A 288358-nucleotide genomic window follows, 5' to 3' on the forward strand; every position below is an offset into this window, starting at 1 on the left:
CCACTATTCTGTCCCACATTTGCCTTCTCTGACTCATGTTTGCACCGGGGTGCCTCATAACTGTGGTTCAGCCCTTACTATTTTATCCACCATAATTGCTAGTTAATTTTCGGAAAATCTAGGGGCTTTTCTCCTTGGCATTTTAAGAAATAAAAGAAATATTAAGTTAGAGTAAAGAAAACGAAGCTGATCCTGCTGCTGGTGTGAGTGAAGAAAAAGTAAAGGGTAGTGGGGTTAGAACCTTCCATTTTATATTGTTGTTGATTTATGTAAGGTGATGATATTAAGCTAGCTTGTGTTAATGGACAGCTTGTGGAGAAGTGTGGCTCACTGGTTAGAGCGGCAGACCCTGATGCAGAGGTCTGGCCCGGGACCAGGTTTCAATTCCTGCCTCGGCGGGTCTTGGGCTCAATTTCCTCGGACCTGATAATTCTCGCCTCGATGCCTATTATAATCACGGGTCTCACTCTGCAACTCTGGGCAATAGCTTGCTTAATCTCCACAACGGCCTCAACAGCGCTGGGATGCCTGGCTTCACCTTTGGGGTGCCCAGGAGTGGACATTTCACAGGGAAAAGCCAGGATGGGTTCCACAGCGGTATGCGTTACAGCGCCAGGACACCCATGGGTATTAGTGCGCTTTACAAGTACAAATTACATTACATTTACATTACATAGGCAACAAGCATTTTGATGCACGAATCAGCCACTTTAACCCATGGATCTTCCATTTTGACAGACATGTACACAGAACATACATTCATCTGACCTTGATATACTACTTCTTGCTGGTCCATGTGTCCCACTGTGACAGTGTACAACTCTAAATATGGCAGATGGATATCCGCTAGTTCAACGTCGACAGAATGGTGACCAACAAGGGAATAATCTCAGCTGACAAAGACAGCTCCGGCATGACGGTATACCCTCAGTCTGGCAGACAGATTAATTACTCCATGACAGAGGAATGGTGGCCCTTGCTCCAAACTCCAGTGTTTATTTTGAGCCGGTGGTTTTCGGTGCTTGGCACTAGCACTTAGTTGTCAACACCGGCACTTAAGACAGTTTGCCACATGATGGCGCTGTGTGTCTAATTTAGAGATGAGTACAACAAATGTTGTTTATTTATTCAATGTACATTAGAAAGGACAACTACCTGCTGCCTTGTCCATTCTTATAGCTTTTGGGGGCCTGGAATAGTCTGAATTGCCACACTTGTAGGAGTATGATGATTAGTAATTGTATTGGTACTGTCACTGGCAGTGCTGGCGGGGGCAATAGGTGGTGCAAGCAGTAGCGGCCTCCTATCTTTTTTACAAACTAAGCACAGCTGAACTCTAAATCAGTACCAGTGTCTTTATCAAAACAGTTTAGTGGTGGCAGCACATGAAGTATCACATAAACAGATTTGCATTGAAAACATTTGAATGCCAGCAGTAATTAGTACAGTGCTTCATGTCTGCCAAAGATTGCACCATACATACCAACATTTGGGAACAGTTAAGAAAGAAATGAATTAAACAAAATAGGCGGGATTTTATTTCCTTGTTAACACACCTTTTAGTGTGTTCCAAAATCAAGATAATAGTTGGCAGGGCCAGCTTGTTCATGGAAGATTGGAGGTGATCCCCCACTGTTGTGGTGGGAGGTGAGAAAGGGCCGGGGTTTCTCAGTCCATATAAACGGTGTTTTATTTTAGGGGGTGGTTGCAGGCGGTGCCACCGGCACTCATTGTGAAGACCTGCACTTATTTTCCCTCAACAGATTGATTCAGAACAAGAGAAAGAAAAACACTAAAGGCGGAAAGAAGGATGAAGATAATGAGAGGAAAATTGTGACAAAGGGAGAAAGCAGGAACCTGTAGTTGTGAGATAAAGGCGCAGGGAGTGTCTGGTGGTGGATTAAAGAGTCATGAAGTGGAATCAAGACTATGCAGGATTTTTATTTGGCACCTTTTATTTTGGTGAATTTTGGTAGTGCAAACTCGATCCGAAAGTATCAGAATGCTTTAGATGAGCACCAATTAGGTTACAGACAGACACATTAGTTTTGTTAGACATTGGGAGATTAAGTGATTTGCCCAGAATCACAGGATGTTGAGCGTCCCTGCCGAGACTCAAACCTGGTTCCCCCACTTCGAGGTCGACCGCTCTAGCCATTAGGCCACATCCTCTTTCTATGGTTCCAGAAGCAGTCTTCTGAGCAAAACAATTGGCCCTGGCACTTACTCGTTCACAAATTAAGCACTGCATTCAAGTTATTACACAGTGATACCTGGTACAGTTTGGGGGCAGGAAACAGAAAGTGTAACTCAAAGGTACAATGCACAGCTGCATTCACCTTGCCTCCTGGTACATGTTGTTGTGATGTTATCGGCCCAACGGTTTCTTTCCCTTTACAAAATGCAAGCAACTTCCGCTTTATGGTTTATGAAAAAAAAAAAAGCGTACCCACAAAGCACGAAGTAAAATCTGGAACTGGCAATGCAAGAGGCACGAAAGAAAAAAGAAAGGGTTTTGATGAGTATCCCATGTTTCGTGTGTGTTATGTTCAGAGCCGGGCGCTTTATTTTGTGTGAGGCTTTCGTCTTGTCCTCTTGCCGCTAGGATTTATAGTGAGTGTAACTCCTTTAGGCCTTTTAGGTAACAATCTTGTGAAAACACTGAATTCCGCAGAGCAGGATTACCTGCCTTAGTGGTAATCGTTTGCACCAATGTGCTATTTAGCACCTTGAAACATATTGTTAGCATGTTATTGTTGCTCCTTGTGTTTTTTGCAGCCAGCGGCTGAACAGGTTTACATCAAATCAGAACAATCATTGGCATAGCCATAGGTCTCGCCTTTGGGACCTTATAAGTGTTTAGCCATGCAGTAGATTATGCTGGGTGCTGTGCCACCAGTGATTGCAGGGGACAGGGCACACACCAGCATTGAGCAGGGTGCACAAAACAGGGAGCAGGACACATAAAACAGGGAGCAGGGCACACAAAACAGGGAGTGGTGCACACACCAGCAGGGAGCGAGCACACACCAGCAGGGAGCGAGCACACACCAGCATGTAGGAGGGTGCACAAAGCAGGGAGCAGGGCACACAAAACAGGGAGTGGTGCACACACTAGCAGGGAGCAGAGCACACGCCAACATGGAGCAGGGTGCACAAAACAGGGAGCACGGCACACAAAACAGGGAGTGGTGCACACACCAGCAGGGAGCGGGGCACACACCAGCAGGGAGCGAGCACACACCAGCATGTAGGAGGGTGCACAAAGCAGGGAGCAGGGCACACAGAACAGGGAGTGGTGCACACACTAGCAGGGAGCAGAGCACACGCCAACATGGAGCAGGGTGCACAAAACAGGGAGCACGGCACACAAAACAGGGAGTGGTGCACACACCAGCAGGGAGCGGGGCACACACCAGCAGGGAGCAAGCACACACCAGCATGTAGGAGGGTGCACAAAGCAGGGAGCAGGGCACACAGAACAGGGAGTGGTGCACACACTAGCAGGGAGCAGAGCACACGCCAACATGGAGCAGGGTGCACAAAGGAGGGAGCAGGGTACAAAAAACAGGGAGCGGGGAATACACCAGCAGGAAGCAGAGCACCCGCCAGCAGGGAGCAGGGAATACAACGCAGGGCAAACGAAACAGGAAGCAGGGCACCCACCAGCATGGCACACAAGGCAGGGAGCGAGGCTCACAATAGCAGGGTGCAGAAAACACAAAGCAGAAAGTAGAGCACCCAAAGCAGGGAACAGGGCACACCAGGCAGGGAGCAGGGCACATGTCAGCGGGGAGAAGTACAGGGCGGCAGGGAGAAATGCACACACCAGCAGAGAGCAGGGCACACAACAGCAGTGTAAATAAACAAAAAGAATCCACCAGTGGGTAAAAGTGTTCCCTACAGTGGTGGGGAGCACGTAGTGTTTTTAAAATACCCCTCACACACCAAAAGGACCCTTGGTGTCATGCCTCATCATTGGGGTCTTCGCACCCCTCTACGGGATGCAGCGTGCTGCTACCAACGACTACGTGGGAGCACTTATTTCAATAACTATGTGTGGTGCGTGTGAGGGTTGTTGTGTAAATGTGAGTGAGTGGTGTTTTTTTTTAAGTTAGTGATAATTAAAAAGTACCTGGCTCGAGGGGTAAACTCAAAGAAAAATGTTAATGCGCCCCCGGGCTGATACTGTTAAAAGGGTGAGTTTAGAGGTGTTTATGTAATGCAATGTACATCACCTCACGTGTGCGTCAACATGTTTCGGAGTGGAACTCCTTCTTCAGGACGGGGTGCACAAATCCCCACCTTACTCACGCTTCTCTATTCAAAATCCGTAATATTTTACAGAAAAGTGAAATTTAATGCAGGCTAATATGTACCTACAGCAAAAGTATCGGAAGTTTCTGCGACTAGCAAAACTTGTTTCCTCAATCTTGTGAACCTCATGAGCCTCCTAGCGTTGGGGACTCTCGTGCCAATCTGCTACGATTCCTAGGAGAGGGTTTCCCCTTCTTGCCCCATACGCGGCTCCGCTGTGAATGCATTGCTGTAGGTACATATTAGCCTGCATTAAATTTCACTTTTCGATAAAATATTACACTGCGATCTGTTGTTTTTGCACCATTGCTAGGCAATACTTGTGAAAACATATATATATATATGTGTATATATATATATATATTCCCAAGAAAGTCTGCCACAAAAGAAGACTTGAGGCGGCACTCGAGGTTCGTTCAATCCTTTATTTTCAATTTTCAACCATGGGCATTGACGCGTTTCGGGGGTTTACTTTCCTTTATCAAAATGCCCCCCTGGTTGGTAGGTCGCCACTGTTGCAAACAATCCCGTTTTAAAAGAGAGTGTATCCTTCCCACTGCCTGAAGTAGTGTGGGCTGCCTCAAAAACACGGTCTGGAGTCGCCTCTGTTCTCACAAGTGAACCACATTTCCCAGCATGCAGCGTCCTTCTCATGCTGGCGGTGACCCCATCCATCGGTGCATTTTGTCAGGTAAGTGACCAATAGGCTGTGTAGCTAGGCAGGGATTGTAGCAATTGTTCTGGGCATTTTCAAAGTCAATCACGGTCCTCTCCCCCTGCCATGCACTTCCATCCGTCGTGGGGCAGAGAACACCGTTAAAGTAAAGGTGTGGTCCCATTAAAGTATGGACTGCGCATCCGCAGCTGCATCCAGTTCAGATTTCGTGCGGGGCAGTCAGAGGGTCTTCCATGTAGCGACCCCCTTAACACTTGCGGGGGGTGCCAGCCCAGCGCGCAGCCACACTGAGGATCGCGTAGCTGGACACGCCATAAGTTCCCAAGAAAGTCTGCCACAAAAGAAGACTTGAGGCGGCACTCGAGGTTCGTTCAATCCTTTATTTTCAATTTTCAACCATGGGCATTGACGCGTTTCGGGGGTTTACTTTCCTTTATCAAAATGCCCCCCTGGTTGGTAGGTCGCCACTGTTGCAAACAATCCCGTTTTAAAAGAGAGTGTATCCTTCCCACTGCCTGAAGTAGTGTGGGCTGCCTCAAAAACACGGTCTGGAGTCGCCTCTGTTCTCACAAGTGAACCACATTTCCCAGCATGCAGCGTCCTTCTCATGCTGGCGGTGACCCCATCCATCGGTGCATTTTGTCAGGTAAGTGACCGATAGGCTGTGTAGCTAGGCAGGGATTGTAGCAATTGTTCTAGGCATTTTCAAAGTCAATCACGGTCCTCTCCCCCTGCCATGCACTTCCATCCGTCGTGGGGCAGAGAACACCGTTAAAGTAAAGGTGTGGTCCCATTAAAGTATGGACTGCGCATCCGCAGCTGCATCCAGTTCAGATTTCGTGCGGGGCAGTCAGAGGGTCTTCCATGTAGCGACCCCCTTAACACTTGCGGGGGGTGCCAGCCCAGCGCGCAGCCACACTGAGGATCGCGTAGCTGGACACGCCATAAGTTCCCAAGAAAGTCTGCCACAAAAGAAGACTTGAGGCGGCACTCGAGGTTCGTTCAATCCTTTATTTTCAATTTTCAACCATGGGCATTGACGCGTTTCGGGGGTTTACTTTCCTTTATCAAAATGCCCCCCTGGTTGGTAGGTCGTCACTGTTGCAAACAATCCCGTTTTAAAAGAGAGTGTATCCTTCCCACTGCCTGAAGTAGTGTGGGCTGCCTCAAAAACACGGTCTGGAGTCGCCTCTGTTCTCACAAGTGAACCACATTTCCCAGCATGCAGCGTCCTTCTCATGCTGGCGGTGACCCCATCCATCGGTGCATTTTGTCAGGTAAGTGACCGATAGGCTGTGTAGCTAGGCAGGGATTGTAGCAATTGTTCTGGGCATTTTCAAAGTCAATCACGGTCCTCTCCCCCTGCCATGCACTTCCATCCGTCGTGGGGCAGAGAACACCGTTAAAGTAAAGGTGTGGTCCCATTAAAGTATGGACTGCGCATCCGCAGCTGCATCCAGTTCAGATTTCGTGCGGGGCAGTCAGAGGGTCTTCCATGTAGCGACCCCCTTAACACTTGCGGGGGGTGCCAGCCCAGCGCGCAGCCACACTGAGGATCGCGTAGCGGGACACGCCATAAGTTCCCAAGAAAGTCTGCCACAAAAGAAGACTTGAGGCGGCACTCGAGGTTCGTTCAATCCTTTATTTTCAATTTTCAACCATGGGCATTGACGCGTTTCGGGGGTTTACTTTCCTTTATCAAAATGCCCCCCTGGTTGGTAGGTCGCCACTGTTGCAAACAATCCCGTTTTAAAAGAGAGTGTATCCTTCCCACTGCCTGAAGTAGTGTGGGCTGCCTCAAAAACACGGTCTGGAGTCGCCTCTGTTCTCACAAGTGAACCACATTTCCCAGCATGCAGCGTCCTTCTCATGCTGGCGGTGACCCCATCCATCGGTGCATTTTGTCAGGTAAGTGACCGATAGGCTGTGTAGCTAGGCAGGGATTGTAGCAATTGTTCTGGGCATTTTCAAAGTCAATCACGGTCCTCTCCCCCTGCCATGCACTTCCATCCGTCGTGGGGCAGAGAACACCGTTAAAGTAAAGGTGTGGTCCCATTAAAGTATGGACTGCGCATCCGCAGCTGCATCCAGTTCAGATTTCGTGCGGGGCAGTCAGAGGGTCTTCCATGTAGCGACCCCCTTAACACTTGCGGGGGGTGCCAGCCCAGCGCGCAGCCACACTGAGGATCGCGTAGCTGGACACGCCATAAGTTCCCAAGAAAGTCTGCCACAAAAGAAGACTTGAGGCGGCACTCGAGGTTCGTTCAATCCTTTATTTTCAATTTTCAACCATGGGCATTGACGCGTTTCGGGGGTTTACTTTCCTTTATCAAAATGCCCCCCTGGTTGGTAGGTCGCCACTGTTGCAAACAATCCCGTTTTAAAAGAGAGTGTATCCTTCCCACTGCCTGAAGTAGTGTGGGCTGCCTCAAAAACACGGTCTGGAGTCGCCTCTGTTCTCACAAGTGAACCACATTTCCCAGCATGCAGCGTCCTTCTCATGCTGGCGGTGACCCCATCCATCGGTGCATTTTGTCAGGTAAGTGACCGATAGGCTGTGTAGCTAGGCAGGGATTGTAGCAATTGTTCTGGGCATTTTCAAAGTCAATCACGGTCCTCTCCCCCTGCCATGCACTTCCATCCGTCGTGGGGCAGAGAACACCGTTAAAGTAAAGGTGTGGTCCCATTAAAGTATGGACTGCGCATCCGCAGCTGCATCCAGTTCAGATTTCGTGCGGGGCAGTCAGAGGGTCTTCCATGTAGCGACCCCCTTAACACTTGCGGGGGGTGCCAGCCCAGCGCGCAGCCACACTGAGGATCGCGTAGCTGGACACGCCATAAGTTCCCAAGAAAGTCTGCCACAAAAGAAGACTTGAGGCGGCACTCGAGGTTCGTTCAATCCTTTATTTTCAATTTTCAACCATGGGCATTGACGCGTTTCGGGGGTTTACTTTCCTTTATCAAAATGCCCCCCTGGTTGGTAGGTCGCCACTGTTGCAAACAATCCCGTTTTAAAAGAGAGTGTATCCTTCCCACTGCCTGAAGTAGTGTGGGCTGCCTCAAAAACACGGTCTGGAGTCGCCTCTGTTCTCACAAGTGAACCACATTTCCCAGCATGCAGCGTCCTTCTCATGCTGGCGGTGACCCCATCCATCGGTGCATTTTGTCAGGTAAGTGACCGATAGGCTGTGTAGCTAGGCAGGGATTGTAGCAATTGTTCTGGGCATTTTCAAAGTCAATCACGGTCCTGTCCCCCTGCCATGCACTTCCATCCGTCGTGGGGCAGAGAACACCGTTAAAGTAAAGGTGTGGTCCCATTAAAGTATGGACTGCGCATCCGCAGCTGCATCCAGTTCAGATTTTGTGCGGGGCAGTCAGAGGGTCTTCCATGTAGCGACCCCCTTAACACTTGCGGGGGGTGCCTATAGGTATACCTATATATATACATATATATTTATTTATATGAACATAAATGTGGAATTAATAATATTAACTATACTTTCCTATATGAACTTACTGCTGCAATATTTTTGTCTTCCATATTTTGACCATAATATTAAGGTATAACAATATTTCCTACTTCATAGTCATCAGGCTACAACTGGTATCAACTGCTTTCACCTGCTGTTATAATTAACCAATAGATCTGAGCCAGCTGGATTCGATAGAAACATTGGTAACTGGCCAACTGGTGTTTGCACTACTGGAAAATAAGTAAAAAAAGATTATGGGCCGTAGTGATAAAGTAATTTTGGGAGTAGGTAAAGAGTATGTAAAAGAGTACTCTGATAGTACTACTTCCTGTAATCATGAATCCTTTTGTGGATTCATGCCAGTGTAATTGTAATTGCATTTATATAGCGCTTACTACTCCTGACGTGGTGTCGAAGCGCTTTTCGGCAAGTAGCAGCTATTCCGGAGCCCAAAAAGGATTAGTGTTGAATTTGTATAGGGAAATATGAAATTAATTTGAGCATTGGACATGTGAGTCTGTTATCTGAGTTGAAAAGGATTGTGGAGGGATAGAAGAGGGAGGGGGTTTGCATTTGTATAGCGCTTGGTACCCCTGATGAGGCATCAACAGCGCTTTTAAAGGACTAAGAACTTCAAAGCGGACTTCAAATCTCTTTTATTCCAAAGCCATTTTCAGATCTAATTCCCTCCTTCTCAGACCCTGCCAGGAAGTTCTTTAGTCATTGTAAATTTGTTACGTATGTTTATATTTGTGCTTATACATCCTGTGCTTGTTGTGTTTGAAATTGTGTTCCTTTTGCCTGCGTTGTTTTGATTCTATGGCCTGCTATTATTCGCCAGGAAGTTCTTTAGTCATTGTAAAGTTTGTCATATTTATTCTAACTTTTGCTTATACAGTCTGTTCTTGCTATTTTTAGGTCTCGCCTGTCGATGCGCATGCGCATCGAGCAAGGCGAGAGTATTGCGAGTTATCCACTCTTTATCCACACTGCAAGGAATCGTGGCGATTCCTTGCAGTGCCCGTGACTTTTAAGGTCAATGCGCATGCGCATTAAGCTTATGCGCATGCGCATTGACCTTAAAAGTCACGGGCGCGTGCATGTCCGTCTTTGTTTACCCGCTCCGCCCCCTCCCGCCGTGTCGCCTTGCCTACTCTCTTCCACAGCCTCCCCCAGCTCCGCCCCCTCACTACTTGATTGCACGGCCGCTAGGCCGTGCCTCCCCTACTCTCCTCCCCCCTCCTCCCCTGCCTGCCTGCCGCTAGCTGAGTCCTAGCGTTGGCTGAACATCCCGTGATTTTGGACAAATCCCTTAATCTTGCTGTGACCTTGTTTCTACTTTCAGCGCGGAGGCTTATTTCTAAACATGTTCACACTCTCGACGTCTGAAACGGGTGAAACAGGACTATGAGATTGCAAGATTTCTGCGAAAATTGGTAGTCTTAAAGAGCTCTGCCGCCCACTTTAAAACACATTCAAGACCTCACTAAGTGAGAGGAGACCCCACTGTTCCTCTACCACGAGGCATCAGACCTTTAAGACCTCAGCGTTCTTTCTGTTCGAGTGAACGCAGACCCTGTACAATACCACTCGTACGAGTCACAACCCAGCCTACTATAATCGCGCATCTTTGTGTGACACGTTCCGTGAATTCCATTCCCCGAATCTGTTGCGAAATACTACAGCCCACACTTTACCCGTGTTGTGACTGACTAGTTTTAATTTATTGCGGTGCCCATTTCATTTACACTATTTTTGTTCTGAAGTGTCTGCCATTTATTGCAGTATTGTACCTCTACCTGCACTTTGTACGCTTCTGAAACCTGCACACATATCACTTTTCCTCCTATAATGTACCGATTGCTACTTCATGTATTTTTGCTGCTCACCATTGTCACTATTCATTCACGCAACTCAACGTTGCCTTCCTTCACCTATAATTTTCTCCTCACGCATCCTTAATGCTCCCATCGAGACGCGCCCCGCCAACCCACTGCAAAGTCCGCGCTACCAAAACCAACAAACAAACTATCACCCCCGCATCGCTCTCCGTACTCTGGCCTCAGCAACCCCCTTCTCCACCCCCACCAGTCCCCTCGGCTAACTTGGTAGAGATGCGGCCCCGCCCGGGCTCCCCCCTCCCAGGACTTCCTCCTCGCATCCCTGCCCCCTCGCGCTGCTTCAACCCCTCCCCTGGCCACGGCACTTTATTAGGGGCCTAACCCGACCATTTGACTGTCATTGTAAGTCTCTTGCTGGAGCTACAGTCCCAACAAAAAATAAGCCTTTCGGCAGTCCGATGTCCCAGCTGCGTCTAGCTTGCTTTCTGTGACCAGACACACGTTTTTTGGCTTTTATTGAGTTATCCCCTCTGCTCTTGAACATTGTAAATCGCACCCTCTCTTCTATGGGTGCTAAGTGCTATATCCTGTATTTTTCTTCTTCATATATGACTTTGTTTCTATCACTGTGCTGCTCTCTGCAAATTTATAAAGCGCTCTGATACCCGTCAAGTTTGCGCTATAAAAAACGATCAAATAAATAAATACTTGCATGAAGTCCGTGTTTTAAATCTAGCGACTGAGATGTATTTTCTATTTTGTTTAGTTCATTTCGTGACAAAAACGTTACGAGTCATTGCCTGTGCGACTTCTTTTAATCTTGCAGAAGCAAGGCTGCACCACGCCACATCTTGTTCCTCTTTTACCCACTCTGACACTGTCCCGGGACCGTCAAAACCAGTTTGCCCAGTTTGGAAAGCTTCACTTCAGTGCTTCTCTCCTCTACCTGCATATCAACACGGTGGTGTGAGGGGGTGTGGTGTCGGGAGAGGTAGGCTGGGGGGAGGAGAGGTGTGTTTGTGACAACTCCCAGGGCTGTGCACAAACGCCTTTCATTTGCTCGGTTACCAACAATCTCATAGCCAGCTACTTAAGTGTCCAGGGAAGGCAACACGCAGGGCCGAAAGCTGCCGTTATTATCCGTAACGACCTCAGAGGGGACCTCTCAACATTACTCACAGAAAACAACTCAGAAGGTGGAGTCATTATACTAAAAGGAAACCGCACAGGCTTTCTGTATACTGTGACTGTGGGAGAATTAGTTAATGTTCCTGCGTTTGAGTTAGAGCTTTTAGATTTGTTTATGGCTTTTTTTCTTTGTAATTCTTTAGCATTGCCTACAGGAAACAAAAATGCTAAAGATTTAAAAAAAAAACCCATAAACAATTCTAAAAGCACTAACTCTAATGCTGCGAGACCTATTGCATTTCCAATGCTTGTTATTTGTTCCATTCCTGTAACAGTTCTCTCAAGTAACGTAACTGATTCTATTGTACAGTGCTCTGACACCTTCGGGTAAAGTCCGAGCTTTATAAAAATGCATTAAATAAATAAATAAATGCTGCTCATTTCCTGTTTGTTTGGTACTGCATGGTTGCCTGGCAGTGCAGCTCACCAGGGTGTGCCTGTCTGCCTCTGATGTTCCAGTGGCATCCTTTTCTCACCTCTCTCTGCTCAAGGCACCCACCCCACATGTGGCTTCTGAAGACACACCTGCATCCGGCTGGCCCCGGGCGCCCCACGACCTTGTTTTTAACTCTTTATAAAGCGCCTTGAGTTCGTGGCGCTCGCCATGAATTCCTTAAATAAGAGAAGAGGCAGGGGCGGGGGAGGGCGCGAGATATAGCGGAAGAGCACACCCTGCGCCCCATGTTTGGGCCGCGCCGCTGCCGCTACCCTCTTGCGCACCGTCTCTCTCTCTGCCGGGATCCCTGCGAGGTCTCTGGAGAGCAGGGTATCTGTTTAGATTCGAGCTCTAAATTTAGCCCTGATTGCCTGTTGTCCCCTCCCTCCACATCCTCCTGCTGTTGTGCTGCTTGTTCGGTCACTCCCTGGCCTCTGTTGTTGCTCTCAGCTGGGGCTGGACTGTCCCACTGCGGCCTCTTGTGCGAGGGGACTGTGGGTGGGGGGTCAAGGAGGGGTGCAAGGACTGCTCTGGATCCTGGGCGACGACCCTCACCTGCTGCCAAGATGGAGGTAAAGTGCATTTTCCTCTTAAAAATGTGTACTTTTTATTTAGTGCATTTCTATGATGTCGGCCCTTAACTTTAAGCATGCGTGCTGGTGTCACAGAGCAGATCTGCAATACTTGTGTTTCTTTCGTCGACACAAACTCGTTGTCTTTGAGAAAAGTTTGCATCTCAAACTTACTCAAGTTATCGACATCCGACGGATGAAAGGCTGAGCGAGCACTACTGAGATTTACACAGAACCTGAGCTAATTGCAAGTTACTTTTGAGTGAGGAAAGCGTCTATAGTGCCTACCACAAACGGGCTTTACTCTATGCGCTGAAGTGCATTAGCGGACGCTTAGAAGGATGTGTGTGGGCTGGTGCGGGTAGTGTGGCCACATGGCCCCATCGCCCCACTTTTCATCTCCTGGGCTTTGCTTTTACATGTCAGTGTTATCAGGGGTGCTGGTCCCGTTAAAATGAACCAAGATTACAACTCCCAGGATGCACTAGTAAAAGTAAAGGCCACGAATGGGAAAGTGATCGTCTGGTGACATGGAGCTATCTTGGGTGTGAGGGCAAGGGTGGCACCTTACTGGTCACGGAAATAGACCTCACCGTGGCTGCAGGAGTTCAGATGGTTTCTAAGCGCTACTGGTTTCGACATCGGGGGCTTGGGTGGCAGTTGTGTTTATGTAGCATGGGCAATGAAGCGCTTTGCTCAGGGTAGAGGGTACTCGAGGCTCATTTACAAGAGCTCAAGGGTGATTACAGTAGTGCTGTAACAGAGAAATGCGAACATTTCACAGCAGAGCAGCGACCAAGGGGTGGGAGATGAAGGGGTCTCTTGATTTCTCTTCTGAATGTCATGTTAAAGGGATAATATGTTTGGGCACAGAAACAAATACGGTGATGACAGTGACGCGATTAAATAATTTTTGACGCCCACAAGTAAACATCCAAACTTCTGGTGCAACTTTTCAAGGAGTGTTCAGTGGGCGGAGTGCCTGCTGCGGAGATTGGTGTGTATGTAAAGGGACTGAGGTCTGAACTTCATAAGGCCTACTCAGCCTTTCATCTTTCTACGGTTGATGAAGTGTGCACTACCGAGCTGTATAATGACAGCAGGTAATATGTAACCTTCAATCAACAATCCGTGTGACGTCAATCGTCCCGAGCCTTGCAAATGGCCAGATTTGCACACAGAGTGTAATAGCTGCATGGAGCACACTTGCAAACTTGTGATTGTGAGGGTTTGGGGAACAGAAGCACAGGACCATAGCGTGATGTGCCCAGGATCACATGATGCGGTCAAGGGGGAAGCAGAAGTCCTCCTTGTGTAACATTTGGTCTCCAAAGGGGGCAGTGGCAGTGACCACAACTCACGCGACTCAACGTCCAGTTTCTCCCTCATTGCTTATCTTCAAATAATCTTTGGAAAGTTATATACTCTTTAAAAAAACAAAAAAAACAAAAAAAATCTCGTGGTTTTGCAAAGGTGTGTGGATGTCACGGAAAATCAATTTTTTTTCAATATCCTCCGAAGATTGCTTTGTAGCCAGGAATTGCTTTGTAGCCTGTAAAGCTGCCACCTTGCAACACGTCAGCCCACTACTGTTTTAGATTATGTTAAGATTTCAGTTTTTCCTAGTTTTCGTTGCAGGGTGTTCATGCCTGTTGTCACTCACTGAGTGTTTGCATGCTGCTTCACCGAATTTTTAATTAAGAAAAAACAGTTTGAAAAACAAACATCAATATCCTATTAGGGTCAGAGGTCAAGCAATGTCACTTCCCGTCATATCATCAGTGCAGGTGGCATGTGTTATTTTTACACCACTCCGTGCATGATTTGGTCGGTTGAACCCACTGTCAACAAGTAGTGAATATAACAAACACGACAGCCCTGCCCGGTCACACAATGCCTCCTGTGCCAAGCCTTACCGGCGACCTTCATACCGAGCGCGGGCTAATGCTAGCTTCAGCCGGGGACGTATTCGTGGAGCTGGGAGTCGGGACCCTTCGGTGGTGTGTTTCAGGGTCCTTTTCAGGCGGTAGGGGGGGCCCTGCCTGAATCAATCCGGGGGTTTACATCCTCCCCAAGGCATGGGAGGCGCAGCACGCGGCTGCAGCTGAACAGGGACGCTGGGCCCTTCCCAGCAGGCAGAGGGTTCATTTAACACACAGGGGCAGATTTACAATAAGTGGCGCATCCCTGCATATCAGCAGCAGGGATGCGCCAGTTATGTGCACCGCAGCTCCACCACCCTGGATGCGCCGCATTTACAATGCGGCGCACCATGGGGAAAAAAACGGCACAGATGTGTGACGCATCTGTGACGTAAAAGCGGCACATTGCTGAAGTTGCGGCTCAACTGCGACTCAGCTCCAGCAATGCTCTGGGGGGCCCAGTCTTTCAATGCTGCATCAATCCTTACGCCTGCTTCAAGCAGGCGCAGGGTTGTGACGCAGCATGGGCTGAAAAGTGACTGAGTGAAATCTTGTAGATTTTTCCTGCGCCGGAATGCCCCCCCTGTCCCCCCTGCGATAAATGCGTCCTTCTGGCACAGGGCTTTACAACGTAACGCATCTGAGAGATGCGTCACGTTGTAAATACCCCGCACCATGGCGCATCTTTTGTGCCGCCACTGCGTCACAAAAGTGACGCAACAGCGGCGTAAAAGAGGTGCAGGGGGATTGTAAATCTGCCCCACAGTGCCCAGGGATGGCACCGCTTCCGGAATACCCAGGGCTCTAGGCGGGCTGGGCACAGACCTGGCTGTAACTAAAAGCGGGTATCGACACTGCGCCCTAGCAGGTCCTATATTCGTGTCCTTAACTTTAATGGCAAAAACACTGATCTGTTTCTGAACAATTAATTTAAAAAAAACTTTAAGGTAACCTATGTCCGCGATTTAGTTCCTGTTTATATTTCACGTTTTGCTTAATTTCTCATTCCCTAGAGTTTTAGCTACTTCCGGGCTGTTCCGTTTCTGTATGTTATTTCGTGCAGTATATTACTCTTGTATAGCACATACTTTCAACTGAGTCCTCTCCGGCCACGACTGAGAGCTCGGAGCTGAGGCTGAAGGCGGAGCGAGTTTCTCACAGTGCCTGTCAGTGAGTCAGAAAGGTGTTCAGAATGCATGCTCATCCAGTTCTTGGCCTCCCTGCTGAGCGCTCAGAGCAGTGGTCAGGTATCTCAGTTGCAATTGTGATTCTGTGCAAATGTGTATGAAGGAGGTACAACGTCTCAAAATATTAACAAGCGAAAATGAAAGGAAGTGAGTGAGTGAGTACCTTGTGTGTGTGTTGTTGGGTGGTGAAGTGAAGGAGTTACAAGGAAGTTTCCACAGGAGGGATGGGTGAGAGCGTGCTGAAAAGGGGAGAGAAGAGGTGTAAGATATGCAGGTGTCCGATACCCTGAAGACCACTACCCCTCCAACAGGTCCCGTATTGTTTACATTCACAGTCTCACAATGTCAGGACTGAAACAGTTTCAATATCAATTATTTACAACACAATTACTGTGTTACACATTTATCTTAAAGAGCTAACAACTACTAACAAAGCCAATAGTCCTGGCTGGTTTAGGCGCATGGCAGATGTTGTTGGAGCTGGCCCTTGCTGTAGAGCGCCATAGGCGGAAAGCCGGAAACAAAGTGGCGTCTTCGCTGCTGAATGTGAATTATTATTATTATAATTATTTATGCGTTTTTATATAGTGCAGACTTTACCCGAAGGTGTCAGAGCGCTTCACAATAGGAACAGAATTGATACATGAGAACATTACAAGTAAACAAATTACAAAAGCAAAAGTTACATTACATGAGGCAAAAGTGACAATCGTGAGCCAACAAAATGCAAGAGGTAGCAAACGGTGCATTACAGGAGGAAAAAGTGACATGTGTGCAGGTTACAAAAGCGTACAAAGTAAACATAGAGGTATAATACTGCAATAAATAGAGGACACTCAAACACAAGAACAAACGTTATGTAGGCAATGGTGGCACTTGTGCAAGTATCGAAAGCAAACAAAATGTTAGAGGTAGCAAACAGTGTGATACAAGAGAAAAGTGACGTGTGCATGTTACAAAAGAGTACCAAACACAGGTAGAAGGATAATACTGCAATAAATGGCAGACTCTCAAACCACAAGAACACACTGGGAAGGCACTTCCATAGTCATGGAAAGAAGAATTTTCTATAATGGAAGGTCTTCCTTCAGGTAATAGAGAGGGCGTGAATTAAGTTTGGAAGTGTCTTTGAAGGAGGAGAACTTTGAGGTCAGTTTTGAAGGCCTGGGAGGAGGTGGTTGCCCGGAGCTGAGGCTGAAGTGAGTTCCAGATTCTCACAGGCACGTTTTGTGTTCACAAGTCAGTCACTGGGTGATTACATCGAAGCAGTATCTGGCCTCTGAACACGTACATCTCGGCACCGCCCCCAACTCTCTGGATTTACTCCAGTCTAGCTCCATCACGCTGGGGTGCAAGTTGTTGGTGGGGCTGATGGGTTATTAGTGCATGGCAGCAGGGGGTAAGGGGGAGATGGGAGGGGAAGGAAGGGGGCTATTGGGGTGTCAGAAACGGCACCTGAGGTAAATTAAAAGAACCTGTAAAATCAGTTTATTTTGAATAATTGTAGTCATATGCGAGGGATGCTGCTTTTGGGTTGTATGATGGAACCACGCATGCATTTATCATGCATGGTTTTACAAGGTGGTCTAAACAACGAATGCATCCTTACCACGCCTTCCATTACCTTGCAAGTCGTTACAATGACTTGTCTTAGGGAGGCGCTGCACTTTTGAATAGTATGATTAAGTATTCCAACTCCAGTCTGCGCAACAGTAGGGAAAGAGTTAGACCTAAAATCCAACACCAGTCCAACAACTGGTGCTTCCTGCCACGTGGTAAAGGCTGTTTCCCCGGCAGTTGGCATGACCTTAATGCAGACAGCTTCCTGCGCCCCCAGCTTGCCCATGCCAAAAGCTGGCTGTGTTATATATCTGGATGCAATGACAGAAATATCACAGAGGAACCAAAATAACTGTTTGGTAGCACACTATGGTAATCACATACATTTAGTTTATATGCCACGCCCATAATTGCAGAGGCCACGCCCCTTTTAGAGATTTCCCACCCCACACTTTTTGCATCCCACATGCATGCCCATGAATGCCAGCGCCATTCACTAGCAGTGGCATCGCTTGGTCCTCACCTACTCCAAGAAGGCCGTGTACCCACACACTACAGCAGCCCCACCGCCTCGCCCGACAGATCCCTTCTCCCATGCCCCATCTCCCCAATCTGTGGCCAGTCTGGCTAATGATCAGGCTTTAGACACTTTCCAATGTTCACAGACCACAGAAGCGTTCGGTCTCTTTTGATTGGGTACATGTTGTCTATAAAGAATGCACTTCTTATCAGGAGCTAACAAAATATTTCTCTGTGGCAACAACCTATGATCACGCCTAAAGGTACATTTCGTGCCTGATGGAAACATTTGCACAACAGGCAAATAGAACACATTGTGTCACAGACGAAGCTGTAATCGCACACAAAGGGAAACATTCTGGTTTCAAATATAGTGGCAAGAATGCCCCTCGCATCTCTTGTGACAGAAAATAAATATATGTGATACAAAAAAGGCTGAGCTGTTCCTGAGAGCAAAAAGGAATGTACTAGTTGTGCCGGTATGTGAGGATGTTGTAGAATCTCAATGGGAACTACAGTTGGGCATCCATAGTGTTGGATGTAATGCCCTCACACACCCTTGCGGGTGTCACGCTTCATCATCTGGGCTTGCTCCTCGTTGGGCCGGCGGTGCAATACCCAACGGGCGACACCTAAAAGAGGGGCACTTTGGCGGAGATCTTTTATCCAACTGCCGTATGATGAAGTGGGGGTGTGGGGCCAGAATAACATGGATAAGGATAACATTACACGGCGCTATGATGGCAGAATATTTTAAGGCTAAGATCGCCCCCAATGGACTCATTGTAAAAAACTTCCCTAGAATTTTTTGGGAAGATGGTCAGTTTAAAATTTAATGGTCATTAATATCCTGGAAGTGCACACACGATCTTCTCATCTTGATTGTGAACACAGCTAAAAGGTTAGCTGACGAACGACTGGTACGCATCCAAGCGGCAGAGAGTGCACTGAAAAGCTCGGTCCCTAATCCTGGTTTTAAAAATAAGCTAGCCGATCTGAGCAAGGAGTTAGCTGAACATAAGGATTATTTTATGAAACAAAAAATAACCAAGTTGCAGAAGGATATCCAACGTTTCTCGAAGGAGAAGGTATATCCTTACCTTAAATCAGATTATGTCCCACCAGGTACGGGCTATCTCTCAGACTCTAGCACTACTTCCTCAAGAAGAGGCTCCAACAGTGACAGCAATTCGAGTGGAGATGATTGGCAGCCTAACCAGAACAGAGGGAGAAGAGCAAAAAGGCGTGGACAATACAATTTTCCACTAGCTCCCACCAAGGGACCGCCTTTTTGGCAGTACCCTCCTTCCCCACAACCAATGCCACAATTTGGCCCCCAATACCCACCGCAGTTTGTCCCACAAGGTAACAACCAGCCTTTTTTAGACAGAGGTTGGGGCAGAGGGCACGGACGAAAAAGAGGCTACGGGCCAGACAAGAGAGTGCAATGGGAGGACCCTCCAGCACAAGGGATGGACACCAGGAGCAAAACAAGCAGGAAGTAAGTTTGGTAGTTAATCTGTCCACACGTCAACTTACAACTGAGGAGGAAAGGAGATTATAATTTCTTGAATCACTAAATGAAAGGAGAACCACACAAGGTATATATAAAATATATGTATTTATTTCTAAACACTTACTACTAACCCCTTTATGAGATTAGAGTCCAAGATACACAAAAACACAGTTCTAAAACGACAGTAAATAGCACAGTATACAATGGGCCCCAGGGGCGGACCAAACTATTGATTAAGAAAGTGTTATAAGAACCACAACTTGACTAGACACAAGGCCTAGAGCCTGTAGAATCGCCGGGACCCCAAGGAACTACCCAAAGTAGTGACACAGGGGACCCACGGGGGACGTGTGCAGTGTGAGAACACAGCCGCAAGCTCCGTTAGCTTCTATGGGGAAAGTCGCGGTTGGAATTTTAAAGTTAAAGGACACTTAGGAGAGGACTTTGAGCAAACCCCTTTAGACTTAGGGGGTTCTAGGGCCAACACCCACGGGAGCACTGTAGTACTTGAGTTACCTCACCCAGAGAAGCCGGGTGCATAGGTATCAAATGGTGTCCGGAATCGTCGTTGATTTCAATGGTGATCTGCTGCAAAGTGCTGCTGCCGTGGAGAAGGAAAGTGTCCAGTGTGATCCAAGCCTGGATCGAAGATGTGTAGAACCTGAAAGCAGAGGGGACAGAGTCTGGGTCACTTGCCAGTGACCAGGGGTATGATAGATGAATGTCCACCGATGTTGGGTGTTTCAGGGATGAAGAGGTGAAGCTTGACTCTGCAGCCACGAGGACCAGCAGGTGTCGACGATAACCAGGAGCTGGATCTGTACTGTCCCATAAAGGATGTTGAGTGCTGTGGCATTGGTGCTCGGATTGAACAAAACAAGCCTTGGCAACAGCAAGCCACGCAGGATGAGAAAAGATACTTCGGTGCGAACCAGCAAGGTCCGGAGGACTCCCCAAGTGGTGGAGAGTCGGGGCACATCTGGAGCAACCAGAAAAGATACTTCGGTGCGAACCAGCAAGGTCCGGAGGACTCCCCAAGTGGTGGAGAGTCGGGGCACATCTGGAGCAACCAGGTACGCTCAATCATAGTTAAAGTTGCTTTCACGGGGACCCACCAGTCGACGGACTAGAGATCGCGAAAGGGCCTTGAGAGAAAACGCAAAGAGCCAGCTCACGGAACACTCGTGGAGTGTAGGCTGGCAAACTTCAGTGTAAATGCTGCTGAGGGTCTGGGCTACAAGTAACCCAAAGCTCAGCTTCAGAGGTCACCTCAGAGCTGATGCTTCTGCAAATGGTCGTGGTGTCCAGGGGTTTGGTTGCACAGTCTTCCACGAGGGATACGGGCTCCCGAATTGTTGAGTGCACAGATGAACCTCAGAAACCACGGAAACCCACCTCCTGTGTTGCAAAATTCTTCGGAGTCCGGCGGGGGCTTCAGAGATGCAAACCGGTCAGATGCGTCTTAGGTGCCTGCCTTGCAGAGGAGTAATTCCTTTACTCCAAGGGAGATTCTTCTGTCATCTAGCACATTGTAGATCATCGAAGTTCCAGGATTCTGTATCAGAGTTTCATCCAGGTAAATCGAAAATCCTGTAGCCAGGGGTTCCTATCTTATACCCAAAGAAGGGGTGGCACAAACTCTAGAGACCCACCTATGGGAGGGCCAGGAAAGAAGGGTGTCTACACCCATTTCCTTTGTCCAGTTTTGCGCCAGAGCTGGTAGCCCCTGCAACTGGTTTCAACTGGGCTATGCACAGGGACACCAAATGTGCCCCCAGTGCAGACTTCAAAGCACTCTAAGAGTGCACCCACCCAGCCCCAATACACTAAAGCCTGTCTGGGAGGTAGTTACACCTCCCTGTGACAGGAAACATATAGTCCAGGCCTCCCCTGCCAGAGTTTCATCCAGCAGCAGGAGGCCAGACTCGTGTCTGTGACTGGGAGCATCCATTTTGTGATGCCAGGGCCTTGTTAGCTGGTACCGGGTATACCGGTCCTGTCATGTCTCTCCCTCTAGAAGGGTGGAATCATACCCCCACACCAGTAACTGGTGTGGGAGTATGATTCCGAAGTGTTTGACACCAAACATGACATGTTTCCATGCAGCCATCCCAAAGTTAGCATTTACCGCGAGGTTATAATGCACTTAAGAGTATAAGGTTTGGCTGCATCACAAACAACCCTGGAATCAAGGTTCTGAAAGCTGCAGAAGAGCTCTTCTCATACATATGCACACCCTCTCACATGAAACCCAGCACCCCGCCTTCAGGATTGTTAAGGCCTGCCATAGGGGTGACTGAAAGGTTTACTTGTGCCGTGATATAGGGAGATATAGTGAACCTATATCTCAGTAAAGGGTGCATGCACCACCTTACCCAGGCTGCAGACCTGTGGTGTCATTTTGGAAGGCTTCCCAGGGGTGGCTTTATGCATGCTTCAGCCCCTGGTAGGCTTCTGGGGTACCTATGCCCTGGGTATATAGTATACCATATACTAGGGACTTATATGGGTATCCCAGAATCCAATCTGGAGTGTACCTAAACTACTGGGAATTAATTTAGAGAGGAAGCAGCTAGGCTGGGGTCTTGGTTAGCAGGGCCCCAACCAGACTAAAGGCGAACATTAGTGAAACATCAGCAAAAAGGGGGGGGAACTATAAGAAGTAGATCCTACTCTCCTACATAGTACAGGTACCATTTCCATATCAGTAATTCACCTACAACCAAACATGTAAAGTGCAATATCCAGTCCAGTGGCCTTAATTGCCACAAGCATGTACAGTGCCATTATCATACCAGTAATTTACAGAGCGCCTAACTTGCCCAGTGCCACCACCATTCCAGTATTTCTAATTGCCTCTATCATGTACCGTACAAGTGCCATACCAGTAATTCACATACCAGCACCTCTCCAGTACCCACAATAACCCTAACATGTTCCTACGCCGTACCAGCAATTCGAGAAGCCCCAACATGTAAAGCACTATCGTCCCCATGGCAGTAATCTTCATATCTACCAGTATGTAATGTATCATTGCCATTCTAGTATTTCACAACGGTGTCTGACCCCAACACGGACTGCCACTTACATTGTCATTGTGTCTGCTCCAGAGAAGGATTACCACGTACACGGCAAGAATCAATACTTACAAATAAACATGTAAAGCTTCACAACTATTCCAGGAATTCACATTGTCCCCAGCATGTAAAGCACTATTGCCACCATGGCAGTAATCTTCATATGTACCAGTATGTAATGTACCATTGTCATTGTGTCAGCCCTGAAGAAGGATTACCACTTACACGGCAAGAATCAATACTTACAAATAAACATGTAAAGCTTCACAACTATTCCATGAATTCACATTTGCCCCAGCTTGTAAAGAACCTTCATTATGCCAGTAATTATCAGTTGGCCCTTTGTTTAAAGTGCTGTCACCATACAGGTAGTTTACATTGGCACAAGCATGTAAAGAAGTGCCATTATGTGGCAGCAACAGTCAGTTACCACAAGCATGGAGTACCATCGCAACAGCAGTAATCAGAAATTTTTCCCAGCAATGTCGTCATCAATTAATTAATCCACAACTGCCAATTACTTGTCTCTTTCTCCTCCACTCACTTTAAGCTTATCACCTGCCACCCTGCACTGCTGTCACACAAGACCAGCCATGGCACGCTGCAGCTTTTGAGAGATATGCCTGGAAGTTTGATTTGCGCATGCATACACGTGCACAAACCTGACAGAGAAATGCAAGCCAATGAAATGGAAAAGCCAATAGGGTGGAGTCTTGCACTTGAACACTGGCCAAGGAATGCAAAAGTGGCGCTGCTATAGCGCAAAACAAAAATTCTTTTTTTATTTATTTATATGCTTGTATAGCGCTAGACTTGACTCCCGAAGGAGTATCTCTGCGCTTGGTTCAACCATAAGACTGAATGGACAGTGCTCTCAGGATCCAACAAAGAGGGAGACGCTATATTTAAAACGGAAAGGTCTTCAACAATTTTCTGAAGGCTAGATGATTAGTGCATAACCTAAGAGTAGCAGGCAGTCTGTTCCAGAGACTGGGGCCCAGAAACGAAAGAGCTCTTCCGCTCAGTCTCGCACTACTAATAGACGGAATCTGTAGAAGATGTTGGTTGCTGGAGCGGAGGGTACGTACAGGATTGTAAGGGACAAACTTCTCAGCCAGGTACAAAGGGCCTGAGCCATAAATACTCTTATGGATAATGCAACAAGTTTTGAATGTAACCCGTTGTCGGATTGGTAGCCAATGAAGCTTTACCAAAAGAGGACGGGAGGGGGTTCTGGGCGGAGCATTGAGAACTCGCCTTGTAGCGGTGTTCTGAGACACCTGGAGCCTACTTAGCAAGTTGTCGTTTGCTGATATTAGTAGCCCATTACAGTAATCCAGGCGGCTAAGCACTAAAGCATGGACAAGGGTCTTTCTGGAAGCGTCTGGCAGTAAAGGAAACTCACGTCTAAGGAGTCTAATAACATGAAGGCAGGGCCCAGTTATTTGGTTGACATGCTCCTTTAAAGACAGGCCTTGGTCAAAACGAACACCCAGGTTCTTTATTGTCTGCTTAGGACTGGGGACGGGGCCCAGATCTAATGGCCACCAGTCCAGCGACCACAGTATTGGAGCCTCCCCAAACAGCATTACCTCGGTTTTCCCTACATTACATTGCAGGAAATTCGAGGCCATCCATCGAGACACAGCCCTCATACCTTCAGAAAAGGAATGCTTGACTGCAGCAGTCAGGGTCTGAAAAGGAAAGAGCAGCTGAGTGTCGTCAGCGTACGACACAGGAATAAATCCAAACGATCTCATAAGATCAGCCAGGGGGGCCACATACACATTACAAAGTGTAGGACTCAAACAAGAGCCCTGTGGCACCACCTTGGTGAGCTCCACAGGTGCCGAGCGAAAAGAACCCAAACTGACACTCTGCGAGCGGCCCGATAGAAAACTCTTCAGCCAGGACAGAGCCAAACCCCTAACCCCAACCTCCTGCAGGCGACTGAGCAAGATTTCATGCGATATCGTGTTGAAGGCTGCGGACAGGTCCAATAGCACCAAAATCACAGAGCTCCCCTTATCCTGTGACATTCTGATGGTATCAGTCACAGAGAGGAGCGCCGATTCCGTGCTATAATTGGGCCTGAATCCGGACCGGGATTGATCTAAACCTCCAGTCAGCTCGATGAAATTCGACAGATGGGTGTTGATATGCTTTTCTGTAATCTTGCTCAGGTATGGGAGAAGAGATACGGGCGGAGGTTGGATAAATCCGTCCAGGGAAGAGCAGAATTCTTACGGATGGGATTTACAAGAGCTTTCTTCCATTCCTGTGGTACCTGACCCTCAGCAAGAGAGAGATTCACCAAAGTCTGAATCATAGGACAAAGAGAGTTGCCCAAGGAAGAAACAGTTCTGGCAGGGATAATATCTAAAGGGGACCCTTTCTTAATTTGACCAATTAGTGTCTCAATATTGCTCTGACTGCTGGGAAGGCAGTGAGCGTGACGGTATCAATGGTCTGGGAGTGATAAAGGGGTGTGGGGGGGCAATCCCTAAGGTTTGTAGACTTGGTGATTTTATCATATATCAACTCTATTTAATTTCTAAAAAAGAGGGAGATATCATCACATAGTGATTGTGAGGATACGTCAAGACTTTCGCAAGCCATAGGTTTAGTAAAGGCATGTAAAATCCGATATAGTACCTTGGAGGAATTGCCAGCCTCCGCTAATTGCGAGGCAATGTGTTTTTTTCGGGCCAGTCTAATGTTTTTGTGATATATAGATAAGGCAGTATAATAACTCTTTTTATCTTCCTCAGAATGCGTTTTCCTCCAGGCTTTTTCTAACTTTCTACAAGCCTGTTTATCTGACCGTAATTGATCAGTATACCACGCCTCCTGACAAGATGAAGGATGCTGTTTACATAATTTCATGGGGGCCAAAGAGTCAACCGCAGTTGAAATGGCAGAGTTGAACTTAGATAAGGCCGATTCAATGTTGTCAGAGGCTGTAATAAGGGGCTCAACTAATGCCTTCTGAAAATCATCTAATATCACTTTATGCCATTGTCTACGCCAAAAAGAAGGAGGGGGGGCGTTTGCTAGGTTTATCCAAACCGAATAGGGAAAATTCAATTACAAAATGGTCTGACCAGTTCACCTGAATGGAAGGTCGGCATGCGATCTTAGAGGAGTTGGAAAAGATCATATCCAATGTGTGACCTGCTAAGTGAGTAGGGCCTTTGTTGTGTTGTGTGAGTCCTAATAGAGATAGGTCCGCCAAAAAAGATAAGGTCTCGGGGTTTTTGGGGAGATCCCCATGTACATTAAAGTCTCCTAGAAGTAAAAAATCATTTCCAACTTTAAAATACGGGGCCAATACTTCAACTAGGGAGAGTGTGAAGTTGGCACTCGGCCCTGGAGGACGATAGACCAATGCCCCCTTCCAGTGGGCTTTAGACGGAGTATTGATCATAAAGATCATAATTTCCATCGAGGGGTTACTCCTTTGTTCCAGTATAGAGACATTGATCCCCTCCTTATGAATGATGGCAATGCCACCACCCGTTTTGACAGGTCGATCCAGCCTTATCATTTTATATCCTGCAGGGATGCCCAGGGTAATAGCAGGGACCGTATGGGGTTTCAGCCAAGTCTCGGTCAAAAAGCATAACTCAGGCTGTGAGGTGGAAATAAGATCCCAAATTTCAGTATGATGTTTCGGTAGGGAGCGGGCGTTGCATAATAGGCTCTTCCAACCAGTCAGCAAATGTGATTCCCCCCTATAGCACCCAACCGAAGTAAATAGATGGAAAGCCTGGAACCGGCAGTATATGCACGAAATGGGACCCTCCAGACATGGCCAAGAGTCTCGGGCGCAGCCTTGTAAGGGGGCTGACTGAAGGTTCAATAATTCCTGGGCTGAATAGCTGATGCGACTTACTACAGCAGGATCTACACTGACCTGGACGGAGTCCATGGCCCCATCCAGTCGCGGACGGGTGCAGACGGGCTACTCTTTGGCTACTCTTTGGCGCGTCTTCGGCGCTTCCCTGCGTGCGAACGCTGCGCGCTCGAAGTCAGACGAAGGCTAAATAGCCCTGGAGTTCCTACGACTAGAGCTCTAACAGCTCCAGTGGTAGGGCGGAAGTGCCTGGCTCTCCCTGACCCGCCCTCCGCGCAACGGTACTGGCTACCGTATCGGACCGGGGCGGGCAGGAGTGATGACTGAGCCCAGGCTTCCTGTAGTAATCCTGTGAGTGCCAAGCCCCCCTTATGATTCCCCAAAATGGCACAGATAGCGTTTTTGATAAAAATGCATTCAGAGTTGCAGTCAGAACACAATTACAAATTTAAAATGCACGTTTTAAAAATCAGCGTTAGCATGAGGAGCACTGAATTCTACCTGTGGCAAACAAAGCGGCTCGGGAAAGACACTGCCACCGTCTTCCCTACCATACAATTTATGGATACATTTAAGAATTAAATGTGTGATGAACTTTTCAAACATAAAAGATAGTCCCTCGTACATTCTTAGGAGAAGCGGAAGCATACGACCAAACAGCCAATAGAAAGAAGGTAGATTAAAATACTCCTGTCAGCTGATCTAAGATTTGATGGACTGTCTCAAGTCGGTAAGTGAAGGCCCCTGAACCAAAGAAGCCAATAACTGCAGGCGGCTAAACCCGAGCCTCTCAGAGTAAACGTTGATTACACTATGTTCACCATGAATGGTCCATGTCCCATCACAGGTCAGACCGAAGACTTGGGCAGGAAAACTAGTTTGGAAAAGCCTTGGCCCATTCTTTTTTTTTTTTTTTTTTTTTTAGATTGTGTTGTTGCAGTTGCATTCTAGATTCTTCTCTGCGCTATCTGCTACTCCTCACCACCAGTCTGAGGTTTGGCCACGTCCACCCCCCAAAAACAACAAATATCGAAGATGTATAAAACCTGAAAGCAGAGGGGACAGAGTCTGGGTCACTTGCCAGTGACCAGGGACATGCTAGACGAATGTCCACAGATTTTGGGTGTTTCGGGGATGAAGAGGTGAAGCTTGACTCTGCAGCCACGAGGACCAGCAGGTTTCGACGATGACCAGGAGCTGGATCTGAGCTGTCCCATAAAGGATGTTGAGTGCTGTGGCATTGGTGCTCGGATTGAACAAAACAAGCCTTTGCAACAGCAACCCACGCAGGATGAGAAAAGATACTTCGGAGCTAACCAGCAAGGTCCGGAGGACTCCCCAAGTGGTGGAGAGTCGGGGCACATCTTGAGCAACCAGGTAAGCTCAATCAGAGTTAAAGTTGCTTTCACGGGGACCCACCAGTTGACGGACTAGAGATCGCGAAGGGGCCTCTCAGAGTAAAAGTTGATTACAATATGTTCACCATGAATGGTCCATGTCCCATCACAGGTCAGACCTAAGACTTGGGCAGGAAAACTAGTTTGGAAAAGCCTTGGCCCATTCTTTAAATTTATTTTTTAGATTGTAGTGTTGCAGTTGCATTCAGACCCTTCTCTGCGCTATCTGCTACTCCTCACCACCAGTCTGAGGTTTGGCCACGCCCACCCCCCAAAAACAACAAATAAGGATTGTTTTTTACCCTTGATAAAGTGCAGACGAGCTGAATAGCTGCTCGGTGCTGAAGACGCAACAAGGGTGACCTGACCTGGATGAAAAGATGAAGGAAGCAACATGGATGAATGAAGGGGGTGGACGGGAGATGCAAAGAGCATTGAGCCCCCCGTTATGCCATTTTCTAGCTCTTTTTATTCTCCCTCTTTCGCACAACTACCTCTCACGAGTAAACTGTCAACTGGATCTGACCACAGTGAGAAAATCTGGCATAGAGAACAAGACCTCCACCAGGGCTTAATTTGAGCCAGTGGTTTCCGGTGCTCATCACCAGCACTTTATCACCAACACCAGCGCTTTTCATGAGCACCAGATAAGGACACATTAAATTACAGGGAGATTGCGTGATTTGCCCAGGATCACAGGATGTTGAGCCGACGCCGAGACTCAAACCTCGTTCGCCAGCTCCGAAGTCGGCAGCTCTGGCCATTACGCCCCATCCTCTTCCCCCTTTCATGGTTAGCAGTTGGTTCTGTTTTAGGCAGCGCTAACAGGAGAAATGGGCTGGTGCAAGCTGCCTCCTGACGAGAGCCCCCGCACTTATTTTTTTTACAAATTAACCACAGACCTCCACGCTACGCCATCTATTTGTCTAAGCCGCAGAGGGCCTTTCTGAAGGTATCAAGGACTGGAGGACAGCGATGGGTGGCTCTAGAGGTGAAGCTCTTGGAACATGACACACATAAAACCAAACAGCCATACGGTGACTGTTTTCCAAGTAGTCAAGCAGTCAGATGTTGTGGCAGAGGTGCAGACTGTGACAGAGATGCAGATGTGCGATATTAGCCTGGTACTGTGTGTCAATCATAAGACCTGGAGGTTGATCCAGACACCAACAAAGTTCCATTGCAGGATGAGCAGTGGCAGGGTGTCTTTTGTTAGCCTTTTGTAAGAACAGTTGAGCAAATCCTCTACTGCAATGAATTTAGAGACAGCATAAAGGTCTCCAGCGTTAGAGTCGAGGCATAGATGCTTTGATTCCAGGAATGGCTTTGAGAAGTGAAACTTCCTGGCTCAGCAGAGCATAAGCATTCTTGCTTAATGTGTGAGATAAACCAAACTGCCGGACACTCCAAAAATAGAAATAAGCATGGAGGGTAGAGAGGAAGGTGGGTGAATGTCAAATCATGTTTGCTGGCTGTTCCTCCTTTTGCCTTCATGCTAGCAGGGCTGTGCTTAAGTTGTAAAAGAACAAACTTTGGCAATGCAAAAAGGGGTAGCTTATAAATGAGCGTGCCTGTGCCATTGATGGGATTAGTCACTCATTAAGTCATCACTCATTGTTTGGGCTCATGCATACCATTCATCCATCCACTGACTCATTCCTTTATTCATTCTCTGACACAGCCACAGTAAGACACAAACAAACTCAACATATGCAAGATAGATTAAAAGAATACAAGAAGAAAAAAGAAAACATGCCGCCATCTAAACATGGAGGGCCTCTGCTTGCAACAACGGAACAAAACATATCAGCAGGTGTCTGCCTTGCAAAGGTATTTACATAGTCTTTTGTTCTTTTAAATTTCCAGCATGGTCGCCACATTTAGGATCAACGTGTTGCCCATCTTGGAATAGTAAAACAGGGATACACTCTGTTAACAACAACATTCCATATTGACACTCCTTAGCACATATATCGCTAATAAAACAACAATCGGGAGGTCGTCCCGCGACTTTCTCAACGAGATAGCCTTGAGAAAGTCGCGGGACGACCTCCCGATTGCGACGAAACACGTGTTGGCTGTAGAGATATTATCTGGGAAGAATTGTACATAATAAAGTGACCAACAAGGAAGAAGGAAGACTAATTTATTTGCACAGAACTTACATTTGAACTTGTGGAAACACGTCATATACCTATGTTGTTTTATTAGCGATACGTGTGCTAAGGAGTGTTGGTTGTTCTGTAAGGCTTTTGCCTATCTTGAGGAGTAGTGTGGTTCTCCTCACCTTATAGCACCGTACAATATTGGGTTCTTATAAATAACTTGTGTGATAATTCCATGTGGCGCTATTGACCTAAATCAAATACCACTATCTTGCTTTATCGAACATTCCATATTGGTCTCCTGGTTTAGAGGAAGTGGCCACATGGGATATGAAATGAGCTACAATTGACCCATTAGCACTGCCTGGAGAGTTGTAGTATTCTCTTAAGGAACATTAATTTAAGAAGAGGAGAAGCAAAGATATTAAAGGGGAATTGAAAGGAGAACATTGAAAATGAATGGACGGCCATCCAGCCCTAACATTGAAGCACGCTTCTTTTCGGGTGGATGTACAGGTGACCAGAAGATTACCATCATTCACAAGGCAAGAAGGCCACTGACTAATGTGGACTGAACCATTAACCCAGATTGTACCTGTCACCCATGGAAGCAGAGTGTGAATGACACACAGACAGGCCAATGGCAGAAAAGAGCTGACCCAAAGGCCCTTTATCATAGCATTTCATAATAAACAGATCAGGCCTTTAGCCATGGTCATTGGCTTGTCACCATATAACCAATTCAGTCCTGCTTTGCCACAAGCAAAACATTGCAATACAAGCATGCTGTTTAGTGGAAGCTCACAAATTCATCGCAGTCAAATCCTGTACTTCAGGGTAGAGCCTATGCCCGTCTCTCAGTAGGACTCTGAAAGCATTTTTTGTTGATCACATAAGCTCAGGCAACATTTGCACTGTAAAGCCAGACCTAAAAATTCATGTAGATTAATGTAGTCATGGGCATCCGAAACATACAAATTCATTGAAGTCTAAAATTGATGATGGAAAGGGAAGGTAATCTTTGCTGCCAGAGAAACAATAAACACCATCAATTATCTGGTTAGCTAAGACACTGAGCATTAGAGTATGATGTGTGTACCCCTGCAAGTTCAATCTCATGCAGCCGTACTGCTGCGGGCAGCTGGATAAATAAACAAAATGATAGCTGCTTGGAGGGGAAGCACTTTTTTCTGTGGAAGCACACAATGTCTATCCAATCAAAACATGTACCCCTGGCTACCAACATGCGGGTGGGGCCAAGGCCCCTCTCTGTAGTACTCCTGAAAGCTCCTTTTAGGTTGATAACATTATGTCTGGCGACAGCTGCACCGTCAAGCCGGACCTAAAAATAGGGACACAAAGTTTTTCTCAAATGCCAAGACTTTCAAGGCTTGATTCCATCTCATGCCTCTTTCTTCCACCGCTGTCTCTTTAGTTCACTCGTGGCTGCTTGCAGGCTCTGTGCATGCCTGCGTTCTCCCTTTCTCACTGTTTTCCTATCCTACTCTTCCTCATGCTTTCTCCCTATTCTGCTTCTCATCTCTTGCTCTCGTTCAAAGTCTGATGTGAAAAATAAGTCACAGTGCCCAATAAATGAGCCTCAGTACCCACCACCTGCACAAATGTTTTTTATTTTATTTTAGAGTTTTATATAGCGCAAACTAGACCCGTAGATATCAGGTATCAGAGCGCTTTACATGAGCACCAATTTTGTGACAGATGGACACATTCATTTTTGTTAGGCACAGGGATATTAACCCGTTTACCGCGGCGGACATTCCACCGCAGTGCGGGCGTTCCATACAGGGGGCGGGGCTGCATCGGCTGTTGGTCATGCGCAGCGTTGGCCAACTCAAGCACGCAACGGGTTAAGTGATTTGCCCAGAATCGCAGGATTTTGAGCGTCGTTGCCGATACTCAAACACCGTTCCCCAGCTTCGAAGTCGACCGCTTTAGCCGTAAGGCTACATCCTCTTACATACAAATGGAACAATGAACCAAGGTAAGTAGGAGCAGTTCCAGTGGTACACACTACAAAACCAGGGTTCACAGCTACTACCTCTTATTGCTACCCCTGGCGCCTCTTTATCCCTACAAAAACTAACCCCCCCCACCATCTGTCCTTGATGTGTCTCCCCCATGTGTGTTTTCAATAGCTTGTTTTATCTTCCTTAAGGGAGACCTCCAGCGAGGAGTGGCTGATAAGGAAATTATTATTTAACTTGTTTTTTAAATTGGACCTTTACTTTAACAATATTATGCTAAACTAACAAACCTGACAACACAGCTTTAAATGTTAGTAGAGAACAGATCCAAGGACTTACAGGTTCAGTTTCTCAAACGTTGAATTGCCAAACTCTGCATTCTAAAAAGTTACAGTGGGAACTTTCTTTTTTAATTAATTAATTGAATCGGTCTTAAGAAAAGCCCTATCTAATGGAAAACAATATGATAAAATAGGTATGTGTTTCCTTATGTTGTTGGCATGTGTATAGGGCACAGCCTGGCATTAGTACGACCATCATGGACTCGCAAATTACGAGACAGTTTAACACCATGAACTGCTGTTTTTATAAAACATAGCTGAATAATGTTTTTTGTTGATTTAAACTTTATTTCCTTTTCCCTTGCCTTGCTCACTGCCACAAATGCTAACGAGCATTTGCAATGCAATTGGTCTCGCCTTTGGGTTCTTATATATATTTAGCCATGCAGCACATTAGCCTGGGAGCTGAAACATCTACTGTTCTTTAACATGGGGGGAAAGTAAGCACCAAAATGCATGACACGCCAGGTATGGGAACACATGGAGAGAAATATTGCCTATCAGCATGAAATGGTATAGTTCAAAGCTCTGTTTTAATATAAAATCAGGGCATTCGGTGGTCACATCACTGAAAATACAAGATTTGAAAACAATATTATTGTCTATGGGTGCACGTGGAAGACAATTTCTATGGACTGGAATCTAGAAAATGCTAAAGTCATTCTGGTATTTTACTGACCTCTGCTGGTCGTTTTCTATCAAGAAAGTTAAATAGGGGCAGGTGAACAGAAAAAAGTCCCTAAGCGGAAGCAGACAAGTCCTAGGGCTGATCTCCAGAGCCCATAAAGTACAAACACATATAAATATATACTAAAGTATATACATAGGTCTCGAATGCTCGACCTAAAAGCAGAAAGGATTTCCTCTCTTCCCTTAAATTTCCTGCCTCATGTCGTTATTTTAAAGGGGCAGTTCCTAATTCTAGACAAAACTTCTAAAACTTTTCATGAAGTTGTTGAGCATGGTTCATTTGAGTTCATTATTTGAAATGTTTCTCAATGTTTCATTATTTAAAAGGCTTTCAAAATAGGCCTTGACACCTGGCAAAAAAACTGGGAAATAACAGAGACCTAACCGAGTTCCTCAGCCCATTCCCACTGTCTAATATGTAGGTATGTATGTTTATTGTATTTCCATAGTGCAAACTTAGCCCAAATTCACTGGCACTCTGAACAGTCAAAGAACAAGCTTAAAGCCTATGAGTAATAGGAGAGGCAGCAGGGTTGTGGGTGTTAATGCATTGTGATGCTGTGTTCTTTAAAGAGGTCAGTCATCAACTCTTTCCTAAATCGGAGCAACTTTGGGGCAGTCCTGATGCAGGGGTGGCTCCTCCACTAGGGCGGAGGAGCGTCACCCCACTGCTCTCTCGCAGTGCGAGAAAGCCAAAACATAAAATGGTAATAACTTGTACTTATAACCATTTTATGTTTGCTTTGCATTGCGGGTGGGCGGGGCTGCTCTGCTCTTTGAGCAGGGCAGGGGAGGAGTGGTTTGGCCACTCCTGAGTGCACAAAAATGCCACCCCATTATTCCCTGACTGGGCGCCATCCCGACCAATCTCAAAGCTGCTTGCTGTGTTGTGATTGGCTTAGGGGAGCGAACCTGGCTGCCTGCTTCCTGTTGGAGGCAGGGGAGCAGAAGCTGTGAAGACGTGGGACCCGGCGGAAAGGTTGGTTCCCCTGCGTAATCCTCCCCGCACGCCCCCCCCGCAAGTCACCCCCCCCACCCTTGCCCCCTACTGGGTGCTACTGTCCTGATGTTTAGGGGGATATTCTTCCTGATCATGGGTGCATAGATGGGAACGTTTTTCTTCTACAATGCTAGATATATGCCCATTCTATCCATCAAGCAGAACTCTAACTCTTGTTTTCAGAGCTATCATGGGGTTGTCTTTCTTTTTTCTCCAGTGCTGTGAAGTGGCACTGCTGACCTGCAGCACTTAAAAACAATTAAAACTCCAAAATAAATACATTAAATAGGACTTTAAGAGCTGGGATGATGACTGCAGAACTTTGCATGAGAGCTCGCTGTGAGTAGACTTAGGGCCTCATTTATAGGGATTTGACGCAGAGCAGTACAGCAAGTCCCCTTGCTGTGCTGCTGGACCTCAAAGTGAAAGAGCAGGAATGCCCCGTATTTATCTAATACAGTGCATTCCTGCCTTGGCACCAATGCAGGCGCTCTTGCACCATGGTGCCAGGGTACCTGTGTTGTCGTCAGGATTGTTTTTGTGCAGGAAGGGGCCCTTTCTGCACAAAAACAATCCTGGGAGGCTTTTTCCTCTTACTATATGTGTTGCAAAATGCAGTGTACATGGAAAGAGGAGAAAAGGAGAAATAAAGCCATTTCTCCTCTTTGCGCCTCCCCTGTGGTGGCCTAAGGTTTGGGCACATCGCCAGGTTTACATGGTTTTGTGAATCTGGGGAAGCATTAAAACACATGGGTGTTGCAATGCCCACAGAACGCCTCCTTAACACAGTAAGGCAACGCAGCCATTTGCGCTGCCTTGCCATACTCCATATCTATCAGGCCATTCAAAGCCACGTAAAGTGGATTTGCGTGACCCCATGAATATGATTTTGTGATTTGCACTGCAGGAGCGTCACAATTATTTATTTATTTATTTTTAACATTTGTATAGCGCGGCTGTCACCTTGCAGGTATCCTGGCGCTGGAGACTACTCCTAAATGCGGGTACTGAGATTGATTGGCAGGTAGATAGGGTTAGGGAAACAGCCAGGTTTTGAGGCGTTTTCGGAAGGGAAGTAGTTGAGGCGTTTGGCGGATGTCAAGGGGCAGATTGTTCCACAGTTTTGCAGCTGAAGGATCTCCCCCCAGTCCTGACCTTGTTGAATCTAGGTACTGTGACAAGGCAGGCGTGGGCAGAGCGGAGCGATCTGGTGGGGGTGTACCAGGAGAACATGGCTTGCAAAGGTCTGGGTCCAATTCCGTGCAAAGCCTTAAAGACGAGGCACAGGGCTTTGAAGGCCACTCGTTGTTTGAGAGGGAGCCAGTGCAGCTCGGCCAAGGCCGCTGTGGCAGAGGACCTCCTGGACCAGCCCAGAGCTAGCTTGGCGGCAGCCGACTGAACTCTTTGGAGTCGATCCAGCAGTACGACTGGGGACTCAAGTAATAGTGCGTTACAGTAGTCCAGGCGACTAAGAATGGTACACCGGACTATTAATGCTCGAGCTTGTGCGGGGAGGAGTGGCATGATCTTGCGCAAAGAGCGCAGTAGGGCTGAGCAGATCCCCACTGTTTTTGCAACCTGGGATTCCATACTCAGCTTATTATTCATCGTGACACCCAAGTTGCGAACCGTGGTGACTGGCTGTGGTTTTTCTAGTGCTTCCGGGGGCCAGAATTCGATAGGGAATGGGCGTGGGATTCGGCTTCCAGTGCAAAACAAAACCTCAGTTTTGGAGGAATTGAATTGCAAGGAGTTATTATGCAGCCAGCCAGCCGTCTCTCTTAGGCAGTCGTGAAATGATGTTAGAGAGATGGATTCATCTCCCTCCCAGGAGAGAATGAACTGGGTGTCGTCCGCATAGTTGATGGCTTTTACCCTATGGGACTTTATTAACGCGATCAGGGGCTTAAGGTACACGTTAAAAAGAATGGGGCTGATAGCCGACCCCTGGGGCACCCCGTGGGGCACTGAGGAAGAGGCGGATTGGAAAGGGGGAGGGACACAGCCTGCTTCCTGTCCCGTAGATATGAGTGGAACCATAGCAGAGCCGTACCATCCACTCCAGCCGCCCCGAGTCTCTTCAGCAGAATCCCATGGTTAACCGTGTCGAATGCGGCAGACAGGTCCAGCAAGATCAAGGCTACTGCCTGGCCCCTGTCTGCACGCATACGAAGATCTTCCATGGCTGTCAGGACAGCTGTTTCGGTGCCATGTGCTGGACGGAAACCGAATTGGACATCGTCCAGGATGTGATTCTGCTCCAGGTGTTGAGAGAGGCAGGAACTCACCCAACGTTCGGTAATCTTTGCCGGGAACGGCAAGAGGGAAATAGGCCAATAGTTCGACATGCACTCAGGGTTTAAGGAGGTTTTTTTTAGCAGCGGGGTGACAAGAGCATGTTTCCAAGGAGTTGGAACAAATCCGCAACCCAAAGATTGGTTGCAAATCCTGCGCAGGGTGCCGAAGAGTTCTGTTCCAAAACTTTTCCAGATTTTTGGAGGCAGAGGGTCGAGAGGGGAGCCCGAAGTGATCCCAAGCGCCAATCTGTCAAAGTCGGTTTCTGAAATGGGGGGAAATTCCCGCAACCTTTCTATGGGGGGGTGTCCGGTGTGAATCTGGTCAGGGACGGTGATGCCGGTCCCGGGGCCAGCATGGTTGGAACTGTCCAGTGGTAGGGACGTGTTCAGGTTGTGGATGATGGTCTCAATTTTATTTTTAAAAAATAATGCGAGATTGTCACAGAGTGCTTGTGTGGGTGGGGTAGTATTTTTGGCACTGTCAGGTTGGGTAAGATTATTGAGAATCTGAAAGATACTCTTCGAGCCGTTGGTAGCGCAATCGTCGCGCCCGCTGCGCTCGTCCGCTGCGCTTCCGGCAGAGACTCATATTATATAGTGGAGCTCTGTGCGTAGGAGGGGGGGCGTGGCCAGCCGTGGTGGGCGTGTCTGACGGCTCCCTCGAGCAAAGGAATGGCGGCAAGACGAGAGACCAGGGCGAAGCAGCAAGCACTCTGCTGCTCAACCTAGTGCAGGTAATGCCAGGCGAAATAGTGCAAGAGTCTTTAAAAACACAGAAAATACAATGTTTAAAAAGTGATTAGCGTTTCTAAAATATCAGCTCCCGGCTTTCCGCCTCAGGAGTGTCTCAGGGTGTAAATGCAGCGCTAGCAGTCAGCGCGCCTTTATTTGTACCTGGGAGGGGGGGCGTGGCCAGCCGCGGTGGGCGTGTCTGACGGCTCCCTCGAGCAAAGGAATGGCGGCAAGACGAGAGACCAGGGCGAAGCAGCACGCACTCTGCTGCTCAACCTAGTGCAGGTAATGCCAGGCGAAATAGTGCAAGAGTCTTTAAAAACACAGAAAATACAATGTTTAAAAAGTGATTAGCGTTTCTAAAATATCAGCTCCCGGCTTTCCGCCTCAGGAGTGTCTCAGGGTGTAAATGCAGCGCTAGCAGTCAGCGCGCCTTTATTTGTACCTGGGAGGGGGGCGTGGCCAGCCGCGGTGGGCGTGTCTGACGGCTCCCTCGAGCAAAGGAATGGCGGCAAGACGAGAGACCAGGGCGAAGCAGCACGCACTCTGCTGCTCAACCTAGTGCAGGTAATGCCAGGCGAACTAGTGCAAGAGTCTTTAAAAACACAGAAAATACAATGTTTAAAAAGTGATTAGCGTTTCTAAAATATCAGCTCCCGGCTTTCCGCCTCAGGAGTTTCTCAGGGTGTAAATGCAGCGCTAGCAGTCAGCGCGCCTTTATTTGTACCTGGGAGGGGGGGCGTGGCCAGCCGCGGTGGGCGTGTCTGACGGCTCCCTCGAGCAAAGGAATGGCGGCAAGACGAGAGACCAGGGCGAAGCAGCAAGCACTCTGCTGCTCAACCTAGTGCAGGTAATGCCAGGCGAAATAGTGCAAGAGTCTTTAAAAACACAGAAAATACAATGTTTAAAAAGTGATTAGCGTTTCTAAAATATCAGCTCCCGGCTTTCCGCCTCAGGAGTGTCTCAGGGTGTAAATGCAGCGCTAGCAGTCAGCGCGCCTTTATTTGTACCTGGAAGGGGGGCGTGGCCAGCCGCGGTGGGCGTGTCTGACGGCTCCCTCGAGCAAAGGAATGGCGGCAAGACGAGAGACCAGGGCGAAGCAGCACGCACTCTGCTGCTCAACCTAGTGCAGGTAATGCCAGGCGAAATAGTGCAAGAGTCTTTAAAAACACAGAAAATACAATGTTTAAAAAGTGATGCTACGGTGGTGCAAGGGACTCCTAAATATGCCACTTGCTGTATAATGTTTCTTGCGCTAGCACAGTGGTGAACTTGTTCACATGCAACTAATCTGCTGGGGAATCTTACATCGCCCCACCTGGGTTTTGCATAAGTTGATTTGAGTACATTTAACTGTAGAAGTCTGGTGAGAGATGTGAGTAGTTCATTCTCACTAGAAACAAACGTATGAAGTAAATAATTCAGTTTCATTCAAGTTCAAAAACATAAATGACACTTTCTATATTGCATACATATTTTAATTTAATAATAGGTCGTATTGAGAGTAGAACAAGTGGCTAGTTCTTGAAGCACTGACAACACACTGCTATCCGTGAGCTCTTTCGTGTATATTTTATATTCGGGGTACAGTTGATAAACATGGGGTAGTCTCTATAGGTTCTATTCAGTTCTTGGTAGCAGGCCCTTCAACCGATTAAGCTATCTAACTGGCTTCTATTTAAAAAAAAAAAAAAGTAGTTAAAGCGCTGGCTAGACCCAAAGGTATCAGAGCATTTTACATGATTTGAGAATAAGCTTACAAGAAGTGTGTGACGAAACTCAACTGAGAATAACAAACAGTCCTATAGAAAGAAATAGGGCAATAGAGCAGTAAAGTAGACCACAATAAGGATACAATGATGTAGAACAAATAAGCAATTGGGTAATGGGGAAGTGGACGGCTTGGAGTCTGTATAGTCGATTAGTCAGGGGACCATCCCAACTGAAATTGTCAAAGAGGGCTGCGAGTTTGGGAGAAGTAAATCATCTTATGTTCTTGTTGAAGTAGTTGTGAGTAGTAGAGATTGTAGGTCCTATTTGAAGCAAGAACAGGTGTTGAGGTGTAAGTTCTTAGGGAGTGAGTTCCAAATCTTGGGGCCATTACTGGCGAAGGAGCGTGTAGAAAAGTCAGCCCATATCGCACCCGATGCCCAGGCTGCTGGTGCAGGGCGACTCTTCGTTTCCATCTTGAATAATTACCAAACAAAGAGACGGGCACTGGAAGCAGGAAAACAAGAACAGAGTTTATTACTCATGAGGAGAACATGTCATTTCGGACACTCGCATAGTGTCTTCGGGAGGTGCTCTAACAAGTTTCTCTGAGGCTTCGTCTTTTATACACAGGTTTATGACACACACACATCCTTCATCACAATCAAGACATTGTAAAGTACGAAGATATTCCAACACGTGGCTACAGTAGGGGCCCTTATCCTCCATACAATAGGAGGGGGCTGTCATGCAGCTGAGTGTGCTGTTGATTCCGTTGGAATGTGTGCTCCTGATCGAATCTCAGGGGGTGGGGTGGTCATGATCAATAGTGGCTCCTTTCAAGAGAGGCGAGTGCATACAGTAGTGGGCAATGAACTGTATCCTCAGGCTAAGGGATGACCAGTGGTCCATGCAGACAATTAGGTTCAGAGGAAGAGGTCATCAAAGGAGGGGTATTCATGGAGGGACAGGAGGGGTTTGGTCAGGCGCGGGGTGCGATTTCTCAGAGACAGAGTCATGCGGGAGGGGAGGGCTCATGACTTGTGCATGTGAGAGCGGGGGCAGTCAGGGTGCATGGGGGAAGCTTGCAGGGTCAGGGAAGGGGCGCTGGTGATCGATCGCAAACTGGGAGACCATGATACCTAAAATGGCTGTCGTGTACGTGTGTGCATGGGTCTATGCTAGCGGGATAACACAGTCAGTGTTTTAGCGATATCCGTTCTGCTTACAACAAGGGGTACAGTGAACACAAATGAACGCCGCTTATGTGTATATACAATGCCAATTTCAACAAGCGTGCCTGACATGATTTGTTTTTCAATTTGGGAGGTATGAGAAAAAGAGTTAGAGCTTCTCAGAGCCTGGCATTTTCCTGCTTGCGATACTTTAGTTTCTAGATATTTGGGGGGTTTTGTATGTAGGGCTTTGTGGGTGATACATGCTGTCTTGTAGATGCATCTTCCTTCAATAGGACGCCAAGTGAGGCTTTTGAGGGCTGGTGAGATGTGGTCAAACCATGTGATTCCAGTGACGAGCCTGGCAGCCGCATTGAAAATCGTTCTTTGGGGTGCAAGGTGGCTTTTGGGGGTTCCTGGCAGGACGGCATTGCTGTAGTCAAGTTTCATGAGGACTAGGGATTGTACTACCATCTTAAGATCGTCAGGGGGATTAAATGGTTTGATTTTCTTGAGATGTTTTAGTGTGTAGAATGCTCCTTTGGCTGTATTTTTAGTGTCTTCTTTCACTGACAAGTTTATCTTGTGTGATACCCAAGGATTTAGCGCAGTTGGACAGTGTGGTAGGGCAGTTTAGGGTGTCCAAATGTTCGAGCCATTCTTGGATGGGTAGGAGTTTGTTATTTGTAGAAGAAGTTCAGTATTGTTGGGGTTCAGCTTAAAGTGGTTGATGATTAGCCAAGGTAGTATCTTAGTTAGTGTGGCATTAAGATGTCGGATGTCGCTGGGTGATTTTATTCTGTAGTAGAGTGTCGTTGGCATAATGGTGATACTTGATACCAGCTGGTTTCAGGATACTTGTGAGGAGTTCCATGAAATGGTTGAATAGGGCTGGCGAGAGGATGGAGCCTTGGGGTACTCCTTGTGGTACTGGTGCGGGCTTGAAGACAGAGTTGTTTATTTTTATTTGTTGGAAGCGATATAACAGTAGTGAAATTTCGATAAAGTGGCCTTACCTCAGGGAGAGGCGTGAGCAGTGGCCAAAGTGGCTGAATCCGGAGTGCGGTGCTCACAGTTCAATCGCCGGTGCCGGCGACAGCTCAGCATCATGTGACTCTTGGCAATAGCTCACTTAATCTCCCCAATGCCCCCCTAGTGCTTGGATACCCCTATGGGTGATAAATTGGTGCTTTACAAATGTGGAATTATCATCACCTATCACACATCGTTACTTTACTAAAACACCAAGGGATTCCTCCACTGCGCATTCAGAACTGTCCATACTGACCTCTGTACGAGGCATGTGGGCCTGTTGGCGGGCCCTAGCTGAGGGGACGCCTCTGGGTGCAGGGAGCTGTGTGCGTCACTGGGCGCGCATGCGCATATACCATACTCCTTTTCCCCTTCATGTTTGCGCCTCTGAAGTCTCCTCTGACTTGGTGAGCACTGAAGAAGAAGCTGCAGTAACTATGGGCCAGATGTAGGTAGGCAAATACCGGTCGGTAACAGCCGATTTCGGCCGTTACCGACCGGTATTTGGAGTTTGAGATGTAGGGGACTTAAAAATTACCGATTCTGTAAATCTACCGATTCAAGGCCCATAGGAATCAATGGCAATTACCGAATCGGTAAATACCGATTTGGTAATTACCGAATCTTAACGATTTTACCTACATAGCATTTACCGATTTGTAAATACCGAATCGGTAAAATTAGGTATTTACGAATCGGTAAATGCCATTTACCTACATCTAGCCCTATGTCTTTAAAACAGTGATACACAAAGTACGGCCCAGGAGCCGCATGCGGCCCTCCTGACCTTTACATGCGGTCCCCTGGTGAACAGTAGCACTGGGCTGCCGTTTACTCTACTCAGAACTAACGAATAAAAATAAAATATACAGCAAACACTTATTTAAAGGTTAATTGCAGTTAGGGAAAAGAAGTAACTAGGCCCTTAGCGTTAGAAACACCTTAATTTGTAAAGACACCCACTAGATATACATGCTTTGCTTACCCAACACCCACTTTACACCCCCCGCTGCCATCCGTGCGGCCCTCGGTCACACCATAGACCACATTTTACGGGAAAATATTTGTGAGTACCAATGCTTTAAAATAACTCCCAACATGGAGTGTTTACAAGTGGTTGCGTCACAAGAAAACTAATATTAGTATTAATAAGAAAAGTGAGTGAGCAAATGGGGCTGAAAATTTAGTTAAACATATGAGTTAGCGGCCGTTAACCATTTTTTGAAATTTAAGTTTTATAGGTGGGTATAACTTCGAGCATCAGTGCTGGTAAAGGGCAGGGCTGGGGTGAAGTGGAAGAGATGTGACTATCAACAGGACCAGGAAAGGAAACAAAAGGAGAGGCTGGCACTGGGGGAAGAAGTGGGCCCCACAAAACTGAACCAAAAGCATAATCTTGTCATAACATGTATATTTGTAAAGCGCACCTTGGTGCTGACTAACAGATGTTTATTGTTACCCAGGTAAATGGTACTCATTTTATCGACCTCAAATGGATGAATGGCTGAGTGGACCCACTAGGATTTGAACGGATGGATGAAAGGCTGAGTGGAGCTGCCGGACTTTGAACCTGTGACCATGAGGTCAAACACAGGCCCCTGCAGTCGGTGCATTCGTCCACTGAGCCACCAGACCCAGCAAGTTCTGTAATGATGATGGTGGCGGTATGGGTGTTAAAATGCGTGCACCACGGGCAGTGAGTGCTCTCGCCACAGCCTCTCTGCATCATTGTGGCCCTGCATTCACTGGTATAGCCCTAGCCCATTGGGCGAGCTGGAACGGGTGCCTTTGGAATGCCACTGGCATCCGAGCAATGCTTGGTAGCAATTAGGCCGGCCTGGCAGCTGTGGAATGCCCAGCATTGAGCTGGAAGCTTAAGCACGCAGGAATGTTGGACCAGTTAAGCACCCGTAGAAATGATTGGAATAACCCAACTCCTATCAAGGAGTGGCGGAAGGAAGCTGGTTCCCTGACTAGCGGTCTCTCTCGTTTGGCACGGGGGTGGAGGGGGCTGTGCAGTATTAAAGAATGCGGTGAATCTAAAAGAAATGACGCGTCGGCGGACATGTTGGAGAAGACGGGTGGCCTCTGCCGCTTCAGAGACGAGGACCCTGTAAATTAGAAATAAGGAGAGCATGAACTTCTAGGGGATGACATGTTATTTGATTATTGTGTTGATAGCTAATTACTTCTAATTTCAGAGGTGAAGAAAGACTGAATGACTGACCCTTTAGCACTCAAATGATGCGTGCCTCACCTGGGACAAGACATCTCGGCGTGGCTCCACAGAGTGATAAAGAGCCCAGGGCTGGCCTTTAGCATGGCGGGCTGGGCCCTGGCCCAGGGCGCCACCGTTCTGAGGGGTGCACGGAGCTGTGTGCATTAAGGGAATGCCAACAGCAGTACCCATGTCTTGCTCCAGCCTTGCACATGTCCCTGTGTTTTCATGTGTCTGATTTGCCAGTAAGGTGTTTCAATCCTTCATTATCACACCATAGGCAATTTTGTTAACACCCCATTCCCCCCTTCCTTGCCCTCCCTTCACCCCTGCTGACACACACCAACCAAACCACCATCAGGTGAGGCAGCTAAGCTATCGTGATTTAGGTGAGCTGGGGGGGGGCGTCTGTAGACATTTCTGTTCAGGGGCAGTCACTGCTTAGCCAGGGACTGACCAGTGACCTTAACAGTGGCCCCATGCTGCCTCATTTCGGGGCATATTATCAAGGACGGCGTTAAAATTATCGGTGGTTTAGTGGCAGAAATCTGCTGCAAAAGCGGCGATAATGGGCTTGATAATATGCCCTTGAGAATTCCAATAGAATCCCAGGTTTTCTGCCACTAAACCCGCGATAATTTTTAACTCGATAATATGCCCCTTGATTCGCTAGCATCAGCAAGGGCGCTAAATTTTCCCCCACATAGGGCGCTATCTTAACAAATGCCGACTCGGATCGAGCCATACGGGTTATAGGTGACCACAGACCTCGTACCCCATCCATATGCAGGAATTAGGTGGTTGTCTACGGTGCTAAGATGTCAGCCCCCAAATTAAAGGGAAAAAATAAATTATTGAAAAATAAAATGAAAAATTGGGGCTTCATTCATTACTGACAGCTAGCAGCACTATCTGTATGTGCTTTTGGGTTCAGGATGAAGCGAAGCTTGAGACCTTGTATCTTGGATAGATTATTCACCCTTCAACCCAGCTCCTGATCCCAGCTGGGATGCATCATTTTGTTTGTCTGATATTGTGAGTCGCAGTAAACTGGGGGCTTTTAGTAGACGAAGTTCCTGAATACTGACCTGGATGATGCACAAAAGCGAATCTACAGCTCTTAGGCAGCAAAACTAAACTAATGGGCATATTTATGAACCCCTTGCACCGCCGGAGTGCACTTTTTGTGATGCTCGACCGGCACATATCACAAAATCATATCTATGAGGCCACATAAAGCCACCCTGCGGGGCTTTAAATGGCCTGATAGATATGGAGTAAGGCAAGGCAGCACAAATCAATGTGGTGCTTTACTGTGCGTTAAGGAGGCGTTTCATGGGTGCTGCAGTGGGTGCTCCCACGCAACACTTTTGGATTTTGATGCTTCCCCATATTTACAAGACCATTTTTAGTTGCCTTGCTCTGCGCTCAGGAGTTTGACTTGCTGTGCTGCCCTACACCAATCCCCATTGTCCTACATTTGTGGTCAAGTGTCTGAGGCCTGCAAATTTATGGCACTGAAATATATAGTAATTTGCAGGATAGACAGCTGTTTAAACAAGTGGTGAATCGTAAAGTAGATTGCAAATCAATCAATCAATCAGAAAATTTGTATAGGGCGCTACTCACCCGCTAGGGTCTCAAGGCGCTGGGGGTGGCGGGTGCTGCTACTGCTCGAAGAGCCAGGTCTTGAGGTGCCTCCTGAAGCTGAGGTGGTCCTGGGTCAGTCGTAGGTGGGTGGGGAGGGAGTTCCAGGTCTTTGCTGCCAGGTAGGAGAAGGGTCGTCCTCCGGCGGTGGCTTTGCGGATCCGTGGGATGGAGGCGAGGGCCAGGTTGGCTGAGCGGAGATGGCGAGCGGGTGTGTGGAGTGTGAGTCGGCTGTTGAGGTATTCCGGGCCCGAGTTGTGGAGTGCTTTGTGTGTGTGGGTGAGTAGTCTGAACGTGATCCTTTTGCTGACGGGGAGCCAGTGGAGGTCAATCGGCTTACAAATCAGCAATGTTTCACTCCTCTGCACCAAACACCGCAAATTGCGTATCAACAGTTGCAATGAAGCAAACTGTGAGGACGTCGCCACATGAAAACTACAATGAACAAAATGCATGGTGATGGGCATGTGTAACTTCGAAAAATACACTTGAACTATACCAGATAATCCGTGAAATATATACGTATTGGCCTTATAATGCACTGGGAGACTGGGAAGAGGGATACTGCTGTTAAGCCATAGTACGTATGTGAATGGCACATGTGGTAGTTTGCTGGAATGGGGCCACCATAACAGACTATCCTCTGCTTCATTGTTCTGTTGCACCGTGTGGGTATGTGCACCACATTTTCTACTTTGGACATTGTTGGACAATGGGTTTTCTTTGCTGTTTTGGTTTGTACTCTGTTATTGTGGGCAGTGTTGGTGCGTGCACTTCTTTTCCCCTCTTCGACACTGTTGGTCTGGGTCTGCTCTTAGACTGTGCTGGTTTGGGTCTGCTCTTTCAGATGGCATTTATTTGTGGTCTGCTCTTAGACTGGGTTGGTCTGGGGCTGCTCCTTTAGACTGTGTTGGTTTTGGTCTGTTCCTTCAGACGGTGTTGATTTGGGTCTGCGCCTTCAGACTGTGTTAGTTTGGGTTTGAGTCTGTGCCTTCAGACTGTCTTGGTTTGGGTTTGGGTCTGCGCCTTTGGACTGTGTTGGTTTGGGTTTGGGTCTGCGCCTTCAGACAGTGTTGGTTTGAGTATGCACCTTCAGACGGTGTTGGTTTGGGTTTGGGTCTGTTCCTTCAGACAGTGTTGGTTTGGGTCTACTCTTTCAGACTGTGTTGGTTTGTGTCTGCTCCTTCAGACGGGGTTGGTTTGGGTCTACTCTTTCAGACAGTGTTGGTTTGGGGTCTGCGCCTTCAGATGGTGTTGGTTTGGGTCTGCTCCTATAGACTGTGTTAGTTTGGGTCTGCTCCTATAGGCTGTGTTGGTTTGGGTCTGCTCCTTCTGACTGTGCTGGTTTGGGGCTGCTCCTTCATACTGTATTAGTTTGCGTCTGCTCCTTCAGATGGTGTTGGTTAAGGATCTGCTCCTTCAGATGGTGTTGATTTTGGTCCTTCAGACGGTGTTGGTTTGGGTCTGCTATTAGACCATGTTGGTTTCAGTCTACTCCATCAGATGGTGTTGGTTTGGGTCTGATCCTTCGGTTTTTGTTGGTTTGGGTCTGCTCCTTCAGACGGGGTTGGTATTGGTCTGCTCCTTTAGACGGGATTGGTTTGGGTCTGCTATTAGACCTTGTTGGTTTGGATCTACTCCATCAGATGGTGTTGGTTTGGGTCTGTTCCTCCACACTGTGTTGGTTTGGATCTGCTCCCTCAGATGGTGTTGCTCTGGGGCTGCTCCTTAAGATGGTGTTGGTTTGGGTCTGCTCCTTCAGACTATGTTGGTTTGGGTCTGCTATTAGACCTTGTTGATTTCATTCTACTCCATCAGATGGTGTTCGTTTGGGTCTGATCCTTCGATTTTTGTTGATTTGGGTCTGCTCCTTCAGACAGTGTTGGTTTGGGTCTGATCCTTCAGACGGGGTTGGTTTGGGTCTGCTCCTTTAGACTGTGTTGGTTTGGGTCTGCTCCTTTAGACTGTGTTGGTTTGAGTCTGCTCCTTCAGACGGTGTTGGTTTGGGTCTACTCTAAGACTTTGTTGGTTTTGGTCTGTTCTTTTGAAACATCTTGTTATATGCTTTGCATTTGCACTCTTAGTGTTTTCGGTTGGCGTTCCTCCCTATTGAACAATGATATTCTGTGTTTTGCCCTCTTGAAGGATGCTCTGTTTTTTTAGCAGTATAAACAAGTGTTCTCCACTTTCAGACAGTGTTACTGTGTGCGCTTCTCTCTTGTGGTATTATATGCTATGGTCTGAATGTTCAGGGTCGGACTAGCCAACAGGCAGCCTGGACTGGCCAACAGGGCCATCAGGCTGTGCCAGATGGGCTGGTCTGACACGTCAGTTTGTAGACTGGTTTTCTGTCTGTTTGTGGGCATCCTTATGGTCTGCTGGGCAGGTTTTTACTGTTGATTTCCCCGATATTAAAATAAACACTTCGTGCAGCAAGCTCAAATTCATACAGTCTTCCATACCTTGCAAAACACTTGCGTATTCACAATTGCAAAACTGCCCCAATTTGCAAACAGAGGTCACTTTTTTAACTATCTAATTCTCTATGGAGGCACACTCTCGTCCTTGGGCCTGTTTTCAGCCCCAATCTGACCCTGTGAAATTGCATGTGTGCAGTGCTGCTGGAACATAACTTAGGGGCATTTCTTTCTTAGCATTAGTACGTACTCTGCCCTTTTGAACATCATTAGTACGTGCTCTGCACTCTGGAACAACATTAGTAGCTTCTCTGCCCTCTTGTGAACCATTTGTATGTTCTCTGCCCTCTTAGTATGTACTCTGCTCTCTTGGAGTGCATTAGTATGGACTCTGCCCTTTGGAACAGCATTAGTATGTGCTCTTGCCACTTGAACAACAGTAGAATGTGTTTCTACCCTCTTGTGAACCATTAGAATGGGCTCTGTCCTCTGGAACAGCACTAGTATAGACTCTGCCCTCTTGTTTTTTTGCAGAGTTTTATATAGCGCGAACTTGACCCAAATCGGGTATCAGAGCGCTTTACATAGCACCAGTTACGTTACATGAGGACACGCATTCATTTTTGTTAGGGACGGGGAGATTAAGTGATTTGCCCAGAATCACAGGATGTTTAGCGACATTACCGGGACTCGAACCCAGTTCCCCAGGTCCGAGTTTGAGCGCCCTAGCCGTTAGGCCAACTCCTCTCCCCTTGTGAACCATAGGTATGGGCTCTGCCCTTTTAGTAAGTACTCTGCCCTCTTGGAGTGCATTAGTATGGGTTCTGCCCTCTGGAACAGCAGTAGTATGTACTCTGCCCTCTTGTGAATCATAGGTATGGGCTTTGCCCTTTGGAACACCATCAGGGCCTAATTATGACTACGTAGGTCCGATGGACTGGAGTTACCATGGTGGCGGTGCGGTCACCGGCCGTCCGACCGCCCTATTACAATTTGGGTGGCCGGACTGCCACGGGACTGCTACAACCAGAAGGGATCCGAGATCCCTGGCGGTGTTGCAGCGGTCTTCAGACCGCAATATACTTAGGCATTTCCGCTGCGGCCCCGCCAAGCATATTACGAGGTCCCTCTGGTGAGCCCGCCATGAAAACTGTGGCAGAGAGGAAACCAAGGGAGCCCTACTGGGTCCCCTGTTGCCGCAAGGCCATGGTGTGCATGCAAAGAGGCACCTGCTGACCCGCTGTGTGCATGGACCCAGGTTCCTGCACGGCATGGACTGCAGAGTCCAAGCCATGCAGTACCTGCCTTTGGCGCTTCCATTGTGCCTCCTTTTTTCTAAGGCCCCGCTGTGGGACTGCCAAAGAAACACCCTCCAGACACAAGAGAACTTGTAATCTGGTGGGCAGTGCTCCCGCGGCTTTGGTGGTGTGGGAGCAGGGCGCGGCGTGGCAGCAGGAGTGGAATTAGATATGAGTGGATATTTGTCTTCTAACGTCCTAGAGAGAATGGGCTCCACCAAGGGTGTGTGGAAGCAACCAGTCTTTTTTGCTCTATACCTTGTGGACCTTCCTGTAGCCTTACAGAATACTCAGTCCTCCAATCGGAGGTCCGTATGGGCCATGTTTGTTGTATGCCAATGGCTTTGTCCTACTGGGTATGGCTCAAGTAGGGCTCCAAAGGAAATTGACAGAATGTAGTATTTATTTAGAAAGTTTATTTATAAAGTTTTATATAGCGCAAACTTGATCCCGAAGGATATCAGAGCGCTTTACAGTTTGAGGGAGAGGAGGGAAAAAGATCACAACAAGACTAAAATGGGGAATCTAATAGGCATACGGCCAGATTCATGAAACGAAAGTCGGCTCGCAAAGGGCCAGATTCAAATAAGGAAGCTGTAGGACTCGCAAAAAAACTGAGATTTGTACATGAATCCCATTTTGCGAGTCTGTAATAGCGATTCCTTAATAATCGCTATTACAGACTCGCAAAAGGGGACTTTGATGAATCTAGGGGATAGGATCATATAGTGCAAACATAACAGATCCTATATAATTCAGGGGTAACGTAGGGTAGGCTAGTCAATGATAGAAAATGACATCATGGGAGTGATGATACATAATGATGTAAGGGGGGCAAATACAATAGTAACAAACAGAATTATTAACCAATGCTGTGGTATTTCCAGAGCGATTAGGGCTTACAGTCGTCCATCGTGTTGAGGTAAGAACTTAATCATGAGGAATCTTTTTGCTTCCAATTTGAAAGCAACCTTGGAAGTGATTCTACGAATTTCCGGTGGGAGAGAGTTCCACAATTTTGGTGCAGCGCCAGAGAAGGCTCGTTGGCATGTTCTCTTTTTGCGGAAGATCTGAAATACTGTAAGGTCAATCATCCAGTAATTGATATGGAACACAAATCCTGGTGCTTGGGACAGGGGGGGAAGTAAGCCTTTATACATGGTCAACTGGCATGTAAGTAGTTGGGGGAAGTTTCTTTGTACAAATACCTCAGCAGTAAACTAAGATGGAAATTGCACCTAGACACTTTAAGTGCATTCGGAGGGTTAATGAAATTTGAAAGGGGCTTTGATGGCCCTTCGTTAAAACCGTTAACAGCTTTTAATGCAATGGTCCCCCTCAAGCGCTATATGGCCAGAACTACTGTGCCTTGGGGCTAAAGTCGATAGGGACAAGTCGGAAGAGAGCTACGTCTTGGGCCACCAAACTGTGCAATTCTGCAAGAAATAAGGATGGAAGCGAACTTGAAATCGTGGAATTGCATCACAAAGACACTCCCTATTCGAGTTTGGCATAGGCATTTAAATGCCCCAACCTTAAATGTTGCTTGTTATTGTGTCACTGAAATAATTGTTTGTGAACTGAGTGAAAAGTTACTAAGGGAACGCCTAGGACAGATCACAAGTTATCTTAAATTGGACACTACACAGGGCTCCCTAGGTATGTTTACAATATGTAGGTTCTAGTCTTCGTCTTCGCTCTTTACCAAGCTCCTCAGCAGCTAACAGGAGAGTCATGAGGGGCTAAGAGTGGTATAAGATACCACCAAAGGTCAAAGGGTTCATGGTGTTACTTCCCCTACCCTTGGCTCTTTGGTGAATCCATGTAATCACCCTAATGACCCTGACACCCTAAATGAGGCGCAAGATTGTTTATGGAGGAGTCCTGAAGAAGTAACCCAGAGTAGCATAGGCACAGCATAGACACCTGCAGCGGTGAGACAACACGTTAGCTGTGGTTATTGCAGAGATTTTACACCTTCCTATGCCTCCTAGACTTATTGCACTTGGCTGGTCAGCTGCTGCCTTGTGCCCTACCTGTGCCACCCACGTGCACCATGCTCTGTGCTCTGTGCATGGTGCCTGTACCCTGAAATGAATTTTAAAAAACATATAAGTGGGAGGAGGGAGCACATCCTTACTCCTAAAGGCATGATGGGTGGTGCTCAAAAGGACCCCCCTTGATTGGCTGGCTACAGTATTAACAACATGTGGCCGCCATTTCAGGACTTTGGGATATGGTCCACCCTTTTGAAATGTATTTTAGTGAAAGGCTGTTTTTTAATGGTCACAAAAGAAGCACATATAAAGGATGATAACAGATTTTATTCACAATATCAATCATTTGCTGGTGGTACCACAATCATTTTATGAATTATGTGTATTCTAAGGAGACTTTACTCTGTGTAAAATGCTGATTCTCTTATGGAATGCAACATCTTTTGAGATGTGACCAGTGATGTCATCAGTGATGTCATTTAACATGTCACTCGTGACGTGAGGTTCTAAGCAGTGCAAGGTGGGAACGCACTGTATAGTTACCTCACTGAAATATACCTGGCGAATATCAGTAGTATTTTGGGAGTTTATAACCTTTAGTTTTCAATTAATTTCAACACTTCATTATAACGTTACTTCAACCTTTGTATTTTTATATATATTAAGTGAAAAAACAGACATTTTGTTTTTTATGTTTTCTTGTTATTTGTATTTGAGTGAAATAGACCTCAAACACCCCTTAATTTGTATACAGGATTTAGTTTTTAGTTTTTATTCAGCCGTGTTTTGTTTCATATGGGCATTTCTCTTATATCTCTTTCTGTCTTTCATGTGCTCTCTTTTTCTTTCTCTCTCATATATGTATGTATGCATTTATACAAATTCCTAATTATATGCATTTTACCTATTTATCCTTAAATGTTCATTTAAAATTCCAAAATATTCATATGTTTTAAGTTGGTTAAAAAACATTGTCAAGTGAAAGTTAATAAATGTTACTTTTTGAAAATGTATTGCAAAATTACACAAATACATATCTTTAAGCTGAATGTAGTTTTTTAGGTCGAGCGACCTATCTCAATGCGCATGCGTATTGAGCGGGAGCGAGATATAAAGGGGCTTAAACAGAGGTTTAACTAGCTGGCGATTTGGTGCTGTGCCCGTGCGCTTTTAGGTCAATGCGCAAGCGCATTGACCTAAAATGCGCGTGCACAGCATCAAATCGTCAGCCATCTGTTGCCCAGCTTGGTGCCGCTCCACCCCCTGCGGCATCAAAGGCTTTCACGGCCGGCCGGCCGTGCTTTCAGTTTGCCACTCCACCCCCTGCGGCATCAAAGGCTTTCACGGCCGGCCTCCTTCCTTCGTGCCCAGCCCCCCTCCCAGCGCTGCCTTGTTACACTTGACTTTTATTTGCCTGACTGTCTTTGGTAATTGCCATTTTAAGTAATCTCCTCTCCTAACTCTGCAGCCGCTTTTACATTTGACCTTTAATTTGCCTGACTTGGCTTGTACTTGCTGTTTAAAGTAACCTATGCTTGGTGAATACATTCAAATGCGATACGTTTGAGGAGCCTTGCATCTTACAAATTGTTGCAGTGATGCAGGAGACATGAGCGCATGCTATCACATCAAATAAACATGAACACCAACCGCCTTTTTCTCAGCTCAGCCATCAGACTTCTTCACGGACCTAACGGCAATCACGTCATGTCACGTAACGTTGTTCAGAAACGTAACGTTACGTAAGCGCCATTTTGAATCCTTTGCGCATTATTTATCATTTTTTTAGCATTCAATACTCTCAAGACTTTGCTTGTGATCTACGGAAGAAAAAGAGAAAAGAAACAAGTAACTGGATTATTCTATACTTAACTGCCATTATGTGGTCATGTATGTTATTGCAAGCTCGGTCATTTGTGATATTCATTGCTGTAATATACATTCTAGGTTGAATGTTGTTACGTGCTTTATTCCCCACAGATTTCTTATTTGAAAATAGGGACAAGCACAACAGTTAGGAGAAAGGACTTTATATGTTCATTTATTTCAAGAAAGGTTGATTGTTTTAGAGACAACTAAACAAACTTATTTACTCTCATAAAACAATTGCTCTGTCAACACTCACTTAAAAAACAAGCATTGGCATAGCCCTCGCCTTTGGGACCTTATAAGTGTGTAGTTATCCAGTACATTATCCTTGGTGCAACAACATCAAGTGTTGCATGGCTAAACACTAATAATGTCCCAAAGGCGAGACCTATTGGCTATGCCAATGCTTGTTGTGCAATGGAATGCAATGATTATTTTGATCTAAGATGTTATAGTAAAAGTTGTGTTTGAAATGTATTTTTGTATATGGTGTTTTGGAAAATAGTGCTAACACATGCTCCCACACTGAAAATCTGAAACAGATATGGCCTTCCAGGGCCTGAGTGTACACCATCAGTCTACAGTAGCCATTACTCCCAGGGTGTAATTTGCTTTTAAATAGGTTGTAGGTTTAAATGGTTGTTGTGTTGAAGTGTATTCACAAAATGTCTACATCCTTCTAAGAGCATCTTCTGGGCACGACTACTTCAGGCAATGATTACCCAACTGGCTTCTCTCACTGACAAATTAAATTGCAAAGTAAAATCTTCTGTTTTGGAACAGAGCCAGATATCCTTAGTGTGTGATAAAGTCACAGTGAGGACGTGAAATACCATAACTGGTGCTGAGTGGTAACGTTTGGTAAGATGGATATGGTTTGGGTTGGTTTGGGAACACTCTAAGTGAGTCTGTAGAGAAAAATGAGGATTTATTCACATAGTTTGGAAAAATGTTACACTTTATAACACTGACAATAAACTATATATTATTCTCTTTTTTTAAAAAATATTTTTATTTGGGCCCCCCCCCCTCTTTTTGTTATAAAGGGCACAAATATTCATTCAAAGATGAAATGCAAGAGTATGGCAAAGCATACAATACATAAACTTAAAATATACAAATGAAATAAACAATGCAAGGAGAAGCAACACAAGAATAATAAGATAAATTAAATCCTAAACACATTAATTTCAATACATCCTACCCCCGGTCTCTCTCCATCCATCTTTGTATAGGTTCCCATATCTCCTTTCCTAATTTCTTGCCTTTTCTACCCCTCCTTGCATATATTGCTTTCTCAAGATTGTAAGCAGCTAATAATTTAGTTAGCCATTGGTGCAATGTGGGTGGTAGACGATCCAGCCAACCCGTGGCAATGCACAGCCTTAGAACAGCCATAGCAACAAAGATAAAGTATCCATGTTGGGTCTGGCTAGCATTATCATCTATTCCAAGGAGTACCACTGCTGACGTTAGGGTAATCTCTATCCTTAATGACCTCTTAAGAAAAACTTCAATTTCGTCCCGGGTAGTTTTTAAGTGGGTGCAGGTAGCAAACATATGGACTAGGTCCGCCTCGGAACTATCACACCTTGGGCACGTGATACCGGCCACCCCTCCCCACTGTGCTATCCTGGAGGGCGTATGATACAGAAATTACAATGTCTTATAATGTTGTGCCTGAAGTGGTGCTGAACACAGAAGTTTCTGTCCTAATTCCAATGACGTACAGAAAAGTTCCTTCTCTGAGCCCAACTTCTGCACCCATTTACCCTCATACTTTTCCAGATCATCTGCTTGGTGCTCTATTAATTCAGAGTAAAATCTTTAAATTGTACAGTCTGTACCATCCTGTATAATATCCCAAATAGTATAAGGAACATCAAGTTATTCACAAATTCATGATGGGTGCAGGATGATACTACTCTTATTGTTGCATTTTATTTACAGTAAGTTGCCTCATATAAAGAGCACTACGTGTATCTAACATCATGAGAAAATCAGCACTTCTGTCTTGTGTTGGAATATAATTTCAGGAAAACGTTATTAAGATATGAGGGAACGTTCTATTTAAAGAGGCGTATAATAAATCCTTGTATATGTATGTGTATCATATCAAAATACACCAAAATGCCTGAACCGTGCCTGCAGGGACCATCCCTGTAGGGAACATGGAGGGAAAATAAGCACCAAACTGCGTGACAAGCCAGTTATGGGAACTCAGAGAGAAATATTGCCTTTCAGCAGGAAATGGTTTAGCCCAAAACTCTGTTTTTAATATAAAATCCGGGCCTTCGGTGGTCATATCACTGAAAATACAAGATTTGAAAATAATATTATTGTCTACCGGTGTTCGTGTAAGACAATTTCTATGGACTTGAATCTAGAGAATGCTAAAGTGATTCTGGTAATTTACCGACCTTTGCTGGTCGATTTCTATCAAAGAAAGTTAAATGGAGGCAGTTGCCACAAAAATAAAAAATAAAAAGTCCCTGAGCAGTAAGCAATTCTGGTATTTTAATGACCTCTACTGGTCGTTTTTATCAAGACAGTTAAATATAGGCAGTTGAACAAGCAGAAAGCAATTCTGGTATTTTACTGACCTCTACTGGTCATTTTCTATCAAGGCAGTTGAATAGGATAAAAAAAGTCCCTAAGCGGAAGAAGACAAGCCCTAGGGCTGATCTCCAGAGCCACCAAAGTGCATACACATATAAGTATATACTAACGTATATACAAGAGATCTCGAATGCTGAACCTAAAAAATCACAGACCCACCATTGGTTCTAAAAACCCATTAGCTGAAGATATCTTTTAAAGGCGCGATTAACAAACTCCTCCTTGTTAGGGTGTAGAAACCTTATCCCGCGGCTGAGCCAAATTCAATAATCCCTTGACTCTGTTAACGCGCGAGACAAATCGCCTTCGATAATGGATTAAATGAAATCCCACCATGTGAACCGTACAGGGCCATATTTCTAAATAAGTGTTAAGCTAACCCAGCTACTAACGAAAGAGCTCAAATAATATCCCTGATATAATATTACATTGAGAGCCTAATCCATTTCTAGTGTATGGCAGCACATTAGAAATATAACAATATGGGCTAAATTTAGAAAACTTTTGCACTTATAAATTGAGTTTGTGCTTTGAATTCACAAATTCCTAATCAAAGAATGAGGATTTGCTGAGATTTCCAACCACAATTTTCACTTCCTACCCAGAAACACGAGGCCTCATTTTTTTGCTGTTGCAAGTGTACTGTTCGGGCGGCGTATTCCCATGGAAGGGGGTGTCCAAAGAGAAGGATGTGTACCCCAAAAATGTTGGAACAGTGTGTATGTTCACAAACATTTCCAGTGTCTTTTCCACTCCATTTGTCAAGATACCTTTTCCCAACTTAATAGGGCTGTAGTAAGTGTGACCAGGAGCTGCAGGGACGCTCTCCTAACATCTCCAGTTTTTTCTGGGGTCACACAGGTGGGCTGTCCACCAGCAGACGGTCTTTCCACATCTTCCTTTGCAGACCAGACCTCTGGTTGTCCAGGTGATTATTCCCCATCGCATAGACTTTTGTTCGCTATTCTTGGGCTGGTCACATGGTTTGTGACAGCATCTACTACGGTTTGAGAATGCTGCCTCTAGATTGGCTCTCCAGCAACCTCCTCTCTTCCGCTTCCTTGGCCTTCAACACAGCCCATTTGCTACCGGTGGCTAAAATACGCAGTTGTGAGGTCATGCTTTTTATAAATTTGGTTCCTAATACCTGCAACATAAGTTGATCACTACCAGCCTTCGTGTGAGCTTAGAGATAGGACTTCTCATTTCTTTGTTGACCCTCGTCTAAGCGCGCTTGAGTTGGTGGTCGCACTTTCTCTGTAATAGCAGCACAGTCGTGGAATTTACTGTCTCGCCGTTTGCACGCTGTTAGCCAGCTAGTCCCTTTTGGGAAGGCTCTCAAGATATCACTAATTTCCCAGAAGGACAACAGTTACCCAGGTGTGAAGCGTATCTTATACCAACCAACTTATCTTGCGTCAGGTCTATATAAACCAGTTTACGTGATTACCAGGATGCAACAGTGTGCTTTCCAAGTTCATATTGCATTGCATTACAGGAGTAAGTCTTGGGGAGCAAGAGTAAGCTTGGAAGTCTACAAATCATAAGAAAGGTATCCAACCATAGGTGCTGTGGGTAGGAAAGGGCATGGAAAGCACCCTATTTGGAGAGGAAGGGATTTGTTAACATGGAAAAATGTTTTCTATGTAGAGAAAAAAGAGGACGACAAGTAACTGTGCAATTGCGCGTTCAGCTAAAACCTACGACTGCAGACTGTCTAATCTGTGGACAGTTCATTGTTGTAAGGCTGGCTCTGACTTGTAAGAAAAGCACGTCAAAAGTCGTATATGAGTGGCACTTCAAGAGAGTCCCCAGGCTTATGCCTTTTGAATTGTATACCTCCTCACCCCTCCCCCCAAAAAAATTTGTAAAACTACTCAAAACATATGCCTCTTTTAGTGTGGATTTAGTCCATCTTTTGGAGAATTTGAAGTATGTTCAGGTTTCCAAACCAGGTAACCTTGGTTTTAATCTTGACTTCTCCACTTGAGTACATTGTGTGATTCTGTGCATACTGCTTGATCTCTGTTATGTTATATTTGACATATCTGCCCCAAACCCGAATGCCCGGTGGGGACTCGGCAGTCCTCTGTGCACTGTAATTGAATGAATCCAAGCATGCATGTTTCTAATGGAGGAAGCCGTAGAGTTACAGAGTGCTAAGGTATAATAAGTCTTAGTTCAGCTTCATTCGCTCTGTGGCTGTGAGCTTTGTGAAACATCACTTTTGATTCTGTTATGCAATATTTGCATCAAAGGCCCCCCCTAGAAGAGGCACCTGCCGCCGCTTGAACATCCCTTTTCGAGGCCTCTTTCAGAGGATGTGGCATGGGTGGAAACCGAGTTTCAAGCCAAAAAATAGAAACGAGCTCGGCCTCCGTTCCATCTCTCCCACAATGACTTGGTGCTGCCGAGCCTTGTTTTTGATGACTTCACTTCCGGGCCCTCGGAGCAGATGTTTCCTGTCTGCGAGCGGAAGTGGCAGCTAGAGCCTGGCTTCCCGTTCTACCGTCTCACTTCATTCACGTTAGTGTGGGGTACTCTGATCTCAAAACTGTTTCATATATTTTAGATGAAAAACTGCACAAAAACAATCAATTTGCGGCCTCAAACTCTTATTGCGGTCTGCTCCTTTCTCCTGCAACTTAACTTTGGACTGGCCTTACTTTTAACTTCCTACTGCTTTTTGATTGTTTTTTAAAGTTCTGCCCTTTCCTGTTTTCATTCTCTTTTCATTGGGACTGTATTTGTTTGACCACACAGGAAAAACCGCCTCCTGAGATAGCTTGTGAAAACAGAGACTGAAAAAAACATATTTTGCAAAAAAAAACTCCAAAAAGTAGATGATCAAAATCTCAACTTTACCTAAATATCTCCTTATATCAAAATTGCAACCTACACCTGTTACCACTAACAAGTACTTGCCCATAAATATTCTCAGCCTGTAGTTAGATTGTTTCACAGGATTTAGGAATCTGATACAGGACTTAATTTTAGTGAAAATATTTTTATGTGAAGTCCAGGTGTTGTCAGCCTATAATTTGGAGCTTTTGGGGGCTCTTTTGATTTTAGCAGGCACCTACTTTGCTGTCCTGATGGATGTTTAGAGCTTTCTGCCTTCACAGTAGCCGCTGCCAAGGCGGCTCGTCCGAAAGCACTGAAAGTTTGAAAGGGGCCGCCATGTTTAATTTTGACTTGTGAGTTGTCTCCCTGTGTGTGCGGGTTATTTTTTTTTAAATTTCTGTTCGAGACCACTAGACTTTTCTAAGGTACATACACTGATGGTCCAATGTCTGTCAGACCCTTAGTATAAGATTTCCACCAGCAGAGCCAGTGGGGGCTCCACTGGTGATAAAATTAGTGTGTTCGATCCTAAATGACTGGTTACTACTCCACCTTTGTGGCAGAATATCCTGTCTGCTGAACTTTAACTATCTCACTATGTTTTTGCAAAGAAGCTTTTGTTAACTCTGTGTTGACATGGATCTGGCTTCTGATTGGACACCTCCTAATAGTAGTATTTTAGTATAGATTTGGAATCTCTCTTATTTGATGCCAAAATCCTGACCGACAACTAAGCTTGTCAGTGATACCGATTCAAGTAATACTTATTGAAAAACCATTGTTCTACCCCTATAGTTTGTCAGAGGGGGTAATCATCACCGAAATCCTTGCTGACAAAGGTAATATGTGAGATTTGATTTAGCAAAATGTGTGCAGCGCAGTAACAATCCACCATTAAAGGCCAATTGGCTTTGAGATGTCCATTTCATAATAAATAAACCAGACCTACTGCCTTTCTCCTACTGTTGCAATTTTATTTTAAACTATTTTTAACTATTGGTCTATGCTTTTGACATTTTTTTATGTATTACCATATTCCTACTCTAAAAATTGTCTCATAATACAGTGTTAAATGATTATTGGGTCGAAAGGAGGCAGAAAAAACAACACAACTGCCCGCCGAACTGTGTTTGGTTCACCGGACTAGCATAAACGTGTGGCCCTGACCATGAGACCACTGCAGCTTGCATCACCCATCGCCCCTGTCATTGCAGCCAAAACTCCTAACCATCTCTCTCGCCTGCAAGTGCGACAGTTCAGATTATTCCAGGTCCTCAAAGCTAAAGGAATGGCTGGGGAGGCAGGTATTAGTAATTTGTAATGTATTTATAAACAACCATTGTTTACTTATCTCAAAATTAGATAAGAAGCGCCACCATGTGGCAGACTGTCTTAAGCGTGGTGTTGAGAATTAAGTGCCAGTGCCAAGCACCGGAAACCAATTAAGTCACAGTGCTGAGCACTGGAAACCACCTGCTCAAATTAAGCCCTGGTATAGGTACTGGGAGACGACTCAGGTAGATCCACAGCAGTGTATCGGAAACACTGAATTACCAACATGCGGCACCACAACGTCCGGCAAAGGGTTGGGAGGACCAACCCGAACAGGCATTCAAGTCCGATCACATGATCCGGTGATGAGAAGACCTCTGTCTGAGTTTGATTTTCACCTGGGATCAGCAGCGCTTCAGGCATGGGCGAAGCACACGTGGGTCCCTTGCTCACTGGATTCAAGCTACCTTTCTGATGAGGGGCGTTACCCCGAAACCTGTCCCAGGTTGCTTTTTCTGGTTCAGTGAAGACCTGACTTGGCAGTTCGGGCTGGACTGTTCCCATGAGGCACAGGGTCAAGACAGACTTGCATATAGCTGTGTTCGAACTGGGGTGACAAAGTGAGCTAAAGAACAATGATTGATTCAACCCAGATCTGTGACTAGGGGTGAGTGTCTGAAAAGTTTCAGCACTCCGTCCATCATCTCCTTGTGTTTGCTTAGGTCTTTAGATTCTAGCAGAACTCCATAAGTGAGGAGGAGACTGATATGTTGAAGGAGGTTGTTCCATGCCTTGGGTGCGATGTAGGAGAATGAGCAACCTCCAGTTTTGCTTTTGCAGGTGTTGAGTGTGTGTACAAGTGAGAGTGAAGCAGAGCACAGGTGTCTGTTGGGTTAGTGAGGGTATGCGTTTGTTCAGGTTTTCTGGTCCTGTGTTGTGTAGGGTTCTTTGTGTGCGTAAGAAGTTTGACATGGCTGCCCTTGTGAATGAGAAGCCAATAAAGTTCCAAAGGTGCGGTGTGGGAGGTTGAGTATGAGTCTTGCAGCTCCATTCTTGATGATCTGGAGTCTGTGTAGGGGTTGTTTGCAGATTACAGTGTAAAGAGTGTTGCCATGGTACAGCCTGCTAGTGATGACTGCTTGTGTGACTATCCATCTTGTGTTCTGAGGCAACCATTTGAAGATCTTTCGCAGCATGCATAGGATATGGAAGCCAGAGGTGCACACTGCGTTGACTTGAGCCGTCATGTTGAGTTTGCCATCTAGAGATGATCCCTAGATTTCTTGTGTGGTCTGTGGGTGACGGTCCTTGCTCTTATGGCCACGAGGTGGAACCCCATGGTGAGGTCTTGTTGCCAAAACTAGTACTTCCGTCTTGTCGGAGTTGAGCTTCCTGCAGTTGGTTTGCATCCAGTCTTCTACCATGGTCATGCAGTTTGTGAAGCTGGTTCTGATGGTGTTTTTCTTGTCCGTCAGGGAGAGGATGAGTTGGATGTCATCAACATAGGAGATTACAGTGATGTCTTGTGATCAGATGATGTTGGCGAGGGGCATCATGTATACATTGAAAAGGGTGGGGCTGATGGACGATCTTTGTGAGACACCGTATATCAGTTTCTTGGTCTCTGATGTGGAGGGTGGCAGCCTGACCCTTCGGGTTCTGCCCGTGAGGAAGGAACTGATCCATGTGAGAGCGGATCCTTGTATGTCAATCTCATGAAGTCTTCACCCCTCATCAGCCAGGATAGCTTGATTCCAGTGGCACAGTGAGCCCAGGACCCGCAGGTTCTGCATTCTGTCCATCAATTGTTCTTTTTGCGTTCATTTCCATGCAGCAGGCACAGTTACAAACTACTGCATGGGTGCAGGGCAGAGCTTCATATAGCTCCTTCTTGCATGAGAACAACCTCCGAAGCTTGAGGCGTGTTGCATAGAAGAGCGTCACGCATGTCTGGTCCATCTGAAACAAGATCACATGCATTAGGGATGTGGTAAAGGCGGTTGGTAGCGATGCCTCATTTCACAATGAGAAAAAACTAAAACATGTTAGAAAATTAATTAAAAGTGAAACACTGAAAGAGGTTGTTTGAGAAGTGTCCAGTCCTTTAGTAATAGCAATCCTGAATTAAGTCAAGTGTGAACAATCACGTTCACAATTGGTTTCCACTAGTGTTAAGTTGGCGGCTTCTAAAGAGCTGAGGGCTTTAAGGACCCTGATCAGTCTGAGCGCACCCGACAAACGCTTGTGTGTGTTTTTAAAAAAAAAAACTTCACTACTAAAACATCCACATCCATGAACTGCTTTAAATGTAGGCATATAGTGGCCAGGTGTATGTCAGTCTGATTTTTTTTTCTTCATTTGTGTGATGTGTGTGTAATAAAAAAATGTAAAAACAAAACTCCACCAACGTGCCAAGGCTAGACCTATTGGTTTTGCCAATGGTAGTTAAAAGTGGTCTGTGTGTCTCAGTACTGAGATTCTAGCACACACTGGCATAAATGTCGGCTGCCCAAAATATAGTGTCATAAATATAATTTTCAAAAATATGTACGCATTGGAATATTTAATAGAAAATCTTCACCTCATAGAACAATATTTGTTAAAACAAAACTTAGGCCACAATATTTTTGCCAAAGGATATTTGGACAAGAATTTTCGAACACACAACCCCCAGGCTCCCCTTTGAGATCAACATTTTTTATTTTTTTTTAAGACGTTTATTATTGTTCAAAAAGTGCAGTACATATAGCAGAGCCTACAACCCTGCGGGCCGGCTGCAAAAAGTCTGTGCAGTGTTGAGGCAGATGGTTTCAGGGGAAGGTATTATGCATATTTCTGGTCATTATCTGGCATATGGGTCACGCGAAAATTATACATAACATGTGCTTTTAGCACTCGGCCATCACTGTAAATGACGTCTCATTTTACATTTTATTTATAATTTAACCAGTAACTTTTCAACAAGAAACAGGACCGTTCACAACGGCACGTCCCAGTGTGCCTACGGTGTCAGTGCAACTCCATGCACCTACGGTGCGTGTGGCATTAATGTCTCTCCAACTTGTTTATGCATGTGCTAGGAGCGCATCGGTGAAGTGAGAGAGCTGTGGCTGTCCTAGGTGGCTGGTGGTATAGCGGGTGGTGAACAGGGTCGATAAGCGGTAGCGTTCCACCAACTGTCCGCTCGTTGCACGACATGTGTGGCAAACATATGTGCCGCCTCTATGACATGTTCGGTGGGTGCCACCCGCTCCCGTGTTCTCTGCCTAGTGTTCAGCCAGGGGTGTCTGTCTGTCGCTGTGTGATAGTGGGTATACCCGCAGCTGGGAAGAACAGGAATGCGTAGCCTTCAATATGGGAATGTGCAGAGGGAGTCAGAAGTGGGGGGGGGGGGGAAGTGTACTCGTGCGGGCTGTGTCAAGGCTGTGGTGTTGAGAGCAGCGTTCGGGCCATTACGTGGTGGAGAGCCCTCATTAGCGTGGCTGACTGTGTTCGTGGCTTACATGCCGGGGGGTCGGTGGCACCCTCGGGGAGGTGGGGGGTGAGCGCGGTGTGCAGCCCTGTCTAAGATGTTGTCGCTCGTGGGGGGCCTGCCCGTCTCGGCTGTCGCTGCGCGATTCCCCTGGCCATGCCCTCTGCCTGCAGGGACCCCAGGATTTCATCCCAGATGTGTGCAATCGGGAACTGTCTCAGACCCGCTATCTCCTCCCCGCGCAGTGCCGTGCCCTCTGCTTCGGCCCAGTTAACGAAGGATGTGTACCAGTGTGCGGGAGCTGGCGGTTCTCTACTTTTCCAGTGCCTGGTGAGGAGGCGCTTGGCCGTGATAAGGCCTAGGTCCCAGAACCGGGCTTGTGGTTTGTTTTGTTTAGTCCTCTTATACAGCCCAAGAACGCATGCCTCCCACGTGTTGGGTAGTCCCGGGCCTGTGCTGTGTACCAGGAGTGATGTCACCTCCCCCCAGTGGACAGAGTCGGGCAGCCCCAAAGCATATGCAGGATGTCAGCATCTAGCAGATCGCATCTGGGACATGCTGCAGTGGTAATTGCGAAGTATTTATTGATTCTGTCTGGCGATAGATATGCCTGGTGTAATATGTACAGCTGAATGGTGCGGAAGCGGGAGTTACGCGGGACGTTCACAGGGCTGGCCAAGATCAGTTTCCATTCTTTATCCGTCCAGTCTCTCCCTCGGTGGATTGCCCACTTGTCCCTAATCGGCTGTGTGGGCCTCTGGGTGTGTATGAGGAGCGCCTGTGCCAACCAGTGCGTGATATGTGAGCCTCTGCCCACGACGTACAGGTATTGGATCAAGTGGTGGAGCGGTGGCTCCTCCTGGATATCTCCCCAAGATACCATATATGTCCTCACCACTGACGCGTGTAGTAAGAATTGTCCTGCCGGCAGGCCTGTGCCCTCCGATAGTTCCGCAAATGGGAGCAAGGTCCCGTCCGCGTATAGGTCGCCCATCGTCTCCACCCCGGCAGCAATCCAGGGTTCCATGCTGCGGGACGATACCATCCCATTCCTCCGGGGGGGGTACCCAACAGGGGAAGGGCGGGAGCGTACGGTCTGACATTCTTTGTCAGCTTCAAGCAGCGGAGGAAACATTTGCGGGCTACGGCCATGTGCAGGGGCAGAGGGCGAGGTCCCTTGGTCAGTGGATGAAACAGCGCGCACACCTGTGGGTACGTCCATTGGTAGTCCGCGTTGGCAGTGTCGTCTAGGTGTGAGTCGCTGAGCCAGTACGTAACCCATTGCAGCTGTGCTGCCAGGTAGTACAGCTCCATATTGGGGACCGCCATCCCTCCCTCCGCCGTCGGGGAATACAATTTCGCCAGGGCCACTCGTGGGCGCCCCTTGTTCCAGATTAAGCCGCGGAGCATCGACTCTAGGTCGCGGAAGATCCTCGTGGGGACGTACATCGGGATATTTGCAAAGTGGTAGAGTAGCCTCGGTAGCGCAATCATCTTAGACAGAGCGATCCGGCTGGGCACATTCAAGGGCAGCGTCTTCCAGAAGTTCATCTGGGCCCTCAGTGAGGACACGGCGCGCCCCAGGTTGCCCTCTAGTATATCCTGCGGGTCTCTGTAAATGTGCAGCCCGAGGTACTTGAACGTGGTTGGGTACCAGGTAAGTCGGGCGCCACCGAGATGCACCTCGCATTCCTCCAGGTCTGGGCTGAAGGCGTATACACCGGATTTGGTCCAGTTGACCCTGAGGCCCGATACCTCCTCAAAGGTCCGGAATATGTCCGATAGTATCGCAGGCACCGCGGTGAGGTCTCTCACATAGAGTAACAGGTCGTCTGCATAGAGCGAGACCGTGTGCACCCCGTCTGCTAGCGGGATCCCCCATTCCCCTCCTTTGTCCCGTAATAGGGCTGCCAGGGGTTCGATGGCCAGGGAGAAGAGAAGGGGCGACAGGGGGCAGCCTTGTCTAGTGCCCCTGCGTACCCGCACCGCCTCTGACAGCAACCTGCCCGTCCGCACGCGGACGCTAGGTCTCTGGTAAAGCAGCCCGACCATATCCATGAAGGCATCTCCCACGGCGAGTTTTTCCAACACCGCTCCCAGGTACGGCCATTCCACGGAGTCGAAGGCCTTCTCCAGGTCCAAGACGAGGCATCCCGACCTCGGCCAGTGTGTTGTGGCCGCCTCCTGGACTCTGAAGAGGCGACGCAGGTTACGGGAAGTGCTCCTAGCCGGCATGAACCCGTTCTGGTCTGCGTGTACCAGGGTCGGGACCTCCAGGGTCAGGCGGCGGGCCAGCAGGGAGGTGAATATTTTGTAATCTGTGTTTAACATGGCTAAAGGCCTGTATGATCCCATATACGTGCCATCCCTGCCTGGCTTCAGCAGCGAAACCAGGTTCGCCTCGTTTAGTGAATTTGGGAGCGCCGAGTCCTCGATCGCATGTGTATATAGCTTGAGCATCTCCGGGATCAATACGTCCGAGCAAGCCTTGAAGAACTCAGCAGGCAGGCCATCTGGGCCCGGGGACTTGCCGTTGGACAATGCGAAGATGGCTTCTCGCATTTCCTCTTGGGTGAATGGTCCCCCAAGATCCTCCTGTTGCGCGTTCGTCAGGGAGGGCAGTTGGACATCTGCAAGGAAATCCGCGACGGTGACTGCGGAAACCCTCATCTGTGACCGGTATAGGGCCTGATAGTGTCCCACAAACGCCTGGTGTATCTTGCTCTGTGTGTACACTATCTCCCCTCCAGTTGTTCTAATAGCGGACACCGGCTCCGTGCGGGATTCCTGTTTGACCAGCCACGCCAGCAGTCTCCCTGGCTTGTCGCCGTGTTGGTGCACCCGCGCAGAGTGGGCCGCAAAATTAATGTGCCTCAGCCTTTCTAGTAGTGTCGTATGTTCCTCGCGGGCCTCCCGTAGCCTGTCGTCCGTGCCGGCCACTGCTTCTCGCTCCCAGCGGAGCAAGTCCGCCTCCACCCTGCTCAGATCTGCCTCTAATTCCTTCCGTATGCCCCCTTGTATGCCCAGGCAGTGACCTCGCATCACCACTTTGAAGGCGTCCCATTCCACACTTGGAGAGGACGCCGTGCCTGAGTTGTCGGTGAAGTACTGTGCCACTCGGGCCTGCAGGGCGTCTCTGAAGGGGGCGTCCAGTAGCAGAGCGGGCTGTAACCGCCACGTGGGTATGGGCGGGTGTGGGCGTTCCCAAGCTATCGCCAACGTGTGCGGGTTATGGTCTGAGTGTGTCCGGCCGAGATATTGTGTCTCAGTGATGTGTGGGAGCGTTTCCGTTGTCACCATGAATCTGTCCAGGCGGACGTGTAGCGCGTGTGCCCCCGAGTAATATGAATATACCCTGGTGTCTGGGTGGCGTGCGCGCCACGCATCTCTGAGGTCCCACTGCATTGCCCACCCTGTGAATGCCCTCGCAGCCCCCAATGATGTGGCATCTGGCCTGGGCGGGGTCGAGCGGTCCAATACAGGGTCTAGCACTGTGTTGTAGTCACCTCCCAGTATCCAGGGGACTCCGTGCCAAGGCGCCAATTTCTCCGAGAGGTGTGTTAGGAAGCTTCCCTGGTCTGTGTTTGGAGAGTACACGGACGCCAGGACCACCGGCTGCCCGTCCAACCGACCCCTCACCAGCACATATCTCCCCCCCAGGTCTGTTGTCACTTCAGTCATTGTGAAAGGGGTGCCTGGCCTAACCCATAGTAGTGTCCCACGTGCAAACGAGGAATATTCTGTGGCGTACAATTGACCCCTCCACCTGCGCCGTAGTGTAACCACCTCCGCCCCACATAGGTGTGTCTCTTGCAAGAGTGCGATCTGTACCTGCTGCCGTTTCAAGTAGGAATATATTTGGTATCTGCGCGCGGGTGTGTGCATGCCCCTGACATTCCAAGTGCATATTTTAATCGAAGTCATGTTGGTGGTGCGTACCCCTCCCCCTTTTTCGCACTGACAGCAGCTCCGCTAGGGGCTCTCCCATCGTCAATCTCAACATGCCCATCTCCACCCCCCATAGTACACTTCGCATTGTCCTGGTAGGCATTGGGTAGGGGAAAAACATTAGATAACAATAACCAACTGTGGGTGAGACCCACCAAAATACCAAAGGGGCAGTGGCGAAACGGGCCACCGTCCATAATCTCAAGTGAGAGGGACAACAGTTCCAGTCTAAGGGGCAGTGCGCATAAGCATCCCCTTTGAGATCAACATGTTCAATATTTTTGTTTCTCCTCTGGGCTCTTTGATCCAATATTTTTGTTTTTCTCTTTTTCTGTTATGTTGAAGACACCCAGCTTCTGGTTCGGTTACACTGAGACTTACCTACCACCCAACCATTTTTTTGTTCAAATCTGTTTTATTGACTTTTATACAACAGAATGCAAGAAAAACAATTGCTTGTGACAACTTTCCATCCAGTTGAGGCATCTGTATCAATACATGCATGTGTATTACATATCATCATATCATAACCTCATATGTTGTCTTCAGATGACATGTCCAGCAAGTCCTGCCAACCTACCACCCACCCATGATTCCAGCGGTGGCTTTCGGGCACAGCTAAACTGGCGATCTTTAACTCCCTCAAGCTCAACCGTGGTACGACCAAAGTTCTTCTGGACAGCTCCACCTGGTCTGATTCTTGGTGGGGTACCACCATGGGGTCACCACTGGTCCCATCTGCTGCCAAACGTCACCTCAGCATCATGTTTGTCTCTGCCTTATCTCACTTCATCTAGTTCTACCCAACAACCGCAAAGAAGTTCCAACTCCATCAAAGCTACTAGAAGTTGGAACTCCAGGCAGCTGTATCTTCCCGTCTGGGTTACTGTGGGGTTGCCTCCAGCTGGTAAGTGGGGACGGGAGGGGTTCGAGCCCATAACCCCCCAAAGGAATAGAAGTTGTCTTGCCCTGCCCCCACCCAAGGCAGCAGATCCTCCTGTTGAATTTAAGGGCCTTTGATGCTGCCTTGGAGGGCCATTGCCCTTCCTTTGAGGGGTCCACACCTTGGCCTCCACACAATGCTCTCCAGCATATATTGTGAGGTAGCTGTCACACTTTACAAGTCTGTAGTAATTTATTCATTCATTCATTCAAAGGCTAAGTCTGTATAGGATTCACACGTTTGATGTGCAGCGTAATCATTCATCTGTGCAGCCGGCGCTCAAGCCACGGAGCAGCAGCACAGGGAATCAGTGAACAGTACTGGCTGCTACTTAACGATGGAGGGTGGGTCGGGGGAGTACTGGGGGAGGGAATTGAAAGAAAAAACACTTACCTGTGTGCTGCTGCATTTCGGTCCCCTTCGCCCGCTTCCAGGACTCAGGAACAGGAAGCACCCAGGCTTCCAGACTCCCTATCCAATCACGATGCTGCTGATAACAGCGTTATGATTGGTCTGAGCCCTGTGGTTCGGCTCTCAGCCAGGGTCCAGACTCCCCTAGCCAATCACGATGCTGCTGATAGCAGCGTTATGATTGGTCTGAGCGCTGTGGTTCGGCTCTCAGCCAGGGTACAGACTCCCCTAGCCAATCACTATGCTGCTGATAGCAGTGTTATGATTGGTCTGAGCGCTGTGGTTCAGCTCTCAGATAGGGTCCAGACTCCCCTAGCCAATCACTATGCTGCTGATAGCAGTGTTATGATTGGTCTGAGCGCTGTGGTTCAGCTCTCAGATAGGGTCCAGACTCCCCTAGCCAATCACTATGCTGCTGATAGCAGTGTTATGATCGGTCTGAGCGCTGTGGTTCGGCTCTCAGACAGGGATTGGGAGCATGAGCATGTTCTCCACACAGGCTGTAATGCAGCCTGGGTGGAGAACATGCAAAGTGCGCATGACTGTTTGGCCGGCCCGAGACCGCTGGCCAAACATTTGTGCGCACTTAGGAGAGCACCACAACTCCTCCCTCTGTTCCTCTGACACAGGCCAGCTCCGCCCCTAACCAGCTGGACAAAGACGGAAAAATAACATGATAATAACAATGCATTATTATCGTTTTCTTTTTTCCTTTTTCACCTGCTCACAGAGCAGTGGGGCGACGCTCCTTCGCCTTGGTGGAGGAGCCGTCCCTCAGGTCTGTGGTCCAGGCTCTCGCTCATTGAGTTATTTTATTGGGGGTGGAATCTGCCCTGCAAGTTGCACACACACAAAGCTCTGCAGCAGGCGCTCCACCCACAGAGCTATCTTACCAGGAGTGGTCTGTGCTCAGTATACTTTACACAGGGCTCGTGACCTTTCACCTTCAGATCTGCAGCAGGCGCTCAACCCATGTATCTGTCTTGGGTGCAATAAATCACTGCGAACTAGTTGGAGAACTAACCCCCTCCCCCTCCCTGGCCTGCTTTCCCCATCCCTTCATCCTCTTAGCCCCCTGTGGAGTAAGGCAAAGCATGGCAGGGTGCAGTGAGGAATTAGCGCGCGGCATGATGGGAAAGTGAGCCCATGCCAAGCGCCACGTGACGGATCAGCTGCTGGGCACGCGGTGCTGGTACCACCAGGGAAGGTGGTTATTAATATGCGTGCGAGGGCATTTTCTTCTGCCACAACGACCCCTGCGCCGGAGTGTGAGGTGGCCGGGTGTCCACTGTCCAGTGGTAGGCCCAGCGCCTGCTGCCCTGTGGTAGCGCCGCCACCTGCCCTCCCCGGGACCTGCTATCCTACTGTCTCCCGGTATCACCGGGCGGCTCCCAGCTGACCTCGTCTGCCCGGCTGCTTCTCTCTAATCTGCCCTGGAAGGTCAGCTGTCCCCCCCAGCCCCTCCGGACGGACCCAGGCGTCAACACCACTTAAACCTGTGAGTGCGACCTGCTTAAAGGGGTGAGGATAGGGCATGCTTTCTCTTTTTAACACAAGCCGTATCTATGCACTTACATTTTTGCAGATTAGGGAAATGGGACAAGGGATATGTCCAGGATCACACACTGTGCTAAAGCTGGGATTAAAACCCAGCTCGCCTGGATACACAGTAGATAGTTTAGCTACTAGAGGACAGAAAGCAGTGTTTATACACTGCCTATGCCATGGGATGTCAGCTTCTAAGCGCTGTAAGTAAAATAGGCTCTAGTTTTAATGCTGTCAGTGAGGATGAAAGGCTGAGTGGAACTACTCTAATTTGGGGATCGCAGTAGACTGCAGACAGGGCTCGACCGCAGGCAGTTAACCCACTGAGCTGCTTTACTACTTCTGCATGGCAGACACAGAAACGTGCAGTGGGAGAGAGAGATACTGGTGAACAGATTTATTCCAGAACTTGTTCTTTTCCTAAAATCACAGTGGGAAATTCTTCTTTTTCCCACCCTTAATCTTAATTTAAAAGACATTTTATGGAAAACAGCGCCTTGAAGAGTAATGAAATGGTTAATGATAACAAATCAGGGTAGATGGTTCACTGATAGTTTCCTGTAGATTTGGATTGGGTTGAACAAACCTTGACTGCTCCCAAGCCTTGTGAGGGTTTGTTACAATCCTGATACAATGAAGATGGGCCCTTGTAGGCTATATAGATGTAGGGTTATTAGCTTAGTTGTAGGTTACAGATAAAGCCCCACCAGGAGATGCCTCCTGCTGGTCTGCCCAGTACACATGCTGAGGGGCCTGGGGCCCCTGCGGGGCTGCCGGGCATTAGAGGTGGGTGGGATGTTTTGTATCTGAGGGTCTCCGCCATAGAAGACGTATAAGGCCCTTTCTGACGATTTGGCATAGTGAAAATCAACATTTTCATGGCCTCTGGGCGCTGTTGGGTGTCTCGGCAGGCAGGCAGGCTGGGGACTGTTAGCTGCAGTGAGAGGGCAGGGTTTCTGGCTTGTCCGGGGGTTGGGCCCCCTCAGTAATGCATTTATTTGGTATTTAATGCGGTGAGTTGCTGCGTTGGGTTTAACCTTCCTGAGCAGATGCCGGAAATCCATTCAACGATGGAGCCTTGTTAGATATTAGATGAACGTTGGAGTTGTATTCCTTCCAAGTGGTGGCTAGCAAGATCTGTTTTTGTAGATTTCACTCAATGGTTCTCAATAGTGCATCCGACACATGTTTCGCTCTAGCCGTGAAGGCTAATTGTGGATTTTCCCAATAGTGGCCGCTTTGTAGATGGGGCTATGTCCATCACTACATCTGTGATCCTGCATGGTGCACACCAGGTGCTGCCTGATACAGACTTGGGGTTAGTTAGCATAACTAAGCCACATTGGGTTAGTTAGCATAACTAAGCCACATCAACAAGAGTGCTTATCACACTGCAGAAAAGGGCATGTTTTTGTTTTCCACGAGCTGCACACACGTTCATGTGTTTTATTTGTTTTCATAAAATGATTGAAATTCAGCTGCAAGCCATGGTGTCTGTCTTTGTGTGCAAATGTAACTTATCTCGACTTCCGCTGGTTGTAATGGGCTTGTGTTGCAACACTGCAAGGCTAGGAGCTAAACCTCTGAAGTCATCAATGTGCAGAAGCAGATTTTTGTTGTCTTTTTGCAACAACAAAACATTGGATTTCTTCTGTGCAACAAATAATGTACTTGGTTCCCAATGAAAATAATGTGCAAGTATGTGCTATTGTGAATTTAATGATGTCATTGGTGAGGGGCAAGTAACACTTCAGTGCCATCTCTCTTATGTAAAATCATGCTAAGAATTTGTGTGTTTTCTTTGTGCAGAACATTTTGAAAAACTTCTTTTTGGACAAAGAGCCAGACTTTCTGATAATTTGTTTTTAGACTGCAGCTTTTTTGCTTCTTGTTTGGAGAGGGCTAGATGTTTGTGGTCCTTTCTGTATTTAGGCCTATTTACTATTCATTTTTACTATTTACCATTGTTAATTTAATTGATTGCCCTAAGTGCTGGGGCTATCTAATTCCTTAAAGGCACATTGCACTAGTGTAGTTCTGTGATTGTGGGTTTATGCTAATTCCCTCGATTAATTACCGGTTGCTTTCTCTAATGATACAATATTTTGAATAAATCAACAAATATTGAGAGCTGGAAAAGCCTTGTTGTGCAGGCTTACTTAAGGGTGTCAAGTGAGCGTTAAAGTTCAGGATTTCCTTTTCCTGCCCACTGACCCTCCATAGTTAAGTAACAGTGGAGCATCGACAGTGACCGGGCAGTTTTTCAACCACAACCCACAGACCTCAGAAGGCCTGCTCCAGACTGTCCACTGCTCCTGTTTGTTTTTGCTTCCTGGCAAGAGCCCTGGGATTCGCCCTGGGCTCCCACCCCAGGCCGAGGCCTTCTTAGCATTATAGGCCCCAGGGCAGAGCAGTGCACTGGTCCCTGCCTACACAACCACTCACAGGGAAAAAATGCTAAACTGAAAATTTGTGTTAAATTCTGGTCTGCATGGACCCCTGTGCTCGTGGGGCCCACGGGCAACTGCCCAGCTTGCCCATGCATGAAGCCGGCACTGGCCCAGGCCACTCTGTTCAAGCGCGTAGTGCCAGTTTTGAGTGAGTGTTCGCCTCTGCATCTCTTGCACAGGATCAACCAGTTGCTCTCTGACAAACATCAGGATATTGGTCCAGGCTCTGGTGCTGTCCAAAGGTGACAGAAATGTCACTGTTCATCTCCAGTGAATTGATTATTGATTTTTATTATTCAAAACGAGCAAATGAAAACCAGCCAACACGTGTTTCGTCGCCAATGGGAGTGATCCTGTGACTTCCTCAGGGCTGTAGGTAACAATGTGAGTCTTGGTGCAAACGCTCTGCCAGTGATAATTCCAACCCGGCTGGTGAGTCGTCTTTCACAAACAATTAAGTGAGATCAAGAATCAATTCACTAGAGATGAACATTGACATTTCTGTCAGAATCCCTTTTGTCATTGACTGGTACCTTGTTTGAACACAAGTTCACGTGTGCGCAGGGCTTGTTTCTATATTACATTGTGTAGGGTCCTTCCCTAAACACCTTAGAGGTTTTAGGAAATATCCACTTATCTGGTAGCATCGTACATTAACCACAGTTGCAACAATGATAAGTAGACGTTTACATAGCAGAGCGCTTATTTTTCCAGAGTCACTAAAAATTCTTCAGACATAGTAAACCTTTTGCTCTGGCTATGTGACCCACTTGACTACACTGATCTTTGAAATTGTTCACTGTCCCTCTTACAACCTCCTTATCCACATTGCTGCGGCGGCTATTCCGCCGCAGCGCTAAGGGGGCGGGGCGGCCGCGCGGGCGGGCGCATGCTGGTGACGGAACCGCTCCGTCACCAGCCGCGGTTGGGCTGTGCTCATGACGGAGTGGTTCCGTCATGGCCCCGCCTGCTCAATGGAACGCCCAGCGCAGGCGCGGAATCCGCGCCGCGCAGGCGCGGCGAGCGGGCCATGACAGAACCGCTCCGTCATCAGCACAGCGCCACCGCAGCTGATGACGGAGCGGTTCCGTCATCAGCATCGAAAGAGTTAATCTTCTTCTTTATGACAGTGACCCATTCTTTACAATCCAAGCTTCACTTGTTGTCCTTCTTGAATTCCTTCACACACATCATGTTTCCAATCAATGTGTCCAACTAGAACCTCACTAAGTGGAGGGTGACCTTTAAAACATATTTCCTGTGCTACGCCTCAATATTACACATGAGAAGAAACTAGTCGTCTATGCGCTTGCCATATAACCCGCCAAGATTTGAAGGTGCCTGCTAGTTTCCTTAGTGCCAAAATGAGCTCCTGTATAGGTTAACCCTCTCTTTCTGTTCTTCCTAAAATGGTAATATTGATAATAATTTTTCCTAGGCAACAGTGTACCTGTCTATATTCATGCTTTTATGAATTGTTTCAAGAATTATATGGTGGTTGTATGAAGTTGTAATTTTCTCACTGCCTTTTTAATTGTGTTCTCTTTTTTATGTACAATATTTTAATTAAAAAAATATATAATTTTTTTAATTGTATTGTTTGTCAGTATATTGAGGCTTCTGTTGATCAACTTTCATGTTTAACCTGATTCTAGACAGGTACACTGTTGCCTAGGAAAAATTAGTATCAATATTGCCCTGTCCTAGGAACTCTATCCAGACTCAGGGGGTCCCTCTTACTATATTGAATTTACCCACTTCCTAAAATGGTACCCTTCCAAGATTGTACTAATCTTGGGTAGATAATAAGCATCTATTCTCTTTATGCATATTTCATACATGTTCAAACCTCGAGCCCCTTCCCCATCTAGCTAAGGGAGATGCTCTAGTACTTCCTGGCCCTCTGCACCGAAATTTAGATCACATATAACTGCATAATTTCGGAACATCTTTTCCCATTTTCCTCAAAATAATGGTGGTTCTGTGGCCTCAAAAGGAAACCAGCATTGGCATAGCCAATAGGTCTCGCCTTTGGGACCTCAAGTGTTTATAAACAAATAAATACTTAGTGCCCCAAACTAGAAAAAAGGAAAGGAAAGGAACGAGGTGTATGGAGATGGGAGAGAGTCAGTCAGGGAACAAGGTGTTCCCTTGTTGGAACTAGGGGACCTCACACACCCAGACGGGAGCCTAGGTGTCATGCTTCATCATTGGTCTCCTGCTCCTCGTCAGACTGGCGCTGCAATGTCTGACGGGCGCCGTAGGCGCTCTTTGTTGGATATCTTCTGTTCCAGCCAATTTTTGCGTGCGTGTGAGGGGTCTGGTGTAAGTGTAGTCGTGAGTGAGAAGGTGAGGTTAAAAAGAGGTGAGTCAGTCCACAATAAACTTTATTTGGGGTGGCTGACTCCCTAGTTTAAAAGGGTGGGAGGGGAGAAAGGGACTGTATAAGCTACAGTGAACTTGCTCAACCCTCTAAGAAGGTCGACATGTTTCATGCCTATGTGGCAATTCTTCAGGACCTCAAGTGTTGGGTACTACACAGTGAAAAGAAATAATGAAAATTAATAAAGATTCTAAATACAACCTCATTGGGTCAATCAGGGAGCAAGCCAGCAGGTCTTGCTCTGGAGGGGAACCTAGAAGAGACAAGTGGAAGGGTTGTAATCTAAGAGAGTAGTATATATTGCCCTTCAATAACTAGGTTCCAAACAGATACTCCATACACCATCTAGCATCGGTTTACAGTGTGGCACATCAATCACACAAAAATGGGCACATCGGTTAATGGTGAGACCACTCAAGAGTTATTCAGGAAGTGTGACTGCAGGGTAACACTGCGAAGACAATGCATTCAATCTAAAGTAAGAATTAACGGCTAAACGGAAAGCTAAAAAGAAGGCTAAAATTGTACAACATCACATATATATTGATGACTAGATAGGTGCTTACCCTAGGAACAACCCTAAAGGGCCCCGCAGTCTGTTCCCGTGGGGCAGTTCAAGTGGTGAAATACATGTAAGAGGGAAACACATACAGGCACCCCACCGGGTTTGTTCATAACAAGAATGGTAGCAAGCAAAGGTCAAGATGGTATAGGGACCCCCTGACCAAAACGAGGACGGAGAAATGCGGATGGACCTTAAGTGTTTAGCCAGAGCTATTGGCTCTGGCAATGTTTTTAAGCTATGTTACCCAAGCGGACAGATATGCCTATGTAGAAAAGAAAGTGTTTGATGTACCCAACAATTTGAAATCTTGTTAGTGTGCATTAAAACGGTACACAGACGCTAATGCGCATGTTGGAAGTGCGTGTGCATGAAGCAGTGAGATAGTGAAGCTTGCAAACTTTAATCTATTTTTTAAATTCATTTTGGGATTTTAATTGTTTTGCATTTCGACTTTATTACTGTTAGTACGGAATAAATAATTCTCACATTCCCTCAAAGTAAAGTCTCACTGCTTTGTGCCAAGGTACCAGAGAGTTGAGCACAAATTTATTTAGTGACTTTTGTGGTGCAGCCTGACAAGGATAGCGATTCTTTTTTCAAGTGGATTCTCACCCCCTCAACTAATACTCCCAATTTCTTAAATTACCCCACTCTAAAGGAGGGTAGTTTTGTTAGTGTTGTGTGTCCTTTTACTATGTGTATCCCAGTCTCTATCTATTGTTGCCTTAAAGTCACCACCAATTACTGTGAAGCCCTGAGGTACATCTGCAACACATCTACTCAATTCTCCCAGGCATTCGCTGGTAGCGGGCAGGGGGATGTATATACTCATTGGGGTCCAGGGTTGTCCTCCCACCTCACCGAAGACTGCCATATGTTCCCGGTGCACCTGCTTTGTTCTTAGACACTATGGGGGTCATTAGGATGGCGGATTTCCCGCATACTCTGGGCCGGCGGAAGCCACCGCCGGCCCGGAGTATGCGGGAAATCCGCCGAGGAGGCCTGAAAGACCCACCGCCAAATCAGGATGGCTGGTGGGTCTCCCAATCCGTCCGCCGCTTTTCCGCCGCGGTCGGAAGGCGACCACGGCGGAAAAGCAATAACATGGCTGGCGGTGTCTATCAGACACCGCCAGCCATATTAGGATGCAGGGTGAGTCATGCTTTTCCGCGGCGGCTTTTCCGCCGTGGAAAAGCATACGGACAGTCACTTTGGGGGCCCGTTGCGGGCCCCCTGGGTGAAGGTTGCGTGGGGGGTGCACATGGGGGGTACCTATGGTACCCCCCTGCCCTTGCGTGCATGAAGCGGCAGGCACCGCGCGGTGCCTGCCGCTTTGTGCATGCAAATGCACACCTTTCGTTTTTTGCATTGCGGCGGATGTTGCTTTAAACAGCATCCACCGCAATGTAAAACATACAGGATGTGACCGCCAGGGTGGCGGTCACATCCTAATTGCTATGGAGGGACCGCCGCTGCCCATGCGGACGGTCCCTCCAACTCAGGGGTGGCGGACGGACGCAAGTCCGTCCGCCATCCTAATCGGCCCCTATATGTGAAGGATTTATGGAGGAGTACGGGCACTCCTCTGGATTCAAGTGTGAATCCTTCATTAAAACATTTTGAGCAGCCAATCTACCTTAGAATGAACAATTATCACCAATCAAAAGTATCTCCTGCAGCATTAGTACCTTTGGTTGGTGCCTCCTGGCATACTGCATTTAATCTTGTCATTTTGGCTATTGGTATTGTTGTTCAGGCCTTTGACATTCCAAGGCACGGTAAGTATCGCTGTCCCCATGCCCAACGCTAATGCCATTCGACTTTGTCCCTGGCTATGAGTGTATACTGTGTTCTCTGACCAACCTTTCAGCATCTAATATTAATCTGACATTGTCTCCCGAACACCCCCACTCTTCACTCCTAATTTTCACCACTCTTTTTCCTAGGCACTAGACCAAATCGCTCCCCCGAGACTGAATCCTGCCTCCCCTAGCAGAATAAATGCACCTTGGTTTTCTGCTGGCCTAAAATTGGCTAAATCCAAGTGCAAAAGATTGGAAAGGCGCTGGCAAGGGATTAAAGCTCCCACAGATAAAGAAGAATTTAAACTGCTGGTGAAGAAATATCATAATGCTATCAAAAAAAGGCCCGTAAAAACTTCATTATAAATAAAATCGATCAAACATGCAATTCTACAAAAATTCTCTTTAGAACTCTTAATGCGTTTATTAAACCTAGTGCCTAGATGGGTGTGATCCCGGCTTAACAAGAGCTATGCAACTCATTAGCTAAATTCTTTGAAGAAAAGATCAATATTATCTAATGTTAATTTTCCTCCAACGGAGATTAAACCTGATAGTCTTCCTGATTTTAATTTCCCTTCTTCTAAGGCCACTTTTCATCTGGATAGTTTTGTCCCTTGTACTTTGGAGCAAATCGAGAGGCAGTTAGAGACTTCGGAATCAGGATCACCATTGTTCACCTCCGCCAAGGTCATGGCAAGTTTCTCCAAATTGTGCATTACATCATGGCTCTTTTTAATCTCTCCTTGGACTCAGCCTCAGTTCCTAGTATTTGGAAAACTGCACTATCCTCCCCCATCCTGAAAAAGCCAATATCTGGCCCCAATATTCCTTCTAATTTTTTGACTCATCTCGCTGCTTCCTCTCCTCAGCAAATTTCTGTAGAGTATTATAAATAAGCAACTTTCTGAATTCCTCGAAGAGCACAGGCTCCTCGATCCATCACAGTCAGGTTTTAGAAGCAGCTATAGCACAGAGACGGCATGACTCTGTCACTGACACTATTAGATCCTCCTTGGATCTGGGGACCCCAATGATGTTGGTGCTCCTGGATTCAACTGTGGCCTTTGATACGGTTTCTCATGAGATTCCAATTCACAGACTGCCTGATATTGGGGTCTATGGGAAACATCCTTTACAACGGAACCGTTACAACACGGTACTGTTACAACGCAGGATTTACAACAAAAGTCGTTACAACGACTTTCGCTGGAGGGCGCTCTAGGATAGGGGATAGTTTAATTTACTATCCAACACCTTCCCTACTATCCACGGGGACTTGAGTTGGAATAGTAAATGAAACTATTCACTATCCAGCACCCCCCAATGCAAGTCGTTGTAACGACTTGCGTTGTTAAACCTGCGTTGTAAAGGTACGCGTTGTAACGGTAAGCGTTGTACCATCATACATCCGGGGTCTATGGCAAAGCTCTTAAATGGGTTGCAGACTTTTTGATAAACCACTCTCAAACCATTTCCTCAAACCAACGCCATTTAAATCACGCACCCTACCAGTCAGGAAAGGAGTACCGTAGGGGTCTCCACTAAGTCCCACATTGTTTAATGTCTATTTTGCCCCTTAGGCACAAATTGTCAAGGCATGTGATTTCGAGATAACCAGCTGTGTGTCATCAGCCTAAGATGTTATCTCCTTTGGCCCTGATGTGGAAGGGTTGAAATTCCACATCTGTGATTGCATGAGAAGGATTACTTCCTGAATGTCTACAATTGAACGGAGAGAAGAACGAAATACTCGTATTCGGGAAAGCTCAACATCTATGGGAGTCGGACTGGTGTCCATCCAGATTAGGACCTTTCCTGTCCCTAAAACAAGTAGTCAAAAACCTTGACATAAAGCTTGACACTTCTTTGTTCATGAAAGGACATGTTACGACCCTTTGCAGAATCTGTTATGCCACTATGAGACTATTGAAGAAAGCATTTCTATGGCTTCCTACTACCTCCAGGAAAACCCTAGTTCAAGCCTTAATTACAAGTCGCCTTGATTATGGAAATGCTTTACTTGCCGGTGAAAATGTGAGTTTACTATCTAAATTGCAGGTGGTGCAGAACACTGCTGCCAGACTGGTGTGAAATCTTCCACCTGGTTTTCCCTCTGCCCCAATACTTCACTCCCTACACTGGCTGTCTTTAAGGAAAAGACTTGTAAAATGTGCTGTCTTACTCATAAAACCCTGATTTGTAAGGCTCCAACCTACTTACAAAACAGTATCAGTTATTATCATCCAACAAGCTGACTGAGATCCACAGATAAGGCCCTTCTCCAAATTCCACCTATTCATACCTTCAAATTTGGAGGCAGGTCCTTTTCCTACTTGGCCGCATTCTATTGGAATAAACTTCCCTTAACAATCCGCTTATGCAAAGAGCTGGATACGTTTAAAAAAAAATCCTAAAAACCTGGCTGTTTTAGTCAGTTTTTCACCAGTTCTAGATGAGAAGCTGGCTTGGTATATGGTACACACTTATGTCAGTGGGCACCCTGCACCAATTCAGACAACCCTTATGGGGATTTTAGTGGTCTTAGACAACCTTACAAAGCTCTCTAAGTGATGGCTGTGGAGAGCCGCCTTCAGGCTTAGTCCAGAAGGAGTGTAAAGCAGCTTGTTTTACCAGAACATAATCTTATAGGTATAGATTAAGTGAAAAAGAACCACACAGTGCAGTTATAAACATATGTACTTATTATAATACCCTAACACATACAAATATCTCCTACCCGGAGATATACACCATGCACATAATACTTTGCAGAGAAAACAAGTAAGTAGCACGAAATACACAGTGGTCACCAGGGGAGACCATACCATATACTAAATAGTGGTATGCAAACCACGACTCAAGTCAAGACTATACCCAGAAGTTGTAGAAGTGCTGGGGACCCAAGGAACCGCCCGAGGTAAGTAACCAGGAACCCCACGGAGGCCGTGTGCACTGTGGAAACACGACTGCATGCTCAATTCAAGTCAAGTTGCAATTTTAAAGAAGGACCCTTTCCAGTGGACTCTGAAGAAACCCCGTGGAAGACAGAAGGTTAGACAGCCACCCCACTTGTCGATACCCTAGGAACCAGTATACCTACAACAGGGAAGCCGGGTGCATAGGTGTGAAGTGGCGTTGGAAACTGCTGTCAAAACCAAAGGAGGACTTCAGGAAGATGCTGCTGCTGGAGAAGTTGAAAGTGTCCAGTGGAGCCCAAAGGTGAATTGAGGAGAAGTACCTGCAAGCAGAGGGGACAGAGTCTATGCCATTCAGGAGTGACCAGGAGGCACGGAGGCCGAATGCCAACGGAAGTCGGGTATTGCCGGAGAGCTGACGGTGACAGAGCTGTGTGGATCAGGCGATGCTGTGGAAGACCAGGAGCCATTCATGAGCTATTACACTTCGGATGTCGAGAGTTGAGGGGTTGGTGTCCGCTGGGAGCACCAACAAGCCTTGGCAAACGCAACCAATGTGGAATGCAAAAAATGTGCAGTGTCGGGACCAGCAAGGTCGAAGTGACTCCATAGAAGCAGGGGAGTCAGAGCAGACCCCGAGAAATCAGAGGAGCCCACTGAAATCAAGGAAGACCCTCAAGAGGACCCACAGGCCGGAAACACTGGAGTTGCAAGAGGACCTCGAGTAGCTCATCAGAGATGCAGGCCCACGGTGCAAGTGATGCGGTGAGGACAAAGATCTTGTTCACAGGAGATGCTTGAGGTTGGGGCTGCTTGGAGCCCAAATATCTTGGAGGAAAGAAGCCAAAAAGCCTTTGCAATGGCAAGTCAATACAGTGCACAGGGGTTTGGTTCCTGTGGCTGCGACGAGGTATACTGGCCTCCAACTTGGTGAGAGGACAGGGTAGGCCTCGAGGGATGTGAACAACCACCATCTGTGTTGCTGAGCCTTTCGGAGTCCATGGGAGCCCAGGTTCAGCAGAACGGTCAGCTTCATTGACCTGCCTGCAGATGCAGGGAAGTGACTCCTTCACTTCAAGGGAGATTCCTTCAGGTGCCTTGGAGGTCCACAGGCCTTGGAAGGTTCCTGTATGGAACAGTGTCAAATATGTTGCTGCAGACGAGCAGGACGCGGAGACCAGGAGCAGCAGAAATCTTCCCAGTTGCAGTCTCGGAGACCAGGGCAAGGTCCAGTGAAGTCCAGAGTGCCCCGATGGTCAAAGATGAAGTGATGGCTTGAAATGAATCTTGCCCCATGGCGAATCTAGGGACCCACCCATAGGTAAGGCCTTAAGGGCCCTAAGGAAAGGGTTGGGATGATTCAGAGCTCCCTCCCAGGGGAGGGGTTGGACAGTAGGGAGGATACTCCCATGTCCTTTGTCATGTTTCACGCCAAAGCGGGAGCTAATGGCTCTCTGAGCTGGTTTGAACTGGACTATGCAAGGAGGGCACCAAATGTGCCCCTCAAACAGACTGAGTGGCGCTGGCTAGCGCTCCCACCCTGCCCCAATACACTAAACCCTGTCTGGGAGGTGGTCAGACCTCCCTGTGACAAGGTACCTATTTTCACAAGTCCTATGCTCGAGCCTGGCTTAACAGCAGGAGGACAGAATCATGTCTCTGGTCGGCAGCAGCTATGTTGTGCTGTCTGGGTCTAGAAGACTAGTACCGGGAGCACTGAGGGCCTCCCGGAGGAGCTTTACAGTGAATTTCATGTTTGATAGCAAACATGACCTGGTTCGTTACAGCCAGTTTGGAGTTAGCCATCGCATAATGACGCATGGCCACTCTATATATCGTAATGGCTGATGCACTTACAAATCGGGAGAATGGGCTCCAAAGGTTGTAGAGGTGTCCCATTCATGGAGGAGCACCCTCACACTTAGAACCATGCACCGTGCCTTAAGGATTGAAAGGCCTGCTTTAGGGGTGACTTATAGGTTTTAAGTGCAGTGACCTCAGATATAGGGAAACCTATATCTATCGTAAGTGGTGCTAGCACCAGCGTGTACAGGCTGCATTGGCAGGCCTGTAGTCACAGTTTGAGTGGTCACCCATGGGTGGCAAACTACATGCTTTGGCCCATGGGGGACCCCTGGTGTACCTATGCCCTGGGTACCTCAGTACCATATACTAGGGACTGATAATGGTACACCAGGAGCCAACCTGGGGTGTACCTAGGTATCCACCATAATCAATTTAGGGGAGAACGCACAGCGACTGGGGACCTGATTAGCAGGATCCCCATCACACTAGTCAGAAACAGCATAACACCAGCAAAAAGTGGGGGTAACCATAATAGCAGATCCTACTTTCCTACACTATACTTCAGCAGAAGTACCGAAATATTCCTTTGGGGATGATTCATTTGCACTATACTAAGAGAGCTTAACATAACACAACCCATCATAACTATCGATCACCCTTCTCTTTCAACTTTCTGCTTGCAAACTGTTTAGGTGGGGTGGTGAACTAAGGAATGGGGCTTTAGTTATTCCCTCCCTCCCATTCTTGGTCATTATCATGCAAGTCTTTCTGAACTATGCTTGATATTTAAAGATCATTGTAGAGAGGTTATGGCAGGTTTATGTGCAGTCATATTTACCCCATCATCTTGCATCCACCAATCATCCCATAGACAAAACATACCCGAAGCACCTGCACCACATCACCTGAAATTCTCACATGTTTATTGCACTCATTGAAAGTAATAGTTGTTGCACATTGTCAATATGCCAACCCTTCAATTTCAGTGAATTTGTTGCCTCTGTAAATGTCTAGCTGGGAATCTTCTGTGATTCTCATGTTTGGGACATCATCTCTTTCTGTGGATCCCTTTCCTGCCATTCCCTCTTCTTCTGGTTCTTGTATTGTATACTGTATTCCTGGTTGGTTTGGCACATCATAAAGCATTGCAATCCCCTTTAGGCCATGTCATGTTTTTTCTATGTAGACTTGACAGATCTTGGAGGCGGCGTTTTACAGTTTGTCCTTCATTTGTTTGTGGTATATTCATGTTATGTTTATAGTGTTCCCCTTTACCTGGTTCCTAGCTGCTCAGCCAGTGTGTGTCCTGTGTGGAATGCTTGGGTGCCTGGTATGTGTAAGACAATTGGAAGATGGGCTGAGCAGCAAGCAGGCTGCTCCTGTTGGGGCTGTTACTATGGATGTTATGAACTTAATAAATATCCTGAAGACATCTCTCGTCTATGTCTGCTGTTACACCTCTACACATGGAACCAGCTTATTACATTGATGTTGGTGGGGTCAATGCCTCCTTTACTCCACCCAATTCAATGCTTCTTCTGGGTTTTCAAAAAAGAATGATGTCCTTTTTAGGAGATCTTTAGTTTGGCCAGAAGAGGGGTCTGTAGTCTGACACAAAGTGTTTGCTGTACGTGAAATGTTTTAGATTGTTGCTGTGATTGTTTAGTGTAATCAGGAAGCAACATTATCTTCTGTGAGTCATGTTTAAGATCATCCTGGAGATGGGCTATGTGAACAGTGATGTTGTGCATAGTTCAGCAATTTAGAGATTGTTGATCTGGGCGGTCCACCGGGGGTGGGTTGCATGTTGAAGCTCTCTGTGCATGCAAAGCCAGTAGATAGCTCTTCTTTGAGCACCCATCATTCCAACCCGGATCTGAAGAAAAGTTCTGGTTTATAGCCTTCTGTGCTTTCAGGCATTCCCACCAACCTAAAGTTATTCCATCTTGTGTGCCCCTCTGTGTCCGCCACACTTCCGTGATTCATTTAGTGTCTGTCACTCGATGCCTTACTTTGATGTGCAAATGTAGCATTGTCCCATCTGCCTCAGTTATCCTTCTTCATTTGAAGTAACTCTCGTGATCACTCCCAGTAGGTCCTGCCACAACAGCTCACTACCAAGGCTTTTGTAGATGCTTGGATGGCTTGTACAATGGGGCCCATGGTCATTCCCGTGTCCCCTGGACCCTGTATTGGCGCTGTGCCAGAAAGCTTGAGAGGGGTGTTGTGGATTCTGGTTTGGCTTCATGTATTTATCAATCTTGACCTGTTGCTGGCGTAAGTTTGTAGTTTTCTCTTTCCCCATACTGCACCATGGGGTCGTGGTGCCCTAGTTCCTGTCTGTGTTAGTGGTGCCTTAGATTTTCATGCTGTAATTGACTGCACTTTACATGCTCTATAGTGGGTAATTATTTGTCCTGGAGGAAGGGGATAAGAAACCTGCGACTCTCCATGCCCCTCGATCTTCAGTTGCAGCCTCCAATTTTATTAAACGCTTTTCTGTGCTGTCTTCAGGGTTCCTATACAACGTTGTTGTTTGTTTTGATGTGTTCCCTTTCTCTTCCCTGCCTCTTCACTGCCTTTTGGGCCAGTAGGGTTACCCTCCTCCCTACAGTCTGGGTGAGTCCTTTCCCTGGAGTCCCAGAGTGTCCATCTCCCGCCAATCGAACAGTTCGCTTTTCTGACACCAGCCGCGGCTGGAGAGACTCGTGGGTGGGGGGACATGGAGGTTTTGCGCAGGCTCGCGGGGGTGTTGTTTAACTTTTCAAAAAATTAAAGCTTACCTTACTTGGTCCTGCGCCGCCTCAGCTGCTGGCCGGGTCCCTCATTTTCCTGCTGCTCTCCTGCTGAACAGGAAGCAGCCAGAGGCAGCATCCCTCCCCTCCCCTAAGCCAATCACAACACTGCAATGGCAGTGTTGTGATTGGTGCGGACGGCACCCAGCTGGGCGCCTATGGGGAGGTCATTTTCTTAACCTTCATAGAGAAAATTCAGAGTGCACATGACTAGTTTGGTCAGCCCCAGCCGACCAAACAGTCAGGGCCCACACCATTGGGCATGTCACTCCTCCCCGACCCACCCACCCACCCCCTCGCCACCAACCAGGCATTCCCTATTTAAAATACCATTTTATGTTTCTGCTTCTTGCGCTGGGAGAAAGCAGTGGGGCGACGCGCCTCTGCCCTAATGGAGGAGCCGCCCCTGCTGCACACCACTATCCCTCCTCTGCCTCAAAGTGGTTTCATTTCCGCTCCCCCCCCCCCGGGCTGTGGTACCTGGCAGTCGTCTTCTGCACCTGTACAGCTGCCCGCGGTACCAAATTGTGCCACATCACCTGCTGGTCCACTCCCTCATCGTCTTCACTCTCACATCCAGGGGTACCCTCATAGGCCGGCCAGTCCTCTCGCCTCCTCATCTATCTGCTGACTGGTTATCTTATGAAGACATGGATCATGGGTGTCCAGCGTTGATGTTTGCACCTTATTCCTTTCTGGGGAGTTCTTGGGCCTCCGCGCTGCTCTCCGCGGGTCTGTGGTCGGCTTGTTCCTCGGTTGCCAGGGCAGGCACATGGGCTGTTGTGGCCAAAGGTTGTTTCTACTGTCTTCCTTTGCAGTTCTCTGTTTTTGGATGTTGGTTTTACTTTCTACTTTGTGTGAGATATAATCAGTCGGATCAGGATTGGAGCTCACTCTGAAGGGTTTTCAGAAGTGTGCGTGTGTAACTGGGGGCCAGCTGGTAAGCCTAAACCAGCATCAGCCTGTGTACATTCCTAGATGTCTCACACCATGTAATTAACTGTGTCCCAGCCCTGCCAGCCTTTCAGTAGAACTAGTCCAGCCTGCAGTGTAAGAGGTAATGCTTTTTGTCCCAATTCACTAGCATTAGCAGGCCAATATGCCTCTATAACTGACGCCTCTACAACTGACTCCTCCCCAGCCTACCTGCCTTGCAGGAAATGAGATTCATGACAGCCCAGTCCGTGTCAGATAACAGCGCAAGTCTCCCAGCAGCTGTAGCAGATAAAAGGAAAATGTAGACAGATGTTCACGTTCCCCGCTGTGCTAATCTTGCATTTACACAGCTCGTTCCAGGGGGAGGCGGTGTGATGGGCACCAGAGAGCAGGCTGACAGCCTGTTCCCAGTATCCCTTGGCAAGGAGCCCACCTCACCCTCTTTAAAAGCTGTTGTATAATCAGTAATCAGACGGGAAACCACCACATAAACGTACTGTCCAGATCCATGCCACAAAGCGCCTAGAGCCCCCAGCGGAAGCAAGTATTGCTCAGGCGGAAAGGGGAGTCGCGCGGAAGCACAGTTTATTAGAGGCAGTGGAGGAAAGCAGGGGTTGTAGTTATTCTGCCATCCAATGGTGGTGTGGGGTAAGTGTACTCAGTATCATCAAGGGGATCACCAGCCGGTGGATTCAATAAAGGATTCGTAACTGTATCCATCTCAATGGCAATGTCATGCCTGGCGTGGCCTGGCGTGGCGTTACCTGCTCGTTTTACCATACTCACCTGGGCCCATAAACTTACCCACTTTGAACAGGTAACTCTTGCTAATCAGTTAATTTTATAAACCTTTTGGACCTATACCATTGACTTACCAGTCCTTGTCACTGGTACCTAGAGTCGTAAGGATTCAAGGGAGTTAGCATAATAGGTAGAAAATAGACATTTGCATTCATAAAATAACCACAGACCCAAGAAGGATTCAAATACTTTATCTATGTAAATTCTTAAATGTCAGAGTCCATATAACAGAGATTAAAGCCTTTTCAATAAGGAAGATAATGATCATAGTAAAAATATGTAGAGGTTTTATGAGACTGTCTTCAAACATTGAAATGTAGGTAGGATAGAAAAAGGAAACAGTATGATGATATACCCACACAAATTTATATTTACCTAGAATGGTGTGCAGACCAACCCTGGCCACAGGCTGGGATAAAAGACAGGACTCCCGATAGTTCAGGTGTCAGCAAGATTGAACTGGTTCAGAACAGGACAGGTGAAGACCAAATCTGGACAGATGCAGGTCAGGACTGGTACCCTCAGCTAAAGTGCATCGCCAGCGTCACACCCCTCTCTGTGGCTAACCGTCGAACCCCGATTGGGTTATCGAGTCTTCTCCCTCAGAACCCCGATTGGGTTATCGATTCTTCTGCAGAGTGCTCCGCCAGCACTTCTGCTCTCGATTCTTCTGACAGAGTGCTCCGCCAGCACCTCTGCTCTCGATCGCCTTTTGAGTGCGTTGGGTCAGTGACAGGTCAGCTATTCGGATAAGTCGGACAATCTAACTTGCTAAGCCTACCTTAGTTATAACATTTTCCAGGGCAATGTACAACCCCCAATGTTGCAAATGTGTATATCCCCAATTTTGATTGGTCAAAAGACGAGGAGAGGTCATCACACCATACCAGTATGAGGTCACTTCAATCAAATATTTAAATCAACGTTCCCTCCAATAATTTTATTACCCATGCACTTTTATTCCACCCAACAATGAAGGTTCCAATAGTAAACACAATGTTATAACATTTCAACAAATTGACATCCTCTTGGAAGTTCAGGAGGTCGGGTTCCCATGAGCATCGCAGACAAGACTGTCACTGGCACAGGTTCAATGCCATGGCTTGTGGACTATCTGGATTTTGGTTGATGCGCAGTCTTGGGATCCAAGATGAAGCAACATTGTACTTGATTGGTCCAAACACGAGCTAGTAGCAAAGTCAAAGAAGAACAGTTTTAGAACAAAGAATAAATTAATGCACTGTATACCACTTATTTCTACTCTATTCCCATTACTTTATTTTACCCACAGCATTAATAATTAGGCAGAACGAACAATGTTTAGTTAGAGCAGCAGCACAAGCATTAGCATGTGAAACATAGAGCAGCCATCTTTAATACTAGTGCGCAGAAGCAAAGATTTCCCACCAAAGCAGAGAAGACGTCATGTCACGTGAGTGTGGCAGACACATGCGCAGTGAATTTCCCGCGTTGTGGCGGCCATTTTAATTCATTCGAGTTACTGTTAGTAAAAGCACATAGTCCAGCTTCCCCAGCTTACTAAATATGTTGTGTGGTGCAATTATTAATAAGACGAAACATGTTGATTAATACATTACTTGTTATTTAGAGAGGTTTGAGTCCAAGCAAGTCTCTTTACGTGCGAAACCTTGCTCCATCAGGCAGTGGGGGAAAGCAGGGGTTGCAGTTATTCTGCCATCCAATGGTGGTGTTCGGACCTTCAGTCTAGGCCCTACCCATCTCTAGCTACTTATCCTCAATTTTGGGAGGAATATCTCTTGGGGGCGTGGATGGGGGGGGGAGGTTGTTGGAAGGTAGACAGTATCCAGCGGCTGAGAAAAAGTGCTCTTTGTCCAATTCAGTCACTGCTTTTCATTCGAAACATTTCTCTACGCCTCTAGTCATAGCTCCTTTATAGTTTTTCTGAATTCGGAGCACTATAGCTTATAAGGATGGCACCAGGACAACTTACAATGATGTATTTTAGTGAAAAATTGTAAGTAGGCTGAATAGTAGGATCCTGGCGCTGTATGTGTGCTTGTCCTCAGTAAAGTGCGTGTTTATTTATTTCGGTACTTCATAAAGCGCCATCTTACATGGCGTTCTCCACTAACTTTAAAGCACTGCAAAGCACTTCTGCACCTCGTCAGGGGCAGTAAGCGCTATACAAATGCCAATACAGTATTACAAGTGCAGTATGCAAAGTGAGTAATTATATGAGCATGAAGTGCCCCTTTGTAGTTAGCTGATGGCAGAAAAGGCCTGTGGAAGGTGAGAAAAGTATTTTTATTTTCTGCATAGATAATATAGCACCGAGTGTATCATTTTTGTTGGCAGTGGGCTACTGCCCCTGTCCTGAGTGTAGCAGGTAAAGGGGTGATGGCAGCACCCCGAGTTTTTAGAAGAGGTCATTGGTGTGACCAGACCTTTTAAATTGAGTGACTGAGGGAGTAGGGAGTGTGGTATACTGGTCGACTTGTGTGAAACCTCGCCCCTATATCTCTGCCCCGCCCCTTGTGCTAGCATCCTGTTGTGATGGAGACACCTGGGCCATACTGGAAGGTGAAAAAACCTTTACCGAAGGATGCCAGGTACCGCGTGACCCTCCCTTCGCCAGCCACGGAGTAACTGATGAAGCTCGAATCCATACATTGCAAAGATTCCAGCAGGACTCTTGTGGTAAACATTCTATCAGTTAAAGCAGAGCTTTCCAAACTGTGTGTCCCGACACAGTGCTGTGTCGCCTGGGAATTGTGGGTGTGTCGTGGGCACTTAGCACATAACTGCTGCTAATTTAGAGGCATTCTTTGAAAGAGTGTCTCGGAGTCAGCCACAGCAGCGCGGACTCCGAGACACTCTGCTCTATGGGGGTCGGGCGATTCACACCAAAGCCCCATTAACAAGTAATAACAAGCATTTACAATGCAATAGGTCTCGCAGCATTAAAATTTGAGTTACTGGCATTGTAAATGACAATGCTTTGCATTAAATTAATTTTTTTAATTTGCAATTGGTATGTTTAGAGATAATTGGGGGGTGGGGCCACTGTTCAACAGCTGACTAGCAAAGAAATAAAGGTTTTTACAATGGCCAAGGGACAAAAACAACAATGTGGAAAAGGTTCATTTTCGTTTACTTAATGCAATTTTATATAGCGCGGACTTTGCTAGAAGGCGTCAGAGCGCTTGGCATGGGAACCTGTTGCAAAACATAAGGATTTAGGATTGCACGCATTACGTAAAGATACAAACAGAATTACAAATTGTGTAAGAGGTGTTGGGGAGCTCTGGGCTCCTTCTTTGGCATTTCCCGTTCATTTTCGTTACTTAATGCAATTTTATATAGCGCGAACTTTACCCGAAGGAGTCAGAGCGCTTTACTTAAGAGACTGTGGCAAAGATAGGGACTTAGGATTGCATGCGTTGCATAGACATACAGGCAGAATTAAAGGTTGCAAGTGTGCGAGTTGTAAAGTCACGCGGGGGGTGGGGAGACTCGCTCACAGAATGAGTCATTGCCCTTTATATGTCTATGGCGGGCCGGAAGATTCTGTGTGAATGGTTGGCTCGGGGTTTTAAAGCGGGCTTTACATGTATTTACACAATATATTGTGTTTAGATCAATACCCGAAAGTGCCCAGTGCACTCGCATCCCTAAAGGGGCCGGATGGTGCATTTGGTTCGGTTTATTTTATTTTATTTAATGCATTTTTATAAAGCGCGCACTTTACTCAAAGGTGTCGGAGCGCTGTACAATAGAACCCGTTACGTTACATGAGAGAACTGTTGCAGGAAATAGAACAAACAAAAATAGCATGAACAGACTGTATAAGGAAAAGTAAGAATAAATATGACAAATTACAATGACTAAATAAATAAATAAACAAATTGTACCAGCCTCCTTCGGCGTGGTTCCACGGCTCGTGTGGTAACATCATGGTGGGGCCGCCTCCCTTGACCACGCCCCCTCCCGTGCTCCATGCTGGGGGCCAGTAGAGCGAATGTAAACCATGGCCGAAAAAATGGCGGCCGCGGCCAGGAACATGAGTGCGTCCTCTGGGTTGCAAGCGTCGGCGGGTCAGGCTCCGCGAATGTGAGTGGTGCCGAGCCTGGAGGTCATGCTGGCCTCCGGGATCCTGGCGGTGGTGGCAGAGAGCCGCCCAGAGCTGACTGGAGGGGCAAGCAGGAGGCAGATTCCAGCCCGTGCTCCCGCAAGCCGGACGTGGAGCTCGACACCGAGGACTGTGCCGGGTCCGGCTCTCACAGGAACGTAAGAAGCGAGCGGCGCAAGCGAGTCTGCTGTGGCTGGGGGAGCGTGTGGTTAGGGGGTGCGGACAGTGTGAGGCGCTACAGTAATGTCAGTGAGCGGCCCTAGTGTGGCATCGGACAGTGTGAGCTGCTCATGGAGGCTCGCATAGACTGGGAAGAGGGGTCACATTGTGGGGTACTGATTCGTGGTTGAAGAGCGATGGGTGCTGGAGGGGAGAGCAGACAGTGGGGACTACTTCGGGGTAACGGACTGTAATCAGTGCGCGCGTGTGTATGTGTGTGCGGCCGTGTGTGTATGTGTGTGGCGGCGGGGGTGTGTTGTGATGGGGCGCTTTATGGGAGAATTCCCGCGCGCGCTAACGGCACACACTTGATGCGTGTGTGCTTCACAGGAGACAGCGCCTGGCCGCAGCGCTCGTTCTCGTGCGCGTGTCACTTTCAAATCGCCTCCAAGGCGATGCGCGCGGCCAGGACTGTCTCCTGGGAAGCACACATGCCGACAAAAGGGGCTCGGCGGAGACGCGCTTCGCGCGGCTAGCCGAGACCTAAAAAGAGTGGAAGGGGGGCTGGCATGTATGTGGGCGAGCAGGATACCAGGCAGAGAGCAGTGCTGAGAGCTGCAGACACCCGCTATCAGGCAGACAGAATTGCTTTTATGTCCCTGTGACTTTACTGTGGCCTGTGAGGATTGCCCTTAATCACACTCAGTTTAAAACGCAGGGTTTGGGGGGGCCTCCGTTATGGCCATTGCCCCTTCAAACATATGTTATTTAAATAGATTTAATGGAAACCAATTTGTCAATGTGTTGTGGTCACTGCAAACTGGTGCCAAGCTGTGAGACAAGTCGCACTTTCTACAATCCTGCTTGTTAGTAATATAAACACTAACATAACACTGTGCTGGTGTAAGGTGGAGGTGACGAGAAAGTGTAGTCCAAAATCAAATAAAGTGAAGGTAAGTGCTGAGGGAGAGATGGGTGGTTGGGTTGTAAAAGAAAGTTTCCCCATTCATGTTATTGCAGCACAGCCAAGGAGTGCTGGCAATTTCTCACTAAAGGTATGTCAGCGCTGCTTTCACAAACCAAAACTATCTCATTAACACATAGGATTTTGCTGAGAAGAGAAGAAACTGTCCCTCTGAAGGTGCAGCAGCACTGCTATGCAGTGCAGGTAATGCCCCCTTAAATGCAGAGCAGGCCCGATAATCAATTAGCAATATTGTATAAAGTAAACTACATCAGCCCTGCTAAGAAGTGCAACAGGAGCTCCATTCAACCCTCTTGTTCGAATGAAAACTAATCTGTCCGTTTAGTAGGAAGACAGTGTTATGTCCCTGCACAGAGGGAGACAGATGGAGGGAGACAGAGAAGAGGGAGACAGACAAGAGGGAGAGAGAGGGAGGGAGACAGAGAGAGGGAGACAGACAGAGGGAGTGAGACAGGGAGACAGAGGGAGGGAGAGAGATATTTATTTATTTATTTATTTATGCGACTTTTAAAGCGCGCAACTACCCGTGGGTGTCTCGGCGCTAAATAGAGATAGAGAGAGGGAGCGAGACAGCGAGAGAGGGAGGGAGACAGAGAGAAGGAGGGAGACAGAGACAGACAGAGACAGGGACAGACAGAGACAAATAGAGGCAGAGACAGGGACAGACAGATAGAGGCAGAGACAGACAGTGACAGAGGCGGAGACAGAGGGAGGGAGACAGAGACAGACAGACAGACAGAGGCAGGGACAGACAGAGGCAGATACTGAGAAGAACAGAGAGGCAGAGAGGGAGACGGAGAGGGAGACAGAGGGAGACCAAGGGAGGGAGACAGAGGGAGGGAGGCAAAGGGAGACAGTCAGGGGAGACAGAGGGAAGAAGAGGGAGACCGACAGAGGTAGGGAGACCGATGGAGACAGAGAGAGAGGGAGACAGAGAGAGGGAGACAGAGAGAGGGAGACAGAGAGAGGGAGACAGAGGTAGACAGACAGACAGAGGGAGACAGACAGAGGGAGACAGACAGAGGGAGAGAGACGGAGGGAGAGAGAGGGAGGGAGACAGACAGAGTAAGTGAGAACCCCCCGTCCCCGAACTCCCCCTAGGTGGTTCGGGCTCACTTCGCTACACTCGCTTGCTACACTGCCTTACTGTGTCCCAAAATGATGCATCTCCAAAAAGTGTGTCCCCAACATGAAAAGTTTGGAAAGCTGTGAGTTAAAGGCAAACAATAATGCAAGAGTGCACATTACTACACATCCCATGTGTCTGTCTAGTCCATGCACATCTGTAGCGCATGTAACATGTGTGGTCATGAACAGTATGCGAGAGCCTGAGTAGTGGCGGCCAGTAGACTCCATTTTGGGTACCCCTGTCCTTGCACAGCACACGGTGAAGTATGCAGCATGTGCTCCTGGACAGTGACAGTGTACCGCATGCCTTCCTGTAGCTGGAGGGAGGTGACCAAGACACTGCAGGGAGGAGGATGGAAGCAGGGCTACCTTTAGAAGCTTCAGTGGCGTCTTTTGTGTGGAAAGAGTTGCTGATTAGTCGTCCTGAGCACCGCCATTTGGTGGATGGGGGCTGCTGACAGCGAGGTGCTGACACATTTGTGCCTCTGTTGTGGGTTATTCAGGTACCAGTGCTACCTGGTAGAAGTATCCTCTAGGGTCGGATAGGCATATCAGGGTATGGCTGATGGGTTGCTCCAATAGGTCAGTATGTTGGATGTTTGTGGGCCTGTCATATGGGCCTGTTTTATGGACTGCTGGGCCTGTTTTTACTGCTGTTCCTGATAGTAAGACCCAAATTGCTTGCAGCATGCTCAAGTCCATGCAGTCTTCCATGCCTCGCAGAATGCCTATACTATGTGTCTTTATAAGTTAACCCCTTCGCTGAGCTGAATGTTCCGCGCTGGTGCGGAATGTTCTATTGCGCGGGTGGGGCCGCGACGTTCAACGGACGTGCGCAGCACTACCGTGGTAGTGTGCGTGACGTCTGCTGAACGTGGCCAGCACTCAAGGGGTTAAAAACTACCCCAATTTGAAAACCTGGGCCACATTTTAGCTATATAAGTCAATTATGAGGGGCACTTTTATTTTGGTACCCAGGCCTGTTTTCTGTCCCATTCTGACACAGTATCACTCTACACAAGGGCTGTGTCTGGAGAGCAACCTGAAGAGGACACTTGAAAGAAGATGCACCCCAAACTGGTTCTGCAGTTCTGAATAGTACACCCACAACCCTGACTAGAAGTTGTGTATAAAAGTGGGACAGAAACCACCTCACTCTTATGTTCCAAGCCCTTTATGATCAGGTATCCTCAAAATACTCTAAGGACTTTTGTGCAGCCGGGGCTGGTATCTGCCTGACTGTCTCCAAGAGGCGAGGGGACATCATCTGAGGTCTACACTTTCTGCTGGAGGAGCTGTGGGTCACCCTTGAAGCACTATGAAGCCAGACAGTCTGGGGCCGATTCACAGAACTAAATTAAGACAAAATCCTAAACTTACTACTTTTGGTATTCACAGAAGTTAGGATTTTGTCTTAAGATAAACTTAAGACAGACTTAAGACAGACTTAAGACAAAATCCTAACTTAAGTCTGTCTTAAGTTTGTCTTAAGACAAACTTAAGACAAAATTCTAACTTCTGTGAATACCAAAAGTAATAAGTTTAGGATTTTGTCTTAAGTTAGTCCTGTGAATCACGCCCTGTGTGAGCAAAGAAAGGAATCTGACTTGCCCTGCAGGAAGATAGACTTAAAAGAAAGCGAGGCGCAGTGTGCCCCTTGTGGCTGTGGGACATCCAGAGAGAGCTGCCTGCACAGAAGTGAGCTGGCTAGGAAGTGTGTGTCTAGTGGCACGTGGGTCTCTCATCCTGGCTCCTAGCGAAAACCACAACTGATGCGGTCATCATAAGCCAGGTGGGGCAGCAAGTGCATGATCATTGTATGCCCAGTCTGGTTGCAACTGCACAATCATTGTAGGACCAGATAGGGACTACAACTGCTCTGATCATCCGAGAATGTGTTATGGCTGCAAGTGTGCAATTGTCATCAGCCCAGTAGGGGCTGCAACTGTTGTGATGGTAGTAGGCCTGGATGTGGGCTGCAACTGCCATTATTCCCCAAGCCTTGGCCTGAGATTCACCTACCTTTTTATCCATTCAGGACTGCAACTGATGTGACCATTGTTGGCTCAACCACTAGGACATCCATTTGGTGGATGTAATTCCAGCTAAAATGGTGTCTGATTGGCAGCCCAATTCGGAAGGGCCAGTTGGAAGCCATTTTCGTTCAGCTGTCTTTCATGCAAAAAGTCCATCAATAACCAGCTGACCATACAATGAACTCTGTGAATATCATCATGTCCTTGATGTTCTGGGAAAAAAAACACCTTATGCATCATAGACATTCCAAATGTGCCTTCTGAAACTGGACTTCACTTTAGGGGTCAATTTCAGGTATCCTCATTTGTGGCTAATGTTTTGTCGGCACCAACATTATTTCCCTCATACTATACCCACCTCTAGATCTGGTCACCCCGCTGTCGCTGCTACACCCATAGCTTGTCAGCAGGGCTCCAAAACAAAGTTAAGCTCTAAGTATTTTTGGGTGCAGAATTTATTCCAGCTTGTCAGCTGGGATCTGATCCAGACAGTTTAGTTTTAGCAAAATGCCAGAACAATATGTCCTGTTTCCTTGATTTATAATTATAATAATATCTGATAATTATATTCAGTATTTGTAAAGCGCAAACATATCACCCCTCAAGGGTTTCATTGCGCTCTGGGCCCTCTGAGAGATTAAGTTAGCTATTTCGCAGAGTCACATGATGATCTGAGCGGCTACAGGCGATCGAACCATGAGCCTCGTGCCCCAGTGTCAGCCACTCTGGCTGCTGAGCCACACCTCTCCCAACGTATTGTTGCGAACTCCAGGGGTGTAGTAGTTGGTGAGATTTGGGGGGTGCTAAAAGTAAGTAAACGTCCCTCAAGATTAATTCTTAGAATTGTATCTCTACAGGGGCAGATGACTGTTAGATCATGTATTGGTATTATAGTAATTCAGACATTTTGTGTGCAAACAGATGAAATCAATCAGGGGTCACAACAACAAATGATCATAAAACATCCAACCACCCACCTACGGAACAATCACAGTCCAAACAAAACGGACAAGGAGGGGACAAGGCTCAACAAAAAAAGTTAAGAAACAGGAAGAATTAGTGATGAACATTTCAGATTACCCACTAAACCAGACTGAATTAAGGGTTTTAAACAAAGGCATGTCCTTTGGTTGAATGAACCTGTATAACAATTTTTTTCAAACATTTGATATTATGTATCACTGTGGCATATAGAGCACCCCGTGGGGGCTTGTGAATATTGCGTCGCTTTCAAACAGTATCTGTTTGTGTTATTTGATGTGTACATTATACGCCATACGTATAGAATTAGTCTATTTGGTTATACACAACATAATCCCTACTTAAAAAGTGAATTATGATCACCTTTACAATTAGACTTCTATACAGCGATATCTTTTCTTAACATACCTCTATAAGCTTAAAAAGTCGAATGTGGATAACAACTTCTCTATATAAGATTTAGAATGGCAATTCTTTTATCATTGAATTGTTTGTTTTTCATCCAAAGATTGATGACCTATAGGTAGGAGAAATAGTACATACATTTATCAATCTTTCATATTTCTCCAAGGTTTTCCTGAATATGGATATACATATCTTAAAACCTACCCTATAATGAGGGAATATTAAAATCGGACGTCCGTCTATGGGTGCCACCGAAATGTTTGGAAGTGTATATATGCCACTAGAGGTAAATGAAATGCATTGTGAAATCACTTCAACAACATAATTGAGGTCAAATGATAAGAACAGCGCTCCATGTCGACTTGCCTTAAGATTAAAACTGAAACAGACCAAAATAATTTTTGGATCTGCCGGCACTTCGCTGGAAATGGCGACTGGCCTCGTTCTCTTCCATTCACTTTTTCATTTCAATTCTGAAAGAGATTCGAATTTAGACATTTCTATCAGTTGTACAATGGCATATGTATTTGCCATATTAACAAATATGTTTCTTGTAGTAATATTGACACCTGTTATATTTGACTCTCGACTTAATTGATTTATAAACGGAAAAAACGCATTTTTCAAGTAACGATCCAGGTTGTGGTCAGATGCGTTAAGCCTGGGATTTAGAATGTGGATGTGCATTACCAAAGAATTTTTAATCAAAAAACCCTTAGTAAAACAAACTAACCCTCTGGGATTATCGCTATAAGCTTTATATATCAATGTGAAGAGGCCAAATAGTAACAGAATTAGCGCCATGCACAAAATGTGCTGTGCGCTCGGTACCGAGGGTTGCAAAGCATTTCCTACACCATCAAAGATTATCTTATTGCTAAATTAGAGACAGCCCGTTATTTCTTTAACGCTTACCTTCAACATTTAGGACGGCCTCCCTGCACCCACGCGGCTCTCTGTATTCTCCGGAAATAAATCCTCCTTGGTGTTTGAGGCATTTATACCGTATTGAGTCGGGTTAAAGGTCCCTGAGAATCACGTGACTCACCCTTTAAGTTGTTATTACTTATAACCAACCCCGTGAATTAAACGTTCATCTACACACGAAAGTTCGAAACCTGAAGAAGGTAGGGTCCAACACCGGTGGTCTAAATTTCAGATTACTGGTGGAATTGACTTTGTTAAGTTTGTTTCAAGAGTTTTCTATAAGAGTTTTTCCCAGTCTTCACGGCTATTAAGTCCGCTTTTTACAGTGTCGAACAGACTCATAAAGAACTGTTCACGTTTTTTTCTCTTTGTTTGTTAGTGACCTCCACGGAAGCTTGTAGTTATAATCTCAATGCCACACCATTTAAGGTCATCTAGAGTATGTTTCTCTTTCGACCAATGTTCCACTAAAGGTGCGTTTTTCCTATTGGTTCTGATGGAGGATTTGTGCTCAAGAATCCTGGTCTTAATTTCCCTTGAGGTCTCTCCTATATATGCAAAATCACAAGGGCATTTGATTAAGTATATTAGGTTGCTTGAATGACAAATCATAAACTTACATATCTTGTGATTATTGCCATTAATCCTGATGTTTGGGCCTTTCATTATATGTGGACAGATGCTGCATCCTTGACAAGGAAAAGTTCTAGTGGGTAAACTGGCATTTGGCAAGACCGCTTGTGAATTGCTGTTTTTGTCTCTATAGGTGTGGACCAAATAATTCCTAATGGTCTTATTTCTTCTAAAAGACAACATTGGTCTCAGAAGCATTTCTTTGTTTTTGTTTGTAATAAGATGCCAGTTTCTGTTTATAATATTTTTAACTTGATTACTAACATTTGAGAAGTTAGTGACAAAAATAAGGGGTCTTTTTTCTTCTCCTATAGTCTTCTTTTTGTCTTCAAAAAATGTATGCCTATTAAAATATTTGGCCCTTTTAAAAGCATGTCTAATTAACTTTTTAGGGTAGCCTCTGTCTATAAATTTACGGGTGAGGACTACAGCATGTTTCTCAAAGTCTTTATTGCTGGTACATTTGCGTTTAAGCCGTAAAAATTGGCCAAACGGGATATTATCTCTTTCACTGGCCGGGTGGTTGCTCTTGTAATGGAGCATAGTATTCCTATCTGTACTCTTTGTATATAGTTCAACATTTAAAATACCGTTAACATTTTTTCTTTGAATATCTAAAAATTCACATTTATTTTTGCTGATATTGGAGGTAAACTTCAGATTGTCGTCACCTAGGTTTAGCCATTCTATAAAATCTTTTAAAAGGTCATCAGTGCCGGTCCAAATAAAAAACACATCATCGATATAACGTGACCAAACAGAAATATTTTTTAAAAAAGGTGCCATATCATTGAAAATGTGCTTATCTTCAAAATTTGCCACATATAGGCAAGCCAAGCTGGGCGCACAGGTGGCCCCCATGCTGGTCCCCTTGACCTGCCTATAATACTCTTTTTCAAAAAGAAAAATATTATTTTTCAAAATGATACTGACACATTCAACTATAAAATTTGCATGTGCCGTAAGGTCTTCTTCTCCTGAGATCCATAAGTTTTTTATCATGCTGATTGTGTTTTCTTGGGGGATGTTTGTATATAAGGCCTCGATATCCAAAGTCACAAGACTCTGGACATCGGGGTCAAACCTGGCATTCTCAATCTTTTTAATCATTGCTGTCGTATCTTTAATATATGCCTGTTGTTGCGTGACATATGGTTGCAGGAAGACATCTACATATTGGCTTAGTGGCTCTGTTAGGCAGTTGATACTCGACACAATAGGCCTCATTGGTGGATCACTAGTGCTTTTATGGACTTTTGGGAGTCCATAAAGTCCTGGAATGACTGGTTGTTCATTGAGTAAGAAAGTATACTCTTCCATACAGATGATTTCATCATCTTTTGCAAAAGTAAGTGTTGTCCTAATTTTGTCCTTCAAAGCTATCCATTCTGATCTACTTGATTTACAATAGTGCAGTTCATTATCAAGCATTGTTTGAATTCTTTTATTTTAATCCATAGTGGACATCAGCACGATGCTGCCCCCTTTATCTGCCGGTTTGACAGTCAGGGTGGCATCTTGTTCAAGTTTTTTCAAAGCTTGATGTTCTTCTTTATTCAAATTATATTGAGTCCATGATTTTTTCTTTAGTAAGTTATCAATACTTTTACTTACGCTTCTTTTGAAGGCCTCAGTATCTTTATTAACTTGGGATATTAACGGTGTCCAATTCGATTTTGGCTTCAGTCCTGATTTGTTGTTTCTAATCAATTTTTCTTTATCTTCAAAGAACGCATTAAGTCTAATTTTTCTATAGAAATTTTGTAAGTCTCTCTCGATACTATATTTATTAATGGGCTCCACTATTGCATATCCTAATCCCTTTTCCAATATTGATGTTTCAGCTCCAGAGAGTTCTTTTTGTCTAAGATTAATAATAGGTGCTTTCTTTGCTAATCCCATTTCTTCTGGCTTCTGGTATAGGGACGTTGTTGGAATTGGTTCTGTGTATGAAAGTTTCCCCTGCCTCTCCCTCTTCCCCTGTGGGGACCAAAGTTATTTGGTCATTGATCTAAAAAAGGCAGTGGTTCCCTATTTGCACTGGTGCCAGTTTCTCTTTCTGAATTTTTTTCGTTTCATGAGGGGACTCATTATCGGTGTCTGAACTAGTATATGAAGTATCGAAAAATCTTACCTTTTTCTTGGTAAAATTTCTCGATTGATTCAACCATGGTTTTTTGTATGTATAGCATAAACAAAAGGAATCCTACCATGGGAGAAGTGCTGCCCATAAAGGTTATGGGAGCACTCAGTGTTTGATAAAATACCCCTCACACACCAAAAGGCCCCTTGGTGTCATGCTTCATCATCGGGGTCTTCGCACCCCTCTAACGGGATGCGGCGTGCTGCGACCTACGACTACGCGGGAGCACTGGTAGATGACTATGTGTGGTGTGTGTGGTGCACGTGATAAGGATAATAATGTGAGTGGTGGTAGGTAGTGAAGAGTTCAAAAGTACCTGGCTCGTAGGTGAACATTTTTTTATTCAAGGCCTCGGGCTGGCACTATTAAAAGAAGTGAAGTGCGAGGTAAAGTCTGTTGTGATAATGAACAGTACCTCATGTGTGCGTCGACATGTTTCGGAGCTTACGCTCCTTCTTCAGGACGGGAGCACAACTTCCCCACCTTACTCACGTATTACTAGTTTGTAACTCAAAAATACTGGTTAAATAACAAAAAGTGACAAATTATTTTAAGTGAAAAAAAGGCTACAATGTGCCTACAGCGTTTTGTTTGGCTCAGGATACATGCAGTTGCATGACCTGAAAAAAGAAAACAAAAGGATGGTCACCCAGGGTATGGGTAGTTCTACAGGTGCAGTCACCTGGAACAAACCATTTGGTACAGTTGCCCTGTAAAGGAAAAGGACTCACAAGACATACAACACAGAGAACACACAAGATTGTTTAAATAAAAATACCAAGGAAATGTGGGTCATACTTAATAGATTTAAGTTGCTTGCTTCATGAGCTCATAGAAGCGTCTGGGAGTTGATTGATATTTTGTGCAATCTGAGTGGAAAGATAAAAGTAACAAACACGAGTCTTAGTGATCAGTTCTTACTCACTTGGTTAGGTGGAGAAAATTCTGATTACCCTCTCATATACTCACAAACTGGGGACGACTTATCCACCTTTTTACCCCACACGCTGCTCCGCTCGTATGATTGTGTGAGCCTGCTGTGGGAGGTATTTATACCAGGATATCTTAATTGGTTAGGCCGGTATTCATTGGGCGGATTCGGTGTAGTGCCCAAATATGGGCTATCCGCTAGTCTAATTACCAGGAGATCCTGATTTGTTAGACCGTTATTCAATGGGCTGATTCGGTGTAATGCCTAAATATGGGCAATCCGCTCGCCTAATTACCGGTAGAGGACTAATCACGAGTCCTTAAGTTGATCGCTTATTTAGAGAGAGAGAGGAGAGGCGAGCCCTACCTTCGCCTGCGCTGCCGCCAAGCATCACTGTCTCGCGCATGCGCTGTGACCCCGTAGAGTTCGCGCATGCGCGTTAAAGAGACGCTACCACACCGCGCATGCGCGGTTGGATTGCTAGCTCCCTCGATTGCAGAGGGGAGTTTTACTAGGTAAAACTAGGCTGACAGGCGCTGTGGGCCTCATTCGCCGGGTTCTTTAATCTCCAGTGGGAGTGGGGCTATATAAAAGAGGGGCTATGTTAAAAAGGGGCAAAATAGAGGCAGAAATGTCCTTTGAAAAGTTGGAAAATGGGCTATTGTTCATGACATTTACAGTTTATTAATTTAGGCATATATTCATGAATTGGACAGTTGTGACCAAGGGACGTCATCATTTAGTCCGTGAATATGTGTGCCCAGACGGAACACCCATCTTTGTTCTTTTTGAAAGAGGCCTTTTTCAGATGGCAATGATTCAATGATTGTCCAACTCAGGTCATTGACACAGTGTTGTTTTTCAAAGTAGTGTGTTGCCATCTTGGTAGTGCTCTTTTTGCACCGGACATTGCTTTTGTGCTCATTTAGCCTCGTTTTCACTGCTCTGGTGGTCATCCCCACGTATTCCAAACCACAGGGGCAAGTTATTAAGTAGACCACGTTTTTGGTGTTACAATTCGTGAGACGTCGTTGTTCCCAAGTGGTGCCATTCCTGAATGTAACGATCTTGCTCTTTTTTGTCAGGTGGCAACTGCTACAATTTCCACATGCAAAGTGGCCTTGAATACCGATAGGTTGTGTCCTTGTGTCAGTATCTGTTTTTGGTCTGGTATGTACCAAGATGTCTTTTAGGTTACGTCCACGACGGTGGGCATGCATGGGTTTCTCCAGGTTCATCGTCCCACAGTTAAGAATAGACCAATGTTTATTTATAATTTTGGACACCTCGTTGGACACAGTGGTATAGGTAGTGACACAAATCGGTCGTTTGTTGTCACTAGTCTCACGTTCTCGATCTTCTAGAAGAGCCTCCCTGTGGTTATTCTTGGCCCTCTTCATGGCTCTATTGATAGTCTTCTCTGGATACTGCCTCTGTAACAGTTTTTTCTTGAGGTCACAGGCCTGTGACTTGTACTCGGTCAGCTCGGTATAGTTACGTCTCAATCGTAAAAATTGTCCATATGGCAAATTCTCTCTTAGATGTCTGGGATGAAAACTGTCGTTTCTTAAGAGACAGTTCCTCGTCGTGGGTGTGAAATGGGTGGTACTTTTCAATTTGCCACCTTCGGTGTAGACATTGAGGTCTAGAAAGACCATGGAATGGTCAGAGATGGTACTCGTGAATTTTAAGAAGGCATTTTGATTGTTAAGCCATGCTAAGAAATCCACCGCTGATTGGTGGTCCCAGATTACAAAACATCCTCAATATACCTTTTCCAGGTACTGATGTTGTTCCTGTATGGGTTGTCTGGGTGTAGTATCTTGTTCGTCTCTAGATGGTGGACATATAGTCCAGCCAGGCTTGGAGCAAAAGTACTGCCCATGCTGGTACCATGGCTTTGTAAATAGATAGTCTGTTTGTGCTGGAAAAAGTTTTGTTGTAGTGCTAAAGAGATGCATTCAAGGACCAAACCTCTTGGTGTTTGATACTTCCAAGGGGTGGTGAATAGTACAGGAGCAGCAAGCCATAAGGGAACTAGCTGATAACAACAAAATAATCATAAAACCGGCAGACAAGGGTGGTGCTATAGTGGTGCAAACAACGGAGTCATATGATACAGAGTGTCTGAGATTGTTATCTGACAGACGGAACTACACTGTATTACAGGGCGACCCTACTGAAAGACTCCGCACTAGGATAGGGACCATGATCGAAGAGGGGCTTGCGCACGATTGGTTGAGTAAAAATGAGGCCGAGTTCTTGCAACAACCAACACCACGCATCCCCTATTTCTACTGCATCCCAAAGATCCATAAAAACATGTCCAACCCACCGGGAAGACCCATTGTATCGGGTATTGGTTCTATTCTCGAGCCACTCTCCAAATCTGCGGATGCCTTCCTACGCCCACTTGTTCAGTCAACAACCACTTACCTTAAAGACACCAAGTCAGTTCTACAACTGCTAAATAACAGAGACTTCGATCCATCAAATCAACTCCTGATGAGTTTGGACGTGGAGAGTCTGTACACGAGCCTGCATCACGATGAAACACTCCAAATTATCGAAGAAGTACTATTCACCACCCCTTGGAAGTATCAAACACCAAGAGGTTTGGTCCTTGAATGCATCTCTTTAGCACTACAACAAAACTTTTTCCAGTACAAACAGACTATCTATTTACAAAGCCATGGTACCAGCATGGGCAGTACTTTTGCTCCGAGCCTGGCTGGACTATATGTCCACCATCTAGAGACGAACAAGATACTACACCCAGACAACACATACAGGAACAACATCAGTACCTGAAAAAGGTATATTGAGGATGTTTTCGTAATCTGGGACGGGGACCACCAATCAGCGGTGGATTTCTTAGCATGGCTTAACAATCAAAATGCCTTCTTAAAATTCACGAGTACCATCTCTGACCATTCCATGGTCTTTCTAGACCTCAATGTCTACACCGAAGGTGGCAAATTGAAAAGTACCACCCATTTCAAACCCACGGCGAGGAACTGTCTTTTAAGATACGACAGTTTTCATCCCAGACATCTAAGAGAGAATTTGCCATATGGACAATTTTTACGATTGAGACGTAACTGTACCGAGCTGACCGAGTACAAGTGAAGGACTGGACTTTTAACAGATCCAGCGGTGCCAGGGAACAACACCTATAACCTTCATGGGATACCTGTTTCGGCGCACAATGACAGAGACACGGGACACTTCCTTCGGCGTCAAAGATCAGCGTTTATTTACTGCAGGGAAACAAGAGTCATTAGAAGTACATCGGCATGTAGGTTCTGCGAGTCTGCTTCAAATTGCATATGTAGGTCGCTCTCTTTTATACAAAAATGTTGCCATTGCACAACATGTGAACAAAAGATTACAATTCAGTTCCCACAGTAAATTTCAAAAGGGTCGCTTTCATGTGTTCAGAATCCCGGAACATAATTACAGTAGCAATGCCGGTTCCCAACTGTAAAAGTACATCTTCCCACCATTAGGCACACCCATTAGAGTTGTAAATGACCAAGAAAAAGAGACAAGAGCAGCTGCAAGGAAGTCAGACACGTGTAGAGAAAAGAGTGTGGGGGTAATAACGGAAGCATGATCGTAGGATCAAAGAGCTGGATCCCATTGCCTGCACGGCTGTCACAATAGACCGGCGCGACCAGATTACCCTCAAGCTGAGCCATCTGCCTTTGCTGTGTCATTCCTCCGGCCATAAAGACGCCTGAAAGGAATATGCGTCTTCCGCAAGGCTTGGGAACTAGAGGGTCAGGGGGCGAACAGTTACCTGCTCGCTGACTACGTGAGGGCAAGAAACAAAATGGATGCCGTATCTAAAATGGAACCCGAGGGTTCAGATGAAGAACACGTAATATTAGGCGAACCCTATCAGGTAGTGTAGCGAAAATGCGTACACTTATTGAACTCGCCATTTACGGTTCGTAGATACCAAACTCGTCCATATTCGGCAATGCCCAGAACGTCGTAATAATTTTTACGGAACCTCAGATGGTCCTTTTGCCCTCATGTAGGCAAGCACTAGTCGGAATCATAATCGATTTCGATATTCATCAGATCATTTAGATGTTGTTGATACATTATTCTATCCATCAATGCCTCTTTGGTGACAACTGGCTGTCTTATACACGTTGTAGCACAAAGGCCACATAAGGCAGGACCACATTGCACACAAAGACAACATGTGAATAGAAACGTCACAACAACCCCTACGATCATCAGAATCTTCCAACCCCAAGTCGACATCAGGCCCCAAAACCATCCCAGAAGCGTCCAATTCCCTTCGTCCACGTGTATGGACTCCGAAATTTTGTGCAGCTTAGAGATGGCTTGATAAACCGTTGGAGCGTTATCAGGTATAAATATGCAGCAGCTCGAATGGATGACCTTACACACACCACCTCTATCTGCTAGAACCACGTCTAGAACCATACGGTTCTGTAACGTCATCAGTCTATCCGCCTGAAGCTCGGCTGTCAAATTACCAAGGGCATTTGCAGTTATGTTGGCAGTTGATTCTACTACACGAGTTAACTGCCTCAGGTTCCTGCTATTGACCATAGGGCCCCAGAACGGTAAGAAACCCTTAAAGAAGTCTCCTGCTTCTTGACCGGCAGTATCTTCTTTGTTGATAACACCTCTCACAACTCTAGTTCTGTGATAATCTGAGGCCACAGTGAAAGTCGGAGGCAAAAGATTTGCAATGTAGCAGGTACCCGAGAAGTCATGAGGTAACCACGTATAGGCTCGATCATAACATACAAAATAGGTACCCTTGGTAGTTAGGAAGACAGGGGATGAGAGCGTTGGTAAGACATATGTCTCAGTACACGCACTCTCCCCAAACTGAGCTCTCGGATTTCGACCAAGACCTTTCAGGCAGAAGTTACCAAGGTGAGGTACAATCCATATCGGTGATGAGCTTTTAAGCTGCCTATCACCCACTGATACACTATACTCAGCCTCACTTAGTTCCTTATATGCTCGCACCTCCTCCTCTGGGATAAGCGATGCGTCGAAAATATCTCTATCTAAATCAGCAATAGCTCTCGCCAGAGTCTTGTGGTACGGGCCAGGACCAAAGTTCGCTGAGCGTGGTTCTCGATGGGGGTAGGAATCTAGTGCGCTACGGAACATAGTTTGCAATGCTCGAGCTGACCCTTGGGAACTATAAGGCAGCACCAAGTACGGAATACCCTTATCCATGGTATGTGGCATTAACCCACACACCCAACAATTGGTAGTGTTTACCACTAACTGATGCTGATGCAAGAGTTGAATAAAGGAGTTGTTTCTAAATTCCGCACGTCTGGCTTGTTCGTGTTGAGGCAGAAGATGAAAGGAATGTGGAGAGACAGTTGAAACGAAATTTAGCGCATGAGATGGAAGAGTAGGTATAGTAGAAGGCAGTAAGAATTGGGACCCAAAATATACTCCCCCCACCAGTAACATAGATACAGTCAGGAACAATATGAAAACCTGTAGAAAAAACCATTTTGTACGAAACATTTTACCTAATGCAGATCTTTGCGCCAACATTTTCTCTCTTTTCGACAGCTCAGACAATGACAATTCAATCCCCTAACGACCGTCCGCGACGTTCTTGACGCACTTCGTTCTGAGTAGCGATTATCAATTCCCAGGAGTTCCCATAAATCGACAAAAGAAACCGACCTAGTGTCGATAGCTGCTGAACAGAAGGAAGTACCCGCACGGCCCTACGGCCAACCTGGATGATAGGTTTTAGCTAAATTGAACATTCAATTTATTATAATGTTCTTGGCTGTACGAAAAGGGAAAAAATACACAATATACAATGTCCACTATGTTCAGGGCAGGTGTGAAACCTAAAAACAAACCAAACAAAAAAATCTTTTTATTTAGTGTCTTGTGCGTGGACGAAGAAAGTATCGGCTGCTCCCAGGGCGAGTTTGATCTTCAAATAGTGGATTGGATGGCAAACGAGTGTTCGATTGTTCAGGTGATTGTTCAGTACTCGAATTTTCCAGAGTTGACGGAGAGGAAATTGTTTGAGGGGAATCAACAAGGGCGTCAGATGCAAGCTGAGCTTCGCTAAATGGGACAAAACGTTGTGGAACGTCGGTCTCAGATGAAGAAAGACCTTTTCTCATCCAGGTGTCCGACGGCAAAGGAAGCGGGACTTTTTTGGTGTGGGTAGCGTGTACCCAGTGCTTCCGTCCTTCCAGTCGAACTGCCGTCCTCGTTGCTAGTTGCACCTGGTATGGTCCCACGTATCTCGGCTCAAGATTCCGTTTTCGTCCGAAATTGCGGACAAGGAGCCAGTCCCCGGGTTGGAGCCAATGACCAGGACCCTCTGTTCGTGACGGCAGAGCCTCAAAGACCTGTTGATGAATCAAACTCAATTTAGCAGTCAGATCATAAAGATAATCAATCAACATGGGATATTCGATTCTATCGAACTCTTTAGGCCTTGGGACTCCCCATATGTTAGCAGGACGGCCAAACACAATCTCGTAGGGACTAAGCCCTACTCGTGAGTGTACAGTTGCCCTGGTCGATAGGAGAGCTAGAGGCAAAGCGTCGGGCCATGATAAACCAGTTGTTGCCTGAATTTTAGCCAATTTTAGTTTTAGGGTGCCATTGTATCCTTCCACCAAACCCGCTGATTGTGGATGATTTGCACTATGAAATTTTTTATTTATACCGAGGCCACGACACACACTCTTCATCACACTTCCCACGAACTCACTTCCGTTGTCCGACCATACAACCCGAGGCATTCCATATCGGGGAAAATACTCCTTGAGCAAAATTTTTGCCGTGGATAAAGCAGTATTATCCTTAAGGGGGTAAGCCTCAATCCATCTGGAGAATGTGCATACCACAACCAACACGTATTTCAAGTTGTTACATCTGTCCATGTGGATGAAGTCCAACTGGATAACTTCGAAAGGGTAAGTAGGAGGGGCAAAATGGCCAGGTGGAGTGGGAGTGCCCTTACCGGGATTGTGCATCAAGCACACCATACAATTCTTAACCACTCTCTCTGCACACTTAGTAATCCCATCATTCTTCCATACATGAGACAACAACTTGCATATGCCTTTTGTGCTTATGTGTGCTGTACCATGAGCCATTGTAACGACAGCGAGCACATATGCATCCGGTAACATCCATCTCTGCTTTTCTGACAAATCAACCCAACATCCGTTCTCATCCAGTTTCCCATGCTCTCTTTCCATTTAGTCTTTTCCGTCTCAGTGGCTTCATTCTGTATTTCCTTCACACTCTCAATCGTGTCTTCGCACATACTAGTCTCCGTTGGCCATCTCACTGAACTCGTAACATACATTCGATTCGTCAAATCTTTAGCTGTCTCTTTAGCCGTTTCATCCGCAAATGCATTACCACGACCCATGTCATCCGTCACTTTCTGATGTGCACTACATTTGACTACGGCCACCTGTTTAGGCAATGTGAGTGCATCTAGAAGGTCATTCACCAGCTGACCATGCTGAATCTTCGTGCCGTGCGACGTAAGGAATCCTCTTTCTCTCCACAATCGCCCAAAACTATGTGCCACACCAAACGCATACTGGCTATCTGTAAACACATTCACCCGCTTACCTTTAGCCAACACACACGCTCTTGTCAATGCGATCAGCTCAGCAGCCTGAGCCGAATTCTGACTCAATCTTGCGCTTTCTACAATCATACTCAATGTTACTACAGCATACGCAGTCGTCACATCACCATTCGGTAACTTAAAACAGGAACTATCAACATACAAAGTACCATCGGGATCTACCAATGGAGTATCTTTTAGGTCAATACGACCCTTTGTTTCTTCCTCAGTTTTTAGATAACAGTCATGTAGTGCTCCACCACTTGACTCTGTGTCGATCGGCAGCAATGTTGCTGGATTCAACACATTACATCGTTTTATCCGTATATGACTGGCCAGTAACTCATATCCAGACAATCTTGCGCTCGTCAAATGTTGAGTCTTTGTTCGGTTCAAAAGAGTGTCAACTGCATGCGGGACCATCACCGTAAGCATATTATCCATGACCAGACCTGCGGACTGTCGAATGGACGCCGCAGCTGCCGCTGTTGCTCTTAAACAACTCGGCAAGGCTCTAGCTACTGGGTCTAAAGTCGAGGAAAAATAGGCGCATGGGCGTTGTTTGCCGCCAAAAGGTTGTGTCAGAACACTCAATGCACAGCCATCCCTCTCGTGAACGTATAGTGTAAACGGCTTACTGTAGTCAGGAGTACCCAACACAGGAGCCGAACACAACGCATCACGCAATTCAGAAAAACCTTTCTGACACTCTTCAGTCCAAGGCAATGGAGATGAAACATCCTTGCACGTAAGGGCTATCAATGGTTTCGCCAACAATGAAAAATTTGGAATCCATTGTCTGCAGTAGGACGTAATACCTAAAAAGGCACGAACATCTCTCTGGGTTTTTGGCACAGTCATTCGGGAAATCGCTGCGATTCTCTCTGGGGTCAACCTTCTCCCTTCTTTTGACAATAAGTGACCTAAATAGGTAACTTCTTGACAACAATATTGTAGCCTAGAAGGTGATACTTTGTGATGTAAGTCATGCAGATAATGCAATAATGATACTGTAGCCGTTTTGCAAATAGCTTCTGTATCAGCTGCCACTAGAAGGTCGTCAACGTATTGAATCAAAGCCGCACCCGTCGGTAAAACAAAGGCATCAAGCTGACTTTTAAGTGCTTGACTGTAGATTGACGGACTCTCACAGTAGCCCTGTGGAGCGCGTTTTAGCCTAAAACTGCGACCACCTAATGCGAATCCAAATAGGTCTCTGCTTTCCTCAGCAATCGGGATACTAAAGAAAGCATTCTTTAGATCGATCACCGTGAACCAGGAGGCAGAGGCCGGAATCATTGTTAGTAAGGCCGTGATATCAGGGACCACGGGAAATCGTGGAATCACTATTTTATTTACTTCTCTCAAATCTATTACGAAACGATACACAGGAGGTTTGGATGGGTCAGTTCGTTTCAAAATAGGCAATACAGGGCTATTACACACGTTTCCACGAGTTTCTTCAACAACGCCTTTCTTAATTAGATCATGAACGATTGCTAACAGCGCTCGCTCACCATCAAGAGAGATACGATATTGAGGTAAACGTGGTAATCGCACATTTGGTTTCAATTGGATCACATAAGGTGGAATGTCTAACAGACCCACATCATTGGGACCTGTTGCCCATAGAGACGCAGGAAGGGAACTCAATTCCGGTGGGAATTTATCGATCGACAAGTACATAGGAGAGATCACTCTCCGACCTAATGTGAGCTCCACTCCTTCAGGAGAACAATACAAAGTCGCATATAGTCGTTTCAACAAATCCAGACCCAAAAGATTCTCACCACAGCCGGTGGATAGAATCAGTGGAGCCTTCAGCTCACGAGGACCAATCGTAAGGGGCAAAGGACTAGAGACGGGGTTGCTAACAGGGGCGCCAGAGAATCCAACGGAAACGTTCGTTAAGCCAGACAAAGGTGCGCCAGGGAGTTTCGAATGCATGATGGAACTTTTCGTCGCACCAGTGTCTAACAGAAAAGGCTCAACTACGCCCGATGTAGCCACTGCAACGTAAGGTCCACTCTGATCAACCGGAACTGATACTACTCCCTCTCTTTGTCGGTGGCTGTCCTAGTAATGGTCGTTTACAATAGTCTCATGTTCAACGTAGTAATCGTCCACATTATATTGTGCAGATCGAACTGACCCCGTATTTCGCTGGTCAAAACAATTATTCGTGTCTAATTGATTTTGATGGCGATCAATCTGATTTTGGGGTGAACCACGACCTCTACCTCGTGATGCCTGTTGAGGACCACCACCACGGTTTCCTCGTGTCGACACACCATTTAGACGGTCCCGTAAAGCAGGACAATCATACTTTATGTGTCCCTCTCTTCTACAATATGCGCACTGATTATACCCAAGTGAAGATCTATAGTCAGAGTTGTCAGAACGCGGCTGCATCCTATCGGGCTGTGCTCGCGGTCGATACTGCTGTTGTGAATCATTTTGGTTTGATCGTGGAGGATACGCTTGCTGCAACAAAACCTTCGTTTTGAGCTCCTTCGTTTTCTTATCTACACGATCACTTTCTTCCTTTTCCCTATTCTCATAGTATTGAGCCGTTGCTAATATCTGTGCAGTGGTTGAAACCGCCCATGCACTTTCTGAATTCTTCAATTTGTTGCATAGTTCAGGCAACAAATTCGACACGAATTTGTCGACAAATAACCGCTGGCCTCCCTCAGCGCCCATGTCCTGACCGCTGTGGTCGACAAACGCTTCCTCAAACCTTGTGAAGAAATCCGAGACACTCTCGTCTTTCTTTTGCTTACAAGCTGATAACTTATCCCAGTTCACCTTCATCGCTGGCATGAGAGTTTTCATGAGCGTAATGATTTTCTGAGGTAAATCCAAGATCAACTGCTCAGGCTTAGCCCCACCGACTTGCAATGCATCAGCCGCTATCAGTGCAGCCCAATCACCACCTAACTCATTTGCGTGGTTTGCTTGACGAATTTTCGCCCAAACTGGTTGTGGTACGACATTACCAAACAACATGTCGATGTCGGCAAGGTTCATAACAGAAGCTTCCACCAATTGGGATAGCTCCTTATAATAACCAGCCGGATTCTTACGCGGATCAGGCAAGGATTGCTTCACTTGCAAAACTTCCGATCGTTTCCATGGGAGGTGTATCCACACTCTTTGAAAATGCGGTAAAACCGCAGGGTTAGCTTGCGGATCACCAGGCACCCAAAGTGGCGGAACCTCTCTCATAGGATACTGATCAGGAGCCGTTTTCCAATTTTCAGTGGCATCATCAAATGACACTCGAGAATGCACTGTGGATCTGAACGCTAACAAACGTTCCAAGGCACGTCGTACATCTCCACCTACAATCATACCGTTCGAAAAGTGACTCTGGAGTTCAGTTATATCGGGCGGTACGTTATCTAGATCATCGTTATACCATTCTTCCCTCAAAAAGTTACACATTTCTTCGAACACGAATCTCTGCGTAGGCTCATTAAACTGAGAAAACGTGTCGAAGACCACACGTGGAGTGTAGTTAGCAGGGTGTCTTATCCATCTATGTGCCATAGTCACTAACGTCTCTTTCTCCCTTCCACTAGGGATCTGACTCCGTCTCTGAGGAGTTTCGGAAAGATCAGACGGGAATAACTGACCAGAAAGCGGTGAATAAAGGGTAGCAACAGTGTTAGGGATACGATTACGAACAGAAGGAGAAGAAGAAAGAAGAGCAGGAGCAACAACATTAGAGGCGAAGGAAGGCCTAGTAGAAACAGACAAGGTAGTCGGGGTAACAGAAATAACAGATTGAGGAGGTACAGGTACAGGGGCAGTAGGAACAAGGACAGGTGGTCGAACAAACGTAGGATTAACAACGGGCTGACCCGCAGTCGCTGGAACAACAGGAGGAGCTACAGGAGGAGCTACAGGAGCCGTAGCACCCTGTGCATAAGGAGGTGGCGATTTCATTAAATACGCTAACAAGGAATCCTCCTTTGAATCTTCTTCTTTCTTATCTAGACCAGTCGGTAAAACCGGGTAACATTTATCTACACTCATATGATGTAATCTAGTGGAAACTTCCATTTCTTTTTCTTCTTTTTCTCGCTTACATTGTTGTACAACTTTCATTATCGGAACAAACCCTTCTCTTCGATCCTTTTTAAGCTGTTTGATTTCTTTCTGCTTGGCCTCTTTACGCCACAGCCGGAAAGAATCAAACATAGCTGGCCTAGCTTTCTTTTGAAATAATTTAGCTTCAAGATTATCTAAAATCGTAAGTTCAAAACTTCCATGCGGTGGCCAACTAAGGACACCGTCTTTCTTCGTGTAACGGATCCAATATTCATTATATATAATAGGACCCACACCATGTCGACTGTAGAGCTCATATATCGGAGTTCCAACTGGAGGTATCGGACACGAGTCCTCCAACCGGGAATCCATTGCGCAACATTTGAAGATACCAAACAAACCACTATGGCTAGGCATCGTGCACACTAACCTAGTATCAAACTTCAAGGGTTACCGAAGTGCTAAATCTTCGTGTAAGACAAAACCCTCGGTTTTTGGCAATTGCAACTGTCAAATAAAATACTACGAACCACAACTAAGAACCACAAATGCAATGGAACCATGCAATACAACAAAGCCTTAAAAGGCTACAACAAAGCTCAGTGAGCTAGAACAACAAAGCTTTAATAAGCTACAACAAAGCTTCAAGAAGCTAGAACAACCACCAAGGACTGGGAGCGACCCACAAATACTTAACTCAGAACTTCAGTGGCGTCACCAGGAAGGCCCGTCTATCGTCTCGCTTGTACATAAGGTCTGCGCCGGGCGTCGAAGACAGGTCGACAGTCAGGGCATCGGTCCGTCGTAGCCGTCAGGAGGCAGGATTCTTCGCAGGGAAAATCTTCGGGCCACTTATTTCGACAACAGGATCGATGAAGCGGGGTGCACCTTCCCTCGGAGATTTCACACGAAGTTCCTCACGATCGTCAGGCTTTGGACCGGTACCGCTGATGTCGCCCCGGGTTGGGCGCCAACTGAAGGACTGGACTTTTAACAGATCCAGCGGTGCCAGGGAACAACACCTAGAACCTTCATGGGATACCTGTTTCGGCGCACAATGACAGAGACACGGGACACTTCCTTCGGCGTCAAAGATCAGCGTTTATTTACTGCAGGGAAACAAGAGTCATTAGAAGTACATCGGCATGTAGGTTCTGCGAGTCTGCTTCAAATTGCATATGTAGGTCGCTCTCTTTTATACAAAAATGTTGCCATTGCACAACATGTGAACAAAAGATTACAATTCAGTTCCCACAGTAAATTTCAAAAGGGTCGCTTTCATGTGTTCAGAATCCCGGAACATAATTACAGTAGCAATGCCAGTTCCCAACTGTAAAAGTACATCTTCCCACCATTAGGCACACCCATTAGAGTTGTAAATGACCAAGAAAAAGAGACAAGAGCAGCTGCAAGGAAGTCAGACACGTGTAGAGAAAAGAGTGTGGGGGTAATAACGGAAGCATGATCGTAGGATCAAAGAGCTGGATCCCATTGCCTGCACGGCTGTCACAATAGACCGGCGCGACCAGATTACCCTCAAGCTGAGCCATCTGCCTTTGCTGTGTCATTCCTCCGGCCATAAAGACGCCTGAAAGGAATATGCGTCTTCCGCAAGGCTTGGGAACTAGAGGGTCAGGGGGCGAACAGTTACCTGCTCGCTGACTACGTGAGGGCAAGAAACAAAATGGATGCCGTATCTAAAATGGAACCCGAGGGTTCAGATGAAGAACACGTAATATTAGGCGAACCCTATCAGGTAGTGTAGCGAAAATGCGTACACTTATTGAACTCGCCATTTACGGTTCGTAGATACCAAACTCGTCCATATTCGGCAATGCCCAGAACGTCGTAATAATTTTTACGGAACCTCACAAGTCACAGGCCTGTGACCTCAAGAAAAAACTGTTACAGAGGCAGTATCCAGAGAAGACTATCAATAGAGCCATGAAGAGGGCCAAGAATAACCACAGGGAGGCTCTTCTAGAAGATCGAGAACGTGAGACTAGTGACAACAAACGACCGATTTGTGTCACTACCTATACCACTGTGTCCAACGAGGTGTCCAAAATTATAAATAAACATTGGTCTATTCTTAACTGTGGGACGATGAACCTGGAGAAACCCATGCATGTCCACCGTCGTGGACGTAACCTAAAAGACATCTTGGTACATACCAGACCAAAAACAGATACTGACACAAGGACACAACCTATCGGTATTCAAGGCCACTTTCCATGTGGAAATTGTAGCAGTTGCCACCTGACAAAAAAGAGCAAGATCCTTACATTCAGGAATGGCACCACTTGGGAACAACGATGTCTCACGAATTGTAACACCAAAAACGTGGTCTACTTAATAACTTGCCCCTGTGGTTTGGAATATGTGGGGATGACCACCAGAGCAGTGAAAACGAGGCTAAATGAGCACAAAAGCAATGTCCGGTGCAAAAAGAGCACTACCAAGATGGCAACACACTACTTTGAAAAACAACACTGTGTCAATGACCTGAGTTGGACAATCATTGAATCATTGCCATCTGAAAAAGGCCTCTTTCAAAAAGAACAAAGATGGGTGTTCCGTCTGGGCACACATATTCACGGACTAAATGATGACGTCCCTTGGTCACAACTGTCCAATTCATGAATATATGCCTAAATTAATAAACTGTAAATGTCATGAACAATAGCCCATTTTCTAAGTTTTCAAAGGACATTTATGCCTCTATTTTGCCCCTTTTTTACATAGCCCCTCTTTTATATAGCCCCACTCCCATTGGAGATTAAAGAACCCGGCGAATGAGGCCCACAGCGCCTGTCAGCCTAGTTTTACCTAGTAAAACTCCCCTCTGCAATCGAGGGAGCTAGCAGTCCAACCGCGCATGCGCGGTGTGGTAGCGTCTCTTTAACGCGCATGGGCGAACTCTACGGGGTCACAGCACATGCGCGAGACAGTGATGCTTGGCGGCAGCACACGCGAAGGTAGGGCTCGCCTCTCCTCTCTCTCTAAATAAGCGATCAACTTAAGGACTCGTAATTAGTCCTCTACCGGTAATTAGGCGAGCGGATTGCCCATATTTAGGCATTACACCGAATCAGCCCATTGAATAACGGTCTAACAAATCAGGATCTCCTGGTAATTAGACTAGCGGATAGCCCATATTTGGGCACTACACCGAATCCGCCCAATGAATACCGGCCTAACCAATTAAGATATCCTGGTATAAATACCTCCCACAGCAGGCTCACACAATCATACGAGCGGAGCAGCGTGTGGGGTAAGAAGGTGGATAAGTCGTCCCCAGTTTGTGAGTATATGAGAGGGTAATCAGAATTCTCTCCACCTAACCAAGTGAGTAAGAACTGATCACTAAGACTCGTGTTTGTTACTTTTATCTTTCCACTCAGATTGCACAAAATAGCAATCAACCCCCAGACGCTTCTATGAGCTCATGAAGCAAGCAACTTAAATCTATTAAGTATGACCCACATTTCCTTGGTATTTTTATTTAAACAATCTTGTGTGTTCTCTGTGTTGTATGTCTTGTGGGTCCTTTTCCTTTACAGGGCAACTGTACCAAATGGTTTGTTCCAGGTGACTGCACCTGTAGAACTACCCATACCCTGGGTGACCATCCTTTTGTTTTCTTTTTTCAGGTCATGCAACTGCATGTATCCTGAGCCAAAAAAACCGCTGTAGGCACATTGTAGCCTTTTTTTCACTTAAAATAATTTGTCACTTTTTGTTAATTAACCAGTATTTTTGAGTTACAAACTAGTAATACGCGAGTAAGGTGGGGAAGTTGTGCTCCCGTCCTGAAGAAGGAGCGTAAGCTCCGAAACATGTCGACGCACACATGAGGTACTGTTCATTATCGCAACAGACTTTACCTCGCACTTCACTTCTTTTAATAGTGCCAGCCAGAGGCCTTGAATAAAAAAAAATTCACCTACGAGCCAGGTACTTTTTAACTCTTCACTACCTACCACCACTCACATTATTATCCTTATCACGTGCACCACACACACCACACATAGTCATCTACCAGTGCTCCCGCGTAGTCGTAGGTCGCAGCACGCCGCATCCCGTTAGAGGGGTGCGAAGACCCTGATGATGAAGCATGACACCAAGGGGCCTTTTGGTGTTTGAGGGGTATTTTATCAAACACTGAGTGCTCCCATAACCTTTATGGGCAGCACTTCTCCCATGGTAGGATTCCTTTTGTTTATGCTATAAGTCTGTGGAGTAAGAATCCTACTTCAACTACTCTACCTCCCTTTTTTGTTCATGAGGGGACTCATTATCGGTGTCTGAACTAGTATATGAAGTATCGAAAAATCTTACCTTTTTCTTGGTAAAATTTCTCGATTGATTCAACCATGGTTTTTTGTATGTATAGTCATCCCTAGGTTTTTCATAAAAATCTTTTTGCAGGTAGGGGTATACTGCCTCTATGTTGTAGTTTGAGATATCTTTTCTAAGTTTATTTGATTTTTTATTAATCATAAAGTCCCTATAACCTTCTATGTCCTTATTAATTTCTTCTAATTTTTGTTTTGTTTCATCTAATGCGTCCATATATCTTAATTTACTTTCCATCTCATCTATCTCACCTCTTTCTATTAAAAGGACTTCTTGTGCTGTTTCAATAATTAACAGCATCCATATAATGAGGGAATATTCAAATCGGACGTCCGTCTATGGGTGCCACCGAAATGTTTGGAAGTGTATACATGCCACTAGAGGTAAATGAAATGCATTGTGAAATCACTTCAACAACCATATAGTATCTAAAAACGATCTATGGAGGGTTTAAAAATGTATGGGTTTTCAGAGGACCATTTTAATAGAGTAATAAATGGTCCAGCAATGACAATATCTACAGTCAACCTCGATAATACAAATGAGGAACAATGGAAAACTTTGTGGAATCTAAAAAAGATAATAATACGAACAGAACTCCACGCCAACTTCCTTATACAATATTGTAAAAAAGGTATTATCCCGAAAGGTTTACAAGTAGTTAATGAACCCGGTGTCTTTATTAAAATTCCAAAATGTATAGAAAATTGGACTTTTATTGCAAACAGATGCAGCCGGGACTGGATGCTGTTAATTATTGAAACAGCACAAGAAGTCCTTTTAATAGAAAGAGGTGAGATAGATGAGATGGAAAGTAGATTAATATCTATGGACGCATTAGATGAAGCAAAACAAAAATTAGAAGAAATTAATAAGGGCATAGAAGGTTATAGGGACATTATGATTAATAAAAAATCAAATAAACTTAGAAAAGATATCTCAAACTACAACATAGAGGCAGTATACCCCTACCTGCAAAAAGATTTTTATGAAAAACCTAGGGATGACTATACATACAAAAAACCATGGTTGAATCAATCGAGAAATTTTACCAAGAAAAAGGTAAGATTTTTCGATACTTCATATACTAGTTCAGACACCGATAATGAGTCCCCTCATGAAACGAATAAAAATTCAGAAAGAGAAACTGGCACCAGTGCAAATAGGGAACCACTGCCTTTTTTAGATCAACGACCAAAGAACTTTGGTCCCCAGAGGGCAAGAGGGAGAGGCAGGGGAAACTTTCATACACAGAACCAATTCCAACAACGTCCCTATACCAGAAGCCAGAAGAAATGGGATTAGCTAAGAAAGCACCTATTATTAATCTTAGTCAAAAAGAACTCTCTGGAGCTGAAACATCAATATTGGAAAAGGGATTAGGATAGGCAATAGTGGAGCCCGTTAATAAATATAGTCTCGAGAGAGACTTACAAAATTTCTATTGAAAAATTATACTTAATGCGTTCTTTGAAGATAAAGAAAAATTGATTAGAAACAACAAATCAGGACTGAAGCCAAAATCGAATTGGACACCGTTATTATCCCAAGTTAATAAAGATATTGAGGCCTTCGTAAGAAGTGTAAGTAAAAGTATTGATAACTTACTAAAGAAAAAATCATGGACTCAATATAATTTGAATAAAGAAGAACATCAAGCTTTGAAAAAACTTGAACGAGATGCCACCCTGACTGTCAAACCGGCAGATAAAGGGGGCAGCATCGTGCTGATGTCCACTATGGATTATAATAAAAGAATTCAAACAATGCTTGATAATGAACTGCACTATTGTAAATCAAGTAGATCAGAATGGATAGCTTTGAAGGACAAAATTAGGACAACACTTACTTTTGCAAAAGATGATGAAATCATCTGTATGGAAGAGTATAATTTCTTACTCAATGAACAACCAGTCATTCCAGCATTTTATGGACTCCCAAAAGTCCATAAAAGCACTAGTGATCCACCAATGAGGCCTATTGTGTCGAGTATCAACTCCCTAACAGAGCCACTAAGCCAATATGTAGATGTCTTCCTGCAACCATATGTCACGCAACAACAGGCATATATTAAAGATACGACAGCAATGATTAAAAAGATCGAGAATGCCAGGTTTGACCCCGATGTCCAGAGTCTTGTGACTCTGGATATCGAGGCCTTATATACAAACATCCCCCAAGAAAACACAATCAGCATGATAAAAAACTTGTTGATCTCAGGAGAAGAAGACCTTACAGCACATGCAAATTTTATAGTTGAATGTGTCAGTATCATTTTGAAAAATAATATTTTTCTTTTTGAAAAAGAGTTTTATAGGCAGGTCAAGGGGACCAGCATGGGGGCCACCTGTGCGCTCAGCTTGGCTTGCCTATATGTGGCACATTTTGAAGATAAACACATTTTCAATGATATGGCACCTTTTTTTGAAAATATTTCTGTTTGGTCACGTTATATCGATGATGTGTTTTTTATTTGGACCGGCACTGATGACCTTTTAAAAGATTTTATAGAATGGCTAAACCTAGGTGACGACAATCTGAAGTTTACCTCCAATATCAGCAAAAATAAATGTGAATTTTTAGATATTCAAATAAAAAATGTTAACGGTATTTTAAATGTTGAACTATATACAAAGAGTACAGATAGGAATACTATGCTCCATTACAAGAGCAACCACCCGGCCAGTCAAAGAGATAATATCCCGTTTGGCCAATTTTTACGGCTTAAACGCAACTGTACCAGCAATAAAGACTTTGAGAAACATGCTGTAGTCCTCACCCGTAAATTTATAGACAGAGGCTACCCTAAAAAGTTAATTAGACATGCTTTTAAAAGGGCCAAATATTTTAATAGGGATACATTTTTTGAAGACAAAAAGAAGACTATAGGAGAAGAAAAAAGACCCCTTATTTTTGTCACTAACTTCTCAAATGTTAGTAATCAAGTTAAAAATATTATAAACAGAAACTGGCATCTTATTACAAACAAAAACAAAGAAATGCTTCCGAGACCAATGTTCTCTTTTAGAAGAAATAAGACCATTAGGAATTGTTTGGTCCACACCTATAGAGACAAAAACAGCAATTCACAAGCGGTCTTGCCAAATGCCGGTTTACCCACTGGAACTTTTCCTTGTCAAGGATGCAGCATCTGTCCACATATAATGAAAGGCCCAAACATCAGGATTAATGGCAATAATCACAAAATATGTAAGTTTATGAATTGTCATTCAAGCAACCTAATATACTTAATCAAATGCCCTTGTGATTTTGCATATATAGGAGAGACCTCAAGGGAAATTAAGACCAGGATCCTTGAGCACAAATCCTCCATCAGAACCAATAGGAAAAACGCACCTTTAGTGGAACATTGATCAAAAGAGAAACATACTCTAGATGACCTTAAATGGTGTGGCATTGAGATTATAACTACAAGCTTCCGTGGAGGTGACCAACAAACAAAGAGAAAAAAACTTGAACAGTTCTATATGAGTCTGTTCGACACTGTAAAAAGCGGGCTTAATAGCCGTGAAGACTGGGAAAAACTCTTATAGACAACTCTTGAAACAAACTTAACAAAGTCAATTCCTCCAGTAATCTGAAATTTAGACCACCGGTGTTGGACCCTACCTTCTTCAGGTTTCGAACTTTCGTGTGTAGATGAACGTTTAATTCACTGGGTTGGCTATAAGTAATAACAACTTAAAGGGCGAGTCACGTGATTCTCAGGGACCTTTAACCCGACTCAATACGGTATAAATGCCTCAAACACCAAGGAGGATTTATTTCCGGAGAATACCGAGAGCCGCGTGGGTGCAGGGAGGCCGTCCTAAATGTTGAAGGTAAGCGTTAAAGAAATAACGGGCTGTCTCTAATTTAGTAATAAGTTAAATCTTTGATGGTGTAGGAAATGCTTTGCAACCCTCGGTACCGAGCGCACAGCACATTTTGTGCATGGCGCTAATTCTGTTACTATTTGGCCTCTTCACATTGATATATAAAGCTTATAGCGATAATCCCAGAGGGTTAGTTTGTTTTACTAAGGGTTTTTTGATTAAAAATTCTTTGGTAATGCACATCCACATTCTAAATCCCAGGCTTAATGGATCTGACCACAACCTGGATCGTTACTTGAAAAATTCATTTTTTCCGTTTATAAATCAATTAAGTCGAGAGTCGAATATAACGGGTGTCAATATGACTACAAGAAACATATTTGTTAATATGGCAAATACATATGCCATTGTACAACTGATGGAAATGTCTAAATTCGAATCTCTTTCAGAATTGAAATGAAAAAGTGAATGGAAGAGAACGAGGCCAGTCGCTATTTCCAGCGAAGTGCCGGCAGATCCAAAAATTATTTTGGTCAGTTTCAGTTGTAATCTTAAGGCACGTCGACATGGAGCGCTGTTCTTATCATTTGACCTCAATTATGTTGTTGAAGTGATTTCACAATGCATTTCATTTACCTCTAGTGGCATATATACACTTCCAAACATTTCGGTGGCACCCATAGACGGACGTCCGATTTGAATATTCCCTCATTATAGGGTAGGTTTTAAGATATGTATATCCATATTCAGGAAAAACCCTGGAGAAATATGAAAGATTGATAAATGTATGTACTATTTCTCCTACCTATAGGTCATCAATCTTTGGACAAAAAACAAACAATTCAATGATAAAAGAATTGCCATTCTAAATCTTATAGAGAGAAGTTGTTATCCACATTCAACTTTTTAAGCTTATAGAGGTATGTTAAGAAAAGATATCGCTGTATAGAAGTCTAATTGTAAAGGTGATCATAATTCACTTTTTATGTAGGGATTATGTTGTGTATAACCAAATAGACTAATTCTATACGTATGGCGTATAATGTACACATCTCATTAAGAATGGACATGATATCTTCTGTCTGATACACAGGATATATCAATATACAACAAGTTACCTTAAATTGCCAATTCCGATGGCATTTAGTTTTTCAGATAAAATATTTATGTCATACTCGCAGATGTCAATAAACATGTGGTCACCAACAATAGTTGTTAACATTAATTGTAAATATCATTTCTTGTAGAAAACAGTCCTGAAGAAGGTGTATATAATAGAAAAGACACCGAAACGCTGCGTCGACGAATGTTTTCTTTTTTCATGTTTTTTATTCATGTTTTTCAATCTGGAATGTAAACATTGAGAACTGTACTGATCACATGAGTGTTGAGGTTTTTAATATGTTTTTATATGTGTAACTTTTAACAAAATACGATGAACCGAATGTATGAAATAATATAATAAAATGTGTTTATGTTTTTACTCTTAGAGTAACTTTTGCTTTCATTTTATGATCATTTGTTGTTGTGACCCCTGATTGATTTCATCTGTTTGTACACAAAATGTCTGAATTACTATAATACCAATACACGATCTAACAGTCATCTGCCCCTGTAGAGATACAATTCTAAGAATTAATCTTGAGGGACGTTTACTTACTTTTAGCACTTACTCACCCTGTCCCTATTGTAAAATAGTAGGGTTCCTCCTTCTCTGTTTGAATAATGAGATTTGGGGGGTGTCAACCTAAATTTCCCAACAAAAACAATTGGTGTGCCGCAGGCTTCAAGGGTGAGATAACTAAGATTCGGGATAGACTGTTGACATGAGGAACAAGATCGCTACTGATGAATTAGGAGAACCTCTTTCTAGAGTGGCACAGTCGGTGAAAATTATGGATTGGAATACTACTGCGGACGATTGCAATTGTTAGACTCATTGAAAACATTTGTCCCATCACTTTTTTGGTGTTTGATTCCCAATAGTATGTCTGGAAACCTCAGACTGCTTTCGAAGCTTACTACTGCCATGGTTTGTCAATTCCAAATAGTAGTAAGTTGCTACCCTTTCAAGGAGTCCCTATAGATGCAGATTTACTACTTTTTTGATTAACCCGTCTTTAATATGTATTTAAGTTCCGGATCCAAAAACTAACGAGTTAAAACCTCTTACTGAAATAAGAACGGTGAGAAAAACAGAAAGAGATGGCAGATCTAACTCGGGCCTCCTGACCCAACTACCAAGCCAAGAATGCATTTATTTGGGGGTGTCACACCCCAATCACCCCCACTGTGATGCCCTAGCAAAACCCCTAAGGATAAGCAAACAATATCTCAACTGGTGTGTAGGAGAGTAGGGTTTGCTTTCCTATGGTCACCCCATTTTTTGCTTTTTGCTTCACTGGTTTTCGACTTAATGTGGCTGTGGGCCTGCTAATCAGACCCACAGCCCTGCTGTTCTCTCTCTACATTTCACACCATGTACTTTAGGTACATCACCAATTGGGATTTGGGTCACTCTTATGAGTCCCTGTACAGTGTACTATAGGTAGGTACCCAGGGCATAGGTGCACCCAAAGCCTACCAGGGGCTGCAGCATATCTTTTGCCACCCCTGGCTGGCCATCCAAACTGACACAACTGGCTGATCACTCAGCTGGGGCAAGGTAGTGTAATCACCCCTTGCTTAGATATAGTATTCCTATGTCTAACCTTATATCTGGACACATATGCACCTATAAGTCACACCTATGGCAGGCCTTAACAATACTGAAGGCAGAGTGCTTGGTTTTATGTGAGATGGGGTTCTAGCATGAGCTGAGCCTGTCTGCAGCTTTCGGAACCATGTCCTTATAGCTGTTCTAGGGTATTGCCATACCATATACTCTTAAGTGCATTATGTACCTCGCGGTCAGATGCTAACTTTGATTTGGCTTTATCAAAACATGTCATGTAAGGTGTCATACGCTTTGGAATACTACCCCCTCGCCAGTCCTGGCGACGGGGGTAGCATTCCACCCTTCTAGAGGGAGAAGACATGTTACTTCCATTAATCCCGATTATAGTTAACCAGATCCTCAGCATCACAAAATGGATGCTGCTGCCACAGACACAAGTCTGACCTCCTGCTGCTGGGAGCCCTTCCAGCGAGGGAGGCTTGGACAATAGGTTTCCTGTCAACAGGGAGGTGCTAGCACCACCCCAGACAGGTTATAGTGTATTGGGGCAGGGAGGGGTGAATGAAATGAGACACTGCCTGGGGCACACAAGGTGTCCCATGCATTGTCCAGTTCAAACCGGTGCTGGGGCACTCCAGCTCTGGCACGAAACTGGACAAAGGGACCGAGCAGGTAATCCATCCCCTAGATTTGGTATATAGGTAGGAGCTGAGTCCCAAGACTTTAGATATACCCTGACTGAAACTCTGATACGAAACTCTGGACCTTCGACATCCTACTCGACGTAGAAGACTGAAGAATCTCTCTTGTGGTCAAGGAGTGACCACCCTGTGCAAGCAGGCACCATCAGGCACTCAACAGTTTGCTTTGTCGTTGCTCCCGCCGGAGCTTGAACACAGAGCCTGACAAGACCCGGACTTCCAGACATCCAACAACCCGATCCACAGCCACAGCAAAGCTGAGACCCGTGGAGGCGACGAGAGACGTGGGACCGGCCATCTTGGAAAGCCAGCGAATTGCTTTCCGTGCAACTTCTGAGGCACCCTCGAAGTTGTGCATTGGGGATTGAGAAGCCCCAGCCCTGAGCACCAACTGCACCGAAGATCACCTCTCCACACTCACCGAGTGCTGCGTGGGGCCCTTTTTCATTTTCCTGCTCGACCCATCTGTCCGGTCACTTGCCCGTTGGCGAGTGGCCTCTGTGACGACGAAACTTTGAATTTCCAATGCTGGTAAATGCACATGCACATGCACATGTATTTATATAGCGCAAATCACCGACACGGTATCTAAGCGCTTGCTTAGGGAACCCGTCCTGGTATTCCCCTGTGAGAAACCCCGGCAGGGTGTCCACAAGGTGAAAGCCAGGCATCCCGCCGCGAGGGGCCGTAGTGGAGATTAAGCAAGCTATTGCCCAGAGTCGCAGAGTGTGACCCCGTGAGTCGAGTAGGCACCGGAGCGAGAATTGTCGAGTCCGTGGAATTTTTTAGCCCAAGACCCGCCGAGGCGGGGAATCGAACCCTGGTCCATGGTCGATCTCAGCTTCTGGGTCTGCCGCCTCTAACCACTGAGCCACGCTTCTCCAGAGTGGCCCTTGCTCCCCTGAAAAGGAGCAGCCCATCAGACCTTGCTGGTCTGATCCAGAAGCCATCTTCGATTCCTGCGTGGGTTGAATTTGCCATGGCCTGTTGACTCCGAATCGAGAACCGACACCGCCGACAGCGAGAGCCTTCGTGGGACAGTCCGTATCGAGCTCCTGGTCGTCGTCGACACCTCCTGGTCTACGAAGCTGCAGAGACAAGCTTCACGACATCACCTGTTTGCTTCCCGACATCGCCTGGTTCCTTCCTGGTCACTGGCTAATGACCCAGACTCTGTGCCCTCTGCTTTCAGGTACTCTTCATCCTCGATCCACCCTTGGATCCAACCGGACTCTTCTCTCCTGGTTGCCTGCAGCATCTTTTCTCCAAGGCTCCATAGAACTCCACGACGAAACCCGACACACTTTGACACCTATGCACCCGCTTCCTGTGGGTGAGGTAATGCGAGCACTGCGGTGCTCCTGTAAAGATTAACTCTCCTAGTGTCCTAGTTTCAAGTGGTTAGCTTCTAGTCCTGTCGGAAGACTCCTAAACCTTTAACTTTCTAACTTTTACGCACCCATTGACTTCTATGTGTGCAAGTGTGTGCATTTAGACACTGCACCCGCATCCCGTCGGCCTCCTGCTCCCTAACTACTGTTAGTCCAGTGTAGCCCCAGCGATTCCCAAGGTCCTAGGCCTTACCATTGTTCGTGACGTGGTTCTTATACCACTATTTTAGTATATGGTTTAGCGGGCCACCAGGGCCTATCCATATTTGTGCAACTTTTGTATGTGATATTAAGTCACTTGTTATGCGCTTGTGCTCCTGTTCTCATAAAGAGTTCAGTGGGTTGTTTTAGAAATAAATACATATATATTTTGAATATATAACCTGTGTGGTGTCCTTTCATTTGGTATATCAAAGGATTGGTGTTATTGTAGAAAACGATTAAACATGTATGCGTAAAGCATTACGTGAACAGAAACAAGGAGACTTAATTAGTTTTTGAAACGTGCTCATGGCATCGTATAATTAAAGAACAAAGAAAATTATGGTATACCGTTGTAACAGCACTGTAGGTAAATAAATAGCAAAACAACCTGAAATGGACTTGGTGCTCGGCATGTGTAAGTGACCCAAGAAGTGGCGACGCAAGTGACAATTGTGATCAGCAGGAACTGCGCATTGTTTCAAGGTGCTTGAATATATACAGTGAATCAAGTGAATAATGTAGCTCAAAATGAATTATAATGCGAAAATCTTGATACATTTTATGGATTATTTTGACAGAGCCACACTGGGGGATGCGCCATCTATTGCGCTAGCAAAACCCCTGCCACCCCTGAATCCCTGCACAACGTAAAGGCGAGCATGTGGGAATAAATTGTAGATAATACCATCCAATACAACTGCTGCCTTTTCTCTTCCAAGACAGGCAAGTGCAGTCTCAGTTATTCGGATTGAGGTGGTGGGCCGCCATGGGGTGGCAACGCAATCGGGAGCATAGCTGCCAATGGTGCAGCAGGTGCAGAGCACCGGGACCCAGAGCCCTGAGAGGCCCATCTCCCCCTGATCCTTCCTGTAGTTTACTACCCTAGCAGCAGTCTAGTGGGACATTTTCCTTACTTGCACCATGACCCATGGGATACATGCTAGGATAATGACTGCAATGCTTGGGTCTCACAAAGCCCCGGCTGTGGGAACTCGGCACAGAAGCGTGCTTGCGACCTCCTCTTCCCTCCCAGTCAAGGGTGCGGATTGTTGCTCGCAAAGCTTTGTCTGGAGTCTGTAATTGTTAAATTTAGCCTGACCTCTTCCGGGATCTGTTGGTTCCCATACTTGACGTGTGGACCGGGGATTATGTTGCCATAATTACCCAGAGGATGGCAGGCCCTTGGGGCGGGGGGTGAGGGGGCCGCAGCTGCTGAGGGCCCTGAGCTCATGTTTGCATTCTTCAACACAATGTCTGGTGTCACAGGCAGGAAATGGCGAGGCACAATGCACGCGGCACGCGCTGTTCCAACTCCTGACGTTCACTGCGTGCTCCCGTGTTCAGCACGGCGGAGGAAACCACGCAGCACGTAGGACCCACCGAAATGCCAAGGGAGGGGGAGCCGAATATGTCATCCATGTTTACTTCCAAAATAGTAGTCAAAATTCATGTTTTTCCCACCCCTACAAAACATGGGCTTGCAAGCAGACAATGTTCTTTTATTCTCGTTTCATGCTAGGATATACATCAATGGATTATGCGTACTCACTGTTTGGTTTGGGAACCTATGCAACTCCCCCTTGTCTGTTCGGGCTTCCCTGTGTGTTTACCCTCCATGAGCTCGGTCAATCATGCAAACCCTCTGAGGGCGCTCCTGTTTTACAACCAAGAGGCATCAGCACCTACCCTTGGTGTCCAGGGGGCCCCCAAAGTGCACACCCCTTTGTGACAACTGTCCCTTGTAGTACTCTGGCTAGGAGAGACTGAAAGGTGTGGTGGCCACGTCTATAGTCAGGGGTGCAGGTCTTTTAATTGCCAATCTCAAGACAGGTTTTGTGCCTTAATGTTGTCAGGGACATATATATGAATGTTGCATGTGTGTATGGTTTTTTGTGTGTCCTTGGACTGGTGAGTGCTGTAGTCCATTGGACTCCATGCGTACGTGCTGCACCATATAGTAGTCTGTTTTCTTCGCAGTGGCTAATGTTCACCACAGGTACTGGAGTCTGCAAGTAGACCTCTCCTACATCCCTCCCGGGCACCAGTGGTGAAGGCTGTCGAGCCAGACATACAGCGGCAGCTCCTAGGGCAGAGAGAAGCCCACCCCTTCCTTTATAGGTAGGAGCCTACCAGGTTTGCTAAAGACCTCTTGGGGACATTCTGAAAGCTTCCCAGGGAAAGTATTTCAGCCATTGCTTACCACTGACTTTGTAGTTTGTAACTCACATTTGCTTGCTTTCTATTTGTTAGCATTGTCCAGCTTGAGTTTGTCCTTCGCAAAGAGCTTTCCTTATTTACTTTATCATTCTGGGTGCTCCCTTTCTTTAAATTGTGTTCTTATCTTGTCACATTTGATATGTATTCAAAGACGGAGGTCAAATGTCAGGCTCTGTCTTTCAAGGGACCTCGATGTTTTCTTTTTTTCCACTGATTTCCAAATTGAATGATTTATGTGACAAACTTGCTGTGAAAGGCTTTTTTCTAGCACAAAATCTGTTTAAATATCTGTAATGCACTGTGCAGATATTTGAAAATATATCAGAATTAGGAAAGCACAAATAAAGCAAATATTTTGTAATTCTGAACTGTGGTGGAAACAAATATTTTAATACAGTCAAAACAAATCAATACACTAATTGATGACATTTCCACACATTATCGTTTTGGGTGCTTAATACCTTTATCAGTAAAACTGTATGTCTGTGCAAATGTAATGGTCATTCAATTGAAAATGTGTTGTCTGTAATGGCAATGTGCTACCACACCAAGAATATTCCGCTTTACGCCACGCCACTCTACACCACACCACCATGCCACTGCACTCTAGCCTTCACCACTGTACTCTACACCACTCCACTCTGTCACTGCACTCTGCACCACTACACTCAATGCCACTGCACTGTACGCCACTCTACTCTAAACCACTGCACTCTTCGCCACTGAACTCTATGGCAGTCTCCTAAGCAACACTGTATTCTAAGACACTATTTACTCTGCAATGCTCTACTCTATCCACTGCACTTTACACCACTCTACTCTACACCATTGCAACCTAAGACATAGCACTCTATGCCACTCTATTCTACTGTGCACCACTGCACTCTACGCCACTATACTCTACTCCAATGCACTCTATGACCCTAAACTCTCCAATACTTCACTCTCCGCCACTTAACTCTATATCACTCTACACTGCACTCTGTGCCTCTGCACTCTACTCTGCATCATTCTACCCAAAAGCACTCTATGCCAATGCACTCTACGCCACTACAGTTTATTCCTCTCTACTCTGCATCACTCTACGCCACTGCAGTCTAGGCCAATGTGCTCTGCAGCACTCCACTCTACACCTGCCACTCTGCTCTATGCCACGCTACTCCAGGCCACTACACTCTACAATTCTACTCTGCACCACTCAATGCCACTGCATTCTTTTCTTCACCACTGCAGTGTTAGCATGAGTAAAAAGAACAAAACAATGAAATAATACCATCACAAAATGTGCTGCGTTATATTGCATGATTTGCCTTTTCTAGTCGCATAATTTAAACATGCCACATAATCTGGTCCGCACTGCCACATGATTCCAGTAGCCATGCTTATAAATGGGAGATGTGTGGTGCTGACACCGTGAGTGATTAAGTGGTGGTTGCGGACAGATACATGTGGAATCAGATGTGGAACAACAGCGGTTCTATATAGATTAATGTAAACAACGTTTTACTAATTTGATACAGGTTGTAGATCATAGTAAAGGACCCATTTACATTCAATGATGAAATACTAAACATCAACAGGATTTGTGTCCTCGGTAGGACATTTAATCCAAGCCTTTTTACACAGTTTCATTGAAAAAGATGAAAGTGATCTGTGGTGACAATGGTGATAGCAAAATCAAATTTAAAAAACGTGCAGGCAATAGGATGTATTGATTTGGGCACTGTACAATTAGTCGGTGTCCTATGGTCTCCTGTGCTTTCTGTGTAAGTCGAATTGGGTAACTCTTTGATCTGCAGACTGTATTAAATCAGCAATACTTGATTTAGGTGGCCTCACATTTAACCACTGTTGACCTTGTTCTTGTATGGTACATGGGTTGCCCATGTCTACCATAAACCTTGTAGATGTTTGCGTAAGGTCTTTCAGTGGGACTTGCCTTGTTTTACTCCTCTGGATGGGCCCAGACGAGGACGAGTTTCCTGGGTTTTCTTGGTTATTGTGCAGCACAGTTCTACCAGCACAGTATTTTTTCTTTGACATTGAGTATGGGTGATTTTCTTTACAATGATCATAGGTGAGAGGGTTTCGCGCCTGTGTGTGTATTGTTGAATTGTGGGAAAGGAGGCATCCCCATGTTGTTCAAAAGGTGAGATGTGATTTGCTATGCCCTGTGTCCTTTGCTGCAGTGCCTTTTCTGTCAGGGTGCACGCGAGTCCAGGTCCGGCTTGTGCTCAGTGACTCATTGCGGTCTGATTCCGTAAGGAAGGAGGAAGAGCTCAGATGTACTCCTAAATGCAGGGTGGAAACAATTTTCTGCTAAGCTGTTCTTGGTAGCGATGCTCTGCTGGGCTTAGGGCCAGATGTACAAAAATAGGAATAGTGATTACCTAATTGCCATTTTTTTCATTTTTATTTATTTATTTATTGCAAAGTGCAATTAGGAAATAGGTATTCCTAATGTATGAAACTCTTTTGAGTTTTATTAGTTTTCATGAAGTTGGTCTAGTTGCAAACCACTACGAATCGCTATTGAGGTAGTTCACAATTTGTGACCCACTGGGATTCGCTGCCATCACAGGGATGGTGGCCTGCTGTGGTCAGCAGCCACCATGTCTGTGATTGCTTTATTTAAAAGCAATCTTTTTTTTTTACGCAGCTAGTTTTCCTTAATGCAAAACAAGATGTGTTTAAAAAGAAAAAAATTGAAACTCTGAAGTTTAATTTTTAGGTCTCACTTAGGCATGTCTCTTCAAGACATGCTATGTCTACTCTGTGGGCTTACAGCCCGCCATCTGTTTCTATTTGTTACTTTGCGTCCCCTTCTCAAATGCTTGCTCCCATCTGGTTTTAAGAGTAGGGCTCCTAAAACATATTTTTCTAACCAGTCTCAAAGGGGAAGGGGTCCCTTTGGGACCGTTCCAATTTGCGTATGGTTTACCCCCAACTTTGAGTTGGCTGTAAATTGCAAATGTTTTACGACCACATTTTGGTCGCAAAATGTTGTACATAAAACTGCGATTTGGAATTAGGCAGGGATATCCTCAACATGCCTCTCGATAATTAGGTATTGTCCCTCAATATTCTGACATACTACCATGTTTCACTTCTCTACATTGGAGCAATTTGCATTGCTACCTTGAAATGGAAAATTAGAATTTCGCGAGCAATTTAAAAATTAAACTAAAGATTGCATTTTACTTGAACTTCAATTACATCATGCCATTAAAACTATTGGTGATGTAGATACAAGCAAACAGAAGTATCAGTATGTAGTGATGCTAGATACAGATAACTATGGCATCTTTTCTTATTTCATCCAGCTTTCACAAAGTTTCTTCTTTGCAAACCATTTTCATATAGAAAATGGCCGCTATTTGTTTTGCACAAGTCCTGTTCCTACAAATGTTCTGGACAGATTTGGGCCAGCTATTAACAATGGAGTTTCTTCTTCATCTATTTTTAATCCTCCGACAGAGGGGCAAACGCAGAACACAAATAAGACTTTATAACACTGAGAAACAGAACGAATAGGGTAGGATAGGATAGGCTATGGCAAAGTGCCTATTTGGGTATCCTGCTAAGAAATTAACTGAACTCCTCTGACACAGACAGAAGAGGGAGATTAAAGGGCGTTAAAAGTTATTTACCAGGCACACCTTCCGAAGTTTGCAAAATACAAGCAAAATGTGTAGGCTGTGTAGTGTCAGTGAGAGACTATTCCAGGCCTTGGGAGGGAGGTAAGAGAAAAATACAGCTTCTTTGTGTGATTTGCACATGGTAGGGATTTACAGAAGCAAAGCGTGATGGTGGAATGCTGGAATTAATGCTTGAATTGGCTCAGCCACTGGTAATTACTCTGGGAACATTCCAGGTGATCATTTTTTTGCTCGCCATCATGTTTTTGTTTTTGTCAGTGTGATGCCCAAAGTGCGACTGGCATGCCCAGATGTGAGTCTTATGCTCACTGTATCGTGTGAGTCAAGTGAAATCTACTGATGAGACCCATGTAGGCCAGAACTGGTCTGGGGTTGCTTCTGTTCCCATTCACTGACGGTATGGCGGTGTAGTTTGGGCTAAACTGTTCCTATCACTGCAGGACCAAGGTTTATTTGCATATGGCTGGTTCCTGTTTGAGGTGGCATACTGGGCAACAGAGCGATGGACTGGAATGCAGCCTACAAAGCCTACCAGGGACTGAGATTAATTCACAAAATCTACCCATCACTATTGTTTTTCGCATTAGGATATGTCACAAGCACGTTTCGCCAAATATTATAATGGCAAGAGAAACGAATAATAAAAAAATTTTTTTTAGATAAATATAAGCAACCATACATTATATCAACCATATAAGGCAATTACCATTCCATATCCAATCACTACAAGTGCAAAGAAGCATGCATTCAATAAAGACCATGTTTCTCCTTCATCAGCATGGGCCTTTAGTGTCCCTTTCCTTCCAGAGGCCCACTAAAAGCCTACCATCAGGCACCTAGGGTGACTCCTTGTGTGGTACCCTCCTCGCCGGCCTCTTCCAGCCCACAGAAGCTATGCCATGGCCTCCATATCTTTTTGAAATTTCCTAAAAGTTTTTTCAAGCAAAAAATATCAGTCACACTTATTGTATATCATTTCCAATCAAAAAGCTTCTAGAAAAAACTTTCTAGCAAAAGAAACTTTGATCATTTCCTTCCAATAAGACCAACTAGATACATTTTTGTAAATGCGTGGGAATGCGGCCAGCAAGATGGGCCTATGGCTCCCATCTGTTGCCTTCTAATCAAAAACCTATTGGGAAATATTCATTACAGATTTGCTGTCGTTGGCAAACTAATACGGCAGTGTGGCACTGTGTAAACCGATGATGTGACCACCTGTCCCTTAAGCCACTACAAATGCACAGTGTAAGAGATGCTGGGGAAAACTCTCAAGAGATGGTTAAGATAATGTCCAGACAAGAGAGTTAACCCGAAAATAAATGTAATGAGTGGGGCAGGAGGGAGGACTGGAAGAAAGCCAAAGGACTACATAGTTGTGAGATGTGCCCTAGAAGGATGACATGCACATAGTGATCATGAATGTGCTACCTCACTCCAAAGGCGCCTATGACAGTCTACACAGTCTCCGCACAGCTGCGTGCGCAACTACTCCCACATCACTAGATGCTGCGTAGTTCAGAGTCATTTGAGAAGGTGTGAAATGCTCAGGATTGTTGAATCTAGAAGAGTTGCAAAGCTTCCTTGCCATATAATGCCCCCATTAAATGTATTCCTTCTGTAAGGGACCCATTTAAAATAAACCCATACTTTAGTCTCATAGCCCATTGCAAAGTGCTATACTGGTTTTTAAAAGCCCTGGACCTGAGTTATAGCCCAGAGCAACAGGCGAGGACCCACTAAGAGGGAGAGGGCCTTTAACAACTGTTAAAACATTGGAATGTAGGGCGCTCCATTGAAGACAATTGAGTGCTGCGTGCTTTTACAGGCCGGTAAAGGCCCGCAAAGCAACATTCCAAAGTTGTTTTCTAAGGCCTCTCGGAGCCCGAGGGAATTTAAACCCCTTGAACTCCGAGAAGCCTTTGTTTTATTTGTTGGATCATTCTGCCCTCTAGCGGCCGAAGTGTTCTAATAGGCTTATAGACCTTTGTAGCTGGGCTATACTGGCTATTAAAGTTCCGCTCCCTTGTTAAAGTCCCTCGCCTTCGGCTCGGGCCTTTAATAGCCGGTATAGCCCGCTACGGCAGGATATAAGGCTATAGTAAAGACCATGGCAGAAAGACTATAAGGCTGTTAGAACATTCCACCCACTAATGGTAGAATACTCTAAATTATGAAGGGAAGAACAGAAAGACAAACATTGGAATGTTGGAGCAGAAGGCTTATAGAAGCCGGAATTAGCCCTCAGCCACTTCATTGTCTTCAATGAAGCTCCCAACATTTTAGTGTTTCACAGCAGCCGCTACTGAATGTAAGTCAATACAGCTGGTTGAGATAATGTCTTGTTTTTCAGAAGTTTTTTTTAGTTCCCTTTTGAAAGTTCTTTAGCTACCCTTGATGGCTTGTACTGTATCATGTACTATCAACAGGTACTACACATATGTATAAACTTCTCGAGTTTTGTTCCTAAAGAAAATACTTGCCTTTTGTTTTTCAGGGGAGGTCGGTGGACACGCACAGAGCAGTAAAGCAATCAACAGTTGCTAAGTTGGCAGGAAAATTCAGTGACCAATCGGCCACAGCTGTCCATAAAGAGGTAATTATATATTTCACCATTCAAAAGGGGTGCAAACCCTTTTACTACAGATGATGGCGGAAGGTAAGCAAGAACCAAACAATAAGATCAGCATTACTCCTCATCAGCTTTAGCAGTCTTGGCCAATATGCTATTTTCCAACCACACACTTCTTTCAGCAATTCCTCCCATTCTTACCTTTCATTCAGAATGACATCTCTTGTAGCCCCTTTTTAAATCTGCTTTTATCATAAAAGTTGGGGAAAACATCCTTGACTTGTGAATTTATATGCCATTGTGATTGCTCTGGATATTCTTTGCTCTGGCGCGGATTACCTGCATTGCACAACACTACTTGTAACTTCATTTACTCACAAGTTTTAGATTCACTCCGATGGAACCTCCCGAGGGTAAAGTATAGGGATTTTTTTTAAAGTTTATTCAACTCAGAGAAATATTTGTAAAACGCGGTTGTATATTAAAAATTGATGGAAATTAATATATATTTATTTTAAATGTAGGACAAAAGACAAAAAATGCTTAGCACTATTATCTTATTTGGGAATAAATCATTAATTATTTTAAATGTGCTTAAATAAAACTTATTTGCTGACATTTAAAGGAAAAATCATTTTCTTTGAAAAAAATAATTATTTACCACATAAAGTAAAACAATAAAAACATATATTATGCATTATCTATACTAATATAATAAAGAGAGAGCCCAAACCTTTGAGGCGGGTAATCTCAGGAACCACAGCACCAATCACAACACCCAATACAGCGTTGGAAAGGGCAGTTGCAGCAGAAGGATATAGGCTATGCAGACGCCCACCATATACATTTAAAAGGTAAAAGAACCGTGCCAGCAAAGTAGTCCCTTGTGGGCGTGTCTGAGTTGTGCTGTGGGCGTGTGCTGGGGGGCGTGACAAACGCTGGGGGCGTGTGGTACGTTCTGCCCTTCATGCCATGTCTCATATCGTGTGCTGTGGGCGTGTGCTGGGGGCATGGGCGTGTGCGGGGCGCGGGATTACGAAGAAAAAAAAAGCGACGGTTGTGCCCAATATTTCATTGTTTTTTCTTCCCAGGTTCTGTACATTCCAGCTCCGGGTGTCCACCCTGCTCCCTTTGAATACCCCTGCACCCCATAATCATAACCCACCCTTACTCCTTAAAATACCCCAACACCCTTAAACACTAACCCATCTTAACCCTATAAATATACCCTGTACCTCAAAACCCAAACCTATCCCTAAACCCTAAAAGTACCCATGTACCCCAAAAACCAAACCTAGCCCTGAACCCTATAAATACCCCTGTACCTCAAAACCCAATCCTACCCCTGAACCCTAAAAATACCCCTGTACCCCAAAACCCAAACCTAGCCCTGAACCCTAAAATACCCCTGTACCCAAAACCCAAACCTATCCCTGAACCCTTAAAAAACCCATGTACCTCAAAACCCAAACCATCCCCTGAACCCTAAAAATACTCTTATACCCCAAAACCGAAACCTAGCTGTGAACCCTAAAAATACCCCTGTACCCCAAAACCCATACCTATCCCTAAACCCTAAAACTACCCCTGTACCCCATAACCCAAAACTATATCTGAACCCTTAAAATACCCAAACACCCCAAAACATATACCTCAGTACCCCAAAACATATACCCCTGTACCCACACTTACCTTATCCAAACATTAAAAAAAAACATGCTTTTACCATTCATGCATTTACAACGAATTTCATTGTAAATGTATGCGTGGTAAAAGCATATAAAATGTAATGCCATGCGTTATAATGGCATTGCGGAGTCATGGTACTTTCGTAATAAAAGTATGCGGAGTGATGGTATGCGGAAAGAAAGTTGATGAATAATGGGTGTTTACCCTCCCCCGGTAAGTACATTGGTGGCACGGCGGCCCACATCTCCAGCAACATACTCATATTTTTTCACCACCGATTTGAAAAATGCACAGGTCTCTCTCATTGATGGCCAGCACCGACATACACTTTTAGACACACCTCCCGCGACAAGTTCTAGAATTGCGAACTTTAGAGCTGGGGAGCTACGTTCGAATCTCGGCATCAGCTCAACATCCTGTGATTCCAGGCAAATCGCTTTGTCTTCCCGTGCCTACCGCAAATGAATGTGTTCTTCTGTACTGTAAATTGTGCTCATGCCATGTTTTCGAGTTCGCACTATATAATATTGCAAGGAAAAATAAAGTAGGGAAACTCGAGTTCACACACTACTGAACGCGCACTCTTAAGTGCATCAGCAGTGCACTGTGAATCGGAGCGTTTCACAGGCCTGTCACAGATAAGAAATGCTATCACAACGAAATCCTACAAAACAATATACTACTGGCCGGCAGCAATTCATACCCGGACAACGTCGGGACGGGCTGTTAGTTAATTATTAAAAGTAATGGATAGAATCTATTAATCGTTATTTAATTATATCTTAACCAAAATGAATACTACATTAATTTCTAATTATAAAAAAGATTAAAATAGTTTATAATTAAATGGTATGTTTTATTTTTAGATTTAACAAGGTATTAGAATCTTTCTTCATTGTTTTTTTACAACAGATTCAAATGGATAAACATGCAAGTGCCAAAGTATACTTGTATTGTGGTGCGTACCGTTTAAGTCCTAGTGGTTATAAATCAACAGTAAGACAACACACTTATCTACAAAGCGAACATATATATTGTAAACAGTTGTGCATGAGATATTAAAAATATCAACTGATGAAATTTGCTTTATTCATATTTTTTAACTATTTTGAAGAATTTAATTTTAAAATAATTACCTCTGATTTGATTATAAAAGTAAGACCCTACATTCTCTATTTCAGATGAGAGAGTTTTGCAGCACCAGTGGTTGGCCATTTGTGGTGCTGGACTTTACTACGATTTTGGATATCTTATGGCTGTAATAACTTTAGAAGTTTTATTTGTGACTAGCAATGGGCTTAGTCTCTCCTTAAACCCATCCCCACCCTAATCCATTCCCTTTGGTCGTAAGTATTCCCCATTTTTCATACACTCCCATGTGTCCCTTCCACATTTTTACTAAAATGTGATCTTATGTGTGGGAAGATTCCACAGTCAGGGTATAGTTTTCCGCCCAGAAAAATGTAGGAGAGGCGGAAGTAAGTTTGTAAATAGCATTTTGTAGTATGTAAGTGGAACTACTTTAGTACTACTAATGTACTACAAAATGAAGTTTGTGAATAGGCCACATGATCTCCAGGAACCCCCTAGATCTGTCTTGCCATGATCTGTTGCCTGCACTTACATAGTCTTCTCGCTCAACTTGCATGGAAGCATGATACTCTAGAATGCTTAACGGCGTGTGCATTCAGAAGCAGGAAGTTCTGGTGGTACTTTCTAACATTACTTTTGTGGCGACAGTTAAAATGTCCTCCCATATTGACAAGTCAGCTAAGTGTTTTGAGACACATGGAAAGAATATGTCCGAGCCCAACCATCTGTCGCATGCAGGCCAGTGCCAAGCCATCATGGCCAACACTCCCACCCACTACACCGGCCACACGCTTGATCCCGTCTTCTCATCCAGCAAGCACATCACCATCAGCCACTCCACCGGACTCCACTGGACCAACCACAGCTGCGTCCACTTCAGCTTCAGAAAAACCACAACCCACCACCCCCCGCAACAGGTTCCTCACAGGAACTGGAGCAAGATCACCGCCGACCAGCTCACCACCTCCCTCAGCCAGAACCCACCTGCCAGCACAACGGACCCCAACGAAGCAGCCCGCAACTTCACGCAGTGGCTGACCACCTGCGCCGACGACCTCGCACCACTGAAGAACCCTCCCAGCAGACCCAGAAGCAAGAAGGCCCCCTGGTTCACTGACGAACTCAAGGACTCCAAGAAGACCTGCCGCTCCCTCGAGAAAGCCTGGCTCCTCGACCAGACCACCGACAACATGACCGCCCTCAAACACGCCACCCGCAAGCACCACCAGCTCATCCGCACCACCAAGAAAAAATCACTGAAGGAGCGACTGGACAACAACGCCCACGACAGCAAGGAACTCTTCAGCATCGTCAAGGAGTTCTCCAACCCCAGCACCGGCAACAACGACATCACTCCTTCACAAGATCTCTGCGACTCTCTCGCCTCGTTCTTCCACCGCAAGATAGCCGACATCCACAACAGTTTCGGCGCTCCACCCACGCACCCAACCATCGAACCAACGCACCCCACCGCACCCCACCGCCACCCTCCGCACCTGGACCACGGTGACCACCGAAGACACAGCCTGCACGATGAACAGCACCCACTCCGGATCTCCAACCGACCCCTGCCCCCACCACGTCTTCAACAAGGCCGACTCCACCATCGCACCCCAACTCCGGGACGTCATCAACACCGCCACCTTCCCGGAGAGCTGGAAGCATGCAGAGCTCAGCGCCCTACTGAAGAAACCAACAGCGGACCCCACCGACCTCAAAAACGTCCGCCCCATCTCGCTCCTCCCTTTTCCTGCCAAAGTCATCGAGAAGATCGTCAACAGACAGCATGCCGCCTTCCTCGAGACGAACGGATCCCTCGCCCCCTCGCAGTCCGGTTTCAGAGCCAACCACAGCACCGAGACCGCCCTCATCGCAGCCACCGACGACATCCGAGCCCTGCTCGACAACGGGGAAACAGCGGCACTCATCCTCCTGGACCTCTCTGCAGCGTTCGACATTGTCTGCCACCGCACCCTAGTCCAACGCCTCAGCAACATCGGCATCCAAGAGAAGGCACTGGAGTGGACCATCTCGTTCCTCGCCGGAAGAACACAGAGTCCGCCTCCCCCGTTTCGATCCAAGGCCACCGAAGTCATCTGCGACGTCCCGCAAGGATCATCACTCAGCCCCACCCTCTTCAACGTCTACATGAGACCTCTCGCTGCCATCGCACGCCAACACAACCTCAACATCATCTCCTACGCCGACGACACCCAGCTGATCCTCTCCCTCACCAGAGACTCCGACACTGCCAGAACCAACCTACACGAAGGGATGAAAGACGTTGCCGAATGGATGAAGAACAGCCGCCTGAAACTGAACTCAGATAAGACGGAAGTCCTCATCCTGGGACCATCGCGCTCCGCCTGGGATGACTCCTGGTGGCCCCCAGCCCTGGGCACCGCTCCCAAGCCAACAGACCACGCACACAACCTGGGCTTCATCCTGGATTCCTCCCTCTCGATGACCAGACAAGTCAACGCCGTCTCTTCATCGTGCTTTCACACCCTTCGCATGCTTCGCAAGATCTTCCGATGGATCCCGACCGAAACCAGGAAGACGGTCACCCAGGCCCTCGTCACCAGCCGACTGGACTACGGAAACACCCTCTACGCCGGAACCACAGCCAAGCTACAGAATAAACTCCAACGCATCCAGAACGCCTCCGCCCGACTCATCCTGGACATCCCCCGACGCAGCCACATCTCTGGCCACCTGAAGGACCTGCACTGGATCCCCGTCATCAAGAGGATCACGTTCAGGCTCCTCACCCACGCACACAAGTCTCTCCACGACCTGGCCCCAAGTACCTCAACGACCGCCTGACCTTCTACACGCCCACCCGCCAGCTACGGTCTACTAGCCTCGCCGCCGTACCACGCATCCGAAGAGCCACCGCCGGAGGCAGATCCTTCTCCTACCTGGCGGCCAAGACATGGAACTCCCTCCCCATAAACCTTCGGCTGACCCAGGACCAACTCGCCTTCAGGAGACAACTCAAGACCTGGCTGTTCGAGCAGTAGCGGACCCCTTCCCCCAAGCGCCTTGAGACCCTTCATTAAGTAGTGCGCTGTACAAGTGTTATGATTGATTGATTGATTGGCACGGCTGCATCTGTGGCATTAGTTCACCATATAAACCTTGTAGCTCCCAGACTATATCTAGGAGTATATGTTCATACTCAGCCTGCGCAAGGGGAGAAAAAAAATAATAATGTGTGGAGTGCTAGAATTATTCTTGGCTACTGGTGATACACTGGGCTGTATCTCAGCCCTTTTATTTTTTCATGGTGGTACTACGGACCAGATCCAACCGTAGGTAAATACATTTTTTATTGCCGCAGCAAAAAGCCTACGTAGGCAGAAATAGTGTTGGGATTGCTTGTGTTCCCGTCTGAAGGGGTTCTTACCAGGCAGGTTGGACTAAACTATTCCCTTTGGAGCAGGGCCAAGCTGGACTTGCATGCAGCTGGGCTCCGTCTAGAGTAGCATAGTGGGCAAAAAAATGATGGACTGGAATTTAGTGCAATGCAATTTCCAATAGCTGACATTAATCCAGGTATTCCACACATCACTTTTTTGTTTTCCTCACAGCAAAAGCCTGGCCAAAGAAGCTGCAGGACAGAAATGACTGTTGTTCTGGTACCTCCTTGATGTTGCGGCCAGGACCATCAACTCTGCTCCGTCCACGCCAGGGCAATCGTAGCCCAAGTCTTCGGACCATATGCTAATGACCCTACAAAAGTCAGTAATCTCCTTTCCTTCGGATGAACTTGTTTGGCCCTCAATGGACAAGGTCCACCAGCAGTGTAGGACTGACATGGTCATAGCAAAGTCAGTGCCTTCAAAGTGACTCCATCAAGACCACCTGCTCTCTTTGGGCGGACAGACTTTGAAGGTTAGAAGGTCTATTCACTTCAAAGCACTGACAGCAGCCTGCTCCTCTTTGGCCCCCCACCAGAAGTAAAAAGAAAAGAGATGCTTTAGTGAAAATATCAAGGGTGCCCCCCCAACCCAACTCAAAAGAAGCTAAACAGTCTCCGCGATTACCCTAGGGCCCTGCAGCTCTCCTGTTGAGTATCTCAGAAGCCAGAGTCCAGTTCTGTCTGGGATGCTTTCGCTCCACTTCCATCAGTGGATCCAGATAACCATTGATGGCCATGGTCCCCAGATCCCACTGCGGCACATTCAAGCCACCTGCGCCCCACTCAGCACCTCAAGAGTACATGAGGTCCAGAGGCTTCAGCTTACAAGTAGCAGAGCCAGCCCCGCCTCCAGAAAGAATCCTGGATTCCCGCTTCCGCTGCTCGTTGTAAGTAAAAAAGGGTGACGCACTGTTGCATTTTGGATTTCTGCAGCTTAAATAAGTCCCTTCTCCTGCAGAGGTTCAATGTGCTGACTCTGGGCGACATCTTGGCAGTTGTCAAAAACAATGCAGTGAATCTGCAGGCAATTTTCTTCCACATACCAAGAGTGCAGGAAGAGAAGAGGCATTTGTGGTGTATGCTGGGAAACCCAAACTAGCAGTACAGGGATCTGCCATTTTGTATTAGTGCTGCCCTAGGAGCCTTCACTAAGATCATGGCCCTGGTAGGAGCCTTTTCAGCAGCAGCAGAATTACAACTGGTTTCCCTGTGCTCCTTCAGGCAGTAAGTGGGAAGGAGACCTAGTCTGGCCTTCTCCTGCCCCCTGAACCTCATTAAGCGGATGCGTTCAATGCTACTCCACATGGCGGAATGCTGGGACCAGCCGGTGGGCGACCAGACTGAGCCTGTCCGAATCCTGCCATCCCTTGCCCCAACGCTGGGATGATGGCTTCTGCGCCTAACCTCAGCATTATTGGTAGACTTGATCGCAACTCAGGATACAGAATGGAGGAGGAAAGAGCAGCAGCGTAGACCTAGGCAAACAGGTACTGTAGAATTTCATGAACATGTTTAAATTGCCCTGCGTATAGCCCCAAGAAGGTAGTATTGGCAGAATGTGTAAGGGCGCAGTGCTTATTTTGAGCCGGTGCTCGGCACTGGCATTTACTTGTCAACACTGCTGTTTGTGACAGTCCGCCACACAGTGGCGCTAGTTGTCTAATTTAGAAATTAGCACAACAACAGTTGTTTATGAACTCGATATACATTAAAACTGACCAATACTCGCCCTCCAATCCATTCTTTTAGCATTGGGGGCCTGGAATAATCTGCATAGACGTACCCTATGCACACAGGCTGTCTGGCTGTTGCAAAGCTTTGAGGAATTAAAAAGAATCAAAGAACTAACTTACGCCACCTTTTTCTTTTTCCAATTGTTTGAATAATTACTGTTTCTCTGCAAATATTGTATCGTAGAATTTGTTTGTACTACCACCTACATGTACAACAATACTGTGTGTGTGCATAGGGTACGTCTATGTTGATTTTGTTGGGTTTCGCCAGTTTTTCTGGCCTTTCCTTTGAGTGGTTATATGGTTTTCCACTTTCCAAGTTGCATCACTGATACTTTGTGTTATTGCTTCTATAACAGGCTGTGCGCCCATTTCTAGATTGACATCTACAAACCGCCTGGAATAATCTGAATTGCCACACTTGTAGGAGTGTGATGGCTAGTAGTTGTGCTGGTACTGTGATTGGCAGCAGTGGGTGGTGCAAGCAGCAGTAGACTTCAGAGGGCCCTAGCACTTATATTTTAACAAATTAAGCTCTGAGGGGTACTCTAAGGTGCCATCTGGCGTATACCTCGGCATACATCACTAACAGGGACTTACTAGGAGATTGCCCCTGACTTCGCTTTAAACCTGGTGAGTGTGCCCAAGAGTTTTGCCTCCCTGTATAGTATAGCAATGAGTGATATGACATTCTCCACCTGGCAGTCAAGGGCTGAGCAGCTGGCCAGGTGCATCCCTGCCTCAAAGTCACACACAAACAGACATTAAATCTCAGGTCCCTGGTTCTGTCAAGATAAAAACTATACTCTCTGGTACATTTTAACGAGTGCTGAAGATCACAAGCCTAGTGCAGGCTGCTTCCCGAGGACAATGGGCCACTTCCGGTTGGCAGATCCCAAGTTCAAAACAGCAGCTGGCATTTCCTTAAATTTGGCCTGGAATGCCCTGTTTACCAGTTCAGTTCTTGATGTATTTTCTGGGGTGTGTTATTGCAGTGCTGGGTGTTTCCTTGCAGGGACCTGAGAGGAACAGGAGTCCAGTCGGGTGCAGGAAGGGGGTCCTATCTCACGCTATTCATGTGTACCTTTTGTGTAAACATATATGTGCAGTATGATGGCAGCTGCAGGGGACATGTTCAGTCCAGTGTTCTATAAATGCCTGAGAAACAGCCGGTGATTTCACCCTGTGTGCACAGGTAAAGATACAAGGGCCATTCTTAAACATGATGTGGAAAAGGCTTTGCGGAACTCGTGCATTCCATTCCATTAGATATGTCAGTTTTTATTCAAGTCCCAGAAATGAGAACTGAGTCAATGTACAGAGCCTTTTCAGTGACTGCAGTGAAGGAACGGATTCTACTTCCACAAGCATTACCTTCAGAGCTACATTCCTGATGCCTTATGCTCACCCGGTGGAGTTTTTGTCCATGTTTTACTTTTATCTCCTGGTTTTGTGTTGCTCCTACATTGCCAACAAGCATTGCAAAAAAAAATCAAATGCAAGTAACATTAAAACAACTGAAACATATGTGAACTTTCTTATAAAGGTTACTGAAGTCAGTTCACTCTGTCTTGGCCTCTCCTATCTGCCTTCTGGCCCCTCTTTTCCATCTTTCCTGGTCCCCCTGGATGCTTTGAGTTTATTGAAATGATACATAAAAGAAATTACCAATAATATAAGATTTGTTTTTCAGGGCAAACTAAACCAAGATTCCCATTGCCCAGAATAGTCCCCAATAACTTCACTGTGAACACGACTGGGATCCAGTGGTTGAGGCCTGCCAAAAATACTTACAGGCTGATTTAGAGGATCGGTTACAGAATTTCCCATCCCACTGGCAGGGGAAATCCCCCTAAATATTCAGCTTTGCACTCTTGTAGGAGAAGCTCTCACTGACAGCAGGTGTGTCCCAGTACAACAGGACAAAATGCTCTCTGTGAAAACCTGCTGCACTTTCCATGGTGGTCTGTGAAAGCCTGCCTCACTGTTCATGGTGGTCTGTGAAAGCCTACTTCACTTTCCATGGTGGTCTGTGAAAGCCTGCCTCACTGTTCATGGTGGTCTGTGAAAGCCTGCCTCACTGTTCATGGTGGTCTGTGAAAGCCTGCCTCGCTTTCCATGGTGGTCTGTGAAAGCCTGCCTCGCTTTCCATGGTGGTCTGTGAAAGCCTGATTCACTGTCCATGGTGGCCTGTGAAAGCCTGCCTCACTTTCCATGGCGGTCTGTGAAAGCCTGCCTCACTGTTCATGGTGGTCTGTGAAAGCCTGCCTCACTGTTCATGGTGGTCTGTGAAAGCCTGCCTCACTGTTCATGGTGGTCTGTGAAAGCCTGCCTCACTGTTCATGGTGGTCTGTGAAAGCCTGCCTCGCTTTCCATGGTGGTCTGTGAAAGCCTGCCTCGCTTTCCATGGTGGTCTGTGAAAGCCTGATTCACTGTCCATGGTGGCCTGTGAAAGCCTGCCTCACTTTCCATGGCGGTCTGTGAAAGCCTGCCTCACTGTTCATGGTGGTCTGTGAAAGCCTGCCTCACTGTTCATGGTGGTCTGTGAAAGCCTGCCTCACTGTTCATGGTGGTCTGTGAAAGCCTGCCTCACTGTTCATGGTGGTCTGTGAAAGCCTGCCTCACTGTTCATGGTGGTCTGTGAAAGCCTGATTCACTGTCCATGGTGGCCTGTGAAAGCCTGCCTCACTTTCCATGGCGGTCTGTGAAAGCCTGCCTCACTGTTCATGGTGGTCTGTGAAAGCCTGCCTCACTGTTCATGGTGGTCTGTGAAAGCCTGCCTCGCTTTCCATGGCGGTCTGTGAAAGTCTACCTTACTTTCCATGGCGGTCTGTGAAAGCCTGCTGCACTTTCAATGGTGGTCTGTGAAAGCCTGCTGCACTTTCCATGGCGGTCTGTGAAAGCCTGCTGCACTTTCAATGGTGGTCTGTGAAAGCCTGCTGCACTTTCCGTGGTGGTCTGTGAAAGCCTGCTGCACTTTCCGTGGTGGTCTGTGAAAGCCTGCTGCACTTTCCGTGGTGGTCTGTGAAAGCCTGCTGCACTTTCCATGAACCTGGAAACCTTAATAGCCCATCTCAGTAAATTAAAATCAGGCTCCCCAGAAGACATGGCCCCTCCCACGGTTCTTAATCTAGTCTCGCATACAGTAGCTCCTACCATGCTTGAGCTTATAAACTTATCCTTAAGTTCAGGCAGGGTCCCGACTGCTTGGAAGCAAGCAAGGGTTAGAGCACTACTCAAAAAAGTAGGCACTGACACAGAAGTCCTTTCGAAATACCGCCCCATCTCGTTGCTGCCTGGAATTGCCAAAATCCCAGAGAAATATGTGAATACCATACTCTCTTCACATCTCGAGGAGAACGGGTGCCTAGACCCTACACAGACAGGCTTTAGACCCCAGCAAGGCACGGAGACAGCCTTGATTGCTGTCACCGAGGAAGCCAGAAAAATCATGACTCCGGAGGATCGGCCGCCATTCTCCTCCTGGATCTAAGTGCAGCCTTCGATACCGTGAACCATCATCTGCTTATCTCCAGGATAAGAGAGGCAGGGGTATCGGGGGTTGCACTGGGATGGCTGGAGTCCTTCTGGGTAGGCCGGTCATTTCAGGTTTTTGATGAAATTTGTACTTCCAAGAGTATGCCTTTGAATTGTGGGGTGCCACAGGGCTCATCTTTGAGCCCCACCCTTTTTAACGTTTATATGAGCCCTCTGGCCAAATTAGTTGAAACATTTGGAATCCGAATTGTAACCTACGCGGACGATACTCAATTGATAGTATCCCTCAACCAACAAGGACAAAACCCCAACACTCTACCTAACTGTCTGAAAAGCATATCAGCCTGGATGGAGGGGTCCTTCCTCCAACTTAATGAAGCAAAAACTGAACTAATGTTTCTGGGCAAACCATTTCCACTTCCCTGTGGCCCAAGTGTCTAGGAAATGCTCCCGCCCCCAAAGAACAAATAAAAAGTTTGGGAGTCTGGCTGGACAACAAACTAAATATGAAAGTCCAAGCACAGAAAGTGGCTGGCTGCTGCTTTGGACTGTAAAAAATGATGAGGACAGTTTTTCCAATTCTATCATGGGAGGCAAAAAAATTAGCATTGATTCTCTCCCCCTTGGACTACGCCAATGCCCTCTACATTGGAGCACCAAAATCCACAATACGGAAACTCCAGGTAGTGCAGAACTGTGCAGCTAGATTGCTCATTGGTATCCCCCGCAGAGAATCAGCTCGAGGAGCTTTAGCCTCACTTCACTGGTTGCCCGTAGCAGAGAGGATACAATTCAAAGCCCTCTGTGTCACCCACAAGATCATGACCGCTAAATGTCCGGAAATACTTAAGTCATTTGTAGTCCCTTATCATCCCAAGAGAGTTCTACGATCTAGAAACAAACGCCTGGCGACCATTCCGAAAATCCGAAAGGCCAGAAGTGGCGGACAGCGATTCACTTTTGTCGCCTGTAGAAGGTGGAATACTCTTCCGAATCAGATTCGTCTCGAAGAAAACCACCTGGTCTTTCGGAAGCGGCCAAAAACACTACTTTTCCCATCCAGCTAAAATGTGTACCTGCAATACGGTTTTTCAGCGCTAGGAGGCCTTGTGGTAGCCATGCACTTTACAAATACCTTTCCATTCCATTCCATGGTGGTGGTCTGTGACAGTCTGCTGCCCTTTCCATTGTGGTCTGTGAAAGTCTGCTGCCCTTTCCATGGTGGTCTGTGAAAGCCTGCCTCACTTTCCGTGGTAGTCTGTGAAAGCCTGCTGCCCTTTCCACGGTGGTCTGTGAAAGCCTGCCTTACTCTAATGTGGAGAAGTGTGGCTCAGGGGTTAGAGGCAGCAGACCCGGAAGCTGAGATCGGTCCTGGACCAGGGTTCAATTCCCCGCCTCGGCGGGTCTTGGGCTAAAAAGTCCACGGACTCGATAATTCTTGCCCCGGTGCCTCCTCGACTCACGGGTTCACACTCTGCGACTCTGGGCAATAGCTTGCTTAATCTCCACAACGGCCCCTTGCGGCGGGATGCCTGACTTTCACCTTGTGGATACCCTGCTATCTCACAGGGGAATACCAGGAAGGGTTCCCTAAGCAAGCGCTGGGAAACCCACTGCGGGTAGCTGTGCGCTATATAAGCTCAATTACATTTACTCTCTTTTTTTTAAATTTTTAAATTTTTTTTATTATGGTTTATACAGTAAGTACATCTTCGGTCACAAATTTCCAAATCATGATCAAAGAATAATACATATCCAAAAAAGGAATATTATACATAAGAAAAAGAATGACAAAAAACATATCATTAATAACTGCAATAGCCAAAATAACTAGAATGATACAATGTCAGTATCAGAATCGCCGTCTAAGTCTGATCAATACCTTCTATCCAATCAGTAATAGGGGACCACATTTTTAGCCCCCATATGAGTTTCTTAGCACCACATTTTTTATAAATTCCTGTCTCTAGATTATATAAACCAAGTAACCTGGATTTCCAATTAATTAACGTAGGGGCATCGGTGCTACTCCAGAGTGAGGTGATACATAGTCTCACTGTTGACATAGCAATGAAGAGAAAATTTACTTCTGCATTAACACGGGTTATTGCTAAGGTAGGGTTCTCCATCCCAAAAATTACCAGCTCTGGTGTAAGTGTTACTGGGGTTGCTAATATTAGGTTTAGGAAGTGATTGATATCCCGAAAAAAGTTTCCCAGTCCAGGGCAGAAAAAAAACGTGTAAAGAATCGCCCCCAAATAGTCCACATCTATTACACAAGTACATTATAGACAGCGCCATTTTGAGATTTTGACGGGAGAATAATATAAATCAAAAACAGACATAAAATGTTGCGATTTCAGGCTACCGGACAAAATCACAGAATTAGCCAATTCTAGAGACTTAGGTAGATTAAAACTTGGTCCCCCTAATTTCCTTTCCCATCCCTCACATTGAGGTATTAGATCGTCAGGCAACTGGGCGATTAAAGACTGATAAATTACTCCAATGCATGATTGTCTTTGTAGTAGTTTAATTATACCAATTGCCTCTAGATTACCCTGATTTTTCTGTAATCTTGGACCAAGAAAATTTGTAAGAATTAAAAAAAATCACTTCGGGGTAAGTCAAATATCTCCGACAGAGTGGTGAAAGACATCAGGCAGCCCCCTTGTCTCAAATCCCCATGGAGTTTTATCCCTGAATCGGCCCATCTAAGCATTGTCCGGTCCTGAAATACTGATGGTAGAAGGCCATGAGCGGTAAAGGGAGTGTATGCATTAATGTTTGGAATTGCAAATCTTTGTCGAACTTTTTTCCAGACAGAATAGGCAGATTGTATCGTTTTAAATCTGGTTTTCTTGAAATAACTTGGTACCAAAGTTTTGACTACCTTTGTCGTGAATTTACACTCAAGAGCATCTCATAGATAGATAGAGGGGTTAGTGGCTGCTGAGCCAGATTTTTTAGCAGTTCTAAGAATTTCCATATGCTGTAAAAGAGCAGCCCAATGATATAATAAAAAACTTGGTATGCCCCCCCTTGATCTTGGGCGAATCATCCACTTTATGGCTCTTCTTGGCTTTCGACATCCCCATAAGAATCTAGAGCAGATCTGTTCAATTTTTTAATAAAATGTTGTGAGGAAGATAAATGGTATGGTTCGAAAAAAGTACAGAAATTTGGGTAAAATAGTCATTTTGATGACATTGCATCGGCCATGTAATGACAGATGCAAGCAATCTAACCTCTCCAAAAGGTTGCTGGTTGTATATTCAGTGCCGGGATGCGCTCAACATCTTCTGATATTCTGACCCCCAAATAGGTAACCTCCGAGACAGTTATAATCTCAGATGGACGGTGATTGTCCGAATGTAGACACTGTGTTTTGTCAATATTCAATTTATAGCCGGATACTGCACCAAATTGTTTAGCACACATGCTCATTGTGGGAAAGGCTAGACTTGGATTGCTGGTGAGAATGGCAATGTCATCAGCGTATGCCAATGTTTTATAAATGATATTATTCAGGGTTACAGGCTCAATATTAATTTTGTTTTCCAATTTCATTAAAAAGGGATCAATATAAAGTGAAAACAATAATGGGGAGCAGGGACAGCCCTGTCTTGTACCTCTGGGAATATTAAATGGTTGCGAGTATTGTCCGGCTATGCAAATAATTGCCTCAGGAGATATGTAAAGTGCTTAAATGACATGGATAAACTCAGGAGTGAAGCCCTTCCAGTGTAGAAAGACCAGAGGTACCGCCTGGAGACCCTGTCGAACGCCTTTTCCGCGTCCAACAGGATCATCATCTGAGCGGAGACCCCGTGGCTTGTGCCCAATCAAAAAGGGCAATTGCTCTCTTGACGTGATCTGTTGTATCTCTTTCGGGGATAATCCGGTGCTGTCTAAGCGAAACTAATGGAGTTATGACTGTGCCGAGCATTGAAGCGATTATTTTTTAATAAACCTTGCTATCGGAGGTGATAAGTGTGATTGGTCTATAAGAGCCTGGATTTAGTTCAGATTTATCCTTTTTCTTAAACACTATGATTGTAGTCTGATGCCACGATCTAGGGGTATAACCCCATTAGATTAGGCCTCAGCGTTTGCCGGAAAGTCCTGAAGAACTCCAAAGGGATTCCGTCCGACCCAACCGCTTTACCAGGGACTAGGGATGCAATCGCTGACTCAATTTCCTCCCGGCTAATAGGGGTATTAAGGATCTCATTCTTCTCAGAGGAGACTTTCGCAGTTTCACCTCCGTTTAAATATTTAGTGATGTTATCAGTAGTGGCTTCGGCTTCTGTTGCATACAATTCAGTATAAAAATTGCGAAAAACATTAAGTATTGAGGTGTATCCAAAATTTGACCCTGCGAATCCCTGCGAATCTTTAATACGACTAATTGTATTAATCACAGCTCTTTGTTTTATACGTTGGGGAAAATACCGGGAAATTATTGGCCAAAGTTCAAAAATATCTGCCTAGTGTTGGACACATTTAGCAGCAATCTCTTCGGCAAAGAAAGAGTGTATTTTTGATTTAGTAACTGATAATATATTTTGACTTGCATCCGTGTTTTTACCAAACCAATTTGTTTAACAAGTTCTATCTCAGCAGAGGCCAGATCGTTCATCCATTGTTTAATCAGATCCTTAATCCCCTTCTGCTGATATAAAGAAAAACTGAGTGTCTCACCGCGTACAGCGGCTTTAAATGCATCCCATATTATTGTCTCAGGGGCAGTTCCTTGATTCATCTTAAAAAATTTGGGAATCCATTTGTCCATGTGTTGACAATAAGATGTCGAGTAACAGTTTCTTATCAAACGTCCTTGAGTGTACAATCTTAGGAAGCCCAGATAATGGAATCCCTATAATTAGGGGATTGTGATCAGAAATGACTCTCGGAAATAGATTAATATCCACTTTTTCTGCCAATTGTAGCAAACAGAAAAAATAGTCTAACTGAACCAGTTTATTATGTGATGATGAGAATAAAGGGTACCCTGGATCCCTAGATCTATGTCTAAACCATACATCTGATAAACCGTGTTCTATGATAATGCCTTGTAGTGCTTTAAACACCTTAGTCTTGTGACCAATATATGGTAAAGAGCTCAACAAATTGAAATCATGATCTATGTGAATATTAAAATCACCGCATATTACCAAAGGGGATGGCTAAGTAGCTAATTCAATATTAATAAAGTTCAAAATAGCGGGGTCGTCCAGATTCGAGCCATATATGGAACAAATAGTAAAAATAGAACCCTTAATATCTACCTCTAGAATCACCCATCAGCCCAATTGATCCTCTTTTTTACGTTTACAAGTGATAACCCCGTGTTTTGCTAATATGGCCACACCCCGTGTATTGGTCCCTTGGTGAGTGCATGCTAATAAATCAAGACCAGTGTCTTGGAGCCAATTACGACTACACCATCAGATGTGTGTTTCCTGCACACACAGTACCTCTATTTGCATATGATTGATTATTTTGGCAAATATCACCCTTTTTTTCCTGATCATTAAGGCCGCAGATATTAATAGAACAAATCAGTAATTTGTCCCTAGCCATATTCCAAATTGCATTGAAATCTGACGATTAGACTTACAGAATAATTTCCAAACTATATTTTAAACATTACTGAATTAGGTATCTTGGATATATTTTTCAAAAAAGGATGTACATACTGAACAGATAGATTGATCATATCATGTGCTCCACAGCCCCCACCCAGAAGCCCCTCCCCCCCTTCCAAAAGGCAAAGGGAACTAATTCCCTGGTGATGTGGAGCTGAAGACCTCCCCCCCCACTGTGAGCCAAATCTTCACCTCACCACTAAATCAGACTAATGTGGGGTAGGTTACAAAGCTGCTTATCGTTATTAACAAATTCCAGGAGAAACGAAAAGTAACAACACCTCCACCAAAGTCAAGTCATTTGAATACTCCTGATCTGGTCCAATAATGTACCCACCCCCTTCCCCCCCGAGTGTTAGAAACCATAAATGAATGAACCCCCAAAATAAACCTAGATAGAAGACAAAAATTCCTGAGCCTGAATCTCAGACAAAACAAAGTGTGCCTGCCCTTTGACAATAACTTTCAATTTTGCTGAGTTAAGAAGAAAAACCTGCGCCACCTTGGCTTGAAATGCCGGAATGAGTTGCCGTAAGAGCCATCTTTTCTCTACCGTAGCCTGACAAAAATCTGGGCGCACAAAATAATCACACTCTTTGCCCTTATGCTTTCTGTCTGGTCTGGCTAGGTCATAGAGAGCTTCCCTTGCTAAAACATTATTGAGTGATATAAGAATGGCCCAGGGCCACAGGTCTGTCTGACCACCGGTGTTCTTACGAACATTAAAAGGAAAATGATGTGTTTTCCAGTCCCAATGTTTAAGTTCGGGGAATGCTTCATCAAAAAGCTCAACCACGAATCGCCTCCTTCTTCTTTCCCCTCCGGAACACCTAAAATACGAAGATTGTTCCTCCGAGAACTATTTTCAATGTCCGTAAGTTTCCACACCGTATCATCTCTGATGGATTTTATCGATTCCGTAAGATTTTTTTGGGCAGTTAGCTCATCCTCCAGCTGAGAGATTCTTGTTTCTACTTCTCCCATCCTGGATGAGAAATCGGAGCATCACTTGGCAACTCTTCTGATTGAGTTTTGAGGGTTCCGATAGGCACCATGGGTTCTTGAGCTCCCAGTTCTTGTTTCTTCCCTAAGGCCATGATAGTTTGATATATTATAGGAAGTGTAATTCCTTCTGGATTTATCTCAGCATTCTGAGTGACATCACCTGGTTTACTCTCGGCCGGAATGTCTTTATCATGCAAATGAACCTGCTATATCCTTGGATTGACCTGCTAAGTTGGTCCTTTCCTGCTGACTGGTCGTAGCGTTTTAGCCCAGTAATGTTTTATCATTCTCCTCCTACCAGTGCAGGCTGCTATTATCGCTTTCTTCTGCTGCCCAATCATTGACCGAGTATTCCTCCTCCGAGGAATTGGAGTAGTCTGACCGTGAATAGAATTTATCAACAACCTCCACGTCTTTATCTTTATCTTTATCCTTAGGGGTTATTGAATTACCCCCCGGAGCATCCTGCGGATAAAAGGTCAACCGGTGTATTGCCCTGTATGTGTTCTAAAGAAACTACTGGTCCCATCATGCAGCAGTTTGTTTTCGCAACTGAATAAATGCTATCATCGACCGCAGGAGGATTACCAGCCGTAGGGGGGTTTGATTGCGGGCTCCCTGGGTTCCAGAATGGGGGGTGAACCATCTTCTGCACACATCACAGTGCTCGATGTCGCACCAGGGGGGGAGGCTCCTCCTGTAATTTTGCTCTGCCTTGGGAAACAGAGATAGGTGCTATAGAGATAGCAGCAGCAGTAGTAACAGTCAAAAGCTTTACTTTAACAGTGCCTTTGGAGCTAGCAGGGGGCTCCCGTGATGATTTATTTCTCTCACCTTGTTGTTTAAACAACACGGGTGCCGTTTTGCTGGATAGGTTCTTCTTCTGTTCCCCGAAGTTTAAGGAGCTGTCGAGCGTACCAGTGGAGCAGCATTTTTTCGTATCGATGATCACCGTGGCCATAGTGTCAGGAGCCGGCTGTTGCCCAGCGGCACACCCAGGAGGAGCACGGCTCTTGAGGCTCCGTGTTCCTGTCTTCGGCTGCATCAGCTCCGCCAGATAGGCGCAGCTTACCAATGGAAAAGGGGGGCTTGGGGGGGGCAGCCGACCCCTGGGAGGCCCCCCCCCCGGGCTGTTTGGGAGGGGCGGGTGGGGGCCATTTTGAAGCAGGCCAAGGGTTTGGGCTGGTTTTGGGCTCCTTTTTGGTTTTGGAGGAGCCCAGCCTATAAGGGTCTTGGGCTCCTCCCCCCGGCCACCATTTTAGGCTTAGGTGACCTGGTGGCCGGGTGTTAGCTTAGCGAGTTTTTTGTTTGTGATAGGGAATTTTGAGCGTCATTGTCTGTTTTTCTTCATAGTCGATATTTCCAGATGGCAGCTGAGGATTATCGCGTTTTAGAGGCGATTCGCCTCCTAAGCGAGGCAGGCCGCCTGGACTTGGTGATTGGGGACCGGCAGGTCGAACAGCCGCGACCCCAGCGCCGTGCGTCGGCGGGAGTGTCAGCTGTGGTGGCGGCGTGTTTATCGCCGAAGCGCCGGCGAAATGATGCGGTAAGTGAGCGGGGCCGCTCTCGTTCTCGCAGAGCGGCCCCGGCGGTGAAGGCGCAGCGGGGGAGGGGTTCTGGGCCCTCGGCGGCTGTTGGTTTGGGTGTGAGCATCGCAGGTGGGCCGTCGGGTGGTGAACCAATGCGGGCTGCGCCAGAGGCAGTACCTGTGTCGGCTTTTCGTGAGAGGGCTGCTTCGGCCCCTTCGCAGCAAGGTCGTCGGGCCTCTATACAACGTGGGGGTGCACGGCGCTCTGCCTCGACCTCTGCAGTGGCGGTTGGTGACGTCGCTGTGGGGGGAGGGGCGGAGTCATTTTTGGAGCGCGAGGCGCTGCCTACTGTGCCGTTTCAGAGCGGGTTTGCTGAACAGGGGCATGCCTCTGTGGTTTCTTTTCAGGATGTTCCTGCTCAATATATTTTTCAAGCTCCGGGGGAGGCAAGGGGAGGGTGTCTTTTCACTCCTTCCCGGCCACATGGAGTTTCTTTTTCATCTGCACATGGGGTTGGTTCTATGTCAGAGGGAGTTGGTGTAGCAGTGTCAACTGAGGTGCCTTTTAGCCCCTTGTTGTTTTCCCCTCCTTTATCTGTTGGGGGGGAGGTTTTTTCAGTGTGTAGTGGTTCTGTGGGGGAAGGGGAGTGGGCGCAGACTGGAGGGCATGATGTTCCCCCCCTTTTGCAATCAGGTGTAGGTGGTGAGGAGTTTGTTTTTTCTCAGGTGCCTTCCTTGTCTGGTGCGGCAGCCGCGGGGATGTTGGGGTCTTCTACAGTGGTGGGTAAGGTGGGTGGGGCTCTCCCGGGGGTCAGGGTTCGGTCTTGGGGGGGTCTGGACATTTTTCCCTCGTGGGCTGAAGGGCTGCGTGATGCAGCACAGTTTGACGCAGGTAAGACTCAAGGTGCAGAGAGTGCGAGGTCTGGTGTTGTGCATTTTCAGGGTTTACCGGTTGGTGGTCAGCAAAGGGCATCAGGTTTTTTGGAAGGGGCGCAGCAGGAAGGCGTGTCTTTGGGTGCTCAAATGCAGGGTCCAGCGTCGGTTATGGTTCAGTCTATGTTGGAATGCAGCAGTGAGGAGGAGGTTTGTTCCCCTTCTCCCCCTCCGCCTCGTTTGAGCGAGGTCCTTAAGAATAAGAGGCCTGTTTCAGTTGATTTTCAGGAAGGTAGACGTAGTTTTGACAGGGCGGCGAGGGACGTGTGCCCAGCTGCTGGATATTTAGGTGGTTTTAACCCTGGCACATCAGTCCGGCCTTTTTCTTTTCAGGATAGGGAGCGGTCTGGAGCAGCGGACTTGGTAGGGCGGAAGGCAGCCCATTTGCGCCAAGGTGAAAAGAGGGTGGAGCCTTGCGCGGCACGTCCCGTCACAACGAGGGATCCCGTCGTGGCCACTACAAGTAGGTTAAGCGCGACCTCAGTGGCCCCAACGAGGGATGTCGGCGCAGCTGGTTTAAGTAGGTCAAGTGCGATCTCCCTGGCTCCACCGAGGGATTACAGCGCAGTTTCCAAGAGCAGGTCCGGCGCGACTGCTCTTGCTCCGCAAGGTCTTCACAATTTGTTGCCGGTGAAAGGTGTTGTGATTGGTAATAATAGTGGGGCATACAGGCGGGTACAGTCTGCCTCCCCGCCTCGCTCTCATGTTAGGGTTGGTAAGGCCCGTGATCGTTCGCAGAGCCTTGAAGGGGTCCGGAAGGAAGTGGTGTTGCCTGCCCCCTCTCAGTTGGATGACTCGTTAATTCTTGACTATGATGAGGATAGCCCTGAGGAGGGCGAAGTGCGGGATACTGTGTCTAAGGGGGGGCAGTCTCATGTGTCTCTTAGTTCTTTACAGGCACCGGTGGTGCGTGCGAGAGCGGAGTTGTCCAGACCACGAGCGCTCGGCCCCTCAGTGAGGGCTCCTCGGACGGCGGATGATGTTTCCCATGTGGAGTGGAGAGCGGAGCCGAGTCAGCCTCCTTTGTTACGTCCAGGTGAGAATGTGGAGCCTCAGGCTAAAATGGTGTCTGTGGGGTCTGGGGAAGATTTAGTCTCCACGGGGTCTGAGGGTAGGTTACACAAGGGTCGTTATGTTAAAGACCAGGGTGTAGGTACTGATGGGGTTGACAAGGGGGTGGCGGCTAAGGTTGACAGTGGGACTTCTACTGTCGGAACTGACACAGGTAAGGTTGTACATAGTAAGGAGTTGAAAATCAAGAAGTTGCCCTATATGGGCGTCACTAAGCCGTTGGGAGCTCATTTAATGTTGAGCACTAAGGAGAAAATATGTAATGGTGAGTTTGTGGAACTCCTAAAGTTGTTACATAGGGAAGTGCGTGCTAAAGAGGGTTCCAAGGAGGAGGAATACGAATTGGCTAAGCGCCCTAAAGTCCTCTTGACCATCGAAAATTGGACAGCGGCGTTTTTAATATACGCCAGTGTATACTGTGAGAAGTTTCCTGAGCGCTGCGTTTCGCTGTTTAAATACATGGATGTGATTCGTAAAGCTCAAATCACGAGAAATGACTTTGCTTGGGCGCAGTATGATGAGGAGTTTAGGGCCCGTATGGCTTGGGATCCTGAGGCGAAATGGGGGGAATTAGACACAGACCTTTGGCAACACACTATGGGTGCGTCTTCTAGTGGTAAAACGATCTTCACGGCCAGTGGTTTGCCTTTACTTTACCGCCCCTTTCAGGCGCGACCCACCCGGGGAGGGGTGGGGACAGGTACATCAGCACAGGCTAATGTTGGGACCTGCTGGGACTTCAATCGAGGGACATGCACTAGAGAGTTTTGTAAGTTCCGACATGAATGTTCGCAGTGTGGGAAAAAGAGCCACCCGCTTTCACGATGTTGGGGACTCAGACCTCCGGGTGGGCAACAGTGGTCACAGCAGGGTTCAACACATCATGCCACTCCACAGACACCTCAGGCTCCCAGGGGAGGGAGAGGTTCATCAGGTGTTGGGCCCAAAGGCTCATACACCGGTTAATGTGCTACATTTGTCTGAGGCGCTACACGGTTATGGGTCTGCTGAGCTGAGAGAGTTTTTGGTGTCTGGTTTCAGAGATGGTTTTCATCTGGGTTATGTGGGGCCTCGTTTGAGGAGGTGGTCGAAGAATCTTAAGTCAGCGGATGAACATAAGGATATAGTCCAGGAGAAGTTGAACAAGGAAGTGTGTGAAGGCAGAATGGCAGGTCCTTTTGATGATTGGCCTCTGGAGGAGTTAATTATTTCACCAATTGGGGTGGTTCCCAAAAAAGACCCGGGGCAATTTCGGCTTATCCAACACTTGTCGTGGCCAGAGGGTAGTTCTGTGAATGACTTTATTGATGATGAAGCGGCTTCTGTCTCCTATTCTTCTGTCGATGTGGCCATGTCTTTGGTAGTGGCTGCGGGCCCTTCTGCTTTAATGGCAAAATGCAATATTAAATCCGCATTTCGACTGCTTCCAGTCCATCCTGAAGATTGGCCGCTTCTGGGTATCCAATTCCTGGGGAAGTGGTACGTGGACAAAGCATTGCCAATGGGCTGTTCCATGTCATGTGCGTTGTTTGAAACGTTCAGTACGTTCTTACAATGGTTCTTCACACAGAAATCTGGTCACACTTTGGTCACTCACTATCTGGACGATTTCTTTTTTGTGGGTGCTGCTGATTCTTTAGACTGCCAGAATGCTTTGGTTAAGTTCCAGTCCCTTATGGTTCATTTGGGTGTTCCTTTGGCTCCGGAGAAGACCATGGGTCCTTGCGCGACCATGTCTTTTTTGGGCATTGAACTTGACTCTCAGTCCATGCAGGCTCGTTTACCCCTTGATAAGAAACGGAACATGTTGGAGTTGGTTGAAAAAATGTTGCCTAAAGAGAAAGTCATGGTGCGGGAAGTTCAGGTCTTACTGGGTCACCTTAATTTTGCATGTCGGGTGGTCAGGGCGGGCAGGACTTACTGTAGGCGACTAGGCAGGGCTCTGTCTGGTCGTTACTTGCCACATCACCGGGTTCGGCTGTCGGCGGGTGTCAAGGAGGATTTGCGTATGTGGGTCACCTTTCTGCATTCTTTCAATGGTGTTCCTCTACATAGGGAAGTTGATTGGATGTGGGATGTGCAGATCTTTTCTGATGCGGCTGGTAGTGAAGGTTTTGGCTTGTATTGGCAAGGGAAATGGTGTGCTCAGCGGTGGCCCGAGGCTTGGAAGAATGGTGGACGGAGCATTGCCTTTTTGGAACTGTTTCCGGTTGTTGTGGCGGTTACGTTGTGGGGCCAGGATTTAGCTCACAAGAAGGTTCTTTTCAGGATCGACAATCTGGCTGTGGTTCAGGTGATCAATAGACAATCTGCCAAGGATGTGCAAGTTCTGAAACTGCTCAGGGTCTTTGTGTTAGGATGCCTTAGATTTGATATTTGCTTTAGGGCCCTGCACATTCCTGGTGTGGACAATGACATTGCGGATGCTTTGTCTCGTTCACAGTGGGAGAGATTCCGTGGGCTAGCTTTGGAGGCAGACGAGACGCCGACTCCCATGCCGGAACATCTGTGGACGGTAGGCAACACAGGGTCTTTCAGCTGGTGGTAGGGTCTTTGGCGACTTCCACAAGAACAGCGTATGAGTTGGCGTGGAAAGAATTTTTGGCTTCTGGAGCTGTCAAAAGGGAACTGTCGTGGCAAAGATCAGAGGATGTGGTTCAGTTTATTTTGTGTTTAATGGACAGGGGTTTATCCAGAGTTACTATTGCTGGGAAGTTGGCGGGCGTTTCATTTATGGGTAAGTTGTTCTGGGGTTACTCACCATCTGCGGGGGAATTGGGTAGGAGAATGTTGGAAGGGTGGGCTCGGGAGCGGGGTGGTGTTCCGGCGGTGAGGTCTCCTTTGTCATGGCAGAGGTTGGCTAGTGTGGTGTCGATTTTGCCGGAAGTGTGTAGGGACAGGGCTGAAGCTTGCCTGTTTGCCACCTTGATGGTTTGGATGTTTTTTGGCGCCTTTAGGGTGTCTGAGTTGTTGGGTAATCGGTTTTACAAGGGAGTTTTGTGGGGTGATGTTCGTTTGTCAGGTAGAGGAGTTCATATTTGGCTTTCTCATTCCAAAACGGATCAGAGGCATAAAGGCAAGGGTATTTGGTTGAAAGCTGTTTCTTCATTGGAGACTTGCCCTTTGCGCTGGGCGCGCTGCTGGTGGGAGCTTTCGGGTGGTGTTTTGGAACATAATGTTTTTCAACACTTGGATGGTTCTGTGGTCACTACATACCAACTGCGCATGGTGTTGCGGAAAGCGCTGCGTCATCTTGGCTTGGATGAGTCTCTTTATGGCACACATTCTTTTCGAATTGGAGCTGCCACGGAGGCTTTTCACAGGGGTTGGTCACGGGAGGACATTATGCATTTGGGGCGCTGGACTTCAAACTGCTTTCAGCGCTATGTCCGATGTGCGGTTGGGGATGCGCCAGCGTCTTCTTCTGTTTTGCCTTTCTGATACTTCTTTTTCTTGCAGGTTCTGTGGCTGGTCCTCGTTCCGCTGTCCTGACGATATGGATTGTGGGGCACTCCTTCGTTAAAAGAGCTCAGCTTCAAGCTCGTTTGAGTTACTTTGGTGCTATGCTTGGCTTTAATGAACGTTTATTTAATGTTGTTTGGAAGGGATGGGGGTATGTTGTGGAAGGATATTATTCCAGCTCTTAACTCGTGGTTGGTGGGGGGGGTTTGTCCGGATATTTTGGTTTTACATCTTGGAGAGAATGACCTGTGTTCGGTTAAGGGTGTTGTTCTTCTTCGGACCATGAAAAAGGATCTTTCTTTGTTACATCAGCAATGGGCTGGGTGTCACGTCCTGTGGACAGAATTGATCCCAAGGAGGTGTTGGCGCAATGCGGTTAAGCCTAAAGCTATTGACAAGTCCCGCAGGAAGGTTAATCTTGAGGTGTCTCGGTTTTGTCGGGACTTGGGGTTCGGCCGGATTGTTCATAGTGACATCCGTTATGATGCTGTGCCTTTTTTCCACAGTGACGGGGTTCATTTATCCCGGATGGGGATGGACTTGTATCTTTTGGAGCTGCGGGAGGTTTTGTCCCGCTGTTTGACGGTCAGAAATGCGTTGGGTTAGTGTAATTATTTCCCCTCGTTCTCACAGGTTTTGTTGGTTGTTTGGGGGGCAGAAAGGTGGGTTTCGTTGTCCTCTCCCACGGCTTTCTGGGTGGCGGATTATTTTGATTTGCCACTTTTGGGCACGAGGGGAGTTGATATTTTGGAATGTGGATTTTGTCAGGGGAAGTTGTGCAGGTGGAATTCGGGTTTGGAGGCATAGGCTGGGGGATCTGGTCGGGCTTTGGCTGTAAGTGGGGTTTTGAGATATGTTTTGGGGCCTGTTGAAGTTATAATGTTGTAATGGGGCTGTTGTATGGTTTTAATATGTGATGGGGTATGTACGGGTGGGGGCGGGTTTGACTGAGGGTGAGGGGCGGGGGTGGGTGTTTTGGGGGTTGGAAAAACAATACAATCAATGGGTAAAGTTTTAGATTGTTAGGCGTTTGCCGAGGCTTCGTTGTGTAAATGTGCACCTGTTTCATTAAAGCGGCCTTTTTCACACTCTACTTGGTCTCTTGGTCTGCTCACTCCCCCCCACCCCTCCCTCCCAAGGGGGGCTTGGGGGGGGCAGCCGACCCCTGGGAGGTCCCCCCCCCCGGGCTGTTTGGGAGGGGCGGGTGGGGGCCATTTTGAAGCAGGCCAAGGGTTTGGGCTGGTTTTGGGCTCCTTTTTGGTTTTGGAGGAGCCCAGCCTATAAGGGTCTTGGGCTCCTCCCCCCGGCCACCATTTTAGGCTTAGGTGACCTGGTGGCCGGGTGTTAGCTTAGCGAGTTTTTTGTCCCTCCCTCCCCCCCTTCTGGTTTTTCCCCCTTCTTTTATTCCATTTCATGGGTTTTCTGACGCTTGCTATTTTGCCCCCTTTTCTTTTGTTGGGCGCAGCTGTTTGTTACAGGTGGACATGGGGTTGGTGTGTTATTGTTATTTCTTTGTCGCTTGGAACAGGTGCGGTGCGGATTATTTTGATTTGCCACTTTTGGGCACGAGGGGAGTTGATATTTTGGAATGTGGATTTTGTCAGGGGAAGTTGTGCAGGTGGAATTCGGGTTTGGAGGCATAGGCTGGGGGATCTGGTCGGGCTTTGGCTGTAAGTGGGGTTTTGAGATATGGTTTTGGGGCCTGTTGAAGTTATAATGTTGTAATGGGGCTGTTGTATGGTTTTAATATGTGATGGGGTATGTACGGGTGGGGGCGGGTTTGACTGAGGGTGAGGGGCGGGGGTGGGTGTTTTGGGGGTTGGAAAAACAATACAATCAATGGGTAAAGTTTTAGATTGTTAGGCGTTTGCCGAGGCTTCGTTGTGTAAATGTGCACCTGTTTCATTAAAGCGGCCTTTTTCACACTCTACTTGGTCTCTTGGTCTGCTCACTCCCCCCCACCCCTCCCTCCCAAAGTGCACCTGGAGTTTTCCACGCCGCCAGTAGACACGGCAGCGGCACTCCCCACGACCAAGATCGAGACCACCAAAGCATGCGGGAGGGGTCGGCAGAGCTCCGTGAGTTCTACAAATTTTGCTGTGATTCGGGGGTCCAGAGTTGGAGAGGAGAGGTTTTGGCAGCAGGGGGACGCGGCGGTCAGCTCACACAGCCGCATTAGTGGCCGCCATCTTTGCCTCCTTCGCCTGCTGCACTTTCCATGGTGGTCTGTGAAAGCCTGCTGCCCTTTCCATGGTGGTCTGTGAAAGCCTGCTGCACTTTCGATGGTGGTCTGTGAAAGCCTGCAGCACTTTCCACCATTTTCCGGTGTCTATTTCATGCAACTAACTCTGCAAACATGGTGGCAGATCTGGTTCCCACAATGGGTGACACAGTGACTGCGATGGAGGTGTCCCCACTGGCGAATCAGTGACATGTTTAGAATTTTAAAGTTGGCATACATTGGACCAGTGATAAAAGTATACATACAATTATCCGTGTTTGCTTAAAATGTTTACACCTGAGTTTGTGTGTGCATACACCTACATTTATATATGTGTATAAATAAATATATACACACATACCAAGTCAGATTTGATTCAACCAGTTCAAGGAAACAACTTTGCTTTGCAGTGAAGTGTCATGGACAATTGAGTGTGTGTAGCAAGGCTCCGTTTGATTTTCTGTGCTGCCTCCTGGCACATCCAGCAGCTATATTGCTGGGGCCCAAGAGTGGTGGATATTGAGATGACTAGATATGGGCACGGGGCCCATCTTACACCCCTCAAGAGATGCCAGTGGGGTGGGGTATCTGTCAATGAAATAAACCCAAACAGGAAGCTTCGATTGCCCGCGGCGTGGATGAAGACCCTCTAAATGTTTTGCTTATCCTCCGTTACTGCCCACCTCTAAATCAAGCTCTCTTAACCTATGAGTTTCAACCATGAGGTATGTATTGAAGTGGCTGGATCTTGTGATGCCTATGTCATTTACTACCTTGGTAACGAAGAGCTTTGGCATTACATTAAGCAGCAACCGGAGCTCGCCTGTTGAGGCAGAGCGTTTACAGATGGATGAACTACACCAGGCAAACTCCTTGAGTTTTTAATACACGTCTTGTCCCCCTACCTTTGTTTGCAGAGCATTCAAATTCTCTGTTTTTCTTCTTTCCTTACTGGCTGTTTCTTTGGATTCTTCTCAGGTGCCGCTCCCCAAGCCAGTCCGCAAGAAGCCACCGTGCTCGCTGCCGCTTCCAGTGGTCAAGGCAGAGTTGGGTCACAATGGTGAAGAGGTGAGTGATGTTCGATTCGAAGGACTGGCAGGGAGGGGGAGAACAGGAATGGATCTGGCTTGCTAGGTGACAACCTTCAGCATCAGGAAACCAGCATCTAGGTGACGTTTCCATCACTTGCCATGCCATCTTAGCCTTCCTGTATGCGCGTTTCTCTTGGTGGCACCTGAAGCATTAACAGAACCACTGGAAGTAGTCTAATAGTTGGGTCCTAGTAATGTAATGACCATGAGAAACATATACATGCACAGGCTGTTAGTGCAAGCTGTTGAGATAATGCAAACCTCTTTATTTCTGATACACATCTTGAAATCCTCAGTTGTTTATGTGTGTGTATCTATAAGTGGATATATATGGTATATCTTTAGCTCAAACCTACCCTAAAGCAGCGGAGTACATGGTCAAAGACAAGCATAAAGTCAACAGGTAATAGAAGAGGAAGGTGGATGGTGGACACTTAATGCATTGTGATGTAGTGTTCTTTGAAGAGGTGTCTTCAACGCTTTCCTATAATCTAAGAAGAGTCCGCAAGAAGTAAATCCTGAGGAATTAGATCAGAAGTAACCCTCCTCCTCGTAATCAGAAACAAGAACATTTGACTTAGAATAGATTGTTCATTCCCACCGAAGAATGGCAGCAAGAAATCTTGATACTGCCACATAATGCTCCGGTAGCAGGCCAGCCAAGAATTAGGAAAACCAAAGATTTGATATCTGGTTATTTCTGGAGGCCTAATTTGCAGCAAACTATCGAGAAATACAAACAATTGCTCAGTTTACGCACAAGCTAAGATCAGCGCTGCTAAATATTCTGGACTTCTTCAACCTTTACCAACACCCAGTTACACTTGGTCTCCAATTTCTATAAGTTTTAATGTAGATCTCACTGAGGGCCATATGTAGGAAGGCAAATACCGGTCGGTAATAGCCGATTTCGGCTGTTACCGACCGGTATTTGAAGATGGAGATGTAGGGGCTTGTAAAAATACAGATTCTGTAATTTTACAGAATCGTTAATTTTACTGATTCTGTAAAATACCGAATCGGTAAAATTACCGATTCTGTATTTTGACATGTAGGTAGCACTGCAATCCGTGCTACAGGGGTTTAAGACTTCGTTATTTACCACCAACTAGAAGTTGGTGGTAAATAATGAAAACCCTTTAAAAAGCATTTTTTTTGCTTTTTAAACAGTGCCATGTTGCAGACATACATGCCCTAAGGGCATGTATGTCTGTAACATGTGCACCCATGCACAATTGAGGGGTGCAACAGGGTGTCAAAGTGACACCCTGCCACCCTTCAATGTTTCCCCCAATTACCGAATCGGTATTTACCGATTTGGTAATTGACATTCATTCCTATGGGCCTCCAGGCCCATAGGAATGAATGGCAATTACCGAATCGGTAAATACCGATTCGGTAATTACCGAATCATACCGATTCGGTAATGAAATCGGTAAAAATACCTAAATCCCGATTGCCAGTTCTTAAATACCGAATCGGTATGATTCGGTATTTAAGAATCGGTAATCTGGGATTACCTACATCTGGCCCTAAATCTTAAGGTTATGATGTCCTACTTATATTCATTTTTGAAGCCGGAATAATTTGTTCCTTTAAGGGCACTACCTTCTGAACTGGCAAAACATTTTAAAAAGAAGTAGATAGATTACATGGTCTACCAGAATTGATTATAGCTGACAGAGGTACCCAGTTCATGCCTTTTTTTTGGAATGGTCTTTTGTGCACTTTGAATCCACTAACTTCTGTTCGTAGACGGATGGAGAGACAATGATTGATCCATACATCAGAACAGTTTGTCTATTGTTTTTTGATGAATCAAGAGACAGAACTGGAGTGATTGGGTAATGTGATTCATAGCGGATTAAGTTCTTCTCCCTTCTTCTACCCTTAAGGGAAACATCCTTATATTAGACCGTCCTCTTTCACAAAGTATCTAGTGTCATCTGTTAATGACTTCTTACAAACATCCAGTACTATTCATACGCCACAAAGACAGCATACAAGAATGAGACAGAGTAGGGAGGACCCTCTGTATAAATCAAGGGACAGAGTTTGATTGTCGACTACACGTCTCTCAATACTGGGGCCACGTGCAAAATTCTCTCCTAGATTTGTCGGTCGTTTAATTAATACTGTAAGTGTTAGTAAAGCAGCTGTGTTTTTTTAAGTTGCCTGACACCTGAAGGATATCTCCTGTTTTTCAAACATTAAGTCTGCTCATGTATGTATGTAAACATGTATGCATGTGATATTTCTGTAGTGTGAACCTAGCCAAAAGGTCGCAGAGCCTTGTACGTGCTTAAAGACAATAATTAAGTCAACAAATAATAGGAGAGGAAGCAGGGTTGTGGATGGTTAATGCATTGTGATGTAGTGTTCTTTAAAGAGGTATCTAAAGTCATTTAAAAGCAACTTATGTGAGGTACATGTAGGAATGAGGAATCCTTTAATTGTGTGGTACCATTAAAATGAACCTACAATGAAGAATCCATAATGGTGAGTAAGGTTATATGTACAACAATGATGACACTACTATGAGAAATCCTTAGGGATGAACATTCATTTCAATAACACTCACCCAAACCACTCTTGAACATATGCCTAACCCTAGTCCTGACTGTATACCTTCCTAGAACAGTAACTGTAACCCTAACCCTAGCTCTAAACATTATCCTTGTCCTAATTGTAAATCTAATGAATTTTAAAGTCCCTGCCCCTTTCAATAAATGTTATTTTGCTTTTTATTTTTTGGTAGTAACAATGCAATACTTTTTCCTGATATGTTTTCATCCCCATGGCCTAAAAATGACATTTGAATAAAATAAAAGTGTGATAGGTTTTACTGACACCTCTGTGAGGGCATGAGGCCTAATCTGACAGAAGTGTTCCAGTCAAGAAAATGTACTTCCGGTTGTCACACAAACTGAGGTGCAGCGTTCAGCTTGAGGCGACCAGGAGGATTCAGTTAAGAATGATGGAAGAGTCCTTAGGTCAATGTGTAAGTCTTCTGGTACTTGTACCCAATGCTGGTACTAATGAGCTGCACATGTGTGGGGCTGTTAAATAACCGAGGGCCTTGTGAACAAAGGGATACACTGCAAATAGTGGTTGCAAATTGTGCATCAACTATTTAGAACTAGTTTCTGATTTTGTGATGCAGCCTAGTTGGAGAGAGCTTCATTGCGCATGTGGGGTTGGCCGGACTGAGACAGCCAGCTAAACCCACTTGCCCAGTGAAGGCAGTCCCCAGCACTCCCCACCCAGCCTGTCACCACCCTGGCCCCGCCCAAAGCCTCCGCACACAGAATAAAATATGATAAAACAGGTTTAAACCCCTTTTATTTTCGTTTTCTTTTTCACGTTTTTTGAAGTGCTGCCGGGCGCGGGGTGCAGGCTACCTGTCTGCAACGTCCACTAACTAAGTTGTCAAATGACCCTATGACGCCAAAGGCGAGCCCGTCTGCGCCCGTCCGTGCCAGGCCGGGCCCAGGGGCCAGTACCCCTGGTCTTCCCAGGGTCTATGATGAGCAGGACCTGTTGGATTTGAAGTCTGTAGCATGTCCACTGTCCAACAGAGTGGTATCAAAACTTGAGCGGGAGGGGTTTTTGAGATCCCCGGTAACCTCGAGGACTGTACCCAGGGCCCTCTCACCGGCCAGTTCTTTACAGCAGGTGGACGGCCAAGGGTGCAGATTCACATTACTTAATACTCGCTCGCTGCAGAGACACTGCCTTGAGGTCTTCTCGCTGTTACAAGAGGACAATGGCGGACCTGTTGTGTGTCACAGAATCCTGGCTTAATAACTCGTCTATGCCGGACTTGGTGGCAGCTCTGCCCCCTAACTATTCTGCTATCTATGCTAATCGGCCTGATAACATGAGGGGTGGTGGTGTTGCCTTCCTTTTCAACGACTCTTTGAAGACTGAGACACTCTACTCTGAATGTATTGAAGGTGCGGATGTACTGGGAGTTAAGTTCTGTTCCCCTACAAACTGTGTGGTCTTCCTCTTAGTCTACCGCCTACCTAATACAACAATTGGGTTCATGGAGCCTTTTCTAAAACTGGTTCATGACCTTCGCTCCCGTTATGAAGGGTTGGTGGTTCCCCTTGCCTGAAGCCATAGACACGATCTTTTTGGGTGTCAGACCACCGAACATCAAGGCCCTCACCCGCAGTGATTGGATTATAACGCTGCAAATGCTAGGTGCGGCCAAACAGCTAATAGCCTTGTATTGGAAGAAGAGTGAACCACCTCCCATAGCTGCCTGGTTTGTAAGGCTGTGGCATGTCTTGGCAATGGAGCTTCTCACGGCGCGGCTACAGTTGCGCCACACTCGCTTCGAGTCAGTCTGGAGGCCCCTGGTGCGCTATCTGTGCTCAATGGAACATGCGCGACACTAGGCTTCGAACCCTGCGTCTCTTTGAGGACGCTATTGTCCCTACGGATCCCACTAGGTTGCTCCCGCAGATGATCTCTACCACATCTGAGTTACAGAGGTAGACCCTCACTGCCTAATATAATCCCCCGATAGCAGATCAGCCTGACTCCCCTGCTGGCGCGCCATACTCTCTATCTCCTGTCTCTGGCCTCTTTCTTTTTTATTTTTTCTTTCTCTTTCCTCTCGCTCTCTCTTTCCCTTGTCGCTCTTTATTGTGCACACGAACCTCTGTTGGGACGTTCATATGTGTTGGGTTTGTTAACCCCCTATTTACCCTCCCTGACCCACCCTTGGGGCTTTATTGATGCTGACCAACTTTAACAGCTTATTCTAAGCCTCGCGGCCCGCCCCCTTGGGGTTGTAGGCAAGGCGCTGTGTTAGGCAATTAGACTACGCAAATTCATTGCCCATTCTTCTCGGCCGGCCTCGGATCGAGGTTGTAGGCTTAACGCTGTAATATTGTGCCCCTCCCAGGGGTCTTGTTCTAAAATAAAACAGACTTATGACAAAAAAATAAACCCGGATAAAACCGAAGTCCTGACAGTCACCACAGCCTCAAATCCATGGAGTGATCTGTTCTGGCCGGCCGAATTAGGGCCGGTTCCAGAACCTGCAGCGGCAGTAAAAAGCTTAGGCATCAAAATTGATGCTCGGCTATCTATGACACAGCAGGTGTCGGCCATGGTGGGCACATGTGTCGGCCTGCTGCGCCAGCTTCGGAAACTGTCTTCCTTGTTGTCCTTCTCCACTCTGAGACTGGCGGTATCCGCCTTGATCCTGGCACGTCTTGACTAAGGTAACTCCTTGTATCTTGGGCTACCGAAAAATCTTCTGGCAAGGCTCCAGGTAGTGATGAACGATGCAGCTAGATTAATTTTTTAAAAACCTAGGCAGACCCGAGCTACGCCTCTGCTGCAGGACTTGCATTGGCTTCCAATTGCTCAGAGAATTAAATTCAAAAGCCTTTGGATAGCACATAAGGCCATATATGGCTCTGCCCCTAGCTACATCGAAGACCGCCTGGTCAATTACATGCCAAGCAGGGCCCTTCGGTCAGCTGGGGCTTGTAATTTAGTCTGTCCTAGGTTCAATCTTGTGTCTTTGGGCGGTAGAGCCTTTTCTAGTACCATTCCCCAGGCGTGGAACCGCCTACCAGCTGAGCTTCGGAAGGAAACTAATCTCCTTCCTTTTAGGAAGAATCCAAAGACTGTGCTTTTCCTGGAGGCATGGGGGCCTCTGTGAGTCGGTGGCTCCGTGCTTTGCTGATGGTGTATGTCCGCTGATAGCGTTTAGATACCCCTGGGTGATAACGCGCTCTACAAGTGCATAATAACATAACATAACATAACATCTAGGTGAGGATAACAGTTCTTGGTATTCGCTGCACCAATTCAAAGTATTGATATGTAGAAAGAACAGGGTATCCAGGTTCATTCATAGGCTTTCTGTGAAGGTGCTAGCTAAAATGGAGGGATATGTTTCAGCGCTATCTTGGTACTATAGCTGTAGTCAGTTCCAATTAGAAAACTGCAACAAAAGCAGCACTTGGATAAGGTTCCTCAAGTGCCTCAGAAGGTTATATTGGCATTGATGCACAGCAAGTGCTGTGCAGGGTGTCTGTGATCTCTCTTGTTCATATAAAGAATATGCGACAAATCAAATCTGTCTGTGAAGGCAAAGGCCATTTGCATCTAGGGCGGTGCCAGAGCTCACAGCTAGTCTGCTTTTCCTGGTTAAGGGATGTAACTATCAAAACTTTCAAAAAAACCTGATAACCCCAATAACACATGCTGTAACACCCTTCGCCCCTACGCTTTCCATTCTTGGAAGGTTAAGATAATATTCTTGCTGTATGATATACCCTAAATATCTGCTGTTCCACCTTTTAATTGATTTTTTCAACTTTATTAACCTTATCACCTATGTCTTCTCTCTTTTGAACTGAGCTCAGCACCCACAAAACCTGAATTGTTGAGTACATTTTCTTTTCATCCAGACAAAGTTATTCTGAGCTGGCTTTTGCATGAATGCCCTTGTGGTGGATTACTACAGTAACTCTCAGACCCTGTAGTCTATTGCAACCCTTGTCCATCTGGGTGATATTCAGGTAATTGTCTTGGGTCTGTTCATCCTGCAGTTATGTATGGTCCTTGTAGACATCTCTTTGAAGTTACTTGTAGTCCGCATCATGTTGCCAACTCCTCCTCCGCTTCTACAGCCCATGCAAAGCGGGACATCTTCACGCAGCCAGCTGAGTTTACCAAGTGCTCTCATGGGTAAATCTGGATCTCAGTCCCCATCCTGTTAAATTGATTGGTTTCTATTTGTAATGTAAATTGTGGGTTTGACAGCAGGATTTAGCCCCTAGTATGAAGCATCTAGAGACAACCAGAGATAGCCTCAGAGCATTCCCATGTCCGCAAATAGAGGTAAGGATGCCCTGTGGTTGAGATTGTTTTCTCAGCGGCTGTAAGTATATGTTTTCTTGCTCTGTGATCCGAAGTTTTAACCTGCATTTTTCTAAATTTGACATTAGCTGAAGAACATAGCTCAAGAAGCATGGATGAAATTTGGGTGAAAAGTATACATAGAAATGTCTTCAAGATTTCTCTGAAAAAAATAAATAAGGTTTGTGTGGTAGAACAGAAAAAAATGTGTCCCAAAGTGACTACCAGAAAATTAAGTTTATTCCAGGTGGTTGACATCAGGACTTTCATGGTTGGTTCAATTATGTCTTTTTCTCCTTTGTTGACAGAAAACAGCTGGAAATGCTCTTCATCCTCAGAAGAACAAGGTGAAAAGCTCCCCCATCATTGAGAAGCTGCAGGTATGTCTCTGAGTTCTGCTCACAGGGGTAGGGTGTGAGGTAACCTATGCATACACGTGAGGCATACGATGGTATGAGTTTTCTCTCTCTGTTCTGGTGAACTCCAGGTATGCATAAGCCTCTTCTCACATGCACCCACCCTAACAGGATGAACTCTTGTTTAAATCATGCACCACAAATGAGTAGAATAAAAGGAATCCAGTGCACAACATCACCTACAGATTTTTTTAACGTTGCTCTTTAGCCTCAAATGCATACTGCCATTGTTTTTTAAATCGTAAATCATACGTTCTTATATAGCGTCTTTCACCGTAAGGGTCTCAAGGCGCTTGCTTTGGGAAACCGTCCTGGCTTTTCCCTGCGAGATAACCCCTACTGGGCATTCCCAAGGTGAAAGCCAGGCATCCCATGGCAGTGGGGCCGTTGTGGAGCTGTTGCCCAGAGTTGCAGAGTGTGAACCCATGATTCGAGTAGGCGCCGAGGCGAGAATTATCGAGTCTGTGGACATTTTTGAGCTCAAGACCCTGCCACGTCAGGAATTGAACCCTGGTCCCGGGTCTGACCTCAGCGTCCGGGTCTGCCTCCTCTAACCGGTGAGCCACACTTCTCCACTAGCAGTTAGCATAAGATTTGTAGGCGTCAGAGATGGGCTTCATTTTCAGTATTGTCTGTTCTGTGGGGGATAATGTTCTGAAAGGGCTATCCAGTAAATTCTAGGAAGGCATTCTAAAAAAAAAAAAAAAGAAAGATTGCTGAATCACTTTTTTTTCCTCTCAGCAGTTTATTAATCCAGACCCTGTTTTGACAGTGGATAGAGCTGCAAGAGTGATGTCCCATGGTCGCAGTTCTAAAGTCTGCCTCCAAATGCTTGGGTAGTTATCAATCAGGTGTCTGATTAGTCTTCTTGTGAAGAACGCTGAAGGTCCCACCTACTTTCTAAGCAGATTTAATACTACTGTTTCACGGCTCAGGGACCAGTTTGGCCCTTCCATCTGACCCGAGTTTGCCTGGTTATACATATTCTATGCTTATTCTCCAAATATGCATTTTGCATATTTCAGCACTGCTGATGACCCATGAATGAGTTTATGATTGAAACACTGTCACATTTTGGGCATTTAGATCAGTAGATTCATTGTTTAGATTAAGTCAATTGGATGGGCTCAATTCATTTTTCTGAATTGCTATGACTCATCTTTGCCTGGTAAGTTTATATACACTTTTTATTTACCTCAGTTTTTTCATTGTGTATTTAAGCACTAAACACTTTCTTCTACTTTTTCACAATTATCATTGCATTTTTGCTAAATTGAAAAACAAATTCCTCCATACCTATGACCCTTTTAGCTTGGCAAAGTTCTCTGTTTTTGAAATTGCATTATTTGTTGCTTGGTTACAATATACACGGTAGGGGTACCCTGACTGCCTGGGCCACGTGGGACTGTCTCAAAGGACAGATCCTGGGCACCTCAAAAAAACACCGGAGTGTTCACTTGGCATGGGGAGGTGGGAGGCCAGGCCCTGTGCCCGCACCCTATGCCAGCGGCCAGACCCTGCACCCGACCCTACGCCATGGGCTGATCGCCCTCAGGAGGGTTGAATGCAGAATATGGCCACAGGCCAGGCCCTGTGGTCAACCCCACACCAAGCACAGTGGAGGTTGGGTGTATGTGTAGAATTGGCTGCAGCTGAAGGTTGTGAACGGCATGAGGTTGGCATAGTAAGGTATGGTGACATTTTTAAATTTTCCTCAAAAACATAGAAATGTCCAAATAAAATCCAAAGGTTAAAGTGATGCCATAGTTAGGTATTGTAATGATAGATTACTTTTATTTTTTTTAAACCCTTAAAAGGTTACTGAGAAAAACAAAGATTAAAGTAACATTATAGTTGGGTAAACATGCAGGTAAAAATATTCAATTTTAAATAAAAAAAAACTGAAATTATCTAAAATAAGAATTACTCGTGTCCTGAAGTATATATGCCCTCACATATTACCTCATTCATAATATGTTCAATAACTGCATTCATAACACCATCTCTAATGACCTCTACAATTACATAATTTATGACAACACTGCTCATGGTGGAGCGCGAGAAGAAAGAGAGTAAGAAAGATAGATGGAAAGGAAGAAAGTGAATGAAGGATGTGAAGCAGGGCATTAAGAAGATAATCAGGAACGAACAAACATTTAAAAAAATATTTGGAGGAAGGAGAAAACAGAAGAAGAGCTTAAACAGAATGAAGCAATAAAGAAGAACAATATGGAAAGAAGGAATGCAAGTCAAAGGAAGGAAAAAGGCAGGATGGAAGGTCAATGAAAGAAGGACAGATGAAGAGAAAGCAGGACGAATTAAAGAAGGGACAGAATAATGAAATGGGGAGGAAGATGTACAGGAAGATAAGAAAAGAAGAAAAAATAATAAATAATAAATGAGGAATGGGAAGGAAGGAAGGAAGGAAGGAAGGAAGGAAGGAAGGAAGGAAGGAAGGAAGGAAGGAAGGGGAGTTGATAGAAGGGAAGGATAGAAAGTTGGAAAAAATGAGAGATGAATGAAAGAACAGTAGAGAGAAGGAAAGAAATTAGTATTGAAAGGGTGCTATAAAGAGAGGATAAATATCAAAAGAATGAATGGCAGAAAAGGGAACTAAAAAAGGATGAGAAATTGAACGAATTAATATAAAAAAACAATGTTTGGCCAATTTTTTTTTAAATCGTGCTGCGAATGGATCATTTTGCACTTTTTCCCCACTGGCACAATTCCCACAGGTATTTAAAGGACTGGTTGGGTTCGCTCACTTTAATCACTCGTTCAGATCCATGTTGTTCAAAGTGAGGGGTATGTTTATTTGCTGGAACTCCCTTGCTACACTCCTTTAACCTGAATGACATCAGAGGATTAACTCTGTGCCTGCCATTCCCCCAATCACTTTTGTCATATAAGCCCTGATTAGCATCTTAAAGCCCTCATTATGAGTTGCCAGGAGGGATATCCTGGAAGTTTGGGGTTACCGCTCTGGGCAATATGCATTGCCTGGTGTTTCCAGATCCAAAAATATCAGAGCTGGAAACACAGGACCTGATTTTACCAGCTGTGGATCATCACTGGTTGTATGACAGAGGCATGCGTAGCTAAACCATGCGTGCCTCTACCACGCAGCCCGAACCACGAATGAGCCTTAACTAAGCAGTCATTGACCACGCATGCCTTTACCTTGCAATTTCGTTGCGTATGCGTGGTGAAGATCGCCACAGCCCTGACCGCCCCCGCCCTAAGCCTTAAAATTCTATCCCCCTACCTTGCCCTCCCTGCCCTGAGGCCTAAACCCTGACCTGCCCATAAAACTACCCCTTGCCTGCCCTGCCTTGAGGCCTAAAACACTGCGCCCTACCATAAACTACCCCGACCCCAGACCCTCGTTCTGAGCCCTAAAACGTACACCTGGGCTGTCCATAAAACTACCCCAACCCCTTCCACTGCCCTGAGGCCTAATCAATCAATCAATCAATCATAACACTTGTATAGCGCACTACTCACCCGGAAGGGTCTCAAGGCGCTTGGGGGAGGGGGTCCGTTACTGCTCGAACAGCCTGGTCTTGAGTTGTCTCCTGAAGGCGAGATGGTCCTGGGTCAGCCGAAGGTGGGTGGGGAGGGAGTTCCAGGTCTTGGCCGCCAGGTAGGAGAAGGATCTGCCTCCGGCGGTGGCTCTTCGGATGCGTGGCACGGCGGCGAGGGCGAGGCTGGTGGATCGTAGCTGGCGGGTGGGCGTGTAGAATGTCAGGCGGTCGTTGAGGTACTTGGGGCCCAGGTCGTGGAGAGACTTGTGTGCGTGGGTGAGGAGCCTGAACGTGATCCTCTTGTTGACGGGGAGCCAGTGCAGGTCCCTCAGGTGGCCGGAGATGTGGCTGTGTCGGGGGATGTCCAGGATGAGTCGGGCGGAGGCGTTCTGGATGCGTTGGAGTCTTTTCTGTAGCTTGGCTGTGGTTCCGGCGTAGAGGGTGTTTCCGTAGTCCAGTCGGCTAGTGACGAGTGCCTGGGTGACCGTCTTCCTGGTTTCGGTCGGGATCCATCGGAAGATCTTGCGGAGCATGCGAAGGGTGTGGAAGCATGATGAGGAGACGGCGTTGACTTGTCTGGTCATCGAGAGGGAGGAGTCCAGGATGAAGCCCAGGTTGCGTGCGTGGTCCGTTGGTTTGGGTGCGCTGCCCAGGGCGGGGGGCCACCAGGAGTCGTCCCAGGCGGAGGGTGATGGTCCCAGGATGAGGACTTCCGTCTTGTCCGAGTTCAGTTTCAGGCGGCTGTTCTTCATCCACTCGGCGACGTCTTTCATCCCTTCGTGTAGGCTGGTTCTGGCGGTGTCGGGGTCTCTGGTGAGGGAGAGGATCAGCTGGGTGTCGTCGGCGTAGGTGATGATGTTGAGGTTGTGTTGGCGTGCGATGGTTGCAAGAGGTCTCATGTAGACGTTGAAGAGGGTGGGGCTGAGTGATGATCCTTGTGGAACGCCGCAGATGACTTCGGTGGCCTCGGATCTGAACGGGGGGAGGCGGACTCTCTGGGTTCTTCCGGCGAGGAAAGAGATGATCCACTCCAGTGCCTTCTCTTGGATACCGATGTTGTTGAGGCGTTGAACTAGGGTGCGGTGGCAGACCGTGTCGAACGCTGCAGAGAGGTCCAGGAGGATGAGTGCCGCTGTTTCCCCGTTGTCGAGCAGGGCTCGGATGTCATCGGTGGCTGCGATGAGGGCGGTCTCGGTGCTGTGGTTGGCTCTGAAACCGGACTGCGAGGGGTCGAGGGATCCGTTCGTCTCGAGGAAGGCGGCAAGCTGTCTATTGACGATCTTCTCAATGACTTTGGCAGGAAAAGGGAGGAGCGAGACCCTGCCCCCAATTAAAAAAAGTACCCCGACACCCAACACTCGCCCTGAGCCCTAAAAACGACCCCAGCCCTTAACCCCTTCGACGCTCATGACGAGCTGGGCTCGTCATGGCGTAGCCTCCTCGCACGCTCATGACGAGCCCAGCTCGTCACGTAAAGTGCGATTTTAAAAAACCCAGCGTACGGGCGGAATTCCGCCCGCACGCATGCGGTTAAAACTGCCTGACCCCCAACCCCCATCCGAGTCCTAAAACCCTGTACCCTTCTAAAAAGTACCCTGAGCCCTAAAAGCGACTCCACCCCAAAAAAACTATCCTGCACCCAAAACCCGGCCTCAGCCCCACTTATCTGTCCATGTCCAGAGCTTTCTAGTTTGACATTTCCTCTTCTTCTCCCCGCCCATCCTGATTACTAGACCACTATCTTCATTACCCTATCGTGGTTAAGGCAGACACATGACTCAGGCAAGTGTGGTTGCGCTTGTGTTGGAACGGCACGCGTGGCTCTGCCATGTTGTGCTGTTTCCCATCTGCACCTGGTAAAACTACAGATGCAGAGAGACACAGGCTGTCAGATGAGGGCCAGCCCACCCCCCTCTGGACCTCTCAATCACACAAGCCCCCAAACCACACTGGAACTGGAAGAGCATTTGTAAAGCACACTGTAAATGCTACCTCGGGGAAAACAGATTTAAGCTAAGTTAAAAAGCCATGTCTTTAATTTTCTTCTGAACGTGAAGGTAGCTGGGTCAGGTTCTCTCTGTGCAAAGATAGCTCTGAGCCCAAGGGCTGTAATCCACAATCAGTCCAGTGAGTACAGAGGCATCATAATAGGCAAGAACAGCCATGGTTATTTTGTTCTTTATTTCTTGAAACCAAAGCAGCATGGCAAAGAACATCTGAATGTGGGTCCTTTTTTATAAGTTGTCAGAGAGTTACACTGATAGAGGGAATGTTCGGTATAGACCTCGTACAATAGCTGCAAGCCCTAAGAATGAGCGAAGGGCGGATATGTTGTCCGAGGTTGTTGTCGCTGCTAGAGCTGTGACCTTGCTGGAATCAGGCTGCATGCCATCCACCAAGAAAATGTGTCCAAAGAATTTGAAAGAGTTTGTTAGAAGAGTGCACTTATCTTTATTAAGTGTCAGGTTAACATCTTGCAGCACCTGACTGACCTTGGGGAGAGCTGCATCGTGTTCTTCCTGGCTCTTTTCATAAACTAGTATATCATCACTTTAATTTACGCAGTTTTGTGTTGAGATTCGTATATCCTCTTTTGCTACTGACGAGACACTGAAACTAATGCTCTAGCATCTGTATAGGCCACAATGGGTGGTGAAGGTGGTTTGAATGGAGATTCTTCTGCTATTTCCAGCTGATGGTATCTTTTATTTGAAACCAGGCTCGAGAAGATGTGAACATCATTCAGCTGTTGTATCATGTCTTGTATCTGCGGAGCAAGATATCTCTCTCGCTCAAGATTGCATGGTTGTTCTGATGCATGTCAACACACAAGCAAATGCTTTCACCTGCCTGTTTCTTTGGAACCGGAGCTGTGGGTGAGAACCATGGCGTGGGACCCTGCACAGGTTCAATGATGTCAACCTTTATGAGGCTTTTGAATTCGTGTTAAACTTGCTTTGAAAGCGGGAAGGACTGCCCCTGAAGTATTGGCCGGCATCAGTGTCAATGTGCATGCCAATCTGGCAGTCCTTCAGCTTGGCTAAGCCTCAGAATAGCTTCGGAAAGAGTTCATCAAGGTTTTTGTGTGGAATGTGACAGGACCTTGAGAATGCATAGCTTGACTGCTGATCTGAAACTCAGCAAACATCCTGTGCCTGCAGCTGCTTCAACTACATAAACATTTGTCTATCATTTGGTGTTGCCTACGGCATCTACAAGGAAAGGAATGGACTTCCCAATTGAGTCAAAATCTAAGCCAAGTTCTTTCAGATCTGGTTTGCTTCCTTGTTCAGTTTCTCCGGCAGTGTCACTCCGAAATGAGAAGACTTTTGCCTTCTATGACCGTTCAGTTTCTGACGACAATGAGTCTGACGCTAAGGATTTGGGTGAGTAGCTACCTCCCTGATACATTGATGATTGCTCGATGCGCACTTCAGTTTTTCTTGCATGGCATCGTTATCATCAAGACGCTAAGGAATCTGATAGTTTCCCACTTCTACTCAGACACACCGACTGGAAATGAACTCTTGCCACAGGTATGGCAAATGCTCAGCATTGATGGGCCCGAGCCAGAGTATTGGGAACAGAAACCACATCTGAATCCGGTTGTGTTGTCTTCAGATAGATAAGTGTCTCAGCCACCAATGATTTGCAACCTCGCTTTTGTAATTTCCAAAATGACAGTGCTCCACCCAGTCCTTTAGCCTCATTATGAAAGCATCAATATTCTCTCTTTGTTTTTGCATCGTCAAATGGAAGAGATACTTTCATAATCAACATTCATCTTCAAGAGAAAATAGACTCTCAGATGTTGTTTAAGACCACCATGTGAGAGATTGTCAAAGCCCTCAGATAGTTTATATCACGTGTGTTTGGCCCAACACAGTGCATGAGCAGGCACACTAGCCTCTTTCCATTTTCAATACCCAGGGCCCACTTCTAAATATCAAAGTCCTTGATCCTTCAGCGCCATCTTGGGTGAGGTTTTTTGACAGTCAGTCTGAAAAGCAGAGGCACCCCCAGAGACGCTGGTTTAGAGACTGTTGGGCAGGCAGCAAGTGCAACGTACTAGTTGACGGTAGGCTCATGTGGGAGTCAGGTAATGCAACAGGTTTCTTATCTCCAGAGGACGAGGAAGCCATTGTGTCCCAGGGGTGATGTGGTTCAAGGTGATGTGAGCAGGCTGTAATTTCCAGCGAGTAACACGCCACCAGATCCCATCTTTGTCACCAGTATATTTCCTTAGGCTTCAGCTGCAGCTATACACAGAGAGCCCAAGTAGACAGAAATCTTAAACTGCTTAATCCTCTTTATTTATTTTACACAAATCAGCCCATGATAAAGAGAGGTTGAGGTATAATGATTTCCACTAGCCTATGCTTTATCATATGCCTTCACGGAGAGGCAAGATGTGGCTCCAGAGGTAATGCGGTTTGTTCGAACTTACTTGATCGCCAACCACCCTCCAACTGCCCTCTCTAGGCTTGCGAGCATGCTCCTCTCCTAAAAATGCGTCTTAGAAACTCCTCAATGCACTGAGAGAGAAAGATGCGCCCCAACACTAGAGGGCACTTGACTCTACAGTAACCCTAGGCGCAGGACTACGCTACGCTCGCGGAGCGTGCGTAGTTTGCGCTACAACTCGCTATGCGAATTACACGTAGCACTGTGCAAAAACGCGTAGATGGCATTTTTGCTTCCTCGTGGTCCTCAACATCAAGTTGGTGACCCGGAGCGACCAAAATCAACATCCGGGCGAGACTTTTTCCTCGTTCACGATCAGCAACATCAAGTTGCAGATCGCAAGCGTGGAAAATATACCTCCCGGCGAGATTTTCAACACAGGGAGGTCAGGTTTCTCATTGCGAGTGGTCGTGTGTGCTCACGACCGCTCGCGATGAGAAACTACCAGTCCGCATTGAGAAAGCTGCCGCTTGAGTACAAATGTAGTACTCGAGCGGCAGAAAGCGACCGCTTGCACTGTGCAAGATGCCATTTGCAATGATTGCACAGTGTGGACAAGCATCCGGCACTGTGCAATCAGTGCGAACAGCATTTTCCCTACTGCACTTCGCAGTTCGCGTAGCTTGCGTAGTGCACTTCGCTTAGTGCTACAACGTGAACTACGTGAACTACGCCCAGGGTTATGCTACAGCCAGGGCCGACTTTTCGAACGGGTGCGCCGGGTCCAATCCCTGCGCGCCAATCTTTAGAGGAGTGTAAGAAGCTGTCTTCATTAAGGGCATGCTGACAGCAAAGTATAATAATAATTCCTATATGTAAAGTGAGAACATATCACCGCATAAGGGTTTCAAGGCGGTGGGGGCCGTCGGGGAGATTGAGTGAGCTATGGCCCAGAGTCACATGATGCTGAGCTGATCTGCCGCCAGCATCAGGGATCGAACCGTGAGCCCTGCGCTCTGGAGTTAGTGGCTCTGCCCGCTGCGCCACACCTCTCAATCTGGTTCCAGCCATTCACAATAAAGTGCTTCCCCTCATTTTGTGACATACTGAAGGTGCTATTTGTAACATCCCATCAGCCTGCTTTCTACACCGTTTTTTCCCTGCTGACATACACTATTAACCCTCCACCCAGCCAACAGACAGCTTGGCACCAGCGTAAGGAGCTAATGTGTGAATGATTCAGGTGAGTTGGGGGAAGTGCAGAGATGTGTGTATTCAGAGGCCAGTCACAAGTATGGTGTAACCAGCCACAGACTGAGCTCTGAACACAAAAGTGGCTACCTGGTGCCTCATGTTATTCACCAGCAACAGCAAACACCAATTTTGACTACAGCCACTTCGCATCTAAGGCATGGGGGCACGAGTGCCCGCACTCTTCATTCTCATCAGCCAGAGGAGACATTTGCACTGTAACCCCAAGACAGTGGCTTTAAAGGGGAGAGGAATTGCCATGCGCCTGAATGCAAACAGAAAAAAAAGAAATCCACCCCCAACATGAGCCAGGCATAGAGTCTGGGCGGATTCCCAGCTGCAGATCAGGGCCTGCTGGCCACCGATGCTGCAGGCCACTGCGGAGAAGACCCAAAACTAAAACCATTGTAATCAAAGGGTCTGCAAGGTAGACAAGAAACTAGGATGAAGTAGGGGCCATGTGGTATGGTATGGTAACAGGTGTCTCTTTTTGTGTTTATGGTTGTTTCACTACATACTCATTACTCACACAAAGTCAGAAAAAAAACTTTCAGTCTCCAATGCACTACTCTATTTCACCCTGTACCTCTTTCAATATATCCTCTACCTCCACTCTCTGACTCATTCTAATGCTATAATCTCCAAAATAACCTTTTCTAGACTCTTTCCTCCTCTACCTCTCCCGGCTCACCTTAAAACCTAATTTTACTACTGTGATCTGCCAAACAACCCTTTCTAAATTCTTCCCTCATGTATTCTTCCTTTGACTCCTCCCAAACCTCATTTTATACAAACCTCATTTTACTACAAAGATCTTTCTAATCCCCTTCTAGAAACCCGCCCGGCAACAGCAAAACAACATGGTTCACCGACGACCTCAATGACTCGAAGAAATCCTGCCGAACCCTCGAGAAAACCTGGGGCCGCAAACAGACGACAGAAAACATGACAGCCCTCAAGAACGCCACCCGCAAACATCACCAGCTGATCCGCACCACCAAAAAGACATCGTTCAAAGAAGGGCTGGACAACAACACAAGGATCTCTTCAGCATCGTAAAAGAGCTCTCCAATCCCAGCGCCAGCAGCAACGACATCACACCATCGCAAGACCACTGCGACTCCCTCGCCACATCCTTTCACCGCAAGATCGCCGATATCCACGACAGCTTCGGCGCCCAGACCCCGCCCCCAGACACTGAACCAACACCCTCTACAACCACCCTCAGCGCTTGGACTCCCATCAGCACCGAAGATACCGCCCACGCTATGAACACCATCCACTCCGGCTCTCCCTCCGACCCATGCCCTCACCACATCTTCTACAAAGCCGACACCATCATCGCTCCCCACCTACGGAACGCCATAAACAACTCCCTCGCATCCGCCACCTTCCCAGAGAGCTGGAAGCACGCAGAGATCAACGCCCTACGGAAGAAACCCACAGCGGACCCTAAGGACCTCAAGAACTTCCGCCCCATCTCACTTCTTCCCTTCCCTGCAAAAGTTATCGAGAAGATCGTCAATAAACAGCTGCCGCATTCCTCGAGGCCAATGGATCCCTCGACCCATCCCAGTCCGGATTTCGAGCCAAAAACAGCACCGACACTGCACTCATCGCAGCCACCGACGACATCAGGACCCTGCTTGACAACGGGGAAACAACCACCCTCATCCTCCTAGACCTCTCAGCCACCTTTGATACAGTCTGCCATCGTACCCTAATATCCTGCCTCCTCAACGCCGGAATCCAAGATAAAGCCCTGGACTGGATCACCTCGTTCCTCTCTGACAGAACCCAGAGAGTCCGCCTCCCTCCCTTCCACTCCGCGGCCACCAAGATCATCTGCGGCGTACCCAAGGCTCGTCGCTCAGCCCAACCCTCTTCAATATCTCCATGAGCCCCCTCGCCACCATCGCACGCAAACACAACCTCAACATCATCTCATACGCCGAAGACACCCAGCTGATACTCTCCCTCACCAAAGACCCAGCCACCGCCAAACTCATCCTCCAGGAAGGAATGAAGAACGTCGCTAAATGGATGAAACTCAGCCGTCTGAAACTGAACTCAGACAAGACGGAGGTCCTCATCCTCGGACCATCCCCATCCGCTTGGGACGAATCCTGGTGGCCCACAGCACTGGGCACCGCATCGACACCCACTGAGCATGCACGCAACCTGGGATTCATCCTGGACTCCTCTCTCACGATGAGCAAGCAAGTCAACGCCATCTCATCCTCATGCTTCAACACCATGCGCATGCTCCGCAAGATCTTCCGGTGGATCCCTACCGGAACTAGAAAGATGGTCACCTAGGCCCTCGTCACCAGCCGACTAGACTACGGAAACCCCCTATACGCAGGAACCACAGTCAAACTTCAGAAAAGACTCCAACGCATACAAAACGCATCCGCACGACTCATCCTCGACATCCCCCGCCACCGCCACATATTAGCCCACCTGAGAGACCTGCACTGGCTCCCCGTCAACAAAAGGATCACGTTCAGGCTCCTCACCCATGCACACAAAGCGCTCCACGACATTGGTCCCGAATACCTCAACAACCGCCTCACGTTCTACACTCCAACACGCAAACTCCGCTCCACCAGCCTCGCCCTCGCCACTGTCCCACGGATCCGCAGAACCACCACGGAGGAAGATAATTCTCCTACCTGGCGGCCAAGACGTGGAACTCCCTCCCCGCCCACCTATGACTGACCCAGGACCACCTCACCTTCAGGAAACACCTAAAGACCTGGCTCTTCGAGCAGTAGCGGCCCTCCCCCAGCCCCTTGAGACCCCTACGGGTGAGTAGTGCACTCTACAAATGTCTTGATTGATTGGTTGATTCCCTTCTCCATCTCTCCTTTTTACTCATCCCAAGCCTCGTCTTACCACTATGATCTACTAAATAACACTTTCTAGACTCTTCCCTCCTCAATCCCTCTATTATCCAACTAACAAAGACTCACATGTCCACCGCGCAAATGAACTAATTTTTCCCTATACTAACCCACCACTAATCCTTACGGGCACCAGAGTAGCGTGCTAGTCGCTGAAAGCGCTTCGACGCTTGGTAAAGGGGTAGTAAGCGCTATATAAATACAATAACAATAAGATGAGGAGATGAAACGGAGATACTGCCCACTGACAGCTTCTGAGAGATAACCTCCAAAGTACAGAAGGCATTCATTCCCCCTGAAGGAAGCACACGCCCGATCGAGCTATATTTTTAGTCGGGCTTCAGCCCCGCGTCAGAATAGCTCTGACAATCATTCATCTGTGATAAGAGAGTCCAGGCCCTATGAGCTGCACAAGGGCAGCTCCGCTTCCTGCAGGTGTGTGACGAGCCGCTGTCGACAGGAAACAGATATGAGAGGGAGCTCTTTGCAGCAGGCACGCTCTGAGCAGGCAGCTTAAGAGTATATGTGCCTGTGACTTTAAAAAAGAAATGAGATAGCAGCGTATTCCGGATGCCCCGGTTGAAGGGCACATTTGCATAGACTAATAATATATTGTACTTGAGTTGTGTGCATGTTGAGCACTTTTATTTAACAGACGTGTTGGAATACTGTATTCTGGTTTAAGGGCGCCATCACGTGGACACCTTTTATATTGCATGCATTCAACAGTAAATATGTGCGTTTAGAGGCAAATACGACACACACTGCATCATTTTTCGATTATGGACCTAAAGAAAACACCATCGAAACTTAGTGTATATAATTAATTAGGTATAATTAGAGCGTCTGGGTATTTTTTTCTACTTTCAGTAATATTTTCAGTAGGATGCCAATCAGATGTGCGGGGATGAGGTGTTAAGGCTTCTGCGAATGTTACTATCATGAAAGAGTCAACATTAATAACACAGGAACCTGTAGCCTGTAGAACAAAACTACTCCACCCCAACCTCATTTCGTCTTGCTGCCCAAACACGAGTACAAACCCACCATCCTAATAAAACAATGTTCTAAACAGCACTGGCGTCCTCAACACGTGATATATTCTCAAATGCACAGAATGCTGATAAATTGAGGGACCTTAAAATGGGTAATGTCAAACCCTGTTATTTACAGCGCTTACAAACAACAGGATTCTGGAACGAAGCATTGTTAAAAACATGACAAGCCATTACTGAAAACTATACCAGCGTAGAGTTCAAGGAATCTCAGGAGGGCATTTTAGAGGAAAACTGAAAGTAAAGAGGGACAGTTACTTTGGGGTGATCTTCAATGGATTTGAACATGTGCAGGTATTAAGGTTTGGAAGATATAGGGTTTGAGTTTGGTGGATGGATGCTCGATCTCAAAAGTGGTGGATATTGTGGTGGCGCAGTCTAGCGGTTGTACGTCACGCACCGACGTGACGTGCTGGCGGCCATGTTCAGGCTGACAGTGGCGCGAAAGCCTAAAGCTGAGAGGGAGCGGCTCGGCGCTCTTTAGGGAAAATCAGAGAATAAATACCTGTTAAACTAGCAACTGATGCAGCGTCTTTATTTGATGTAATAACCACATTACAATGGCGACGAGGACGGGATGCTAGACCCTATCCACCACGAGGAACAGTACAAACAGGAGTCACCGAGGGAAACACCACCCACACCGGTGAACAGAAGACACGCAGCAGTGAGCAGGACCACGGAGCCAGATGGTCAAGGAAACTGAGGGTCAGGAAGAGACCAGTCCAGAACCGACCACACAGGTACCAACCCTAAAGAGCGTGGCAGAGCCCAGGATCACCCGGAAGGGCAGAACAACCCAGCCAAAGGGGGTGGACATACCCCAGGAGCCCAAAGCAAAGCGCGCCAAACCACGCAACTACCCGCAAGACAGGGAGACCCGCGCTGGATCCCCGACTAAAGAGCGAGTGGGCGGAAGCAGGCAGTCCCCAGTCTCACGCAAGCAAGGAAGAGCAAGACAACACACCAGGCAGTCCCAGAAACCAAGGGAGCATGCACCCCACGATCAAAAGTGAGAAGATGAGTGCGCAGGCAGGATACGCGATGGCGCCAGTACAATTTCTACCCAGAACAGGCGAACCACTAATGAAGTGGGAGGACTGGAGAGAGTACATAGACAATTTCATAGGAGTCTTGGAAGACGAAAGTGAGGAGGAGTTCAATCCCAAGAGAAAAAAACGCATCCTATTGCTCAACTTAGGCCCGGAAGGTCTGAGAATCTATAAGAGCCTGGTGCCAAAGGAAAGAGGAAGCACTGATGATAACGTGTATGCCCACGCCATCGATGACCTGAATGAACACTATAGACCGGCGGTGTGTGTGCCGGTGGACAGATTTAATTTCCAGCAAAAGAAACAACGCCCAGGTGAGACGGTGGAGGAATATGTAGCAGCCCTGAAGAGACTGGCGTCCACGTGCAAGTACGACAACTGGGAAGAAGAGTTCATCAAAGATCAGGTGGTGATGCACACCACGAGCACAGCAGTACAGGACAAGCTGTGGGCCAGCGGGGACACCACACTGAAGGAAGTGATGGTGATCGTCAAAAGAGCAGAACTGGCACGCAGGTGTGCAGAAGCAACGAAGAAGGAAACGGTGCCCAGCGCCATGGTGAACAGAGTAGACGATGAGGAGCCCCGCAGGGACTACAAGTACAAGGGGTCGTCGGCGAAGGGACCCAACAGATGGCAAGGCAACCCAGGCCCCCCGGGAAAACAAGCGGGAAACAACAAGAAATCATGCTACAGGTGCGGGAGCTGGTCTCACGAGGCGCACGACAGGAAGTGCCCAGCATTCCGCGCCAAATGTATGTACTGCGGTATAGTGGGCCACTAAGAGAAGGTATGTCGGAGAAAGGCCTCGAAGAGCATGGTGAAATATGTCGGACAGGAAAGTGAAGAACAAGAAGAGGGCGCAGAGGAAGATGTCGTCACAGTCATCTATATCGAGGATCAGGTGCTAGGCGTGGATGGCCAAGTGCTGAGTGTGGACGGTAGGAGAACGACGAAACCCGTCCTGGAGATGTCGATAGGAGGAATACTGATAAGCGTGGTGGCCGACACGGGCTCGCCCTACACCATCATCCAGAGAGCGGTGTGGGAGGAGAGTTTTGCACCACACCTAGGCCCAGAACTGGAGAAGCTGGACATCCGGCCAGTCACATACAATGGGGACCGCATACCCATGGCTGGTTTCAGACCATTAAAATTCGAGTTTAGAGGCCGGTCCACTTTCTGCAAACTCTACATATCGGAGAGAGGACCCTCGGTCCTAGGATGGCTTGACCAAGGCGACCTGGGCATCAAGTTGGATCCAGGGGGAAAAGAACAAATACTACTTACAGAGCAGGAAAACTGGCCAGACCTGGACAAATGGAAGAGTGAGTACCCCAAGGTATTCGGAGGCACAGTTGGGAAGATGGAGAAATTCTCACACAAAATAATCCTGAAGGAAGATGCCGTACCGGTTGCTCACAAAGTGAGAAACGTGCCATTGGCAGTGAGAGACGCAGTACAAGTAGAACTACAGGATCTAGAAAAGAAAGGGATCATTGAACCCATCACGTGTGCGGAGTGGCTGGCGCCCCTGGTAGTAGTGATGAAGCCAAACGGGAAGGTCAGGCTGTGTGTCGACCTGCGCGAACTGAATAAGAACATTGTGGTGGAGAAGTTCCCCTTGCCCAGGATTGAGGAAATGCTGGCCAGCACCAGGGGAATCAAGTGGTACTCAACCATAGACTTGACCTCCGCCTACCACCAGATTGCACTGCACCCGGAAAGCCGCAAACTAACATCGTTCATCACCCCATTTGGGTACTATCAGTTCCGCCGCATGCCGTTCGGGCTGGCCTCAGCGGCTGCGGTGTTCCAAAAGCTGATGCACCAATTGTTCAAAGACACGGATGGAGTCCAATACTTCCAGGACGACATCCTGGTAATGGGGCGAGACAGACCTGATCATGATGGGAAACTCAGCAAGGTACTGAAGATCCTCGAGGGCAAGGGCCTCACAGCCGAATGGACCAAGTGCCGGATAGGTATGGAATCCGTGACCTATTTAGGACACGAAATAGGAGTGCGAGGGGTGACCCCGAAAGCAGACAACGTGAGAGCCATTTGTGAAGCGCCACCGCCCTCCAACAAAGAAGAAGTCCGATCATTCATTGGAATGGCGGAATATTATAGCAAGTTTGTGCAGCACTTCGCCTCCAAGACCCATCACATGAGGCAGCTGACGAGAGACAACACAGAATTCTGCTGGACGGAGGAAGCGCAAGGTGAATTTGAAGTCATCAAGAAAGAGGTGGCAGGAGCAGTGCCACTCCAAGGATATGACCCCCAAGGGAAGACAGTGCTTACCACCGATGCCAGCGACAAGGGGCTGGGCGCCGTCCTAATGCAAGACCGAGGCCAAGGAAGGATGGAGACGCTCAGCTTCGCATCCCGCACACTGAGCGAAACTGAAAAAAAGTACAGTGTAATCGAGAAGGAAATGCTGGCAGTCGTGTGGGCCATGACCAGATTCAGGCAGTTCTTAGGGGGCACACGGTTCCAATTGAAAACAGACCATAAACCACTACTGAAGGTGCTAACGTCCAGCGGACATGCAAATGCAACGCCTAGGATCTCCAAAATGACGCTAAAACTGCTAGAATTCAGATATGATGTAGAATACATCCCAGGCAGTAGGAACAGAGTGGCAGACTATCTGAGTAGAGCAGCGGCCATGGAACAGAGTGGGGAAGACCAAGCAGGAGCAGAAGAATTGGTAGCACTCACGGAAGACCAAGAAAAAGCAATAGGCAAGCAAGAGTGGATGGAAGCGTATGAAGAAGACCGGATCCTAGAAGAAGTGAAATCATATATCACAAAGGGATGGCCAGACAAAAGACAGAACCGTGGGGACCTCAACCCATACTTTGAAGTCAGAGAAGAGTTGTCGATGGACGACCTAGGAGTGTTCGTATACAGAGGGGAGAAGGTCATCCCCCCGGCAGGAATCATCCCCAAACTATTAGACATGCTCCATGAAGGACACTTGGAGATAGGGAAATTGAAGTTGAGGGCCAAACAAAACTACTGGTGGCCAGGGATGGATGTAAGGGCCGAGAGGCATGTCAGGAACTGCCCACAGTGCCAAGGGGCGGATAAGACACTCAAACCACTACGCCCAGCTCTCGGAAAATTCGACCCCCCAAGAAGTCCATGGGAGGAGTTGTCAGTGGATATCCTGGGGCCGATCCTAGACACACACGGAGTCCAAAAGTACGTATGTGTCCTCATGGATAGGTACTCTAATTGGCCGGAGTTGAAAATAGATGAGGCGATGGATGCAGAGACCATCATAAAGTTCCTGGCTGACACTTTTGTGAGGGAAGGTATCCCAAAGTCCATCCTAAGTGACAATGGCCCCCAATTTAGATCAGAGAAATGGAGCAACTTCATGCAGAGGAATGGCATACTGGCCAAGCACACGTCAATATACCACCCCGCGAGAAACGGACTTGTGGAGCGATTTAACAGAGTGGTGATGGGGTCCGTCCAAGCAGCTATCTCCAACAACAAGGATTGGGAAAAGGAGATATGGCACATGGTATGGGCGTACAGGATCACCCCTACAGGGACAGGGTACAGCCCCTTCCAAATATTAAGGGGCCGCGAACCATTCACCCGGGACAATCGAGTATGGAAGGAAAAGACTATAATGAGCGAATGGTCCCCTGCAGTGCTGCGAGCCAACTTGGAAAAGGCGCAAGCCATTTACTCGAGACACTACAACAACCGAAAAAATGTGAAAGAGACAGGTTTGGAAAAAGGGGAATGGGTGCGAGTAAAGTTGGCAACGCTACAAAAGAAAGGTGACAGTAAGTACAGCAAACCCATGCAGGTTAAGGAAGTGCTGGGCAGAGCAGCTCTGCTAAGTGACGGAAACGTGTGTTCACTCGACCGCATGGCAAGATGCAACAGAGTTCTACGATGGGACCAGGGCGGAGCAGACCTAGAAGACGCAGAGGAAGGAACTGCGGAGCAAGAACAATCAGAGATGGATCTGGATGTGAGAAGGGGAGAGCAGCAAGGAGAGAGGGCTGCTGACGGCAACCAAGGGTCTGCGAGTGAAGGTGACACGAGTAGACGAGAGGGAAGTGCGGCTGCACTAGGAAGTGGAAGGAGTGATGAAGGGATTCAGGAAGGAGAGGCCCCGTCTACCCCGGTGAAACTGACCCGGAGGGGGAGAGCGGTGGTCAAACCAGCCAGGTTCCGAAACTTTGACATGAACGGCGGACTGTGAGTTAACAGTTTCCTTGTTGGGGAAAAAAGGGGAGATATGTGGTGACGCAGTCTAGCGGTTGCACGTCACGCACCGACGTGACGTGCTGGCGGCCATGTTCAGGCTGCGCGCGCAGAACGCACGGACAGTGGTGCGAAAGCCTAAAGCTGAGAGGGAGCGGCTCTGCGCTCTTTAGGGAAAATCAGAGAATAAATACCTGTTAAACTAGCAAATGATGCAGCGTCTTTATTTGATGTAATAACCACATTACAGATATCCAGTTTGGTATACTAAAAGTGCATTCTAGCCTATGGCACCTATAATACGGTGGACAAGATGGCGCCACTCTGTGATGGAATATCCTGTCCACCAAAGTTTAACTAACTCTCATAGTTTCAGAGAATTCGGTAAATCTGCAGAGGTAATGTTAGGTGTGGGGGTGTATGATGATGAGCATGTGCGGTATAGGCATATGTGATGTGAGGAATTGCAGAGTATTTGTTCTGGGCGTGTTTATGTTTATGTTTAGGCAACTTACATAGCGCGCAAATGCCCTGGGGTGTCTTTACTCTGCACGATATTAACCGCTTATTCAAATATTTCTTCAAGGACCTGCGTATTGTGCAGCATGACATGCATGTGTTGTGTGAGTATCTGTGCTGTGTGAGAGATTAACAGATTATTAGAACATTGGAATGTTGAGCGCTTCATTGAGGACAATGAAGTGACGCTCGGTTTATCATGGCTCATATAAGCCTTCTGCTCTAACATTCCAATATTTGCCTTTTTGTTTCTCCCTTTTTAGCCCCTTTGCCGTGGGGCTATTCCCCCGCGGTGCGGGGGGAGGGGGCCGCCTGCGGCGTCGCTGTGCTTGTGACGAGCTTGGCTCATCACGCTGCACGGTGGTACTGTGCTCGTGACGAGCTCAGCACAGCAGGGGAATTATACCCGCGTGGGAGCGCCGCGGCGGTCATGACGAGCTCAGCTCGTCATGAGCACAGCGCCACTGTGCCTCATGACGAGCTGAGCCCGTCATGAGCATCCAAGGTGTTAATTCTGAATATTTTACCTGTAGTAGGTGGAATGTTCTAATAGCCTTATAGCTCTTCTACCTTGATAAATAAAGATTTTTGAAGGCTCTGTCTCTCGTTCTAGCCCCTCGCTTGCAGCTCAGACCTATAACTCTGTCTCAGGGCCTAATATAGCCCTTGGCAGCGGGCTATATTCAAATATTTCTGCACTGGCTTGTGTGGTGTGTATCACCTCACAGAGGCCCACATAACACATCCACATTGTGTGCAGGATTAACAGATTTGAGTAGTTCTGCAGGGGCGTGTCTGGTAAGTATCATGACGTGCATTTGTTGTGTGAGCATCTGTGCTGTGCATCCATATTTTATAGTATTTCTAAATATCTTCAGGCAGCACGAGTTTTGTGTATTACGATCGAAACATGTGCTGTGTGTGCACATTCTGTCCCTATGGCCATTTGCCATGTTTTCAAGTAGTTTACAGAAGTGCCAAGGGCTCTGATTACGTAAGAAACAAAGTGAAAGTGAAATTGAAAGCTTCATTCCTTCAATGCTCTCCCTTTGTCATCGTCAAATGAGCCAGCAATCCCATCTTGTCACACTTTCTCACTCCCTACTCACAAGTACATGATGCAAGGCTGCACTACTTAAACTTGAGCAACAGAGTTTTGCTTTTACACGTGCATAATCTAAATTGTTCTAGTTTTGTGAGTTGCATTTAGGGAGTACTGGTTGTACACGTAATGCAGAAAGACCTACTTGACACCTCTAAACTCGTCTCCCAAACAGAATTATTGTGAAAATATCACTATGCACTGCATAGGTAAATTACTGTACTTGTTGCAAGGAACCAGCATGTTGGCATGTATAGCGATTTCAGAATGTAATAACGAAGTCCGTAATGTACTTGAAACACCAGCAATGTGGTAGTAATACATTGCTTTTCCTGATGATGTAATTATTATATACTGTCTGCACACAAAACATTCTGGAGTATGATGTAAATAGGAGTACATTTGTTGAAGTTGATAATTTTAAAAAAGTGAGTAGTTTAAGTGATTTATAGTTTTGAGCAAACATAAGAGTGAGATTTTGACATTGTAAAAAGAAAAATAAATTAAAATGAAAACACTGATGATAGAAAAGCAGAGAAACACGTGAATTATGCTTAGAGTGCATTGCTGCAGTAACCTGTAAGTAAAAAGAGGATGCATGACCTTTATCTGGGATGTAGAACATGGGGTAGAAAACTGGTGCAGGGTAGCAATTTAATGGCAACTAGTCATAGCGATTGCTAGTCCAGTTTTTAATCCTATGCAAGGCAGCGGAGTGCCACACAAGTTCGAAGGCAGAGATACAATGGGAGAGTGAATCCAGGCAGGGATGCTGGGTTCTCAGAAAGTGGGCTACTTTCTGTGTTGCAATGGTAGGGGCTTTCCTGATGGATCTTGGGATGTTTATCCAAACCATGGCTGCTTGTTTATTTATTGCCTGAACTTCTTCATCTCCAGCTTGAAGATGTTCTTGCTATGGGTGTGCTGAGAACCACCAGAGATGGAGAGCGTGTTAGCCAGATAGGGGGTGGTACTGGTCATGATGTTTTGCAGATACGTCTGACTTTGTAGGCTGGCAAGGAGAACCAGTGGCCTTCCTACAGGGTGGGGGTGATGTGGTCATATTTCTTGTGGCTCTTGATGAGGCATGCTGCAGCGTGTGGAAATCTCCTTGAGTGGGGCAGGTGTAGAGTCGGGGAGACTGCAGAGCAGGGCATTTCCACCTCCAAGGCCGGCAAGTACAGTACCTTGAACCTCAGTTCTGAATTAGCTTTCTTGGTGGACTGATTTCTATTTCTTTAGATGGGAGAGTTGGTACCAAGTAATCTTAACTTTCTTTTAATGTGCTGTTTGAATGCAATGTTGGTTTACAGGGTAAGTTAGGGTGACTTGGCATTGGCCAAAAGTTAGGATTTGAGCCTATCCAGTGCTTTGTCATAGAGCCAGGCTAAGACTAGTTGTTCCTTGTTATTGGTGAATGTAAGTAATTCGGTTCTGTAGTGTCTAATTTCAGGTGGGTGCTGGACATCCAGGTCTGCATAAGGTGGAGGCAGAGTCTGAGGTGTTGAATGTTTAGATTGATGGATACTTTTGTTCTGTGTTGTCTTATATGATCATATTGATATATTGTGATGCTGTTGTAAGCAGAGTCTCAAGGGGTTCCATACAGAGGGTCAAGATGGACCCTTGTGGACTCTGCACGGGATCGGGAGCACCTGGGACCTGGAGCGTATGTGCCTGAACTAGTAGCGTTGGCCGTAGGATCAGCCGGAGCACCAGTGGAGAATGACAAAAGTGATTACTATACAAGGCTTCATGGGGCTGATGAACCTGAGATCCTCTGCAGTGTGAAGTAAAGGTTAATGTTTAGGTCTCGCCTTGTGTTGCAGCGCATGCGCTGCTCGCTTTCTGAGGCATGCTGTATTAGGGTATTTTTTAAAAGTGGTGTGGAAGCCCCCCCCCATATTTTTCATTGGCTGGTGTCATCGTCCATGGTAAATTCTGGCTTCCAATTTATTATGAGGCTTCTTGGTCCCTCCTTGTTACCGCCCTGTCTCCTTTTGGGATCGCCCATCAGGACTGGATCGTTTAGTTGCGACGTTATACTGTCTCCTTCAATTAGTTGGTAAGCACTTTGTTTTTTTCATTCGGTCGCAATGCAAATATAAACAAGCGGCGACAGCTTTTTTTTAATGGCAGCCGCGTGTTTATTTTTCCATCGCGCTTTAACTTAACGTGAAAGCGCGATGCAAACAATGTTAATTTCCAACAATGCTTTCATGCACATTGAGAGTGCATATAACCCTGCTTCTGCTCTGGAGTCTGTGCGCCCGACCCGTGGGATAAGGGCTCCGATGTAAAGTGAACGGTGTCTGCCCATGCGTGGCCTTCGCTGATCCACCATCGCGGTGCGCAGCCTATGGGGCTACCTCCACAGTGTACATGGCCTGTCGCAGTCTCCGATTTCCATGCTGCGAGTGGGGACTCACCTGTACACGCGCTTGGTTCGCGACTTCTTCCATTCGGAACCTCTGTCGGGGTTGCTTGGTTCGTGGCCTCTGTCCGATCCGGGTTGTTTGATGTGCGACCTCTGGCCGATCCTATGGCCCTCGTTTCAGGCAGCTCTGCGCTTGTCCATGTTTGGTGCCTGTGGTCTTAGGCCAGGTGACCGGGTTCTAAACTTGCCTGGACCTTGGATCAGTGGCCTTCACAAATCTTTTACTGATTCCTATTTCAAAGGCTACATAATTTTCAAAGAGCACAAAAGTAAAACAATTGGCCTAAACTTTATGTTGTGTTAGTTACATGGCGTTTAAAATTGCAGTGTCTGGCAGCACATCCTGTCCCCGGCTACAGCTTGTATATTTTTGTGGAACCCTCCATCTCCCACCGCACCGTTGATTGTTATTTAAATAGAAAACTGTTATTACTTGCTGAAGTTACCACAAGTTAGACCTAAGTTTTGGTCAACTTTCCTACGTCTCTAAATTTAATATCAGGATGAAGGGAAACAAGGGGCACCGACCCAAACCTATGTATGTTTCACCTGATGTCACGGCTCCGGTATACACAAACAGCTGAGTTCTTTTCCACATAATTACGGGCCATTTTTGATTTTTAGCTTTTCCGCGTTTACTAGAGTCAGGAATGTATTTCGGATAACGCAACATGTACCAAGTTATTTAACAATGTTAAGTGTGTATCTTGTCCTTTATACATGCGTGTTTGAGTGTTTCCATGTTTGTGTGACAATTTGTGTTTGTATATGTGACTGTGTGCATGCATGTGTGCATGTTTGCTTGTGTGTATTTTTGTGTGTATGTAAAGTCACATTTGCTTTGTGACTGTACATCATTGTATGTGCATCTGTGTATATACAAATTGTTGTATGTATGCAAATGACTGTTTATTTGTGTGTTTATGCGGATGTGTGTTTTTTGTGTGGGAATGTGTGTGTCAGTGTGCATTTGTATGATTACATGTGCACGTTTTTGCATGTGGGTGACGTTTACAACGCACACTCTGGGAATGTTTTCATTTTTCTAGTGATGGCCTCCCTGACTGCACCAGATGGACACTGTCTGTGAGATTACGTCATTTCTTCTAACATTTATCATTGCGTGCGGACAGCACCGTACCCAGTACCTAAAATTCACATGAGTACTATCACACCGGGCAGCTGTTTTCCATAATTCACAATAATTATACCAATTCAGCGACTTGCATATTAAACAAACATTTGCAATGCAAAAGGTCTCACATTTACGCAAGTTTGAGCTATTGACATTGCAAATAACTATGCCTTTTATTTTTGTTTTTGTTTTTAAAACATAAATAAAAGGCATTGTCATTTACAATGCCAATAGCTTAAACTTGCATAAATGCGAGGCCTATTGCATTGCAAATGCTTGTTATCCACGGTCAGTAGGATATTTTCAATGGTTTGTAAGGATCCCCTGCTGCAGGGTGATCTAGAGCTGGATTAGTAGTCATGAAGGAGATGGTTTGCGATCCTTGAGTTGTGCATATGATCTTGCCAATGAAGTGTAGGTGAGTGATGGGCCAGTAGTAGATGAGGTAATCTGGGTCTAGTAACCCCTCCGTTACTGCGTGCAACACGTTGTGTGCTTCCAGCATCTGTAGTTAAACAAATCGAGCAAAAACGCAAGTATCGCTGTAGATGTTTTTAGATTTTGTTAGTTGTATTTGGTAGGTGGTAATAGTATTTATTAATCACTGTTCATAAACATGCAATAACCTTAGGTCTTCAATTTATATGTAGGTGTATTCAGGTCAAAGGTCATGTGTGGTAACTTCTGTTATGTCTTCATGGTCAAAAGACACGTAATGTCACTTCTACGACCTCCATGATTGTGGCCAATGATGATGAATTGAAGACTACTGTTGATTGTGCTGATGGAGAAAGCTATTGCCACAAATCAGGAGCATGACATTATTTTCTAGTTTCCTAAAGGATTGGGGGTCGAATAATTTTCAAGTTTTGAACATTCAAATTTGTGGAAAATCAGACAACTTTGCACTCCATGCAGTTTTGAAAGTGTGTAGAGTTTAACATGAGATGAATAACACAAAAATGTAGCAGTTGTTTCAAAATAAATTTCTCACAGAACATTTTGGCAAGAGGATTCCCACCCTAAAAGTAAGTTTTTTGTTCTGTTCTCTTACAAAATGCTTTTATCAGAGAGTTCCACCTGCTATTCATCACAATTCTTGAAATCACAAAGAAGTTAAAAAAAAACTTCATGATGTTCCAGATTACAATCTAGGACTCATCACAAACCATGTATAGAGGCCCATTGTGTGTATACTTTATGCCCCTCCTTGGTGTCAGTGAATGTTCATTACAAAATTCAAGAACATGCCCACCTTGAACGAATAACTGTTACCAGCTTCTCTTTTGTTGCAGGGAAACTTGATGTTTCCACCTCCAGGACGAGCACCAAAGAGCCCAGGATATAGGGTCATGCCGTCCCCCTTTAACAGCCCCCCGTTGACACCCGACAGCCCCAATCGACGCTCTCAAAGCAGTGACTCTGATGCAGTTCCCGTTGGCTTTGAGCAGCCGCCGGAAGGGGCTGCTCTACGAGGCTACATTAAGGTAGGTCATTTTGCACTGTCTGTTTCCATGATAGAGTCTATTCTTTGCAGAAAGATGTTATTTTATATTATGTTCAATTGTCATTGAATGTATACTTCACCTCCAAAAGGGTGAATTGGTACTGAAGGAGAACTGCATAGTGAGGGAAGGCACTGGAAGCCTGAGTCTTGTATGTGGTATTTTGTAGGATCTGCTTCTTATGGTTACCCCCACTTTTTGCTTCATGTGACACTATTTTTGACTAGTCTGACTGGAATCCTGCTAATCAAGACCCCAGTCTATCTGCTTTCTCCCTAAACTGTTTTGTCACGTACCTAGGTACACTCCAGATTGGATACTGGGGTACCCTTGTCAGTCCCTAGTATCTGGTACCCATGTACCCAGGACATAGGTACCCCAGAGGCCTCCCATGGGCTGTAGCACATATTATGCCACCCATGAGAGGTCAGGCAAAATGGAACTACAGGCCTGCCATTGCAGCCTGTGCAAGATGGTGCATGCACCTCTTACTTTAGATATAGGTTTACTATATCCAAGGGTCACTGCACTTAAAACCTATAAGTCCCCCTTATAGCAGGCCTTAACAATCCTGAAGGCAGGGTGCTTGTTTCTAATGAGAGGGTGCCACTGCATGAGCAGAACACCCCTGCAGCCTATGGAGTCTGTTCTCCCGGGTTGTCAGTGTATCAGCCATTTACGACATATAGAGTGGCATTATGTGACTGCAGCTGAAAACATTGTGGAATCATACCCCCACACCGGTAACCAGTGTGCGAGGTATGATTCCACCCCTCAGAAGTGAGCTTCGTTGGGTCCCTGGTGTTCCCGGTACCAGCCTTCTAGTCCTGGGCAGTACAAAATAGTTGCTGCTGGCCAGAGACACATTTCTGCCCTCCTGCTGCTGAGCCAAGCTCAAGCAGAGAAAGGTGGAACAATGGGCATTCTGTCACAGGGAGGTGTGACCACCTCCCAGACAGGATTTAGTGTATTAGAGCTGGGTGGGTGCGCTTGCCAGTGACCGAAAGTCTGCATGGGGGCACATTTGGTGTCCCTGTGCATAGTCCAGTTGAAACCGGTCCTAGGAGCCGTTGGCTTCTGCTCTGGCACAAAATTGGACAAAGGACATTGGAGCATCCTTCCCATTGTCCAGACCCTCCCCTGGGAGGGTTCCCTGAATCTGTCCAACCCTCTCCCATAGGTATAAAAGAGCTGTAGGACCTGGCTGTAGGACCCTAGATTTGACATGGACAAGATTCTGAACCAGAAACCACTGAACTTCGACCGTCTGGACACTCTGTACTTCGCTGTACGTTGTTTGGCCAGACTTTGTCTCCCACTCAGTCTGAAGCATCGTCTGTGCCCGTGCACCATACAGGCTCCCTGCAGGACCTGTGGAGCATCAAGGACAACTGAAGATATCTCCCTTGGAGTGAAGGAGTCACTCTCCTGCAACCGCAGACACCTCTTCTCAACTGACTGGTCTGCTGCTCCTGAGCTCCTACGAGTTAGGTTTCCAAGTCCCTCGAGGTCCGAGCTGACCAAGTCTGAATCAGAACCCCTTGTGGGGCTGCAATACCTGTACCCCTGTGCAGTGCGTACTTTTGCAAGTGCATATGCTTGTTGGTGCTGTTGCCAAACAAGTGCATTGTGCTATTGATAGCCACAACTTCTGGCATTGTTTCGTAGCAAGATCTTCACCCTCCTCGCACTGAGTGCTCCATGGGTTGTTGTTTGGTAAACTTGCTCGAGGTCCTCTCGTGACTCCTTTGCCTCCGGCCTGTGGGTCTTCTTGAGGGTCAACACTGCTTTCCTTGGACTTCCCTGGTTGCTCCAGGCTTGCCCTGACTCCCTTTGCTTTGGTGAGTCCCCTGGACTTTGCTGGTCCGAACCGTTACCTTCTTCGACCTTCTGTGTTGGTTGCTGTTGCCAAGGCTTTATGGTGCTCCCGCCAAACACCGACCCCTCAGCACTCAACATCCTTTGTGGGACAGCTGGTATCTGGCTCCTGGTCATCCTAGACATCACCTGGTCTGTGTGGCTGCAGGGTCAAGAACCCCCTCAAAGTACTCGACATCGGTGGGCATTTGTCTACCAAGCCCCTGTTCACTCTTAAGTGACCCAAACTCTGTCCCTTCTGCTTACAGGTACTCTTCTACAGGAATCCACCTTTGGATTCCATCTGACACTTTTCTCCTTCCCAGCGGTTGCTCTTCTTCAAAGTCCTCCATATAGATCGATGGCGATTTCCGATGCCACTTCAGACCTATGCACCCGGCTCCCCTGGGATAGGTAACTGTGGTACTACGGTATCTACAGGTGGGGTGGTCATTCAACCCCCTAACTTCCGCATGGTTTCTTTGAAGTCCATCGGGAAGGGTCCTTAAACTTTAAAACTTCAACCACAACTTCCCCATAGAATTGTAGAGAGCACGCAGTCGTGTTCCCACACTGCACTGTCCTCCGTGGGGTCCCTACTTACTCACCTCAATCAATCAATCAATCAATCAATACACTTGTAAGGGGCACTACATACCCGTGAGGGTCTCAAGGCGCTGGGGGGGAGGGAGGGCGCTGCTACTGATTGAAGAGCCAGGTCTTGAGGAGTCTTCTGAAGGCCAGTTGGTCTTGGGTCTGCTGTTGGTTGGTGGGGAGGGTGTTCCAGGTCTTGGCGGCGAGGTGGGAGAAAGATCTGCCGCCGGCGGTTGTTCTTCGGATGCGGGGGACTGTGGTGAGGCCGGTGGAGCAGAGCTGGCGTGTGGGGGTGTAGAAACTGAGTCGTCTGTTGAGGTATGCTGGGCCGGTGTTGTGAAGAGCTTTGTGTGCGTGGATGAGGAGCTTGAAGGTTATCCTCTTGTTGATGGGGAGCCAGTGCAGGTCTCTCGGGTGGGGTGAAATGTGGCTGTGGCGGGAAATGTCGAGGATCAGACGTGCCGAGGCATTGCAGTCGTCTCAGGAGCATGGCCGACTTTCCTGCGTAGAGGGCGTATCGGTAGTCCAGCCTGCTGGTGACGAGGGCCTGGGTTACTGTTTTTATCGTTTCGGTGGGGATCCACTTGAAGATCCTGCGGAGCATTCGGAGGGTGTTGAAGCAGGATGATGAGACGGCGTTGACCTGCTTAGTCATGGAGAGGGTGGAGTCGAGGATGACCCCTAGGTTGCGTGCATGGTCGGTGAGTGTCGGGGCTGTTCGTAGTGTTGTCGGCCACCAGGAGTCATCCCAGGCTGAAGGGGTGGAGCCGAGGATGAGGACCTCCGCCTTGTCCGAGTTCAGCTTCAGTCGGCTGTTCCTCATCCATTCGGCGACGGCCTTCATTCCTTCGTGGAGGTTGGTTTTGGCAGTGTGAGGGTCTTTGATGAGGGAGAGGATCAGCTGGGTGTTGTTGGCGTAGGAGATGAAGTTGAGGTCATGCTGTCGGGCGACGTGGGCGAGGGGTGCCATGTAGATGTTGAACAGTGTCAGGCTGAGGGAAGAGCCCTGGGGTACGCCGTAGATGATTTCGGTGGCATTGGAGTGGAAGGGGGGAGGCGGATGCTCTGAGTTCTGCCAGAGAGGAAGCATGTGGTTCAGTCCAGGGCCTTCTCTTGGATCCCGGCATCGTGTTCATAGTGTATTGTGGCAGACCGTGTCGAAGGCCCAGGAGGATGAGGGCCGCTGTTTCTCCGTTGTCAAGCAGGGTCCTGATGTCATCGGTGGTGGCAATGAGGGTGGTTTTGGTGCTGTGGTTGCTGTGGTTGCTGTGGAACCCAGACTGGGATGGGTTCAGGATGCTGTTTTCCTCGAGGTAGCGGGTCATTTGTTTGTTGACGATTTTCTCGATGACCTTCGGGAACGGGAGCAGGGAGATGGGTCGGAAGTTCTTGAAGTCCTTGGGGTCCTCTTTGGGTTTCTTGAGTAAGGCGTTGATCTCGGTGTGCTTCCAGCTTTCCGGGAAGGTTGCTGTCTCAAAGGAGATGTTGATTACTTTCCGGAGATGGGGTGCGATGGCTGTGCTGGCTTTGTTGAAGATGTGGTGAGGGCATAGGTCTAACAGAGATCCGGAGTGGATGGTGTTCATGATCTCGCTGGTGTCCTCGTCTTTGATGTTGGTCCAGGCGAGCAGGCGGTTGGTGCAGGTGGTGGTCGTGGGGGCCGTGTTTGTCGGGGCGGTCGTGGCGTTGAAGCTGTCGTGGATGTCGGCGATCTTGCGGTGGAAGAAGGTGGCCAGCGAGTCGTACAGTTCTTGCGAGGGCGGGATGTCGTTGGTGTTAGAGCTGGAGTTGGAGAGTTCCTTCACGATGTTGAAGAGCTCTTTGCTGGTGTGTGTGTTGTTATCTAGGCGGTCTTTCAAAGAGGCCCTCTTGGCGGCTCTGATGAGTTGATGGTGTCTGTGGGTGGCGTTCTTGTGGGCTGCGTAGCTTTCCGGTGTTCGTTCGCGGAGCCAGTTCTTACCCAGTTTTCGGCATGTTCTTTTGGAGGCCTGGAGGTCTTCAGTGAACCAGGTGGCTTTCTTGCTGGTGTGGCTGTTGGAGGGTGTTTTAAGTGGGACGAGGGTGTTGGTGCAGTTGCCGATCCATTGTCTGAGGTTGTGGGCGGCGGTGTTGGGGTCGGTGGAGTCGGCGGGTGGGCTCTGGGCGAGGGTGGTGGTTAGCTGGTCTTCGGTGACTTTGCTCCAGCAGCGTCGAGACATCTGTTGGGTGCAGTGGTGCGTGGTAGGCTTCCTGAAGGGGTAGTGGATGCAGTGGTGGTCGGTCCAGTGGGGTTCGGTGGTGTGGTTGAAGATGGGGTCGAGTGTGTGGCCGGCGGCCTGGGTGGGTGTTGTCACGAGCTGTCTGAGTCCGAGGTTGGCGAGGTTGGCGATCAGGGTGGTGGAGTTGGTGTTGTTGTTGTTCTCGAGGTGGAAGTTCAGGTCCCGGAGGAGGATGTAGTCCGTGGAGGTGAGGGCGTGTGTGCTGATGAAGTTGGCGATGAAGTCATTGAACTGTGGTCGGGGTCCGGGGGGTCTGTAGACGAGGGTTCCTCTGACGGTGGTGTTGGGATCGATGTGGATCTGGAAGTGCATGTGTTCGGAGGTGCTGAGGGTGTCGTCGGTGTTGGTCGAGACTGAGGGTGTTCCTGTGGACGATGGCGATTCCTCCTCCTGCGATGTTGGCACGGTCCCTTGTAGCCTTCCGGGATGGCTATGGCGATGTCGGGAGCTGAGGTGGGGTTCAGCCAGGTTTCCGTCAGGAAGGCGACGTCTGGGGAGGTGGAGTCGAGAAGGTCCCAGAGTTCGATGGTGTGTTTGCGGGCGGAGCGGGTGTTGAGGAGGATGCATCTGAGGAAGTTGGGTAATTTGGTTGGCGGTTTGGCGGGCCGGGTGCTGGTGAAGCTGCAGTTCCGGCAGGTGAAGGGTCCTTGGGTGCAGTTCGGGGTGGCCCGGTAGCATGTGTGTTCTTGTCCGGGGTTGAGTGCATGGAGGGTGCTGGCATCGTAGCGGAGACGGGCATTGTGGTGTTCGCGGGGGCCAGAGGTTCTGCCGCTGGGCTTGAATCCGGCCCAGGAAAGGCATGGCTTGGCAGTTCGGGCTGGACTGTTCCCATGAGGCACAGTGTCAGACTGATTTGCATATGGCCATGTCTGAACTGGGGTGTCAGAGTGGGCTAAAGAACAGTGATGGATTAAACCCAGATCTGTTGACTGGGTGTGAGTGTTTGATTGGTTCAGATGCTCCGTCCATCACCACCCCCTTTTGTACCGCTTTGTTCGCCATAAGTTGGCAGGGTATGCTCAGACGTGAGTCCCTTGCTCACTTTGCCACTGGATTCAAGCAAGCCTGGCTGAAGACGGCTGTAATGCCAGAAACTGGTCCTAGGAAGCTTGTATCCGGCCCAGGGAAGGCATGGCTTGGCAGTTCGGGCTGGACTGTTCCCATGAGGCACAGGGTCAGACTGATTTGCATATGGCCATGTCTGAACTGGGGTGGCAGAGAGGGATAAAGAACGGTGGTGGATTAAACCCAGATCTGTTGACTGGGTGTGAGTGTTTGATTGGTTCAGATGCTCCGTCCATCACCACCCCCTTTTGTACAGTTACACATTTGTAAGGCATACTACCCCAATGAGCAAACATTGCTCACCCTCTGATCTGGAGTCACTATCAACAGTAGCAAATACATGTGCACACACCAGGAACCCCAGTTGGATTCCTGGTAAATGAATAAAAGGTATTTTATGTAATAAATGTAACTGACCACTGCATTTACCTTTGTGAATAAGGCCCAAAGTTTCTATTTTGTGAGTACTATAAGTGCCTAAGAAAGAAACATGTGATCGTGTAAGTTTGCAGCAGAGAAATACGCTAAGTTAATATATGTATCATCAATGTAGCACATAAATGCATGCTGTGTGTGTGCTTTTTAAACTATTCTATTCGCTTGGCTATCATCATATGCACCATAATTTTACAACCTAGAATAGGAGAGTGTGCCAGTATGTTGTTGACATGCTTGGCAACATGTTAGTTAAGTTAAGCTTGTAGATTTACATAGCGCAGCTTATCACCCATGAGGGTATTCAGGCGCTGTCCATGGGTACGACGAGATTAAGTGATTTGCCCTTGCCCAGAATTACAGGATGTTGCCCGACACAGAGACTCAAACCCAGATCCCCAGCTCCCGAGTTGGCAGCTCTGGCTGCTGAGGCACATCCTCTCCCTTTGAGTTAATTCAATTATTGGCCCAAAGCCCGTTTATGACAACAAATGAAGCTGTTTGATGAGGCTCCCAACAAGAAGGTCGAATGCTCATTAGATGTAGTTGCTAGAAAAGGTTCTTCAGGGACCGCTCCCAGGTAAATGCGCATGCGGTCTCCTATGTGGCATTGTGGTTGGACATTAATACAGTTGGGTAGTAGCTGTCCCCTCAAAATTCCTGCATCAGTATTGGCCAGTATTACATATTCATTCTTATTTCGACTCTTTCAGCTCAGGACAAAGGGGTCATTGAAACGACGACCCCCCAGCCGAAAGTTCAGAAAATCCCAGACTGACATGGGCGATGAAGACTTTGACGCAATGGCCGCACCCAAACAGAACGGTGGAAAGTCAGAGGACACTGATGAGGTGTTTGAAGCAAAGAGGGGAATGTCACCTGAGCCTTCGGACCGGGCAGGAGACCAGGGTGTACAACAGACATCGGATGACAAAATACCCACGAACAATACTGGTGGGCCAGAAAAGGCTGAGAAGAAGGTCACCGATGAAGCTGAGGCAGACAAGCAAGAGTCAGGGGAGAAGAAGAGGAAACAACGCACTGAACATGGAACAGAAAAGGACATGGCACATGCAGAAGTGGCTGCTGAAAACGCAGACAAACCGGAAACAGAAGAGAACCCCGTGAAGTGCCAAGAGGCTGCAGGCACCACAGAGACAGTCGGTGAGGCTGACAGCAAAACGACTGCTGCAGAGACAGCCACAGAGGAGAGCAGCTCCAGCCAAGAGGTAGGTGGCCTGCACTGTTCACACAGTTATCTAATACATGACCAGACCCTGACACTGGTGACAGTGCTGCATGAGATAAGCAGTGCAGTGGGCATTTGTGTGTGTTTTATTCTGCACAGTATTTTGGTTAGGCATTTATTTATACTACATAGTATTTGAGTTGGGTGTAAATCACACAGAACTGGCATTCAGTGCCCTAGAAAGAGGTCCCTGATAGCCACAGTGTACATTGTGTAACATGCCAAGAAAATAATCCTACCCAGGTGGGTGAAATAGCTGGCCAAAATGATTATTTATGGCTCTGGTATGCTTATCATAGTATAATCATACATTTATATTATGCATACCTTACTGCTGAAGCTCAATTTGTTTGTTCATTCCAAACATCACTGGTCACAAAAAGGTCACCCCATTATGCTTGACATATGATTCCCAATTATATTATTCGTTGTTACCCAGACCTTCAACACTATAAAGGCAAAGAATAGTCAAATGGTTGTGTTACATTAACGTTAGTGTGAGAATTTGTTTTATATTGAATATCCAAACAAAAAACAAAAAAAACTAATATGCCAAAGTCATTTTGCCCAAGTGGGCGAATAGTCAAATTTGGGTCAACATTATCAAGAGTCGAAGATATTATCATAAGTAGGCACATGTTATACCATTGTAATAATTAAGGCACATCACATTCCATAAGGTTGTATGTGTTGGTATAGAGCACTGATCAACTAGTGTCTGCTCCTTGTTGCCTACATTTGTCACTACTACACCCAAAGTGACTCAAATTCTAAGTTAAAACCATGGATAGACCACCTCATTATACAGAGAGAGAGATGTAGGTACAGGAAACTATAGGTGTGTCTGGAGGTCTTCCTCCATGTTAAGTTCATTTAGCTCTATTGTGTACCTAGAAACCAATTGCCTTAATGATTTTTCTCGATCACATCCTCCCATGTTAACAGGAATGGCATCTATCACAAAGTATTTGAGGCCAGTGTTGTTACTTGGATGTTGTTCCTCAAAATGTCTGAGGGTAAGCTTTGTTGCCATTTGTGATTGTCCTTAGATGCTTTCAGATTTTTTATTTGCCGAGTTTTATATAGCGCAGGCTAGACCCGGAGGTATCAGAGGGCTTTACATGAGGATCAGTGAGTTACAGGTTACATAAATACTAAGGGCCAGATGTAGGTGGCCCAATATCGGTCGGTAACGGCCGAAATTACCGGTGGCAGGGTGTCAATGTGACACCCTGCCACCCTTGCATGAGTTCCCCCTATTACCGATTCGGTATTTACCGAATCGGTAATATTGAATGGCTTCCCATTCATTCCTATGGGCCTCCAGGCCCATAGGAATGAATAGGAATTACTGAATCGGTAAATACCAATTCCTAATTACCGAATCTTACCGATTCGGTAATTTTTACCGAAAATGTATCTACATCCCATTTACCTATTCTTAAATACCGAATCGGTAAAATTCGGTATTTAAGAATAGGTAAATTGAGATTACCTACATCTGGCCCATAGTCCAGTATAGACCTAGGAGAAAAGAAACATGAGATTGCACAATAATGTGAGTTATTAGCACGTACACAAGTCTTGGGGAGTGAAAAGGTAGAAGTGGAATGGTAAACAGGGATAAGGAACGCAGGGAGGAAACACAACGGAGAGGCAAGGAAAACAATGTCCGATGTCCGGCTGGGTAGGTGCCGGTCAAGGGGTGAACCAGAGCCAAACTGCTCCATAGCTGCATAGGACAGCTCCACCGGGCATCAGATCCTCTTATGGACTGGGAGAATGGTACTCCATACATAGGGACATTGTAAAACATACTCTGCATGGTCTGCTTTGCAGTGATAACTCCCACTGATCTTTTTACTCTTTCTGGAGAAGGGTGTTGTGTATTCTTTAGTGTTGATGCCATGTTGGCATGTCTTACACCGGCTGCACCTCTTAATGCCAGAGCTGTGGCTCAGCCAAGTGGTTTGGGCAGATGTTATTATTTCAGGTCTGCTTTTTCCTAGATCCTGTCTCATGATTTTGTTATCCCTGGTCTGTGGGGGGGGGGGGGGACTTTCCCCTAGACTAGATCATTTTTAATCATTGACCAATGCTTCTGCAAGATTGACCTCATAGCCCTTTCTTATTTGTTATATGCTGTGGTGAATCTGAATTGTGGGTCGATTTGGGTATTTCTCTTAATAGTCTTACTCGCAAATAGCAGTTGTTCACTGGTTTTAGATTTGGGCATCTTCTTGGCCTGATCTAAACTGGTTTATGAGTATCCCCGATCTGCAAAGCTTGATATCAGGTCTAGAGCGCTCTATCTTCTTTGATTTCACTGCAATTGCGTTTAACGTGCAAGCTCTCACCATATGGGATACTGCTGACTAAACTGAAAGGGTGAAAGCTGGTAGCGTAAAGTAGTGTGTTGCCTGAGGTGGTTTTGTTTAACAATTTTGTCTCCAACTTGTTGCTTTTGATATACACTGTGATATCAAGGATATTAACCTCTATGGTGCTAATAGTGTGAGTAAATTGAGGTTCTTGGTCTGCATTCGCAAAAATGACCTTGCACTGTTTTCCGTGCCCCTCCGCACTACGAACAGGTCATCAATATATCTACTTGGTGGTATTCGGGATGGATCCCCTGATCCTCTCCCTAGCCCATATGCAAATTAGCACAGCTGGGGGCGAAGCAGGTGCCCATTGCTGCACCACGATTCTGATGAAAAAGTTCCTCGTTAAAGAGAACAAAATTGCATTCAAGATATCATAGTTAATAACATTTCTGTAGGCTTCCATAATGAAATTTGTCTAGCTCCAAAAAATGGCGTTCAACCCTCAGCACATCTGTATGACATATACTAGTGTACAGTGTAGCAGTGTCTATGGTAATTAGTATATAGTCACTTTCCCAAGGTTGATCATAAATCATACGGAGGAAGTCACCAGGATCCTGGGTATAGGAAGGCAGGTCTCAAAATATGATAAATCAATGGGCTACGGATGATAGTGAAACAATGCATCTCCATTGCATGTGCATGGACTTCTCATACTTTACAATGGAGGCACTCTTTAATTATGTGGACTAACGGCCTGTGAGAGATAGAAATACTCTGGCCTGATCCAGTGGTAGAGGAGGACTGACCAATGCCCCTCTCTGAGTATGATTGGGTGTTGTTTACGTGACCTGTGAGAAACTGCAAAACCGGTCTGTAGCAGGAATTAAAAATGAATGTGGCAGTATACGCAAGATTGATGTTAGTATTTGGATACTTTATAGTGAATAGTTGGTGGTGGTTATTCTCTAGTTATCCAATGGCTACCTTAGTAATATACTACCCTACCCTCACAATTCAGTTTCTTATGATTGTTAGTTTGACCGTAGTACCGTAAAGAAGTGGAAGGGGGATAAGTTGTAGTCACTTCATAGGGGCCTTGCTGGTTGTCGATAACATCTCAACTGATACCAAGGGTATGCATAAGTTATTTCCTGAATCCTATGGTGTTCTCTTGATTTCTTGACATTGACTGACATTTCTTCTTCTTCTTTTCCTCTTGTGGTTTTAGTGAAGGGTTTGTGTAAACCCCCATCAGAAAAGGAACTCCTTTTCAAAGACAATGGACCTGTTTTAATATGATGAGAGGCTTTTTCCTGTGATGCATACATTTATCGCACTGTGGTGCACAGACAGAAAAGGCATTTTAAGGGTTCATCTTCTTTACATGTCTTGCTGTCACACCCAGAAAGAAGACTTAAATAGAATAGCCATATTCTCAACAAAGAGAAGATTCTTTTTTAAATCTTTAAAGTTGAATCTCTGAAAATAAACCTCTAAGTTCAGAAAAACCCAAAGGAGGTTTAAGAGTAGCCAGAGTTAAAGATAAGGCCTTGTGAAGAGCCTTAATTATGCATCCTCTCTTGGACCAGACAGATGGAAAGCACTGGTTTTGTAAGAGACTTGAGATCTGCTACTATTAAAGGGGTAATGTCTCATTTCTTTATGTTTCATGTAGCAGAGTCAGTTTTAGATTGTAGAAATGACAATATGCTTTCTGTATTTTATTTATGATTTTTAATGATAACTCTATTTTCAAAAGTATGGAATAATGAGAACATCTAGGTGGTTATGATAATAGCCATCCCAGGAGTGAGAGCAAGGGGGAATGGAAAACCAAGGAATTGTGTTCATTCGTATGTGGCTTCCTGTTCACCCGAGATTTCCAGGATTGTACTTTGGCTCCAATGCCTGAATAAGTAGCCAAAACATATTGGCCAGTTAATAAGACACCTTAAAATATTTTCCTTGTGAAATGAGAAGATACTTTCCTCCTAGGAAAATACTATCTTAGAATACCTTCTTTGAGAACATTCACTTAACTCCCTGAAATGTTTTGGATTTTCTATCCCTCCCGGACATCATCCTGTTTTCCCTATATTAGCTATCCACAGTATAATTGTTAATAATCATATCTTCCTATTAGACCTATATAGCTTATCACTTTATCCTACATGTATAGTGCAGGACCCCCTTCACAAGGATAAATGATCCTTTTCCGTATATACCTCTCTATAGTGTTCAACATGCGTGGGTTTGATCATTTCTGAAAAAAAGTGCAGACATAGAAGGTTAGGCAGAGAACCCAGGAGCATATTTATCAAGGGTTGGTTTGCTTCTGCACCACATTGCATGGTGCACAATCGACGCAACCCATGAAATACGATTTATCAAGCAACCGAAGGCCCCCTTGCATGGCCCTGAGTGGCTTAATAAATCTCGAGCAAAGCATCGCAAAGCAAATTGCTGCCTTGCACTAATCTGCCCCTGGGAGGTGTTCCATGGGCGTTGCGTGGGCAGCATCCATGGATTTTGACGCATACTCAGATTTACCATTACTGGTAGACATGGGAATGCGCCAAAATTCTACGCCTTCCAATGGGAGGCATAACCAGAAAAAATATCTTAATTTCTCCTCGTTACTTCCCTTTTAGGTCTCGCCTGAGCTAGCGCGCATGTGGTGCTCTGCGTGGCTTTAGTAAGGGCTTTAAAACTGTGAACACACGCTCGTGTGTGTGCTTTTTTTTATCTCTCCCTATTGGCCTTTGCATGTGTCTTTATAAGAAAGACAGCATGCAATTGGCCCAAGGCGGCTGCATGTCCCGCATTCTCTGGTCCTTGGCCTAGGGTCCTCGGGAGCAAGCAGCAGGGCCATCTGTTTCCAATTATCGCACCCGCCCTCACCTTCGCGTTAATTGGAAACAGATGGTGGTCGTGCTAGCCTTGGTGATCGCGGTGCTTTCACTTCCGCCACCGACCCTGTTATTAATTGTAATTAATACGTGTAAAAGACAGTGCAGTACTGATTATCTTAACCCACGCGGAATTTTCAAGTGTGCTATTCACACTTCAATTGTCAAGGTACTTACTTAAAGCCTGTTCTCCAACTCGGTTCGACTATTACATATTGCTCATAATCTTTGCTGACATTTCACACAAAAGTCGCAATTTAACGCTCGCAAAGTACATCTTTAATACTACAGTAGAGCGACGGAGTCACTCTGCCACCCGTGGCTTACATCACGGGAGTCACTTGTGAACAAGGAGGTGTTTTGTTTGCAAACTTCCTGATGAGCCAGTCAGAGTGGGAGTCCCGTGTGTGCTGTACATGCCTCGCACTCGAGGAGGTGACATGAGCCATCACCGCCGGAGCTTGGAGAGTGACAGGGGACCCGAGGAGGGCTTCACATTCCGTGATTTGTGGGGTGCTGCAATGCTTCAGGGGGTGCTCCCGTGACGGACAGCAGCCAGCAGTCCGCCACCTCCTCCTAGAGCCAGCTATCCCCTGAACAAGCAAAGCTAAGCCTCCTTCAGGCTCTGTGCGTCAAAAGTTCACTGCAAGGTTTGCAGTCAGCCAAACTTGAATGCCTCGCACCGTAAGCGCGGGAGCCTACGGAGCTGTACGAAATGTTGAGCCTGGTTTTCACAACACCAGAGGTATTTATGTTTTACGAAACATTCTACTTTATTACGATTTTTTTTCAACATGGAGAAATTGCTACTGTCTTCTGACTCACTCATTTACACTAATGGTGTTGCACTTAAATATAAGTAGCTAAATAAGCATATAGGCGCGGAAGAAACACATGGGGATCGCAATTCAATGCTGAAATCTTAACGAAAGTGGCAGATCAGTAGTTTTATTGTATGGGAAGTAAAGCACTGATACACGGGGAGTTTATGATCCTGGAATTCTCTCCTACACGTTTGCATTTAGAATGACACACTTGCCTTACTTTTGTTGAGCCTGACCAATGTGTCACTGTTTCTTTGTCATTGTCAGACATCACATGTGTGCACCATAAAAGTTATAATTTTTACTTAAATACTCCTTTTGTAGGTTATCTCATGAGCCCCAAGAGTGGGCAACTAAAATGTTTCTAGTGTACTGATACTTTGGACTTCATTTAAAATGTAATTTTGCAAATGGCGAACATGTGCTTACACGCCGGCAATGGCATGGTGAATCAGTACCATCACATCTTCTCCCATTTAGCTTTGTTGTGCAGTACTGAACTTTTAAAAACTTTGAAGATATTAATTTTACTCTACAAGTAGAATTTTGCATCAGAGAGGGGAGGATGTATGTGGCCTATTGATTAGAGCCCAAATACATAGGTGCAAATCCTGTCCTTGGTGTTTGACTAAATATAGTGTGATTCTAGACAAATCTTGTAACCCTTCACACCCTATCCCTTTTAGCTCTGTTCTGTAGAACTGAACTTTCAAGAACTTTGATGATAATAAATCTACTGTACAGTGGAAGTTTGTGTCACAGTGGTAGGAGGACGTGGCCCATTGGTTAGAGTTACTAACATTACAGCCCTAAGACCTAGATTCAAATCCTGCCCTTGATGTTTGACTTAACATTGTGTGATTCTAGGTAAATCCCCTAATCTCCCTATTCCTAAAATGTGCTATATACTGAAAACAGACCAGACAACTCTTTAACTCTTTTCAGATGCTGTTTTGCCAAGCAATGCTGTCAAAAAAGTTTCCCCTTTGGCCGAACTTACAAATAGCCAACGCTTATACCCACATCATTCCATACACAGTTAACTTGACCAACAGATAGGGAGCAAAAATGATAATAATAATAATAGTAATAAGTTCATAAAAAGTGTACAATTTATTTCAATATATATTAATAAACACAGTAAACAGTGTTACACCAATAAAAATACAATTATACACATAATACTTCTACACACAGTGGGACAAAACTAAGGAAAATGGTTCCAATTAAAATGAGGTGAGTACATTAGTCAAAAAACATAATCAAACTCCAAATCATATGTTAATATTATAGTTGGAGTAGTTGTTTCCAATGATTAAATGTGTCACAGCTCAAGATTGCATCGACGTGTTTCGGGTTGGCACTTATTCCTAAAGCCAACACCTTCTTCAGGATTAAAAGTCAATTCACACTAATTATAAAATACATCTCTTAACGGGTCATACAGGGACCTCAGGCCTTCACGCTTTGCCCACGATACCATGTAATGGTTATCTATGTCAGGTTTGTAGATCCCGTATATTCGAGATTGTAGAAATACGAGGTAGTAAATAGGTGTATTCCCCGGTTATCTCTGGACGTTTATCCTGTTTGTGCGTGAAAACATGCGCTCCAAACAAAAGATTGCCAATTTCAAAAAAGGGTCGTCAGTTTAGAATTTTTATAACTAATCGTGGTCCCCATATGCAGCTAGACCGCCCGCAGTCTGCTTCTTTCGTGTAAATCGGCAAAAACGGGTGCAGAACCTCTCGCCGTAGAAGCAAAGCTTACATTGGTGCAGAGTACAGGTACGGTCAACGGCGAACGCTACTACCGCACTCCCCTGCTGTGTTCCCTTTGTGTTTGATTCAACAATAAATCTGGCTGGGTGTGCACAAGCTACTCCAGCATCTGCCGTTGTTGGGTGCCAGCTGCGATGCAGATAATGCATGAACCCAGAATTTGGAGGGGTGCACCACCCGTTAATGAAGATAGTTTGTCAATAAGTCATATAGTCTTGATTAGGTTGTCTTAATGAATCCTTTATTTTCATAAGAATCCAAATACAGAAAATTGCTTCCAACGCGTTTCGTTCATAGACAATGAACTTCTTCAGGGCATAGAGTGATGTATGGTCCTGGGAGAGAATGCACATGTACAGTATGGCTGCGTGGGCCTCCTTGATAAGGGCCAGCATGCAATGAATCTGGTGTAGAACTAGCAGCAGCTGTCAGCTCCATTTGGTAGCTTACATTGGCACCTGCACAACTTGCAGAATCAGAATCTAACACAGACAAGATCTTGAAATAAAAGGATACTGTGATCGAGTGAGGACCCAAAAAAACAGTATACGTGGATTTTCTCCAGTAAATAGTTTCTAGTTTAATTATTTATTTACATGATTCGTCTAAAGCGCGGACCAGGGCTCCAGGGAGTCAGACTTGATAGAGGAAAGCAAGAACAATAAAAAAAAATACCAGTGAAAACAGATTATAAAGAACAGCACACTACATAGTGGCATGCTATTGTGGTATACATGGAGTGCAAAAAGAGGGATTTCTTCATATCAAAGTTGTTCGAAATGAAGCGTAAAAATCCAGTACAGTGCTCTTCCTTTGAGGCCATTAAGGCCTCAAACGGAAAATCTACAGAGGTTTCCATGAAACCATAGCTTTAACAATAAGCCTTGTCTGACTGATGCAGTATAGCCACACTAATGTAGCGCGTGCCAAAATTCTTCTTCCTACTGCAGTCTGGCCGGCAAGATCACTGAGGCCCCAGAGAGCATTTGTTTTCCTGCATTGAAAAAGACAACAGGGATGCTGTAAGCCCTTTGTTTATGGTTAACTTGTTAACCGCGACGGCAATTCCACCGCGGTGTGGCCGTTTAGCGGAGTGGGCGGGGCCACGGTGGCCAACGGATGTGCGCAGCACTACGGAGGTAGTGCTCGCGATGGCCGTTGGCCAAAGAACGCACGCAACGGGTTAATGTGAGAAGCTTACTTTCATGTGGCCTACAGTGCCTGCAGCTAAGCTCCAATGACAGAAATGCACAGTAGCCTCGCCCTGAGTTCACAGTGCAGGTCAGTTGTGCCGTGTTTAGTGCTTTGTAACACAACCTTTAACAGTCTGTAATGCACTATTCATTTGTGGAGGCAACGCAAGGTCAGCACCTGTAAAATTAGTAAACTAAAAAAAGTATGCTATGGTGTTTCTCATTGTTTCTTTACATGCTCAACGCGCCTATGTAGTAGTCTGTGAAGCAAACTAAATGTCGCTCACGACGGGTGTGTGACAATGGATCTGCTGCTTAAAAGTGTCCACAGAGTTCTGCCAACTTCCTTCAAACAAAGCATATATGGATGGATTTCAAGCCCTGTATCTTGCATGAGGAAAGAAAGGAAAACAATCACTTGTAGGCATCAAAAGATCCTTTCTTTGGTTTTCGTCCTGTCAGAGGTTGTCTGGCTTGTGATGGATGCCTGCCGGCCTTTGCTAAACAGGTTATACCTCCTCAGTACTTGGTCTCTGGTTTCACACATCAGTTTCATGCGTGTTTTACTGTTTGGAAGAAGCCTCTCTAGCCAGGCTCTTGTCACTAGCACATGTAAGGAAAGGGCATTTGAGTCAGAATGTGGGACATTCTCAGTCTGACAAGAGAAACACAACGTTTAAAAAAAATGCAAATATTCAAAATAAATACAAAATCCCATTTAAGGTTAAATTCTAAGAGGATGGCTGTAGTGTGTGCAGCGAGTTGAGCGATGTGTGAATTTGTAAAAGTTGCAGGGGCCCAAAAGTTTTCTTAAAAGTACCCACAACCTGCACTGCCGAATGTTGGTTTGCAGAATTATTAGGCTGTGTAGTTTTGGTTCCACCTCATGCCTCTTCCACCACCCTACACTTCGCTTCCTTAACTAATTCTTCCAGGTTCTCTTTAATCTCTGCTTTCTCTCTTTGCCACTCTTTCTTTTCCCCATATTCTCTTTTCCTCTTTTCTCTGTCTTGCTCTGGGTCAAAGTCTGGTTATAAAAATGAGTGCTGGTCCCCATAAATGAGTGTGAGTGCCCCCCGCCTTGCCATTCTGCCATCGGAATCTGGCATCTGTTGATTCTCCCCTACTGTCCGTCCGCTGCTCGTGTTATAATTAAATTACTGTTTTCCAAACTCTACTCCCCCATTATTTATGTCATGCTCCCCATAACAAAAAAAATTATAACAAACAAGGATGAGAACTGGGAGGAAGAAGTTGCCAGCAGGGCAAGTACAAAAAAAGTAGAAGACATTTTTTTATGTTAAAATCTTTTATTAACCAGGTTGTTCAGTTGTATATAATGGTTTCTTGGTTTGTATAAAGGTAATAAAAATGCTCAACACTTTTAATTATAACTTTTCAACATGATGCACAGCAGCCACAATGCTCTACAACAAAGCCAAAAGTTCTGGTTAAACACATAAGGACCCAAAGGCGAAACCTATTTCATATGCCAATGCTTGTTCTGTGTTTGCTGCAGTACACATAGAAAGAGGAAAATGCCTCTGGGGATTGTTTTTGTGCAGGAAGGTGCCCCTTCCTGGACTAAAACAATCCTCCCTACAACATAGGCACCCTTGCACCATGGTGCAAGTGTGTCTGCGTTGGCATTAGGCAGCACAATGTGCACCAGCTCTGGGGAAAGGTAGGAATGCACTGTATTGTGATGAAAATATCGCATTCCTTCCCTTTCTCTGTAACGAGTGCAGAAAAAGTGACTTTTTTTTTTATTGAAATAACCAACATAAATGACATTCCATCCATTTATCATAAACAATACACAATTATACAAACAAAAGAAACACTAAAGACATCCCTATGCAGACAGATTCCCGTCCCTACCAATCCCCCTATCGCAGCCAACAGTCAACATACAAAGTCTATAACGTTACATAGCCCTGTAGCGCCCGTGGGATCAGCGGCCACCTGGCAATAAACAGTATGATACCTTATTAATTCAAAAGAGAAAAAAAGAAAATAAAGGCAATCCACAGAGAGGTCTGCATTCATCTTGCTGGCACTGATGTCCTTTCCCGACCAAATAGCCAGGACAAAATCCGCCCCACCGCTTGGCATTATGGCAGTACTCTAGCTTCCCCCCCCCAACTATCTCATGGTTGTCGCCTCCCATCAATTCACTAATTGAGTACAATCTCAACGGTTCCCAGATGTCTCTCGGGCGTGACCGGACCAGCAGCTCCTCCACATATGTGGCAATGTTGTCCCTGCAGTAGACTAAATCCGACAACCAAGCCTTGAGCGTGGGCCTAGATCTGCCACCCCATGTGACCGCCACTCTCCGCACAGCAAGTAGCAATGCAAGCCTCACAAAGGTACCAGTCACTCCACGAATATGAGGAACACAGCAAAGCAGGCACACCAGCGGCGTGCATTGCACATCCACCGCTACCATCTTCCGGATGCCACCTACCACAGCGCCCAAGAACTCACCCACCATCCGACAGCTCCACGCCAGATGCATAAAATCTGCGTCATCCTGACCACATCTGACACGGCAGGCACTCTCCCTTAACCCGTATCTAAACAGTCTCACTGGGGTATGATAAACCTGATGTAAAAATTTTAAATGAATAATCCGAAGATTACCATTCATAGAAGGAGTCCCTATTAAGGCACAGACATGTACCCAATTCTCTTCTGTAATGGGATTCGGCAAACAATCATTCCATCGTTCCCAACTTTTATCAGGTGCCACGACAGCCTCACCCTTAACCATCTTATATAATTTGGAGACCAATATCTTATTAGTCGGTGTAGATATCAGAAACTGTAGAGAGGTTAATTCAGGGGGCTCCAGCGGGCCTGTAGGGTAATGTGTCCGGATCGCGTGCCTCAGGCGATGTAATGCAAATCTGAAAAGAAGAGACTGATTGCTAATATATTGCAGCACCTCCGAGTCTATAAGGACTCCCTGCGGGTAAATATCGTGCATACGCTCGAACCCAGCCTCCAGCAGCAATCTCATGGAGGGGGCCTCGTGTGTAACCGACAGCGCAGGGTGATGCTCCAGATGCATCAGCGACGCATAAAGCGGTAGCTTCCCCGCCAGGCGCCCGATACTGCCCCAGGCCGCTATCGTGGCATCCACCGCGTTAATTTCTGATTTCGGGGTACCTCGAGTACTATGTGTGATAATACTATGAAGCGGTATCGGAGCAGCATCGCCTTCTTCAACTGCGACATGGGGTGTGAAGGCGTGCGGCCTGTACCAGTAGTAAGCATACTGGGCTTGGGCACTTAAATAATAGACATAAAAGTCTGGAGCATCAAAGCCCCCTCTTTCATAACACTTCGTGAGAACCGACCACTGCACTCTTGCCTCCCCATACCAGTCGAATTAACTGGCTTCGGAGGGACTTAAAAAAGGACTTGGTAAGGACTACAGGAATCTTCACAAATAAATAAAGGAATCGTGGCAACACTACCATCTTGACCAGCGCAATGCGGTCTGCCAGCGAGAGAGGCAGCCCGATACAGACATCCACCCAATCTTCCAGTTTCGAGCACGCCTTGCCGTAGTTCTCGCGGACTACAACTACAGGGTCCCGGTGGAACCAGACTCCCAGATATTTGATGGGATCAGTTGTCCACAGTAGCGGAAACTCAAGGCTGGGCTTAGGCGTGCATTCTGTTAGTGGGATGACGTATGATTCATCCCAGTTGATGTGTAGTCCCGATATATACCCGAACCGGACATATTCTCGGAGTATTTGCGTTAAAAATTTGTCTGGCTCCCGCACATAGAGAACCATATCATCGTCATATAAGGATATCGCCACTGGCCTGTGATTAAAATTAAGTGCAGCTTCCCTGTGTCTTTGTCGGACCGCACAAGCCAGCGGCTCCAGGACTATCGCGAACAGCAATGGCGACAGTGGACAGCCTTGCCTGGTGCCTCTCTCGATCTGAAATGGCTCGGACATTAGCCCACCCACACGTACCCTCGCAGTCGGCGCTGTGTATAGCACTTTGATCCACTGCACGAAAAGCGGGGGGAAGCCCATGTGCCGCAACACTCGATACAAATAGGGCCATTCCACTGAATCAAATGCCTTGGCTGCATCCAGCAGTACCTCCACCGCCTCCAGACTGGGATCTAGCACATTGAAAAAATAGTGCGCAGGTTATGTGAGGTGGACCTGTCCGGGACGAAGCCCGCCTGGTCAGGCAGCACCAGACCCTGCAGTAGAGGCTGCAACTTATCCGCCAGGATCTTAGCCAAGATCTAGGCATCGATGTTAATAAGTGATAGCGATCGATAGGAGTCACACCGCTCTGGAGTCTTATCTTTTTTAAGGAGCGTGATTACTAGTGCCTCTCTTAAAGAGGAGGGAAGTACCCCGCTCTCATATGCCTCAGCGTACATTTCCAGGAGGTACGGAGCTAGCAAATCGGCATACTTCTTATAGAATTCAGCTGCAAGTCCGTCGGGACCAGGAGCCTTGCCGCTGGACAGCGCAGCTATCGCCGTCTTGATATCTTGTTCGTCTATGGGTAAGCATAAATATTTTCTCTGCACGTCAGAGAGCCAGGCGCAGGCAATGTCGTCTAGGTACGTCTCAAAATCCTGTGCCGTAGCCGAGCAACGCGACGTGTAAAGTTCTGCATAGAAACTACGGAACTGTTCCACAATATCCTCAGGTCTATAATGTTCGCCCCCCATGTCATCGACTATCCTATCTACTCTGGGCTGGTCCATTCTCTCCTTAATCTTGAGTGCAAGCGTGCGACCCGGTCTACCTGCCTCGCCATAACGCCTCGCCGTGTGTCTTCTAGATAAGTATTTTATCTCTGTGTCGGCTAGGTCTTCATACTCTCTGACCAGCCCCTGTATGCTAGCTAATGTCGCCTCCTTTGGTGTGACCGAATTCTCACTCTCCAGCATACGTAATTGGCTCTCCACATGCTGAAGCTGCGTGCGGATATCTTTTAGTATGCCCGCCGCCGTCCCCATGCAAACTCCCCTAATTGTAACTTTGAAGGCCTCCCACAGGGTAGAGGATTCTTTCACAGAGCCTTTGTTTAATGCGAAATACTGTGCTATGGCCTCTCTCACCGTCGACTCAAAGAGTGGGTCGAGGATTGCCTCGGATCGCAACCTCCAAGTGAAGGGACGTCTGACCGCCAAGGCACTGTCCACCTCCAGGACAACCGGACTGTGATCCGATAGCGTCCGAGCCATGGGTATCACCGCAGCCACCCAGTCCATCACCTCCCCCCCAGCCAGCCAGTAGTCCAGATGCGACCAGCTGCCATGTAGAGGCGTGGCATGCGTGCCCTCTCTTGCCTGTGGGTGCCGTTCTCTCCAAGCATCATGGAGACCGAATTCAGCCATGGCCCTGACTATGCTCCTGGCTACCTTAGGAGTCCTATGCGAGATTGGGCTAGATTTGTCTAATGTCACATTTAGATAGGTATTGAGATCTCCTCCCCATATTACAGCAGAAGTCGGCCACTCACGCAGCTTACCACATATACGGTCCACACACGCCGGATCATCTAAGATCGGTCCATACATTTTGACAACAGATATCAGCGCACCATGTAGTTTACCACACACCATAGCACATCTCCCTTCATCATCAGTATATGTGTGTAACGGTGTAAAGTCTGTCCCCTTCTTGACCAATATCAGCACACCTCATGCATAAGAGGAGTATGACGCAGCAAGTCGGAACCCCGCCCATCTACGTGCCACCTCCCTCTCAGTGTGTTTGGTCAAGTGCGTTTCCTGCAGTAGAGCAACATGCGTCTGGTGCCTATTCAGGTATGCCACCACCTGCTGTACTTTTTTAGGCGCGTTGAGACCTCGCACATTACAGGTTAATAACCTACAGCTACCTGCCATGTAGTAGGGTAAAGAACGTAATAGATCGCCAACTGGTCAATGCTTCAAGGACCCAGCGCAAAGCAGTGCCCAACATAGAATCCATCACATGCAAACATCCGATACCTGTGAAGTGCCTACAAACAAACAAAACTAAACACAAATCATACAACAATGCCCCTTCGCTCTCCATCCCATCCCACCCGCCACCCACTCCAACCTCCCAATCAGGTCGGAACCATTGACCCCCCCCAACATAGTCGCCGTGCACCCAGTAGCCCCAGATGCCATATGGGGATCACCGAATTGGGGGAGAAGCACGGCACGTATGCATGCACCAAAGTGCGGTTGCCGGAATCACTATTGGACCCTCCTGCTTATCTCCTACACAAGTAATGCTAACAATGACAATGAACATCCCCGAGTGACAGAGGCATCCTGTCCAGGAACAGTAACAGATCTACGGTCCCCCAACAGCCCTTTCACAACTATGCTCCCCGTGTTCTCCGTGCAGCCGCTGAGAGTACCCAGCCCGAACTGGAGGTCACCAAAGCATCCCTCGCCCTCTCAGTCCTCATCCTCTAGTCCCGACTCCAACATTGATAGTCAGGGAAAAATGATAGTTTGTCTCCCTTGTAAATCACCGGTTCCTTAGCACGAGCCTCCCTGAGGAAGACGTCTCTGTCGGCGTAGTTTAGGATCTGTGCAATAATAGGTCGTGGAGGCGCGCCCGGCTTGGGCCGCGGTCCCAGCGATCGATGGGCCCTCTCAACTATCATCACTGACGACAGGGCCGACCCGAACAGTTCGCGGAGCAGTCCATCTACAAAGGACTCCATTCTGTTTATGGGTGTGGACTCTGAAAGGCCGAGGATGCGAACGTTGTTCCTGCGCGAACGCGCCTCCAAGTCCTCGTTCTTGCCACTGATCACCGCCAGCACCTTCTCCATCTGAAGGAACTGTGTTTGCATCTCAGCCTGCGCATCATGTCCATCCGACACTCTGTTTTCCAGTACGTCGAGCCGGTGTTCATGTTTCTCAACTTTCTTTTGCACGATGTCAAGACCCACTGCCAGGGCATCTATCTTGGTGTCTATTGTTTTCATTCCCGCCCGTAGTTCTAGATTCTAGAAGGATGATTCTCATGTCGTCTTCCGCCCCCTCAGCTTGGCCCGTGGCACTCGTGGTGTCCTCCGAGTCACCTGAACCATCCACAGCCCTCGTCAGTCTCTTGTTCTCGAATTGAAGTTTCGCTTGTCTCGGCTCGGACTTGCCCATTGTGGATCGCGAGCAGGCCTCGTCCTCCAATAGTGCACCACCGCGGTTCCAGACACAATGGGCACCTCCAAGTAGTTCGACCCTCCTGAGGCCCGCTCCAGCAGCTGGCGCACCAGGTGGCTCAGCACCCTATCGTCCCAGCAGCCGCCCTCGCTCTCTCTGGCAGGGGCGCGCCCCACTCTCAGTCAATCTGTGCCTGGAAGCTCTCTCCGCCGTCTATCCATACGGTAGCGCTAGAGTCTGTTGTAACCCAGCAGGGCCCACACACGTGCCATGAGCAGGACCACGCCACCAGGACCTCCAGAGGGATCACAGCTTGTGCCCCGGACCCAGAACCGCACCCCCAGCACCACTCCCACGTGAGGGACACCCGCCGGGACCCACCTCCCCCACTCGTCGTATGGGAGGACAGCAGTGGGGCACAGTCAGCCCCCAGGAGCAACCCCAGAGACGGGAGAAAGCGCCAGGGCCCGCCAGTCAGGGCGCGGAGCCCAGCCAGAGCTGCCACCCGCCGCAGCCGCACCACACGGACAGTCAAGGCACCAGCCCTCGCCCGCGCCAAGCGCCCCGCCTAACCCACGCAGGCAAGGCCCACCAGGCACCGCCCCGACTAGCTCGCCGCTTACCTCCGGCCAGCAGGCCCACTCAGGGTCAGGTCGTCCGAGCCGGTCCACCGTCGCAACTCCGCTCGTCCCGGGCTTGACAGTCTGTGTCGCGGGTCCTCCGCAGAGCAGCACCACAGTTGTCCGCCCCCTCCCGCAACGGCTAGTTCACTCCGGTGTCTGGCGCGCCTCCGCAGGCACCGCGCCCAATAGTGTCCGTGGAATCTGCCACCACTTAGCGAATGACCTCGCGCCGTAGACCGGAAGGCGCCTGCCAACGTCCAGAGGCCGCCAAAGGTCTCCGCAGCCCCGTAGGCGCCGAGCTGGACCAGTCTGCGTCCGCCGTTACTCCGCTCCCACAGTCCGATCACAGGGGCGCCGCCATTTTCTGTCCTCACCCGCCTGCACTTTCTCGGAGGTCCTCAGGGCAGCACACGGGGGCACCAGGCACCAAATTTCAACAGCCTGCCCTGTCGATCATCCCCAGTGCCTCGGGGGAAATTCGATACAGAAAAGGGGGTGGTGATGAACAGAGTGTCTGAATTAAGCAGACCACTCTTACCCAGTCCAAAGATCAGGGCTTGATCCATCACCGTTATTTATCTCACTGCCCCATCCCAGCTCAGAACCTGGCTATATGCAAATTAGTCTGTCCCTGGCCCAGTGCATCATGGGAACAGGGCAGACCAAACTACCAAGCCAATTCTTCACCAGAAAGGAGACAAGCTACCGGGGACCAGTTTCTGGCATTTCAGCCTCTTCGGCCCGGCTTGCTTGAATCCTGATGGAGCAGTGAGAAAGGGACTCATGTCTGAGTATACCCTGCCACACCTATAGTGGCCAAAAACGATACAGAAAAGGGGGTGGTGATGAACAGAGTGTCTGAATTAAGCAGACCACTCTTACCCAGTCCAAAGATCAGGGCTTGATCCATCACCGTTATTTATCTCACTGCCCCATCCCAGCTCAGAACCTGGCTATATGCAAATTAGTCTGTCCCTGGCCCAGTGCATCATGGGAACAGGGCAGACCAAACTACCAAGCCAATTCTTCACCAGAAAGGAGACAAGCTACCGGGGACCGGTTTCTGGCATTTCAGCCTCTTCGGCCCGGCTTGCTTGAATCCTGATGGAGCAGTGAGAAAGGGACTCATGTCTGAGTACACCCTGCCACACCTATAGTGGCCAAAAACGATACAGAAAAGGGGGTGGTGATGAACAGAGTGTCTGAATTAAGCAGACCACTCTTACCCAGTCCAAAGATCAGGGCTTGATCCATCACCGTTATTTATCTCACTGCCCCATCCCAGCTCAGAACCTGGCTATATGCAAATTAGTCTGTCCCTGGCCCAGTGCATCATGGGAACAGGGCAGACCAAACTACCAAGCCAATTCTTCACCAGAAAGGAGACAAGCTACCGGGGACCGGTTTCTGGCATTTCAGCCTCTTCGGCCCGGCTTGCTTGAATCCTGATGGAGCGGGGGAAATTCAGCGCCTGCAAGGGGGGTGAAAAGGATGGTATTAGCTCCGGTAGTATTCCGGCGCGCGGAGCTCCCTCAAATGGCAGCCATTCCGCAACGCGCCTTAGCCACGCCCCCGAGTGCAGCAAAGTGACTTGCTGCGCTGCGGTACTATTTGATACATAGTGCTAAGTGGACTTCAGAAATGCCTATGGATCCCAGCTGCCTCCTCTGTTCATCATATGTCTCAGACCACTAATGTCCCTGTTAATTGAGAGGGGTCTTTAATACGACTTTGTTGATGGTTGACCCTCAGACTTCTTTCTGTATTATTGTTCCTCCAAAGCACCAGAAGGCTGTGTGATATAGGAGAAAGGCAAAGGATCTAATAGGCAGAAACTTAATGCTACAGTGACTGAGGTTACCTTGCCTGGGTCATACCTTTACCTTAAATGTATGTCCATGAGACAGTCCATTCTCTGTTTTTTGGTTATAAAATGATTCTTCTGCAAGAAAATCAATAATTTGAGAGTTATATTCAGTGACAATTTCAGGATTAAGTTGTGCTGTAGTGTTCCTTCTGGCCAGCTGAGCTCCATCCCATACCTTTCATCCCAGGAACCAGTTCAGGTACTGACGCGAGATTGATAAATTTAAAGATGGATTATGCAAACTTATTATTCAAAGGTCTTCTAAAGGCAGAAGTTTGGCCAGGATTCCTCCTGGTCTCTTGAGTTATGGATAAAGCAAAGGAGACTGCTACATCCTTGTTCAAAGAAATTCACAAGTTTCTCTTATGACACACATAAGAAGGGTACAAGGATGTTTACATATCAAGGAAAATGGCAATTTTCCTCCTGCAGTCTGATTAAAAGGAGATTTCTGATGCCTTTTGGTATAAGTTGACAAACCACTAGTTGTCCCTCTCAATCATGGACCGGGTTACATGCATCATCTTGCCCCGTACGTTTAATGGAAAAACGTCTTGCAGCATGCGCCCCTCACAGTGAGTCCCTATGTTAAGGTAATCAAATTTGACTGTTGGCTCCTCCAGCCTAATTTAATGAATGGGGTGGTGAATGGGTAAAGCTGCCTATCGTAAAAAATATTGTCATCTATACAGCTTTTTTGCTGTATAGTTCGGTCAACACTATATTGGTATTATACATATATTATTAAAGATTTTGTAGACGACATATATTATTAAGGGTTTCCTAGTGAAAGGATCAATTCACTAGAATCATTTACCCCAGTTTAAAAAAACAATGTAAACCTTTCTAATTGATGATACTATTCATTTGTGATTAAATTATTGTGTATGTTTAGAAAAGGGAATTTTGGTTCATACCGAAATGTAAATCCCATAATATCCTATGGGATTTATATTTTCAATGGACAGAATGTCCATCACCGTTGTGACAGAGTACCCCGTCTGCCAAAATTCTAAATCCGGCCCAGAGTCTGGTCCAAACCCACAGAGACATCCATATATTCTTGGTGCATAGGTCCATGGTGCTATGCATAGGGTCTTCAGTGGACCTCCAACAACTCTTGCTGAGAAAATCCGCCCCACATTCTCTTTTGCATGTCGGCACAGCACGGCCGATCTTATGTCACCCAAGTAGCGTCTATGGATGCTCTTATGATAAAAGACACACAAATTCACAGGATGTTCTTTGCCGTTTGTGTCCCATGATGCAGTGGTTGACTCTGGTCTACGGTCTCCATTTCCATTTGCTGTATGTACTACTCAAAAGTTCAACACAAAAAGAAGACTGTTCACATGAGGAACAGGATCAACACTGATTTGCATATGGCTGGGTCCAAATTGGGGTGGCATAATGAGAAAAAGAACGATGGATTAAACCCAGATCTGTGACTGGGTGTGAGTGGTTGAAAAGTTTCAGCAATCCGTCCATCATCTTGTTATGTTTGCTTACTCAAAAGTACCACAGTGCAGCAACCGTATGTTGGAGAAACAAACATTTCTTCAAAATCTCAAATGTGAGTGCAACATTACATTTCTTTCTACCCCGGGTTAGTTAGTGGAGAAAATCAATGCAAAGAAGCTTTATTGTTTTCTGGAATAGACCGGCGAAGTTAAAAGGCCTCCACAGAATAAGATCAGAAGCCACTCGGATTTTGGCCACTGAAAACACCAGAGCAATGAAGGACGTTCACAATATGGCTGGAGCAATCTTTTCGAATCTCTCCACTGAATTTGACACAGAGATCCACTTTATTCTACTGGAGCACCTTAAAGAAATATGCATTGATGGTACAGTCATTGTAGGCCCTCTTGTCTTCCATCATTAGGTGTTTTGGATACAACATACTTTCCTAAGCGGCTGACGCCCCATCATCATCCACTTCAATAATCAGTTGCCAGCTTCCCTGACCAATCAATGCTAAAAAATTAAAAACAATATGTCTGGAAGCCTAAAGTTCGTCTAGAGTTTTTTGCAAAATAGCAAGTAGCACAGCATTAGATCAAAGACAATTGTCATTCAAACTGGCCAGGACTTTCACTAGAAAATGGTCAGTTAGAGCATTGAGCTAAAATTTGTAGAAAATTAGACCAGTATATATATGCTTTTTCTCAATACAAGTCAATGGAGTTCAATCATTTGTCAGAAACTTGTTACTCTCACTGAAAACATATCTACTGTGCAGATGGCCGGACCATCTCCACAAAGAAACGCTGGATGTTCTTGTGGAGGAGAAATCATTCATATATGCAATGCTAGGTTCAGTATTCTGCTGCCAAATGCCAGGTTTGAAATCGGGATTACACTGCTAGGAAATATGCAAAGGTACACCCCTAAGCCCTGTTGCTTTTGGCCGACTAGAAGCATGTAAATTAGCAAGCATACTCAGTGCCACAGGAAGCTTCAAACAACTATAAAATGACATCCATATTTGGTTAAACTTGTTGATACATTCTGGGTTATGTACGCGATTACTAACATTATATTATATAGAAGTGGGAAACATCCTTTACAACGAAACTTTTACAACGCACTACCATTACGACGCAACAACGCAAACCATTACAACGCATAGCGCTGGGGGGCGCTCTAGGATAGGGAATGTATTTAATATACTATCCAACATCTTCCCTGCTATCCACGGGGACTGGAGTTGGAATAGTAAATTAAATAAATCACTATCCAGCGCCTAAAAGCACTATGCGTTGTAATGGTATGCGATGTAAAAACCGCGTTGTAAAGGTAGGCGTTGTAAAAGTATGCGTTGTAACGTCATACATCCTATAGAAGTATATGAATATGATACAGCAAGATTTAGGTTTACACACTAATGACCACACAGTAGTGAATGGGGCCTTAGATTTCAGAGCTGTATGTCAACAAGATTCTAATTCTGGGAAAGACATTCTCTGGCCAAGCAGAATGGGAGACACTCCCTCTACACTTCTGCAAGATAATCTCGTGAGTGTGATACTAGATGTTATGTTAGTTGTTTTTTTAAAGCGCAATCTGTTACCCAAAGGTGTCCTGGTGCTATCTACAAACCTCCCACTGAAGCGTACTTAAGAATCCGGAAACTATACACCAAAAAGCCAGGTTTTTAAAGCTTTCCTGAATGCCAGAAAATCCGTACTATTTCCAAGATGGAATGAGAGGGCATTCCATGCCTTGGCTGCACCATCCCAAAAACTCCTACCTCCCCAGCTGGCTTTTTTTGAAGAAGGGACTGTTACTAACTTTGCTCCCTTGGAACGAAGGGGTCTTTTAGGGACATAGCACTGGAACTGACGCGACAGGTGGTCAGGACCTAAACCCTCAATGGCCTTGTAGACAGTACAAAGTGATTTGAACTGCACCCATTTCTTGATGGGTAGCCAGTGTAGTCTTCTAATATCCCCGGAGACCAAGGCAAATTTAGCAGTCCCGGTGAGCAGTCTAGCGTCCGCATTCTGAAGAATTCTGTAGATCCCTGCCTTACCTTGAAACTGCAAGTTAACACTGTCTGCAGAGCCTGTTTGCAATTGCTGTTTGTCTTTAGGCAAGCTTCAATTTTTCTCCCAACAGAACCGCGTGCCCAGGTTGTGGCCACCTCTATATTGCCAAGTATATGTTAACGTAACATTCTCAGTATACATTTGCCCTCTTCTGCCCTGACAAAATTTGAGTGCAGACAAAACACTACTGGGCATTTGATTTATCACCTGAGTAAGAGTCCTTCACACAAAGAAATTGGTAGGTGGTGTCTGATGTATTTGTTTTATTGTTTGATTCACAATCCATTTCATGAACCAGCCTCTTAGGTGTGAAGTAATGTTTCTCACTATGTGCTCCAATTAGTTCCCACTAGTTAGGCAACATGCTGCTCGTGAAGCCACCAAGAGTCGAGCACAACTAATTATGTGAGGGATCTCTGAGAGCTGCATGTGTGTGCTATCACTCTCCATCTAGTCTTTAGGAAAGACTTGAAGGCTATGAGCCAGATGTATCAAGATACACTTTTGCGATTCTCAAATAGCGATTTTTAAGGAATCGCTATTTGAGAATTGCAAAATGGTATGTATGAAGAAATTCGCTATTATTTAGCGATTTCTTAAAATTCCTTAATTGTGATTAGCAAATTGCTAATCGCAATTAAGGAATAATTTCCCATTCATTTCTATGGCCAGGAGGCCCATAGGAATGAATGGGAAATTATTCTCAATTTGCGATTCGCAATTTGCTAATCGCAAATTGAGAATAATTTCAAGGGTGCAGGAGTGTCCAAAGGACACCCTGTTGCACCCCTGAAATAAGCATGGGTGCACATGTGGGGCACATACATGCCCTAAGGGCATGTATGTGCATCACATGGCACTTTGAAAAATGCAAAAATGAGCATTTTCAAAAGAAATTTGCAAATTACTACACACTTGCGATTACTTAGGGACAATTAGCAACTTTTTTTTGCATCATACATTGCATTTAAGGAATCGCAAATTTTGCGATTCCTTAAATGCAATCGCAAAATAAGGAATCGCAAATTTGCGATTCCTTATTTTGCACTGAAATTTGCTACATATATACCATTTTGCTCAAATGAGTTCGCAAACGCCGAATTCGGCGTTTGGGTTCTTTCCCATGCTTTGCATGTGTTCTGTTCTGTATAGAGAAGTGTTCTTGGTCACAGAATAGTCACACAGCTGATGCCAAGGCTGACAGAGGTTTATTATAAGCAGGAAGTGTTGCTTACCAGCAGGTGTTCAGAGATTCTGGAAAAGACACCTCACCCACAACTTATCGTGGCAACATAGGTGACCAACTCACACCAAAATAGGTAAGTACCGCTCTGGTGGACTCAACCTATGACAGGAGTTCCTACATGAGTATTTTCTGGAAAAAAGCAGGAGTCCAGTTCAATAAAAATATCACAGGGATTTCCCACACAAGTTTAATGTATTCTTTGAGAACCTTGGATATGGTTAAAAAAGGACAGGGTAGTGGTAGACGTGCAATGGTTCTAAACCCCTTATTAAATGAAGCCAACATGTTTTGGCCAGATTCAAAGCCCATCCGGGTCAGCGACCTTCTTCACGGCTCCTATGCTCACTGCCTTATTAAACAAACATCCCATGCACACAAATGAGGCCTTACTCTCTCCTACCTTTATTATTTCTACTTTTAGGAGCACTCCTACTTAGTTTGGATTCAGGATTGCCTCGTCAGTGCAGGGGCACTTCCACTGTAGTCACTCTTTCATCCTGAGGTAAATGCTGATGGTTTTAGCTAGGTCTTTCCCACCTGCTGGTCACCTTTGGGTGATTGTGGGCATTACAAGAATGCAGATTAATCAAACAACATCCTACTGGGGGGGTTAAATAAAATCCTCAGAATTTCTGGAGGAAGTGCTAAATATGGAAGAGAAACCAAACCCTTTGAAGTGCTTTAGTTTACAAATTATTTCAACCTGCCAGAATCCTGAGACTAGTGTAGAATATGTATCCTGTCGGGCAACTCATTTTTTGCAACATGCCAATTTCCACCTTTTGTCACAAACTAGTTAAAACTGGAGAAGTTATGAAATGTTAACTAGTGAATTTCTGCTACTCACATAGCACTTGAAACTGTTTTTTGTAGTAATATGTTTCCCAAAACCTCTCTTCTTCAATCTCTACAGGACTCCTCCAATCAAGATGAAGGTAACAAGACATTGGAAGATAAAGATGTGTGATCAAAAATAAAAAATGGTGGATTCTGTCAGACAAAAGACGAAGGCGTTAGCACAAAGGAATAGAGTTTGCTGGGTTCCTTGCGGAATGTTCTGGAAGGCGGCCAAGAGCACAGAACTCGTTCTCACCCAACGACCAACCCTGTGAAGTCTAAAATAGTTTGTCAACCACTGGGCCGTTGAAGTTACAAGGATTTAAATGTACATTGTGTTTTTTAATGCCTAACTATTTTTATAAGTATGCTTTTCTAGATGCTAAAAACCAACATTTGGAAACCCATGTCTTCTTGGTGTATTGAAAATATGCAAAGCTTTATGAAAGAGTATTTTGATTATTTTGAAATTCATAACAAAACTGTTGATGGAAATTTCCTGTTGTCATTTAGTTTCTGGAGACAACAAGTGTGGAGACCTGGGAGAGGATGAGGAAGAAGGGTGGGACCCTCAACTGCCATTTTTCTGCCATGTTTGGGTCTCTGGCGACCCGGGCGAGGCAGCAGAACAAATGGGAATCAAGCCCCGCCTCTTTTGACATCACAACAGTATGTAACCATAACAATTACTCAGGGCCGGACTGGCCGTTGCGGGCACCGGGCAATCCACCCGCACGGGTGGGGGCCGGTTTCAGCCCTGTAACAAAATTGGCCGAAAATCGGCCCCGGCAAAGAGTTCGGCGGCACCTCCAACCCCCCCCGCCCCCGAGTGGGTAGGGTGGGGCCGGTCGAGCACTCTGCCAAGGCCGGTTGTGGTTCCCAGTCCGGCCCTGCAATTACCCACTGTTGTGAAGTCAGTGCTGTGAACAATCTATTTCGACCCTGTTGTTCACTATGGAGGCTACGTAAGCCATATATAACAACGCTTTTAATGTTTTGGATACCCTATCTTCACACCAGCCGTCCTGCTGCTCATATAACTGTTGGTATGTCATTACAATATTTGAACTGGACTCCGGGCTTTTTAGGTCGATCCTGGGCAGCGCATGCACTGCTGCTAGGCATGCAGTATTGGAGTAGGGAAACATCCTTTACAACGCAACTTTTACCACGCAGTGCCTTTACGACGCAACTTTTACAACGCAAACCATTACAACGCATTGCGCTGGGGGGCGCTCTAGGATAGGGAATACGTTTAATTTACTATCCAACACCTTCCCTAGTGTCCACGGGGACTGGAGTTGGAAAAGTAAATTAAACTATTCACTATCCAGCGCCCCAAAGCACTATGCGTTGTAAAGGTTTTTGTTGTAAAAACCACGTTGTAAAGGCATGCGTGGTAAAAGCATGCGTTGTAATGTCATACATCCATTGGAGTATGGCTTTGAAGCCCCGCCCACTTTCCGCCCATATGTTTAATTGGCTTGTGTCATTGTCCTTCGTAAATGCTGGATTCTGAGTCGTTATTAGGCTTCTTAGTCCCTCCTTGGTACCGCTTGTCTGCATTTGTTACCTTCCATAACGGCTGTACCTTTGACTTCGGTTGTTACACGGAATGTCTTTTTAGTCTGTGAGCACTATTTTCTTCTGTGAGTTTTTCCTTTTGCAGGCACAACATGCTTTCCTGCAACGGCGCTGCTTTGCTTGCACCATTCACGGGACGCTGCTTGTTGCGAGAGCTGTAGAGGAAGCGTACATTACTCCCAGTGATATGGAATAAACACTTAAACAGAACACACATGAATGCAAACCTCTGGAATTGTATTTACATTTGAGTGCCTCGTGCCCCATCCAGTATTGTGCATCTTTCCGGTTCGATGCTCAATTTCACATCCTGCACCTCCCAGTCAAATAAGAAAACACATTATTACAACTAGCTGTGTGGTTTCTTTTACAACTCAGGAGTGGCACAAGCGATGCAACAGCAGACATAACTCCCCTCGACTTTCACTTCTGAGCTGCTGCACCACAAACTGACACCATTTATAAACTGCAAATAAGTAACAGATTTAAAAAAAACAGGGAGAAAAAAAGAGGTCACTTCTAGGAGCAGCCAGAGTGATTTAACAAGCATTTGCAATGCAATAGGTCTCGCATTTACGAGAGTTTAAGCTATTAGCATTGTAAATGACAATGTATTTTATTTATGTTTTAAAAAGCAAAACATAAATAAAAGGTATTGTCATTTACAATGCCAATAGCTCAAACTTGCGTAACTGCGAGACCTATTGCATTGCAAATGGTTTTTTTTTTAGGACTTAGGGCCATATTATCAAGAACAGGCGTTAATATTATTGCCGCTTTATCGGCAGGAAACTGCCGCTAAAGCGGCAATAATGGGCTTGATAATATGTCCTTGTGAATTCCCATAGCAGCCCAGGTTCTGGTGTTAACCTGGGCTGATATGGGAATTCACAAGCCCATTATCGCCGCTTTAGCCGCAGTTTCCTGCCGATAAAGCGGCGATAATTTTATCGCCTGTTCTTGATAATATGCCCCTTAGTGTGCTGGACTCTGTTCTATCTACAAAGCGGATGTATGTAGTCTGGGGCCTCAGCTGAGAGCTGTGTACCTTCAGAGGAGCTTGCCACTTTGGCGGTTCCTCTGAAGGCACTGAAGCTTTGATGTGCAAGTGCCATGTTCAACGCGCCCTCAAAGCATAGTGTTTTGTTTTACACAAACTCCCAAAGCAAACCTTTTTTCTTGTTGGGCAAAAAATAGTGTCCCTGACATGCTAGGAGTTTTGTCCCAGAGTGTGGTGGAGTTGTTTTTGTTTGTCTTGATCGGGACAGTTGGGCTCTCCCTGGCAGTCCCGAACAGGAAAAAAGTATGTCAGCACTTCCGTCTGGGATATTTAAACAAACAGCGATGTCTATGGTGCCATCAGTCTAAGGGTGCTGCCATGGGTGTCTTCATCGGCAAAAAAGGACTATTTGCAAGACTCTAAATAAAGCAAAAAAAACAGTAGTTTGGTACACAGGGGACTCCAGCTCGCTTGCATTAGAGCTCCCTGCCCACCTTAAGCCACCTTGTTTTCAACACTTTGTATGGTTCTGCATTTCAGAATATGTTCTGGGCTTTGGGTTACAGTGTATAGCCAGGCTGCAGTGCTTAATTTTAGCCAGTGGTTTCTGGTGCTCTGCTCCGGCACTTAATTAACACCAGCATTTATCACAATCTGCCACATGGTGGCGATGTTTGCCTAAATTAGAGATGAGCACAACAAACGTTGTTTATTGATTCATTATACATTAAAAATGAGTAATACCTGCTGCCCAAGCTATTCCTATAGCTTTGGGGGCCTGGAATAGTCTGAATTGTCCCACTTGTAGGGTGTGATGGTTAGTAGTTGTGTTGGTTCTGTCATTTGTGGGGGAATGGGTGGTGTGGGTTGCAGTAGCCTCCTTATTTGTTTTACAAGTTAAGCACTGGCAGGCTGCCCCTGTACTCCTGGAACATATTTGATTGTTTCAAATTCTACAAGTTGCTGCATCTTTTTGTCTTCAGTACATGAGTAAATTCGTATAGAGAATGTTTATTTGAGTTTGTGTTGGTGCTTACTCTCTAGACCCACTCCAGAAAATGGAAAGTTGAGAAAAAACTGTGCAAATAAAAGCACTATGTTTTCAGATACCTGTTGTGTCTGTGTTTTTTGGGGGTCAATGAAGAAGTCATGGAACTGGGCAGAGAAAATAATCACAGTGGCGACATAGTGGAGGTGAGCTAATGGAAAGAAGGTTCTGCTGCACACAGGTTACTTGCTCTGCACATATTGGGGATGGAAGACACATTCTGCACATGCACGCATTCACAAAACTACATTTTTGCCTTGTAAAATGAGAGTTGGATGTCCAGTTTTCGGGTATGCTCATTTAGGTACCTCTGCTGTCACTGACCTTCCTCCGGGGCCACACCTACAGCCTCTTTACTGTCAAGAAGATCCTCATTGAAAAGCATTGGGCGTATGATGTTGAATTAGCACCCTGCACCCGGCCGCCCCAATGCCGCTGGTGGTGTATGTTGTGTGCTGCTTTGCAACCTCCCATGCTTAGCCTAACCCCCAGAGCTTGGCCCCTGCAACTGATCTACTTACCTGTAAGCAGTGTGGCTCTAGGCACCCCCTGTCTCCATCGGACAGCACTGGGTCAAACTCTGATTTTGACCTGGTGCAGTTTTGGTACTTGCTGACTTTTGGATCAGAAGACTGAATCTGTAAGTTCGATACTCACCTGTTTCACCGCTTTATTGTTTTCCCCATAGGATAACATTTGACAGTGTCAAAAACTTTTTAAGTGTCGATTTTTTAAAGTGAAAAGTATTTTCAATTAAAAATGTACTTACCTTATTACGAAGACCTGGCTCTTAAAAATCAAGTACAAACAAAGTATAACTTTATAAAATTTGTCTGGATCTCCTTCTTGAGTTGTGTGTCCACTATTGATCATGTGTGTGCAATAAATGTCTTACACTCCTCTGTGTTATTCCTAAGGCTGCTCACCCACGCTACCACTAGTAGAACCCTGTACACTTTTGGAGAACCCCTGGACTCTGTGCACGGTATGACCACCTAGCAATAATACCATATACAGAGCCAGCTTCCCACACTGGTGGTGCAACCGTGGGGTGGAAGACTTTGACATTTGTTGTACCACTTTAGTAATAATTGATTTCACTGAGGAAAATTAATAGAATTCTTTTCAATTTTTATTTTTTTTTCAAATTGTTTAAAAATAATGTTAGGGCCTTGGTTACCTTCCCCACTGTTTTAGAAACATAAAATACTTTTTTTAAAGGAGTTAGGTCTTAGAAATGCTTAGAGCTTTTTTTTTAATTCTCAAATAAGACCCCAGTATTACCACCTAGTGATAATACCACATACAGAGCCAGCTTCCTACATATTGTGAAAATTGTGCCTTTAAAATACTCAGTTTCATCAAATTGTTTAAAAAGAATTCTTGACTGGGAGAACCTGCCCACCACTGAAAGCCTCCTAGAATTTGGACAGGCCCACTTTACTCACTCATTCAATGGAGTTCAGGGCAATAATTATGCCACATCTTAAAAAATCACCTGACACCACTGTGCATATTTTAAAAATCCTAATGGTGTCTAATAGTGAATTTCAATTGTGAGTAGAGATTAATTGGAGTTCTTTGCATACTACATGCCCAATATACGTAGGAACAGTTTAAAAATGAGCCATTAATGCATATATCCTCTATTATCGTTGTTGTGAAACATGCATTTATAGACACATCATTAACTATAATTTCTCCCAGAAAATGAGCAGGTGGACTGAAATGGAAATAAAGCCTTTCCGGGTTTAAAAAGGACAGTCGTTTTTATTATTTTGATAAATTAACCTCAGCATAGAAATCAGTGCTTAGTCTGTAAAAGAAGGAGTGCCGGTGCTGGAAGCTCTTTGGATTGGATTGGATTATGGATTTGTAAAGCGCAACGAATGCCCATGGGCGTCTTGGCGCTAAAAATAGAATACTTGACTGAAGTGCTAAACCGGAGACGACTATCCCAGACTGAATAGCCATGTTTTTATCTCTTGCCGAAAGGAAAGTAGAGAGGGGCAGTTCTTAATTGAAATTGGAAGCAGGTTCCACGCCTTTGCTGCATACAGTAGGAAGCTTCTCCCTCCCCATCTAAGTTGTTTGTATCTGGGGACCTGGATCAGATTGAGGTTACTGGATCTCAGCGATCTGTTTGGCTGATAATTAACCAGATTTTCTTTAGAAAATGTGAGCCTGCGCCATGCAGCGCTTTGTATGCAAGACACAGGGATTTAAATTGTATTCTATTTTTCAGATAGCCAGTGCAGAGCTCTCAAACCCTGGGCTATGGACTCATGTTTAGGTATGTTCAGCACCAGTCGCGCTGCTGCATTTTGTAAGCGTTGGAGTTTCAAGAGGTGTTGGGATTGCATACCCACATACAGCGCATTGCAGTAGTCTAGTCTTGACAACGCCAGCATAGTTACTACTGTTTTGCATGATGTCAGCGGAATGGAAGGTAGCAACTTCCTGATCATCTTCAGGATGAACCATATCGATGATAATAATTTATTGGTTTGTGCTTCATAGGACAATTTGTTGTCGAGGAGTATGCCTAAGTTTTTTACCTTTTGTACTGGCGAAGGGCATTGCCCTAGATTATCTGGCCACCAGTCCTGGGACCAGGATTGCATGTCTGAGCCCAGCAGCATCACTTCGCTTTCATCGCCGTTTAGCTTGAGGCAGTTAGTCTGCATCCAGCACGTGATCTGCAGTGTTTAAACCTGGTTGCTGTCTCTTGAGTGTTATTAGAGATGGAGACCACTATTTGCGTGTCGTCTGCGTATGAAACTGGGAGAAAGCCGCAATTCCGGATGATAGCCGCCAGGGGCGCCACATAAAGGTTAAAAAGAGTGGGGCTTAGTGACGACCCCTGGGGTACCCCACAAGGAGATCTAAAGGCTTTAGATTTGGCTTCTCCCAGTTCCACCGTAAAAGGCCTGTTGGATAGGAAGGATGCTAATAGGGCCAGAGCTGTCCTGTGTAGTCCAGCCTCATTGAGCCGGGTGAGTAGAGTGTCGTGGTTTACCGTGTCAAAGGCCGCCGAGAGATCTAACAAAATCAGGGCGGCCATCCCCCCCGGCATCCAGAACAGTCCTGAGCTCCTCAGTGGCCATCAGCAATGCAGTCTCTGTTCCGTGCCCTTCACGGAAACCGAATTGCGAGTGATCCAATACATTTGCTCTGCCAGGAAATGCGACAGTTGTCTATTCAAAAGCTTCTCTAATACTTTCGAGGCAAAAGGTATCCTCGCAATTAGCACAGGTATGTATGCCATGGCGAGCCTCGTTTTAGTTCTGTACTTAGGCACTCAGCCTGCAAAGGCAGTGTGTGGGTGCCAAGGTACAGGGCTCCTGACGGTGGCACAATAAGTGCTGCAAAGCCAGCAAATTCATAACTGGTGGAGTGATTGGGTCCCAAGGATGGCATTTAAGTTTGGGATTGGTGCTGGGTGTAAAACTAATTAATGAAGTGTCAAAAAGCATATTGTGATGTATTCCTATAGGTTCTGTATCGATCCCCCTATTCCTGACCCTATTCTGGTTAGCAAACTAACAAGTTAACTAGCAGCCATCCCATGAGGCAGAAAACCCCCATGATGCAGGAACCGTTATCTGATAAAGCCACACTACGGCACAGGAACGTGTTATCTGATTAGGTCATAACGCTTGCCATCTAATTAGACAAGCGATATTCCTCCAGCCCCTGATAAGGCATACGGAGTTCTCAAAACAAATCAAACCTATGACAACCTGGGAAAAACCCTGCGGCCATTGTTTTGATTTCACCGAGAACTTCAGCAAAAGAATGTGCTAACGACCTGGTCGTATGACATCTTTATTGACGTATCTGTGTCCATCCTTACGTCAATCTCGGCACCTTAAAGGTATAAATATTACCGATATTGCCCTATGCAAACACACGCGGTGGTGACGAGGACGGAGCAGCCAGACTTGCCGAAGCCCAGAGCAGAGCAGACCCCGCTGGCGCAGCCCCGCCTTCTTGACGCGCTGAGAACGAGCAGCTGCCCATTTCTCCTGCCGAGAAATCCAGCTCCGGCGCTTCCGGGTAGCCCTCGCAGGCAGCCTGGAATATCGAGACCAGAGACGAGAGATACCATCCCTCATCCATCCTAGATTCCAGGTACAGAACTGAATAACCCCTCGCAGAGAATTCTTTAGTCAGTCACTTGGCAAAACAAACTTAACTTAAACTGTAACTTTCTATTCCCGCCCACGTATTAGGCTTAGGTCAGGTACACGGGGTAGGCGTAGCTAGAAACACCAGTTGAGTATGATTAGTCAAATGTATATGTGTATGTAATATATTTTATTCATTTTAAACCGTCATATGGCTTAGAAACCATATCAATGTTTTTACAGTATTATTTTATACTTCTGCTTTTAATGTATGCACTTTACTTAACTATAAGTATTGCCATAATATCGATCCATTTCTCTTGTATGAGAAAAGAGACTGATCAATAAATAACATCTTTTATTGAACACGCCCGTCTCTTCCTTTTCTCTACAATCTGATGAGACTAAGAATGCACGTACTGACTGAGTAAAATAAATTGCCTTTTGTTCACACGACTCTCGAGATACACTCTTGATTAGGGGAGAGCAAAGTTGTCATGTTCTATGGTTGTCAGAAACTAAATCCCTTCTTGTCTATCCAGGGAGGTTCAACTCCTCCTTGCCTATTCGAGAAAGTTTCTAGTGAACTCTGAGCTAGCTGGCAAACCCAAAACTTTAAGTCTAATATCGACAGTAGTAGACCTAGTTAACGTCTGGTCTAGGCCTATACTATTGAAGGTATTATTCCAATGCGCAGAGCCTATTGGGATAATAGGAACTACACTACATGGCGCCCAACTCGTTTGGAAGGGCGATAAAACTAACGTAAGACATTTAGAGTAACTCAGTCGTGCTTTCTCACTCCGACCCCTTTTTCCCATAATACTCCAAAGACGTCTGGAGTGGGTGAAAGGTAATATCCTCCAAAACCTCGCAGGAGGAAACTCCTATGTATGGTACTTGGTTTAGTCAACGTTGAAGGATACACCGTTCCAAAATATTGTGCATCTAATCTTTGTTTCCATAAGAAACCTGATCTGCAAACAAAAGAAATAAGATTCCTGTCGGTAAAATGGTAGACAGTGATGATGAAAGAGAGGCAGTTAGATTAGCAGCTGAAATAGCAGAAGCTGATACTGCACTACAAGAAGCAGACCCGGGTATAATACTCATCCCGGTCATCAAAAGGAAATCTATAACCTTAAAACTTATAGAAAACGGACTGACACCTAGAGGTGGTACAGTCATATTCGTAATTGAGGCACACGAATATCGGCAGACAGAGGTATACTATTCATGGATACATTTTCCAGCAGCAAATGCTGTAACAAAGTACTTCCACTATTACAAAATAGAGGAACCTCCTGAAATGTACACTCCTTTCGAGGAGGTGGAAGTACCACTTAAATTTCAAGAGCATTTGCTCTTATTTAATGGCGCCCTAAAACATAATAATCACATCACCAGGCTCGGTCCTTTAGGTAGACCAGGAGCAACGTGGCCGGTCCTAGCCGGATACACACCACATCCAGACATCAATGGGATGTCTGTAGCAGAGCTGTTAACACAGCTAAAACAATTAATAAAAATACATAGACAATTAGTCCAATATGTGATGCGGACTTCAACAATTCAGCCAGCAATTAAAATTCCACAGCTGACCCCTCACCAGGGGAACACAAATAAAATTACACCACAGAACATACAATCCTGCCTAGGTAAAGTACCGGCTAAACGGGAACAAATACCATTCTGGTTGGCACAGAAAATCACCCAAATAGAGGCGGTGTTTCCAGACACCACCCCGTTAGAAAAACACAGGATTCTGACTATCTGTCTTCCAATGGGAATCGCACCACACATTGAGGACTGTGACACTTGGGGTACAGTCTTTGCTTCCATCTACACAAAAACGCACGGTGTTCCATCCATTTCGGTAATACCAGATGTGCTAAAACAAATTCAAGACGAATACGGTCCAGAACCCGCTTTAACTCTTGGTATGAAATTACTAAAAGACTTCAAGCAGGTCTCGGCTATATTGTTAGCCAACATAAAGGGTGAAGCAGCAAACGTGGCGATCCGCCAGAGGTTAAAGGAGACAGATATAGCAGACCAACCAGCTGAAATTGCCAGAATCATAGAAAAATCCTATGAGGAACTAGGTAGAGATAGTTTAGGTGGAATACCAGTAAAACCACAACTGATTGAAAGTCCTGAAAAAATATTTTTTAATAACAATTCAACATCACAAAAAAAGAGCTGGGATGGAAACAAACAATCCAATCCTAAAGAAAAGAAATTCCAGTCCAGAGGAAGGTCTCCTAGGCGAAGAGAAAAATCTCCGAACCAAAGACACAGGTCACCCCAGAGTGACCCCTCTGGGAAAAGATATAACCTTAGAAATAGGGATAATATAAAGAAGCCTGATAGATATCAAGACATTGATACACGTCCCTCTCAATCTTTTCAGACTTACTCGCAGAAATCGGAAAGAAGAGGACGATCAGAACAAAGAGAAGAGCACGCCAAGTCCAAAGACAAGGAACCTGCTCAGCTAAAAAAGAAATTACAATTTCCAAAAAAGAAGGTAGCCAGTATCAAGGTAGTTAACAATGCCGAGAATACTGAGGACACAACTGAAAAACGGAGAATGGGCTCAGACAATGCTAGACAGCGCAGCAGAAGTGAGCATAGCTCGCAAAGTCCTTATGAATCATCTGGAGACAGTGGACACGAATGAATATCTTCAAGTGGAAACTGCAGACACCAGAGTTAGCAAACCTCACAAAATATATGAAATAACATTACGTATAGAAGGGGATAAGACTAGAAAAATAAGGGGACTATTTTGGGATAATCTCTCCAAGGGCTATGACATCCTTCTAGCTGAAAAAGACTGGCCACCAGAGTTTGTCAGGGAGTGCCCTCATGGCAAAGACGTAATTATGCCTGCCTTCTCAAATCACATCCCAATTCATAAAAAATACACACTTGCCAGAAAGTGGGCAGTAGCTCTAGCTCCTGCTTTATATAAAAATCACGTAGGATGGGATGAGGACTCTCCTCCTCACAAAATCCAGTTAAAATCACAACCTACTGCACAGAGACAGTACCCAATTAAGCAAGAAGCTAAAAAACAGGTAAAAGAAATCCTAGATCAGCTAGAATACCAGGGGGTGATTGAAACTTGCACCTCACAAATGAACAACCCATTGTTTCCGGTCTCCAAACCAGACAATTCATATCGTCTAGTTTTGAATTACCGACACCTTAACTCATGTTGCAAAACTTTTGCGGTGCAAAATTCGCATAGTGCTGCACTAATGAATAACATAGTGCGCAAAAAATACAAAACAACATTAGACATCTCTAATGGATTCTTTTGTCAAAACATAGCACCAGAGAGCAGATATTTGTCTGCATTCTCAATAAATGGCACTCAAAAACAATTCTTTCGGTTAGCCCAGGGGTACAAGAACAGCCCGGGAGTATTCTCAGCGAGAGTAACAGAATTACTACAAACATATGATGACGAAGCATTATCTTATGTCGACGACATATACTTAACAGATGATGACTTGGAGACTCACTTGAAGAGAGTGAACACCATAATACTTGGGTTCGCAGCAGAGGGTTACAAATTCAACTTTAAAAAATCCAGAATTGCCCATCTGACAGTCCTGTTCTTAGGATACGAATTATCAAGTGAAGGCAAAAGCCTGGCTGACAATTTTCTAGAAAAATGTGCCGTACTCCAAGCACCTAGAACACTAAAAAACCTACAGTCAATTCTAGGCTTCCTAAATTTCGGAAGAACATACATTGCAAATTACGCAGAAAGGGTCAAACCCCTTTATGATCTAATAAAACCAGATTTTAAAAGAACCAATTGGACTCAAATACACACAGAAATTCTGAGATCCTTACAAACAGACATGCTAATTAAAACAAAATTAGAAACACGTGATAACACACGCAATCTTGTGATTCGAGTCATCCCAGGGAGAAGCGGATTCACATACCTGACCTCTAATGAGGGAGAAAATGTACCAATTGCATTCAAATCACACTTGTACACAGAAGCTGAACAGAAATTCAGCATTAAAGAAAAAATTGTTCATGCAGTTCAAACCGCAATAGCTAGAGAAAAAGATCAAGCTGACGGTAGACATATCACAGTCAGAACAGCAGAATCAGCCTTTGAGGCATTAACAACACCGTGTAATTTACCAACAACAACATTGAATCCGGAATGGATACAATGGGTGAATTCAATCACAACGGACAAAGTATACTACTACTTTGATCCAGAACTAGAGGAATTAAAAAATCTAGAATATGAAAGAACATTCCCTCTGCCAATCGACATTCTGCCCTTACGACACTACGCTTGTGTAATCTATACAGACGGACAAGCTCAACCCTCCGTTTTGGGGAGAACAAGCATACAACCCCACATGTGAGATTACAAAAGAAGTGTGGCGCGGAGGTAAACTAAGACCTCTATTAACAAAAACACACTAGGTAGAAACTAATTCAGAACAACAGACTGAAATAATGGCATTGAAAATGGCGCTAGATAATGCGGATCGCGAATTCCCGACACTTATAGTGTCTGATTCATATTACTGCGTCAAATCATATAACAACGATTTGCAGACATGGATTCAAAACGGTTACAAAGATGACACAGATGCAACAATAAAGCAGAAACTGCTCTGGGAACAAATAGCTCTTTTACAAAAAGAACTACCAAAGACTCACGTGACACATTCACTGAGTCATCAGCGTGATGGCGTTCACGTTGCAGGGAATTCGTTGGCTGACACAGCCACAGCGGCAGCAACTAAATCGGCTTCCGTAGTTCGAAAAAAGCGTACATTAAAATATATTGACGGTGAAACAGTACTGGCGGTGAAAACGTCATCAAAAGGCGACTGCGCAGCACTACCGATCAACTATCCACTCAATTATACATACATAATCGATGCAAACTCCGTCCCTTTTGCTCGAATCCCTGGAGTGGGGGATAGAGTGATTCCAAACATGGACAGGAGAAACTTGTTAATCGCAGACGCACATATGGGCGAGGGTCTCAGACACCTCAAACTAAAAGATTCTCTGGAAGAATTACAATCAAGGTACTGGTGGCCAGGCATGAGCCTGCATCACACCATGTTTGTAAAAAACTGCCCAAACTGCAACAGAAATCGCAGTGGGGAGAGAAACGGTGTAATACCGTGTCGTTTCACTCCAGAAAGAATCAACAGTAAAAAGCAAGGCTTGCGATTAACATATACAGGCTAGTTTCCACTTATAATGTAGATCACCAGCACTCGGCTGACGTCTGGACTGTTATACAAAGATTTGCGAGTCTAAATGGCATATACGCTAAGAGCATGCTACGTTTGACCATTGTTTTCACTCTAGCACTCCAGCCTGAGGGGAAACATGGCCAAATGAGCATAGCACAGCGGGAATCTTCTCACTTCCTTCCTGAGGAATACGGGATGGTGTAAAGAAAAAACCAAGGCATAAAGCAATCTATAACGGAAAGGATATTAGGTTCGGGAGCTGGGTGGGTCAAACATCTAATAAGTGTCCAACGTAGTCTAAATAACCTGCCAAGAAATTCTCTGAAGGGATTCAGTCCGTACGAATTATTATTTGGAACTAGGATGTTAATCTCTGACCTTGACAGTCAAACTTCAGTGGTGAAGGAAAAAAGCTTTGATATCAAAGACCGTTTGGCTATTTTGCAGGACTTAAATGAAACAAGAAAAGACCTGAGCAACATAAAGTTGAAACAGCAGCCAACAACCACTGAAGAACCACCACCTGTCCCAGCAAGACCTGTCTGGATTCCAAAAGTCGGGGATGTAGTCAGAGAAAAGATCGTGGTAAAGAAGGAATTTGGGCCTTCTTACAGAAAAGCAGTTCCTGTCTTGTCTGTCAACGGGACAAGATCAGTTGTACTACCGCCGCTTGCTGGTAAAAAGGAGAACCGAGTTGTATCCATCGACCTGGTAAAACCACAATCATGTGGCCGATAACAAATAGTAGGCCAAGTGGACTCCCCATAAGTAGCAGAACACCAAGGTTTGCTACCAGTACAGAGGTCCTAACAAAGAGACTAATCACATTCGAAACGCCTACAGAAGAACAACAAGGACTATGCAACAATGCAATGGAACTTAGACCTCTGAAAACCCAAATAAAAACATTTAGCAGAGACACACCAACCTATAATGAAGTAACAAACGACTATGCAAGAAACAGTAATCCTGAAGCAATTGGAACTATTGACAGAACTGCATCCGGCTACTTCATAAACTTCGATGATTCCTCTGAAGGCTTCAGTGAATCAAAGACACAGCCATCATCAAAAACCTTTAAAGATAAAGCTAAAGAACTTTTGAAACAACTGAAAGAAACATATCTGATTTCTCCATGGATCGAATTTTGGGTGGGTTTTGGTGCATTTATCCTCATACTTTGGCTCATCATGATACTAACATTGGGACGCTTCATTGAGGGAAAATATGCTAAAATGGACACAGCAAGTCAGAAAATCAACTTGATCCTCAAACCACACACATCTTCACACGTCGAGAAAAGAGAACTTTCTTCAGTCAACTTCACAGCCAATCCTATACCGGGTGGGGTAGCATGGGACAACACAGACTACTAAATCTATGGTCCGGTTGAAATCCTGAAATATCCACACCAAATTAAGATCTCATTGAGTGACTTTGTAAAACCAAGCTCATTTGCTGATGATTGGGACTTCGAAAGCATTAATAATATGATGTCTGACTTAGTAATGTCTGCTAAATTTACCAAACATGATTATTTGCAGGGTTCTACAAATTATGATAGTATGTATTGCTACAACCACTATGGTAACCATTTTTTACATAGATCTGCACAACCTAGAAATGTTTTAAATTATAATCAATGGGAACATTGTGCAACCCCTCCAAAAGGAAGCTCAAGAACCGTTTACGACAAATATTCATACTTTTCAGGTTTTAACATAAGTAATGCTGAAACATTTTATTTCAAATTGTCAAATAAGACAGGGACAAAGACCATGATAACAAACACGAAATTGATATATTCAGACTCATTCTTTGAACAAATGAATACTTTTGGTTTTGATTATTGGGACAAAAATGTTGAATTGAAAAGTGTTTGGGGCACAAAAGAATGGCAAGTACAGGGTATAGAATCTTTGTTTAGAGCCTGCATGATCCCAGAACAAATTATATTTTTAAATGACACTGTTCAACAAACTACCTGTCTTGGCCTAGCCAAAATCAAAGACTTAAATAAACCGTCTATTCCAAAACCAACAATGAACAGCAATAGCTCTACAGATGAAGAGATAGACGTAAATTATGTATTAAACCAAAACAGAACACATCCAGATTGGAAAAAGTGGTTGATCTGGCCCACAGATACTAATAACTGTCAAAACAGATTCCTGAACAAAACACAGGGGTTCAAAATGACCAGGCCAGACCCTAGATATCCCCAAAGACATCACCCAGGGATAATAACCACCTACAGTGTGGGCAAATTATGCCTTCAATGGCTACAAACTTCCACACTGGCAGAAATTAAGCAACACCTAACTTTACTTACTGATGGTGCTGACTTGCGTGATTTCATTATGGGACCACGCAAACAGCGTCAAAAGCGTTTCATAGCAGCCTCTGTATATGCAGCATACAATGAGGCCTGGAAGGTTACTCAAATTGAGACAGCAGAAAGGATGCGGGAAATTGACCGTATTAATTTGGAAAAATCACTTTTTGTAGTAGACAATGGGTTAATGACTCTGTCCTCCAGAATTTTTTCTTTGGACAGCATTGTGTCTTCAGCAATCGACATATTATCGCAAGACTTGCTGTTGTTACAACACGGTCAGTCACAATTGCGTTCTATTGTACAGCTTGGCTGGACGTTACAAAATCTGCGTTCAGGCTATGTGCCTTGGCGTCTAATCAACACAACGTCACTATTCTATATCTTTAACCTTACTGATAGACAAATCAGTATGGCCCAGAAGGGTGCTGATTATACAATCCTGAGCATTGAGAAACTCGAGAGATTACCTGTGACAATGTCAGAACGACCTGTCAGTGAATGGATAATACATGGGATAATTAATATTCCAATATCAACCTTCAGGTTTCAATACTGCCAAAAATATATACAGGCTGGCATGTATGAAAAATTAGGAAAAGGGTACATTAAAACAACATGGAACTTGCCCTATTCACATGCATGTGTCAGTAATAAAGGACAGAAAGTGTTTCTAAGTGGCAATAATTGTGCGATGTCACTAAGCGGTACACTTCTGTGTAACGGAATTAGTTTGCATGGAGCCTGTGAAGGGAACTCAAATAACCTTTCATGTCACCAGCAAGGCGCACCTGCAACAGAGATTGAACCATTCTTTCAAAGACTCTATAATGGGAGTTACATTCTAATTGTAGATCGCAGATGTTGTAGTCTTATGCCCGGTACTCCTTATCTCGTAACTACGACTGCGAAGGTCAAGTGCTGTGGACACTCATTGTTCCCCAGCTCCTTTCCAGACAGGGAGGCAAGGGCATGGCCCAACTTGAAAATTACTTCTATTCGAATAGATACTTTAAGCAGAATGAAAACAGTGCTTCTTCAGACGCCGACAAGGCTCACGTCATCAAAAGAAACGTATGATCTCCAAGTCGCAAGGACGACTGCAGAGATACATTCATTGTTATCAACTAATTCCCCCATACATTTCGCAGAAATCCTGAATGAAATCTTAAATATTTCTGATACCAGTGGAGTCTCAAAGGTATTTAAGACAGTATTTTCGATGGCATTAACACCATTCAAAGCCATACTGGGTATTTTTCCAGATTTCGTCCATTCGATTTTTGGCGGACTTCCCCTCATTTTAGGACTGATTGCAGGAATCCTATTCCTAGTCCTTATATTTCGTTATGGCAAACCATGTCACAGACAGAACACCTGCGACAAGGGAAGAAACAATCCTAGCCATTGGATACCGGGACCGGATATCAAAAATCCTGTGATTCTCCCGGCTTAGAGACCTGAACATGACTTGGTTTCTATCATTTCGACCAATGTGACAACGATGTGTTTTACCTGTATTAAGGTGCCTGCTATGCGGAGAAGAATGCGTGTTAGACACCTGTCTGACGCTACAATCGGATGCGCCAATGAATGCAGAAACATTGTTGAGTCCAACAAAGGCTCATGCTTTGTGCTGCCCTCAACGGCTACCAATCCTGATGACGGCATTCGTGGAAGCTTCACCACTACGATTAAGGGGTAGTGAAGTTCAAGATGAAAGCAGCATCGATCAGGTACGACCTTCTGTCAGCAATCCAAATCAAAATGTCAATGAAGACAATCATGCGCACGAATGCATGGTTACACCTATTTCCGAGTTAGTGGAACTCTCCCAGGAAGCTGTTGACAACTTTTTCGAAAGCCTAAATGATATGATGTTCTCACCAGAGCAGAAATAGAGACTTTTGAGCAAGCTTGTACACGTCGTTCCCTGAATTTGGCCTTCAACTTTAATAATAAAGTCACATGAACAATTTTCCCTCCAGTTCACGGACAGCAATTTTTTCAGCAGCCCCAAAATATTTTTGCATATTTTTCGGGACACTATCTTCTGCTTAAAGTAAGAACTATTCTTAGAGAACTAAAATTTCTAATTTTAGATAGCTTATAGACATTAGCTGCCCGCTGGTATGTTCATAATTATTTTATGCTGTGATGGAATGGTCTCGAACTTTTTTTCTGTATTAAGAGCCATTTCATGTGTAAATTTTCATATACCAAATTGCAATAATGTATACAAATGCGTGCTTACTTTAGCATTATTCTACAGCTTGAGTGCATACTATACATATGACTGCATTTTTCCGTATATTTGATAATTTCAAAATGCATTTATGTATTTTGGGGTGGTAAGGTATACACAATACTCTATAGTATGTTTTACTATGCATAGATTAGTAAATATGTCCATAGTTAGCGTGGAGTGGGTGTGATGTATTCCTATAGGTTCTGTATCGATCCCCCTATTCCTGACCCTATTCTGGTTAGCAAACTAACAAGTTAACTAGCAGCCATCCCATGAGGCAGAAAACCCCCATGATGCAGGAACCGTTATCTGATAAAGCCACACTACGGCACAGGAACGTGTTATCTGATTAGGTCATAACGCTTGCCATCTAATTAGACAAGCGATATTCCTCCAGCCCCTGATAAGGCATACGGAGTTCTCAAAACAAATCAAACCTATGACAACCTGGGAAAAACCCTGCGGCCATTGTTTTGATTTCACCGAGAACTTCAGCAAAAGAATGTGCTAACGACCTGGTCGTATGACATCTTTATTGACGTATCTATGTCCATCCTTACGTCAATCTCGGCACCTTAAAGGTATAAATATTACCGATATTGCCCTATGCAAACACACGCGGTGGTGACGAGGACGGAGCAGCCAGACTTGCCGAAGCCCAGAGCAGACCCCGCTGGCGCAGCCCCGCCTTCTTGACGCGCTGAGAACAAGCAGCTGCCCATTTCTCCTGCCGAGAAATCCAGCTCCGGCGCTTCCGGGTAGCCCTCGCAGGCAGCCTGGAATATCGAGACCAGAGACGAGAGATACCATCCCTCATCCATCCTAGATTCCAGGTACAGAACTGAATAACCCCTCGCAGAGAATTCTTTAGTCAGTCACTTGGCAAAACAAACTTAACTTAAACTGTAACTTTCTATTCCCGCCCACGTATTAGGCTTAGGTCAGGTACACGGGGTAGGCGTAGCTAGAAACACCAGTTGAGTACGATTAGTCAAATGTATATGTGTATGTAATATATTTTATTCATTTTAAACCGTCATATGGCTTAGAAACCATATCAATGTTTTTACAGTATTATTTTATACTTCTGCTTTTAATATATGCACTTTACTTAACTATAAGTATTGCAATAATATCGATCCATTTCTCTTGTACGAGAAAAGAGACTGATCAATAAATAACATCTTTTATTGAACACGCCCGTCTCTTCCTTTTCTCTACAAACTGGTGAGACTAAGAATGCACGTACTGACTGAGTAAAATAAATTGCCTTTTGTTCACACGACTCTCGAGATACACTCTTGATTAGGGGAGAGCAAAGTTGTCATGTTCTATGGTTGTCAGAAACTAAATCCCTTCTTGTCTATCCAGGGAGGTTCAACTCCTCCTTGCCTATTCGAGAAAGTTTCTAGTGAACTCTGAGCTAGCTGGCAAACCCAAAACTTTAAGTCTAATATCGACAGTAGTAGACCTAGTTAACGTCTGGTCTAGGCCTATACTATTGAAGGTATTATTCCAATGCGCAGAGCCTATTGGGATAATAGGAACTACACTACAATATAATTACTATTCAGGGCAATGTATGTTAACCCCTTCAGTGCTAATGACAAGGGTAACTCGTCATGGAGTTTCCATTGATTTCAATGGAAATTACATGGGAATGTTCGGCATGGCTTAGCATCCAAGTGGGGAATGCATGTCAAGCAATGACTTAGCAGGCCAATAGTAGTTTGCATAGAGAAAAGGAGGACCATTACATGAAAAAATAAGGAAGCAGAGCATGATTATTTCAGCATTAAATAAGTGACAACTTATTTACCAAAGATGCGTAGTGCCCTTGGTCTAAGACCTTGCTCACTCCCAGCAGATCACACGGCTGTTTGTGTTGCTCCTCTGCTTCTTCACCACAACAGTTCTGAATAAAGAGAAAAGAATGTGAACAAGTACACAACATTAACACCATGAGCCAACAGTCACATGTGGTACTTTGCCACTGCTGTTGGTATGAAAGTAGCTTTCACGGCTTTAGGAAACTGGACTGCCATGCGGCCTGCACTGTGACATGTCAGTGCGCCGAATACCAGGGCTGTGTAGTCTGGATTCCACCTCATACCTCTTTAATCACCAACCAGCCACTCTCTGCCCCTTTATCTCATTCTTACTGCTTTCTGGCTTTCTGAAGTTTTTCCGCCTTTCTCTTTCTACTTCTTCCACCTCTGTTTGTTTGTTTTTTGCTTTCTTAAGCTTGAGAGGACTGAGCAAAAATAAGCGCCCGTCCCCAAAACATGAGTGCATGTGGGTCCCACCTCAAATTAAGCAATGACACAAAATGCAAAAAAACATTGCTCCAAATATAAGACTATTACTGACCATTTACAGGGTGCACAAAAAATATGTAACACCTTTGAAGACGTCTCAAGGTAAAATAATTGATTCACTTCCAGGCACAAGTCTAAGCGTTCCAGATTTGGAAAATGTCCTGGAGCAGGAAAGGGGTGTGCCGGCTCTGCCAGTACAAACTGGCAGAGCTGGCTTTGGGACAGGTGCAACTGGCAGAAGGTAAAGGGCACGACAGGCAGGGACAGGCCTTGTGAAGAGGGAGCGCCTGGTTTCAGTGCTTCAGGCTTGTGGGGATTGTTGGGCGCTTTACACACACAAAGCCAAATGGGGGCTCTACAGACTGACTTACTGCAGTCAAGTGTTGGCGAAACTTGGGGAAAAGATGAACCTCCGGTGCCCTCCTTGTCTCGAGCCCTGCCTGGCTGGTAAATGTTATACAAGACAGGGGACCCTAGTTATTTAGGATCATTTGGAAGAATTTACGATATACTAAATAGTATATAGTCTCTGTCCAGTCGGACAGGAATTTATTAATTCGGATTCTTATAATAGTTCATTATTTCACATTAATACAAAAAGTGGGCACAACCTGTGACCCACAGAAAGCAAGACAAAGCAAGTGACAAGAATTCATGTAGAAAACGCATCAGGTGGTCTGCACTATTATTCAGTAATACAGACTAGATTCATTCCTAGCAACCCATTGTTGGCAACATTATTGTAAATTCATGGCAACATATGGTGCTTTAAAGTCGACGACGTTTCGATGCAATTCAGAGATACATGCATCATCTTCAGGACAAAACTATTTAAGTCATGTTTGTCTTAGAATCAATTTACACATGGTACGTAACCTCTCGGTCAGCTAGGGCAGCCCTGGTCAGGCTGCGCTGGGTTGATTTCAAGTGAGCATAAATGGGCTCGTGAGTTTTACATGGCATTTAGGGTCGGTCAGCACAAGGAATTAATTGGTAACTTGCGTGGCGCGTTTTCCAACGTGGTGCTGCCGGTTTTTCAAGGGACCGATTGTTTAGCAGGTCCTGCTCGATGGCTGGCCGACTGGGGTTCTGGCGGTGATGGCTGGTAAATGTGGCAACCCTGGGGGCTGGGTAGGGCAGGCAATATCAGGTGAAGGCTCCAAAGAGCGCTCAAGAACAAACTCTGAGATGGTAGATGAAGCAGCCTGCAGGGGAGGGATCAAGGCACTGGGTAGCAGCAGACTTGGGCTCAGGGGTCCAGCAGGTTATTGAGGCAATGGGGGGGGGGGGTCAGGTAAGTCTATGTCCAGGCGATGGGAAGCAGCAGGCATAGTCCCAGAGGTCCAGCAGGTTAGTGAGGCAATTGGATGGCCAGGTAAGTCTGTGCCCAGGTGATGGACAGGGGGCAGCAGGCATGGGCTCAGGGGTCCAGCAGGTTAGTGAGGCAATGGGAGGGCCAGGTAAGTCTATGTCCAGGTGATGGACAGGGGGCAGCAGGCATGGGCTCAGGGGTCCAGCAGGTGAGTGAGGCAATGGGAGGGCCAGGTAAGTCTATGTCCAGGTGATGGACAGGGGGCAGCAGGCATGGGCTCAGGGGTCCAGCAGGTTAGTGAGGCAATGGGAGGGCCAGGTAAGTCTATGTCCAGGTGATGGACAGGGGGCAGCAGGCATGGGCTCAGGGGTCCAGCAGTCAGTGAGGCAATGGGAGGCCTAGGTAAGTCTATGTCTAGGTGATGGACAGGGGGCATCAGGCATGGGCTCAGGGGTCCAGCAGTCAGTGAGGCAATGGGAGGCCTAGGTAAGTCTATGTCTAGGTGATGGACAGGGGGCAGCAGGCATGGGCTCAGGGGTCCAGCAGTCAGTGAGGCAATGGGAGGCCTAGGTAAGTCTATGTCTAGGTGATGGACAGGGGGCATCAGGCATGGGCTCAGGGGTCCAGCAGTCAGTGAGGCAATTGGAGGGCCAGGTAAGTCTCTGTCCAGGCGATGGACAGCAGGCAGCAGCAGGCATGGGCTCAGGGGTCCAGCAGGTCAGCAAGGCAATGGAAGGCCCAGGTAAGTCTCTGTCCAGGTTACGAACAGCGGGCAGCCGGCATGGGCCTAGGGGTCAAGCAGTCAATGAGGCAATGGAAGGGCCAGGTAAGTCTATGTCCAGGCGATGGACCGTGGGCAGCAGCACGCATGCTGATGCTCTCTCCTGGTTGGACCTGCACCAGCCACCTGCCCGGCTTTAGAGCACAGAGAAGCCTCTGCTTTTAATGACATCACCACAGCCTGGGCAATGCCTCTCGATGAGAAGCTGCCTCTGGTGGGGCAGTGCGCTAATACATCCGCTGCAGGGATTTATGTTTGCTCTCTTGGTCACAGATATGAATCCCGGCATGCACACTCACCCTTTCATCCTACTGGCGTTGATAAAATGAGCATCTCTAAATTGGGTTACAATAAGTACCCGTTATTAGAGTGCAAAAACAACAATGGAAAACATGATTTGGCAGTTCGGGCTGGACTGTTCCCATGAGGCACAGGGTCAAGACTGATTTGCATATGGCCATGTCTGACCTGGGGTGGCTTGGTGAGCAAAATAACGATGGATTAAACCCAGATCTGTGACTGGGGGTGAATGTTTTGCCATTGTGCAACATTCCGTCCATCATCTTGTGTGTTTTGCTGTTCACCCTATGTGGGAAGGGTATGCCCAGACGTGGGTCCCATGCTCACTATGCCACTGGGGTCAGGCTATCCTGGCTGAAGACAGCTGATAGCCAGAAACCGGTCCTGGGATGCTTGATTCCGGTTCAGGGAGGACCTGGCTTGGCAGTTCGGGCTGGACTGTTCCCATGAGGCACAGTGTCAAGGCTGATTTGCATATGGCCATGTCTGAACTGGGGTGGCTTGGTGAGCAAAATAACGATGGATTAAACCCAGATCTGTGACTGGGGGTGAATGTGTTGCCATTGTGCAACATTCCGTCCATCATCTTGTGGGTTTTCCCGTTATTAGAGTGCCAAGATACCTTTCAAGGTGAAAATGTGCTTTACAAATGTGCTTGCTATATAATGATCTTGATAGCTTTGTCTTGGCTGCACTCTGGGGACTAAGGTGTGAACCCTGCTGCTACACTGGGCTCTGTAAATGACCTGGGGTGGCGGAGAAAAGATGCTGCTTTGGGGTGGGGGCCAGCACAGGCACACTTCAGGTTGTGCTTGCTCAGACAGGCTCATTGTCATTAATATATGCATGGCGATGAACCCGCCCCCTTTATCAGTGGTGACACAAGCACTGTTTATGGCTTTTCTTTGTGTGGTTGCCTCTCCCTGGGCCTGCTCTGCAAAGGCTAATTTACCCCAGGTAATGGCACTGCACAGTCAACAATTAAAAAAATTGGCCCAATAAAATATCAGCCTACGGATCGAACAGCAAATCTGGCCCGGGTACTGTGCAACCAGAGCTGCTGGTGTCGGCCACACAACTAACTTTCCAGAGGTGAGAAGACCTCGCCTAAAGCTTGTCTTGCAGGAAGAAACTGTTCCTCTGACCTGAATACCTAGAAGCCAGCCAGCCTGCTGAGAAGGAGAAGGAACCTGCCAACCCTGGCAGGGAGCTGCAGAAGCACTTTGGCCATGGTGGTCTGAGGGTCAACCTGGAAAAGGAACACGGTGGAGTACCAGCGACAATCCCTCAGAGGATGGGGTGCATTCTCACCGAGATCGCAGTTCCAAAGAGTAATCGGAGAAACCGGTTGGTGCCACTGTAACCAAGAACTGCACCTGTGGACTTTGTCCCAAGCTTCGGAACGTGGCTACGGCTTCTCTATACTGGACCCCTAGGCCAGATTGAGGTGAATGGAGGAACATCTAACATGTTTTGGCTCCAAAGGGGCACCAGACAAGGATGCCCTAAGTCCTCCTTGAGTTTTGCCCTGGTCGTGGAGCTGCTCGTGGACTGGCTCAGGCAGGAACCCCTAGTTCGAGGGCTACAGAGGACAGTTGATTGGGAAAACAAAATGTCCTTCTTTGTTGATGACATTTTACTTTGTCTCAGACTGTCTTTACTCTCCATAGAATCACGCATACTCACACTGTTTCATAGATACTCTGGCTATACCATCAGTTGGAACAAGTCACTAATTTACCCTCTTCTTGGAGCTGCACCCAATTTGCCTACTGATTGTGTAGTCCGCAACGTCACAGTAGGGTTGTGGTACCTGGGGATCTATGTCACCACCGACCCTGCCAAGTTTTAAACCAATAACCTGGAGCCGCCACTGATGCGCCTACGGCTTGACATCCAACATTGGAGGGCCTTGCCTCTGTCGCTCCTCAGCAAAGCAATGTTATTTTAAATGATGGTGCTGCCCCACTTTCTCTACGCACTCCACAACACACCCTACCCAATTCCATCATCCTATTTCAGAGTGATAGAGAGTGAAACCTATACTCGACTCTGGGATGGTGGTCCCGCACCTATTTCCATTAAAAAGCTCACGAGAGACTGGTACGACGGGGGAATTGCCTTGCCCTATATACAACAATACTATTGGATGGCACAGCTTACCATTGTCAATCACTGGGTTCATCTTCCTCCAGGGGATCGACCCTACCGTATGGACATTCAGGCCCTGCAACCGAGAACCTACCTCAGAGCCATCGATGGTGGGTCACACCGCAAGTCCTTCCCCTTTCCAACAGCAGTCGGACTCGCCCTTTGGCATGCAGTACTGAATGCACTGGACTGGTGTGACAGAATTACACAAGCCACATCCCTATGGGACACTGCAAAACTGGGAACCTTGGGGACCCAACCAGGTGTCAATAAATGGGACCTCATTGGCCTAATAGGGGAGACCTTTAGGCATGAGAAGGAGTGATCCTATTTGCTGAACTGCAAAGTGAATATCATGTAGCGCCCTCTAAAACCTATCGCTACTTCCAAATTAGACATGCACTACAGAAGGCGTTGCCAAAAGGGGAGGATTGCCCTGAGTCATCACCACTAGAAGATAGATTGTTAACTGTGTACATGCCCGCAAGGAAATCTCCATCACCTATTGAAAGTTAGCTAATAAGTCCCCAGACACAGTAGCGCACCTACAGGAACACTGGGCGAGAGACCTCAGAGGTTTGGAGGATGACGAGTGGCCTGAAGCACCGGCAACTCCCAAGAGGTGGCCATACAGTCTAGGTTTCGCCTAGTGCAACTTACGATTCTACACAGATCCTCCTAAGCATGCACTGCTGTGGTAAAGATGGGAAGGGCGACATTTACCATGTGTCACAGAAATTGTGGTCACACACATGAGGTACATTTTTCCAAATGATTTGGGATTGACCAATCATTCACCAATATTGGGAGTCAGTGACTGTCTGAATAATGTCTGTGTGGTGGGGGACATGGGAGCCTCTGCAAAATGAATATCTAGAAGTCCTCGTGTGCATGGATCAGTTATGGATGAAATTGGCACTGAAGATGGCCAAGTGCAGCCTAGCACGTATATCGAGGGCAGTCCAAGCATCACAGCTGGAGGATTGCAAACGAGACATGGACTGGAGTATGCTTAAAGAGAGGGTGGTCTATGAAAGCAGGGGCTGCCCAAATAAATAGACCAAGATCTGGGAAAAGCGGAACGATCACCGGGGAGGTCTGTGATCATCCATTGAAAATGCCATTGGTGATGCAATGTGCTTGGCTCGTCCAGGATTTGAAGCTGTCTTGTGAGGCTTGGGGTGGGTGTGGGTGGATTGTAGAGTCCCAACGGTTGGAGGGAAACTGATCTTGTCTGACGACGTCCTTGTGCAACTGTGTATTTTAAATTGTGTTGTTATTCATGTGTTTGCATTAAATGCAATAAAAAGATTGCTGGAAAAAACAAAACAACAAAAAACTGCACCCGAGGCAGACCTTGCTGTTGTGATCCAAGTTGTGATGAAGCAGATGTTGCACTGTGCCCAGAGATGTCGCGAGGTGGACAGTGCTGACGCAACCAAGAACTTTGCCGTAGGTGGATGGTGGTGCCACAATCAAGAACTGTGCCCGAGGCAGATTCTGCTACAGCATTTACAGGATGCACCTGCGGCTGCTGTTGAGCTGCTGTGACCCTGGACTTCATGGTGGCTCATCTGCTGCACCTCACCTTGAGACCCAAAAGTAGGTCTGACTTCTGCTATGAGCCTCTGTCCAGTGCTTGAGTCTGTCTGTGAGGACGTCAAAAGCAGCCCCTCTGTTGTATTTTACTGCAGCCTCCTCGGCTCGTGGGCCAAGCCTACAGCCAGTGTGTCCCCTCCCAGAAGTGAGAAAGAACAGAAATGGGTGCTGCAGGGTCCCACCGATCGTTGAAGGAGAACACTCCCTGAGGCCTGGGCTCTAGTGAGAGTTGATGAAAGGGGAAGCCATTGACCTGGACGATACCATTCGAGGTCAGGGGTAACCGGCACCTGAGCCGTGAAACATGCCTAAAAGATGCTCAATAATCTAGGGGACCGCCTAGATGCACTAGAGGGAGGATTCCTGGGAAAGGGTCAAAGAGTCAGGTGAATCCAAGGCGCGGGACCCCAAGTGGCAGTATGATTTTATTGTACCCGCTATCAGTTCCTGTAGAGTATTGCACTTTTCTTTTCTGCAGTAAAGCACTGGGCTAGACAATCGGTTATTGCGCTGATAGGCGATTGTTGAGCTTGAGCGCCCCACACTACCTCCCTGAGAAGCCTGTGACTGCTCACCATCTGTACCAATGAGAGTAGAGTGCTGAAAGGGTTGTACTTGGCTCAGTTTGCAGAGCCATAGCAGGACGGACCCCAGGACATCAGCTGCACCATGGCGGAAGCCCAGTAGCCCCTGCTTGCCTCATGGCTTCCCAAAAGAGGTCTGGCACTGTCATTAATAATGACCACATCTGCTCACATCTGTTGAGTAACAATTTAATAAACAAGCCCTTGGCTCATCAGATCCATCACCGCCCTCTGTGGTACACTTGCCGAACAGCACTTAGACATGCCCAGCCTAGACTACATAATGAAGCACCAAATGCATTCTGTAGAACATCGCCGCTACTTATGCATGAGGCAGAAGAAACATCCAGGTCTCAAACCAGTAGTCAAATGTGTTTACCTCAAAGGCCAGGTTTGGTTGCAACCAAAGTCTGCAAGATGATGGTAGCAGCAGCACTGGTCATAGAAAGAAGCCACAAGACAGTAAATTTGATGGAAGCCCTGGAGAATAACAAAATGTCCATGGACTCCTTTTAGGAGAGCTTCCTGGTTGTATGACGATCCATCGGTAACAATGCAATCGCGGCAGTTAGCATCGCGGCCATTACATCGTAAAGGCAGCTACATCGGCCGTTTTCTTATCGCACGTAGTTGCGCCGCAAATGCGGCCATTTAATTGGATCGTGTGTCACATCGGCGATTTTACATCGCGTGACATGACAACGCGATGTTTGAGGGCACACTTTAATAATCCGATGGGTGTTTCTCGATCATATTGGACGTTTATAGACTGAATGCACTGTTAATATTTACCTTCCGAGACATACTTCTTAATTCTAGTTTGCTGAGATTTCTATAGAAGTCTCCGTTTCAGAAACAAGAGAATACTGGGGAATCGCCGTACTTAATTGTAGCATTGTTTTCACACCTGCATTTTCCTTTACTTGATGTTAATTAAGAAAAGCGCTTAATGTTTATGGACATTATCTCCTATCGACAGCCCCTTCTTTCTTGCATTCTGGTAGCTAATTTCGTGAAAATCAAAGTAACTGTGATGCGTTCGTTTGCAAAGTTCCACTTTGTTTTGCAATTTGGAACTCTGGATTTTTGACCTCCCCTATAGTCTGCTACACAGACTTGCCCTTGCGCTCTTGAAAAGGATCATCTAATGTGTCCTTCAGTGTAGCTCATAGTACTAGGATGTCACTGAGATCAGACCTATTGAATTATGAATAACCAGCTCATTGTATGTTTGTCAGTGGTTTTGCAGCTGAAGAGTCAGTCATGAAAGCTTAGGTGCAGGATATATAATTCCCCAATTCATCTTTTATCGGCCAGGTCATGCTGCACTTTTATTTGACAGCTGTTCGCGCACTTTTGTTTCATTTTAATTAAAAAAAATCACTTTTTGATTAATTTAGTTCACTGCGTTTTGAAGATGCACTCGACCTCAAAATCATACCTCTGGTACAATCTGGCACGTGAGAAATTTAAATTCGTGTTCAAACAATTGAGAAATGGGAAGTTAGTGCCTGATTCAGCCAGCATGGCCTAATGCTATGCATGAATCCTTCATAATATATGTGTCACACTTCAGCTACAGAGCCTGCATTCCTTTCCTGGAAGGGCGTCTGGTGTCTGCTTCAGAGTGGACTACGGTAGCCTCAAGAGGGCTGGAGGCCCTACCGAGGAGTTCTGCCTGGACATGTGGCAGTGACAATAAGTGCTGACACACCGTTTACTTCAAGAACTGGCCGAGAGACGGCCACTCATCTGCATCAGCTAACACGAGTTTCTGAGAGAATGTCAGCAAAATGAGCTGCATTATGTGGTATTAGACAGCCATCCGCCATCATCCACCTCCCATCCATCCATCCCCCAGCCCCCATACATGCATCCATCCATTTTTCATTCATGCATCCATCCACCCATACATCCCCCAGCCCCCATACATGCATCCATCCATTATCCATTATTCATTCATTCATGCATCCATCCACCCATACATCATCCAGCCCCCATACATGCAACCATCCATTATTCATTCATGCATCCATCCACCCCCACCCACCCACCCATCCATCCATCCATCCAGACAACCATCCGCCATTATCCACCTCCCATCCATCCATCCCCCATACATGCATCCATCCATTATTCATGCATGCATCCATCCACCAATCCATCCCACAGCCCCCATACATGCATCCATCCATTATTCATTCATGCATCCATCCACACACCCACCCATCCATCCATCCATCCCCCAGCCACCATACATGCATCCATCCATTATTCATTCATGCATCCATCCACCCATACATCACCCAGCCCCCATACATGCATGCATCCAGTATTCATTCATGCATCCATCCACCCATACACCCACCCATCCATCCATCCATCCGTCCATCCATCCATCCAACTCCCAGCCCCCATACATGCATCCATCCATTATTCATTCATGCATCCATCCACCCATACACCCACCCATCCATCCATCCATCCATCCGTCCATCCGTCCATCCATCCATCCATCCATCCCCCAGCCCCCATACATGCATCCATCCATTATTCATTCATGCATCCATCCACCCAGTCAGCCACCCAGCACTCATACATGCATCATTCATGCATTTTGTAATGGCATGTGACATGTGACAGGCTGTCAATAAAAGCCTCCACAAGACTCCTTAAGATGGTGTTACGCTCATTTTCATGGTGTTACGCTCATTTTCTGAAGCCTCTTTTATTACAATCAGCCGTGTTGAGCGGGTTCTGCGCATGTTTATTGGGTGGGTTAATAATGTGACATGTGACAGACTGCTACGCTCATTTTCTGAAGCCTCTTTTCTGAAGCCTCTTTTATTACAATCAGCCGTGTTGAGCGTGTTCTGCGCATGTTTATTGGGTGGCTTAATAATGTAACATATGACAGACTGCTACGCTCATTTTCTGAAGCCTCTTTTATTACAATCAGCCGTGTTGAGCGGGTTCTGCGACGAAGCTTTTCCGAAGCCCTGTACATCAGCCCTGTCATTAAAAGCCTCCTTGATTACAATCAGCCGTGTTACGATCATTTCCATTAGCCAATTATTAACACAAGACTCGAAGTTAGCCAATATGTAATTAACATCGCATGCGTTGAAATTGCATGCGATGTTAATGACATCGCGCCATCGTTGCATGCGATGTTAACGACGATGCGATGTAAACATCGCGGTGCAATAGCACCGCGATGTTTCGCCCCCGATGCGATGGGTGTTTCCCGAGCTTCCTATACTCTGTAGCAAATCAGCCACATCAGATCATCTCTGAGACCAAAATGACAAAACTTTTCATCATCTTTCCCAAGGGACCCAACTTCACCAGAATCACCTGCGGCAAGGGTGGATGCAAGCAGCTCCTATTATCAAATGGAGCTCCAAAAATCAATATCAGCCAACTTGACATTTGTATATGTCCTGATAGGATTCAGCATGGGGGAGCCTGCAATGCAACCTGGCAGAGAAAAGTGAAATCTCGACCTGTGAGTGGACCATGGGGGAATGCTGAGGAGTCAAACACAACTTCTGCCTGAAGAAAAATGTCCTCTTCTAAAAGGAATATAAGCACCTCACCCCAGACGATGTATAACAGGTGTCTCAGTATGAGGATTTGTAGCACCTTCTATGGCGCGACAATTGTGGAACGAAAAACAAAATATTACAATTTGTATAGACTGTCAGACAATGAACATAGGTATGAGGCCCGGCCAACACACATTCTGTTCACATGCAGGTACAGCTGAGACTCTTGACAGCCATGGTTGGAGTTATCTTGATCCCAAGAGCTGGTACCACCAAATGTCGCTGGGAAACACACATAAAGGGGAGACCGCTTTGTACTACATTGCTGAGTTTCTACCACTTCTTACATATGCCCCAAGATTTCTACCTAAAACTTTCTAGCTGCACGTCAGATGCTTGTGGAGAAATTGATGGAAGGATTGAACTTGCTTTAGGTATACCTCAATCGTGTCATTGATTTCAGGAAGACTTGGAGGATTATGAACCGCACCTCACATTGCAGCTTGACATGATATGTTACGTTATATTTCTCTGATAGAGCAAACAACTGCCGACTACCACATTTCATGGTGGTAGCAGAGAAACCGGACTGTGTCACTTTGTTAGTTACCGGGACTACAGTAATGCACTCTATGCTGGAATCAACACTCAACTAACCAGAAGACTCCAGACCCCGCACTCGCATCACCCCACACTCGCATCACCCCACACTCTCATCACCCCACACCTCCACTGGCTCCCAATCCACAAACAAGCACTCTTCAATCTCCTCACGTGTATCGCCTACTCTGCGCTGAGGCCACAATGGTTCCAATCTCCGACACTGCATTCCTTTTTCACTATAAAGAAAACAAAACAAACTTGTCCTTGCTGGTCAAACCAAGGCTAACCAAAACCACCACAAAGTTACAATACTGTTGAGAGAGGGTGGGGTCTGACCAAAGATTATACCTCTGCATGCCTCCTGTTTGACTTTGGGACTCACTTGGGGACAAGTCATTACATTCCTAGTTTCGGCTAGTCTCCGATTGTGCCCGGGTCATATCTGGAAGTTCAGGCAACCTCGGAACCTCCGGGCGAGCAGTTTCAGTAGTGGTGTTCAGTTCTCTACCTTTACTAGCTTCCTGGTCCTTTGTGGATACTTGACTATTGATGTCTGTCCTTATGTGTTGCTGATTCCTCTTAGGCCCCAGAATCTTTTAAAGAATTAGATGTTCCTCATTGTTAGCTTCTGTCTTCTGTGCACCAACACCATGGTGCCACGCACTTGGTGACTGTCAAAGGGCCAGGTTTCAAAAGTAACTGGAACTTCCTCCTCAGGTGACGGTCCTTCACCAGCACTTATTCGTCGACTTGCCAGGGTCTTCTTTGTCGCCTAGCTCTCACATTCTTTGTGGTTCATCGCTGGAAGGACTTGTTCTCAGCAGGAACGACTGTAGTCCACCATAGGTGGTGAGGGATGGTGTACACTACCTTTCGGCAAAGGCATAATACTCTTGGGGTAGTCAGGCGATACTCTCTTAAAAAAGCATTGTTGGCTCCTTCCATACTCTGTTCTGACGCTCGACCTATGCAGATTACTTGAACGAGAGCTCTTGTGAAGCTTTACGCTTCGCCATTGGCCTGAAGCCAGTGGGAGGAAAATCTTCCTGCAATTGGGTCAACTTGAGAGTAGATGTGCTGAAATATCCTGGCCGTTAAAAGGAGGCCCATTATTGGTGTGCAGCTCTTGGATGGGACCATGGGTTGGCATGATTTTCTCCAGCTTTAGAATCCTCTGCTCTGCTGCTGTTAATGGCACAATCTCTACCTCGGGATATTTGGAGCGGTCGTCAATGACAAACAGCATCTGCGGGCTGTTAGGTAGGCAGCCAAAATCAATGTTCACTAAGTGCCAGCGATGCCATCAATCAATCAATCAGGGTTTGTAAAGCGCAGCTACCCACCCATGAGGGTCTCAAGGCACGGGGGTGGCGGCTCCGTTGAGTGCTGGGGTCACCCAAAGAGCCAGATCTTGAGGTCCTTCCTGAACTGGGGCAATGTAGGAGATTGCCAGAGGGAGAGGGTGTTCTAGGCTTTGGCTGCGAGGTAGGAGAAGGACATTCCTCCTGTTCTTGTCTGCTGATACGTGGGACGTGGCCACTGAGAGCTGGGCTGATCAGAGTTGTGTTTTGGGTGCGTGGAAGGACAGGAGGCTGTTCAGCTATGCAGGTCAGGTGTTGTGAAGGGCCTTGTGTGCATGGGTGAGGAGTTTGAAGGTTATTCTTTCGACTGGGCGCCAGTGGAGATCGCAGAGTGGTTGGGTTCTGTGACTGCGATGGGTGATGTCAATGATCAGTCTGACTGCAGTGTTCTGCACAGTGTGGAGTTTGTGAAGGAGTTTCTTGTTGATTCCGGCATAGAGAGTGTTGCCGTAGTCCAGTCTTCTGCTGAAGAGTGCCATGAATCTCTTCGGTGATGAGAGGTGCTGGGGTTTCTGGACTCCCGATTACTTGGCACAGTTTGCACCTTCTGACTGATTGTTCCACTAGCTCATCCAATCTGGGGAACTGTACTTTGCTCCAGAGCGGGCTCTTAGTCTTTACCTTTCCTTGTTGGGAGCTGTGTGTTCACTGTACCACCCACTGGGTAAGGCTCTGTGGCATCACCACATGGACTTCTGGCATGAGACACCCCTTGGTGGTAACTGTCAGTTCATGGCACACATGGTACAGTGATGTCAACACTTGCTGGGCTTCTTCTGATCCAGCAGGATCCTTTTCGAGACTGCACTGCCACTACTCATAGGTAGTCATCAGTTGGGGTGGCCTCCATATTTTCCGCTAAGGACATTGGCAGCGACCTGGACCATTCCATGATCCTGCAGGTGTATTTTTCTGCATCTAGTACAGCTTCTTCTTCTTCAATGGTAGCAGGTTGGGCATGCCGTTGATAGAGCAAGATTTTGCATATTACGCGACTTGCTTAAAATCAAGAACCTCGAATAACATTATAATCCTATAATTCAACCTGTACGTCTTACTAATTTTCTTTTATCTTTATATTTGAGTGTCGTAGTGACGCTTGCCTATGTGTTTACTAATACAAATAACCCTTGTCCCTAAAATGGCCGCCGCTTGAGGGTTTGCTTCTGCGCATGCGTTAGTCACACTCACGTGACGTGACGTAGTTGCAGTTTTGGTGGGAAAATGTGCGCCTGCGTACTTGCCTCTAAGATGGCTGTCTGTGTCCTAACGTGGTAAAGCTTGCACAGATGCTCTCGTGTTATTGTCTGTTGCACTAATTATAATGCCATAGTATATTTTTCAATTTAAGGAGTATAAAGTAGCTACTCATAGTATACAGTGAATTCATTTATTTCTATGTTATTAATTTGTTTTCGCTTACTTTACATGTACCGCGGTATTGAGGGTCTGAGGGGATGCTCGAGGAGCCATATTGAAATGCTCTTCTGCGCATGACCAACTTCTGCCGGTGGCATTGACAGAGTGCCAACAGAAGGTCCCTGCCAAGATGTGCCTGGGAAGATACACCTTCACCCAGCTGGAGAAGCTGAAATGTGTTACATTAGCAACAAATGTATTTCTTTCTATTGTATTCTGTAGAATAGGTCATGGGAACCCCAAAATCAATAGGCGGTTCCAGAATATGTAAAACTAGGCTTGTAGACGTAAATTGTGATTGGTGTGTTAGCCTATCCTACCTGGGGACCAATCGAAATTGGGGATTCTGACATTTGCAACATTTTGGGGGGTGGTACACTGACCCGAAAACAGTATAACTAGCCTAGGTTTAGCTAGAGAAATTGTCCGACTTGTCTGAATAGCTGACCTGTCACTGACCCAACGCACTCAATAGGTGATTGAATACAGAGCGCTGCGGAGCACTCTGTCCGAAATATACCATAGACTCTGGAGGTTTTACTAAACCTTAAGTGCTGTCGGAGCACTTTGCTGGGGAGTTCGCTAACCCAATCGGGGTTCTGACCGATAGCTGCAGAGAGGGTGGAGCGCAGGCGTTGCTTCCGAACTGCGGGTGCTGGTCGTTCCTTGGTGGTCCTGTCCTGATCCTAATCTGGGGTTCCTGTCCTGTCCTGGGGTGTCCATTCTGCACCTGCTGTCCCATTGATGACTGTCCTTCCTTGGGGTATTTCCTGTCCTTAACTGACCCGTGGCCAGGGTTGGTCTTCACACCATTCTAGGTAAATATAGTGCAGAAAACTCTATGCTGCACCTTCTATTTTCTGTCTTTGCTTCAATAAAGACATACCTTTGCATACGTTAATTTTCCATGCTTTCCGCAATCCACTATATGAAAGGTCGTGCATTATATTTTTCTTAGCATGTTCCTATGTTTCCCTACCTTTTAGAACACATCCTCTTCATACTGTTTAAGAATTATAGATGTGGTTCTATAATTTTCTCCTGTAAACTGATTTTGAAGAATTTGATGCTAGATCTATAGTATGCTCCACTTTTTCCCCTTCCTATAGATGTGTAGGATTTCCAATTTTATTCACACTTGAAGTACTTCCTAAAGTAAATCTAGTTCGTGCCTAAGTTTACCCCATTTTAGAGTTATCCATTTCCAAAGCTGTTTAGCTACATTTCAGTTTGTTTCTATCTTCTCATAGACTCATAAATGGTTGCATTAGCTCTCTTTCTATATGGTCATGTGCTGTTCGTTATTTTGATTATTGACTGCCTCTTGGTGGTAAATTGTATGATCTCCAAAATCTGAATTCTAGATAAACTTTTAAAACTTTCCAGTAGTCTGTGGTCATTTTATGAATACAAAGAAATTATAAAGTTGGTATTGGTATTTTGCCTGCTTTTCTTTTACAGCTAGCTCCCTGATCCATTGTGATCATAGGTACCCGTAACAGTGGATTGGTAAGTCGGGTACACGAGGAATAAATACGAACGGAACCAGGGTTACTGGTAGTAGAGTTGTATGGTCACCCGATCAAGGTATATGATAAATTGGAAATATTATGGGCCTGGTACGTGTATGATGAAATTGTATGGCCGGGTGACCTGCGATCTCTATCAGTAATTTTCTGGTAGCAGAGGATGGTTAGGGACTAGTTTAAGTTAGGTAGGACTAGTTAAGTTAGATAGGTTGGATGCTGCTAACATTTTATTGCTGCTAAAAAGGTAAACAATTTTTGTGACTTGATCAATCACGTGAAATGTTTGCTTTCAAAAATTATGAAATGTTTTAAATTGTTTTTCTTATTGTTATACTGATATATGTATTAACCCATTCGTTAGTAAAGTGTTTTATGTTTGTTGGGAATCCCCGGGGAATTGAATAGCGAGTGGTGATGAGAATCCACTTCGCTTTGAGGTCACTGGCTTAAGGACAGTTAGTGCAGGTTAGGCAGAACTGGAAGCACTAATTAGGGTTTGTTTTTTCTGAATGTATGTTCGAACAATTGATAGCAACGAGTTCGCTGGCAAAACTTCTATTGTGATATAACCTAGTAAGGGTCGCACCGGAAGGAGTAGCAGGTTCGTCGGAGCTTGGGTGATAGCAAAGGGGTTCGCTGGTGAAACTTTAGACTTAGTTTATATCCCGGAAAGAAGTGGATAAGTCTAAGAAGTAGCAGGTTCTCTAATGCTTGAGTGAAGAGTAGGTAGAAGAGATCTATCCGTAGTGTGTGAAAAGTAAATGGAGTAGTTTACTTGCAGTGAAACAAATCTTTACTGTCTAGACACTTGAGTACAGTGGCGAATGTGTATTCGTTGTTAAATAACAAAAGCACTTGCACTTTTAGAGAGAAATTAAGTTTCCGTTACCTTGTGAGGGAGGGAGTCAGTTGCGGAGCTGCTCTGACGTCACTCTGTGCCGCGCTGGGATTGGTAGATGCAGCGGGTGTGTAGCGGAGCTGGAATTGTAAAGGAGGGGTGAGTGCCGAAGCGTGAGAACCTGTCTCACGAAAAGGCCGCGCACCCATTGGTCGAATTTATTTGAATTTGTGCATTCTATTGGTTGCACGAAAATAAAAGACGCATTTGGATTGGAAGTGATTTTGTAAACAAAGTCACACGCAGAAATCGTATGTGGTACTCGTATAGACCGCATACCAGACCCGATCCTCGATACTTAGGGTTTGAGAACGATCAGTGGAAAGGTCATAAAACCGACATTATGTACGGAAATAAGAGAAAACTGTCCCTTGTAAACAAAGTAAAGAATTATTTCAAAAATGACAAACCGATTAAAACCAGAGAAGGTGTTGTCATTCCGCCACCTAATACTCCCGCATCTTTCATGATGTTTGATAAAGGGTACCACTCTTGTGTGTGGTTGGAAAACTGGGCGGAATATACCAAGGATGACGGAATATTGGCTTTTCCGTTGGAGGGTACATTTAATGGCAGGATTCTATTTAATTTGAGAACCCGAATGAATGATTTACATCCCAGACCTAGATTAACGCAGTAGGAAGCATTAGAAGAATGGGAGATCGAGGCTTTTGAAAGGGATAAGCCCCGGATGGATAAAGGGTTGACAAAATTGTATCCGAAGTTAAAACAGGAGACCCGAGATAAAAAGATGAAACAGTGGAGACAGAATATGATTGTAGAAGGACTGTTTCCGATGATGCCAATGGGTGGTCCTCCTACGGGGGAGAAGAAGACAGAAAAGTGCAAACATTGGGTGCCCATTGGGGAGTCGGATGACGAATTATTAGATGACATGTTTATGAGAAGTCCGCCTCCTTATAATGAAGGACACAGACCCTCTAGTGAAGGGGATAATTCTCGAAGACATCCTCCCCAGGAGGGGGCCAGATCTGTAAGTGCAGGAGAGGGTTGTCAGATACCTCCCTATAACGAGGGTTTAGGACCCGTAGGTGCTAGAGATATCTGTCAAAGAACACCATTTAGTGGGGAGTCAAGATACTCAAGAGAAAGAGACTTCAGCTCTAGACTTCCCTACGAAGGTGAGGCAAGAACCTCAACTTCAGGAATCCCGTTCTCAAGACCCCCGTACGAGGAAGAACCAAGATCCATAGGCACAGGAAGTTTGTACCCAAAACCTAATTATGGTGAGGGACCAAGTGAGACACATCCCACGGCCCCGAGTTATGCTCCAACTTTGACCCAACAGGTATTACATGAAAAATCATTAGACAGACTATTGGAGGAAAGGGAGTGCGAGGCTCTAGCTAAGCAGAGAGCCGAGATAATTCAGAAAATCTCCCAGTTAAATACCAGTCCTGAGGCCTTGACAATCCCGGTAACTATTGGACCAGTGGTTCCGCTGTATGGGGATAGACAGGGAAGTCCAAAGACTCCAGTTATTATCCCAGTTATAGCACAGCCGAGACCAGAGCCCTTAATCGTGGACGACCAGACAAGTGAATGCGAGTCTGAGGTCTCGCCAATGGATTTGCCCATCAGCAATGCAGGGAAAAGGTTACAGAAAAGGCATAATCCTTTCAATACGAGGGAGATTCAAATGGAATTAACTTCGGGTACCAAGAGTGTCACGTTGGTGACTACTGAAGAAATTGAAAGATGGAGTCGAGAGTTAGAAAAACAAACTCCTCAGTCGAAACCTTTAGACATCTACAAGCTGAGAGTAGAGATGGAAGAACTGATGGCAGGAAATGTGGGGTTAGACAGATTAAAAACCTATTCCGAGGAAGAGCTGTTGTTCATCTGTAGGAGTTTTACCCGAAATACCAGAGTACTCCATGAGAAACTAACAGACACTGCAGCTAGTATGGGAATAGATATTTTAAAATCGAAGCCATTGCAAAAGCCCTATAGAGCTGATTTCTCAGACAAAGATTTGGAAAATATGAATGTGTCAGGGAAAAAGGCACAGATCAAGGAACTATTGACTGTACTGCAAAAATGGGGAGATGTAGAAAAATGGAAAGCCAGGTGGGCAAAGAAGAAAGATGAGGCTAGATCCAAACAGACTTCTTCCGAGTTCGTTCTAAAAGAAGCTGACAAACCAGAGCAGTTATACCCTATGCGTGAAGTGCCAGGTGGAAAATACGTGCACGTTCCATGGTCCAGACAGGATATTGTGTCCTTTACCAATGACTTTCCTAAATTACGAGAAAAACCTGTGGACTGGTACAGGCAGGTGGAAAGGTTTGTAAAGGTGCAAAAGTGCTTGTGGAAAGACCTGGATGGGTTTTTCGACATAGTGGTTCCTGTGGATTTATGGACCGAATGCAAGGTGGCCATTGATTGGCCCAACAAAGAATATACAAGGGACCCTGTTACTGGTGCTCCCTCGGATGAGGTGATGAGAAAATATGACCAGGTCATGTTACACTTAAAGAAAAAGGTGCCTGCAAAGGAAACCGACTGGACCAAAATAGATAGAACTATGCAGGAAAGGGATGAGACTGTGCACTCCTTCTACGAAAGACTATTACAGGTGTTTAAAACATACAGTGGTATAGATAACATTGAGATGAAGGATATGACCCACTTCATTTACAGGTTTGTAAACGGTTTAAGACCCGAATTTGCCAGTGGATCAAAGACAATAAAATTTGTTGGCAGTCTAAGAAAATGGATGAGGTTTTACGTTATGCAAAGTACTGCGAGGATGAGATGGCAGACAAACGAAAAGCTCTAAAGGAGAAGGTTATGTGGGCACAGGTAAAGTTGGCAGAACAACAGGAAAAGCAACTGAATAAAATGAATAAAAATTCCCAAAATCAAGGCCCTGGGGGTGGAGGGAAGCCCAAGGTAAAAATGAGCAGAGAAGAAGCTAAAAAGAAATTCCCCTGTCACCAGTGCGGAGAAATCTGGCACTGGAGAGACGAATGTCCATATTTACAACATGGTAACACCCAAACCACTGATTTAACTCCACAGACGCAGAATGAGAAACCGAGAAAGACCCAGCATCAGGTAAAGGCAAGTCAATTGCCCCGAGCGCCTAAACCAAATTATAAAGGGAAAACACCACAGGGTGATGATATAGAAATCTGGGGAGGCAATGAGGACAGAAATGCAGCAACTTCGCAATTTTTGTTGAATGACACTTTTCTCTGTGACGATCAATACTGACGGGGCCTGAGGGGGGAGGATGAGGAGTGTGTACTTGGCGCCACCTTGCCGGTAGACCAGTCAGGGCCATACATTGAAGGAAAGGTTGACGGAAATGATGTCACCTTTCTATTGGACACTGGTGCTACCCGTTCTACTGTGAGAACAGCAGACGTTCCAAACCTACCCCTCTCGGGAGAAGCAATCCAAGTAGTGGGTGTGTCTAATCAATTGATTAGTACCCCAGTTACTGAGCCCATGGAGATCACCAATAGGGAACTTCAAAGAAATGCATAGATTTGTAGTGTGTGATACCAGTCCAGTAAACTTACTGGGAGGTGATTTGTTGTGCAAAACGAACTGCACCATCTTTTGCACACCAAAAGGCGTCGAAATTCAAACCTCAGACGAAGATGGCATATACAAATTAATGTTAATTAGACCAGACTCAGAAATTAAACAAATGACTATCCAAGACTTACCCGAAGAACTCCAAAAGACAGTGAAACCAGAAGTATGAAACTTTACTGGAAAAGATGTAGGATTAATGGCACATGTAGACCCAATCAAAATAGCCATGAAAGAAAATGCAGTTTATCCCAATACCAAGCCATACAAAATGAGTGCCGAAGTGAGAGCAGGAGTTGCCATTGAAATAAAAAGACTGCTAGAAGCAAACATCATACAAGAAGTGATGAGTAGCCCATGTAACTCACCGATAATTGGAATCAAGAAACCTAGTGGCAAGTACAGGGTAGTGCAGGACCTGAGAAAGGTAAACAAAATAGTTGTTCCATGTTGCCCTATTGTTCCAAACCCAGCAGTGATCCTGTATCAAATTCCCTGGGATGCTGAGTGGTTCACAGTGATAGACCTATGTCATGCATTCTTCTCGATCCCATTGCATCCAGACAGCAAATTTCTTTTCTCATTTGCTTTTGACAGTCACATGTTCGTTTGGAATCGTGTCCCTCAAGGGTACACGGAAAGTCCCTCTATCTTTAATCAGAATTTGAAAAAGTGCCTTGAATCTTTAGTCTTACCTGGAAAATCTGTTTTGGTGCAATATACAGACGACCTCTTGGTGGCGTCTAAAAGTCAGAGAGACTGTGTTGTTGACACCATCGCCTTACTGAATCACCTAGGTGAAAAAGGACATAAAGTATCTCCTGATAAATTGCAGTTCTGCACAAAGTCAGTAAAATATCTGGGGCACCAGATAGAAAGAGGCATCAGAAAAGTTACCTCGGAGAGAGTCAGAATAATTCGGAACATGCAGTTACCCCGTACCCAGAAAGAAGTCAGAATGTTCCTTGGGGTGGTAGGTTACTGCAGGCAATGGATTGTAGGATTGGCAGTCCTGGCAAAGCCGTTGATAAAAATGACAAAGAAAGGAGCAAAGGACCCAGTGGAATGGGATGATGAAAGCTTGACATCATTTACTAAATTACGAGAATGTCTGTGTACAGCCCCTGCCCTAGGGATGCCTGATTATTCCAAGGAATTTGCACTATTCTGTGACACACGAGATAATTGTGCACTGTCAGTCCTGACTCAGGAGCATGGGTTGACTAGACGTCCAGTGGCATATTTTTCTGCCACTTTGGATCCAGTGGCTGCTGGATTACCCGGATGTCTGAAAGCAGTAGCTGCAACTTGCACGAGTCTAGAACAGAGTGAATCTATTGTAATGGGACATCCTGTAACTGTGTACGTTCCACATGCAGTTGTGATTTTACTGACCAGAACTAAAACTCAGTATCTCATCCCTAGTCGGCTGACTAAATACGAGAGGATTCTCGTGGGTGCAAATGTAATCATTACTTGGTGCAACCTTCTGAATCCAGCCACCTTGCTACCTGATTCAATAACTGCAGAAGCAAAGGGAGAGGTCGAGCATGACTGCATTGACCTGACAGAGTTCAGTACTAAACCACACCCAGACATTAAGGAAGTGCCTTTGCCTGTGGAAGATAAAGAGCTGTTCGTTGATGGCTCATGTATGAGACACAAATTTGTAGGCCTAAGCGCTGCTTAGGCTGTAGTTTCAGTAACAGGCATTGAAGAAGCATCCTGTTTATTTGGAGTGAAGTCTGCACAAGTAGCCGAATTGATTGCATTAGTAAGAGCCTGTAAAATTGGGAAAAACAAAAGAATAACAGTATATACTGACAGTCAATACTGTTTTGGGTTTGTGCATGACTTCGGCCAATTGTGGCTATAGAGAGAGTTCCTGACTTCCTCAGGTACTCCCATTCGAAATGGAAAAGTTGTACAAGATTTACTAGAGGCAATCCAATTACCAAAAGAATTGGCAGTAGTCAAATGTACTGCTCACAAAACTGGCACTGATCATGTGACATTAGGAAATCGATTTGCTGATGAAGTGGCCCAACATTGTGCCAGAAATCGCATGTCTGTAAATGTTAAATTGGGGGGACCTGGAAACAGCTGCCAACTTATGGTGTTTGAGGAAGTGCCTACCTGGGAAGAGTTGAGAGATTGGCAGTATGCAGTGCCATCAAAAGAAAAGGAAAAATGGAGGAAACTTGGTTGTCGCCAGAGAAGTGAGGATGGTGTCATTGTGGGCCCAAATGGTATGCCTGTGTTGCCTAGACATCTGCTTGCTTCAATGGCCAGACTGATACATGGGGATTCACACACTGGTAGGGACGCCATGGTTCTGGTTTTCCAACAAACATGGTATAATCCGAAATTCAGGAAAGTAGCAGAGTCACTCTGTCAGAGGTGCTTAACATGTCAGCAGTTCAATGCTGGGAAAAGAACAGCAGTTGAGTTAGGGAAAATTGGGAAATCAGGGGGTCCCTTTGTGAGAGTACAGATTGACTTCATCACTATGCCTCGTTGTGAGGGAAAGAGATATGTCCTTGTCATTGTCTGCCTGTTTTCAAAATGGGTGGAAGCCTACCCTGCTACAAAAAATGACGCTATAACTGTAGCCAAATTGGTTCTGCGAGAATTAATACCTAGGTTCGGGGTCCCAGTCACCATTGAATCAGATAGAGGCAAACATTTTCAGAATGAAGTAATCGATCAGCTCTGTAAAGCATTCAAGATCACACAAAAGTTGCACTGTGCATATCGTCCAGAGGCTTCTGGAGTGGTGGAACAGATAAATGGCACTCTAAAATCGAGATTAGGAAAGATGTGTGCATCTACTGGCATGAACTGGATAAGTGCTTTACCTCTTGTTCTGATGGGACTCAGAAGTATTCCAGACCGAAACACAGGCCTGAGCCCCCATGAAATCCTGATGGGAAGAGTGATGAGACAAGCATGGGTACCAGGACATAAACTGATAAACATTTCTGATGATTTGGTACTTGAGTACTGCAAGCAACTAGGTGACCAAGTGCGTTCTATCTCTCGCCAGATTGGGGAAGACGCCGTCGCCAATCCAACAACTCCAGTCCATAAATTGGTTCCAGGGGACTGGGTTGTAATCAGGAAGCATACTCGTTCAGATTGCCTTGCACCGATGTGGGGACAACAACGCCAAGTGATATTGGTGACCACGACAGCGGTGAAGTGTGCCGGCGTCCCGAAGCGGATCCATGCCAGCCATACCAAGAAGGTAATAAGAGACGAAAAGAAGACTGACGCTGAAGGTTTTCCAGCTGAGGGGTCTCCAAACGATGGTCCTGAGGTAGTTGATGACGAACAACCGAGCACCAGTCGAGATGAGTGGGTACCCATAATCGATCTGACTGACGATCCCATCAGAACACAAAGTCAAACCTATGCAGACAGAGAGTGGGATAGAGAGGAAGAGATAGGCACAGGCGAAGATCCTCAGATTATTGAGATTCACGTCAAGTCTGAGGAAGAAGAAGAAGGTCAGACAGGGACAGAGCAAGTGATCGACACACCTCCACAAACTCCTGAAATTGAAAAGGGACAGATCAGAACTAGTGTGAAAGTTCGAGCAGAAGAAGATCAAGGGTTCGAAGTGCTTGAACAGGATCCGATAGAACTAGAAGAACGTGTTCAGGATAAAGAAACTGAAACACCCAAAAGACTAATCCAATATACACCTGAACAAGGCCAGCTTAGTAACCAGGCAGAAGAAATAGAGACAAGACCTGGAACTAGTCAGACAGGAAGGGAAGAATTAGAAGTGCCACAAGCAAATGAAAATAAAAGAACATTAGAAGAAAGCCAAAACACAGTGCCAGCTAAAAGACTCAAGAAAAAGAAAAATATCGAACCCAGATATATCAAGAGACTGAGACTAAGACTAAAAACAGTGGAACAAAAACTTGACCAAAGAAGGAAAAGTTCCCGTATAGCAGAGCAAACTGGGGAAGGTTCCAAAAGAAGAAGTGATCGGATAAAGAGACTGAACGAAAAATATCAAGACCCTGAATGGACATATTTGATCTTGGAGGAATTTGAGGATCTTGATATAACTGACGAAAGTGACGAAGAACAGACAGCTGATCATTCTGCCGAAGAAGACTAACCACCCTGAAATTGCGCAGTGTAAGCTACCCGTGCAAAGTTACAAAGAGGGGTTGAAATCTTCTTCTGAACGAAAATGTCTGATTCAAATGTGAATGGAAGGCCTAGACGCAGTTGTTGCAAAACATGCTGCAAAGTATGTATATGTAGTATAGCTATAGTATTAATAATTTGGATAGGACTAACAGTTTTTATTCCTTATGTGGTGAGCAAAAATACTAATATTGACCCTACACAGACTGTGAACACTGACACTGAAGAACTGACAACACGAAGTGTAGAAAGACGTGAAAAAGCACTTAGACAAACAAAGTCAGACTTAGAAGCACCAGATGAGGAAGGACTACATTATCACGGAGTTAAGAACCAAACACATCTAAATTTATTCGCAAACCTGTTAGTGCATTATGTAGAAACTATGGAAATAGAAGACTGCTATGTCTACATGAAGCTACCTACTTCTGTAGCTGAAGGCGTGACTTACCCTTGACCTATGGAATCTCCTGTAATATTCTAGCTAGCTTATTTTACAAAAGAGGACCGTTACAGTACTACTACTCTAACTCAGACGTGATATTTTCTGAACTTCCAATACGTGGAAATCTGAATCCTGTACATACTAAAAGTGACGTTACACGTTATATGGGAGAATACTTTCTGACTATAGGTACCATAGACTTAAATGACGCACACAGGGACAACTTGACCTGTTCATTACATGAACAAGAAAAAATGTTTTTAAACATGGCAGAGAAAAGAAGGGAGAGTTTCCAAAGAAAGGCAAATGATAAAAGACAGAAAACTCCTAAATGGGCTGAAAACATGGAAAGCACCTCGAATGGTGGGGCGGGTCCTGCTTTGTTGCTGGATTTCGAGAGAAAAGGGAAACTCTGTCTTCACCGCGAGAAGACTAGTTATTATAATAACATTTTCATTGGTTCCAGTCAATGTGAACACAATTATAAGGTAATTGGAGGTTGGGGTTTCAAAAATGGGTCAGAACCTGTGTTTCCCGGAATTTATTATATATGTGGAAACAAGGCTTATTTCAAATTGCCGGATCACTGGTATGGAAGCTGCTACTTTGGCATTGTCTTCCCGAGAATATACCATGTGAATGAAATTGCTGGAAGCAATGAAAACACTAATGGCTTAGTGCGTAGTAAAAGAGAAAGCGTAGGTGAAATAATGGATAGTATTTTTAGTGCACTGATACCTGGAGTGGGAGTGGTTCTAAACACACACAGAATTTGCAAATTATCCACAATAGTGGATGTGTTGTCTACTGACACAGCTCATGGATTCCTGCTGGTCAATACCGAAATGGTTGCGATCAGATCAATGGTTTTGCAGAACAGACTTGCTCTTGACACCTTATAAGCAAAGGAGGGCAGAGTCTGCCGGATATTGAAAGCGCAACATTGTTGCACTTACATACCGGACAAAAGTGTACAAATCAAAAAGTACTCAAAGAACATTACTAATTTGGAAAAATAACTCAAACCACTGGAGGTTGATAGTGCCTGGAGGAGACTTACTGATGGTCTCTCCAATGTAGGTCATTGGTTTGCTAATTTAGGTAAAGGTTTATTGTTTAAGGTACTGATGCCAATTGGAGTGATAGGTTTCGTCATATTCCTCATATTTGTCTGTTGCAAATGTCGCAAACACACAAAGAAATACACTGTGAATAGAAGAGGTGTGAAACGGAGTGTGGATGAGCTTGAATTGGAAGAAATGAATAATCAAATTTACAAAAGGGTGAAAAATTCTCACCCTAACAAAGATGTGAAAGAGAAATTGAATCGTCTGTTGGAAGAGATCGGAATGCACAAAGTGTGAGAAAAGTTGGCATCTGGTTCCATTAGTTTGTGATGATAGTAAATATCATCAAAGAGGGGATTGATAGAAGAAGATTTTGCATATTACGCGACTTGCTTAAAATCAAGAACCTCGAATAACATTATAATCCTATAATTCAACCTGTACGTCTTACTAATTTTCTTTTATCTTTATATTTGAGTGTCGTAGTGACGATTGCCTATGTGTTTACTAATACAAATAACCCTTGTCCCTAAAATGGCCGTCGCTTGAGGGTTTGCTTCTGCGCATGCGTTAGTCACACTCACGTGACGTGACGTAGTTGCAGTTTTGGTGGGAAAATGTGCGCCTGCGTACTTGCCTCTAAGATGGCTGTCTGTGTCCTAACATGGTGAAGCTTGCGCAGATGCTCTCGTGTTATTGTCTGTTGCACTAATTATAATGCCATAGTATATTTTTCAATTTAAGGAGTATAAAGTAGCTACTCATAGTATACAGTGAATTCATTTATTTCTATGTTTTTTATTTGTTTTCACTTACTTTACATGTACCGCGGTATTGAGGGTCTGAGGGGATGCTCGAGGAGCCATATTGAAATGCTCTTCTGCGCATGACCAACTTCTGCCGGTGGCATTGACAGAGTGCCAACTGAAGGTCCCTGCCAAGACGTGCCTGGGAAGATGCACCTTTACCCAGCCGGAGAAGCTGAAATGTGTTACATTAGCAACAAATGTATTTCTTTCTATTGTATTCTGTAGAATAGGTCATGGGAACCCCAAAATCAATAGTCGGTTCCAGAATATGTAAAACTAGGCTTGTAGACGTAAATTGTGATTGGTGTGTTAGCCTATCCTACCTGGGGACCAATCGAAATTGGGGATTCTGACACTTGCAACATTTTGGGGGGTGGTACACTGACCCGAAAACAGTATAACTAGCCTGGGTTTAGCTAGAGAAATTGTCCGACTTGTCTGAATAGCTGACCTGTCACTGACCCAACGCACTCAATAGGTGATTGAATACAGAGCGCTGCGGAGCACTCTGTCCGAAATATACCATAGACTCTGGAGGTTTTACTAAACCTTAAGTGCTGGCGGAGCACTTTGCTGGGGAGTTCTCTAACCCAATCGGGGTTCTGACCGATAGCTGCAGAGAGGGTGGAGCGCAGGCGTTGCTTCCGAACTGCGGGTGCTGGTCGTTCCTTGGTGGTCCTGTCCTGATCCTAATCTGGGGTTCCTGTCCTGTCCTGGGGTGTCCGTTCTGCACCTCCTGTCCCATTGATGACTGTCCTTCCTTGGGGTATTTCCTGTCCTTAACTGACCCATGGCCAGGGTTGGTCTTCATACCATTCTAGGTAAATATAGTGCCGAAAACTCTATGCTGCACCGTCTATTTTCTGTCTTTGCTTCAATAAAGACATACCTTTGCATACGTTAATTTTCCATGCTTTCCGCAATCCACTATATGAAAGGTCGTGCATTATATTTTTCTTAGCATGTTCCTATGTTTCCCTACCTTTTAGAACACATCCTCTCCATACTGTTTAAGAATTATAGATGTGGTTCTATAATTTTCTCCTGTAAACTGATTTTGAAGAATTTGATGCTAGATCTATAGTATGCTCCACTTTTTCCCCTTCCTATAGATGTGTAGGATTTCCAATTTTATTCACACTTGAAGTACTTCCTAAAGTAAATCTAGTTTGTGCCTAAGTTTACCCCATTTTAGAGTTATCCATTTCCAAAGCTGTTTAGCTACATTTCAGTTTGTTTCTATCTTCTCATAGACTCATAAATGGTTGCCTTAGCTCTCTTTCTATATGGTCATGTGCTGTTCGTTATTTTGATTATTGACTGCCTCTTGGTGGTAAATTGTATGATCTCCAAAATCTGAATTCTAGATAAACTTTTAAAACTTTCCAGTAGTCTGTGGTCATTTTATGAATACAAAGAAATTATAAAGTTGGTATTGGTATTTTGCCTGCTTTTCTTTTACAGCTAGCTCCCTGATTCATTGTGATCATAGGTACCCGTAACAGTGGATGGGTAAGTCGGGTACACGAGGAATAAATAGGAACGGAACCAGGGTTACTGGTAGTAGAGTTGTATGGTCACCCGATCAAGGTATATGATAAATTGGAAATATTATGGGCCTGGTACGTGTATGATGAAATTGTATGGCCGGGTGACCTGCTATCTCTATCACCGTGATAGATAGTCCACTGGGCCCCGTGTCCCTGGCTTGTACTCCACCGCGAACAGGTACTCTTGTACTTGCAGTATCAAACTTTTCTATGCAAGGGGGTAGTTTTGTGGCCAATCCCTGAAACTGAAGAAAAAGGGGTTTGTGGTCAACATGCACCATGAATTAGGGTCTGTACAGGTATAGATGAAAATGCCTGCACCCCCAGTGAATAGCTATTGCCTCTTTTCTCAATATGGGTGTAACGCTGCTCAGTAGTTTTTTTTTCATTTTATTTTTTTATAGTTTTTATTGAAGAAGACAAGAGAATTTACATGAATCGGGTGTCATACACAGAACACAATATATCAATAGGTGAGCAAGTATACAATGCATAGAAAGCAATTTACCGAAGGATGCAACTGTAGCAACGATACATACATTAAAGTGGAGAGACGATCAGCAATCCGACAAAACAACAGCCTGCAAAGTTAGCCCACCCATGATCCAGGATAATAAAGACAAAATTAGACACCCGACAAATAAGAAAATCGATACAGGATAAGCGACCCATCTCTTGTGAAAGAAGAAAGGAAAGAGAAAAAAAGGCCATAGAACTAAACGAAGGTAAAATAACAAACCCATCCCCATTCCCCCCACCCTACACCTCTGCAATGGCTATGGCCCATCCCCACTAGCAGTGTGCCTGTCGCCCCAGAACTGGACCTAAAAGTAGGAAAAAAGAAAGTGGAGGAGGGAATATCAAACAGGCCCCCGGTCTCCCTTGCCCTCCGCCAGCAGCAACCCATCCCATACATCTCCAGGATAATATAATGCAACAAGTAGAATCCAACGGGGGGGAAGCGTGTAAGAACCACCCCGCTCCCGCGCCATCATGAGGTACAAATCCCGTGTCAAATGAAGTCATTTTTCAAACCCATACGGTAAAAGTCAACCCTGGCCACTACGATTCTTCATGCGAGCCCTGTCCATTCGAACCGCCATCTCAACAGGAGTATCAAAATATAGAAAAATTTCCAAGGCAGCACGGAAGAAGTGATACCAGGATAGCCGTATACAAAATCCAAAAGTCAAACGAAGGTCACTGCCCACCAGAAATAGGTCACCAGAGCGTTTTTGAACCATCTGGGAGAAAAAGGGCGAGGTATCAATCCGACAGTCATTGGAGAACTCACTCTGAAGCATAGGAATATCCACATCCATCTCGGGCGATATCGGCATAGGGCAGAATGCACCTCTGATAGTCTCGGGCTCGCTTGCTGCCGTCTGGGAGTCGAGAAAAAATACAAAGTACGACTTCCGCGCAGGGTCCTCTGTAGCAGTCGGAGCTTGCTCCGCGGGTGAAGCATCTTGTTCCAGAACCAACAAAGGGTCGTAGTCCGGTCTCCGGCAGATGATATCAGCCGTTACAACCATCCTCCGGACGATGGCGGTGACTTGTGAATGGAGCTCCCTAATGGCGGCCATTATAGTATGCAGCAACGGTGTACATTCAACCCGCTCCATCGCCCTTCACGAAGCGACCGAGCAGGTCTCTGAACCCCGGAGGTCGACTACTCCGGGGCACCAGGCACAGGCAATGCCGATGACAACTGTGGACACCTCCAAAATCGTGATCTCAACACGGTCGCCGCCAGCGAGGAGCCAAGCCCAACGACCCCAGGAGCTCAACGGGGCCCCCGGGCAGCGGATCCCCGACCACAGCAATCGATACGTCAAGCCGCCGCAGTTGCGGGATAAAGCTGCCACCGAGCCACCATCCAAAACGGACAAGAAAAACTCCACTTCGGGAGACCGGAAGCCACCCACGTCCTGCAGCCGATGTTGTTCAACTCCAACCCGGCTGGGTTAGAACTCGAGGCCCCAGCTTCAACTCCGGGTTAGGCCGAGAATGGAGCACGGCGTATCTTCGTCATTTGAGCAGCTAGAAATTCCGGGATTGCACCTTTAGAGTCAGGCACACTTCAGCTGCACGGGAGTCCGTGAGAAATCAGGATGATAGTCCGGATTCGTGAGCAACTGGCGGAGGTCGGCGGAGCCGGGAGCTTATGCGGCCATCTTGGTTGCTAGCGTAGCTCCTCCTCTGCTCGGTAGGAGTTAATGCTCTGCGTGCATATGCCACCAGGGCCCGTCCTCCACTCTCCTGCTTTTGGGACAACATTTCACCAAGTCCAGTTGGGCTTGCATCCATGGACAGTTCTGAGTCTTTGCAGGGGTCAAAGTATGCTAGCATTGTGTTTTTGGACTGCGCTTGTTTCGTGTCCTGAAAAGCTCATTCTTGCGCTGACCCCCAGGTGTGGAAGTGATTGTGAGGTCCTGTAGGGAGGCCATCAAATCCAAAAAAACAGACCTCCTTCTTGAGATATTTGCACATTTTGTTTGTGGAGTGTAACCCACTGCCCAGCAGCACTTCAATTCCCCCTTTCGCGACATACACTTTGGCACTATTTGAGAGTTCTTGGTGTCTGATGATGTTTTTGATAACCCCAGCTAGGGAAACAGTTGTGCTGCTCCCAAAAACGTACACTTTGACGCGGCTGACTGGAGCTTTGGTTTCACAGTCAGAGTCTCATACAGTTCCTTTGCCATGATGTTGATAGACACCCATGTATCAATAAGAGCTGTCGTCACTTGTCCTGCTACATGTCTTCAGCATGTGGGAGTAGTTTTAGCTTTGGTGTGGACTGTCTCAACTGCTTAGACGACATGCATTGTGCTGTCTTGGTCATCGTCAACCATGTCGCTGCCTTCCTGTGGTTCGGCCGGGGGGTAGTCAAGTGCATTCCTTGCTTTCGTTTGCGATGCTGGGGCAACCTGACACACCATGGAAGCCTGGGGCTTTTTCCTGTCCCGCTTTCCTGCCGGTGTGCTTCAGGTCACTTGGCTGATGCGATCTTGTTTGATTGGCCGTTGAAGTGCCTCTTCCATGTGGAGCACTCGCACTTTGAACAGTTCTCTAGAGCGACCCCGTGTGATGGATATTCTGCAACATCTTTCCCAGATCCTGCAGGATTTTTTCTCGAAGTTTGGTGGAGGCGCAGCTTTGAATGAACTGGGCTCTTGTTTTGCTTCGTTGTGCTTGTCAGGGGGGTCGCCATGCTGGCTAGTTCATGGAGTCATGTGGAGAACATGTCCACTGACTCATACGGTCCTTGGATGGCCTGATGTTCGGGACACCTCTCATAATTTGTGGTGGCCAAGAGTTCAAAATACGCCCTTAGAAGTGTCTTCAGCGTGGCATATGTGAATGATGAACCTGCTTCGAAAACATTTTTGGACAGTTTGTAACTCTCCTTGCCTGCGAGATGAAGAAACAGTGGCCTCAGTCGTTTTTGATGTCCAGCTGGGCAAAATATATCTCTAGCAGCTCCACCTAGGTGCTTCTCCACTTTGCTGCAAATGCAGCCAGGGCACCAGTCACTGGAAGTGGTTCTAACGGTGAACTGAAGGGCATGGTAAGATTAGCGGGCAGGTGGAGGGCTGAAGAAAGTTGCTTGCAGAATAAATCAACTGTGTGTTACTTGCCAAACAGCACAAGACTTAGGTGTGTCACAGACCACTCTGAATGTCGAGATCAGCTCCTACTTTGCAGTGGTGGACTGGCTGCATTGCAAAGCAGGGCTTGGGCATGGGCGTTTGTGTGTTACTGGTGTGAGTTCTATATCAGCATGTCTGCCGACTTGGATACAAGAAGACTGCCGAGGTAATCAAGCTGGAGCTTGTGCTTCGTGTTGGGAAACTGCTTTTTAGCTAAAAGCTCAGACGTGCTAGCATGGTGATGTAACTTGGTAGATGTGGTACATGGTGATATGAGGAATGTGGTGTCTGCCTGAGGCTTTACTTTTAGCACAAGCAGCCATATCAGTCTTCTATCTTTGCTGCCAGGTTGTACGTGGATCAGGCAACATGGGTTGCAGATAAGAGCAGGCACCATCTGGAATAAAAATCATGGTACATGCAGTCCTCATGTGGTAGCGCTCACCTCTCAAACACAATAAGATGATGTACGGAGCGCTGAAACTTTTCAGACACTCACCCCCAGTCACTATTAGATCTGGGTTAAAACCATCATCATTATTTAACTCACTTCGCCACCCCAGTTTGGACCAAGCCATATGCAAATCAGTTTTGACTGTGCTCCTCATGGGAATAGTCCAGCCCAAACTGCCAAGCCAGGTCATCCCTGGACCGAAAACAAGCATTCTGGGACCGGTTTTGGGGTAATACCCCTCTTCAGCCAGGCTAGCTTGAATCATGTGGCAAAGTGAGCAAAGAACCCACGTCTGGGCACACCCTGCCAACTTAGGGCAAACACAATAAGATGATAGAGAATCAGTATGAGGTAAGTACTGAGAGCCGGGCCGATGATTCTGTCCCTCTAACCTTTCCCTGGAAAGATGCAAGCCATGGGGTTCCTTTCAGAGCAGGACAGGCTGCAATGAACCAAATTTTCACCTCTGTCTCCATTCCAGTCGCAGCACCCTATAGTAGACCTGCCAACTCACACAGTGCCAACGTCCGTCAAGTGATTTCGGGTGGCTGGAAACATGAGTTGGAAACCATTATACAAAGTGGCTTTCTAGCTTCGCTTTCTATTCTGTAAGCAGAAAATGACTATGAAGGAGTGTTAAAAGACCCCAGGACGTCTGCAACAGCCTCAGTGACCCTTTAGTTTATTTTTCAAGTTGGGGGTGGGGGGCAGAGAGCTTCTTTGGTAGTTCTCGGAACGGCAGAAATGTTTGTTGCACTGTTGACAACCATGGTACAGTAATGTCAATTCCTGGTGAATGCTTGCCCTGCTATAATTATACTAATTCTTTATACAGCATGACCATTGTTGGCACAATAGTACCCAGCCCTGAAGTGATGCTGGCACTGGCATAATATTGGTAATTCAGCTCTACCTTGCTACTGGCCTATAACATGACTGTGTCTATCTGTGCACTCCCCAAATCAAGTCAAGTCAAGTCAAAAAGGCTTTATTTCGACATAAAAATATCTTAAAAAGCGTACATACATATAAAATTCATTTTAAGCATTAGGGATAAAACGTATAAAAAAGACTCCTTGCAAGATAGAAATCAGCAATTTTTTTGGGGAGAAATTGTATAAATTACCTAAAAAAGTTATATTCATTTAAGCATACCCAAAAAATAAAAACATGATTAAACAATTTGTCTAAGTCTTTTTGACCGAATCCGCCATGCCCACCCAAGATACTTCGAGGTGGCGCATGCATAGAATGAGCGAGTGTCTGAAAGTAATATCCTTAGTGCCACATCACAATTTCTTGTTCCCAGTGTAAGGCACATGGGTTTTAGCCATTTCGTCCGTGGAACTTTATAGACAGGACACTCGAATAAAAAATGAGGGACAGATTCATAACGCTGTGGGCAGAAAGGGCACCACGGGGCAGTCTGATAGGGAATTTTCCAGTGGCTTGTGAGTTCCATTAAAGGGAGAAGACCTATTCTAAATTTGAAATACAAGGATCTTTCCCATGGGGCTGAGATAATGTCTAAATACAGTTCTCTGATGGGGACATCTTTAAACTCCATAAAATTTCTAGACGATTTACAAATCGTTACAGAAGAGTTTCTTTTATTTGCCACCCATTTCCAGTAGAGTTGTTTTAGCATTAATTTGGGCGGAGCCGTCTGTTGATGCCATGCTTCTTCTAGGCCCAGATTGGCAAGTAATGCTTTAATATCCCTTAACCATTTTATTTTTGTCCAGCCTGTGGATTTAATTATCTCCCGCAGGCCATCCGCATAACTTGAGAGCTCAGGAACTCTCCAGATGCGGGTCCACAGAAGCAAAGGGCGTAACTTAGCTTGGTCTTCAATCGCCCGACAGCCCATGTCCAATTGCAACGGCAGGATGGGGACAGAGGGGCCGAGGGACATCAAACTTCTCAAGAAGGTGTTCTCAGCTCGAGTAAGGTCTTTCATGTTTGACGCCCCCCAGAGTTCCGCCCCATAGAGAGCGGCACTTACTCCTCTGGCCGAGTAAATGTCCATTACTGCTGCTATGGGTTTTGTAGAGGCTGCTCTCTGCTCTTTCAACAGGGCCCCAGTTACTCTTTTCAAACTTAGCAACATTTTGGTCAAGTGGTGGTCCCATTTCATCGAGTCCACCAGCCGGATACCCAGATAATCAAATGTCTTGGTCCTTTCCAGTGCAACAGACCCCAGTGTTGGTGGAGGGCCAAGTTTTTGCGGGGGATTTAGGATAAGATACTTTGTTTTATCTGTGTTAATACAGAGTCCTCTTTGCTTACAAAAGGCATCAAAACCAAAGAGAAGCTGCTGAAGTCCCATCGGGGATTTTGACAAAAGTAAAGTATCGTCCGCAAAAAGCAGGGTAGGAATTAAACGACCTGCCAGACGGGGTGCATCTGCTGGTATCCCGGTCAGGCAGTCCACCACCCCGTTCACGTAGAGCGAGAAGAGTGTTGGTGCAAGTACGCACCCCTGTCTTACACCTCTGTTCACATCTATTCTTGAAGTCTTTTCACCATTCGGCCCCCAGCGAATTTGGGCATAGTTTTTTTCGTGGAACCTCATGATCAGGTGGAGCAGGTAAGATGGCATACCGAGGTCACACAAAACCTTCCATAAATTATTTCTGGGGACCAAATCGAAGGCTGTGCGGAGGTCGATGAAGGCTAGATATAAAGTACCCTTCCCAATCACGACGACCTTCCAATAAATCATAAGTAGCCTTAGTGTTTGTTCAATTGTTCCCGTACCAGCTCGGAACCCAGCCTGGAAATCTGAAAGTATCTTGTTTTCATCTGCCCACTGCTGGACTCTGGCTAAAAGGACCTTGCCTGCTACTTTCTGCGAACAATCGATCAGGCTAATCGGCCTGTAATTCGCCGGGTCTTCTCTTGAGCCTTTCTTGTGCAAAGGAACCACCTCCGCGGCCATCCATGAGGCGGGCAGGGGTGCACCCACCATAGCAGCATTTAAAACTGATGTAATTAGCATACTCCAGTTGCCCAAGTCTATACGAAGCAGGTCACCAGGGAGGCCATCGGGACCAGCCGCTTTGCGCGGAACAAGAGATTTTATTGCACCTTCCGCTTCTTTCCTAGTAAACAGGCTTTCCTCGTAACTCCCATCACCTCGAGAGATCTGAGGTAGAGCGAAGTCCATCACTTCTGCTACAGGTGCTGTGTACAATTTTGAAAAATGTAAATACCATAGATCCTCAGTTATGTTACAAGTGATGACAGTGTCTAGGGGTCTGTTTTTCTTGCGTATTAAGTCCCAAAAGCCTCTTGCATTTTTTCCACCGCTGGCAACACGAAGTTCCTGCCAAAATGCGTCTTCCCAATCTCTCCTTGCTAACTTTAACTCAGCTTTGTAACTCTTGCGTTTAGTGGCTATTAGGGTAGCATCTCCGCTTTTTACAGCCAATATTAGTGCTCTCTTTCCAGCACGACACTTTTTCGAATACCAGCCAAATTTCCCTTGACGCTTATCAGGGTTGTTGTTTCCCTTTTTCATTTTAGCCTTAAATAGGCCCCCAATTGACGTCGAAACCTCGCTAAACATTGCTGAGATATGGTTTGGGCTGACAGGCTCATTTTCCAAAATTGCACAGGCCGCAGAAGCTACAGCACGAATGCAGGAAAGTTTTTCTTCATCAATTGCCACTTTGTCCCACTTTAATCGTCTTAGGCAGTTTGAGGGGACCACCCCTCCCAAAGGCATTGGCTCAGGTACATCAAGGTCTCCACTGGCTAAATGACTCTCCCGCCACCAGCGTGTTAGGGATAGTGAAAGGGCATTATGGTCACTATCCAGGGAGGGTAGAACTATCATGTCCATCATGTGGGCCCACAAAGAAAAATTTAGAAGGATGTAATCTATCCTGGATGAGTGCCCAACCCTATTATATGTATGTTCCCCCGCTAGGTCTGAGCGTGTTCTCCCATTGGCTGCTCTCAGGCCATACTCAAGTGTAAGGGAGTTCAGCTGAATAATTCTGGGCGTCCATCTATTTATGATTGGAAGATCAAGTGACGGGACGCCTCTCCTTGAATCTTCGTCATACAGATCTAGAGATTCATCTGGCAACAGAGGCTCGAAAGTACAATTGAAATCTCCCATGACCATAATTAACGAGTCTCCACTGCACTCACCTAGGGCTATCTCCAAAGCAGAAAGAGTTGGTGACAATGCTCTCCCAGAAGCCCCACGTGTATAGATATTAATAATCTCCAGTTTTTCGGCTTTCCTTGGGCATGTTATAGTTAAGCGCATCAAATCTGGGGATTTTTGGGGATGTTGATATACTCTCCATCCTAAAGAAATATTTACCCAAATTAAGAGACCTCCATAAGGGCGACCTCTACCCGATGCTGGGATGCCTGCCGGGACAAAAAAGGTGGCATAACCCACTCTGTGCCTTGGTTCCACGCACCACGTCTCTTGAAATGCACAGACTGAGTGGGGCTCAATAAGCGCCACCCAGTCCGGGGCATCCAACTTATTATTTAGGCCTGCCACATTCCAGCTGATAGCTTTCAGGATTGCGTGATGCAAAGGTTCAGCGCAACCTACTCCCCTACCCTGTATGCCCAGAGTTTGTGCTCCGTCCCCTAACTCGATAGTCTCAGACCAATCGCCTAAGAAGGAAGGCGTAATTGGGTTGAGCGAGGGTTGGGGTACAGAAGCATTAATCAAGGTTGCCCGCCCAACTATGTGTGGTGTATTAACCCTAAGCAGGGGGGTATTAGTTGCTACTATATCACCAACTTCCCTACCCTGTATGCCCAGAGTTTGTACTCCGTCCCCTAACTCGATAGTCTCAAACCAATCGCCCGAGAAGGAAGGCGTAATTGGGTTGGGCGAGGGTTGGGGGGAAGAAGCATTAATCAAGGTTGACCGCCCAACTATGTGTGGTGTATTAACCCTAAGTAAGGGGGTATTAGTTACTACTATATCACCAAGTCACCAACCCCAACCCTGGGATGGTGCTGCTTGGATAGGTGTCCACGCCCTTGCTCTAGCATCCAGGGTTGGGTTATGCGGGAACCATGCGCCTCTACCCCCGTCTTGCGAGAATTTCTTATGCCCCATTAGGGGAGGGGGGTGATAGAAGTACCCCAAGTCCCTAGTTTGGATGTCGCAGAAGTTATACTGCGACTGCTGACTACAAATCATACCTGCTGCTCTGGGATCGTTAAAATTGATCAGCACGCAGTCCCCCGTTAGATTTTTACGTCTATTTCCAATCCATCCCACACGTCGGACAAAGGCTATTCTACCATCAATGTGCCCTGGGAGGGGTCTATTTGCTTTGAGCCAGGAGAGCGTTTTATGTTTAAGGTCAGAATACAACTCACAAAAACCCTCTTCAAGCTCAGGAACCCCCGTTAGAATTACCACATAGGGCTTGCAACCAGGGGGGAGACTAGCATTAGGGGTTTGCCTTCTTGCCCTATCTTTAACCGGAGATTTAGCTACAATTTTTGCTGGGGGGTTGGATACAACCTTATTAGCGGGAGTGGGAAGGGATGGTGTTATGTCGCCCTTTGGTGTAGTCGATATATTTCCTGCTGCCTTGGCAGTTGGCACTAAGGACTTGGTGTTTGGAACAGAGTTGACCTTAAAAGCCTTAGAAGCCTTAGGGGCTTGGGTGCTAGATTTGTTCCTTGCACGGGCCGAACTAGGCACAGGGTTAAGAGTTAGTGGTACATGTGTGGTTCCACTGTTAGGATGCTGCGATTGGGAAACCATTACCGAAACAGGCGTCTTTTGGCAAGGTACAGACTCAGGATGGACTCTAGAGACAGAGGGAACTATGGAAACAGCACCACTTATTAACCCTCCATTCTCTTCGACCTGTGCCTTGGCGTGAAATTTGACTAGTGATTTTACAGCATAAAAGTTGTCCAGCATTGACTGTTCAAATGTAGCTAATTTACGTGTGAGGCTATCGATCTTATCAACGAGGGGCAGCACCACAGACTTAATTAAGCGCTCGACCTGAGGGAGAATGCTGGTATCTAGAGAAGCCGACGGACCAAGAGTGCCCTCCAACGCAGAAGCTCTGTTATGGGTCGTAAGACATTCTTGATGTTGGACTTGATTTGTGCCGATACCCCCTTTAGGCATAGTATGCCTCTTAACTTTCCTATGTGGTTTTTGGGAGCCCCCCCTGCTGGGGCTTGCAAGTCGCTTTCTCTTTTTTTGTTGGACTAGTCCTAAAGCTGCCTTCCCTACAAGTGTATTTTGCAGAGCCACTACTCTAGGAGTGTTAACTACAGTATGTACAACTGAGGGTGGTGTGTTTGGGGCCTCGCTAGCCTCGCTAGGCATTGTGGGGGGACTAGGAGCTATGAGGGTTGCAGAGTTGGAGTCCAAAGATTGTTCCCCCAACGAGAGATCAGTTGGGGCAGAAGGATTTTGCAGTGTTGGGTCAAGAACTATGCTTGGTGCGGTAGTGGTCACCCTTTCTAAACTTGCCCTAATCCGGCTTAATCTCTCATCAATGAATGAGGAATCAATTATCACCAATGAGGTTGGAGTAGCATGCGCAGGGCTAGGTGCTAGGGCAATGGCGCCTAAAGATGAGCGCTTGTTGGGCGTGCCCACAGAGTCCCAGGATAATCTACGTTCAGCTAGGGTTATCTCCTTTTCTACTATTGAAACAGCTCGAGTTATAAATTGGTCCATAGTACCTATGACAACGTCTCCCGCAGGTTTCTTTATCTTACTTGACCGGGTACCTGAAGCCATTCTCCCGTTAGTTTCGTGTCCACTTTACGGAGCCAAGAGATGTGGCCCGGCCCGGCCTCTTCTGGCCCCTGATGGCCTAAGATGGTCCCGCCCTTGTCCCGGGCTTCTCCCGGCGCACTCCCGCACGCTCCCGCGTAGCGGGGGCAGCTCCCTCCTTTTGAGTCAGCAACTGTTAGTAGGTGGGGTGATAGGCGGGGGGCGTGGCCAGCGGGGAGAGCAGCCCAGGTGTTGCAGGTTGGGCGCGCAGGGGCTCCTGGATGCTGGAGTCCCTGCCTGTGCTCGCAGCCCCGCTGGTCGACTTGCCTTTCCCCGCGCTCCTCCTCAGCAAACAGCAGTCACCAGCAGCAGATGGCGCGCTGCGGGACCCGCGAAGCGGGTCCGGCGAGATGCTGGTCGGGAGGCAATGAAGGTCCGTTTCCCACCAAGGGCAGCAGAGAGTCCACGCTCCTTCGCAATCCGGGTGAGTTTTTAGCAAGGAACAGCTACCAAGGGTCCCACAGGTGCGAGAGTGAAGCCCGGTTTTCACTCTGTTGGCGGGGGGCGTGGCCAGCGGGGAGAGCAGCCCAGGTGTTGCAGGTTGGGCGCGCAGGGGCTCCTGGATGCTGGAGTCCCTGCCTGTGCTCGCAGCCCCGCTGGTCGACTTGCCTTTCCCCGCGCTCCTCCTCAGCAAACAGCAGTCACCAGCAGCAGATGGCGCGCTGCGGGACCCGCGAAGCGGGTCCGGCGAGATGCTGGTCGGGAGGCAATGAAGGTCCGTTTCCCACCAAGGGCAGCAGAGAGTCCACGCTCCTTCGCAATCCGGGTGAGTTTTTAGCAAGGAACAGCTACCAAGGGTCCCACAGGTGCGAGAGTGAAGCCCGGTTTTCACTCTGTTGGCGGGGGGCGTGGCCAGCGGGGAGAGCAGCCCAGGTGTTGCAGGTTGGGCGCGCAGGGGCTCCTGGATGCTGGAGTCCCTGCCTGTGCTCGCAGCCCCGCTGGTCGACTTGCCTTTCCCCGCGCTCCTGCTCAGCAAACAGCAGTCACCAGCAGCAGATGGCGCGCTGCGGGACCCGCGAAGCGGGTCCGGCGAGATGCTGGTCGGGAGGCAATGAAGGTCCGTTTCCCACCAAGGGCAGCAGAGAGTCCACGCTCCTTCGCAATCCGGGTGAGTTTTTAGCAAGGAACAGCTACCAAGGGTCCCACAGGTGCGAGAGTGAAGCCCGGTTTTCACTCTGTTGGCGGGGGGCGTGGCCAGCGGGGAGAGCAGCCCAGGTGTTGCAGGTTGGGCGCGCAGGGGCTCCTGGATGCTGGAGTCCCTGCCTGTGCTCGCAGCCCCGCTGGTCGACTTGCCTTTCCCCGCGCTCCTCCTCAGCAAACAGCAGTCACCAGCAGCAGATGGCGCGCTGCGGGACCCGCGAAGCGGGTCCGGCGAGATGCTGGTCGGGAGGCAATGAAGGTCCGTTTCCCACCAAGGGCAGCAGAGAGTCCACGCTCCTTCGCAATCCGGGTGAGTTTTTAGCAAGGAACAGCTACCAAGGGTCCCACAGGTGCGAGAGTGAAGCCCGGTTTTCACTCTGTTGGCGGGGGGCGTGGCCAGCGGGGAGAGCAGCCCAGGTGTTGCAGGTTGGGCGCGCAGGGGCTCCTGGATGCTGGAGTCCCTGCCTGTGCTCGCAGCCCCGCTGGTCGACTTGCCTTTCCCCGCGCTCCTCCTCAGCAAACAGCAGTCACCAGCAGCAGATGGCGCGCTGCGGGACCCGCGAAGCGGGTCCGGCGAGATGCTGGTCGGGAGGCAATGAAGGTCCGTTTCCCACCAAGGGCAGCAGAGAGTCCACGCTCCTTCGCAATCCGGGTGAGTTTTTAGCAAGGAACAGCTACCAAGGGTCCCCAAATAATCTATGAATGCATTTGCTTACCCATTATCGATGCATTCAATCACTCGTTCCTTCATCCATGCTACGCACTCACTCAGTTATCACGCGGTTACAATAATCCATTCATTCTGATACATTTGCTAATCACGGATGATGCGATTCTAATTAGTATGTAGCCTGGCCAATGCGTATTCTGTTTTCATATTCTGTGCCCCCATGCTTCATCGCTTTTATATATGGTGCAAGGGTTAAAGTGCCAACTAGAGGCGGGTGAGCCACAGAAAGCTTGAACCAGGGTTGAGCTAGATGCCTGGTTTGGCTCAGCTTGAGGACCTATTGAACCCTAGAGCCTAAAACAAGACAGGCTTTCATGTGGCTTCAACCTGTAACTCACTTTCTAACCTAATGTGCCAAGAATTCAAGAAAAAACATTAGCCTTTGATGTGAAACATGAGTGGAAACAGATACCCGCATACATGGCGATGATTTAGAATAGGACAGTGGGAGAGATTGGAAAAAGAATTGTGAGAATGTATTTTCCCCATTGACTTCTATTAAAGCAGAGGCAGATGTAGGTAGGAGACAGATAATTATATATAATGATATTAGGATTTTGGGGCTTTTAAAATCAGTAGTCTTCCTCCTGAATCAGGTCTGTTGGCATGTTTGCACCTGTCGAGAGATTAACTACAGAACCAATTCAAGAAGGAGACTCCCTTTTTTTAAGTCAAAAATGGCTTTAGGCTCTCTCCCACCGGAAAAAGCTTCTCCTTCAATAGAACCCAATGGTAGAAATTAATTCTCTCCTGATTATGTTTTTTAAAATCTTCCACTTTCCTTCTCTAAAATGTTGACATATATGTGAATTACACAAAGTGAAATCAGAAAACACTGAATTTTTCAAAGTTTCCCTAAATGAGCAAATGTCCTGATTTTAGGAAAATATTTTATTTCACCATGCTTTCTTTTTCCTTTTTACACTTTAAGTACAAAGTTCAGGGTGAGAGGTAAACAAGCACCTCTGTGGTGTCTGATTTAAATGGACTATAATGATGCTCGATGTAAGAGTGCACATTTTTTTTTTTGCAGAGTTTTACATAGCGCGAATTAGACCCGAACCGAATCAGGTATCAGAGCGCTTTACATAGCACCAGTTACGTTACATGAGGACAGACACACACATGACAACAGACTTGCCTTTTAGTTCACTAACGGCACTGTTGTCATGTCAGAGGTGGGCATGAACATTTCCAAGTTGTTCATGTTTTTAACACTCTCCCTTTGGATCAGTGTCTCAATGCAGTTGTATTTTCGAAGGTACTAATGTACCTGTGCATCTACGACCTCACCAGCGACTTGATGTGTTTCCAGGTTTCATCCAAGCCTCTAGTGTGGCGTAGCACGATGGATAAGAAATGCATTCGTACAGTTATTCTAAACTTCCAGGCTTGAAATGGAATAAATTCTTATTTCCAAGGTAGATACCGCATTCAATCAATACACCACTCCACATTGCAAGATGGCCGCCAACGTGCATAAGCCTCCGGTTTCAGAGCAACTCTCTTCAAAGACAAGAAAAGGCGTGTACTTCTACTGTCCCACGTCCAGTGCGCAACTTCATAACATGGAGCATAATGTCACATATAAATATATTCACGTCCAGCTATTGTAGGCGGAAACTTACAATACAAAATGTGACAAAAATAAGTGGCATGTACGGTGTCACGTGAGTGACTTAAAGAGACAGGCTCGTACGCCTTATTCACAAGCGGCTCGTTGGTCTAGGGGTATGATTCTCGCTTCGGGTGCGAGAGGTCCCGGGTTCAAATCCCGGACGAGCCCTTATTTTTCTAAAATATAGCAGAATTCTGTTTTGTTTCTAAACATGTCCGTGTAAACTTCTAAGTTACTTACTGATAACTAATTTATATTTTATAAAATAATACCTCATGTAAGACTTTATGAGACCTTCCGCTACCAATGCAAAAAAATATACACATACCTTAGTTGTCACTACCAAATAAACAGCAGACCGATGCTGTGCTATTTTAGTTTTTTTACCCGACACCCATCTATATATATATATTATATAT

At 46.2% G+C, this 288358-nt stretch overlaps 1 protein-coding gene and 1 non-coding gene across 3 annotated transcripts; both read left to right on the forward strand.

The window, feature by feature from the left end:
- The first annotated feature begins 12246 nt into the window (after positions 1 to 12246).
- On the forward strand, positions 12247 to 226363 carry RCSD1 (RCSD domain containing 1). Of its 2 annotated transcripts, none has more exons than XM_078656703.1 (7): positions 12247 to 12503; positions 133236 to 133334; positions 161596 to 161685; positions 168908 to 168979; positions 193935 to 194126; positions 201067 to 201582; positions 226008 to 226363. In XM_078656703.1, exons 1-7 carry the CDS (start codon positions 12498 to 12500, stop codon positions 226059 to 226061), a joined length of 1029 nt encoding a protein of 342 aa, XP_078512829.1. In that variant the 5' UTR covers positions 12247 to 12497; the 3' UTR covers positions 226062 to 226363. The 2 variants fall into 2 exon arrangements, with proteins under 2 accessions (XP_078512829.1, XP_078512828.1); XM_078656702.1 differs by lacking the exon at positions 12247 to 12503 and adding an exon at positions 29262 to 29367.
- A 61672-nt stretch (positions 226364 to 288035) lies between these two features.
- On the forward strand, positions 288036 to 288107 carry TRNAP-CGG (transfer RNA proline (anticodon CGG)). Its single transcript has one exon. It is a non-coding gene; the product is annotated as a tRNA-Pro (tRNA).
- The last annotated feature ends 251 nt before the right edge of the window (positions 288108 to 288358 follow it).

Source organism: Lissotriton helveticus, chromosome 8 (genome assembly GCF_964261635.1).
Source record: "Lissotriton helveticus chromosome 8, aLisHel1.1, whole genome shotgun sequence".
Taxonomy (NCBI): Eukaryota; Metazoa; Chordata; class Amphibia; order Caudata; family Salamandridae; genus Lissotriton; species Lissotriton helveticus.

Bases quoted from the DNA above. Each gene is read 5' to 3' on its own strand.
- RCSD1 (XM_078656702.1), top strand. From the start codon at position 29,290: ATGCCGCCATCTAAACATGGAGGGCCTCTGCTTGCAACAACGGAACAA. The intron at 168,980-193,934 runs GTATGTCTCTGA...CTTTTGTTGCAG, and splicing joins CCATCATTGAGAAGCTGCAG to GGAAACTTGATGTTTCCACC. The intron at 194,127-201,066 runs GTAGGTCATTTT...CGACTCTTTCAG, and splicing joins CTCTACGAGGCTACATTAAG to CTCAGGACAAAGGGGTCATT.